This window comes from Hydra viridissima, unplaced genomic scaffold (genome assembly GCF_058129835.1).
Source record: "Hydra viridissima isolate aposymbiotic clone 2 unplaced genomic scaffold, HvirCarnegie_v1 scaffold_13, whole genome shotgun sequence".
Taxonomy (NCBI): domain Eukaryota; kingdom Metazoa; phylum Cnidaria; class Hydrozoa; order Anthoathecata; family Hydridae; genus Hydra; species Hydra viridissima.
This window is the reverse complement of record NW_028324312.1, coordinates 5,343,681-5,629,271: the sequence shown is the minus strand read 5'-3', so window position 1 is coordinate 5,629,271 and position 285,591 is coordinate 5,343,681. Positions and strand designations below refer to the sequence as shown.

Sequence of the window (285,591 nt, the reverse complement as noted above, 5' to 3'; positions counted from 1 at the left end):
TTGTTTAAAACACTGAAAGAAACCTGGGATAAAGCTGATGAATGGCCAAAAGCACTTCACATCAAGCTTTAGCCATTTCATGGAGGCCAGTTTGCTGGCAATGAATGCTGAAAACTTTTGAAACATGTTGATCTTTTTCAAAGACTTACTGAAGAAGGCTCAGCATTCCAAGTTTTTCCATTGATTGATACACTCAAAAAATTTGATGCAGTTGTGTCCTATTGTTTTGGAAATCAGTTGCAGAGTAACTATGCTGAAAAAATCACACCTTTAAAAAATTCCTTCCTTTCTTTACCAAAGGCAAGTGTGACCCCTAAAGTCCACGTCGTTTTTTTTGATGCCAAGGAATTCATTGATCACAGGAAGGAATCTCTTGGCAAGTACAGTGAGCAGGCCACAGAGGCATTGCATCACAACCTCAGGACACATTGGGAAAGATACAAGAGGCCAATAGACCATCCAGAATAATTGCAAAACCTACAAAATTGTCTTGTTATTAACAGCAAGAACTTGTGAAAGCATTGGCTTCTCTTGAAAACCTGTTGAAATTTTTCAAGAAAATCATCATTTTGAATTTAAAATTCTGATTAAAATTAAAGGAATGCACTGTTTATTTTTTGAATTTAATAAGGTAAGTATGGGTATTAAGGCCCACCTAACAGACTTTTGATCATTTAGGCTTTTAAAATTAAGTTTAAAAAAATATTTTCGATTGCTGCTTAAGATTAATCATTCCTTGATGTAAAAATCTTATCTGCGTATTGAGGAAATAATTATAACAAAAGTTATTCATGTTTTTGTAGCATACCTTAATTGGGCGTTATTACCCCCTTATGGGGGTAATAAGGCCCATGTAAAAAATACAAAAAATAAATAAAGAAAAACCAGAAAAAAGTTTGGAAACATTCTTTTAATGCATAGTTTATCTCAAATTTATAAAATAATAAGTAATCTTGCATATTTATATACTTTAAAAGAATCAATTTTTTATACAACAGTGAATAACAACAGAAAATTAAAAAATTCAATAAAGAAATGTTACAAAGAAAAACATTATTCTTCGCAGAATGGACATACTAATTCTTCCTCATCTTCAGAATCATACCCCATGCACCCCTCGTGGTACCATACTTTACATTTACAACATTGTCGCATACTTTCTACAGACTTTTGCTGGCATAACAAACAAAACCAATCATTCACATCCACACTTACAGACTAACTTTTCTTTGCACTTGGTTTTCCTTTGCCTTTATTCTTTTTATTAACAGCTTTAGAAGTGGAAGATTGAGAATAATCTTTTTTCAGGTCTTTAGAAACATTTGCTTTTCCTTTGCCCTTATTCTTATTATTAACAGCTTTAGAAGTAGAAGATTGAAAATCTTCTTTCGTTAGGGCTTTAGCAACATAGTTAAAACTTTTTTTGCGACCGACCATAGCCATATTTTTCTTTTTAGCAGGACTCGGCATTAAATCATTGAAACTTGCATTAAGATTAATTTCAGGTTGATCGACTGAAACTGTTGAGGGACTGGGTTGGGTGACTGAAGCTGGTGATTTTTAGTGGGCCTTATTACCCGCTTTGAACCTGTTACGTTTATCGATAATGTATCCTTTTGTTTCAACACTTGCATAAATATTACATGATGAGTAATGATAACGAATAAGTACTTAATGCAAATAAATGCAATTGAAAAAAATAGAAGCTTTATAAAATATTTTAAAATGTAAAAACACGTATCTTAAAAATTAGACTTAAGCAATTTTTGACGAAACTAACAAAGTAATCTTGCTTTGTCGAACGCGCGGTAAAGAAATGCTGATTTTTTTTTGCTGCCAGTGATAAAACCAGATAACTCTAATATTTTAATGTCGAAAAAAAGTTTCACAATTTATTTTTTCCCTAACTTTGGATTAGTGGGCCTTATTACCCGCCGGGCCTTAATACCCATACTTACCTTATGTGGAAAGTGCTGTGAAGAAATTTTTGATTACATAAGAAAAAAATAACCTTGTATTTATTGAGAATAAAATGTTCAGAAAAGCAAAAATTTTTTTATTACGATTCTCAAAGCAGTCAACATACAATTTCTGACTTATTTTTATGTTTTTTTATTACAAAGATAAAAAATGTTACATTTCCAGCATTTTTCAACTTTTTTGACGAAACTTCAAAGTGAATTTTTTTTCTCGGACGGTCATAAAAGATTTCAATTTTTAGATTTTTCATATCAGGAAGGTGTGTATATTGTTCCCACCAAAGGGTTTTTCCGGTGCTTTTCGGAGTAATTATTCTCATTTTTGGACAAGTGTGATAAATCATCATCAAAAGGAAAGAATCTTTGTGATTTGCATGACAATTGTCATAAGATAAGAAAATAACAATATGGAATGGTCCCTAACTCGACATATCAAGTAAAACATCCTTATTATTAACAAACTTTACCAAGAGGACGAGCAATTATACATGAAATGACTGTTTTTGACTGGTTATGGCTGTGATGACAGCCCGCTTATAGAGTGAACAAGTTCAAAGATGATTAAAAACTCATTCAACGCCGCCAGAAAGGTTAAAATTGAACTAAAACATGCTTCTAAAACTCCATGTGAATTATACAAAAAAGTTTATCGATTCCATTCAACTCGATTTAAACTATTTTTTTAGAGTCTTTTTTATTCTTTTGTTAATCACTTTTTACACTTAGTACTCATTCTTTTCTTTCCAAGAAAAAGCTGATACTTCTGATAGATGATACTTCCATTTTGTCTCTCAAGAGAAAAAATAATTTTGAAGTGTTGATACTTCCATTTTGTCTCTCAAGAGAAAAAATAATTTTGAAGTGTTTGTCTACTGAAAAAAAAGCCATTTAATTTTTAGACTTTTTTTTAAAAACTGGAAAACTGAATAAAACTATAGAAAAAAATTTATCAGGAGTAAAAAAAAAAAAAAAAATTCTGATAAGTTGAAATAGGAAAGAGTTTACATCAAGCAAACTTTTCGGCATGTTTTTGGTTTGATTTGTCAGTTGGTGCAACAGCAACTAAATGCTGTCTGCACTCAGGCATTATAACTCGATTGTACAAATCGGATTGTCAATTTCATTCTTCACAATGTGATTTGCACAAGGAGACAAAAAAAAACTCTGAAAATGTCTTAGATTGCCAGAAGTCATAACGAAAATCAGCAAAACGTTTTGGCATTTTGTTTTGAGAAAGATTTAAGATATTGATTTACAGACAAAAACAGTTTGTCACAGACAATGTGTTCAGATCTCTGCCTCAAAGATACAACTATGAAGTCTTTTTTAAAGGTCCAAAACTTCCCACCACTGAAAAGAGTTAACTTTGTGTGTGTCTGTGATATAGGCATATTCCCAAAGCTTAAACCACAACATTTCATATCATTGGGTAGATCACTTCATAACCCTCCAGCTCAGCAGGTAGCAGCTACAAAGAAATTGGTATGGACGTATTGTCTATCAAAGTTTTTTAAGATCTGCAACATACTTGCTGAAAAAGGACCCAGCTTGCTAACTTTGTTATTTCTCTATCCCCTAATACCAAAGACTAAATAAATACAAGCACACTTAGGGTAAAGGCTTAAAAGACAATGTGTGACTGACATTTGCTACAGATGGAACACTGTTGAAAGCCTCAGTTGGTGGAGCAGTCAGGAGAAACTTAGAATTGTATGTGAGAAGAGAAGAATCTGTCCAAACTGTACGAAAAAAGTTACCTTTCTTATATTACAGTTGCCCGTGGTGTAAGAGAGCCCTCCCATCGTCAACTCCAGTACAATTCAGAACTCTTGGAAGATTTAGGGAGCTTGTCACTGCTTACAAAAACTCTGGTGCTCAATTTTTAAAAGCTTCCAACTTTATGAACTGTGTCAACAACTCTAGCTTGGATTGAGACATCAACGTATTCTTCCTACAAATAAAATACATCTCCAGAGTCACACTTGATACTTAAGGTTGTCAGGTAAATATTTGACAAGCTTAATCGAGTTCGGGAAAAAAAATCAGATAATCCAAGACGTTGCTAGATAAGCAACTTTTATTGAATAAACAGTTGCTTCTTGAACTGCAAACGTTTAAATTACTCTATGACCACTGCTCACGAGATTAAGGCTGCTTATCTTGGGGTTGAATCTTGAATTATTATTTTTCAGGCGAAATATTTGTTTCTAAATTTACTTTATAAATATTGATTGCAAACAGAAAGTTATTTATTCATGAACCAAGTCAGCATGACAAAAGGAACTTCCGAAGTCCTTTTTATCAAAGTTGAAAAGCATTTTACAACATGCAATATTAGTAGAAAAATAGCAAAGCTAAAATCAATTTTTTCTCAGAAGACTTTATCTCAAATATTATAACAAACAACATAATACTTTTGATATCTACAATGCATGAACAAAGACCTAGAACAGGTTTGGCGAAATTTATTCATACCAACTTAAAATACTTAAAGCACAGTTCATAAAGTAGTAACAACAGTTTATTAAGTAGCAACAATTAAATAATTTTTTTCGCAAATTTCTGTCAACCATGACTTTAAGTTTTTTATTCCAAAAAATAGTAGTAACCATATGAATTGCAGTACCCAGTAACCATATGAATTGTAATACCCAGTAACCATATAAATTGCATATGGTTACTTCTTGTTAGTTAAAACAAATAATATGATTTTTGGTATTTATTAATGTAGTTAACTTTCTGTTTTCGCAAATAATAAATACTTTTTTTTTTCTCTAAAAACATAAAATTAACTAAATGCGCAGTGAAAATTATTACACTAAGGAAAAACGTTGGCCAAAACCTCTGTAAACAAGGTAGAACCTATTAAGATATTCAAATGTTTACCTACCATGGTTGACAATGGATGAACATTAGAATCAAAGTATGAAATAATTGGAAGATAGAGAATTATAATTGCTAGACAAGATCAAAACATATTTCATTTAGCCAAACTGAACTCAAAATTACTTCTAACAAGATCAAACAAGATTTGAGTCACTGTTAGTACTGAGAAAATAAGAAGACATTTGATACAATTAAACCTGAAAGCTAAAACTCTAAGAAAAGATTTAAAAAAAAAAAAAGAAAAAGAAAAAATGTTGAAAAGAGATCACCACTTACACAGGAACGTATAAATTATACATTGAAAAATAACGCAATACCTTGTGGTCTGATGAAAGCAAAATTGTCTTACATAAATACCCATTTTAAAGATTTTTTACTCGGCGTTATGGTATTTTGTATGGCATTTTGAAATATATGTTTGTAGAAGTGTTGATTTAAATTTGACCTCCATTCTGTAAAGTATAATGGGGTTTGTAACTAGCAGAACCGAAAAGGACAATGACCCGAAGCAAAACTGTGAATTACAAATAAAGGATACTAGGATGTTCCCTTTACTGCAAGTTCACTTTTTAAAAGCATCCTTTGCGAAATTAATATTACTTAAGAAAAATTTAATGACTAAAATTTATTCGAACAATGAAAATTTATTCGAATGTTATACTGTGTAACCTAACAGAGTCCTATTTAGTAAGAAAGTCCTAATCTAACAAATTATAATTTTTGTATATTGTAAAATAAATATTTGGGAGAAATAGTTTTGTTATTTTATCTAAATATCTAGTTATTATCTAAAGATAATGAAAATACAAATATTTATTTTACAGTATACAAAACCTATCAATTGTTACATTCGGACTTTCTTACAGCTTAGGACTTTGTTAGGTCACACCACGGTATCTAGCAGACGAAATTGTTTTACTAGATAGGGAATATTAATCAGCTTTTTACTTTGATAATAGTTGAGGATTATAAATCTTAATTCATCTAAAAATATTTTTTTTCTCTTGTTTTTGTATAAACAAGATAATACTTATATATATATATATATATATATATATATATATATATATATATATATATATATATATATATATATATATATATATATTTCTGTGAATTTTAAAACTATTATTACTTTGAAATCAGCTGTTGGTTCATAAATATGTTTTAAATTTTCAAAATGTAGGTTTTATTGTAAGCAAACAAATTTCAAGTTTAATCTTTTGCGTTTACAATACCTACATATAATAAATCAGTTTCGAATACATCAGTGGTTGGGCAGTTAGCTATGTAAAGTATTAGCAGTGTTTATTCTAAAGTTCTTCAAAAAGTTAGTTAACAGATTGCAGTTTGTATTTTCATTATAATTTAAGTTCACGAGTTATAATTAGTGCATAAAACTAAACATTTTTTTCTAACAGCTTTAATCAGCCATTTTTCTGTATATGATACACGCCACTTAATTTCCCCTCAAAAAGGTGACACGCTATATGATACACGCCACTTAATTTCCCCTCAAAAAGGTGACATGCTATATGATACACACCACTTAATTTCCCCTTAAAAAGATGACAAGCTAAAAAAAAAAACCAGTAAAAAACTGAAAATGCAAGAAAAAACAAACTGAAAAGTATCATTATAAAACTTTATATTCAATTTTTTAGATAAATATTTGAAAAAAAAAAAAAAATTCATCAGCAGTTTAAAATTTTCTGGCCATTGGAAAAGTAAAAGTGAAACTATGTATAAGCGATTGTTTATATTTAATGCAATCCACATGACGTAGCCAGAATCATTTTGACATTTTTGCAACAATATTGTCAAACGTTTGAAGGAAAATCCGAACCATTTCTTTTTTTGCAGCATACTCCTCAGGAGTAAAAGGTGGATCTTCTTTAAAAATAAAAGACTGAATTTAAAAATTGAATACAATCGAAAAACCTTTGAATATTATTAATAAAACGCTTAATCTTCCGAAGTTTTGGTCAAAATTTAACGTTTTCTCTAACTCCAAGATACCAATATGTGTCAACCTACCTGAAATAATAACATCTTCGTAAAATGAACAAAAAAGGTGATTGCATTTTTCGTTCGATTTCCGAGATACAGCGTTCTTTAAGAGAAATTCATCTAATGAGTCTTGGTCATCTTCATCGCTCGATCCAATTGAATCATCTGAAATGATATTTTATTGAATTATTAGAAACTTCTAAAACGAAAAATTCTTTCGGTAAAAGATACAAATCTTTAAACTAAAAAATAAAACACGGACAAACAAATCGACCGTACTTTTACTCTGAGGCTGAACGTTTTCTTTTACTAGTGGTAGTGTTGAGTCGTTTTTTGCTACTAGTGATGGTGTTGAGTCGTATTTTGTTATTTCAAGATACGTTTCCCCTTCCTGATTTTGCTCCAACGCACTTTTTAATCGTTCCTTATGGTTAGTAACACTTTCAGATGATTGTGATATATCTTGAACTTTTTGATGAAGAATTTCATATTCGGTGTCTGTTACCGGTGTTGTTTCACTATGTGTATCATGGATAATCTTCGTGCAACCTTGCTGCTCTATGTTTTTTGACTTCTTAGGGGATGGTACGAGGTCAGTGTTTCCACTTACTATAGCTATAAATATAATATAGTTTTGCATCGATTTTAATTTAATAAAAGTATAAATTCCAATTTGAAAACAACTTCCGGAGATTATCGTCGACTAAATAATAAACATGGTTTTCCTCAAAAAATTGCATAAAAAAGGAACGTAGTCATACCAGGGGAATATACGGGTCGTTTTGCTGGCAGAAGTTTGTTTTTTTGACGTTTTTTTAAATTAGACGGCAGCTTTTCTAAATACAAAATTGCTACTTTGTAACATTCCGATTTGTGTTTGAATAGTTTTTATTTTTTATATTATTGTATATCATTTTTATTAAAATTGAATGACTTTTATTTGTATAACTGAACGGTTTTATAGGACAGGCTTGCTTGTCATATTTTAAAATGTTTTTCCCTCTTAATAAATGAAAACTTTCCCTTAACTTAAATACTCTCTTTGAGTTTTCACTTTGAGTCTTGCACAACTTTTCAAGAATTTTCCAGGTTTTCTCTGAGATTTTATTAGCAATTAACTTTTGTCAATGAATTTTTTAAAACAGCAATTAACATTTTTTAAAACAGCAATTAACATTTTTTAAAACAGCAATTAACATTTTTTAAAACAGCAATTAACATTTTTCTAAAAAAAACAATACAAAAAGAACAAAAAAACTATTTGAACAGAGAAAAGAATTTTTTCTTTCAAATTATGAAATAATTGAAATTTTCTTTCAAATTATGAAAATAGCTGTTGTTCAGTTAGATGCTTTTGTCTGGCATTGCTGACAATATTGTGTTATATTGACATTAGCGTGTTTTTGATACCGATGCACAGTGGGCCAATAGGTGGACAAAATGGGAAAAATTTTAGTTATCTAATCTTGAAAACTTATTAAGTTTTAGTATCTATATATATTAGGAGAAATTTATTGATAACTTATTTATATTAAATCCCTTAGTTACCAGTACTCTAAGCATTTGAATATTGAAATTAAAAAAAAAAAAAAAAAAAAAAAAATTTTTAAATAAGTAATTAACGGTGATATCAACGTTGTGTTATATTTCAATTACATCTACGTTTTTGAAAAAAAAAATTAGTACATGTTATTCTAGAGTATTTAGAGATAAGAAAAAACCAATGTGTGAAATAAATTTGTCAAAGCATGTTATCTCAGTTATACTTTGAAAATCACAGATTAAAAAAAAAAAATTCCTTAAGAAATTTTTTTTTTGCCGCACTATAACTAATAATTACCACAATTTGCCATGTGCTGTCTTATATTTATTTGATCTATATAATGCTTCAATCGAGTTTTAATTGATTGCTCGTCCCCTTAAATCCCCGTTCAGATTTTATATACGTTTTAACTTAGTTGCTATGGTACTAAATTTTGCATAGCAACAACTCATTTTTACATTAACGTTGTCTTAAAAGTATTTTACTTCCGCTAAGTACACAATATTGGGGGTATGTATTAAAATGAGATTCACAATTCTTATGAGATTATTATTTTTTGGTTAGTATGGATACCTTACTTTGCATAGCATAGCAGCAACATATTTTTGGTAGTTGTTAGTAATTTAATTACTAACACTAACAGTAATTTAATTACTTTTAATTTTAATTACTAACACTTGTAGTAACTTAATTAATAACAAGTATTAGTAGTCCGGGCGGCATATATATTATAACATTAAACTTTTAAATACAAAATACTTGTTACAATAATAATTTAGATATGGTTTTATTAAACTTAGACATTCATAATTTTCTCCAAAAAAACAAGCTTAGTATTTCAAAACAAAATATTAATGAAGATATATCAAAATTTATTCAGCCAAAATTTGCTGATTTTAAAGAAGTTGATTTTAGACATGCTGTTCAACGATTTGTTTACTTGTATAAAAAAAAAGTGGAAATCTGCAAACTATACTGTCAAAAATTTTGAAAAGAAGTTTGTGAACTGGCTTAATGAATATTTAATTGTCAGAAAAAAAGACAATGAACTAACTGCAAGTAGTCGTGGTCGAAAACCAGTTGCATTTGATAATAGTTCTAATAAAACTAAAAAACGGCGTGTATCTTGTTTAATTGAATCTCATTCATCCAATGAATTATTTTTTGCTGCTAATAGAAAATTTAGAGATGAATCTATTGTTATTGCTGCCAAGAACATTTTAAGTATTTCAAATACAGATAAAGCAACTAAATATTCAGCAGACGAAGCACTGGCTTTAATATATGATGCAAGTCTGACAAAAGCTTCCTATCAATTGATTAGAAGTGGAGCCTTGGAGAAAGAATATAACATCTACCCTGCTTACAATGATGTCAGAGATGCAAAATTGAAATGTTATCCTGCAAAAATAACAGTGGAGGACTATTCAGCTTCAGTTCCTTTAAAAGATTTAATAATTCATACTTTGATAAGAATCTGTGCAGTTCGGGAACCTGTGCTAAGGCACTTGATATTGAGCGACGAAGCAACAAAAACAATGACACTAACGTGTAAGGCTAGTTTTGATGGTGCTACTGGCTAAAGCATTTATAAATAGGTTTTATCAGAACCCGACATTAACAGAGATTTAAAGCATGAAGAATTATTATTTATTACTTGTCTAGTACCATTGGATTTGACTGGATTTAACAACATCAACGAATGGGTGCCTATTTGGAGAAATCAAAAGTCGTCCCCCACAGCCTATTGTAGACCCATAAGATTTGCATACAAAATGGAATCCAAGGATTCTGTGATTGAAGAAGATCAGTACATTAAAAGTGAGATAGAAAGTTTGGGTATGATTTTATTAGAGGTTTGCAGATCTTCTATTGAAGTGAATTGTATTATTGAAGTTACAATGATTGATAGGAAGGTTCAAACGATATTATTGTTTTATAATTTTTGAATATTATTGTAATAATATTATTGTTTTATAAATTTAAAATTTACAATGTTTTCTTGCACTATTTTTTGCTTTTATTATTCGTAAAACATTATTTACCTAAATACTCAATTGTTTTTCAATATAGGTGAGTCAAAAATCCGATAAAATATTCAAATTATCAATTTACCACTTTGTAACTAAGGAGAGTATCCAGTAACTAAGCAATATAAGTATCCATAGCAACTAAATTTAAAAAATTATCACTTTTGTAAGAAGTGTGATCTCATATTGGTACTCATGCCAAAATTTAGTGAATATAGCACTTATAAAATATCTGCAGATAACAAAATAGGTTGTTGCTAAGCAAAATAAAGGTATCCATAGCAACGAAATAAAAAAATATTACCTTCATAAAAAGTACAGACATCATATTAGTACTCATACTAATTTTAGTGAATATAGCTCTAATATTAAATTAGTTACGAATTTTGTCCAGTAAAAGTGAATTTGGCCCACTGTGCGATGGTGTTAGGATGTAGGTTTGTGAAACTGTAACCTTTGATAATGTGACAGGAATCAAATCTACTTTAATGTTTTTTGTTAGAGTCTATTTGTTCATACTCTGTCTGACTGTGAGTTAAAGTAAAAATTATTTTCATAACAGGAGAGTGTTCTTTGTTTAGTTACATCTAGTTGATGCAAAAAGTTTAAAACACCGAGGCAAAACTCGATCACTTTTTGTTATTGATATGATCTTCAAACTAACGTGGTTATTTAACATGGTTATTTGAAAGTCTTAACTTATTTTAAATATTTGAACCATGATTTTCTTTTTTTTTGGAGACTTTTTAAATCAGCACCCTTCTTGAAACTTTTCACTGGTTGTAAAAAAATTGAATACGTGTTTGTCCCAGATTCATTGCTAAAATTATCTCTCGTTAAAGGGGTCTCATGCAATACATTATATGCCCCCTTAAGAATACTTCTTAAACCCCATGGCTTGGACTTAAAACAGATCTTGAAAGCTCCATGTAAACCACAACTCCTAATTAAATGATTTAATTTATACTTAGAAATGGAAAGTTCTTTAACAACGGTTCCAATTTAAAAAGTTGTAGCAGAGTGTAATACAAAAGAATAATTTTTATATTACTTTAAGAAAATTGCAATAATTTGCAATATTGCAAAAAAAAATTGCAAAAGATGCAATAATTTAATGTTAAAAAACTTTTTTCTTTTTAATTATGGGCAAACTTCAAACACTTTAATTAAAAACAAAAGACAGATGTTAACCATTAAAAGTACTGCAATAAAATTATTTGCAATAAAATCATTGGAGCAGAAAAAAAAAAGATGGTTAATAAAAAGACTTAAAACATCGTAGACTTTGAAGTCGAGGTGTTTTTTAAATCAAAAAATTATTCCATAAGTTGAGTGTACTTAACAGTCCTTCTACAATTTCAAAATACAATCATCCTTAATATTATTTACTCTTTCTTCTCATAGTTATCTATCAAATGATAATAAATATGAAAAAAACTGTAAATGTTTTCACACCTTTAGGTTTTACAAAATTTTGAGAAGCAACAGGAACTAAATCTTTGCCTAAAAACAAACTTAACAAAAACACAAAATAAATGCACTTTTCACAAACTTGTCAAACAATTAAAATATTCACTTTAGAGTTCTAGAGATTTCAATCATCAAAGTAAAAAGTAAAACAATTGAACACTGAAAAAATAAATATCTAAAGCACCTGAAGCCACCATCTGGATAACTGGCATCGCTTGAATCTGATAAACAAGCTTTTCTTGATATCTACTCTTCATGGACTGCCACGAGTGGGATGTGATCTAAAAGTAAATTAAATGTATTTTGCTTAACTTTTTAAATATTTCCTTCTTTTATTCTTATTGTTGACTCTTTTTATTGTTGACTTGTTCATTACTTCATTTACATACCTGTTCTTTCTCTACTTGATGCCAAAATGCATTTCCAGCAGTACTTCCCTGACCTTTATTCACAGGTTGATGTTTTTTTATATAAGCTATTATTGCCTCATCTTCATCTTCAGTGTAAGGAATACGTCTAATAAAGCCATACAAATTAATACCAAGATAAAATTTGGGTTCTCAGTAAACAAAACTAATCAAATAAAAACCTATAACAGAGTATGAAACATCTTACCCTTTCATGATTCTTTTTTAAGCTGTAAGTTGCTCAATTGAGTGATGTCATATTTTAAGAAACAATTTCAACACATTTTTCTAAGAGAAAAATTTTAACTGAAATATTCTTAAGAATGATTAACAGAAAACACAAATTATTAAAGAGATTACCATGGATACCATAATGCACTTGTTATTTGCTTTTTTTCCTTCTAAAATATGATTTTGATGATTTTCAAATTTGAAATCAAAAGTTTGAGATAAAAAAAAAGTAGAGATTCATATATTAAAAAAACCATTTAATTGAATTAAAAGAAGATTAACAATATAAAAAACAAAATTTCTTATAAACAGTTTTTTTTTTTCATTGTTATCTAAAGTTCTTTTTAAAAAAAAACTATAAATTTAACAAAGGGTGGCAAAAAAGTCATAACTTTTTTCTTCCAAATATCAAGATTTTTCGATAAGCTTATAAATTAAAAAGTAATAAACTGTTAATGAAAATCAATTAAACCCTGAAGGTATACAACACTAGGAAACATTGTAATTACTTACAGGAGAGTAAGAAAAGAGTTTTTCACATTTTTTCTCACTTATAAACCCATTTCCAAAGTTTATATCTCTTTAAATATTTTGAAGAGGACAAAATGCCAGGGACCACTTGCAGAATCTCAAAAAGTTAAAAATTTAAGAATCATTAAAAGCAGTTCAAAAAAGTTGGACTTAATTCTTTATAGTGTTGTTTAGCTCCAGGTTTTAAAAAAATCTTAGCAAAAATATTTTTTGCAGAATTTTACTATTAGGCCTATATAATCTTCTGTATCACAAAAAAATGCAAAAAATCTTGTTTAAGATGCCTCACTTAACAGTGGGGCATCTTAACCAAGACAAAAAAAACTTAAAAAAACAACCTTTGATGCTTTAAAATAATACTAAATATTATACTATTAGTAATTATTACATCAAATAATCAAAAGTGTTTCATTAAAAGATGTTTACAAGAAAATACTACAAGTTTGAAAGTTTAATTTATTTCATTGAAACAATTTTTACAAACAAAATGTTCTTTTTTTTTTTTGTCATTTATTTAATAGTTTTAATAACATCTTCTATCTCAACCTTTGTAAACATGTGAAACTTATCTTTTAGTGTAATAGTTGCCATCTAAACAAAAAAAAAATTAAAAAAATAAAAAAACTTGGATGATAAGTTACCATCTAAACAAAAAAATAATTGCCATCTAAACAAAATATACTCGGATGATAATATGTTCAACTAAAATAATATATTTTTAATTGAAAATTATGATAAATAAAAGTGTATATTTTTATAATACTAATAATATAAGTTTAAAAAAAAAAAAGATTCTAAATATAATAATACTAAATAATAACAACTGCAGCAGTAAAAACCAAATAGAAAAGGAATAGTAAGTCAAACTTTTGTAGACAGTACCTCTATATTAGTTGAGTTGAGTTTCTCTTCCATTACTTGCTTTAAAATGGTAAGAGCCTGTGTACATGCTTCTTGTAGTGTCATGGACTAAACAAAATGGTTGCTTGTGAACAGATTTGAATAGGGAAGAAATAAAATTAATCAAGCCAGATCTTATCTTTTTATAAATTTATTCAACTTTTTTATTCTAAGACTAATTTTTGGAACCCATGTTTAACTTTTATCAAAATTTCACTAAATTTTTATATATTTTTTCATAAGATGAATTTCACATTTGATAACACACTTTAGTTTTTTTTTTAATTTAAAGTTAACTTACTTTGTGATATACTTCTTGAAGAGTTTGCTGAGCACCTTCTGATGCAGAACCTAAGTTTGTTAAGAACAAAAATTGGAAAAAATTAATCACGCAGGAAGTTAAACATTATAAAAGAAAAATAAAAAATAGTTAATTCACATTAGATTCACATGAAAAAGTCATTTATGAAATGAAAAAGTTATCAAACTAATAAACAACAATCACAACTTTAATCTCACCAATAGCTTTTGCATCATACTGTAAAAATGTTCCTGATGGATCCAAATGGAAACTGGGAGGGAATAAAAGAATGAAATTCTTATTAACATCAAGATTTGTTAGTATTACTATTGAATAATAACATACCAAACTATTTGAAGTATAATAGTATGTGGTATGTAGCAAATGTTACTATATAAAAAAGTATAAACATTTTAAAATAAAATAAAATTACAGTCTTGCTCCTTTTTCATCTACTCCCCCAATCAATAAAGCAACTCCAAAAGGACGGCTCTAAAAGATGAGACAAAAAATGGCTAAGATAACTTGCAGTAAAATCTTGATATAATCCTGAAGGGAAACAAAAGCATGGTTCATATAAAGAAAGTTCATTTCAAAAAAATTTTTACATAATGTTACAGAAAAACAAGGGGAATCAAAGAATGTTATATCAAAATTCTACTGTGCACATCTCAAAAATATTCACAGCTAATATCAAATGTGCACCAAACAAACCCTTTTTAAGGGGTATTATTTAGGTTTTGAGAAACCACACAGATTTTAAACGAAATAATTGTCCTCTTTTGCCTTGATGGACTTAAATGTTTTACTTGGTGATACCTCCTTTGTGCTGATGATGTCCAGTGCTAATTTCTCTGCTTCAATTGGGTTCATTTGAAACAAACTTTAAGACTTGTACTGATGACACAAGAATGCTGTCAAAATCTTCGGTTCTTTTGCTTTTGCTTTGTTTTTCATTAAGCTTAAACTTTCCAATTAAGCAAATGAGACAATCACATGGACTTAACAACAAAATTTTTGGAGAAATTGTAGAGAAGTAGCAGTTCAAAAGTTGAAGCGCATTTGTCAATTTTCCATTATAAATTTAAATTGAAAAACTTCAAAAACACTTATTTGTGTTCTTTCAAAGCCCCTTAAAAAAAGGGATTTTTAGTGAATACAGTTTATGCTGTGATTATTATATATATTTATTTTGATGAAAAGTTAACATATCTACCATTGCTCCTTTATCATAGTCTTTGTTTCCAAATGCAAGAGCTAAATTTGATAAAGATTGTGTTAAACTTTCAACGGATATTTGTTCATTATATGTAAACCAGTGGTTCTAAATTAAAGAATGAAATAAAGAATAATATAGAATACTAAACTTGATGATCAGAAAAAATTCATACAATTTTCAGTAACTCAAATTTTTTTTACTTGTCCTTCTATTCTTGCTTTATCAACCATAGTTCTTGAATCAGCTATTAAACCACTCATTGCACAACCTTAATATGAATATGAATTGAGATGAGTGTCAACATTTTATGAATACTCTGTTATTTGTTAGTAAAATTTCTAAATATTTTTCTCATTGTCAGTTTACAATACTCTGTTGTCAGTTAGTAAAATTTCTAAATATTAGAAAGCTGTAATTCTCTAAAAAGTCATTTAATAAAATGACAGTGTCATTGTCAATGTTTGATTTTCTTTGCTGTGAATATTTAGCTTGTGATTTCAAAATAAATAATGAGAAATTTTGCAACAAATATATGAAATCTTTTTGTTGATCACCTATTGTTTTTGCAATATTTTGATTTTTACATTTTTGTTGATGTACATCATATACAAATTTCTTTCAGAGAGAATGAAATATTTAAACATTATTAGATATTGTGAAAATCACAACATAAATCTTTAAAAACATCATTAAAAAGAAAGTTTTATAAAAAGTTATTAAACTGTTTTTAGTAGAAAGATTAAACACTTTAATAAAAGTTTGGAGCAAACCTATATGAGTATCAACTTCGTATATTTTCTCAATGCTTTTTGGAATAATTAGTGGTGAAGTGATTCTTCTTTCTACAGCTAAAACTACTCCTTCTGCAGTTTGAATACCAATTGCTGTAGATCCAAGCTAAATAAAAAACATATTTCAATAAAAAATTACTGCAATAGAAGTCTAACAATAAGATGCTTTTTCTTAGCTAACATACTAGCAATCAATAACTACTGTTAGTTATATTTCTATTATAATTGTAAACATCTAAAGAGTTGAGTTTACATACAAATTACAAATATTTTTAATGTGAAACTTCAAGCTTTTTTTTTTACACTGATGGTTTTAAAATTGATCCTGATTTCAGAAAGGATAGAGAATAATCAATGAACTGTCAAAATGGTAGCAAAAAAAAAAAATTCACAAAATTTAGTGAGGCTTTGTTCACAGTTGTTGTGGTTTTATTCACAATAAATGAGTATCTGCATTGCTTCTGAAAATGAGATTACTGTTGTGAAAATGTATGAAAATGGTTTTGAAAGCCAGAAAAACTTAAATTTATAAAAATATATATTTCTAGATATTTTTTCTAAATAAAGTATACTATTTTGAAGATAGCAAATTTATGAACATTTTATCCACGATTAAACAACTGTTGAGTTTTGAAATTTTTTCCTTGAAATGGATAAACTACAAAAAAAAACTCTTTAGCCTTTATCTGAAAAATTCTTTACACTATCTGAAAAACTCTTTAGATTGCATCTGAAAAATTTATTTTGAGCAAATTCAACTTTTTGACAATATTTAAACATTTTTGTGGTAGAGAGACTTAAATTTTACTTCACTTTTATTCTTTTATATATTCTATTAAACAATTAAATTAATGTGATTATTTTAAGCCCATGTTTGTTGTAATGGTATTGACTATGGCATTGTGAGACAATCTTCAAAGTGTCCTCACCACTTAAATAACAGTTCTTAATGATGGTTAGACTTGGAAATTTATCTAAGAAAAAAGGGTCTTGGAGTAAACAACAAAGACAAACAGAGTTATTTGATGTTTTTCTTTCATAAGTCATCACAACTAGAACAACTTACAGGTATGAAAATTCATCTTCTGGAAAGATCAAATCCAACAGTGTTGGACTGAGTTCTGCTTGCACACCCTCTAAGGTTGCACAGAGAATATAGTTCAAAGAAGCACACCATTATATGATCATATACTTTCAAAGCCAAGAGAATTTGAAAACATTCTAAATGATTAGTTTCTGAAAATATTTGAAAGTCATGTGTTTATTTCTTCAAAAATATCTTTATATATTTGCTCAGTTGTTTTCATTAATACCTTTCTAAAAAATTTCATAATATCAGCATTATTTTTACTTCAGATTTGTCAGGCTAAGTGTTTTGAGTACTTGAATGGCCCAAACTAACCTTATCTGATGACTTTCATAATTCATTATATTTTTGAAGAAAAAAAAGTCTAAAATGCGCAGATATATTAATTTGACCTCAATCCACAAAATTTTATAACCACAATTAAAAATTTTATTTACAAAACGTTACTTTCTTTGTCAGTTAACTGACATATATAACAAGAAAAGAAAAAGGCTGCCTCAGAGCACTTTATAGTCCTCAGAAATTAAGTTTTAACTATATGTTGTAGGCTGTTTTTTTAAAAGACCACAAAGACAAGTTAAAAGCCTACTCAAAGCTTAAATTTTTTCTTTATTTATATCAAGGACCACAATTAGAAAAAAGCCCAAAAAAATGAACTGGTTGGAGACAGAGAGTTGGAGCTTTAACACTATACCAGAAAAGTAGAAAGAATAAAAATTCATACTCTGATAAAGAAAAAGTTTAAGGTGGTTTCATACTAGATTAAGATGAGAGAAAAGAGAAGATTGAGATGTCCTCAAAAGAGCTATTGCTTTCTACAATGTTTTAGACAGAAAAAAAAAAGAACAACTCAGGATGAACAATTTATCCAGGAACAGATATCTATTATAAAGATAACTCTACAGCTTAAGTATAGTGTTAATGTATCCTGTATCTTGCATACTGCAAGGTCAGGGAGAAGAAAAAAAAAATTATTTCGGGTAAAGGAATTCAAGTCAGACTTCAGTGCTATAGCTGGACTTCAGTGATAGAATTCTAGGAGTTTCTTGATCATATAATAGTCGGATTTTTGTACTTAGGCACATTTAAAAAAAGGTAATATCCAGCATACTTCTAGCCTTAATTTTTAGTTAAAAATTACATTTGTGTATGTTAAAGACCTTATTGAAGGCCTGCACTCAAATGTGACCAGGAGGCTTGGATGTTCACAAATCTAACTTTTAACTAAAAATTTGATGTGATACTAAACGCAAGAAAAATTTGTAAACAAGCAGTAGAAGTAGATGTCATCTTATTCTATGACTAGGAACAGTCACCATAGGTCATGAGAGACAGACCATTGATGACAAAGAACTCTTTTTTTTTCCACCTAGAAGAGTAAACAAACAAAACAATACCAATGTAACAGAGTATTAAGCAAAGAAGCAATTACAGTCTTTGAGGACTTTTAATTATCCTTGTGGTTTTATGGTAGACAAGAGTGGTCTAAAAGAACAATATTTACAATATAGAGTTCTTTGCTTCCAAATTTCTGATTGAAAACAAACAGGTATTTCTAAATTTTATTCATGATTTGTCATACTTCACTGTATATATCTTAGGATTTTGGTTTTAATAAAACCAAGTATAAGGAAAATAAATCAGTATTAACGCACAGACTCCAAAGACACTTTTACATGTGAAACTAAAAAGGTATTAAAAAACAGCACTTTAATATAAAATTCGCTTACTTTGATTGCTTCAATTGCATACTCAACTTGAAATAATCTGCCTTCTGGTGAAAAAAGGTTGACACCACTAAATGATAACTAAAAATTATAGAAACACCAAAATATAGTTAGAAGAATATTAACAAAAAAAATTGTTTACCGATCATATTCTGTTCTTGTGAGAAACATTTTGTTTATTTATATTTTTAAGTAAGCTAAAAAAAAAAAAAAAAAAGACAAGATAAATTGCCTTTTTTTTATTATTTAAATGATTTAAGAATATTTCCTTATACATGTTTGTCCGACTTTTTAAGATTGATGTAAGCCCCCTATATAATTAAATAATTGAAGCATTAGTTTTTTATGTATACAAAATTCTTTTAAAAAAACATTATTATTAACATTTTGTTATATATCTACTATATAATATATCTACTATATAATATATAAATTAATACACTATTACAAATATATCAAAAATATATAAACAAAAAGTTATGAGATTGTTACAGGCAAATTCGATTTATTTGCCATTATTAGTTTTCGTAAGGTCCGTAAGAGTAAGCAAAATTTTTTAGTGCTTGCCAAACGGCGGAGGGGGATAGGGGTAAGGGGGAATATATGCCTTTTTCATAAGCTCCCGAATGAAAATTTACGAAAGGGAACAGGATGTGAAAAAGAAAAATAAATAAATAAATAGTTACAATAACTTTTAATTTAATTAAATGAGTATATATAATAAGATTGCTAACTCTATTTAAAAACGATTTTTTTTTTTATCTTTAAAAGTAGAACAATCTTTTCTAAATCAATTTTCAATTATTTTTTTATGTTAACAACCAAACTTTCTACCAGTAAATCAATAAACGCAATAATCTGGTTTTTTCATTGAAAAAAAAGTTTTGAAAAGGTTAATCAGAAAAATTATTAAAACTCTACGGGAATGTTTATAAAATCTTTAAAATATTGATTTTTAGAATGTGGAGGATAGGAATAGGATGATAAAGTAAGCTAGGATGATAAAGGAGAAAATACTCTAAAATATCATCCACTACTTCATAGTAAAAATGTTACATTGAAACTCATTAAAATAGCAAACAGCCACAGATGCTAAACAAAATAAGTAGAAAATTTGATGGTGCTACGGGTTAAAATCTAAAATAGTTCTTTGAGAGTCAATAAAGTAATTCTGATTTGCTCTTATGACTTTTTCGAGGAAATTTAGCAATGTTTTATTTGATTTCAATGTGCTCTTCAACTTCAACTTTGTTAATAAATGGACCACAAACTTCCTTATAAGCTTGCGGTTAGGATATTTCTCTTACAAGGCTGATGTAGAACTTGTTTGATGCTTTTTATATCAATTGAATCATTTTACTGCTAATTTCTACTCACTATGAATTTTTAAAATTTTTCGCTTTATAATTGCTGTAAAATCTCGAGGATTGAAAACTGCTCCTTCTACTTTGGAGAGACTATGTATTTAAACTAGTAAAAAATACAAGAGTGTCTAAGCTGCTCCACCAATAGAATATATAATAAAAAAAGAGGTCTGTGTAGAGCACGCACCAATAAACTAACCATTAACAATAATTAGGTAACAATTGCCACATTTAACAATCCCACTTACAATAATTAATAATAAATGTCATTTTTCCTCCTTTATAATAATTAAGTTATTCTGTCACTTTTAATAATTGCTTTTAATAATTGCTTTTATGATATTCAGCTTTTTGACCCAATGAATCGTACATCAGTTTGGATATTTTATATATTTCATACTAGCTACATTACACACCATTTAGCTACTTTAGCTTCGATAATGCATGTGATTGTTTTATCAATTCCAAAAATATGATCAAAAAATAATTTCCAGCATTATTTTTTTGAAGAAAATAATAATGATGGAAATTGCTTTGATGATTGTATTATACTTTAAAGTATATCTGCTAAACTTGAAAGTGTTACACAAAAAATGCAGAGTTAAATGTTAAATGCAGAGTTTGCGAATAATTTCATCTGAATAATAATTGTTTTTTATTGTATTTCTCATCAGCTTTTAAACACCATTAACACAGGGGTCAGAAAAAGTTAAAAATGATCAGCGTTGACGTCATTAATGTTTGTTGGTAAAAATACTTGCAGTTCAGAACACACACACAGAACACTGACACATAAGAATAGGACACATTAAAATAAATCATAAAATCAGCTAAAAAGTTTCATGAACTTTTTTTTAATTTAATTGAGTCTAGATCAGCAAAAACCATATTACAAAATCTGTTCTCGATAATTTAAAAAAAACCTTTCAATTTCTTAACGTCACGTATCACCTATCATGTAATCACATATTTATTGATAATATCAATTATATGTGAGACATATACAGAGCTTCTTATATTCCCCAGAAAACCGTCAATTACTGTACCTCGCCATGAATCTTGTTCAATGACTTCCATTGTGATGTCAAAGTGCTTGTAGAGCTCTAATAGAGTTCAAATTAATGCAAGGTCCGTCAAAGATGCATGAATGAAGCTTGGCACCACTGATTCTTGGGAAATTTTGTAGTAGATGATTAAAAGTTTGGATTTCTTCACTCAGTGCTATTACAAAATTCTTTATCAGACCAAGTTTTATATGGAGAGAAGGTAGTAAAAAATTTTCTGGAGGGACTAGAGATACCACGTAGTTGCCAATTTTTAATATCTCTCAAGATAGCCAATATTTCTGCTTATTGTGAAGTCTTTCGACCCAACTATCCTATAGGTGAAAGAAAAAAATAATATTTTGCCTCCCAAGTAGAAGGAACACAACCTGCAATAAAAGAGTTGTTCATAAATAAGGTAAGTATGGGTATTAAGGCCCGGCGGGTAATAAGGCCCACTAATCCAAAGTTAGGGAAAAAATAAATTGTGAAACTTTTTTTCGACATTAAAATATTAGAGTTATCTGGTTTTATCACTGGCAGCAAAAAAAAATCAGCATTTCTTTACCGCGCGTTCGACAAAGCAAGATTACTTTGTTAGTTTCGTCAAAAATTGCTTAAGTCTAATTTTTAAGATACGTGTTTTTACATTTTAAAATATTTTATAAAGCTTCTATTTTTTTCAATTGCATTTATTTGCATTAAGTACTTATTCGTTATCATTATTCATCATGTAATATTTATGCAAGTGTTGAAACAAAAGGATACATTATCGATAAACGTAACAGGTTCAAAGCGGGTAATAAGGCCCACTAAAAATCACCAGCTTCAGTCACCCAACCCAGTCCCTCAACAGTTTCAGTCGATCAACCTGAAATTAATCTTAATGCAAGTTTCAATGATTTAATGCCGAGTCCTGCTAAAAAGAAAAATATGGCTATGGTCGGTCGCAAAAAAAGTTTTAACTATGTTGCTAAAGCCCTAACGAAAGAAGATTTTCAATCTTCTACTTCTAAAGCTGTTAATAATAAGAATAAGGGCAAAGGAAAAGCAAATGTTTCTAAAGACCTGAAAAAAGATTATTCTCAATCTTCCACTTCTAAAGCTGTTAATAAAAAGAATAAAGGCAAAGGAAAACCAAGTGCAAAGAAAAGTTAGTCTGTAAGTGTGGATGTGAATGATTGGTTTTGTTTGTTATGCCAGCAAAAGTCTGTAGAAAGTATGCGACAATGTTGTAAATGTAAAGTATGGTACCACGAGGGGTGCATGGGGTATGATTCTGAAGATGAGGAAGAATTAGTATGTCCATTCTGCGAAGAATAATGTTTTTCTTTGTAACATTTCTTTATTGAATTTTTTAATTTTCTGTTGTTATTCACTGTTGTATAAAAAATTGATTCTTTTAAAGTATATAAATATGCAAGATTACTTATTATTTTATAAATGTGAGATAAACTATGCATTAAAAGAATGTTTCCAAACTTTTTTCTGGTTTTTCTTTATTTATTTTTTGTATTTTTTACATGGGCCTTATTACCCCCATAAGGGGTTAATAAGGCCCAATTAAGGTATGCTACAAAAACATGAATAACTTTTGTTATAATTATTTCCTCAATATGCAGATAAGATTTTTACATCAAGGAATGATTAATCTTAAGCAGCAATCGAAAATATTAGGTGGGCCTTAATACCCATACTTACCTTACATTAAATGTAGTAAGTTAAAATGTGAAATTGTCTAAATGCTAGCACATTAGCTTACATTTTTTCTAAAAATTTTTGATTTTTGTTATAGACAATTTTGACCAAATTTATTAAGGGAAGGGGGAAATAATGCGTTATATCTTTCTTTTATTGATATTTGGAAAAAAAACTCCTTAGAATATTTAACAATTTGAATATAGTGTGCAACATACCAAAAAACTGAGGCTAAAGGAATACTTTTTATTTTCAGAAAATTTACTCAGGGTTTGCAAAAATGTTTTCAAGGAAAAGTTTTGTAATAATAATAAAAACCTCACGACATGTATTTTACCATAAGGTCACAACGTATTAGCAAACTGTAATTGGAGCACTTAATTGCATTAGACAATAATTTAGCATTCTTCTAGATTTATGAACTGAATGACCAATAAGTACAGATGAAATACCAATAAGTACATTTTATTGCGAATATTTTAGAGTATTGCTATTAGGCTTCTGCTGAAAGAATCAATTAAGAGCCTCCGTTCGCTTGGTTGATAAGGAACACCAAGTGCATTAATTAACCCTTTTACATCATTTAAATATACCAAGGAGCTAGAAAAAAATATACTAAGGAAACACTAGGAAAATCCATAATTTTTATACACAATCAAAATTTTGATAGGCTTCGAAAGGATTTCAATAAATAATTCTAAATTTCTCAAAAAAACTATTTTTTTTAATCAAATTTCACTTTGAAGATTGGTCATAAAAAACAGCTGTCTGTTACATGGTCGTTGCCTTCTCTTCACACCATGGGTACACCAAATGACAGACAGTTTTTTTTGCCCTCACTCTAGCACCTTAAGGCTACAATATAGGCTTTGCAACACATGTGGAGCAAATCTTTTGTTTTGATTGCTCAGTCTAATCTCAAAATACGTATGATAAAGGGAATTTACTAACGGACCAGGGGTGGGCTGGAGCTGGCTCGGTCCGGCTCGCGCGAGCCAGTTGTTAAAATTTTTGAAACTCGGCGAGCCGCTTGTTAAATTAACCCTAAAACCAAAAATAAGCCATTTTAATAGTATTTTTATGCAAAATAAACATTTAATATATATTTTAATAATTTCAATAAATATTTTGTTTAGTTATTTTGTGCAATAAATGTTTTGTTTTGTTATATATAATTTATACTGTACAAAAATTAATGAAGACAATGTACGCATTTACCGTTCTTTTTTTAAAATAATAGCGAGCCGGTTGTTCAAAATTTGGCAGTCCACCTCTGTAACGGAGTTACAGTGGATTATCACAAGTTACCTTCCCACACACAGAGCAAAATCTAATAGGACTGTTTTTATACTTTCTATTCATTTTTATGAAATGTAAATTATTTAGCAGATGTATTTGCTTGTAAAAAAGTGACAACGACGAATAAAGCTTTAGAAATATACTTTAAATACTATTTATAAATGTAGCAATACACAACCAGTCCTGGAGACGAGCAAGCGCTGTCACTTGTGCTCACTATCAAATAGATATTGAGGTTTCCGAAGGCAAATTTCATTAAGAACCACCTAAGAAACCCCAAGGAACTTTTTTTGATTTGGATCAGTGTAAACAGTCCTGTAACTTTTATTATGGAGAACTCGGATTACCGTGAGAATGTGAAAGCTAACGGGGGGAAAAGTACATCAACAAATAAACAAATATATCGCAAAATTAAGTCTATTGCATGTAGCACTGAGGACTATAAGAGTTTGAAATATTTTGATGTGGTTAGAAAATTTGCTAAAATATTAAACTTTATATTTTTGTGAATAGGTAGAATGAAAGCTGAAAAAAAGAATGAACACTTGTCAGAAACTGAAAAAGCTTTTTTTTTGAATGTAAAGAATGGTAAGAGCTGTTATTATTTACAACTTTGCCATTGTATTATTTTTTTGTTTAAAGTTTCTCTTCAGTCACTTTGTAAATTATAAAGTTTACAACAATTTTAATTTTATTTTATATATGTCTAATCTAAGCCTCAGCCTTGGTGGTTCTTGACAGTAGTATATCAAGAGTTCTTGGCAGTAATATATCATATACAAAAATTCTGAAGTCACTTGGTGTAAATTCTACATGCATTCACACCAGGATACTTAATATTTTTTTAGCAGAACCTGTAAAAATGAATGAAAAGAAGCAATCTTATTACATGTCAAAGAAAGGTCATTTCAATTTAGAAAAGTTGAAATTGAAAAATTCTTTCAAAAACAGATATGAAAACATTAGTCATAGATGGATAAAAACCCTATAAATAATTTTAAAGATTCTTCTTCGATTATCATAATTTTTAGTACCTTAATTTTTGTTAAATTAGATTAAAAGAGGCATAGTATAGCATGAGGCTATGATGCAAAATTTCATTTATTGGATTGACACTCTGAATCATGAATACAATAAATAAATTTTATAAATTTTCAGCTCAATGTTCAGATGATGGCAGAACAGCCAACTGTCTTAAATGAAAGCTTTTTAAGTTAAGTTCCCATTACTTTACCAAACCAAAAAGTTCTAATAAATTGAGTTTGTGCAAACAGCTAATATTAATGAGTTTATCATTAGGTCTTTTTAAAATAAACTGGCCAAAATTTTCTAAGCTTAGTCCTTTGTTACACTTACCATAAATATTTTGGTTTTTATTTACTATGACTGAGTATATTTATAAAGATCCAGTACCAGTGAAATTATATATTATTTAGTACATAAAAATACTTATGTGATAAATAAATAAAAATGTGAGATAATTAATATAAAATCTCTTATTTTGTATGTTGAAATATTTTTGGTTTTAACATGTTTTTATTTAACCTTTTTCTGTCTGATGATGCCAAATATCCCTCTTGGAAATTGGTAATTTTAAATTGGTAAAATTAAAAAAAGGTCTGTCCTTAATTGATGTTAAATGTTAAAATCTTTAAAAGATGTCAGTTATTAATTTCAGCAAATAGTTGATTAAACATTTTCCTCAAGAACAAAATTAGTTAGAATAGAAGATTGAGAAGTTTTGTTCAAGGTTTAGATACTCAGAAGCTCCAAATATGTTTTTCCCATCCTATTGTTTACATTTCTTTGCAAAATATCTTGTGCAGTATACAGTTGTAACTATAATTAAATATATCATAATTCTGTTATCTAATCCTCTATGATTATTTCCAAATTCAGCGTTAATTAATGATTAATGTTTAAGTTACTACATTATGTGTTATCATGTGTAAGACATCATGTTTTTTCAAAGCTGATTAAAGATTTATTATTTTGATTAAAGCTCAGTTCCTAAAATTCAGTTAGTAAAAAATGCACTATAAACAGCAAACATTAAGTAGGATTTTTCAGATCAAAATAATTTTAAAAATTATTTTCAGTATATCTATCTTTCTTAACAAACTTGTCTACTTTTTGTTGATATGATTTTAGTTATTTGTTGAATCATTTTAGTTATTTAACTTTAATTTGCAATTAAGACATTAACTATTACTTGATGTTTGTGTTTGTTTGTTTTTTTTTAATACAATTTTGTTAACTAACTAATTTTAGGTAATTTATCTGCAGTAAAAGAGCTCATCAGTCAAGTAAATGTTGATGTTACTGAAGAGGTTATTTTTGTTTTTGTGCTTCATTTCAAATGAAGCAAGTCTTTAACATTCTTTGTTCACAAATAGTTCCTAAGTTTCAATAAATAATTCTTGCTTTTTACAGTTCATTGATCTGCTTCATTTTTTCCAGATGAAGCTAGTAAAAACATTTATATAACTTATTCTTATCTAAACACTAAATGTATATACTATATTCTAAATATTTCTGTTGCTTTAGGCTGTACTTAAGATTGTTTGTCCACTTTTATATAAATCATATATTTCAAAGAAAACAATTTTTTATAAAGTTGAGATATTACCTAATACCTCATATTTATAAAAACTGTTTATAGGAATTAAATGTTTACAAAAGTCTTATAGAAATTTAGTATTTTTCTAGTTGTTTTGTTTTTACCTTTTTTAATCTTAGTTTAAAAAAAAAAAAATTGTTTTTATTTTAAACAGGACGGAATGACAGCTCTTATGTATGCAAGTTATAAAGGTAATGATGCAATGATAGAATACTTACTGTTACATGGTGCAAATGTGAATAGTGATTCACATAAAGATTTGGTAAGTGTTAAAATACAGCTTTTTACAATATTTAATAATTTCAGTTTTGTTTGAAAAAGTAAATTATTATGGATTTTCTTTAGTACACGCCTCTTATGTTTGCAACACTTTCAGGTAATGTCTATATTTTTAAGTTGTATTTTAAGTACAAGCATAAACATTTGTTGCTGGGATAAGTATATTTTTTAAAACTGGTGCCTATCTTCTGAAGAAATGTGTAAATAATCTGTTCAACAGGTTCTACTGATTCTGTGCGCCTTCTTCTTGAGGCTGGGGCAAAGTCAGATGCTGTCAATAAAATCAATCGCACTGCCTCTCAACTTGGGGCATTTACAGGTTTATATATGTTTTTAAAAATAGCTTAGATCAATCTTTTTTTAAAGTTTGTTTAATACATAACTTTTTGCATGTTCTTTAAAAATCATTTGCAGTGCTTTTTTTGCACTTATAATCTATAATACTGAAAGAGTTTTTAACTAACTATGACTACTTGTTATTTTAATAGAGTTTTTGTTAACAATGTTGTATAATGTTGCTTAAATTTTCAGGTCGTCATGACTGTGTTAGTATTATAAATAATTTTGTTCCACTTGAGGATATAGAGTATTATACTCACAAACATGGTAGGTTTTCTAAATCTGTTTTTAATATTGAAGGATTAAAAGAATTAAAAATTTTGTTTGAGATATTATAAAATTAAAAATTTTGGTAAATAAATTTCAATAATTTTAATACTTTCTATTTTTTTTTAACAAAATATTAAGTTTTTATTTGAAATAATTTTTTTAGGTTTAGAAGAGCTTACTATCAAAGAGCATCTTGTAAAACCACTTCATAAATATGTAATAACTCCAAATCTTAACCCAGTCAAGGTAATTCTATTGCTATGCTTTAGATTTTAAAGTTCATTTTTGATTTTTCAAGAGAAAAGTTTTTTTGATTATTTGATTTAAGATGAAAGTAAAATTTAAAAATGAAATCTTTTTTTCAAAATAAAAAATTCTTTAAAAAAGTGAATTTAAGGTATCTCAAATAAACATTCTTTTAGTTGGTGTTGTATATAAAAGAGAATGCAGTTCTTTTGGAAGAATATTCATCAGTTGATAAAGTTCTAACAGCATTTTGTCAAAAATCCTTCAAAGATGTCAATGAAGTGCTTGCAATAAAAACACACATTCTAAACTTTATTTTAAAAAAGTGTAACCTCTGGGCTCAAGGAAAAGAAGGGAAAAATGGATTAAATGGTTTGCTGAAATAGTATGCTTAACTATTTATGTTAAATTTAAATAAGAATTATAAAATATTTAAGTTATACAGGGGTTGGACAAAGTAATTTTGGAACACTTGCTTAAAAAAAGCAACACTTTCAAATGTCAAATATAAAATCTTAAAAGTTAAGAATTTTTAGTGGCTTATTAGTTAATTATTCATGTACTTTATCATTTTGTTCTAGAACCTCTGTTTACTTTCAGGTATCATAAGTAAGAAATAATAAAAACTTAGCATAGCTATGGACTTATTAAATTTCAAATAAGGACAAATTGTTAAGCTCATATAGCAGGTGCTAGTGTTACAGAAATGGCAGAATTGTTTAGTGTTTCAAGAAGCAGTGTCTCAAGAGTAATACATGTATTTGAACAGGAATGGAAAATATCTTCTTCTAAGCAAATTTCTGGAAGAAAGACAAGGGTTTTAGAAAGACACTTAGGCACTAACATATATTGTAAAATCAAATTATCAAACTACAGGTCCTAAAATTGCAGCATTACTCAATGACCATTTTGAAATTCCAGTCTCTATCAACACTGTGTGCTGTGAGTTACATAAAGCTGGTTTTTACAGAAGAGTTGCAATAAGAAAACCTTTGCTTGTAAAGACTGGTTGTGTATATGTGTGGAAATAACCAAAAGACACATATAACTCAGATTATCTTCTTTGACTGTTAATCATAAAGGAGAATCTGCCATGGTTTGGACAGTTATATCATAGTAGAATAAAAAAACTCAAGATTATTTAAATATGTTATTAGATCATCCTATCTTGGTACTAGGGAAATGCAATTTTTTAAGCTCCAAATCATACTGGTAAAGTGATCACTACTTGGCAACAGAAGCATTCTGGGGAAGTTGAAGATCTTATCTGGCCACCCAGTCTCTTTACCTTAATATAACTGAGCATTTATGGTGCATTTTCATCTGGTCCTATTATCTTGTCCAACCTCTGTAATTTGAAATATGTAGGGTTTTTATGTTTTAAATTATGTTAGAATAAATAAATATATATATATATATATATATATATATATATATATATATATATATATATATATATATATATATATATATATATATATATATATATATATATATATATATATATATATATATATAAATTATGGCAATCATCAGCTATTAATCACACATTAAAAATGTAAAAAAATTGTTTAAAAATGAATCAAATTTACGATAGAATGACGTGATGAACAAAAGACGTAGTTGTTTAGTCTTCAGTATCAAAAGAGGATAGGAGGAACTTATTAGAATGTTAGCACTTTGATATTTTTTCGTTTTTTTTGTTGAGCAGGTTGTGTCCTTTTTGTGTGATTAAATTTCAAATTTCTCATGAAGGCAAAGGTTACAGGTCTTAGTTTCTGGGTTGTAAGGTTTGCAGCACTTTACAATTCTCCACTTTACTTTAGGTGTAATGGCTTTTTCTTTGAAGTTCCAAATTTCCTTTGAAAGCTCAGTATCATTCTTATACCTGATTGTGTTAAAAGATTTTAAATGGTTTGCATATCTTAACTTGAATGGTGCCTAGCTAATGCCAAAATAAAATATATATATGTTGTTGTTCTAAAATATAACTTTTCATCATCATTAAATTCTTCTATTTGAGATTCAGAATTATAGGTTCAGGACATTAAACTAACTTTTCATCCATTCAAACATTTTCAATCAATTTTTACTTTTATTTCTTTTTAATACTTTCAACATTTTATATTTAGTATAAATCTCAGTAATATCTTTTTTTTTTTTTTTCTTAAAACAGAAGTTAATAACTTTTAAAAAACCCTAAATTTTTGGGTATTTTCCCCAGGTTTCTTTTTTAAGTTTCTTTTTTCAAATCCATACAAGTATTTTATGACTTAAAATTTTCTTCCTGCTGTAGATTTTCTGAATAATTTGATTTTGCTAAACAAGTTTTTGTCAAACAGAAACAGCAAAGTTTTTGCATCTGTTTTTTTTTTGGACAAAAATCCAACATTTGGTTCTAATTTTCACTTTTTTTTTAAGCAATTTTCTATTCTATTTCTATTTCAATAAATTAAAAGTTCTAATATAAATACGCAGGAGCATACAGTACATATAATTTGAAAAATTGTAATATACAGTGTAGTATTTTTCTAAAGTTTAGTGAAAAGCAAAAGTAGTGATGGGTTCCTTTTCGGGACAGAAACCGTCCTGCGTGATTCTTTGAAGTCTTTTCCTTATGCTTCTTCAAATGTTTTTCAGCAGCTGATCAAGAAGTTATCTTCCGTGCCTATGGTCAGTGAAATGTTATTTTTTTGATTTAATATTGTTATTGCTTTTGAAATTTTCTATTTATAGTTATATATTTTGTTGTTTTTGTTTCAGGGAGGAAGTCCAAGTGCAGTTGTTTCAATTACTCAGTCCATCAACGGACTTCAGAGGTAGTTTTGTTCTTTGATTATTTTGATTCATTTTAAAGCTTTTCTCCCAACCTCTCACATTAGAGTTCTTTTAGAGTTCAATGTTGTTTGTGGAGCAAAACGTAATGCATTATTTTGTGGAGAAAAATGACCAAAAGTTCTTTTAAGCATTTTTCATAACCTTTTTTTTCTCAACATCTTTTGTAGCAAAAACATTAGGATAAAAAACAAATAGAATTTTAGAGTTGAGAAAATTTTCTTACTTTTATAAAGATGTCAAAAAGATGAAATGAAGTATTTGTGCTCTTAGTGCTGATTTTGCTGAGTGCTGTTCTTGTTGTGGAGATCGTCGCTGTTTCAATAAATGCAGCGTGTGTAAAATGGTAACATGAATTATTTTCTCTTTTTTTTATTCAATAATTTATAGATAGCTTTAAAATTTTAAAATACATATAGCTTACAAACTTATAAACTTACTATTTATAATTTGACCTTTTTTTTATAACGCATAATTTAATCTTGTAAAAGATTAAATGAACTTCCACATAGTTTACATAATCCACAATTTGCAATGGTCTTTACAAATACTGTTTCATATAAAACTGATATTTCTTTTTTCAAATAGTTGTGTTTATTTAGAGATCTTTTTTTTACTATTTTCAGGCAAGGTATTGCAATCAAACTTGTCAAAAGTTACATTGGGGAACTCATAAGAAACTTTGTGAGAGTTTTAAAGAGGAATACCTTCTTATTCAACAGCAAAAGAATCTTGATAAAGAGCGAGAAGAAAATCAGGCGTTGCAGAAAAATGAAGAATCTGAGAGTAATCAAAGAGTACCAACACTTGAGGAAACGCCATCTTGAAGTTGCACTTTCAAGTTACTCCACTTTAAAAGATTAATTTGTCCATAAATGTTTTTTTTTTATTTTATTTTGGAAAGTTTTTAATTTGAATATTTATTGTTTAATTTATTGATTTTTTTTGATTTTATTTTTACATAAATTTTTATCTTAAACTAATTAAATGTTTTGTTGTTTTTTTTTTAATAAAAGCTGTTAAATTTTTTTTCTCATTTTTCTCTGTAATAATTTTTGTTCTTTTTTAGTTAAATTTTACTTAACATAGTTTTAGTCTTCATATTGCAATGATCATATCTGTAAATCTCTTCTGTACTCAAAGACACAAACAAGACAGGAAATCATTTAACTATTTTTACTTCTCACTCAGAGTTTTGTTTAAAAAGTGTTCTTTCTGTTAACTTTTTTTGAAATCTAAATAAATCTGATTTGTGTCAATTGAAGAACATTCTCATATTCAACTTGTTCATCTTTAAGAAAGTTATTTTGCTCACAGAAATGGTTTTAAATTTAAATTGAGTTGGATGTATTTAAGAAACTATGTTATGCATGATTATTATATCATTAAAGCTATTTACAAAAACTGTTACTATTACATTAAAGCTATTTACTAAAACTGATTGATTTATAATTTTTTTTTTAACTTGGTTTAAAAATTTTAGATTTTTACTTTTTACTGTCTAGATCTGAAAAAAAACTACTTCATTTGTTATAGACATTGAACTAATTTTTGTCTAGTGACAGTGAAAAAGAATTTTCATGGTCGGATATTTTTACTCTTTTTATTTTTAAAATGGTATAATTATGTTTCAGAAAATATTATGTGTGATATTAAAGCAGTCCCCCTGGGTGCTGGCCAGGATGTTGGCAGAAGTTGTATTATAGTAACCCTAGGTGGGAAAAACATAATGTTAGATTGTGGCATGCATATGGGATACAATGATGAGCGAAAGTTTCCTGATTTTACCTACATTGCAAAAACTGGACCTTACACACCTCATATTGATTGTCTAATAATAAGTCACTTTCATTTGGGTAAAAATAAATTTTGTCTCTTGGATTTTAGTTTGAAAATATTTGTTGTTTTTAAAAAGGTTTTAACAAATATTTTTATTGAATAGATCATTGTGGTGCTTTACCTTATTTTACTGAGATGTGTGGGTATGATGGACCTATTTATATGACTCATCCTACAAAAGCTATCTGCCCTATACTCTTAGAGGATTTTCGTAAGATACAGGTCGAACGAAAAGGGGATAGTGATTTTTTCACATCCCAGAATATTAAAGATTGCATGAAAAAAGTCATTCCTGTTAACTTACACCAATGTGTTCAGGTTCGCTGTTGCTGTTTTTTGTATATTTCCCAGGTAAAGTTTTTAAAATACTTTGTCTCTAAAATTTAATTTTTTGTTAGAATATATTTAGGTAGATGATGAGTTAGAAATCAAAGCATACTATGCAGGTCATGTACTAGGAGCTGCTATGTTTCACTGTCGTGTTGGTGAACAATCTTTTGTATACACTGGTAAGATATTTTTTTAGAAGTTAGAAGCTATTGTTGTCCTCGTCTTAATCCTTCAGCATCTAAGCCACCAAAGCTTAACAAAGAGATTTAATTTTCAGGTGATTACAATATGACTCCCGATCGTCATCTTGGAGCTGCATGGATAGATAAATGCAGACCAGATCTTTTGATTACTGAGTCCACTTATGCTACAACTATCCGTGATTCCAAACGATGCAGAGAAATGGACTTTTTGAAAAAGGTTCACGAGACTATTCTTAAAGGAGGGAAGGTGAGTGAGCTCTAACGTGTCTAGTGTCTTGATCTTTATTGTTCGCTATCGTATTCCAGAGGATCATTTTGAATAGTTTTTTTGAGAGGTTTTTATCTAATTTTAACAGTTTTTTTTTTTTAATTTTCTAATTTATTCTATTCCTATAGTTCTTTTGTCGTGTAGCTAGAACTTTGTGATGTGTGAAAATGAATAATAAACATCGATAAGTATAATTAATAAACATAGATGATAATAATTTATAGTCATAATATCATTTAGTCATTTTTACGTAGGTTCTCATTCCTGTCTTCGCTTTGGGACGTGCTCAAGAATTATGCATTCTTCTCGAGACATTTTGGGATCGAATGAATATTAAAGCTCCAATTTATTTTTCCATGGGACTTACTGAAAAAGCTAATCATTATTACAAGCTCTTCATAACGTGGACCAACCAAAAAATTAAAAATACATTTGTTCAAAGAAACTTGTTTGATTTTAAACATATAAAAGCGTTTGACAGAAGTTACATAGATAACCCTGGACCGATGGTAGTGTTTGCTACTCCTGGAATGTTACACGCCGGTCTTTCTCTCCAGATTTTTAAAAAATGGGCTCCAGAGGAGAACAATATGCTTATAATGCCAGGATATTGCGTTATTGGTACGGTGGGGCATAAAGTTTTATCTGGCCAAAAGAAAATCGAACTTGACAAGAAAACTACAGTAGATGTAAAGTTATCGGTCCAATATTTATCATTCAGCGCTCATGCGGATGCTTCAGGAATAATGCAATTAATACGACAATGTGAGCCGAAAAATGTAATGTTAGTACATGGCGAGGGATCGAAGATGGAATTTCTGAAATCGCAAATAAACGAGGAGTTCGGGTTAGATTGTTACATGCCAGCTAATGGACAATCTGTCACCATAGCAATGCAACCGAATGTTGTTATTGATGTATCGAAAGGTAAAATGGATTTCTTAAAATTAGAAATTAAAATTAGTTTACGATTTGAAGTGTCCTTATAATAATCTCGATATTCATCCTTTCCAAAAAATGATTTCTTGCTCAAAATTGTTTTTACTTTAGGAATGTTGAAACGCAAGCAAACAAATACTCACGATTCTCAATCCAAGCGTCACCGCGTTATCAAAGTTAACAATGAAATTCCCATCGATGGTCTGCTTGTTATGAAAAACATGGAGGCGAAACTTATCGAATCTTACATGGCTGCTAACGAGCTCAACTTAGTCGATCATCAACTAAGATTTACATCATCTGTAAAAATTGAGTCGAGTGAGACTTTAGAAGAGTTTTTTTCTAATCTGAAACTTGACCTCGAAGAGTGTTTTACAAAGAATTCTGTTCAAAAGTTATCAGCTCATTCGTTGGCGGTGGATTCTGTTTTGCTAAAATATCATAGTTCTGCAGCCATTGAATCGAGCAATAAGAACAAATCAAGCGTGAAGCATTTGTTAATATCCTGGAAATTCGAAGACGATGTTCTAGGTAGTCGTGTGTTAGACTTCCTAATGCCTTCAACTGAAACGACAGAGTTCGATTAATACTCAACTTTGAGCAATATCAATCACCGCAGCGGTGTAAAAAAATTGCACCATGAGTTGCAGAATATCTCTTAAAATTCTGTTAAGACCTTTGAACAAAAGCAATTGTTCATTTTATACTGTCGTTACAATTGATGTATTTAGCTGTACATAATAAACTCGAAGTTTTTGTATTTTAACGGTCTAGGTGATCTCAAAAGTACAAAATATTGAGTTAAAAAGTTTGGTTCTCTAGTTCGGCACTTCGGAAGTAAACACTAAGTCACATTAGTCTTTTACATTAGAGCAAATAAGTATTTTTTCACGGTTTTTTTTCTGATTTATGATCTTTAAAGTTGAAAATCTGTAATTATCAAGAAGAGGACAAAGTTGAAAAACCACAAAAAGTTAAGGATCATTAAAATAAAGAATTTCGTAAAATTTTAAGTGTTGTATACCTCTGTGGTACTGAGTTATAATACTCTCAGTTTACCCAGGCATCTGAAAAATACACTATATCGTCTATTAACAAGTAAAACTCATTAAGTGACACTGCAGCTTAATGAGTTTTACTTGTCATGAGTTTTGCACTTAATGAGTTTTACTTGTCAACCGACGATATATTCATACTTTAGATTGACATAGCGAGATAAAAGTGGAAAAAACTAAAACATCGTTTTTAAATCAAAATTTCTATAAATCTTCATTAAGATATTAAAATAAATATAAATAGCATTTCTAAAAATCAAACATAAATTACTATAGGTTGTAAAAAGTAAAAAAAAACACCAACGTATAAAACATGTTGCACAACACGACAACTGATTGACACGGAGTTTCCGTTTAAATGGAACTCAAAATCATAAAAGTTCTACTTTTTTTTCTATCAATCGTGGTGCTAGTATTCCAAAACCACAACTTTTGTTTTTAAGTACTCGTTCAAAGCTTCTTTTCCTGTAGAAAAAAAAAATTAAGAGTTAATCTTAAGAGTTTTGTTAGTATAAAAACATCGAACATTTTATGAGAAACAGCATGTAACACATACCTAAGTCTTTTCCAAAACCAGATTGTTTGAAGCCACCAAAAGGAGAGGCGACATCGGTCTTGTTATAAGTGTTGATAAAACACGTTCCAGCGTCGAGTCCGTCTTGAACTCTCATGGCCTACAAAAATTATATTACTCATTTTGATAGAACCCCTATAACCGAGTAGAAAAACATTTTATTAACAAATATTAAATGAAAAAAAAGCCAACATGATTTTAACATTATAAACGTCACCAAAACGCATACTTTACTAATATCTTTTGTGAATACACCAGATGCAAGCCCATACTCAGTTTTGTTAGCACTCTTCAATACACCTTCAATATCGCTGTAAATATGAACGCATCAAAAAATGCATCATTCAAAACCAAACTTTTTTTAGTAATAAAAAAACTGGGAAAGGTTCACTTGTTTTATTTACACTGTATAAATTGTTCGCATTTTTTTTTTTTCTTATTAAATCTAGGAACAATCACTTACTTGTTGGCAAATCTAGAAATAATCATGATTGGCCCAAAGGATTCTTCCTTGGCAATAAACATATCATCTTTAACGTCAGTAAAAATTGCCGGCTCCAAAAAAAGACCTAATGAAAGGTAAATGGCAGATTATTCTCCAAATAAACCTACGTTCCATATAATATCAGTGATCTGTCTACCAAAATTAAAGGAAAACAAAAATTTACTGGTATCAAATAAATATTTCATATTGTCAACGATAATATCAACTTTAAACTGTTTTTGATGCCGTGATAAAAATGAAGCAAGAAACAAATTTAAAGTTTTAATCTAACGTAAAAATCAATAAAAATCGTTGCAAGGTGATGACAAAATGATCTTCAATTATCTTGATTGTTCCTAAAATTTGAACTAAGAGCTGCTTTTTTATTGGATTTGGAAATTGTTTCGGTTTTGAAGCACAACTCTCTGTAATCTTCACGTTGAGGTTGTGGCTCTAGTGCTTCCACATAGAAAGATTTCAATTCTTCTCGTAGGCCCAAAAAAATGTTCTTCTGTAATGCCCAAAAAAATTCTCATTTGCAGGCACAAAATTAACTTTGTTAATATTTGGCCACATTTTCTGTAAAAACTTGAAGAGATCTCAAGACCACTTTTAATGGGCCCAAAACAAAAAATAATATACTTGACAGCTTGTTCTCAATAAATTATATGATGGCGATAGGCAATCCAAACAAACTTTCTTTTCAAAGCAGTTTTATATGCATATGAAAGAATGGTCCGTTGGTTGAAAAAGAAACGCTTTTTTTGTCCCTACTATCAATGTCTTACTGCCATATTGAAGATCTTTAGATGGTACGTTTGATGGTACTGTACGTTTTCTTTTCGGCTGCTTGTTATGGATTTTAATTTCTTTTTCGTTTCTCTTTAGACTTTTAGTGTTTTTTTGCGTGACAAGCTGAAAGTAGATATCTTAATCATCCTCATTTTTCATGGTGTTTAAACTTTTTGTGAAAATAAACGATTCTTCCAGATCAGCCTTAAACATATCTTCTTTACATCTGTACCATTCCATAAACGATAGCTTTTAAACTCGTAATAATTATTAACATAATTATTATTATTATAATAATTATTAGACATTTTTGGAAGTTTTTTTATTCCAGAATCTACTCGACTGAAATATTAGCTTTCACCCAGATAGCTAAGGTAGCGTCAACTGTCATATTAGCACTTTGTGTAATAGTCAGCCTCTCTATTAAATTATGAAGCATAAACTTGTTATAACTTTATTGGTCGGAAACCCAAATCCGAGCATTATACAAAATTTAGGCATTCATTTCAGGTTTTCTTAACAATCACACTTTGGGCGAAGTCCTTGTCTTTAAATCATCATTAGTATATTAATATAGTAATAATAATTCAAATAAAGAGAAAGATCTCGCAAAGAAAACTCAAGAAAATATAAAAAAATTTACTTTAATATTTTTCTAAATATAAAATTGAACACTTTAGTTTCCACAACTTCAAGTAAATTTTTATTGTTGCTGGAAAATTTACATTGAGACTATTACTCTTTTTCAAAAGAGTGATAATTTCAATGTATATTTTCACCGTTTTTTTCAGAAAACAGAGAAAATTTACATTGAAATTATTGCTCTTTTGAAAAAGGTCGGTACACTAAATATTCTCCATTTTGGTTTCGAAAGCCTATGAAACAAAGACAACCTTGTGAGGCAGGATTATAAGAAAAATAAAGAGTGTCATTTAGGAACAACCTTCAGAAGTTTAGTTGATTTCTTTTGGGTTGTGTAAAATCAAGAAAATTCACATAACAATTACAACAAGAAGCAACTACAACAAGAAGCAACTACAACAAGAAGCAACTACAACAAGAAGCAACTACAACAAGAAGCAACTACAACAAGAAACAACTGCAACAGGAAACAACTGCAACAAGAAACAGCTACAACAGAAAAAATTACAACAGGAACAATAAAAAGAAAAAAGAAATTGCAATAAAAAAACTTACAACTACAACAAGGAAATTTACATAAATGGAAACTTAACATCAACAACATCAACAGAACACTAAGATTAACCAATAAAACTTGAGGCTGAAGTTTTTTAAGCACCTACTAAGCTTGAAATTCTAATTCAACTTACATTTTACACATCAGTCGCTGTTAAAACTAGCGACCATCCTGATAATTCTAGAAATGAAAGAAATAATGATGATTTATTATTTTATAAACAAACCTTTGTTCCCAACACGTTTTCCTCCATACACAAGTTTAGCACCCTCTTGTTTTCCCTTCTCAATGTACTCCAAAAGACTTTCAAAATGAGCACTAACATTAGAAAACATATGAAACTTTTGCACTCAAACTGTGTTTCCTTTTGTTAGAAAAGTAACAAGGCTATTATATATTGTGTATATCAGAAAAAATTTAAAAAAAAAAAAATGAAATGCTTCATTTTTTTTTTTTTAAATTTTTTAAAAAAAAAAAAATGAAGCATTTCATTTTTTTTTTTTTTAAAAAATTTTAAATCATCTTTTTAAAAATGTTTATTTAAAAAATGTCTAACCGATGATTTTGAGGCCCATGAGCAGTGGAAAGATCCAGAGGATCACCTATAGTGATTTTCTGAGCTTCTTTGATCTAAATTGTATATAGGAAAAAACTTTGAAAATAGCATTTTATGTGATAGCACCAAAAAGATATTCAACTTACAACTCTTTCAACAAACTCATCATGAATGCAGTCTTCTACAAAAATTCTTCCTAAAAAATACACAGCATCTCAAAAAAACTCATGAACAGTTAAAAAAACATAAGTGACTTTAATAAAACTATACAAATCTATAATGTAAATGAAACTATATAAATGTAAATAAACAAATGTGAACTATAAAAATGTAAATAACAAAAATGTAGTTACATGATTTTTCATGTCACATTTAAATCACATTTTACTAACGCACAAGACATGTTACAAACATAAAAAGTATTTGTTCTCTCGGGAGTTCATTTCATTTTAAGTTTTTAAAACTGTTTTAGATGCTAAAACTTTTATCTCGTTTTGGTCTTTAGATTCTCTTACACGGGGTGTGGCATATATATACAGGGCGTGGCATATATATTTACCCATTATTAATTTATTACAAAATAAACTTCTAACATGTAAATCTGTAAGAATATGTGAACACATTGATATTTCAACTAAAAACATTTTACAACTCAGAATTCAGAATGTCTTCCTTTTGTTGCATCTTCCTTTTGTTGTATCAGAAATGTCAAGCTGTTTTGCCATCTTCCTTTTGTTTCTTTTTAGATTTGTCTCCACTTTCTTCCTAACAACCTGGGTGACTTTTGATAACTGGAGATGTTCTTGGAACTGGATTTCATAAAGTTAGTTGTAACTTCTGATACCTTTTTCTACTGATTGAAAATTGTTTTCCTGATATTTACCTGCTTCATGAGATCCTAGTTACTTAAACTAGATATTTTCAAAACAACAATTTGAATTCAATTTATATAAGCTGACATAATTAATTTGATTTGAAATATTAAAACAAATTTATTGAAAGTGCATAATTAAATAAAATTTATAAGGTGACAAAAATTTAAATCTAAATGTAATTATTTGTTAATTATTCATATACAAGTAATGAATACTGGGTAACTACATATCCCTCATCCTGTAAATTAGTGCAATTATAAGACATAATTAAACTTATTGTATTTATAGAACAATTTACATCCCAGTTTAAAGAGCTAAAAAGTTTTATGTCATTTAAAATGAAAAGTCCAAGCATGATTCATTTACCTGCTGCAATACAGTTTTCTCCTTTGTTAAAGAGACAAGCAAGTAAACCCTAAAAACATACAAATAATGTAAAACTATGCAAAATCCTGACCTGAAAACGAAAAAATATGATTTATGTATTAAATGTTTAATGCACAAATTCACTTTTTTCTCCCTCATTTTGTTATAACAGCAAAAGTAAAAACTGGAAATGAAAGATTTTTCAACCTCAACTTGACAAAATTTTGTAACAAAGGTTGGTAGTGATTCTAAGATTTAGTGGAAAAATATTTTTCCCCAAAGTAAAAATCAAAGTCAGTTAAGAGCTTTATTCATATAATAACATTAAACACTAAATTCACTAATAAACTCATACAGCCAAATTATCATAGAGAAATTCACAAATCCACAAAAAAAAAATTTTGCAGTTGTATCAAAATTAACAGTAGCCCATTGAATTACTGTATACAAAGCTCTTCTAAGCTTTTCAGTATCACAAGGTTAGTTTTACATGAGAAATGTAAAAGTCATACATACTAACTTTTTGATAACAAAAATTTTTTATTGAAACATTTAATTTTGGAATGAAGTAAACATTTTATTATTCATTTATAAAATTATTTTAATATTAATAATATCAGTAATATTAATAAAAATATTAATAGTAATAATAATATTAATAGTAATAATACTAAAAATAAAATATTGATGATAATAACATAAACACCTTTAACAATTTCATTAACTATAGTAAATTTAGAACAAATGTTAACAATTTTAGGTCTGTCAAAAAGTATTCAGCTACCAAAATTTCATCCAACTTTATTTGAATGCAGTTCAGGCAAAAAGTGTTCTATACTCACTTCAGATCCTTTATTTGAATCGATTAACTAGAATTATATTTACAGAACTTTCCTTAAAAAATAATATGATAGTATTAATAACTCAAAAATGAGATAAACCATGTAGTTATGCATAACACAGTCAATGTAAGGTAAGAGAATGCAAAGTTTTGTGTCATCTGTCATTTGTATCATCAGCTGTCACAAATGACAGCTGATGACACAAATGACAGCAGATGACACAAATGACACCAGATGACACAATGATTCATGAAACACCATTGTCAGCCATCTTCATGCAACAGACAAATTGAAAAAGCTAAACAGAGATTCTTTTCAGACTGTCAGAAAGGACCCATTGTAAATCATACCAGAAGGAAGAATAATACAAAAACTGACCTTCATTCATATTGTTTTCATTCGCTTTTGTATTTGGTGGGCCAGACTTGGAATAGTTTATTATGAGGTGATGAGAGGCAGGCAAACAATTACTGCTAAGATTTGAGCTCAGCTCTAAAGTATCTACATATTTCTGCTAAAATCTTGCCCAAAACTGTTTCATGACAATGCCAGTGCAGAACTGAGCAAATAAAACCTACAAGAAGATGATCAACCTGGAATGGGAAGCTCTGCCTCACACTTCTTGTTTACCAGACATCTGCCCTAAATATTGTCATTTATTCAGTCATAAGAAACTTCATCAAAGCTGAAGGAGTTTCATGATGTGCATGAACTAATAAAACAGGAGATTAACAAATTTTTTCACTTCCCAGAAAAGACTAGAAGGATAGATGGCAGGAGGTCATTTGATTAAAAAGGTGATTATTTTGATCAACAATGCCTTTCACACTCAGAAATGTGATGCTCTTTATGATTTTCTTCTTAATCTTTTATGACAGACCTAATAATATATGACAAAAAGTATAGGCAAAATATTAAGTCATGCAGCAACAACAATGAAGACAAATAACCTGTTTAACAGCTTTATCCATATCACAATCACCAAAAATTATTAAGGGAGACTTTCCACCAAGTTCTAATGAAACTTTTTTAATATTACTTTCAGCAGCACTGAAAAAAGGTAGAAAGTATTTCTTAAAATTGCAAATAATTTCAATATTTCTATGCTTTATTATCTTGAATACAGAAAAACATTATGAGCTTTTTGTAACATAAACATACAGGAATATTTAAAGCCTTTAAGGTATTTATTATCAGTTAAATATTTTTTTAAATTTTACAGTTTTTAGACCATTTACTTAGATTAATGGAGGAGATTTGCAAAATAAATTTTTGAGTGTTTGATTTATGTAGCTACTACTGAGTAACATTACAAGATGCATTGACATGGGCACATGGGTTTGTTGAAAATGCAGTCAGTCATAATCAGGGGATAAAACAGCGAAGGTAGAAAGTTTCTGCTTAGTTGAATAAACAAATCTACTTGATTTTTTTAGTCAATCAAAAAAAATTCAAAAAAATGAAGAAATAAGTTAGTGATATTTAACCATTGGAGGTGGAGAAAGGAAAAAATAATTTTCATTTAAAAACAAAAAAAAATTGAAAACAAACTTTTTTTATTTAATGGTGTTAAAGTAAAAATAAAAAGTTAGAATTTAAATTTTCAATCAATCAGAAAGTGAAAATTTCGAGGACTCTAAAAACAAATCTTATATACAAAATTTATTAAAAATAAACAAAAGGTACTATCAAGAAAGTAATAAAAATTCATATACCTTTTCATAACACCGGCCCCAACAGGTGTGGAGCCTGTAAAACCAACTTTTCTAATATCAGGATGATCAGCAATAGCTTGACCAACACCGCTACCTAATCAAGAACTAAACTTCAGTATTATATAATGCATGCAACCAACAACATTTTATTGTCTGTGATTTTACATGTTGTAGATTTTAAAGTCTATAAAATCAACAACTTTTATCAAGAAAACAAGTTTAATCTTCAATTTCTTTTAAAGAAAATCCTCTTTATCTTTTTTTTTTTAACTTACTACTCAACTTAAAATTTAAATAAAAAAATTAATTTGCAAAGAAGGCCGAGAAATATTTGACTGATCCTGACTGTATTATTGAGAATATTTAACTGAGCCTAATGATAAAAACAATATGTACCACAGGCATGTAGGTTGGAGACATGTTTTTTAAAAATAAGTCATTATAAAAATCTTTCTAAGAATATTTATAGCTAGTAGGATAATTACCTGAACCCGGAACAATGTTAACAACACCTTTTGGAAAACCAGCTTTTAGTGTAAGCTCTGCAAATTTTAATGCTGTCATTGAAGTAACCTTTTAAAGAAGTGTAAATGTGTTTTGAACCTGTTTTAAAGATTTCACAAAAATTTTTCATGCACTTCATTTATTTTCTGCAAAAATAAAAAACAAAAAAAAAATGGTTTTCTACTTGGGCTGGCTTTAAAACAACAGTATTTCCAGCAGCTAATAATGGTGCCATTTTCCAAGCCAACATCATAAGTGGATAGTTCCATGGAACAATCAATCCACAAACACTAAAAAGAATAATTCATTTAACAACCAATCATGAAATACTGAACCAAGCTGAAATTACATAAATGATAAATTGTACATGACCAATGTACTTTATCTTAACCCTTTCGTACCGGAATTTATTTAGGCGATTTAAAAAGCGCAATAGTATGCGACGTAAACACTTAAATAGATGGGTTTCCTTACAAAATAAGTAAAACAAAGTATATATCATTGGAAAGCAGGCAAAATTTAGAATCCAAAAAATTAATTAAGAAAGTAAAAAACTTTATATATATATTGTTATTTATGTATATATAAATAACAAAAATATAAATATAAAATATCCGAGGCGCACATATGTGCGCCTTCAGCACGAAAGGGTTAATCATAAACATTTAAGTTGTTATTTACATTACAATAATACACAAAGTTCACATTAAAATGTCTAATTAATACAACTTTGAAACGATTATTTAGTTAAGATTAAGATCTAGTTAATTTTAGTTAAGATGTCTTGGTATTTTTCATAAATATTCTTTTAGAGTTTCTTACCCCAGAGGCTCCTTCTTTGTGAAACACAAATTTTTACTTGGCCGTGCATGATTAATAGGTATTGTGTCACCCTAAACTCAAAAAATTACCAAAGAAATTTTTATTTAACATTTGTTTGAAATATTATATATATATGCATATATACACATGTATACATATATATATGTATGTTTAACATCATATATAATAAAATATCATATATAATATCATATATAATAAAATATAATATCATATATAATATCGTATATAATAATATCATATATGATAAAATATCATATATAATATATGATATTTTTGGGTTTAATTGATAAATGCTTCTCTAAAGACCATAAATTTCACAAACTTTTTATCCAGAACAATGTATAAGTTTCCTCCCAAGTAAGAAAAGCAAGAAAAGGGGCATTATTATATTGGGCTCACTGAAAAAACCTTTAAAGACAGATGGTGTAAGCATAGGAATTCTTTTCATTATGAAAGTCCACTGAACTTTCTATATTTCAAAGGCAAACTCCACTAAACTTTCTAAATTTGTATGGGAGTGTAAAAGTAAAGGTTTAGAACCCATCCTTACACTGAACATCCTCGATCAGGCAAAACCATTTAAACCTGGTGGCAAATAATGTAATTTGTGCTTGACCAAAAAGTACCACATTATCACATAGAAACTAAGTTTGCTTAATAAACAAAGCAAGCTAACATCAAAGTGCCGCCATGAAAATAAATTTTTAATAAAAAACTTTAATGCCATCATAGCAGACACTCCATAGCACTTTTTTTGTACTTTTTTGTCGTTACGCCTTTTTACGGTTTTTAACATCTGATGATTGCTATTGCATGAAACTTTAAGTAGTGTAATATAAACCAAACTAATTATTTAGCTTCTACAATAATAATAATATATTTGCTCTACTTATTCTACGCTGTATTGAGCACTCTTACTGGAAATAAATAACATAACTTCTACAATCTATATATATACATATATATAGTTTTTGTCCATTGGGTATAAGTAATTGGCCTTCAAAATTTCAGGCTGATTGAAACAACATTTACAGGTGAACTCATCAACATTTCTTGTCTAGCATTCACACTTGTAATTTCTATCCAACTTTGACACATAAATTAATTTACTTGTGTGCTGAATTTTAACATGCGTGTTATTTTTTTATTTTAAAGTCTTACTGACTTAATATTGAACTGACGTTGAACTGAAATTGAACTCTTCATGTAACAAACTATAAACTAAACTATAAAATATCTTCTTCCAGTTTAAGATCTGCCCCAGAGCAATTGCTAATTGGAAAGTAAATTTCTCAGTTATCTACAATAAGATTACCACATATTCGGTGAACTTCAACTGTTCCAATTTCATTATTTAAGTGAAGAACAAACATTGAATGTCTTATGATGCAGTTATTTTTATTTGGATGCAAGCCAGGATATTAACAAGCGAGTTAACTTGTGTCAGAAAACTGTTAAAGCTGCATTAGAACTACCTGGCTCTGAAGACACAGAACACAAAAACAAGAAAGCGACAGGATTAAAGATGACTTGTTTAAAGGTGACCTTAATGAATTATTTGATATTGCAACAAAGGATGTGATGACAGAAATACAGAATGAAGATAATCAGGAATTCCTTTGCATGTCAAGAGATGTTTTTTCCTGCAGCATGAGTGGAGTAGACACAAAGACAGCAGGCAAAAGAAAGCAGAAAAAAATAGGTGAACTTTTTTTGTTGGCATTTTGGAGTCAGAAGAAGGTGAGGAGTATCAGCGTTAGAACTGAAGAAGCTCTGGGAACTGAAATGGTCTGCATTGCATGACATTATTATGCTATGGAAATTGTCGTTTCAAATGCTTTATATCTCTGTTTGGTCCATTTGAAGTTCCATCAACTGTACCATTTAAGCAATTCCAGAAACAATGGTCATTAATGAAACAAGATGCTTATTGTACAACAACTGATGAACTGTTTCAGGATTCAATATTGAAGAACATGCAACAGAAAATCCTTGTCTATTTACCAACTGCTCTTGTAACCAGGGCTGTGGAGTGGGTAAGCTCTTGTTATTCAATAAACTCTTATGCAGTCACTAATAACATTATGAATTTGTCAAAATCATTTTTGAAATAGTCAGTTGGACAGAAAGAACTTTTTCTTCTTTAAGTTCATATTCTTTAAGAATCTTTTCTACCTGGAGAAATTTGCTGGTGTGATTAGCTTTGATGTCTTTTACTGCCAATGTCTTGGTAACTACTTCATTTTTTTCAAAAACAAATCGGATATTGATTGCAAAATAGTTCACTTTGTTAAAAAATACCAAGGGTCCCTTGAGAGATTCTTTAAGTTCTTCTTTTTGTTTAACAGCTTCTTCAATCACTAATTTTCAAATACTCTCTCTCTCTCTCTCCAGAGAAACAAAGTTAATTGAATACTTACAGTCTTTCTAATGCAAAGTTAATTAAATATTTACAGTCTTTCTGTTTTGTGAAGCAGCTCTTTTGTGCTTGGTGGTGGCAGGCCTAGCTTTATACTAAAAATATGCAGCACAGTGCCATACAATTTAAGTTGGGGGTTGGGGCATCATGAAGTTATCTAGTTTAAGGGATGTTAGAGGAGAGCACAGGGGAGATGATTTATGATTCTCTGTGATAAGCAGCAAAATACCCTATTGCTTATCACTGTTTTAAAGGCCTTAAAATAACTTGTCAAACTCATTGCTCTCCAGTTGTTGCAAACTACAATACCCATTGTGTCTGGATATCCTACAGCTTTCAGAGCATCCTGGGACTTGTAGTTTTGTAACAACTGGAGGGCTAGAGTTTGATACTTGTGCTTTAGACTGACAGAATATAAAATATTTTAATGAATAACATCTATAAAATCCTTATGGAAATTATGAAACTTTGAAAGATTTTTTTTAAACCGGAGTAGGTACAATTTTTTCAACTCCAACTCCAGCCAAAATGAGCTCCGACTCCAACTCCACGACTCCCACTCCACGACTCCCACTCCACGACTCCAACTCCACGACTCCAACTCCACGACTCCAACTCCACGACTCCAACTCCACGACTCCAACTCCACGACTCCAACTCCACGACTCCAACTCCACAGCCCTGCTTGTAACACTGCAGCTAAAAAATGATGATCAGGAAATTTTTACATTTTTCTTTTTATGCTTTCTTAATGGACACAAAAGCAGCAAGAAACTTTGAGCTCCCAGTCCAACACATGAAGCAAGATGGATGGAAAAAGCCATTTATGTACAGAGAATCTTTCTGATTAAGATTCAGTTCAAACTGATTTCTCATGAATTCAAGTATAACACAGATTTGGTTGTCAGTCTTCTTATGTCAAATACTGCACTAAACCACTACTTAGAATCTGAGCTCCTCTCAATAAAATCAAAATTTTGTCAAATCTGAATACCTATCCAAGCAAGACTGTTGTCCGCAGGAAACACAAAATATTTTCGAGGGACCTCTAGCCCCTTTCTGAACATCTGGTTGGTATGCCCTTTTTAGATGAGTGTCAGCATCAATCAAAGAAAAGATGGTACACAATCTAAACTGACCAGCATTTGGTAAACACCTCTAGCATGTAAAGTTGATAACTGAATCTAAACAGTTGAAATATTACTTTGATTTCCTCATGGAGGAGAGAGAAGTCTCATATTCCCTAAAAAACTACCACAGCAGTGGACATCTGATCTTTAAGAAGCTTTAAGAACTGACAGCACACGATAGTTGTAAATGATGTAGGTGAAGGAACAGAAACAGCTTATTTTTTTGAAGGGTTGTAAATAGCAACCAGACAATCCTATGTCCGTTTTTGCTTTTTGATATAAAATTAACATATTACAAACATATTAAATAGTAATTGACCTATTACAATCAACTTTTTAATTAGCATTTGCCCATCATATGATATCCCAATTCCAATACTAATTTCATTTTAAATGTCTTTTTAATTGATGTTGTTGTGGAATGCTTTTTGGCATGCCGATGTGAAATTAATAATATCAAAATGTTTTGACATTTTGAATGCATGCTTGAATAAATAATTAATATTAAAAAAATACCAAAACACTTTTCTTTTCATTCAGAAGTGGCATATTAAATTAATTGATGCTAATCAGAATAGCCTCTAGCTGCAAATCATTTTGGCAATTAAAAAATGTTTTTTAATTTGAAAATTAATAAGTGTCATTTGAATTGGCATATAAAACAAATAAAATCAACATAAATTTATCATATTACAAATAGTCATAATTGATTGTTCAAAGAGTAAAGATAAAGTGCAAAGATGATGAAGGAAACTTTTGAATCAAAAACTTTATGGCCAGCTTTGACAAGAAAAATGATTTTCAAAATTTAAGGAAAATAGAAAAATGCAGTCAATACATACTTTAAAATTTTATTTTTGGTATTTGCTGTCAATGTTAATAAAAAATAATCTGAAATTTAAATTTTTGTCTTTTTATATTAATGCCAGCAACCTTTTGATTTGATTGTCGCAATTGGATTCAAATTTCATAATTAGACCTTTTTGCAGATTAATCTTTAAATGACATATATTTGACATAGAGATTCTGGCATATAACTTTAATTTTATATGGACAATGGTATATGTCAATATCATTTTATTTTGTGCTAATTTTAACATATATCAATGTCAAATATGATATATCATATTGTCTGGTTGCTAGTTGCAAATTGTCGCAAGAATTTCCTAACTCCATCAAAGACGTCAGTTATGTCATATCTCAAATATAATAGTTTTATATATATATATATATATATATATATATATATATATATATATATATATATATATATATATATATATATATATATATATATATATATATATATATATATATATATATATGTATGTATGTATGTATGTATGTATATAACTTTTAAAATAAGCTTTTTTTTACCTGGATTTTATCAGCCCAACCAGCAAAATACCTGAATGTATCAATTGACATCCCAACATGTGTTTTTAAAGCTAATGTGTATACAGCTCCTGAATCAAGAGATTCAATAATCGCCAATTCCTCCCGATGTTCCTCCATTATGTCTGCTAATCTAAAAAATTTAAAGCAACAGAGCATTTGATAGCAATAGAATACGCTTTCTTACTTACAATATTTTTTTTCTTTATTAGTAGCAACAGAATAATAAGTTTAATGCAACTGTTAAACAAATGATACTTTAACAAATTCTAGAAAACTCTGAAAAATATACTTGTTCATTAAAGTCCCCCTGTCACGAGCATTTATTGAACTCCAAGGTCCATTTTCAAAAGCTTCCTAAGCAAAAAATGAGTAATCATTAATGTCATAATATCAACAACAACAGCAAAAGTTATGTATTAAAACTAATTTCAAATACATGGAATTTAAAAAAAAAAAAAGTTAAAGAGCTAATAACTAAAACCTTAGCAGCAGCAACAGCTTTGTCAACATCTTCTTTACCACCAAGAGACACTTCAGCAAGGACCTATGACATCATAATAAAAAAAACTTTATATATATCTTTTTCGTTTTATGTACAATAACACTTACTTTAAATACTTTTAATTGCTCTCTCTCAATAAGTAAACTTAAATACTCACAGATTCATCTGTAGGGTTTATACTTTCAAAGGTTTTTCCAGTCTCTGCTTCTACAAACTCTCCATTAATAAAAAGCTGATTAGGCATTTTTACTGACTTTCCATTTACTACTAACTCAGTCTGAAAATTAAAAAATTCATATTTAGCAAAAACTACTAAAAGAAGAAAGCCAAAACAAACAAAACTACTTACATAATCACACTGAAACTTTTCCTTTGTTAGCCCCCTTGAATTCATAACTGCCCAGGTAAAAAGGTTGTTGAACCTAAGTAAGAGAATAAATATTAATAAGAGAATGTTGAAACTTTTTTTCAAAATCTACAGATCTGCTATTAACTGTAAATAAAAAGTTCTATTTGTAATGCAAATACAAAACTCTTGAAAAAAAGAAGCAACTTAACCAGCCACTTAAAATGTTAAATTATTTACACTGGTTGCATGTAAACTTCTTCATTGGTCAAAACAATATTGCATCTTTGTTTTATTTCTTCCACAAGTCTAACAACAAATGAAATTGCCATTTTTTATTTAAAATATAAAGTAAAATTGTTTTTAAAATAAAAAGTAAAATTGTTTAAAATGTTAAAAGTTTTGAAATGAAGATACAATTAAAGCAAAAGCCAACCTCGTTACATCCATAGATGCAGCACCAGATTTAAAAAAATCTGTAGAATCCTCAATAATTGGATTATTTAAAATACCACTCCAAATTTTCTAACAAAAAAAAAAATTAATTAACTGGTTATTTGCTATTTCCTAAAGCATTTTTTAAAACTTTTTCTTCTTTTGTTACCATTACCTTTAGCTTGAAAAAAATTGCTTAAATTATGAATTACTTTATTTGCTACAATAGTAAATTTTAAAAATATTCATTCTATTTTTATTTTTGTTTTCTATTTTCCTTTCCACAAAGTTTTACCTTTGTGAGTTTAACATATAAATCAAAATCAACTTTTTAATCTCAATCCAAAAGTTTTTTATTTGCAATTAAATAAAATAAAAGTTAATCAATAGAATGACTTTTTTCATGAAAAGTCTCCAAACAGTTAAAAACAAAACATTTTTTTTCTTTTAACAGTAAAGAAATTCGTTTTTGTATTAAACTCATTACAAGTACAAGAAACAAAAGAATGTAATATTTTTTTAAAAAAATTCAAAATATTTTATTTTCTTTTTTTAAAAAGATCTTTTTAAAAATAGTTACCTCAACCTTATCATGAAATTGCAAAAAAAATTGATGGATTGAAATCACCACTTATATTTGTATTATCAAGAAAACAAAAGAGTACTGTCAGTTATGTTGTGAGAGCACTGTTAAGGCTCTAAAGACAGAGAAAAATAAACTATTTGGGAGTCATGAAATAGATTGTAAAGATGCAATTGTTGACTTTTTTTTTTAAGTTGAAAAAATTAAATTCAAGAAAATATGTATTTATAAAAAAATGTTTTAACTTCCGTATATTTTTAAAACTAGATTGGTGATATTCAGTATCTAAAAGCAAAGAAATACAAGTAAACCTCTAAAACAAGGAAATATTTAACCTTTTTCTAAAGCTTTTACCTTTAAAATTTCTTTCACTTTTAAATCTTCATTTGTAAAAATAATTTGTGCATCTTTTTCTTCTGTTTTCCCAAATCTGCAAGCTGGAATCATTTTTCCATCACTAAGTTGAATTGTTTTTACATTGATCTGTATAAATAAATTCATATAAAATAGTGTAATTTTTTGTGTCTACTGATGTTGTGTATATTTGGTAAATAGAACATTAAAAAATGGTTAAGTAAAAAGTTTAATAAGTGGTGTTGCTGTGAACACTGTGAACCATAGAATATTTTAAGTTAATGTATATTAATATTATGTAATAAGTTATATAATCCAATAACTTAATATATAAATTTTAAGTGATGTCTTTTGATTAAACCCATTACTTAACTTTTAAAATACCAACGTTAAAATACATTCTCTTAACCTCATCTATTACATGTTAAACTTGATAATTAAAAACAATGAGTAAGTAAATACTTAAAAAGATTACAACCAAATTGGTTTAAAAACTCATCTAAGTGATAACTATGATATTGTAAAAAAAATAACTTTAATGAAGCTTAAGCTTAAATATATTGTAAAAACAGAAAAGTAGAAAAAAGCTAAATAAAGTAATTTTTTAATTTAGCTTTAAATAATGAGTGAAAATAAAGATCTCTAGAACAAGTATCTTTACAGGTTAAAAAGGATCTCCTAACAGTATTAGAACATTCTATTAACAAGATTGAACTATCCAAGAATAAGATTGAACTTTCAAGAACTAAGATTGCATCAGAACCTAATGTTTGAGCAAATTAAATGAATTCAAGGAATCCATCACATTTCTATCATGTAGAGAAATTAGTTTATAAATATTAGTCACTAAAACATTTTCATTGGATGTTATTAAATTATAAGTAATTAATAAAAATATTAAAATCTTTTTATAGATAGATTTTCTTGACAGTGAAGAGGGGAAGGTTTGAAAAGGATCTTGAGTAATTTTGACAGACATCTTTTATACAAATTGATGCAAAATTTTGTTTGATCAATCATCGTGCTTTAGACATTTATTTGACAAATTTCTATGAACAGGGAAAACATTGTTTGTAAAAGTTGTAATTTACTTTTTTTTTATGCAAATAAAAATCTGCTATTTTCATGAACTTTAACATTCTCAAACTTTTGACTCAGAAACACTTCAACTCTTGCAATAGTTGAAGATACTTCTGAGTAAAACTATCTAACTTAAGAATACTTTTTTTTTTTTTTTTTTTGCAAAGTTGAAGAAAAATAATATCCCCATGGTGTAAAGGTTTTATAATGCAGAAAATAAAGGGGGCTATAAATAACATTTTGTTCTAGCATTTTTAAAAAGATTTGATAAAGTATAACAAAAAGATTGTTTGTAGTAATACCTACAATAAACTCTTTAAAAAATTCTACAACCTCTCAAGTTCACAGTGAATAAAATCAATAACCTTCATGATTCAGTTCAAAATTTACAACTTTTTACAGTTGAAAATTTACTTAAAGATTTGAAGAAAAAAAATTAACCTTGGAATGTAAATTACCCTTAATCCATCTGAACCAGTAATAATCATTCCTTTTTCATGGATTAATGCTGGCTGAGCAAGTCCATCAATAAAACATGGAATTCCTTTAGGCAAAGTCCTTCGTAGGTACATTGAAGAACCAAAGAAAGACACTTCCTAAATCAGATTAAGAAATTTATATATATATACTATAAGGCCTGTTTTTAAAAAAGTCTTAACCAAACAAACTATTTTTATTCAAACTAAGTTTATTCGCATATATAGATATATTTTTTACACAGGAAATTGTCTTTCATTTAATTTTTCTCTCTTTTTTAAAATATATTTAAAAGACTAAACATTTATTTGCTTTTGCTGAAGGTTTATAAGTTGCTTGCAATTTTATTTACCTTTCCATCAATTGTTGACCATGCACCTGGAAGCTAGAAGTAAACAAAGATAAATTTAAATAGAATTTTAAAATGCAAAAACTATATTTCAAATAAGTTAATTTTAAATTTCAAAAAAGAAAAAAATTCAGAAATAAACCTTGTCATTCCCACGAATAAAATTATGCAACTTATTTGCAGGTTGATTCCAATCAATCTAAAAAATTAAGTAGCATGTGTAATTGAGATAAACCTAAATGAGAATATCACATGAAGCTTCTCTTACAATTTTAAAAGTTTTAATAAAAAATATTTGGTAGTAGAACTTAGTCAAATTCTCATTAACAAATATATCAAAATTTTATTAAAATATTTAAAACAAAAAAAAATCATTTTAAAATAAAACAGCAAATAAGCAATAAGTTTTGTAGATCTTATAAATAACCTGAGCTAAAATTTTTTTGTTCCATATTTTATCATAGCTTGCTCCTTCCTCAGGTTGAATGATTTTAGGAGCAATTCCATTTGCTATTAGTTCTACAGCTTCTACCTAAATATAAGGAGAATATTGAAAAGTTCATAATTTCAAAATTTAAATTTTTCATTTTTTATACAAAACTAAAAGTAAAAACTTTTATTTTTTTTAAAAGAAAAAGTTAAAGTGAGAAATTTAATGAAATAAAAACTTTAAAAAACTATTTTGTTAAAGAAAGTTTTAAAATATGTTTTTAAAGTGCCAGTTAAAACAATTCAACTTACCATTCCTTTGATACCTTCTGGATATAAAAATCGATTGTATAATGTATCTACAGTTTCATTTGGTGCAATATCAGTTTCTTTTTGAAGCAGAATTGGGCCAGTATCTAAACCATCATCAGCATAGAATATTGTAAAACCTCCTTTTTTATCTCCTGACATTAATGTCCTAAAAAAAAGCTCCAAAAATCTATTGAAAGAAAAACAAATTGGTTTGATACAAAGTTTTATAAATATTACTAATACTAAATGCATAATAGATAGAAATTTATACTTAGATTTCAAGAAAAATTTTGTTTTGAAAATACTATAGGAATAGCTATAGGAAGAAAAAAAACTGTACCAGTTCACAGCTGATGCACCTCTATGGCAAGGCAGTAGTGATGGATGATAGATAATAGACCCATGCTTTGGAAAATCAGTTACTTCTGTTGGTATAAATTGTGAGCAAAATGGCATCACATTGAGTTCAGCATTCAAACTCTGATACTCTTTAACAATTTCAGGTATAGCAATCTTTTTAAGCTGCCATCTTGGATACTTAAATACTTGAATGCCATCATGTTCAGCAATTTGAGCTAGTGGATCCTTCTTTCCCTGATAGAAAGTATATTTACTTAACTTATGACTAGATTTAGGACTAGACCAGCCAAACTTTAACCATTTCAAATTCAAAATAAAACATTTGAACTAATTTGAATCTTACCCCTGTGTTTAGACAACTTAGATTTTAATATTTATCTCTATTTTATATTTATATACATCAAGTATATTAGTAATGCTTACATTTATATCAGGAACAGTAAAAACTCCAACAACTTTATGTCCTTTTTGACAAAGTAACTTATAAACATCAGCACCAAAATTTGACTGGCCGATAATAGCAATTCTTAAAGCTGCCATATCAACTGACCTTGTTGAAAAATATTGTTTTGCAATAAAACGATGACAGGATAACATATTTGCTTAACTGTTAAAAACTTATGTAAATCTGAAAATGAAAGGATTTTAATTTTTTTACTGCTAAAATGTATACTTTTTATAATAATACACTTACTTGTGTGCAGGGAAATATAATATGAATAAAATTAGTTTATATGCAAATCAACACTGAAACCCACCTCTGGTCCTCCTCCGCCTACTGCTTTATATTTTAAAACTCAATTTTATGTAATTAATCTATTAAGATCAGTAAACAAACATAGCTAGTAAAACATATTATATTTCTGTATGTATAAAATTATTTTTAAATATTAGCTATCAAAAAAAAATATTTATGTAGCTCAATATTTTAAATCACTTTCACTTTCAAACGATTTTTGTTTACCATTTTAGTTGAAAGAATGAGAAAAACTTAATCTACTGACCTCATCAAAAGCTTAGTTTAATAAACATTTTTGAAGTGATTATTAAAAAAAAAAGTTTTCAAAAATCTTTTTGAGATATCTGTAAACTATTTAAACTAAAATATATATTTTTTACCTTAAATCGCTAAGATGATAATGCAGAAACTTGCTGGTCTGTAAAACTTATGATATTTTACATCCAAGTGCACAACGCTTTATATGATAAATAGACTCATCAGCTGATGCACAAATAACTTTCACCAAAATAACTTAAAATCTATTTAAAACTCTCTTTTTGATTATATTATATTATAATTATTATCAGTTCTAATCTCTTAGAAACCGCGAAATCAAACGCAAAAAAATGCGAAATAGGCCATGTAACAGAAGCAAGACATTTCAATGAATGCCACAAAAAATTGTCGTGGTATTTTTATGATCATGTGATCATTTTGAGTTAAGATGTGACTTTTGTTCCGTATGTGCAATACGAGCCTTTTTTGCTTTTTATTACGGATATACTTAGCACGCGGCGCCAAAATGTCGTAAGCGAAACTTATGTGTAAATAGTTGTTATTTCAAATTTAGAATCTACGGCCTCGAACAATTTTGAATCTACGGCCTCGAAAATCATTCCCTGCATTTAAAAAACACCTCCACCTATCTTGGGCAACTTTATAACAGTTATTAAAAACTTTTGCGTATTTATCTTAATGAGTAAAAAAATAACTATTTTTTAACTCGTTAACCCATCCTTTCCCCCGCTCTGTGGTAACCCCAATTATATAGCTAATGATATTTTGATGCTTAGTTCTTGTCTTGGTCTTGATAAAATAGTTTTTTTTAACATTAAGTAACCAAAGGTCATCAAAGTTAAAACATCATTTTAAAAAATATAAATTATTATTGTGATTATCCGAGTAAATTCAGACGAACGAATCGAAAATATTCTTATTGTTAGTTGTTGCGATTCCACTCAAAGTTCTGTCGCTTAACTTGATTGGTGTTGTGATTCTTGTTAGGTCACGTGATAACAATCCGACTTTGTATATAATTTAGTTGCTCTCATGCTCTATCGTTTCTTTACCTTCTTCAAGTAGCTAATATATATATATATATATATTCGAGTATATGCAAATACAATACTAGTCACATGATTAAAATGTCTACTAGTCACATGATTAAAACGTCTAGAACAAATTAAAAAAGTATGATAATTAGCAAGGTTAAGGACAACAAAAAGATTTTGGGGTTCTAAGAATCCCCAAAGCTAAAAGACCGTGTATAAAAATTCCCTTTATAAAAAATTTCCTCAAGCCTTTCAAGTTATTCTGCTAACCTATCCCCACTAACCTATCCCCCCTAACCTATTTCTAACCATAATCAAGCCTAATTTAAACCATAGCTTTAACACTAATGGGGATTTTTTTCCCAGAGTTTTATTTCCTGATCCAATTGTGAAGGTTTGCTTTATATTTAGATATGTATACTTTCTAAAGTCTTTAAAAATTTTGGAGTGTAAACGCTTGTACAGTTAAGACTTCCCCGTTAATGTTACTAACAAGCTTTTAAATTTGCATTTTACGAAAGAGAGCATTGGGGATAAAATGACACACAAAGCCAAGGACTGTAAACAATCAGCATTATGACAAAGTTTATTTTTAACAATTTTTATTAGTCGAGTTTGATTAAAACGCTTATTGGGGTTTATATAAAGATATCTTTGCTTAACCTAAAAGACTGGTGAAGAAGTTGGTATTTTATTCGTAGGGACAACCGAAAACCCCAAAAACACGGAAGTAGTGTTTTCCGTGTTTTTTGTCAGTTACTGGTTTTTCTGTTTTTTGAAACTTTGTTGGTTTTTTTAGTAGTTTTGCAGTATAAATTTTAAATTTTATACTGTAAAACTGCTAAATTCAGTGTAAATTTTCAAATTTTAAACGGAAATTAGTTCAGCTGACGTAAAACCTAGAAAACACAGCTTCCTTTTTTTTGTGATTTTTTACTGTCCATTTTTATTTGCTATTATTCGTTAAAGCTCAAAAATCAAACATCGATGGTTTATTAAAGAATAATGAACTTTGTCTCGCCATCTTTTATCTCAAGATCTTGTTTTAAAGAAAGTGTTTTGTAACAAAATATGCACACTGATAAAAACGTGAACATGATTTTAGATAAAAGAGAAATAATCAAAGATTGTAAATAAACATTATATAGGTATTAAGTAACCTAATGACGCATTAATAGCTTCATAATTTCCTATGCACTTTAACAACCCTCAAAGTTCGTGCAAAATTTGCCGCTTGTAATATGCAGACATTTTTGTTTTATCATTCATTACAAATCTGGTCAAGTAAGACAAGAGAAGTTGCAGATTGCTACTCGAACATCCTCCAACAACAACTCATGTGGTTTTATTCGACATCTGACGATTACAAATGCAACCTCATAACAATCCTTCTCAAAACTGAAAAATATGAGAAAAAACTGTTTCCAGTGAAAATTTATAGAGCCGATTGAAATTTTTGGCTCAGGAAAACTAGTAGAGAATTTCTTAGTATTTTATTTTTTGTAAGATATGTGTAAATTTTCTAAAAAACTTAGGAAATAATTTACTTAGTACTAAAAAAAATTTTTTTCCACCTTTTTTTTTCTGACATTTTTTTTCCCTACCAATTCAGTCCCATTTCAGTTTATACATATTGTAAAAAAAACATGGATAGATATCTCTTGGAGTTTGTTTCTTAGAGTTAATGAACAAAATAAAACTTTTTTAAAAGATTCTTCATCCAGATAACAGCAAATATGTAAGCCAAGCATTGAATATATTCCAGTTACTTAATAATTAAAAAATTAATCATGCAGTCTGTGGCTGCAAAGTTCCATTATCTTGGAACATTCTCTTCAATACCCTATAAATAGATTTTATCCAAAGTTCTAAGAATCTGTGTTGATAAAATCTGTTCTTCAAGTCATTCCATCTTAAGTTTTTCGTTATATATATATATATATATATATATATATATATATATATATATATATGTTTATCTAAATAGATATTACTAGTTTTACCTTACTCGTTGCCAAAATTATTGCTTTTAAAAGTGTATTTTATGTATGTTACTATGCATAAAATACACTTTTAAAAGCAATAATTTTGGCAACAAGTAAAATTTTATTTTAGCTTGTGATTTATTTATTTGTGATATTAATTCTGTACTTTCTTTGTCACGTTAATGTAATTAGGGTCGTTTCCACACCTACCGTGAGTCGCAGGTTTTAAATACTAACATAATTATTGCAAAAAGTTGTAATTATTTTTTTATTTTTATATTTTGTGTATTAACGACATCGTCATCTATTACAATAGATAGAAACCGCAATACGTAGTTACTTAAATGAACTCGATGGGTTTATTACGTCCGCCAATTAAAATATTTTTTTTTAAAATACCATCTTTTAGAAGCGTTTCAAATAAAACAAGGAAATTTAAAAAGATAACATAAAATTTTATTTCTAAATTGACTTAATCAGGTAAATAAAACACGAATCATTATTAATATTATTAAAACAACTCATCATTATAGTATCAATGTTGTATTTTTGAATGTACGATAAGTATGAACTAAAAAAAATGTTACTCCATACATCTCGTTTGTCCAATGAATAATCAACTTGTTTCTTTTTTACTATAAAAATAAATATTATTTTACTTAGATTCTTTTACAATGGTAAGACAAAAATGTAAGACAAAAGTTTGTAGCTCAAAACGAAGACTTCAATATACAGATAGTCAATTACGTGATGCTATTAAGGTGGTAGGCCTATCAAAAAAATTTTTCAAGTATTAAAGTTATATTTACAATAAAACTAAGCAGTTGTTAACAATAATTATGAAACTAAACATAAAATCAAAAAAATATATATAAAAAGTGCCTCGTTTGCCTCGAAATTTTATTAAAAAGTGTGAAAAAAACGAAAACTTAAAAACACAATTTCTCAAAAAAGACAATAAATCGAAACTTCAAATTTGGTATGGTAGTTCTACATATGTATAAAATTCATTAGTCATAGGATTTTTAAATTTGCCTTCCTAGTTTAGATTATATTGACTTTTATACTTGAATATATATTTTTATAAAAAAACTCTGGCAGATAAAACCACATTGTAGCGCCCCAAAAAAAGAAATTTTAAAATTATGACAAATGAATTCTACATGTATGAAGAACATATCCTGAAAATTTCAGCTTAATTGCTTAATTTAAACTGGAGATATCATGTTTTAAAATTAAAAAAAAAACTAAAAATCTCAGTATGAGAAAAATCGAGTCAAAAATTTAAAATTAAAATTTACGTCTAAAAACACTCCTTAAAAGCTACCAGTGCTATATGAATCAGTTTTTTCAATATCTAAGTATCCTTTATGAAAAGATCTAAGTTTTTTTCTTTGCTTTTTGCATATTGAAGTTGATCATATCATAAAAATATTTTTGATTGGTTTTTGAATAGGATAAGTTTTGTTAATTGCTTCCTAAGCTTTTTTCCAGTTATTTTGGCAGTTTGTCTTTTACCCAGGTGATAAAGATATATTTTTGCATAGTTTTCTGAAATAAGTTTAATCAGTGCAAATAAATGGTTATCAGTTATAGCTGAGTCAAACATATGAGAAGTTTGTTCATTAAATATTTTTGAGTAATCAACTGATCTCAAAACAGCACTAGAAATGGCATTTTGAATTCCTATTTCATTTGGAAGGTTGCCATTTATTGAGGCAAGCAACCTTTGGAAACATCTTTCAGTTTCTTCGCATATGATAGCAACACTTTTAGTTGGTTTAATTAAACCTCCTCTGTCTTTGAATTTTAAAAAACTGGTTTGTTCAAAATGATAAGTACTAATGCATTCCAACATTTAATGCAGACAGTTTATTGTAAATTTACATATCATAAATTTTTTGATAAGATACATAATGTTGATAATGTTTGATAACATACAAAATATATGTTATCAAAACATTCCCTTAATGATTGTTTTGAATAAGAAGTTAAAAACAATTGACTCAATTATTGAAAGCTGAAATATTACAAACAATAATGTATAAGTAAAATAACATATATTAAAAAATAATATTTTGTACTTAATATTTTTATTAAATACTATATCCATTAATTACATATATGTATTAAATAATTCTAGAAGGAACCCCTGAGTTGTGTGTACTCACAGCACTCAGCTAATAGTTCATGCAGCATGTACATATCTGGTATCTTGCTACAAAAATTGAAAATATAAAATTTGTCAAAATTGTAAGTAGACACCACTGCCGCTTACCATACAGTCATGTTATCAACCTTCTAGCACACTGCATTGGGTAACTAAGAACTAAAAGGTACATAGATTATGCATAAATATTATTTAATCGTAAATTGCACTTAAAAAGTATATCGAATATTTTGTACCTTAGTATCAAAATAATTACTTTAATTGTCTGATTTTTTTAGAAATCATTTTATTTCTTTAAAGTTAAAATACTAATGAAATAAACAAACTAACTAGTAAAATAAGTTATTTTAAACCCTTTTAGCTTGATCAAACCTAAACAAGTTTTATATCAGCAGATAGATGATAAATTTTTACATAAATACAATATATTACCTATTTTTTCAATTTTTGATCAAAAAATCTCTTTTTTTCATAGACCTTCCACCTTAATGCTGTTAAAAATCTCTATTTTTCATAGGCCTACCACCTTAATGCTGTTAAAAAAGGTTGTGTACAAAGCGAGCAAGACGTTTGGAATTCCTTATCAGACGCTTCGTGATAAAATATTTGGAAGAACTGCTTTGAAGATACAGCAGTGCGGGTATGAATCGGTTCTAGGTGAACAAATTGAAAACAAGTTAGTCGAGTGGTTACTAACATGCACCAGAATGGGATTTGCCATGTCTGTAGTACAGCTATTAGATACTGTGCAAAACTATTTGAATTCCAACAATATAAAAACACAATTTACTAACAATCTTCCTGCAAAAGGCTGGTTTTATGCATTTCTTCGCCGTCACAAACAGCTATCTCAAAAGTGAGGCGAATACTTAAACCGAGCTAGAGGAGGAGTAACTGAAAAAGCCATAAGAGATTGGTTTGCTGAAATTCTGAAGCTTTTAGGAGAAAATGCTCAATATTTAAATGATTCAATGCGCGTTTTCAATATGGATGAGAGTGGTTTTCAGTTGTCACCAAAAACTAATTTATTAATTGGTGAACGAGGAAAAAATACATATGAAGAAAGTGCTCGAAGTAATAAAAAAAGCATCACCACTTTATTTGCAGTAAATGCCAGGGAAACTTTTGCTCCATCATTAACAATTTTTAAATATGCTCGTCTTCCAAATAAAATTATAAATGCTGCTCCGTCAGAATGGGGTATTGGAAAAAGTGAAAATGGTTGGATGACCGCAGAATGTTTTTTTCAGTATATTACAAACGTTTTTCATCCATTGTTGATAAAAGAAGAAATTCTTTACCAGTTATTATTTTTTTAGATGGTCATGCGTCACATTTTTCTATCGAACTTAGTGAGTTTTGCTCTAAAAATGGAATAATTCTTGTTGCTTTGTTCCCAAATGCAACACATGTTTTGCAGCCGTTCGATGTGGCAGTTTTTGGGCCAATGAAAGCAAATCGTTTTGCCGATAATGGCGCATTGACCATGAAGGACAAGAATTAAACAATGAAAATGTACCAGAAGCATTAAGTTCTTTTATAATCGATCCTTCTATGGCAAGTAATATTAGAAGTTGTTTTAAAAATACCGGAATTTTTCCATTTGATGCTAAGAATGTTGACTACAAAAAAATTATTCAAAAATTATCTGCGTCAACTTTTGCTCCGGCTCCTTTTTTAGAAGAGAACTATTACCGTCGGTTGTTAAATCTGAAACGTGACAGCAAATACAGAAGACAAAAGTACAAGAAAAGTCACAAATAAAGGATGAAAAATTAAGAAAGAAACAATTAGCTGCAAAAAAAAAAGAGTCAAAATTAGAGGAAGAAAGATTAAAAAAGAAACAATTGGCTATGGAGAAAAAGTTATTAAATGAAAAAACTAAAAAAGAAAGAGAAAACAAGAAAACTTTGAAAAAAAAAAAAAAATTGCAAAAAAAAAAAAGAGAGCCTTGAAACTGAGTCAGAAAACGAGTTCCATTAAAATGTTGATAATAATTATAAAATAAGAATCCGATAGCTATGATGAAACTCTATCCTTTCCAGTTTAAGAACTTAAAGGGTGTGTACTAAAGTAACGGAAATGCTTTAAAATCTTTAGTTTTAGTTCATAATAATATTTTTATTACTATATATTTAATGTTTATTTAATAGTCTTTTTTTATTTATACACCCAAAAACGTTTAATAAAATGTTACTAATGCATTAAATTTTCATTTGGAACCGCGAGCGCATTTTAAACCAGACACTAAAGCAGATTTTAAAATATACGATAAGTGTCGACAGTATATACGATAAGTGTGAAACACTTACGATAAGTATGGAAAACTGCGCTTTAAAAGTTTGATCAAAATAAGTACATTATTGATTTAAATTTCAGAGTAAGAATAATTTTAAACTAACCGTTATAGTATTACATTGACGGCTGCAAAAATTCATTTTTAAAGCATTTCTACTTTTTGAATAATCTAATATATTATAATAACTTTTGTTAAACTCACGGTAGGTGTGGAAAAGACCCTATGTTTTGTAAACGTTCTTGTAAACATGAATAATAAGTGGACTTTTATTGATTGATTTTGTGTACGCCATTTTAGAAAAGCAGGCCTTCACAACATGGTACTATATCTTTAGACTTGAGTCCAATCGTATATGCTTACGTTTAAACGGTATCAAATTATTTTTGTTGTGATGTACAACTGTACAGCGATTGGTGTAAACAAAAACTTGAATTTGTACCGTTTTTTACACAGCGAAGAAAATAAATTCAAGGTTAATGTTCTGGAGAGTACAGCATTTATCTAACAAAAATCTATCAACTATACCTCGAAATTGTGTACCATGTTGTAATAGTGGTTATGTGTCATCAACTAAAAAGGTGTCCACTAATCTATTTCCTAGTTATAATTCCAAAAAAAAAAAAAAAAAAAAAAAAAAGGTTAAAAGTTATTCCTAAGAAAAATCTGATTGTAAATAAGTACACTGCTGTGTATTGATTTCATTGGTCTGTAGATCGCAAATCTTTTACATCTTATCGTGGAAAAGAACGTCTTACAGAAGCACCAATTTCTTATACTGAGACAGCCAGTTAGTATGTTAGGAAAGACCTAACATACTAGCAAGTTGTCTCAGTGTAAGAAATACAAAATCTGATGAACTAGTTTTAAATTCCATAATCTTTTTCAATTTGATGACATCAAGGGAAGAGTAATGATCAAAATGTACGCACCATAAATATAATAATAATGATGTTCACAAAGAAATTTTATGCAAAGTTTTTTATTGCAAAGTTTTTGGTTGTTGTTATAGTGATTTAACATTAACTTCAATTCAACTTAGATCATCCTGCAATATTCCCATTCTTCTATCAGCTAAGACATTATCAGTTTGTAAGTATTGGTTGGGTGATGAGATCATTACTTGAAAAATAAATCTGCTGTTAAAAAAATCTTTTCCTCAAACATTCAAGGTGTGTGTTGAAAATGTACATAATGCATGCTGGTTGATAAAGTTTATATCAAATCTACATTAACTTTGTTACCAGAGCTGTTTGGCTACAATGGTAAAATCTTTATTTGGTGGACCAGAGTTTCTAGTAAAAATGATTCCAATTAGTTCCTTAGATTTTAAATTTCTTCTTGAAAAATACAAACCAATTATTGAAACAATTAACAAATATCCCAATCGAAATTGTTATAAATTATTACTAATGGAAATAGGGTAAATCAAAAGTTTTTAAAATAATAAAGTTGAGGAGAAACCTAGATGTGGAGATGATAAGAACATACTTGTTTAATTATATTTATGTCATGAAGTGTATGGATAACATACACTTGGCAGACAGGCTGAATGACAGGAATTTTGTTCTTGTTTGCAAATTTTTTATGATGAAATGATTGCTGCACTTCTATTAGGAACTTGTAAAGCCTAGAAATCCCAGCATGAGAGACTGCTAACTTATCAAAGGAAATAAAGTCAGCTTGTCTGCCAAAAATTATCCATTGATTAAAAAAGATGGTCTCATTTAGTTTTGGAAATATCATAATGTGAAAGGTTTTGGAGCAGGTATTCTATACAAGCATGAGTGCTATGCAATAATAAGATCACACAGATAAAGTTCTGCTATTCTTATCTCAATCATAGAAAAAGTTACAATCCATCATGCAAAACTTTCTTTACATTTTGAAATGAGTAGTTTTAATAGTTATTGCAATGGTCATTCCTGTAATAATTATTTTGAAAGTTTTAATGTGCAGGAATGCAAAATTTTTTATAATTTGCCAAAATTTGAAAATAAAGTTCAAGCAGATTTATTACTTTAAGTTTTATATATTGCTGTGTATATTCAAAGAAAAAATTACATAAGCAAATGTAATTCTAAAAAATTTAGCAATTATAAAATCTCAGTATGTATGTATGTATGTATGTATGTATGTATGTATGTATGTATGTATGTATGTATGTATGTATGTATGTATGTATGTATGTATGTAGACTCTTCTTTTTCAAAATTTCTTTGTATTTTTTTAATTTTAAGTTTTTTCTTAGATTAAGAAAATGTCTAAACTACTTCCAATGGTAAGAGAACTTCTCAAAAAGTATACTAAGGTTAGTAGTTTTGATAGGCTTGCAGCACCTGTAGAGCTAATTGAGATGAGCTTAGATGGTAGATTAAAATTTCAGTGGACAATTGATGAAACACAATTAAATCATTATGGCACACTACATGGTGGTTACATATCTTTCTTGGCTGATTACACAACTTCGTCAACACTGGCTGTTGTAAATAATAAAAATGCTGGTGTTAGCGTTGATTTGAGTGTAACGTTCCTAAATACAGCTAAAGTAGGTGAAACAGTTTACATTGAAACTGAGTGTAAAAAGCTGGGCAAAAGACTTGCATTTTTGGAATTTGATTTAAAAAATAGTGAAGGGAAGTTGCTTGCTACTGCAAAACACACAAAGTTTGTTGGTGATGGTGTTGTTAACTTGAAGTTATGAAATAACAATGTTCTATCAGATGAAAGATAAATATTAATTCAACCAAAGTAAATAAATGTTTAAAGTTCCTTTATCTAGCCCTTCAGTTAGATAAAGGAACTTGAAACATTAATTTACTTTGGTTAAGTTCCCTTCAGAAGAATTCAATAAAATCTAAAAAGCATCGAAAGTGTATGTAAGAGGTGAGTTATGTTGCATGTAACAAGTGGTAACAAGTTATTATGTTAATGTTTATGCACTGGTTTTACTAACTGTAATATTATTTTTAATATTTATTTGACTTTTTTTGTTTGTTAGACTTTCAGAAATTTATTTGATTTTTTTTTTTCCTGCTGTTTCTTTATCAGACACCGGAAGAAATTTAGAAAAATAGCATAGACATTATATTAAAAAGTAAAGAAAAGTTCATTCTTTTTCTAATCGCTTCTTTCTAATTATGTTCAATTAAGCATATTCTAAAGTCATTAAATACAACAGGTGGGCATTTCCGGTAAAAGTTCTGATATTCGATATTCAGATAGTATCGGGCTAAAATAAGAAAATATCGCACTGTCAGACCAATGATATATTAAAAATAACTAGATGTCTAATTTCCGCGTATTTTTTGAAGCAAAAATCGGCCATTATGGGGGGCAAATTTAACAAATCAAAAGCTTCGTATTTGTTTTGTTTTGATAAATAGCGTAAAGATTTTGCCCTCCATAATGGCCGATTTTTGCTTCACTTTTTCTTATACCGATTTACGGCAGTTAGACATCTAGTTATTCCTAATATATCATTGTGTCAGACTAATATGTGTCGAGCTATGACTATCGGACCGGCAATATTAAAATTTCGCTATTCAATAGCTATCGGACAAAGTTAAATTTTTAAGGCTAAACATAACTATCGGACCTCGACTAATTGTTCATTCAAAATTTGTGTTTTCATATTTCCAATTTTTAAATATGTATTAAGTTAACTTTTATGAGCAAGTGCAGATTTTAAATTTTGACGTTTTGTATGGAAGCTGAGCCAAAAACGACGTTTTGTCGCAAATTTGTTCCACAAATTTATATAATCACTTGGACTATTGGAATTAGATAGAAATATATTTACACTCAAGCAGTTTTAAAATGGTTTAATTTGTCGACCTCTGATTAATGCATGATTTCTTCATTCTTCTCGGCATTTAAAGTGTTTCCACCATCACTTCCACTGTGGCTAAACACCAGAGGATAAGCTCTACTACGTTGCCTTGGTGGGAAAACATCACTATAACTTGAATTGTCATTATCTGAGAGACTCGTATCGTTTTCCGACGACTTATTCGAAAGAGTACCAACATTCTCATTTCGTCGTAAATGTTTTCTCATGGTACTTCTATTCTTTTGGTACTTCCATTTGTAGGGTTATTTTAAATACTATATAAGTAATATAAAATATTCACATTATTCAATGAGTGTTTAAAAAAATATAGACAAATCCACGTTCTTTTGTCGAGCCACTTGTACTAACAGAGCCAAATTCTTTTTACTATATTCACTATAGATTATGTAATTAATGCAAGGAAGAGAACTAGCGTGTTTTCAAGGTGTGGGAGGGGGAATCTTGTTTCGATGATATCTGTTTAATGAGATAATTGAGAATATATTTATAAAGTTTTTAAATATTCTTTTAGTTCACAAGTTATTGACACAATATACATCTTTTAGGGTGATACTTCTCCATTTAATGCTGATAGATTATGGTTCTGTGTATGTATTCGGTATAAGTAGGATTCTGAGATGTAAATTGTATTCTCCCCTCAATAGCTATAATTGAGATGCTTTGATTTTTTTTATATCAATAAAAGAGCAACAAAAAGTTTTTATTGATAATAAAGTATATGAGAGGGTACAAACGCTTCAACCCTGTTTCCGTTTTGAAGTTTTTTAAAGAAAGATCAAGTTGAATCTATGTTAAATATTTATTAGACTATTAAAATTTAAGAGGCTAATTTATGAATAAAAATAATTTATGCACGAGAAAACAATTGAGAACAGCATTTCAAATTTTTCACTCAACAGAAGGGAACCTACAATGAGCAATATACATAAGTAACTTTATAATAAGACCATCGAATGCGCTTCTTTTTATATTTCTAGATTACAAAATAACGGAATTTTAGGGCCAGTAGATTTCCTCCTTTAGGAAAACAATAAATACAGTTGCACCTTGTTTGACTATAACGACCAGCTAAACAACCTGAACTTTGTTCATTAAGTTCTTCATCAACTGTCTAATTAAAGAGAAAGTAATATAATTCACTCTCTTTATTAAAAATGTACAAAAAATAGTTTTGAGAAAGAAATATACACAATTGAAAGAAATAGAGCGTTATATAAAATGTTAAAAAGAAAAAAGTCTTATTACAAATGTTTTGAAAAAATATCTAAATAAAAATAAAAATGTATAAAAAATAATTGTAGCAAAATTTAAGTTAAATTGAAAGTTAAAATAAATCTAACATATTTGTTAACAAAAAAAAACCAGATTGATGAACTTTTTAAGTGACTCAAGTTGCTTCTAGACCTTCCTAATTTGCAATTTAAAATCTTCATTTACAATGAAAGAGATTTAATATAGTACCTGATCTACGCACAAACTCTTATTTCTTTAACATTTGGCAGATTTGGGAAGAAAAAAATAATTTTTATCTACTTTAACCTAAAATCTCTCGAGATTTGTTTCGAGGTCTGCCTCTTAATTCATTTTTGGTAGAGTGTTTAAATGGTGCCGTTTTAATTCAATTATCACTAGAAAATAAACTTTATCACGAACTCGTGAGCTCCGTTGCTTTCGTTAAGCAATGTAGCCATCTAAAAAAAAACGCTTTAAATAGTATAAAAGCTACGATATTTTTCATATATCTGTTGCCAAAAGTCAAGGGAAAGAACGTTATAAGGTTTTTCATATATCTATTGCCAAAAGTCAAGCTTTATAAGTTAATTTTGATGAAGAAATTTGTATTTTTTGAGTGAGAAGTAATATATTTCACATAAAAATATTAAGTCAAAACGGAGAAATGTCAGAAAAGGAAATTTCCATTGACTTTGAGGCAATACTATATAATCCTCTAAACCTAATATATTTTACTTTAAACTCAGAACAAAATTTACAAAGTTAGAGTTGCATGGATTTTATAATAAAAATTTAATAAAAATCAATGACAACTAAAGCTGATAACTGGAAAGTACTTGCTATTTAGAATTTACAGTAGAATAGTTAAATTGAACCTTTCAGCAGACATTCTATTTTCTGCTCTGTACACCAAAGATGTTTTAAGGCCAGCATGTGTTAAAGCAAACAAGAAGTCTTCTTCCTCCCACTGAAAAATAAAAGATTACCAAATAAATTTTCCCTTTTGCACGCTTATTTTAACTTTTTTGCATTTTAATTTTGAGAAACTAAATTTTTCATGAAGGAATAATTGCTTACATTTCCCAATACTTCGACACCATAACCTAGAATAGGAGTCGTAGTTTTAGCAGCAGGATCCTAAATTGGATGTGGAAATAAGTGTCACTTTACATCAATAAATTCCTGTTTAGAATAATTTAAAAAAAAAATCTTTGTACAAATTGAATAATATTTTTAAATTGGATTCGTGATCCATTAAAAGAGCTCACCGAAGAAGCTTTATACTTATATAGAACGTGATCTTTCAACACAAACCAACAGCGCTTATCTTTCTGTCCCTTGCGTACAAGTTTTAAAAAACCGCTGTTCTGAATGCCTTCTTCGTGTGCTCCTATCTAAATATATTTTGGTGAAGAAAATAGTTTTGTATTCTTCTATAAACGCGTTTTAAATTCATCTAATGTCTTAAAAGACTATTTTGCAGCAAAGAATATTTTTTTAAATAACAATAAAAGCTAATCATAGCATATTGTAATATATAATCGCATTTGTTGTAACTTGTAATCACATTTATTTGTAATTGTATACAAGATTTCTCTTTAGAAATTTTTTTTTTACTGGATTAATCTTTACAAAACAATATACCTCAGTCAATGTTGAAGGAAGCGTTTTTCGACGATCAATTTTAGGCTTCCTCACTTTCATTTTTTTAAACTTGGCACGCAGCTCTTCATTTTTATTTTCACGGTGCATTTCGTTGAATCCTTTTAAAAATTGAAAAACCGACAAAAATCATTTATTGATTTCAGTAAACTTTAGGTTATATAAATAAATACTCTTTAAAAATCCTTTTAAAAATCCTTTTAAAAATTGAAAAAAAAAACATTGAAAACCTTTTAAAAAATATTTAAAAAATTCTTGTTGTAATTCTTATCATTACTATATATGTATTGAAAACCTTTTCAATACCAACAATAAAAAGTAAAATTTTAACTTATCAAATTTTAAATTACAAACTTTCTAGAAGCTTTGAGTAGCATGCCTCACACACACGCAACGCTTCATTTTCCATAAACTTTAAAGGAGCTTCGTAGGAAGAGCAGTCGCTGCAGACAACCTGATGCAGAAGAACATTAATACTTACTGAGATTTTAAAAATATTTCAAAGAAAAGATGTTTGCTTACATTTCCACAAGCCCGGCAGTGATGTCTCCTCTTATACAGATTAAAAACTTGTGTACAAGATTGACACATTGTTACTCTGCTGTCAGGTATCCATGGTGGAGCAACATCACCCAGATCCATAACCATAATCTGAATAGTTTAACACAATTAGAATGACTTTCAATAGTCAAAGAATGACTTTCAGCAGTGAAATGTAGAAACAATTAAAAATTGACAGCATTCACATTATTACTTACTGGAGGATCTTTCTTCAAAGTAAATGTCCCCATTTTCCTGTTTGCTATTTCAATAGCATTTTGCAGGGTCTATTTGTGAAATATAGAAGTTGTTTAAGAGAATGACAATGATAATTTCAAACTGCAAAAGGAATTTAGAAATTAACTACATTAGCAATTTAACATTATATAGCTGCTATTCTTTATTAAATTACTCACGCTAACCCAATCATCGCGTTCTTTTGTGGAGCTGAAAAGGCATAAACATTCTTTTAATATAACTATAGAAATAGAAGATTAATAGTTCAAAAATTTGAACTATCCAGGTTGGTTCATAATAATAAAAAAATTACAATTACAAAAAACCTATGTAAAAGAAAATCTTGATTCTTCATTTACACAACAGTCAAACTTACTTTGCTTTAAGATAAAATGACCGCTTTTTGCTAATAATGCTAAATTCACTTGTCATATCTTGAGATTCAGGATATTGAACCTACAATGCCATCACATCATATCAACAATTATCATTATATCATCAAATATTATGATGAAGATGATCATGATCATCACAATAAATATTGTATCATACTTACAATCATTTCAGTTAAAGGAAGCTCAAGAATCAACTTAACCAGAGTTTGGCTGACAGAAGAACAGTAGAACAAAGAGTCTGTAAACTATAAAATGATTTAAGAATGTAAGAAAATATCCTTGATAAGATTCAATGAAGTTAAGATTCATAAATATTTAGCAAAATCGTGATTAAAGTAATTAAGCTAAACTCACTAAAATAAATGTTCGCTGTTGCAATTCTTTTCTACTCATCTTTTGTAAAGAACCTTCTTTTACTAAAAACTTAATAAGTAAAAGTTATTTTGAAAATATTTCAAATTTTTTTAACTACTTTTTGTGTATTTTATTACAATTATTTCACAATATGATTAACTTAATAAGTAACCAATCAAAAAACCTTACTCTTCCTGGTTTAACAATGTCTTTAAGATTAACAATCATAGATTGAATGCGTAAAACCTCCTGGAACTTCTCCTAAAATAAAATAAACTCAGTCAAGATTCTGAACTATTTAAGATCAAAAAAACGACTCCGTAGACAGTGGCAAAATTATAAGTGGAACTTAATTTTTTGATTGAAAATAAAGTCAAAAACAAACAAGAGCTTTTAAAAGTTATCAAATAAGACAGACTTAAAAATACAAATGACTTACCCCCTCCTTCATACTTTCATTGATGTGGTTTGCTACTTCAGAGACTATTTCTACACCATCTAAAAAATAAATAAGACTTTAAGTTATGGAAACTTTCACATTTAAACAAAATACTTCTTTTCTTTTAAAAAAAAAAGTTAAGCTCACTAAAAGTTTAATGAACCATTTTGATACTTTGTAAGAAACTTTTAGTTGAAGAAATATAGATATAACCTCCTCAGAAGGGTGAAAAATCTAACTTTTAATATAAATGGAAATTCAAAACAACTGTTGTTACATAACACAGTGGGACTAAAGAGCCATTTGCAAATGCTAATCACATAAAAGGTGATTTTCTGTTAAAATATTCATGGAATATTGACAACTTTTTTTTAGCTTCTTCAGAGAATATATTAAATGGTAAAGAATTCAACAACTCCATAATCATTTACCAAAATCTTGAGCAGTGTATGGGTCCATGGCTAAAAGTCTTTGTAAAGCAATACAGTATTTCAACAAAACAACTTAATGTTTGACGAATCAAAATTGATTTCATGCCATAGATGAAATTTTTTAGAAATGTAGATTATGTATTTCAAAGTATGGATACAGTAATATCTTGAGTAAAAAATCTGAAGACAGTTCAAAACATGTTCAACTCCACTAGTTACATGGTTGTTATAATATATGAGATTCAAGAGGACACTGGCTCCTTTACATTTTTGTAAACTGCAAACATATAGAGCACAACAAAGATCAGAAATTTTTTTTATATTAGGGAATATTTTCTTTGACTTATTTCATATAACACCTTTGAAAAATAAGGTTCAAAACAATACAGTTCAAGAGGAGCTGGTTAAAAATATTGAGATACCAATTTGATGTTTTCAGTATTGTTTTTGCTTATAAAATAAAAGACAAAATGATTTATTAATAATATAGTATTGAAAGCTGATTTCAGAAAGAAAAGAAATTAATTTTGTGTGTAGCATCTTGTAATAGTACACTATTTTTCTTTAAATATTACAATAAAGATTTCTGTTCATTTTAAATCTGAAGGATTAAAGAAAATATTAAATTTGAAGCATATAAATGTTAAGTACTAAAACAATGCATTCAAAAGGTTTTATGTTTTCATCCGTTTAGCTATTTTTATGATTTTGTTCTTTGTTTTTTGTTATCTATTTTTGTAATTTTTGTTTTGTTTTATTTTTGTAATTTTATTTATTTTTATTTTGTTTTTTGTTATTTATTTTTGTAAATTTTTTTTTTATTTATTTTTATAAAAACAAATTATAAAAAAAAATTTATAACTAATTTTTACAAAAATAAGTTAAAAAATTTTTTTTTGCAGTTTCAATTCTCTAATTTTCGAATTTAGCAACAACTTAGAACCATTAAGAAAAATAAAAACTGTTATTCCTGAAAAAAAAACCATACCTGTTATATCCTTGAAATCCACACTATCTTTAGGGAGATTTTTAAGGTACTCTGAACAGAAAAATCACCAAAATTTTTTAAAAAAGTTAAACTTATTAAGAAAATTAAAATCAAAAGAGTACTCATGATATTCAATAATAAAAAAAAAACCTTTCAGGAGAAGTCTATAACTTGGAATTCTTTGAATTGGCCTCAAAAAGTAACTTGAAATGTTCATGTTTTTTTCCTAAAATTATTTTTTATATTTTAATGAGATATTTTTAACGATACTTTACTATACAAAGATCTTATAAATCAGTTATATGATAATAAAAAAAAAAAAAAACTTGTCTGAAAACTAAAAACTAAGAAAAAAAAAAAAGTTTTGGAAAAAAGTTACACCTCAAATTCTGTCACATAACGGGCAAACTTTAGATTTGTAGACAAACAATCATGCAATGTCAACATAGCATTGTCATAACCTTTTATATACGTAACATACATCTAAACAATAATGACTGAAAGTGATATCTTGATTTTCATGAATTTGCTATATTGAATATATATATATATAACAGTCACCAAAAAATATTTCTGGCCATTTACAAAAAAAAAATTATTCTTTTTTCATTTATTTACTAAGTTCAGAATATTTACTTTTAAATACATGTAACAGTTAGCAAAATACATAACAATTAGCAAATGTAATGTGTAACTCTTTTAATCACTTAGCATCAATTTGATGCAAAAAAATAAATCAAATGATGTAAAGTTGATTACTGAAGATATTTTTAAACAATTCTTTTATTTTCTCACCTTCAGAAAATAGCTGTATGATCGAATAATATCTCCAATGCGATTGTGTTGATCCCTAAAAATAAAATCTCTAAGTTTTGAAACTGAAAAAATGTCACAAGTTGTATGACAAAAATAAACTGAAAATTCCTTCCAGCCAAATTTATCATTCATATTTATGTTGTTAAAATAAAACTATTGTTACATTAAAACACTTATAAAAACAAACAAACATGCACTTTAAAAAGTTCCCACCATTTTTCCATTCTTTCTTCAAGATCTTGTAAAAACTTCTTGTCAAGCTCATAAATCTGTTCAACATTCATAAATATTGCAAGATATGATCCTTCAGGTAAAAATTTATTATTTTTTGCAATAGCATCTTTTATTTTCTCTCTAAAATCCTGAAAAATAAATGTTACATTATATTTATATTTGTATATTTGTTACAAATGAAAAAAAATTCATCTGCAATAAAATTAAAAAGGAGAGATTTTTTACCTCACATATAAGCTTTAACGCATTTACAAAACTTCTTTCAGTGGTTAAAATTTCTTGGGCAATAAAAAAAAGTTTTCTTTTGGGTGGTTTCTATACAAAATCAACCAAATTTTAAGAAAGTAATATTTTTTTTTATAAAATATAAAACACACCAAAGATTTCAATAAACATTTTAGCAAAAAACAAAAATATTTTTTGCAAGAAACACTTTAAGCACACAACTAATGGATTATCAACATAAAAATATAAATAAAACTTAAGAAATAGTAAAGAAAAACAACAAAAAACATTTTTAAAAATCTATATTACCGGGTGCTGCAGTGATTCACGAACTTTTTAGAACATTTTTAAAAAATGAATTTTTAAAGCACTAAAAAATTTTATTCATGGTATGTTAATAGGAGAAAAGTTGAAGATAAATACTTTTCCCTCCTTAACATTCAATGAGGTTTTCTTTTTTTTTAATCACTGCCTCAAACCTAGGACGAAAGGACTGGCAGGTGCTTATTATATAGTCCCTTGACATTGAGTTCTAAGCACGGGTAATTGATGACTTTAGTGACTTGACACTTGAGTGGGCCTTTTTGTAACCTTTACTCTCAACTATGCTCCACACACTGTAGTCAAGGGGATATAGGTCAGCGCTGGATGGTGGCCAAAAGTGTTTGGGCCAGAATTCTGGACCCATGACAAGGTGAATTGCCCTTTTGAAAGATGTAATTGTTTTTGGTTCTTCTTCAGCCATGGCACCACATAGCCCTTTAGTAAGTTAATATACACATCAGAGGTAACTTTTTCTTTTTCTTTGATGTAGATTGGTGGGCATTTCTCTCCATTAGAAGCGATGATTCCTAGCATCATGATGGACTGAGGGTGCTTGGTGTGACACACAGGTGGTGCTTTGTCACCCTTCTGTACAATGAATCTGTCATTACACCTATTTATAACACAGTCAACACTAAAAAGTTTTTCATCTGGGGAAACTTTAACTGTTGACGAAGCATGACTTTTTAGCTAACTCAGAGGCTTCTTTGATTGTTCCAATCGTAAAGTTTTTAGTCTTTCTGTTAAAAGTTGACATAAAGGTCGGGCCACACTGACTTTTCCAAGTGTTTTTAGAGTTCTTCTGACTGTACTCTCATCAACATTGAACAATTTTACTGTCTTTCTGATGGATACAGTAGGATTCTTTTCAACGTGCTTTTTAAGCTTTTCTTTGAACTTTTTATCAACTTTTTATTTACTGGCATTTTGGCTCACTCAGCACTGCCACGCTTTTTCACTTTGTAAAATGTAGTTTTAGATACTCCAGAAACACAAAGCACTTCACGTTCAGGCAGACCTGTGTGAATCAAATTTAAAACTTCGATGCTTTTGGCTCCCATCGTAAAACTAAAATATTTTTTATTCACAACTTTATTAAAACCTAAGACAGTCATTGAACATTAATCAATAAAAACAAATTACGGTAGTATTTTATTAACATCACAAAGCCTAGCCAAAAATTAGTTCACGAATCGCTGCTGCACCCTGTATAAAAATTTAAGAGATTCCTATATGATAAATATTTCACCTCATATTTTACTTCATTATCACTTTGAGAGTCTGATGAATCTGAATCTTCTAAAAATAATAAAAAAGTTATAAATACTTTTTAATACTAATCATAATCTTAGTTTCAGTCAAATTAATATTTTTAGTACCATAGTTACAATTCTGGTTACAAATCTAGTTTTAGAACCTTTTTAAAATGCTATAGTTGTTTTAAATAGAATTTCTGGGCTAATCAAAAGAGTACCCAAGAAAATGCTGAGATATGAAAAATTTATATACTTGTGAAAGGTAAAGTTTAACAACAAATTATATTTAATATGCATCACTGATTTAAGTTTGTCTAGGAACTTCAATAATTTTCATTCTTTTATAAATATAAATTATTCATTAGTTTTGATTGACTTTAGTCTAAAAACATTTTTAGAAAATATTAATTATTGGACAACTTCAATTATAGAAAAGATAGTAAGCATAATCAACATTATTTTTTATCACATGCTGCTAGTAACTAGGCAATACTGTCCTTAACAGACAGCAACTCTTTTATTTTTGAATAATTTATCTTTCTATAACCTTCATTACAATTTATGACATTTTTTAGCAGGAAAACTTTTCAGTTTTGTTTGATTAAAGCAGTTCCCATCATGCTGTACACACCAAAAAACCTCCTTTAGATAAATTTTTGCTTATGACTTGTTGTAATACTAGACTGTATGACTGACTGTTTAAACTATAACTAAAAAGTCTTTACTTGGAATAAGTTATTAGTTCATGTTTAAACCAACTTATTTATTTCAAAGCCATCAAAAAAAATTTTAATAAGTTTAAGAACTTATCTAACTCAAAATCAGATAGGTTTTATCAAATTATATTAAATAGTAACAGTTGAAATTATTAAATTATCTTTTTAAAATAAATTTAACTAAATGGAATCACCAAATTTTAGGTGATCAAAAAAAAGAAAACACCTGGAAATAACTTCATTTAACTTGGTGTTTACCTTCAAGGTGCAAGTTTATAGTAAATTTTTAAGATAACATTAAGTTTTAATTTTAATATACAGATTTACCATGCTTTAATTTGTATGAACATATAACACCTTATTTTATTTAGGCCTTTGTTAAGTAAAATTTATTTACATACAAAAATTTATTAAAAAGAACATGCCAATTTAGAACTTTGTGGGTGCTGCTCACCAAACAGTGTGAATGAAAATCTAATGTAATACCATTTTTTAAAATAAGCTTGTCTGAATGTTAAGTTTGTGGCTCAGTTATACTTTTGCATGTGGTTTAATATCAAGTTCAAATATTGTACTATTTCTCTCTTATGTATTATCAATGAATTATTGTATGTTCATAAAACTTGCTCAAGATGAAGTATCAACTAACTCAATGAAGTATCAATTGACAGACTCCTTAATGTAATCAGGAATTTTAATCAGTGGTTCAATTTGATTACAGTTCCTGATCACATTACCCATATGTTCATACTTTTCTAACCACTTCATTACTTCACTCATATTCTTTGTATTGCCAGTGGAAGATTCTTGATTCACATCCTGCATCTCAAGTTCATAAATTATCAATATTTTCTATTGCAACATTTTATTAAACATAATTTTTTATAAATGCAAGATCAGCTTTTTTTCTTTTCTTAGTATTAACCTGTCTCAGTTTCTATCTAGTTAATTTGATTCATTTGGTAGTTTGACTTTGATCTTATAAATTTAACACGAGCCAGATTAAATCAATCTGTGGTGACTTAACATCATGGGAACAAGCACACAATATTGTTCTCAGCAGAGCAACAGTTAATCTCCTTACAGGTGCACCATCACCAGTACATAGAAATATATTGCACCTACATGTTGCTATACCCAATAACTTGTATGGATTATCTTTCTACAGTTTGATTTTGTGTTTGTATTCCTGGGAGTTGAACTTTTATCTAAAAGGGTTTTGTAAAATAAGACTACCAGGCTTTTTTAAAACGGAATTGGATTTATAAAATTGTTAAAAGCCAAATCTGCTAACACCACAGAAATAGTCGAATAAAAAAATGTTTATCTAAAAATTGACCTTTTTATAATTTTTGACTTTAGTTCATTTTACTTTAAAACAGAAGCAAAACAGTTAATGACCTTGGTAAAAAATAGACAAGAAACCAATCTAAATTTACACAAGTAGTGCAGAATTTCAAATAACTAAGAATACTTGTTTTTTCATTAAAATGTAAACTAAACATTGCTTAAAAAATCCTATAAAATCACTCCTCAAATGACTTTTTTTTATACCTTTTCGCTATGACATGTTCTAGTGTGTGTTTGAAAATGTCAGCCATCTTTAATTTTGCAATGACCATGTGTTGTATTGCAACCCAACTTTTTTAGTTGTTATAAGGGTTTGGTTTTCTTTTTGAGATTGTTATAGGTCTATATTTTTGAGTTAAACTTGGGAGTAAATTAAAATCTGTGTTGATTTTCAGAGAAATTTTCTTTTAGAGAACAAAAGCACAACTACAAAACCCTATATACTGGAGAGATAGACTCTGTTAAAAGACAGCCATATACATTCTGACAAAAATGAAGAATTTTTTGTGATCTGCGCAATCAATGTTTTCTCTAGTTAGAAATGATCAGCAATGGAACTAATAATTGCTGATTATTTTTTTTAAACTATCGCTCTGGTTTTTCATGCTTTACATAAACATGCATTATAAACTGGTGGTAAATCTCATAAAATTTTCCATATTTGTAAACAATCATTTTTATTTAAAAACTATTTAAAAAGTAGAAAGCTGAAGACCTACCCAGCTTCAAAGATTTATCACTTGGCTGTGGAGAATCAATTTCAGGGCTTGGACTACTTAAGAGCAACTTTTGATTTTCATTCTTAATGAAAATAATATTGATAGTTACATTCATACTTAAAAATAAAGAGACATAACTATATTGAAGACAATTTTTCCAAATTGAAAATAACTAAATTTACTGACTTTTATATCTGTGGATAATCTTGGTGGTGGTGGGCGAGCAGGTTCTGCCTTTTTTGGTAAAAGTTTAGCTGGTGAAGATTCTTGAAAACTATGGTCCAGATGTAAAGTGCGAGGTGGTGGTGGTCGTGGCGGAGCATTCATAGAGACACTAGGTATATCATTATCTGCATGAATTTGTAAAAACATCAATAAATAAAAATATTTATACTTTTTGCATACTAAATTATTTTAAATTTATATGCCAACCAACCTTTTGTTTTTAGGATTATTTCTTCATATTCATTGCTCCTTTCTATAGCAACTGAGGCATGCTGATTGATTTGGTTCATATTCTCAGACTCATGTTCATCTTTGCTTAAATATAATTTAGGTGAATTATAATGTTGATCAACATTGAGACGAGGTGAGTCATAAATATTTTCACTTCTTGCAATTTCAGGTTGACTTTCCTTTGGTGAGTCATATAGATACTCAGTTAATTGGATGACATTAAAGTTTTCAGGAGAAATTCTTGTTTTATCGAGATTTTTATGAAAACCTTGCTTTATATTTTCACGCAAACCTAAGTAAGGAATAGGAGCAGCTGGCCTCATTTGCTTGTTTACAAAAGAAGACAATTTATCCTCACTAGAATTTTCGTCATTATTGTTTGATGAACAAAACTGTGATGGAAATTCTGATGCAACTTGATTATCAGTTTTTTTAATTTCATTGATACCAACATTTTCATATCTATTTAGTTTTTGCTTTAAAGCTTTGCTTTGGGGAAAAGCCAACTCACTGAGTTTACAGTTTTCATAAACTGGTTTGTGACTAACAGTTGAGGCTTCATGGTAAATGCATTCTAAACTCTTACTTCTTCTGTCAATATTGTCAAAATTAATAAGCATAAGATCATACTGGCTAAAACACTTTGAACTAGTTTTAAAAGATTTCAAAACATACTTTTCATTTAACTTTAAACTTTTATGAATGTCAAGAAGTTCATTTTCTGACACTTTTACATTACTTTTAAGACCTAATTTTTTTTTAAAAATACTTTTTTTTGCATTATTACCTTTATCAACATTATTATTGCTAGAGTCAGTTTCATCACACAGTTGGGAATACTCTTGTAAAGTGGTTGTCTGTAGATCATGAATTGAACTTTTTATTTGATCTGGAAACAATTTTCTGGGTGCAGGAATGGGTTTAAAGACAGACATTGGCCGTGGGATTGGTTTTGGCTTTGGTTTTTCTTCAGTTTCATCTTTTTCTAGAATGTTTGTGAAACTTCTTTTTAAAAGGTCAGATCTTTTTGTTGGTTGAGGATGGTATGAATTTTGAGGTTTGAGAGAGTTTACGCTTGAAATTTCATCATTTACTTGAGATAAATCAAAAGAAATAGATTTCTGGGGTAAAGGTGGACGTTCTGGTCTTGTTGTCTTACTATTTTCATTAAATTTCTCTTCAGATACTTGTGATAAATTTGGACTTGATGATTTAACTATTGTAACAGACCTTAAAAAGAGAAGAAGAAAAATAAGAAAAAATCACTCAAAAAAATTCTTTAAAAGAAAAGGAATTAAATTGACTCAAAAGTGAGAAAATAAATTCAGTAATAATTTAACAAATATAGAACCATAAATAACTACTCTAGTTTTATGACTTTTATGACAAATTGATTTATATTATAAGGTTCCTTATGAAAATAAAAAAATCAGTTAAAACAGTAGACTTTTTGTATAATTTTTATAAAATATTTCTTATTTGAAATTGATAATGACATAATAATGAGCTTCTACTTTAAAACTATGTATGATTTTACAAATATGCTAGAAACCATACTTTGCACCATTTTTGGCAACGCTAATTTCCTGATTGCAGTTTTCACATTTTAACTTTATTGACTTTCTTCGAGGAGGAGGAACTGGATCTGAAGAATAAAATATATAGAAAACATGAGAGAACTGAAAAAATGAAAAATTTTAGATTACTTTTTGTTCTTAAAAATATTTAAAACCAACATACTATTAAAGTGTTGTGAAAGATTTTTTATAACATTTATATAAAAGATTTATAAGCTGCAAGATTATAAAATCTTTTTCTTTAAGATCCTAAATGATATCTTTATTGGTATGTTTTGCTTAAACTGTGTTTCATGAAAAGGATTCAAAAACATTATTTAACTTTTAATACACTTATTTTAATTACATGTTTTTTAAAAAAATAGACAACTGATTACTCATAAAAATTAAAATTAAAAAAACCTTGAACTGGCTACAGAATCAAAGTAATAGTTTGTGTAGAAAAACTTGTTTTACATTTAAAGAACTCAGCATTTTCATTGCAACCTATGTTTGACATAATATTAGGCATTATAAATGATTGTTAATACACCATCTCACAGCTGAGCAACTAAACCTTTTAAAATTTTTAAAGATGAAAATTTACATAATGTTTGGATCAAAGCACTTAAGATGTTTTTACTTTTCTGGTATGCATTTAAAGTGAGTAAAAAAATTCTTAATAGGACTTGTGGTAAGGAGGATAATTAATTTTTCAAGCGTCTTGTAACTTTTTCAGATCAAACCATTTATCTTTTACATGTTAATTCTATTAAGATTTGACATTTTACTAGTAAAGAAAACTATAGCAAATAAATAAATAATTGATACTGATAAGCTTATGCTATTAATTTCCCATCCTACTAAAGCATGAATAGTTTCTTATTCTCTGATGATAATTTTATAGAACTTGATTTCTCTGTATATTGTAAATCTAAACATAATCATAATATATATTTAAGTGTATAAAGTGTTTGCTTATTTTAACAATATATTTTAACAGACAAAAACTTATCGAAAAATCTAGAAATTAGAAATTTACCAATTTTTACAAAATACATAGTAAAAGTATGCAATAGAAATTTTAATCTTAAATTAACAACACTTATTAGAACAACTAAAATTGTATAATGACAAGAAAAAATTTAAATTTTAAAAGTTGTTTTTTAAAATTTAATCATAAATTAACTTACAATAAACATTTTTCAGCAATAAATTCTATAACAACTTTTGATAAATAGCAATGTGAAACAGCTCTAACTTTTGAGTATGAGCCAAGAGGTTTTATTGAACTTTTAGAAGTGGTATGGTTGAGTTTTTAATCTTTACAGTTTAAAAATGTTATTATTACTGCATCTATTGGTTGCTGCGTATATTGTTGCAAATTATCTACATGCAATTTTTATTGTGAGCTTGATGTTTTAAATCATAGATAAACATTAACACTTACCAGATGTTATCTCGATATCCATTTTATAACTCAATCTTTAAAACCAAGTAGATAGCACAAATCCATAGATTCAGTATTTTCATATATGACTGTCTTAAATTATGAAAAGCAAAAAAAAAAAAAAGAGATTTGCACTTATTAATTAGCGACGGCAATACTTACCATAATAAAGCGTAAAAGTGGATATCTTCACGGATGACAAGTCCAAAACAGGCAAATTAAAAATTTCAAAAACTAGATAATTTTAAATTCTTTTAAAAGATTGAGAGCTTAAAAATTAAAAAACTTTATTGTCAGCTTATAGAACTTTAAAAAAATTAAAACCAGAGAAAGTAAAATGACGCGGTGCAAAATAAAAAATAGATTTTCATCATAACAATGGTTATTTTTACTGGTATGCAAATGGAATTAATTGTATTTAAGCAAGTGAATAAACATCTTAGACGTGTTGAGTATTAGGGGTACCCAAGAACTCAACACTAATTAAATGTCTAAATATTATTAGATACTGGTTAAATTCTGCCTCATAAGTGAAAATCTTCATTTTTTAATCAGGAAACATTTTACGGAAATTAGATATTTTAATTTAGATAACACTAACCCAGAGCCATCAATAGAGATTATGCACCCTCAGTAAAAGCTTCCAAATACCGAACTGAAATATTATTTAAAAAAAAAAAAAAAATTATTAATACTTATAAAGTGATATTTATCTATAAACTTAAATCGAACCATTTAGGCCAACTAAAGAGAGAAAAAAAAAAGGTATGAAAGCAGAAACAAAGACTTTTACATTCTAAAGTGTAAAACTCAATCACGTCATAAAATTTCTTTTAGCTTTTAAGCTTAAGATATTCACTAATAGCATATATACGTACAAAAAACTACTAAGGTAATATGAAATTTGAAGGGCAATAGGGAATATGAAGTGCAATATGAAATGCTTAATATATATAATTGTTTATCATAACTATACTATAATACCTATGTTATTCTTTAACAAATTTAATGGGATAACAACGATACTTACAAATCGAAATTTAAAAACAGAAGTTCTGACATTTAAGATCTTAGTTTTAAAATAGTGTCAATCTAATTAGGGCTTATTTTTTTACTTCATTTTTTTAAGACTCTCATAAATTAACACTGAGAAGAAGAGACATTTACTTACAAATTAACACCGAAAAGAAGATATTTACAAATTTCAAAACTCTCATCAATATTTGTTATTAATTTAGTTTTCATATTTTATAATTAAATTCACTTAAACGTCTCTTTACAGATTAGAAACTGATATTTCATTGGAATTGCTCTTAGATTAGAAACTGATATTTCATTGGAAGTATTTTTAGAAGGTAACTGCAAGGTTTTACATTTCTATAAAAAAAATGACTTGAGAAGCTTGATCTTCGAGTCATTACTATTCATGATTTAAATAAATCCCCATTTGCAGATGATGCAAAATTATATTTATCCAATAAAAATTATTCCTTTTTTTTTTTTCAAAATTTTTAAGGATTTTTTTCAAAACTATTAAGAAACTAAAGTGAAAATGGACAGATAAAAAAAAAATTTTATCTGTTCTATTTGTTCATTTTAGTTGTTTGTTTTATGCTGCTTTTAATTAAACTTTACATTCATTTTTGAAACTTCCAAATATGAACTTCCCTATTGTAAAAATGTTTCATTAAAAAAATGTTTGCTTAAATAAAAGGAGGGAGAAGATTACCCTGAATAAATGTTTTAAAATCGGTTACGACACGATTACGACACGATTAATGTCTAATAAAAAGGTCAATACCTAACATGTACCTGGTTACAAATTACTTACATGCTGGGAAATTTATGTTAAGTTGTTTATGTTAAATATATATACATGTTTGACTGAAATTTGCAATATTAAACACAGAGATGCGTAATTATGTAGTCTCTTAATTCAATCAGAAAATTACAATCGGATATAATTTGATATATCAAATCAGCCTTAAAATATTATACTCGCATGTTCTGAAAAGGTTAAGCGTTTAAATGCAAAACGTAGCTTGTTGTAAATATAAATGGCAAGAATGTAAGATAATCATTAACATGCATTCATAAAAGTTCAAAATGATTATAAAGTGGATTCAAAGGGATGAATCTTTCCAGTCTTTTTAATTACACCTCTCATAGATGGTTCGGAGGATGAACGCTTCTGTAATTCGTTAACTTTCGAAAAGTGATCATTTTTAAAGTAAGAGCCATTAATATCAATGCAAACGTTTTGAAACAAATGTTTCGAAGTTGCATAAGTTTCAAGTAAAGACATAAAACATTTTAATAAGTCAGCTTTAGAATTTTGGTTAACGACAAGGTCTCGAAGCTCTCTTATGATTTTACATACACTATCAACTGATAGAATTCTCGAATACTCATATATTTCTACTTCTACTGGTTTTGGAATAGTAAACACTTCTTTATTTTCTTTCAACCAGCTGTAATCAGGGCGTCCAGATTTTTCGTCTCTTTCACGTTTTTCTTCTTGAAGTCTTTTTTCTAGGCTTTTTATCTGCTCTTCCAACTCATTGACTAAAGCCTCGAATATGGAGTCACTCATAAATGCTGATTGTATTATTATACGTATATCTTCTTAATTGCAAATCTTAAGAATCAATCAGCACAACCAGTAAAAGAAAAGTATTATTTTGAAATATTTAATTTGATTTAATGAAATAATTTGCTTCACCAAAAACTTTTCAAACGTTTTTTTCCATCACGCTCAGCTAAACAATGTGTTCAAGGATTTTTGATGGAAAAATTCTTTCACTTTTTTCGTAGCCGTTTTTTGTTGTTACTTAAAAAAAAAAAAAAAAAAAAAAAATAAAAGCCACAAAAAAAATTTTTTTCGACGATCGAGTTTCTCTCCTTTTTAGAATGAACGATAGAGACACTGTTTAAAAACCAATGCGGTTTTAAAGTTTTAAATTATTCACGAAAATCTATCAAAATGAGAATGTTTTCACTTATAGAGATTAATTTTTTAAATACATTTTCAAAAAATTTCAATTCGATATAAGGAATTTTAGTATAATTAACACATTATAACGATATATCTTTTAGCACACTGAAAAATATCCCAGTTACGTTAAAAGATCAGAACATTGTAACTAAAATAATAAAAAAGTTTTCGTGCAGCTGAAAGTAGCCCGCGTCGAGAAATTTCTCGAGAGATCGTCAAACTGTAGATATTCCTGTCGACGAAAACACGGAGGGTAAAGTAAAGCGTACGTAGAAGGGGACCTCCACTCTCCAGTTGCTGGATTTGTCAATGTCTCGCAGTTATCAAACAAGACCAAACGCCTACATTCAATTGTATTAAATATGCTTCTTAAAACGAATTTGAATCAAAGTTTCATAGAGCAAATGCATGCATTTTGACATATATATTTCTTTTCATGCATAGAGAAGTTGTTAGATAAATTTCTTCATAATTTGGTTTTCAACACGTCAAAAACCTTATGAATATTGAAGAAGAAGATTGTAAAAACTTCCAGTAAAATAATTAGGTTCAAAGTTTAGTACAAAAGTAAATGGTGTATTTAAGTTAAAAGCATAAATTTCTACCACAGTGCCCAAAATTATCTGCAAGTTTTCATATTATATAGTAAAGTTCTTGAGAAGATCTATTAAGAAAAAGATCCACTTCATGTTTCAGTTCTTGAAATAAGCAATTACCATTTCCTTCAATTTTAACAACTTTCGGTTTAATTGGGTGATTTTTTCTTTTCCGTTTATCATGATTCCTAACCAAGAAAAGGGAAAAACCAAGAAACCAGATATAATATTCAAACAAATGGTTGAAAACTCTGAACAAGAAAGAAAAAAACATATCTGTGGTATCATCAGTCTAAAGAATCTACAAATAAAAGTTAATCAAAAGTATTGATATATTACTAAGTAGTTCAACTTCCCTACAGTATTCCTTAAGCAAGAATAAGTTGACTTATAAAGGTGTATTACAAAAACATTAAATTATGTAAAGAACACTGCAAAGAGTAAAGGCATCAATTTTAGGCACCAGTCCCAAAAGTTACCCGACAGATGTCATATCTATAAAAAGGTAGGCAGAAATGCCTACCTTTTTATAGATATGACATCTGTCGGGTAACTTTTCAAAAATGGTGACGAAATTAAAAACTGAAAATAATTTTTATTTGAAATCCTCTTCTCAAAGTCTACATCAATTTTATAATCAAAAGAAAAGTTACTTGATTTATAACACCTGTTCCATAAAATTTGAGACTAATTTGAATTAGCGATATTTATTTAGTAAGCTTGATAAAATAATTAGTATTTGGTATCAAATGAAAACTCTATCTTTCCTCTTTCAATTAGAATATAAATTCTCTTATTATTTTTTGTTTAGATAACAATTTAAAATGCCAAATCAACAAGCCCTAAAAAGTTGTGTGTATAATTTTTAAAAAAAAAAATATGAAGATGGAAAACACGTTGTTTGGAACCATTTCAAGATGGAGGGCTACTCAAAAGCTACAATTTATAGATATATAAACAGTTACGATAAAAATAAACCATTGGGTCACAAAGCTGGAAGTGGAAGAAGGCCTACTCTGAATACACAAAACAACCGCATCAAATTAAGGAAAATGTTTAACAATCGAAGAGGTGTGTCACTTTCAAAGGCTTTTAGAAGACTTGGTTGTAGCAAAAGCACCATCGGACGAATCTTAAAATGCTTTAAAAAGCCTATTCTTTGTTATAAAAGAAAAAAAGACCAAGCAGACTCCTAAACAGAGGCTTTGGGGTCACCAAAAATGTGGTCGACGTTATTCAAAATATCGCAACCATGAAAATATTATTGACGATGAGTCATACTTTACTTTGTCGAATAGCACACTGGCTGGTAATAATACAGACTATTCAAATAATCAAAAATTGACACCAGACATTGTTAAGTATTATGATGTTGCAAAATTATTATAATGTTGCAAAATTTGAAAAAATCTCCCCTCGAGGGGTCACATCTATTTACATTGTTCCTTCTGGCCAAGCGGTAAACCAAGAGATCTATTTAAAAGAGTGTTTACAAAAGCGCTTGCAACCTTTTATTAATAAATATTATCGAGACACCAAGTATATTTTTTTGCCCGATTTAGCAACATCTCACTATGCACTATTCAGTAACAAAATGGTTAAAAACCCAGAAGATACCATTTGTTCAAAAAAAAGGACAATCCAGCAAACTTACCAGAAGCTTGTGCTACAGAGGATTTTTGGGCAATGCTTAAGCGGGATGTGTACAAGAATGGATGGTCTAAAAATAATATATCAAACCTTGAGCGTCGGTTTCGTTGTGCCAGTAGACTTGACCTAAATGCTGTACAAAAGCTGGTACAAGGTACCAATACCAGATTTGATCAAATTCGAAGATATGGAGTCTTGTGATGAATTTATTTTTATTTTCCTATTCTGCATATTTAATTCTAAGAACATACCAAAAAAAATTTTTTTATCGTGTTTATTTAAGTTTTTATTCAAGTTTAAAGACAGTCTCAAATTTTATGGAACAGGTGTTAGATTTAATTGTAAATCAAATTATAAAGATGTTATCGCTCCTTTTGCTTCAACAATGCCCAGAATCTCCAGGATATTAACATCACAAATATTTTTGGTTGTATCTAAAGCAACTTCCGACTATGTTGACGCTTGTGCTACATTTAAAAATTCTATGTTGGAATTTTTGTGTTTTTAGTCTTTTGTTTACTTTCTCCTCATAAATATTCAACTTTAGTTTATGACATAAGCTAAAGTTGAATATTTATGTTATATATTTATATATAAAGTTGAATATTTACTAGACATAAGTTATGTCTAGTAGTTTTAGAAGTGAAAAAAGTTGTTTTGGTTTGTGACATATAGTCTGCAGAATAATTTTAATGAATACCTATCGCCAACCCCAATTGTTGCCATTGATCCCCAAGCCATCACATTGGCATCTCCATGAATATGGAAACCAAGTTTTTTCTTTTTTTTTTTCTTTCACTAAAACCTTTCCGAAACATTCAAAACATATTGTATTTACTTTCATGAGTAAACAAGATTTTTTTAACTCAAATTGATTGTGTTGCAAATTCAAGTCATTTTTTTTAAATTTCCTGTATCATAAGTTTTCTTTTGGCTACTCTTGTGAATTTTTTCATTTCTTCTTCGAATGGCTTCAACGCATATAGTCTTTCCATTGGATGTTGCCATGTATTCCGTTAAATCAATAGAAGATATTATTTGAAGAACAGCACTTTTTTAACAATAATGGCGGAATTTTGGTCACCAAAAGCCTTGTTTCAACCTCTAAGTGCTTTGTTAAGCACATTTCCATTTGCTTTAAATCTTTAATGATTGTCTGGATTATGATGATGATGCTTTTGCTGACTGTTTTTGGAATTTACTTTTTGTATTTTTTCACATTTTTTCATTGGGAACAACGCCAACGTTTTAGCTATTAATTGTTACATAATTTTTTGGTGTTTTGATCTCGAAGCTAAAATTGCATAAAACAACCTTGTCTCAAACATGACCTGATATTGACTTTTTGTTTGCGAATTCTGTTGCAAAACCTCCAAATTTTAACATATAAACTTTTTTGTTATTACTTTTGCTTTTTGGAAATTTGGAAAGAATTTTTTTTTTTCAATATTTTAGATTATAGCAGAAAAAATACACATATTTTATACAAATATATAAAAAATATAGAAGAAAATTCCGAGATGCGAGTAATTACATAGCTCAGCTAATACTTCATGCAACCTTTCTGCAACAACTGTATGAAAGTAACAGAAAACAACTTTAATTAGTAAAAACACTTGACAATGCTTATTATACGTTTGAACTATTACTTAATTATTATCTTAATACACTGTATTGGGTAATTAAAAACTGTACCCAGCAAGCACACAACGTTGAAACAACGTTGAAACAACGTTGACACAACGTTGAAATAAAGTTGATTAACGTTGTTTCAACGTTGTTTTAACATTGTTTCAAAGTTGTGTGCTTGCTGGGTAAGTATCTACACAGAGTTCTTCAAAAGTTTTGTCTCCCTAAGGTTGAGCATAAAAAAGAAGGTTGGAACGAGAAGTAACAAAAATGTTACATATCTGTACAAATCTGTGTAAAATTTTAGTTATTTTTTAAATAATAAAAATGCGGTATTCGTAAATGATGTTTTATATTTGCATTTTTAAAGCCATTAACCAAAATTTAACTGTATGATTTAAAATGTTCTTCACCATACGTCGAAAATTTTGTTTCCATTGTCATTATAACGTTAGCTTAAATAAATCATAATTTAAAAGAAATTTAATTTTTTAAATATTTTCAGATTTGTTAGGTAATTTGGTTCGAGGAGCATTCATCTGGTTTGACTGATCAAGACTTATTTTCAGTAAAAAGAAAATAAGTTCGAATTTCGAAGTGTTTAACCGCAAAACACAAATGGTTGTCAAATGACTGAAAGATGAGAAGTATCACACAGTTTTATATACCAAGCATCCAGAAAAGTTGAGAATCCATCGGATTCGGGAGATATATTCCCATCAAGGTACCGGATTTTGAAACATTTATACGAGTCGAAAAAACCAATTCAACAAAAAAAACAAACACCGCAAAACACATTTTCACCGCCTGCGAGCTTTTAATCGATGGATGTTTTCGTTTTAAAGAGTAATAGTAAGCATTTTGGTTATATTTAGCGACAAACAAGTTTAGAGGGTTTTTAAGAAATGGCATAACTAGCATTAATTCTCTCTGGTCTATCTTATAACTAAATTCATTGTGAAGTGTCACCATTTCCTTTGTGCTAATATAACATTATTTGCGGGAAGCGCTGCTTTTTTGTTTTAATTCGAAAATATTTCTTCTTCCGATTATTTCTCTTTCCAAATATTTTTTCTACTTGTTCCGGTCGATGACTCATGGCCTGACGAGCAGCTCTTCACTAATTATGAAGAAACTAATAAAAGGGTCAATTCTTGGATTGCCTCTATAGACAAGAATTTTTTTCAACGCGGAATCCGTGTGCTGTTTGTAAGATGAAGAAAAGTCGTAGCTAACGAATGGACAATACTATGAATAAATATATTCTACCAATTTCCCTAAATAAAACTTCAAAGTTACAAAAATGAACCTCAAAAATTATTTATTGCTCCTTATACTTATTCTATAATGAGATTAAATAGCGCTTTAAAGGCTGTTATTCAATAATATTAAACAAAATGTGCTACATATTCAGCTATCCAGTAAGCAACACTGTTCAAATGATCCTTAATCTCCTACACCTATTCAACGCATGCGTATTAAAATTGATATAAGGTGCTGAATCAAATTAAAGATATTAACATAGAAATTAGCAAAGTAAGCTAGTAGACTGCGAGTACTCTCACATAAGCTTATCTCGTGCGTTTAAGTCTTTATAGTTAAAGATGATTTTTACAAGAATTGAGAACCTTTTTTCTTGCAATCAAAGCAAAATAAAAAGCTCTTTGAAATATTTATAATAACAGAACATAAATTTGATTTCTGTTCTATTTTTAAAACGCCAAAAAATACGAACCCAAGATTACTGATCCAAAAAAATAGATATTTCTAATGAATGCCTTCTGAATAACATCTCATCCTTCCCGCGTTCGCATTGTACACAAGTGATCTTTTTCGTATACTTCAAACAATAGTTCATCTATACTTTAACACAAATAATTTTCTTTTATAGAAGTTATAAAACAAGACTTCTTTCAGTTACTGCTTACTTTAAAGTTGGTGGCGTTTTAAAGGTCGAAAACAGATGGAATATTTTCAGTTAAATGGCATTTGCATTGCTATCAGCTAGACCAAATTCCCACCCTTTTCAAGACCGTCATATATCTCTCAAGGAAGTTGTCAAAATTGGCAGAGCAGTTGCAAAAACAAAACCCTCTCCTAACAATGCTGTATTTGATTGTAAAGTTTTATCCAGAAACCATGCCATTATGTGGTATGAAAATGGAAAGGTCTGTTTCATTTGAATTATGATGCTTACCATATATAATTAGCAACATAATTTGTACGTTTACTTTTCATTTGAATTATGATGCTTACATATATAATTAGCAACATAATTTGTACATTTACTATATATATATATATATATATATATATATATATATATATATATATATATATATATATATATATATATATATATATATATATATATATATATATATATACACACACACACACACACACACAAACACATCCACACACTGTTGTTTAGTTTATGCTGCAAGACACAAAGAGTAGCAATGGGACTTATGTTAACACAGTTCGTTTAAGTCGTGGGTCTGAGGAAAGTGAGCCATATGAAATAAAATCAAATGATATTCTGCAATTTGGTGTTGAAGTTGTAGAAAACTCTAAAAATGGTAACCTTCTATAACCCTTTTGTAATTTGTGTGTGTATGTGCATAGTCTTTGTGCATATCTATGTCTGTGTGTATGAATAGGAAACTGTTTGTTATATCCAAAAAAAGATTTAAAGTGGAGTTTAAATAATTTTTTCTAATATCAGCTATTGTAAATATAGTATATTTTTGTAGTTGTTAAAATTAGTTCATTTTTCAAAAATTCTATCCTACAGATGGTTGATAAAAACATCAAGATCCATTTAAATTACTTAGTCAGCTCATATATAAAGTTTCATAAACCTCATTAATCTTGTTTTATGAAGATTTTGAAAATTATTATCAGTTTTTTTTTTTATCTCCAAAACTGCTAAAACTGATGCATTTAAAATTTTAAATTTCAAATAAATTACTTTTAGCAGTTTTTAAAAATTATCATTAAAAAAATGCCATCAATGCCTCCCTGTTTATCTGTTTTGACTTTTACTTACTTTGGGTTTAACCATGATTGCAAAAAAAAAAAAAAAAAAAAAAGCGAAAGCAAGTTAAACCTTACATAGTTACATATCACCTATATATAGTTTTTGAACTCTTTTACAATGTTCTTAGATTATTTTTCAATGCCTTAGAGTTAAAAAGTCTGAGTTCTTAGGGATGCATCATAAGTTTATAAAAACAACCTTTCAACTCATTTGGTTACTATTCAATAATTCTAGATTAATAATAAACTGTATTTATTTTTTACATCTAGTAACACATGGCTGTGTAATAGGTTTGGTCACACTTTTCCATGAAGACGGTACAGAAGCACTTGGGTATGTATTGAAGGCTACTCTAAGTAATTAATCTATGATCGTAGACAATTTAGTACAGTAAGTTAAAAATATTTGTAAGTTTGCATAAATTATGAATTATTTATGAAAAAATGAACTAGGTCCATGGAAATTACAGCACTTTTTAGAAGATTTCCTTTTCAGTTTCAAATGGATATAATCAAAAGGTAGAAAATCTCAAAGAAAATTGATCACATTGTGAATCAGAAAGATTTCCAGGTTTTTGTTGCATCACTCTTGCTAAGACCAATTACACTTCTTGAGTAATGGCACAATGCAAAATCAAGACAGAAGACAGGCAGATTGTTATGTTTTTGGAGCACAGGCATAAGTTGCTTTTTAAAACATTCATTCACATAGGTTTTAGAGTTCATGTATCCACTCGTGCACTAATCAAATGTAGTAGGTTTAGGTTGAAAATTTGATTACTTCAAAAATTTTAGTTTCATGATATTAAGGAATGGTAAACTGACTGATCTATGAAGAGAACAAATTGTTTGGCGTACATCCTAACAAAAAAATCAACTTTTTAGGGTATTTGGGCAAATTTTCCCCCTCCAAAAATTTTTAAAAATATTTTTGGGGAATATTTTAAAATTATTATATATTTCTTCAAAAAATATTTTAGTTTTTACTTGTTAAAATATAAAAAAAGTCCTAAATTGCAAATCTAAATGATTTTTAAATAGATTTATAGAGTATTAAAATAACAAATGTGTATAATATAATACGATTATAATATCTAAGACATAATAAAATATAACTAGAATATATTAAAATAAGAAAGTCCATGAAAAATTGAGAATCAAACTCAAACAAAATTAGGCTTAAGGATAAACTTATAGATAAAGCAACATGATTTATAAATGATATTATTAAGTATTAAAATAACAAATATTATACAGAATATAATACAAAAAGTATCATTTACAAGACATACAATTTTATATAAAAGATAAGTAATCGTATTATAATAGGGAAATCCAATAAACTTATGGATTTTACAAATTTTTCACAGACTATTTCACAGACTTTCCAATGATTGATTTATATGAAATCATCTAAACTCTATTGCTTGAGTATTCAATCACTGCTCTTCTCAGTAGTTCTCCATGGTTTGATCTGGATTCAGATGTTATGAATCTACTCAGAGTTTTCAGCATGTTGTGATGAACAGATTCGGAACATTGCTCAGCAAATATGCCTAATGGCATTTTAATATTGTTTAAGAAATTAATGAGGTGGTGTTCAATAATATGACCTTTCCAACCCATTGAGAGATTGTGGTTAAAGTTAATTTTAACATAAAGTTCAGTTTCCTAAATCAAAAGTAAAAAAAATAAATAGCTAGTCTATGCCTATGACTTAATATTTATAAATAAGAATTGTTTCCATGTTTATTTCTACATCATATTCAATAATTACTTTCCTAAAATTTCTTTTTTCAAACTTTTCTTAAAAATTATTTTCAAATTTTAATTTACCTTTAACTTCTTAACATACCTTGCAATGGCATCTGCATAACCCTCATGAAGTTTCATACCAAAGCACTTATCGACAACTAAAATGTCATGGTTAATGTTGAAATTTAACCATATAATTTAAAGTTTTGTTTTAAATTGAAAAAATAGTTCATACACAAATATGTGTGTGTGTGTGTGTGTGTGTGTGTGTGTGTGTGTGTGTGTGTGTGTGTGTGTGTGTGAGATGTGTGTATAAATTACCTATAGAAAATGATTTTAACAGTTCAACAACTGGATTATAAGAAGGATAATGGTCAAAAATATGTTGTTCCAAATCAGGCAGAAGCTTCCGAATTTTGTTAGCATATCTACCATCCAACCCACCTCCATTATATCCATGTCAAATTATCCCATGGTTACTTAGCCATACAGCAATTTCAGGTTCTTTACATAAAACATTAGAAATCTCTGTAACAATCTTCATCAGCAAATGAAGTTCTGGTGGAGGAACTACATCAAGTACATATGTATCTCCAGCTACATCAAGCAGACATAGATGAATAACATTTTTGTAGATTTGCATAGAACATTTCTTAGACTCATTTTCAGCAAAGCTTGTATACAGCAACTTTAACTCATTGAAAGTTCTCAGTTCTCCCAGATTTGACTTTTCACCATTGCAATATAAACAAGAGTATTTTCCTCTGTGTCCTGATAAGCCTAAAATTATATTTAGCAGTTTAAGATCTGCTGCTAAGTAGAACTTAAGTCTGTTGAGCATTATTTTCTCGATAATTATCTGAAGGTTCGCATGATTTTCAGTAACATTTTTGACAAATGCCAATACCAGAACTTTCTTAACACCAGTATTTTTGTTTTCTTGACAGTCAATATCTGTTTCTATATTAAAAACATAACAAATTTTAAGGATCCTTGACCACCATCTATTCCAACACGAATAATAACTTTATCTACTTCTAGTCCCCTAACAGTGCAAATATGTTCAAATATGTTGGAATCTTTCACATACACAAAATCTTTAATTACAGTATGTAGGATTTTTTTATTAACAACTTTTTTCTTAGCTGTAAACTCCACTTTTTCTACTGCGTAATAATCATCAAGACTAGATGACCATACCTTTATTTTCTTTGAAGTGTTAGCTTCCACTCCCAATCTACCCAAATCTTTTCTACAATCCATTGCAATTGAATTTATTGTAGAATCTGATAGATCGTGCTTTCTTTTTATAGTATAGAAAGTTTGACTTGATATTGTTTTCATTGTCCTCTTCTTTCCTATCTGTAAACTTAACGGAGTCCCACCTGTCGACAATTTTATAGTTTCCCCCAATTAAATGTTTTGAACTTGTTGGATTTCTTTTAGAGATTTGGAGAGGACTTGTTCTACTGTTTTTAAACCTAAAATTTAACATTTAAAACTTGTCATAAGATTTAATAAGAACTTTTATACAGACTATAATTTATTTACTCTAATACCTTTTGAGATCAACCACATTCTTATGTTCTCCACAGTATCTTTCTTACTATAGGAATGTCGAATTCCAACTCCAATTCTTTGATAACAGTTAAAGCAAATTTTTTTAATAACTTCATTTGATATCTCAGGTTCATTTAAATAAACACTTAAAACATCCGAAGAAATAATTTTTTATACTTTATAAGTTATTATGAATGGTAACTCAATCAATTTTCAAATTGAATAAGTAAATTACAACTTATATTTTATGGAAGTTGATTTTCAAACGTTTGTTACTATGTTTGCATTAAAAGTTATACATTACCTTAAGGTTTTATCTCTTTGGATTTATCTCTGGACATAACACATAGTGGACAATCACAGGTTGACTCTGCATCACCTATAAATATATATATATATATATATATATATATATATATATATATATATATATATATATATATATATATATATATATATATATATATATATATATATATATATATATATATATATATATATATATATATATACATATATATATATATTTCAGAGAAATATGGAATACATATTTACCTTTAAATCTTGGAAGTAATCTAATTCTCTCAGACGTGAGCAACCAATTTTCTAAAGTTACAATAGATAATGACTCTCCTTTTTTGGCAGAGTATAAGTAAACCTTGCAGCTTGAACATAAACCTGTTGGGCTAGAAAGTAGATCTGGATTGTAGTTACTATTTGCATACATTTGAACTAGATTTAGGAACTGAGTTCCAGGTTCCAACATAGAACATTTAAAATTTTTTTTGCCACAACAAGCACAAATAATCTTGCGAGATGATAAATGATCTCTATGTTTATAAGGCATGTCACTTATATTAATTATGCTAGTGATATGTAAGTGAATATGTGTATATCTATCTATATATATATATATATATATATATATATATATATATATATATATATATATATATATATATATATATATATATATAATACTAATAAAAAATATTTTGAAGTTAGAAATAAAAATATTATAAATTATCAAACTTCTTATAATATCTAAACTTAATCAAAAACATTTTCATAAGGACCAAAATATTTTTTCTACAAATTCTATTAATTTTCTTACAGTTTAAAAAAGTTGAAAAAAAAATTATAAAAAAATTGTATGTCACAATTTTCCTTTAGGAGGGGGGAAATTTGCCCCAATTCCCTAAAAGTTGGTTTTCTAGTCAGGATGTACACCAAATAATTCGTTCTCTTCATAGATCAGTCAGTTTACCATTCTTTAATATCAGGAAATTAAAATTTTTGAAGTAATCAAATTTTCAACCTAAACCTACTACATTTGACTAGTGCGTGAAAAATGGCTGTGTTTTGAAAACAACTTGAACAGATGGCTTACTAAACCGTAACTTTCTTGCCGAATTCTTCAATATTAATTGCTTTTAGTAAAATGTCAGGCTTCGTTCTTTTCTGGATTGTATAAAATTCCTGCCCTGAGAGCATCGAACAATCAATTTTGTAGTAAATTTCATCATGTTTTTTTTGATTTCCTTAAAGCTTTTCTCATAGCAATTTTTGACCCCATTTTTGGTCTTTGTTTAATTGCTGTTGGGATCTTCTGTGGAATTTCTGTTTCCGACTTAGGAACACCAGTTTCTGAACTTTATTTCAAAAAGTAATGCACTAATGTCCAGTCTTCACTTTATAGACTTCATTTTGTTGAGAGAGAGAGAGAGAGAGCCAAATCTCAGTCCTCTTTCTTGGTTTCTCAACTTTCCAATCTGCAACCTCTACTTCATGATTTGATGATACTACTGTCAGTTTTCCTTTGAACCTTTTTGCTAGTAAATTAATTGGAGCATTTTGATTTTTAATGAATTTTCTCACTTCTACTTGCAAATTTTTCTTTGTTTGCAATCAGGTTTTTTAAAACTACTTTTTAAAACTTATATTATTTGAAAGGAAGATAAAATTTGCTTTAAAACAAAAGAGTTGATTAAGTGTTTTTCAAAGTATTTTAAAAAGCCCACGGTTTATTATTATTCCAGACAATCTTTATGGATTTAGGTTTTTTTATGAGGTCTGATTCACATGTAAAATTTTCAGCTTATGGAAGTTCAGGGCAAATATCAATTAAAGAATGCAATTTAGTAGATGGCATCAATTACCAGACTAGAATATTTGGGCTTGCTTACAGGTAAAAAATTCTTGGATTTATCATTGGTCATTTCTGATGACAAACATTTCTGTTTATTTCTATATCCTATGTATATGACACACTGACGCCACAAATCTGCCGTAACAAATTTAACAAGCAATGTTTGTCTGAAATCTTAACTTTGTTTTATGCTCCTCTATTATACCTTTAAGAAATCCTCTAGAGGTAGCAGTATAGACTTCTGGTATGCATTAATCTATTACCAAATATAATGCAGAACCTGATTTCTAAATGAAAAAATAAAAATATAGTTTAAATTTTTCACAAATATAATTTTTAAATACAGTGAAAGTAATCCTAATATTGTATGTCATGGAAATTATTTTAATGATACTGAACTAGTAATAAAAGCTTTAATTGAGTGTCGTGACTTAAAACCTGGTGGTCTTTCTGGTCATCAAATTAAAGCATGTTGTTATCTTTAGATTATCTAATTTTTTTTTCTTTTCCAGCTCCACAGAAGAAACACCAAAAGGACTTCTCTCCATGCTTTTGGTAAAACTTTCCAGTAAAATGTAAAACCAGTAAAGTGAAAATAGCAAATTTTTTCTTTAATGATTTCACATTTGTTACAAATTTTTAATTTAGGGTGATTCCATGTGAAAACATCCAGGGCATACAACCCTAAGTCTCAGATTTTGCTGATTTTTAAACCACTTAAAGATTTTAGTAAATTATGAACATCCTGAAAATTTTATCATCTAATTTCAATCGGTTCCTAAGATATAGCTGTTTTAAGTTTGCCTCCAAACAACACACACCTGCCATTTTTAAAAATGGTTTGGTCCTAGTTTCTCTTATATGTGTGTTGGAAAGCAGAAAATTTGTACCTGTACATATTTTGGGCCAAGAATCCAATGAAACAACTTAAAATATTTAAAAACAAACATAACACCTAAAATTGAAATGTTTACCACAATTTTACTGGGGCGAGTCTAACCACAAAAATGTTGATGAAGCTCGATTTTTTTTTTTAAGAATTTGTCTTGAATAGTTAAGTTATAATCATTACAAACAATTGGAGAGTAGTCTTTTCTAAAACAGAAATAAAAACATGGTCAAATCTACTTAAATTTAGTGCTTAAAAACAGGTATTTTGATAAATTAAACAAGAAAAAAGGGTGTAATTTGACAGTTTGTAACTGACACTGTTTTGGCAATATCAAACTGTTCTTTTAGTTGTTATTGACTAACTGTTTCTGTTTTCTTTGTAATTTTATAGAATCTGATCCTAAAAATTATTGTTTCAAAGGGGGATGCAGATGTATATCGTAATGCAGATGTATATCGTAAATTTAGTTGTTTTTTTCAGAGGTGGTATTAAATAGTTTAGTTGGAGTTATTACAAAGAATCAGATTGCGGCCTTAAAACAGAAATAAAAACATCTTCAAATATACTTAAATTTATTACTTATCAAACTAAGACAAATAAACTTAAAAAAAAGTCTCCAAAACAAATAGAGCACTTGGAAAGAAGTTCAAGAAACAAATATAATATACAAAATTAAAAAATTAAAAAATCAAAAAAATTAAAATTTATTAGTTATAGTGTTATAATCATTCACATCAATGTTATATGTTCACCCTGATTTGGTTGTTAGGACTTTGATTACTGCAATTAAACTTGACAATGGTACTCAACAGATATTATCTCTCTGTGGCTGAATGAAGTTTTGAAAAGGACCCTGAGGGTGCATAAACTTAATTTGAATATCATTTGTAGTAATATCTATCTCTGTAAACAAGCTTATCCACCAAAAAGAATCGTACTTGCATGCAACAAAATCATTTAGATTTAGTACAATTGCAACATCAGACATTACCGCTTTTGACAGTATAAATCTGTCAACACATTGATGTTTGCTTATTCTTTTAAAACTAATTTCAAATTTTGAAATGGGTATGTAATGATGATACCTTCTGATAACTCCTGTTTCAAATCACTCCTTTAGTTGCTGTTGCCTTGAATTAACTGTTTCTTTGGTAATTTTGTAAAATATGATTGTGTTTATATTGGTGATGCAAAACTCAAGCATATCATCAACTGTCAATATTTGGTTTTCTAATGATCTTTTCAAACTTGTTTTTGCCGTTATTCTTTTAACGGTACCACCTATGCTATCACAAGTGGATTTTCCATGGCTGGTTGTAAAAAACACCCATTCAGCTGTATTCTTGAAATCTTCCTTATGGTGGCATAGATTTATAAAGTTTTTATAGTTTTTATAATGATCAGAACATCCATCAGAAAATGATAAATTTTATTGATACCAACTAAATCTTCTTTAATGTACTCTAAAATTTTATTTTGAAATTCATACTCAAAGCATGTATCATGATCATTGTCGTCACTTAAAAAACAGAATGACTTCTGCTGAATATTTGTTCTAGAATTTCCTTTAAATATATAACAACAGGATGAGGTGTTCATTGTTGTTTATTCCAATGATAACTTTGTATTTCATCCTGTATAACAAAATTGATAGTTCTCTGCAAAATCTCCCTGTATAATACATTCATTGTAACCTAAATTATTTTTTAGCTCTTTCAACTAGCGAGTTTGGCATTTAGCAATATATGAATGTGAAGTTAGTTGATTAATGTGAAAAACAACAATTACACCTTTTTTTTCTCATTTAATTTATCAAAATACCTGTTTTTAAGCACTAAATTTAAGTAGATTTGACCATGTTTTTATTTCTGTTTTAGAAAAGACTACTCTCCAATTGTTTGTAATGATTATAACTTAACTATTCAAGACAAATTCTTAAAAAAAAAAATCGAGCTTCATCAACATTTTTGTGGTTAGACTCGCCCCAGTAAAATTGTGGTAAACATTTCAATTTTAGGTGTTATGTTTGTTTTTAAATATTTTAAGTTGTTTCATTGGATTCTTGGCCCAAAATATGTACAGGTACAAATTTTCTGCTTTCCAACACACATATAAGAGAAACTAGGACCAAACCATTTTTAAAAATGGCAGGTGTGTGTTGTTTGGAGGCAAACTTAAAACAGCTATATCTTAGGAACCGATTGAAATTAGATGATAAAATTTTCAGGATGTTCATAATTTACTAAAATCTTTAAGTGGTTTAAAAATCAGCAAAATCTGAGACTTAGGGTTGTATGCCCTGGATGTTTTCACATGGAATCGCCCTTTAGTTATTGCTACAAACTCTTTTTTATATTATAAACTTTGTGATTACTTTTGTTAAAGTAATTGCATTTAACCAATAAACTCATCAGTTTTAAATTTTGTATCATGTAATTAATGGTAATTTGAATAGATTTTTTAAAAAGTAATTTTTAAGTGAACATCAACTTTCTGCAATCAAAATTTTACAAAAAGTTAATACTTTGGTGAAATAAAAAAATAAGTTACAAGTGTTCTAATTATGTTTTGTTTTTGTTTTTAATAAAAATAATAATAAAAAAAAAACTACTTGATCTATTGATAATCTTGCTAAAAAAGAATTACTTTATTTGTTAATAATTTTGTAAATATAGAATGAAAAAAGTATTCAGCCACAAGATTTATGGCAACTTTGTCAGTTTCTTCAGGTAACTTTAATTAGTAATTTATTGAATAGTATGATTTTAATGTAAAGACCTTATAATATGATGTAATATTATTATTATTAATTTTATGTTATGTACAACACTCAATTCACTCATCTGACTAATCAACTTTTATAAGCTCAAATATTCCAAGTTTGAGTTATTTTTAATCTTTAAAATGCAGCATGATTTATATTTATGCTAATGAATGTAAACCCACAATTTTATTTAAGATTGTTTTATGAAACTAAATGTTTGGTAACTCTGAAATGATTGTATGAACTGAATACTTTTAACTAATATTTTTTTTTATTAAAAGGATGCATTGTACCGTGAGCAGCAACTAGAATCCAAACTCTCTACTCTGCAACGCCTTATTGTAGAATCCCATTCTACTTCCCATGATGCTTTTCAGGTGATAACCTAAATCCTAAGAATTTACGATAAAAAGAATGATACCTTTTATATATATATTTATACAAATAAATCAAATCTATAAGTGTTTCTATAATTTTTTTTGTTTTTGTGTAATTATGATTGGTAATGCATATGTATTTAACAAATATTTACATTTTTTGAAGGGCTTTATAAAAGAAGATAAACTTTTATCTCGTCTTGAAACTCTTGAAAACCAACTAGAATTAGCATCAAAAGTGAGTAAATGCATTTTACTAGTTTGTTTGCTTTTAACTAAATTTGAATCAATGTTAAGTTTTCTGCTTTAAGTTTTACAATAGTTTTATTTTGTTGCTTTAAAAACATTTTCTTCTGCAGAATATAGCTGAAGATGAGGCCATGCAAAAGCTAGTAGCCTACCAAGAGGAAAGATTGCAATACGAATCGACAGCAAAGGTTTAATTTTACTCCTAAGATTATAGTGCCATTTATTTTTTTGGTTTTTTGTTTTCATTCTTTTAAATCTTTTTTTCTTTTAAGGAAAGTTTGCAAGCAATAATTGTTCAAAAAGCAGAAGTTTTAAGAAAACTTGCAGACACAGAAGTGAATTTGAATTTCTTTTTTCTTATTGTTTCCTTCATTTTGTTTCCTGTTGCAAAGTTAAGAAAAAAAGAGTTGTAAAAATTTAACACTAAATCAATTTTTTACGAAATATTTTAAACTTTTCTAATAGAATCAATTATATTAAATTAATTGTTTTTTAGCAAATGTTAAGCAATTCTGAGGAAGAATGTGCACATCTTAAATTGGTTTATAATAAATTGCAAGATGAGTTGAATCAACTTATAGAAGCACACCAGCAGGTCAGTTTTCAAAGCTCAATTAATTTTAAAGCATTTAGTTTTTAAAGCAATTGAGCAATAATAGGATTGGCAGTAATGAGAGAGTGTTGAACAAAAGTGTGAATAAAACTGGAAATTTAAAAAAGAAGAGGAGTATCTAAGAAAGTGCCCTGAATATCCATTTAATATTGCAGCTTTGTTTTTTTAAGGGGTTTTCGTTTTCCTTCATGCTGTGCACTCTGCTGGTCATTAGATAGGTTTAAAAAATACAATTATTGTTATTGAAATGGACATTTCAGTTATTAGATGGGTTTGGAACATTACAATCCCAATTTCAGCATTCCTCAGTTAGCTCATTAATGGCAGTTTGTGTTGATTAGTAAACTTGACTAACTGAATTTTCAATTATTAGGTAACCTCACCTGATCAAAAGATTTCTTTTGTTCAATACATCTCTGTATAATTTTTTATTTTAATTTTAGTTAAGTGATCAACTAAGTAACATTTTCATTTTATTGGTATTTAAATTAATTTATGTTATTTTTTCAAAAATGAGAGGTGACCTTTTCATTTTTTTAAGTACCATAGAAGTTTACATAGTTGTTTGTTATAATAAATTCAGGGTACATCCAGACAGAGGGGTCAGTAAAAATTCTAATAATTTCTCTCAACCATCACTTTGTGAAGCTTCAAATATGTCATCTCAAGTAATAAAAACTATTTAAAAATAAACTATTTTTGCACAATACTAGTTTTACCTGCTATAAGTTATTTTATAGCAGGTAAAACTAGTATTGTGCAAAAATAGCACCAATTAATAACAGAACAGGCCTTTCTATCCTCTTCCCAGCAAGGTAATTGTCAAATTCTTGACAGGAGCCTTTAAACTGTTACTACCTGGCATCTCGTTTTCGGATGTTTTAACAAGGAAGCGACTAATTTTTTCAACAACTACTTGTAGTACCATCTGAATTGTTTCAACTGAGGGAAAAGTGATTTAACGTGTACAAACATTACCTAAAAAAGAAAAATATGGAAGGATGGTAGAGCATTCCCTGTTTTCTTTCTGCATTTTTAAGCACTGTTTACCTTTCTATACATATACCAAGCCTGTTAAAATATAATTTACAAATTGTGGTGTCTCGTCATTATTCAGGATATAATGACAAGACACCACAAGAAAAGAATCCTCTGCATAATTTTAATATGGATCAAAAGTCTAAATATTTTCATTACATTTATAATTAAGATAGCTCTTTCAAAGTAACTATATAACTGAAAATATTTTAATCAATCAAAAATTAAAAGCTGAAATGAACTTTTAAAGTTGCTCCTAAGAAACTTAAGTGAATACTCTTTCAGTGTTGGGAAGAAAAATGCTTGAAAACTGAATTCAGTAACTACAAATCCTGTTGACAAACATTGCATGAAAAAATAAAAAAAATGTGTGAATCTGAGAAAATTATGTTGACTTGGAGAAAGTTTTTTTCAGTTTTTCTACTTGGAAGTTACTGTTTTTTTTTGTTTCACCTTTGCTACTAACTGAGATGAGGTAAAGGTATATATTATAGCCTGTGTTCTCATTACATTTTCTTCTGAAATTATTAGTTTGTCTGAAATTTCAAAAATAAATAGAGGTATTATTAGCTATCAGACCTTTTATTTCACTGAGTCAACAGATTTCAAAATTAGTAAGTAATTTCATTCTCAAATGATGGAGCTTGTCATAAATTTGTTTTAATTAAGAAAAATTGAGTACAGTATTGAAAGATATGTCTTCACATATCTATTGAATAATACTCTAAAAAGTCTTCTGATATCAAATAAATAAGCTCAATGTCTTTAGAATTTCCTCAAAGAAGAAACTTGCTAGGATGAACATTTATGCAGCATAAATCACAACAAGACTTTGTTTACTACTTAAATTAAGTTTCTTATATTATAAAAATTTGCAATTCAGTAAATTGAAAAATAATTTTTATAAATGAGTAAAATACCAGCAATACCAATATTATTTAATCAGTTAACAAAAAAATACTTACAGCAGAATTAAAAATACTTTTTCTATGTACTATTGACACGAATCATAGGAGCATGAAATTTAAATGTATACTTACAAATAAAATGTGGATTCATCTCCAATGCTATTTAAACTAATTTTAAAAATACATAAATTTGGAATATAATTTTTTAGCTTCTTTTTCTTCTTAGCTACTAGATTACTTTCTTGTTAAATATTTAGTTAACTTTTAAGTAACTATATTTTTTTTGTCATGTTTACAATATTTTTATCATTATTTGTATTAATAAACACTTTATATATGAAGTTGTTAAATAAATTTAAAAAACTTCAAATAGACACATAATATAAAAGTATAAAAACAAGAGCTGAAAAAAGTATATATAAATACTTTTTTAAAATCTTTAAAATATATAATGGTTGAATTAAAAATATCAATATAATATATCAAAAATATCAACCTCTATTTACAAAAAATGAGTTTAAAAAAAAGCAACATTTGTAGTAAATGAGGATAAATCATCATCATCATCATCATCATCATCATCATCATCATCATCATCATCATCATCATCATCATCATCATCATCATCATCATCATCATCATCATTATCATCATCAACAACAACAACAACAACAACAACAACAACAACAATAACAACAGCAACAAAAAATGAAGAATGGTTTCAAAACAGCATTTTTTGATTAAATAAAATAAACTTTAACTTTTTCCATATAAACATAACAACAAAAATTTGACTTTTTCCTGGGAAATTTCAAATAAGTCAAAATCAGCAAAATGCATCCGACTTTACAACAGGAATTTCAAGTGTTAAGAAATGCAATATTTCATAATATTTGTTCATATTCTCATTCATATGATTAGGTGGCAGCAGTCTGTATATTGTTTCACTGTAAAATGTACTTGTGCAATATTCACTATACTGTAACTCCCAAGGCACATTAACTTTTTGGGTACCCCAGTTCAGTACTTTCATAAATGTAAGACCGTTTTTTAAATTTTAAATCTACTAATTTTAGATGGTTCAAAACTATCAAAAAATGTACTCCTGCACTCTCTTGATTTCAAATAAGTCAAAATATTGTCAAAATATTCTCTGAGTTTTTAGCAAAGTGCTTTTTTCTTGATTATAACATATTATGTATTTCAAAAACCTTTTAAAACTTTTTTCTTTGAAATTTATTTTTAAGCCTTCAATGTTTTTTGTTTATAGCAAAACTATGAAATGATCAATTTAAAATCAAAGGTGGAATCAGTTTCTGGAATGCATGAAGAAAAAAGACAACAAGTAAACTAATTTAAATAAATGTAAAGTTTTAAAAGGTTTTCATACCTTTTACATTATTTTTTATTTTGTAACAGTATGAAAAAGAAAATGAAAGCCTCAGAGAACAACTAGATGCTGCAGAGAGACGAGGCAGTGCACTGGCTGTAGATGTAAGTACTTTTTACAACTGATCTTCATTCAATGTATTAAAGTGCATACACATTAACTGTAGTTTTTTTATGCTGTTCTCCTTAATTATAGATTGAATCTCTGCAAGCTGAGTGTGATTTTACTAAGCAGCAACTCAATTCTATTAAAGGTTTTTGTTTTTTTAGCAACTTTCTTTTTCTAATTTGTGAATAATTACTCCATAAAAGTAAATTTAAATTCATATACAAAAACAGTATTTTCATGTTTATGAGATCTTTTCTGAAGCTATTTTAAAAATTTTTTTGTTTAAAAATATTTATTAATATCAATATTTGATAGAAAAACTTAATCAATCAATGGCTCTAAAGGAAAGAGAAAATTCAAGAGGCGAGGGTAACTCAAATTAAGAATTGCTTAGCATTTGTAAATAAACCTTATTAGTTTGCTTCTTGTAACTTTTTGTAAAAAATATTTTTTTAATAACAAACAAGGTTATGTATAAATTGAATTTAATTTTTAGACTCAGAAAAAAGTATCCCATTTGCTTCAGGTAAATATTTGTTGAAATTTTGTATACAATTTCAATCTTCATTGAGTCAATATTTTGTTAACTATTTCAAATTATATAGATCATGCTACATTGGAAAAAGAAGTCCAAAACAAAAGTGCATATATACAGGTTCTCAAAGGTATGAATTATTAAACATAGCTGCAAATGAAACCAAAATCAAGGAAAATCTTTTTTAATGAATAACAGCCATACTCTTGCTTCTTTGTATAATCATTTGCTTTTGCACCAAACAAGATTTAATATTTTAAATTGTCTCATGCTTTGAAGGCTGGAAATTTTTTTAGGAATTTGTTATCCTTATCTTTGCTAAACTATGCTATTGTTTTTTTTTAAATTTAGGAAAGCTCTCTGAAGCGTATACTGAGTTAGAAACTGCAAAACAATTGCGCCAAGGTTAGTTTTACTTTTCATTTTTAAAATGCAGCAAAAAAAAAAGAAGAAGAAAGGTTCAATTATTGTTAACAATCACTGAGATCATTAAGGTTTTCATCCTTTTATTACAAATCTATGTTGCTTTTTTTAACTTTTTATATTTTGTTTTTACCATTTTTCCAGCAGTTGAAATAGGAAAAGTTTAAGAATTAAAATAAAAAGAAAAAAATTCTTTTAAAACAAAGAAGTTTGCTTTTAGGAAACTCATCCAAAAATCTAAATCACATCTAAAAACACTTCTAAAAGGTTTTATATTTGTCATTTTTCGAAAATAGGTACTGCAACTGCTCTGACTTTTGAAGTTGCTTTGAAATCATTATGTGAGTTGTGTAGTATCTAAACCATTCTATCTTACTTGACAAGCAAGTGTAAGAGGAACTTCGTTTACATTTTGTTTATTGTCATTAGAGCTATTTTAGCTTTTTCTTATACAAAACATTTTTTGATTAGCTAGTTTCATGTAAATATCAAGTTTGATGTTTGGTAGGAGTTAGTTTACCAAACTTTACCATCATTGGAGTCCATTAAAATAAGAGATTTAGATATTATTTTTAGTTCAAGATTCCAGTGTTTATTTTTTTTATAAAGATTGAATCTTTGACTATTTAAATTGGTCATTAAAAAATTCCCATATAAAAATAATTTAAATTTCTTTTTAAGTTTTTTTCTCACACATGCAACAAATTTTTTTAACAATTTAGTTAGCCTGCTTGTGTTTTAATGAATTAATTATTTTGCTTGTGGTTTTTGAAAATCTTTCTTAACATTGCTGACATTTTAATAACTATTATGTTAGTAATGTTATAATTAGAAAAAATTTAGCTAAAAAAAATACAAAACTTAGAGCCATAAGCTGGGATTCAAATTTTATAACTTATGTCCACTTTTTTATAACCACTTTTTTTATAACCACTATTTTAAGCTTGCCATTAAAAAGTCAATAAAAAAACTATAAAAAGCTGTAAGTAAAACTAGATTTACTTCAAGAAAGTTACAAGATAACATTTTCAGTGAATTCAGTTCAACTTTCAACTTCACAAAAATTTGTTATAAAATTATGTTTTTGTTTTTCTCAAATTTTTCAAACTTTCATTTGTTAATTTGTGATTACTCTCTTTATAATTTAGTAAATGTTTTTATACTAAACATAAGGTGTATGAAACAAAATGAAACATAAGGTGTATGAAACAAAATGAAACATAAGGTGTATGAAACAAAAAACTAATTAAAAAACAATTTCAAAGGATTTAAATAAAGAAAAAGGTTGCATAGTAAAAGGTGAAATGTTTTAAATAACTGAACACGTGTGTAGAGAACACACGTGTTCAGTTATTTAAAACATTTGATCTTCTGAAGTTGTTACCTTACATTTGTTATTAGTTTCAATTTTTCTTTAATTTAGTGCATAATATTTCATTAACATAAAAAAAAGATGATAACCAGACTTTTTATTTTTTTCAGATCAATCTTCTAATTCTTTATTGTTGCAACAATTGAAAGGTTTGTCAAAATAAAATTCTTTTATTTGCTATTTTTTGAGTTGAAAGAAATAATTTAGTATTTTGGAGTGAAAGCTACATTTCTGGAGAAATCAATTTTGCTAAATTTTAGTGTCCAGTTCCTCAGGGTTCCTGAGATACAGCCATTCAGTTCAGACTCTATTATTTTTTCAAAGTTTTTGGTTTAATTACTGTCAGTTCATTTTCAGTTTACTGTTAACCTAAACTTTTGTTTACATATGCAGTATTAACCTGAATATTTGGTACCCTGGAAAGTTTTTAGTGTGAGGAATTAGAACATAAATGTTATCGTGGATAAAGAGATTTTTTTGCAATTTTAAGGGTAGAAATGTCTTTAAATTCTTAACAGCATTTAAAATCACCTCATACATATACACCATATCAACACCATGAATGACCTAAAAGTATTTAGAATGCAAACTATAATATTAATCAATTATTAAAATATGGTTTTTTTTATTATAACTTCAATCTTAAGTTCACAAATGTGTTGTGCATACACACATACATAGGGAAAGAAAAACCCGTTACCGGAAACTGTAAAATATATGGAAATTGAAAACCGAAAATGTTATTTTCAAAACCGGTTTTTGGATATACAGTACAATCTCTCTTATTCGAACTTTATGGGGAAAAATAAAAGTTCAAAGAGAGATTTTCAAATTATAGAAAGTTGACTTTTCTTTTGCACATTTCACGGTGACTTTACTTTTAATCGAATTATGGAGATTTTCAAACTAAAGAGATTTGAACTAGAGAGATTATACTGTATATCATTTGTACAAAATTTACTTGGTTATTTGGCAATTCTAAACCACTTTTCTTGATGTGAAGTTGCTCAAGAAAATAAATGAAAACATTTAATTTGCTTCCACTTGAACTTTAACAGTAAGTTACTGCAATTTGTGAATTAAAAAAGTGAAACAAATTTTCACAAAAACGAAAATGTCGTTTTCTGAAGTCCACAAGGATAACACACCAGTTTGGAAGCACTTTTTGCACTCAAAAGAGCTTATATTGGCCCAAACTCTGCGACCAAGAAATTAAGTGCAAAGGAGGAACCATAAGCTCCATGAGGAACCACCTGAGGACAAAGCACAACATCACATTTGCTGCAGTTGTTACCCCTGAGAGGAAACTCAAAGTCATCAAACCTATTGATTCGTTTTTTAAGACAGGGTCCTTGTTGATGTTGTTTTGGCTGAGCTTATTTCATGTAATGGGCTGCCCTTTCGTGTTTTCTCAACTAGTCAACGTTTGAGAACAGCTCTAGAGACACAAGGATACAAATTGCCCAAGGATTCTAAATTGATTAAGGCTCTGTTGATGAAACATTATGAAGATATCAAGAAAACATATCAACAGCAATTTGCAGAAAAGAAGCTTGTTAGTCACAAATTTAGCTTAACCCTTGATGAATATACTTCATCCAGAAAGAGAAGATATATGAACATAAATGTTCATATGGATGGTGACTATTGGAACCTTGGAATGATCAGGGTACATGGGTCTATGCCAGCAGAGAAATGTTGTGTAATTGTTGACAAGAAACTGAAAGAATTTGGGCTACGTTTTGCCTGTGATATTGTTGCAGTAACCACAGACGGAGCTGCTGTAATGAAAAAATTTGGTAGCTCAATTTTACCAGATCATCAGCTCTGCCTCGCACATGGAATCCACTTGGCTGTCTGTGATGTTCTATATAGACAATCTAGGAAAAAAGATAATGGCACACCTGAGCAAGTCACTATTCTAGAGGAGGACCAAGAAGATGATGGCAACAATGAGGAAGGAGGATTAGAAGTTTCAGCAGAAGCAGGTGCATCAGCTCTTCCAATGATCAGGGAGGCCACAGAACTCATCAACAAGGTCAGAAAATGTGTCAGATTGTTTCAAAAGGCTCCAGTTAAAAATGACATGATTCTGCAAAAGCATGTTCAGTCTGAGTTTAGAAAGGAGCTGCAGCTAATCTTAGACTCTAAGACACGTTGGAACAGCTCACTAGATATGATTTCAAGACTTGTTACCCTTAAGAAATGTATTCAAATGTCACTGATTGAGTTATTAAGTGATATTATGATTTCTGAGTCTGAATTCGCTACCTTACAAAATCTAATAAATACTTTAGAACCAATCAAGGTTGGTGCTGAAGCACTTTGGAGAAGAAACTTGAACTTGCTCTCATCTGAAGTTCATTTTCAAACAGCTAAAAAGTCAGAAAAACACTTTTAGTCAAGAGCTAGTTGACTCATTTACTAAAAGAGTCACTGAGAGGAGGAATGCTATATTAGTAAACTTAGTTAAATACCTGAATAATCCTAATGTCATTAATAGAGCAATTCATGATATTTTCAAAAATTCCATGCCAAAGAGAAATGCAATTGCTACTACTGCATCAAGTTTGTTTAATTGTTTGTTTGAGCAAAAGATAAGTGAGTCTATAGATGAGGAAAACTTGTCAGAGAATGAAACTAGTCAGGAACAAGTACAGAAATTTACTTCCTTGTCAGAAGATCTCGAGTTCTCCATTAGAGAGACAGTCAAAGGGGTTTCACCAAAGAAACAAAAAATAGTACCAACTTCCAAACTAATGCTCAAAGAAATGGCAGTATTTGAGCAAACAAAAAAATGAACAAGCAACTTAGATTTGTTGTACACGGCTTTGAAGTCAATCCAAGTAAAAAGTGTGGAGGCTGAAAGGTCATTTTCTGCAAGTGGTCTATTTGTCACTAAACTAAGGTTAAATGATGAAACACTTAATGCTTTATGTTTTTTACGTGCTTATTGTCTTAAGAAATGTAAAATTAACCATTAAAAAGACTTATTTGTTTGCTGCTCAATTGTATTCAATTTATGTATATGACACTGTTGTTATATATATTTATGTTTTTGCTGCTGTTGTTCTCCTGAAATATATATAATAAAAAGGTGCACTAGAAAACCGGAAAACCGGTTTTTAAAACATTGAAAACCGCAGTTTATTTGAAAAACCGGTTTTAGAAAAAACTTAAATATTTCCTTTCCCTACACATACAGAATAAGACTAAGGGTTTGGGTATTGGTATATCAGTATGAACCGATATTTTGAACTGATAACTTATCATTTGAAACGATAACTGACTGGAAATGATAATATCAGCTTTTTTTATCAGTTTATCAGAGTACATAAAAATAACAAGAGATACCAATACATAATGAAATTTAAAATAGCGATATTTTTTACAATATTCCAATTTTTTTTTTTTTTAAATGCCAAATTTTATATATAATTCTGTTTTTTTTTTTTTTAATGCCAAAATTCACGTATAATTTCGGTTTCACCTGCGATTTTATGCATGGAGACCCTCAAATTTTGCTTGAAATTGTGTCCAAGGCCATCAATCGTTTCAAGGAGCTCGACCATCATAGCCGAGCTCCTTGAAAGGATTTTTAAAACATTTTTAAATGTAAGCCTTGGACACAGTTTGCTTAGGCACATTAAGCAAGTGAACAATATCACATTGGCGCATTCCTTTACAAAACAACTCCAAAATTGCACTACGTTTATTCTAAAAATATTATATGCTTTAAAGATATCAAACTAAGAACATATATATACTAAACATAAAAACATGGAGAATCCAAAAACCAATAAAATTGATTGGATATCGTTAAAAACTTTATTGTAATATTATAATATAAATTTTGTCTCCGTTTTTTCTGGTCACCCTGTATATGGTGGAAAAAAAAGATTGAAAATGCAGGAATACAAAAATGTAATAAATCCTCATTTCATTTACTTAAAAGAAGATCAAGAAACTTTTCTTGAATACATTGTTCCTCTACCTGAGCTTCACATTATGATGGGAGTTGTGGATAAACTTTGTAATTTGCTTTTATATGTTTGGCCAGCTTTTCAAAGCTGGTTGAAAACACATTACATATTAATTAGAGGGTACCATGGTGTAGGTTTAGATGGAAACAATGCTAATAGATTCATCTCCCTGTTAGATATTTTGAAGAGGGATGTTACCTTAACTGCAACAATCAATATTTAACCAATAATTAATTGTTTGCATAAGTTTTTATTAGTGAAATCAGCTGTGTTTGGTTTGGAAATGGGTACAGATATTTCTGTTAAAATTGAAGATTTCAAAAGTTCATCTTCTAGACTTAAACTATATACAAAGAGATGTATTTGGCTATGACTTGACAGTTTCATGGAAAATACATATTTTAGTGTGTCACATTCTCCCTTATGTAGAACACAATAATATTAGCTTAGGAACTAATAAGGGTCTGCGTATCGTTTCGATGACACTTTTTTCTGATATTATATCAGTATGATAATGATATGGAAATGAAATGATATGATATGCAGACCCTTAGTAACTATGCAGAACAATGTGGTGAATCTGTTCATCACAAATTTCAAAAAACTTGGATGAACTATAAAAGAAACATAAGACACCAATGTTATGGAGAAAAGCTAAAATCTGTTGTAGTAAATTTTAATTTTAACAAACATTAAAATTAATAACATTTGTGATACAAATGTATTTATATCATTGTTTTTTTGTAAATGAATCAAATAAATATAAATGGGATATTTTGACTACCAAAATGGCTGACTTTATTAAAACTTTGGAAGAAAAAAAGCCAAAAATTATGCGTTTTAATTTTGAAAATACACATATTTAGCAATTAGTTCAGGTTTTTCTGACAACATATATTGTGTTTACTAATGCATATGATTGATTAATTGTAAAAAAATCAGGAGTGGGGAGAGTTTCAACTTGGCAGTCAATTTGGAGAACAGTGTAGTAATGATATGCGTTTTTGTAAGTTGAAAAATCATACGATATAATCGGTTTATAACAATATTTTATTGTTGTGTTATTGTTTGCATTTCCAAAGACCCTTATGATATTGTTATAGTTATCGGTATTTTTTCAAAACCCAATTATCATATCATTATATTATCATTTCAAAATAATAATGATACGCAGACCCTTAAATAAGATCTTGATCGTCTGAGTTGTACAATTTTATGTTTAAAAAAATTGTGTTTGAATTTGGAATGTTTGGATTACAATTCTTTTTTTTTTTTTTTTTTTTGTTGAGAAATTCAATGTTTTAAAAACCTTTTTTTAACCTAAAGCAACTATATTTGTCATGATAATAAATGTCATCTTACCAATAATCTCTTGTTGTCATCACAATAAAGGTCATTATATCAATGATCTCTTGTTCAAGAAATGACCTTTAGATCAACGTGATTTAGTGTTGAATTCACAAAATTTGTGATTGCAATGCTTTTTCAATGTGGCTGTATTTTGACATTTTGGTTGATGACTTTTTCACATTGAAAATGCTCTGTATGATTTAGTCATTTGCTATGATGACTCGTTTTCTGCAGGTCGGACACTGACCTGGTGAAACATTATATTATGTTTTTTCAAACACTTTGCCTCTGCTAGACTTATCGTTCTTAAACCACCTAAAAAATAAGGTTACTAGTTAACAACTCACAAACCAATAAATAAATGTGGGAAGAAATCAAAAAGTTTTTTGTTTCTCAACAAACAAAATGTAAGTAGATTTACTCTCTCTAAATAAATCTTCAGCACAGCAACTTTTTTTTTTGTTTTGTCAAACGTTTGTTTTTAAAAGTTTTTTAAAGTTTTTTTTAAAATCTACAGCACAGATCTACATAAAGATGTATGTATATGTGATGCTGTGCTGTAGATAAATCTGTGAAAATGATTTTTTCCAATCACATTAAACATTGCAGCCAAGTGAATTTTATTTATTGATGTCTTTTAAAAAACCAGGTTTTTTTCTACTTGTCAGATAATTAATTGCAAAAGTCATATCTGGTGCATCACTATTTATCATGTGACTGAAAAAAATCTTCTATCAGTTACTTTATGTTTGTAAAAAACATTTTTAAATGTAAGGCTTACAAAAAAAATTGTTAAAAAACAAACTAGGTAGGTTTAAAATTGGAAAAACTGAGTGTGCACAGTTTACAAATGGCTTCCAAAATTTTTTTTTAATTTTTTTTTTCTCCTGTAGATGAGTTATTACACACTCAAAGTTGCATTGCTAAACTAGCAAGTATTTATAACATTGAAGGTATGTTGCTCTATTAATTGTCAGTCTTTTATGCAAAATGTAGTATTACATGATTTATTGCAGTTTTAAAAAAATCTCCACAAATAAAACTGAGTTATGTTAAATTTTAGAGAAATTGGTGTAATTAAATACAAGTTATTTGTAATTGAATGAGATTTTTAAAACTTATTATTTATCAAAATGAGGATGTTAAATCATTCATTTGCATTTAATTATTTAGAAAAATCAATAGAACTTGTCAGTAATTTATGGAATGATACTGAGGATCAATTACAGGAAAAAACAGGTGTGTGTTAGCTCATTTACTTATTTTATCCGTAATATAATTAAATAAAACCTAAAAATAAAAACTTGAAAAACAAACTCATTAATCCACGTTTTTACTGCATTCTACCTCAAAGCTCTGTCTCTGGATTGCTGCACATGCATATTTGAAATTACTGTCTTTTATTAAAGTATATTTTTGTTATACTATTATAAATATTCATATTATCTTTAATATAAATATAGCATTTATAGTATTATGGTTCAATTTACAATTATTCTCATAGAACATTTAATAATGTATAATTTATAGTAAAATATACATAAGAAAAATATTATTTGATAAGGTAATATTTTTACATTTAGAACAAGAAGTTAAAATGGATACTGCTGTTTTATCCATCAATCAAATGGTTGCTCAGCTAAATAGTAAGCTATCTTACTACTTTGTTTTTTTAAGTTTTGTTTATAATTTATACTTGTTAATAATAATTTTTAACATTTAATAGATAATTTGGAAGTCATAACCAGAGAATCACAGTTAAGAATTGGAGGTGACAACTTTCTTTTTATGTTTCTATTGACTCCCTGTTTTTAACAGTAAAAGAATACCTTTTTCAAAAACTCTTTTCTCAAAAACTATTTTATACAAGAGTTATCAATTTATACAAGAAATTTAATTTATACAAAGAGTATGGTTTTGTGCAAGAGGCATTAATTTATACAAGAGGTATTAATTTATGCAAGAGGTATTAATTTATATGAGAGGATCAAGATTGAGCTTCTTTTTTTCTGATTTATAATGGAAATTCTATTTTCTGAATAGAAAAACAAATTCAAGAGAGTAGTTCAATCATTATTAAAGGTGAGTTGTTAGTAAGAAATTTGTTTAGTTTGTTAGTGGAAGTTTAAATTATGTTTTGTATATAATGGAGATATGTAATATACTCATGCTTATATATAATGGAGATATGTAATATACTCATGCTTATATAGTAAAATTTTTTAAAGATGAGCTAACTACTGCTCATTGTGAAATGGAAGAAGTTCAAAACGAAATTATAGTTTTGGGAGAGAAGTTATTGGAAGAGCAAGTCAAAAATAAATATAACGAAGAGCTTGTTGCATCACTTGAAAGTGAGTTTTTATCGTAATTTGTTGTACAAACACATTTTGTACACATCATATAACATTTATTATATGATTATATTATTTAAAGTTTATAATATGATTTTAACATTTTATAATATATTTATAAATTATAGCTGATTTTAAACTTTTACTAAGGTGATAGAAACAAATTGTTCCATTTTTCCCAAGTTTAAAAATGTGTTTTGTTCAGTTATTTTAAAATTAATTTATGTAAGTATATATTCTGACAATTAAATTTTTCCTTAATAGCTTCTTTCATAAACTATGCCTAATTTGAATACCCCAACAAGGGGAATGATTGTTGAAAGGTCCTTAAAACATAATTAGGAAACTGGAATCATTCTTCTTATTTGCATCAATTAAGTCAAAGCACATAAATGAATTCTGAGATTTTTCAAAAATCAAATTATCAAACATTTTTACTTGCAGCATGTTTTAGATTATGCAATAGTTAAAAGAAAGCAGGACCCTTTTAAGCTATAAGTTCTTCTCTTTTATAAATTGTTTTGCTGCTAAAAACTTTAATAGAATCTTTGTGTTATTTTTTGTCATAAAAAGGAAAACTCCTTTTTTTTAGTTTTCGATATAAAAAGTTCATTTAAATAAATACAATTGTTTTAAAAAAAATCTATACAAAGTAGTTTAACAATTTCAATGTATTTATTTTTTTGAATTTTATTTTATTAAGTTAAAACAAGCAACTTGCAAGAAGAAAATGAAACTTTGCAAATGAAGATAACTCGACTTGAAAATGAATGCAAATCGTAAGTTAATGTTTTGTTAAAGGCATTGTTGTTATTGATATACATGCTTTAAATCTATAAACTTACATTTCATTTAGATTAAAACAAGAGAATGCTTTTATTACAGCCACCCTAAAAGATTCCAATTTACAGGTTTTTACTTTTAATATTTTATATTTTGTTAATAAACCACCTTAAATACCTCGAATTAAATATTTTCAAAGATTCAATTTTTCAAGTTTAAAAAGTTACATATGAAATTAAAGCTCTTCATTATATAAATAATTCAGCTTTTAGTTTGTTTGATGCGTTAAAAGGAGTCTATATTAATATACCTTCTTAGTGCAGTAACTATGATTATATAAATATCAATTATGTTTCTTAGTGTCTAGCAAGAAGCCATAGAAAAAGTCTTCCAACCAAAAACTATGAAAATGTAAGTTTTTATCTCTAAAAAAAAACTTTTATATGAATCATAAAAAACTACTTTTTCTCTTACGGTAAACAAAAATTGCTTTTTTTGACATCTGGTTGTTGCTTAAGTACACAAAGATGCAGGCAAAAACATTGCCAGGGGCATAATTATGAGCATCCTGCTTTACCGTGCAGGCGTTTGTAACGTTTTTGCCTGCTTCAGTGCAAGAACTTAACCATTTCATATTTTCAAATCAAAATAAATCGGAAATTGTGTTTTATCAATAGGTGTCGTAATTTTATAATTTCATGAACACAAGTAATAAAGTCAGATGACTTAATTATTTGTTTATAAAGTTATATATGTTATATTTTTAATAAATCTCCGTTCTCAAAATAACCAAAAAACTCAAATACTAAAGAAATTTGGCGTGAAATTTGCGTTTTTTTCCCCTAATATATTTGTATTACTTGTCATCCAGCCAATTTCAAGTCTTATTTGGCCTCTTTCTTAGTTGAAAGAAAAAGTTTGATGACGCTTGCATGCGAAATTATATATGCCGATGCAGCAAGTTATAAGTAAAACGAGGCGAATGTTCTATTTAATTACAGCTTAAAAGAGGTACGCAGCGTTTGAGGGTTTCATACGTATGCCCCTGTAGAGAACTGCTATATTAATTTCTCTTGATTTAAATCTTGCAGATTTTCTTTAATAGGCTGTTATGACGAAACGCCACTGCAAGGTTGCGCGACTTGAAGATACGCTGTTTTAGCTTTTTGGTTATGTGTTTTAACTTTTTGGTTTTTTTACTTGTTGTGTGGTTGTCTGTAGTGTCTTTATTTATTTCGAAATTTTTACAAGGTGGAAACTTTTTCTTGTAAAAAGATTTTTTTTTTTTTAATGATAAAACGAGGTTTTGTATGGATTTTGATTTTTCTAATTATTCTCACTTATCTCATACTGTAAATTTCAGTTTACAATTATGTAATTATGTATAATAAATTCATATTTTTTTATAATTTTTTTGTATGAAGAGTATTTGATATTTTTTTGCTTTAACACTTTGTTACTTTTTATGAATTAATCAAAAATTATAAAATTTATCAAAACTATCTCTTCTTTCATTATTTATTAAATATATTACATATTAAATTTGTTATCATTCTATAACATTAAATAGTAATTACCTAAATATATATTATTTACGTTCTTAAATGTTAAAAAATTTTTACTGCTTCAGCACATGAATGCGTTTTATTTAAAAATATCTGCATTTAAAAAATTGCGTCGTTTGCTATTTTTTAAGTTGCCGACACAAATGATTTTTTTGTTTGTTCAGGCTACCGACGCAAATGATTTTCATGATGCAGCTCCTGCAGAAAAACAGCCAGAAAGAACTGAACTTTCCGAAGAATCTATATTACTCGGGAAAATGGTGCGAAAATTTTTTTTGTTTTTGTTTTTAATATGCTTTAAGTTGCTCATCGCTACAATACACCTTTTCTACCTTCAACCCCCTTACCCCTACCCCAACCCCCACCACCACCACCACCACATACACACACACACACACACACACACACACACACACACACTCAGCCTCCTCCATCTTCCATATCTTCTACAAATAAATTCGCGCACAAGTAAAGATAAAATTCTCAGTGTAATTTTTTTAAATCTATTTTGCCATGTTATTTTAGGGCAACTTGGTTGTGGCTTTTTTTGTACTATTGGTAATGTTCGGGGCCCTTATAATGTTGGGAATTATTAAAGTTACACCTGGTACATTACCTCTTGTAGACGAGAGAAATTGGATTGAAGCTTGGGAACATATAATTGATTATTTATTTTAGATTGTATATATTTTTAAACTTTTCAAACCGTGTTTCAAACATTACCTTAGTTTTTCTAACATTATGAAAAATAAAAGTCTAATACATAAAATAAGAAAGTCTCTTCATGATAACAAATCAATCGAATTTCATTGATACTCAGCAAAATATTTTTGTCTCGATTACTTCTGTTGTCTCGAAAGGTCAACATTTTTATTTTTAAAAAGCAGTTTCAATAAATAGTTTTCCCAAATCGTGAATTTGTTCTTTAATGTTTGTAAAGTGAATTGTTTAATATTTTTGAAGTTTAAGTATTTATATAGAGCGCGTTTCTCGTATAAGCTAAGTGCTATAACCTTTGGTTGTATGTAGCTAATCATGTATTTGACTAGATTTAGTCTGCATCGCAAAACAGATCTAAAATTTTATTCCAAGAAAGTTTTTTTCATTATCTATAAAATAAAATTCTTTTTCTTTAAGAAACAAATTTTACACGAAAAAAATTGTTAAAAAAAGTGTGATATGACCTGCATGTCCTATTTCGTTTTTTTAGCAATTTACTACTTGTAAAAAATTTTAAATGTTTATGATATGTTAACTTTCATCTTCATAATAGAAGCTCAGGTATCAGCAGTTGATGAAAATGTAAGTTTCTTATTTGATTAAACATCCGCCTGCGTGTTCCGCTTTCAAAAGTTTTAAGCAGTTATAATAATAAAAATAACGGTTGACTAATATCTAATAATCCCTCTAAAGTAATAAATTTAAATACAGAGATGTTATTTGAAGATATGATTGATCGAAGTGTTACAATTTTGTTGTGTTTTTCCTTTAAAATATTAAATTTAAAACTACATTTATTAGAATAGACATAATGACAGAATGTAAATTCATAAGAATAAGATATAATTTTAAATATTTTTATTTATGTGAAAATTGGCAGTAGTCAATTAAATGATTTAATTTTAATTTACATACATTGACAAAATACATTGTACTGATATTTCATTCAGAAAATGAGATTTAATTTTATTTATCAGATACTGCAGTTGATTATATTTAGCAGATACTGCAGTTGATTTTATGCTTCGAAAAATAGCCGACCATAAGAAAAAGATTAGGTTAGATTTGCATGAAAGGATAAAATGGATGCAATTAATTTGTCACTTTGTCTTAAAAAAGGTAACAAATGTTCCTTCAAAAAATACTATTGGTTTCTCAGGAAAGTTAGCGAATAATTACAAAAAGACGCTCAAGAAACACAAATTTTACTTAAAGATGAGCTAAAATTGCTTTAGCAGAAAAGAAGTATCAACACCTACAATAGCTAAGCTAGAGGAGTTTAAATGAATCAAATAAGAACTGACTTTGTTCAAAAGTACAGGACTGGAGAACGTACAATAATTGCTTTACGCTCTTTTTTGCGTCAAACCAACCTGATGTAAAACGTGTTTTCTCAATTTTTACTAATGTGACCCATCTGACCAAAAGCAGTCACGTATAAAATTTTAAGTTTTGAGTGTGATACATATTTAAAAAGGTAAAATATTCTGCTTTAAAATGATGCAAAAATTATTGCTCTAGCTTGACCCTAGCCAAAGTTATGAGCAAAAATGTAACATCTATATTAAAATTTTAAAACGGAAAAAAACGCGTTTAAAGGTTTGATGTCAAATAAAATAGATAAAATAGATGTCACAAAAATCACCAAATTAACCATCAAAAAATTATTTTTTATTAAAAGTTAAGTTTGAATAGCAAAGAAAAGTTAATTATGTAAACAATTATGCAAAAAAATAAATAATGATAAAAATTGAATTTTTGAGATGTTTTGATGGTTTTCTCAATATAACATAACGCGACATCCGACTGGTTTTGGTCAGATGCGTCACATATATGTAGAAAAATTCATTTTCGTTTATCTGATAAATCTTTAAACTCTTTGATTTTTCTTATTTTTCATTATAATAAATATAACCCAAAAGTTCATAACTTTGGTAAAAAGATTTTAAATTGTGTTTATAATCAATAAATTAGATGTAAGATATAAGATCATAAAGAGCGTCTAAATATTATCTTGTCGTTTAGTTTGCAATATTTAAAACTGAGAACTAACGGTTACAAAAACCGCGGTTTTTGTGAAACCCTAGTTACAAAGAAATACGATGTTTTTGAAAAAGGACGTAGTTTATGTCTAAATGTGAAAAGGAATCGGCTGGCAAATTGCAAAAATATTTCTTCAAAAAGTAGACCATTTGTTTTGTGCATTGAAAAGATTGCAGAGGGAAAAAAGGTTTAATAGCTCGAGTAACTTTTAGTGACAGTTTTCTTGACAAGCATCATTTTACCTGGTGGTGTTCCCTATTTAGTATAATGAAAAATAGGGATCATGAAACTTGACTGTTGACGAGAGTATAAAATGAACCATTTAATTTGTCCTCACAAATGATCCTTTGGTGCTCTTGGATGAAATTTTTTCTTAAAAAATTTTGTCATAAGCACCAGTCTCAAAACATAATTTCTAGACACTCTCCATGCAATTGGAATAAAAAAAATCTTAAAACTTTATTACATGACACTCATGCGCCATGACAAGAAACCAATACTTTAATTTCAAAAGTTTTAAGAATAACGGCATAAGAAAGCGTGTACTGTCAAAAATTAAAGTTAAAATTTTATTTTATAGCTTAATCTGTTATTATCTTAACTGTTTTTGAAAAAATAAAAAGTTTTTTTGCACGCTTGAATTTTTTTGCACGAAAAAATTTAACTCGTATCGCAAAGAAGAAACCCGCACCTCAGACTTCATTGTAAAGAATTCTTTTCGAGTAAGTAAAATTCGAAATTTTGTTTACCTGATTTTAAAATGGTAACGTTTTAAAAGGAAACTTTCAAAAACGATCATGAGTTGGAGCGAAGACGAATGGAAAAATGGCCTTCCTTATAATGCATTGGAACGAATAACAGTTATGGAAGAGTCACTAGAAAGCTTTCGAAAAGAAATTAACCAGTATAAGTGCAAAACAGAAAATTTAGAGCGCCATCTCGATGATACAAAAAAGAAGCTGGAAGATGTAAATAAAGAAAAAAGTAATCTGGAAAGAAATCTTTCAGACCTGTATATTAAACTAGAAAACGAGCAGGAGAAATCCAAACGCTTGTGTATTAATCTTAATAAAAAGGAAAACATTATTCAAGATTTAAATGAACGTACAAATACTTTAAAACAAGACAACGATAAAAAATGCAAACTTATTGAAAAGCTAGAATTTCAGTTAGAAACGTTAAACTCTAAGTATATTGACAATGATCTAAAAGCGAAAGAAAATACAAATCGCTGGAATCAAGCATCGGTTACCAGTTCTCAAAAAATTGAAGGTAAAATTTAAATTGAAGATAATTTTTTTTTTAAATTTGTATTTTTAAAAAGTATAATCTAGTCATTTTTAACTTCGTTTTAAACCAATTTTTAGTTGCTTTTTTCTTCTTTCTTTTTTTTTTTTTTTTACTATTTCTATACACGGAGTTTCTTTTGTAATTTAACTAGAACATTTTCAGAAGAATTTTTCAGAAAATCTTATTGTTAAGTAAAAGCTATGTTTATATTAGAGTTGGACACCCGCATTCGATGTCTTGTGAAAGAAAACAAAGATCTTCAACTTTCTAGAGAAGAGGTTCTTAAACAATCTTTTGAGAAGCAGCAATTCTCAAAAGATGAAATCGAGAACCTTAAAATCCAAGTTCAAAGATTGGAAAATAAATGCGCATCGTTTGAGAGAAATAACGGCGCAGCAAACTTCTCTAAGACCAAATCTGAAGAATGCAGCGCTGCCAAGGATCAGGTCATTTTTCAAAATGTTTCCTCTTTTTTTTGTTTTTTTGTTTTTTATTTTTTTATCTATTTATTTTTTTTATTTTTAAAAATATTAGCAGCTTAATTTAAAAGGTATGAAATTTATAATTTTTCAATAAATTTTTGTCTCTTTTTTTTTAAAAAAAAACTGTATGTATAACAGGTCACTCAGCAGTTTGTTAAGGAAAATTTCGAGAATAATCTCTTTTCGCAAAACAAACTCCTTCAAGACGAAATTCAAACTTTGAGAAAAATTCTCCGGGAAAAAAACTTGCCTTGGTGTTTAGACGGTAACAAGTATCAAACTTGTTCGTGTTCTGAAAACTTGAAGGCTCATAAAATCAGCGATCTTAACAACCGTGTAGATTCTGGCTTTTGCCAATCGCAGGAAGTACTTTTCTCAAAAGTAGAAACTCAAAACTCTGCTCTGGAGTTGGCTCATGTTATGCAACAAATTGATCACGATGGTGACAGTGAAACCTACGTTCAATTAGGTGATGCAGCATTTTCCTCTAAAGAGGGTATTTCGTTATCAAATGAGAATTCTTGTCGCTCTAATGGAAAGTCTATTGACGTTTGGAAGAAAGAGAACGAAAGATTGAAGCAAGAAAATGAGCAAATGAAAGACATCTACGTTAACCACATGCGCGTTTGTAATTCTACAGGCAAAAAGCAATCACTTGTAAACATTGCGCTCGATCAAGAAAATGAACCGAAGTGTGAGCTCGCAGAGAAGGAGCAAAGGGTACAAGACCTAGAAAATAAACTGGTTCAGGAACAAAGTCGATGTTTGAAACTTCAAGAAGAATTAAGAGGTTATCAGAATGATTTTTTTGCTACGAGTCTTGAGAGCATCGAGAACGCAGTTAAAAGTTTATTGGATCAAAATCATCGTTTTAAAGATAACGAGACATTGACTGCCGTTATCAATCAGTTTAACACAGATATTACAGAGAATTTTCTTCACGTGCAAGACTTTATTCAAAGCGCCCATATTATGACACGTGAGAAGATATTTGCCTATTTTGAAAGGTGCAGCAATCAAAAAATAACCCGAACTCCAACAAAAGATGTAAAGCTTGAAAATGGCAAGCGCGGAGAAAGCAAACTCAAGCAAAAAAGAAATTTAATTTATCTGGAAAATCTAAAAAGTAGGTTCAAATTTTTCAATTTTCTTATAGAAATCGAACGCTGCATGGTTTGAAGGGAGAAAATTTTATATTTCAGATTCCCTCAGTAACATTCAACAAAGCATACACGGACATGAATGTCAAGTAAACGAAATTGAAGAGGAGAGAGATCGTTTACACGACGAACTCGTCAAACTGGTTGATGTTTTGCAAAATAAAGACGAGGAAATTGTGTAAGTTTTTAAAAAAATTTATACTTGCAATTTTTTTGGGAGGGTAATGATGGACTTTCTTTTTTTTACCTATAGGAAGATTAAATGTATGTACGAGACCGAGAAGCTCAAAGTCACCGATAATGAGTCGTGTTTTAGACAAGAGATGGACGCTTTAAAAACTGAACAACTTGAAATTTACGAAGAATTTCGAGGAATGTGCGATAATTTAAAAAAGAAAGATGTTGAACTTCTTAACAAAACCAAAGAACTGAAACTGAAAACTAAGGAGTGGAGAGAGAAAGAGGATTCTTTAAACGAAAGCCTGTCCTCGTTGCAAGACGAATGTACTCGGATCGCTCATGATAAAATGCGAGCAGAAAACGAGCTCGAGGAAAAAAACAAAGAAGTCGACAGTTTAATAAAAAGACTTCACTATTCTATCGACCAAGTGAAGCTTCTGTTTGACTGCTTATCAAGAGTTGAGAAAACGCTCCAAGACGCTAAAAAGAAAGGTTTATATTCATGAATGATGGTTGCTTGTTATCTCATCAATTAAGACTAAGTTCCTCGTTAGATTTTGCGCAATTATTTCTTTTGATCGATTATACTTTCCTCGTTGCTTTTCAAAATGAGCTTCACTAAACTAAATAAATACTTTATAGAAAAATTACAGAATTGTTTATATTACGTTTACCATGAAAACGTACCGATTTGGACCGTTCTATAATCAAAGGTGTTTTTAATTAGAAATTATTGCGTGAGCCATCCGCCCTGTAAATCTATGTAAGAAAAATATTTCTTTTACCTTCTTTAGGAGAATGTTTGGTTTACCTTCTTAGGTGTTTGGTTTAGGACAATCGAGATTCAAATCAACAAAAAACAAACAGGGTCTCTCTTGATGTTAGGAAATTTACTCAATATAAGTAAAAAATGTTATTATAATAAAGTGCGTGGATAAACTTTATGATTTTTTTTTCTACTTAATTTCTTATTTACGTTATTTGTGACGCAATTATGAAAATACACCTTAAGTAACTTCTAAAAATGATTACAATGAATAATTTCTAAAAATCGCCATTGTGCAAAAATGAAATAATGCAAAAGTCAATATTTTACATCATTTCATTCAGATGTTATGTTACAAGAGTAGTAAACCATTTTACAAGTGTAAGAATAAACAGATGAAAGTAAGAAATAAGAAATTTGCATGCTCTAACTATCTTGTCTCATAGGTATAATTTTGAGCAATTAAAAAAAACAGAAACAAAGCAAGAAATACAATTACATTATAAATTCGAATGTGGCTCATAGATAAACGCGCTTCCTTTGCGTTAGTGCCTTACTTTCTTTAATCTACATTTTTGAACTTCTGTGAACCGCTTGCGGTATTCACTCTTGTTTATTGTGGGCCTAAAAGCATAAACCCTATACGACTGCAACTTGGTCTTTAGTTTTTGCCGAAATCAAAAGTATTGTTTTCGTTCAAAAGCTCGTGCCATTTGACTTTTTATGAATATTTATCGATAAATTTCAAACAAAAAAAAAAAAAAAAAAAAAAAAACAAATTGAAACATTTAATCATAATCCCTCTCAACGTCGAAGACTTTCTTTCTTCCGACTTTTCGATTCCACCATGATAAAAGTCGGCATCCTTCGAGTCATAAAACTCTTAATGTGTTTCGTGCAAATCTTTGATATCTTCAAAATGTCTGCCCTTCAAAAAGTGAGGCAAGGACCGAAAAAAAAAATTCACTTGGTGCAAGGTCCGGAAAGAACGGGAGCTGGCCAAAACAATCCTGTGCAAGGATTGAGATTCGAGACAGCGCACTTTCAAATACAAAAAACGTAACGCAGTTAAAAAAACTATACTAAAAAAGTCAAACGGTACAAACTTTTTCAGTAACCCAATAATATCGAAAATGTATGATATTTCAACCAGTATGATATTTATATAAAAATTTTTTAAGGGTTTAACGTAGGTAAGAACTAAGTCTAGCGTTACAAGATCGTTATAGTAAAAATTAACGTTATGTCCTTTTTTAAAAAAATCTGAATTTTACAATTAAATTTTATTCCCAAAAGGATTATTTAAGTCTTTTTTTAGACTTTTATGAAAACTAAGATTTTTAACTAAAAAATATTTTTTTAAAAATAAATCTTTTGATTTAAAAAAATTACTTCGTTTAAAACTATTTTTTCTTTATAAGTTAAAATAATTACTTTTAATTTTCATCTTATTTATTAGTTAAAATTGTTCGCTCTTTAAAATAATTACTTTTAATTTTCAACTTATATAAGGAAAAGAGAATGTGGTTACGAATGCGCTTTCATAAAGGCTTTTTTTTTTTTTTTTTTTTTTTAAATCTTTTTTTATCATTATTATCAAAATTTACACTTGCAAAATAAATTGTACATCTAATTTATTAGAAAAAAGTTAAAAATAGTGAAATATTTAATTACAAAATATAAAACAACGATACTTTGCGCTAATATATAAAAAGAATTTTTTTTCCCTAAAAATAAAAGAAAATTACTATTAAATAAAAATAAAATTAACAAATAATAAATTAAAAAGAAATTAGAAAAAAATTTCTACATTTGAAATTCTGCCGATCATACTTTTATCTTAATGTAGAAAACATAAGAACGATTTGTATAAAAACATTGAAAATAAATCTCGTTTTCCACTCTTTAACGTCGTTTACACTCACTTTACTTTTTTATCATCTTTTGTTACAAAAGAGAAAAAATGTTGATGAAAGTTTTGCGATGGCATCATTGTGACCATAGTGCAGTTCAGGAATTCAATTTTAGGCAATTGCAAAAATTAATGCGCACTATTGCAATGTGTAAAGAAACACTTTTAAAAGGATTCTTATGTGTAGACATTTATACTTGAAAGGAGCCAACAAACATTCAGTTGTTACCATCTTCTCATTAAAGTCGGGATATCTTGCGAAATCCATTCGTTTTTTGTGACGCACAGCTGCTGGAAATTAGGCAAAGATGATAAAATAAAAGCACCTTTGTAGGAAGCATTGTTACGATGCACATTAGCAGTTACCTAAAATGAAATTTATTTAAAATCTTAACTCAAATAAAAAATTTTAAAAACATTTTTTGTATGGAAAAAAACTCTAAAATAAAAGAACACAACCTTAACTTGCACACCAGGTGGCACTACTGATTGCAATTCTTTTTCCAATCTCTCTGCTAAACCTAAAAAGTCAATTTATATTGAGACAGATCTTGATGACAAAACAACAGACCTCTTCTCTTTAAACAACTTGCTTCAGTTGCAAGCAGGTTTTAGGGACAATTAGCTTAATGTGGGACAAGGTTTCAGGGACAAATAGCTTTAGATTTAATTCTTTTTACAAACATAATCTTAATGTTTCTCAAAAAAATTATTAGATTTTAATACACAAATATAAGTTTAACACATAAAAAATTATAGATTTCATTATATAAACAATATTTATCATAGCAAAGAAAGATTTATTAACGATTTAAAAAAAAACCCATTTGTCAGAGTTACAAAAAAATATTTCACTTAAATAATAATTAATCGGTCAAAACTAATTCACACTGAACTTGGTCACAATTAGAGAGCCCATATACTCAGAGAGCGAACATATGGAAAACGGCGACCATGTTTTTGCCAAACTAGCGTACGATCACACGTATGTCCGCTCTCTGAGTATATAGGCTCTCTAGTCACAGTTATGAAGTTATAAGTCAGATTAACGAAAAAAAAAAAAAGCTCACTGATATTTTAGAATTACGAATCAGCGAAAAATGTTAAAATTACGAAAGAAAAAAATATGTTGGTTAGGGTAAGGGTTAACAACGTTAAAAAGGGTTAGGGTAAACTGACCTATATCTGGCCGCGTCCTAATTCTAGCCGACTTTCAGAAGCTCAAAATGCTTTAATGTAATAGTTTATTGGTCTGTTATGAAATAATATATGATATTTTAAGTTTTGAATGTGCAGTTAAGAAAATATATAGATATGCTGATGCTTTGAAAACATGCTGGAAATATTTGATTAATTTCTTGCGTCCGTAAACTCGATGTTTGATATTTTCAAAGTTTTGATAATTACATTCAAACATTATTGCGTTTGTAAATCGCTTGAATTGAAAGTAATATTAAAATGTAATGTTATTAAAACTGTATATGTAATTTTGCTAGTTTTGAATAATGTGTATAAATTCTATTTATATGTGAATTTCTATATATAAAATTGTAATATATTTTCTACCGAATGTCCTATATCTGGCCAAAGATTATTCCTAATTCTGGCCATAAATAAGTTTATGTTTACGATTCTTTTAAACTATAAAACATCTACAGCTTTCAAAATGACACACTTTTTTATAGATAAGTGTGTATGTTTGTTTGTGTAATTTTGAAAACTATGTTATTTAATGTGTATTAATGATCATGAATATAGTTATGCAATTATCATGTGTTATATGTACATGTGTCAGTTTGTATAGACATAAATGTATATATACTGTATTGTATTATGTATATAGCCTATGTAATGTTTAAAAATAATCCAAACTTAACTTTGTATTCTTTATAAACATAGTATTATTTATAACTATAAATTTTATTTTAAGTAGATTAATAACATAATTTTATAACATTACATTACAAATACCATTTTATAAATAAAGTTCTATATATAGGCCTTGATACATGACCATGGTCTTGATTAAATGCTTTTTTGCATAATAATATTTTAATTTTGTTGTATAGTAATGAATGTTATGGATATGCATCTACATATATTATGGCTATGTGCACTTATATGCAAGAACATTTGTTAAATATTAATAACTGTCATATAGTTTAATATTTATGTTTTTTATAGAACTCTGAAATTTCTTATTAGAATGGAAAAAGTTAAGAAAGTTAAAATAAGAAAAAATTTACAAGATTCTAAAAAAAATGAAGAACTGTATAGAAGTAAACGTGGAAATATGATATCAGCTATTGAAGCTGTAAAAATATGATATCAGCTATTGAAGCTGTAAAAAATGGATTTTCACAGCGTGCAGCATGTAAGGCTTTTGGTGTTCCAAGATGTTCTCTGCAGGTTAGACTTTCTGGAAAAACAGAATTGGGAGCCAAGCCTGGTAATCCCACCCTTCTAGATGATGAAGAAGAAAATAAAATAGTTGATTTTGCATGCAATTGTGCAGCATTAGGAATAGAATTTGGTTGATCTCAGTTTCTAAAATATGCTGAAAACTTTGCTGCAAAGCATAATAAATCATTCAAAAATGGAACACCTTCTGAAAAATGGTGGCATGGGATGTGCAAAAAATACAAACAGATAACTTTAGGTCAACCAGAAGTTACAGCTGCTGCTAGACATCAGTGTATGAATGCTTGTAAAGTTTCAACATACTTTTCTATTCTTAAAAATGTATTAATGGAAAATAATTTAATTAGTAAACCACAGAATATATGGAATATGGATGAGACTGGAATCCAGTTTGATTATCGCCCTGGGAAAATAATTGCTAAAAAAGGAGTAAAGTACCTACATAGTCGTACATCAGGTAATCGGGAAACAATCACTGTTATAGCTTGTGTCAATGCAATTGGTAACTCTCTTCCATCACATTTTATAGTAAAAGGAAAAACAAATAGGTTACTCAAGAGCTTTCAAATTGAAAATGCACCAGAAGGAAGCACATGGAGTGTTTCTGATAGTGGATGGACTAAGCAGGGAATTGCATTTCTATGGTTTACCAAATCATTTCTTCCAAAAATTGGTTCTGACAGACCTCAGTTACTTATTTTAGACGGCCATGACTCACACAACTTTGTAGAGTTATTAGATGTAGCTGTGGCAAACAAAATACATATTTTTGAAATGCCAGCTCACACTTCTTACTGGCTTCAGCCTTGTGATCAATCAGTATTAGGCCCACTCAAAAAAGCTTACAGAAAAGCATGTGAAAATTTGATTAGTAATTTTCCTGGGACACTAGTTTTAAGGGTAAGTTTTTGTGGATTGATAAGCAGGCTTGGAACTAATCTGTTACCCCAAATAATATTACATCTGGTTTTCGAGCTTGTGGAATTTATCCATATAATCCAAATATAATTCCACCTGAAGCTTACATGCCTAATTCTTTATACGTAGAACCCAGTTATCAAAATAATGAGAATCTGTTGAGAATTTTAGGCGATCTACCTCAAGTATCTAATGAACATTGTGAAACAGCAGAATACAATATTGATCAATTGAATCAGTCGATTGAAGCAGATGTTGACTTTTCTATTTCAACATCTTTAGCAACAAAGCATTCTTTAATATTAAATTTTGACCATACATACGCTGTTCCTAATCCATCCCCAATAAAAAATATAGTTACAGATAATATTAAAACTCAGAATGTTGCCATGAACGAAATAGAAATAACAGCTTCAAGTGTTTATCAAAAACTTCCATTTAAAAATCAATCCTTTCCAGTAGATCCAGATTCTGATGTTTTAACATATCCCACTCAAATCATTAAAAAAATGAAAACTGCATTGAAACCAAAGTATTTTTTGCTCACATCTCAAGAAGCACTGGATAACAAGCATGAAGTTCAAAAAAAAAATAATCAAAGAAAAAAAAAGAGAAGAAAATGTTATGTTAAAGAGAAAAAAGCAGGAGAAAAAAAACATAAAACTTCCAAACTGTAGGAAAAAAAATAAAAAATTAACAATGTATTATTCTTTTGTTTTTATTTTGCTGTTTTTATTTTAACTAGAATATTGGTGTTCCAGTTTCTTGCTTATGTAATGTTTCTTCTTTCAATTGAATTTTTTTCTGTTTAAAAACATGTAATTCAGAAAAGAAATTATGCCTAAATCTAGCCGATGGCCAGAATTAGGTAAGAAGCAGCCAGAATTAAGTCTCAGCGGCCAGAATTAAGTCTTTTAGCTAGCATCTGAAAAACTGATGCATAAACACATATCAAGTTTGATTTTGTTAAAAATTTTTCTGAATTATACCCATCCCTAAATATTCCTATTTATTTGTAAACTTATTTATTCATGTAACACTAAAGGAATTTTTACTTTTAAACAATAAGAACGATGTGGCCAGATATAGGTCAGTTTACCCTAACAACGTTAAAAAGGTTTAACAACGTTAAAAAGGGTTAACAACGGCAAAAAAAAGGTCAGCAAAAACTTTTTTTTTTGTGTAAATTTCAGAATTGGAACGCTTCTATAAAAAAAAAAAATCCTTATATTTCAAAACATATCTATAAGAAAAAGTATTTTTTAGGGCTTCAATAAAATCGAGTAAGTAAAATAATCAGTTGTATTTCTATTAAAAGCATGCTTTGTATTTAAAGTCATGAAGTCAAATTTTATAACAACATACAACAACAGGAAGTTAAAAAATACCTTTAATAAGAGAAGTTCCTCCAGATAGATAGATATTTTTCCAAATACCTCTTCTCTGATCAAGTTCACATGCTTTCACTGCCTTTTCAACACATGCCTGTAAGGAAGGAAAGTCTTTCCCCCACATTGATGGTTGAAACAACCCTTCAACACATTCAAATCGTGAATCACCTACCTCCAGCGCTCTAGAATTATGACTCTAGTGCTATATATATGCTATATAAACAATAAAAGTTTCATAGCTCAGTTAATAAACTTTTATATAATTTAACCTAACTACTTACTTAAAATTATAGGGAAGGTTGAAACGAGAAATGTCCACTAACTGCTTTGATAATTGATCTTTTGGCTTTGATAAAACTTCAGCAACCTAAAAAAGAGGAAAAATTTAAAATAAATTCCATTGGAATTAGTTAAACTGAAACTTAAAGCATCAATATGCTCTTTAATATACTGACCTGCTCTTTAACATACTGAACCACATTATTCTCAATATCAGAGAAGAATCTGAAAATGAAATCAAAATAATTTATTCTTTTGAGCCTAATATTTTTATATTAAAAAATTGAAGGATTAAAATTACCTGTAGCCTTCTCCAGATAAAAGTTTTCCTAAACTACCAGTTATTAGTTGTCCAAGTGATGGCAAACTTGTGACACCTTTATGAATGATGGCTCCTTAAAAAATGATAAATAACTTTTCAAACCATTTTTTTCATATTTATCCATCTACAAGCACAGCATATTAAGCAAGATTTTTTCCCAAAAAACATCATAAAACCAAATATTGACATGTATAAATAAACTGAAGTTTAGTTAATGATTTAGTTTAAAAAATTTGAAAGTGATTTTCAAACTATAACAAGATTTTCATGAAAAAAATAAAAAATTATTTTCTATTGAAGATTAAAAAACCAAACTCCACAAAAAATAAATCAATATAAAAAAATAAACAAATCTACACAATAAATGAGACCCTTCAACAAGTGGTTGATGAGGACTAACCTTCAACAATTGGTAGTACATCTAGATGATCCCCTATATCAACTGCAAAAAAAAAAAGTTTTATCATAACAATAACTTTTGAGAAAATAAAAAAAAGTTTGTTTCACTAAAATAGAAAAATTTAAATACTAAAAAAAAAAGTTTCTACCAATTATGCCAGTTGTAGCTGAATATGAATATAATGATAGAAGGGCTTGTTCTTGCATGCACACTGCCCCAACATCAAGTTGCGAAAATAAAAAATCCGATATATGCTCTTTATCTGCATCAGTTATGTATTTTGGGCAGCTTATTACAATCTAAAAACAAAACTAAAAACATTTAAAGTTTTTCAAAAATGGAAACAGAAAAAATGGAAACAGAAAAAATGGAACAGAAAAAATGGAAACAGAAAAAATGGAACAGAAAAAAGCACTCAGAAATAAAACCTTCTTGAAAATCATGTAAAAAAAGAATCCATACCGTTTTATTTCTTGGATTAATTTGTAGTTGTTGAAAAGCTTTATCAAGAAACAAAGGGATGAATCGCACTTTAATTGCATACTAGTAATAAAGGACATAAATATTATTTGTAAAAGTTACAGATGTTAATTTATATCAGCTCATGTTAATTTGTTATTGGTTAATTTATTTTTGTTTTTGTTTTTATGAGATTAGATAATGTGATGCTAAAAAAAAGAGAAAGAAAAAAAAATAACAAACACCTGGTCAACAGTTAAATCTGGTTTTAAAGGATAAATCATTTTGGAATTCATTCGATTATTAGGAAGGAATGCTTCAAAACCAATTGAACAGTTTTCTGGTCCCAGAACACTACCAGAAAATTGATCATACTTTCCCCTTTAACAAATGTTGACTAAAATTTTATTCAAATAGCAGCAAAAAAGTTTAACAGTAAATACTAAATCTTAATATCAAAAATTGTTTTTTTAAATTTTCCTTATTTTTGGTTTTGTAGAGTATTGAAAAAGAATACTTTTGAACATTTGACAATTATCAAATTTTAATAACACCAAAGAAAATAACATTAAAATTACAAACTTTCTTTACTTAAAATTTTTTAAAGCTACAGCTGTAGGAATACAAATTTCAGGTGAATCTAAAAAAAAAAGAAGTTAAAGAAAACCATGACAACTCTAAAAGATAGAAAAAAAAAAACTTACTATAAAACACTATGTTTGCATTGGTTAAACTTACATGCCTTGTCTAAATTCTTTATTTACTAAATTTTTAAAAAAATACCTAAATGAGTGTTATATATGGTATATTTACTTACATACCAGTATATATATGATAGTATCTAAAGAACTAGTTAAACAAGGATGAAAAAACTTTGAAGAAAAATGCATTATATTAACTTCACCTGCTTGACCTCCCTTAATAACTGATGAGCCAAGATCCAGGATAACAATGTTCTAAAATAAATCTAGAGTAAAGCCTCTAGAGACACCTATCAAATGTTTATCTGTTACACAACTGAAATATCAAATTATAGTTAAACTATTTGAGACTTCAAACCTTTTCTTTTTCTTCTTCATCCATACATTGTGACTGTATTACTTTAAACCAATCATTTGCTTCTGCTTGAGTACTACATCGCATTGACAGAGACTTTCCATTTACCTGAAAATAGGAAAATTGAAATAAATTGGCATACAATCTTAATATCTGCATCACAGAGAATTGTCAGAATTCCGAATTAAACAGTTCCAAACAAGTAAGTCAGAATTACAAATTGCTGAAAACATTAGAATTAAAAAAATAAGATTTCAATGACATTTTGAAAATGAGATGAATCAGTCTTCTAGTTGACTTTGTGAACAATTTAAAGTAAATTTTAGAAAAAGTATAAAAGCAACTTTGCAACTTTCAACATAATATAGTTAGAAAGATAAGTATCAGAAGAAAAAGTTTTTTTTGTGAAAAAAAAACTTTGGTAAGCCATTTCAGAAAAAAAAAAATTTTTAATGAATACTTTTATGAATATTCTGAAAGCAAAATTAATCTAGATTTCAAATAACAAAAAAAACTTTTTACATTAAATTAACTTTATTTGCTCAATACTTAACAAAACATTTCATACTTAACAAATTTTCAACATTAAATAAGTATCCAATAAAAGTTTTTGAGAAACAAGTTAAAAAAAAAATTTTTATGACTTTTTAGCATCAAGTTTAGCCACCATTAGCTTTAATGACTTCTGCAAATTTATTTTGCATTGATTCAACGCTTGTTTGTTATAGTAAGATTAACTTAAATTAAAGCCTTGTGGGTACAATCTTCCGTTCTTTTTTTTTTGAGATATTGTGAATCAGGTTTTGGATCCAGAATAATCCACAGGTGTTCAAGGGGATTGAGATCTAGGCTTTGAGCTGGTCATTCAAGTAACTCAATTCTTTGACATATGCTTGGGGTCACTGCCTTGTTGAAAGATAAAATGTTTTCCTATTAACAGTTTTTAAGTTGAGGCCAGAAGATTTTTATTGAGAATGTTGACAAAAACATAATTTCATCAATTAACTCAAACTTTAATTTAAAAATTTACATGTTTTTTTTTTTATAAGCATAACGCTTATAAGCATTTGGAAAAAAAATAAGCATATGTAAGCATATTCGTGAGCCTCCATAAACTATTTTAAAAATTTGAATTTCATTTACTTAAAAATTTTAAATATATATATTTCTAAATTTATTATTTGTAAAAGAACAAAAGCTTGATAAATTTGTTCTTTTGCTGGACAATTTGAAGGGACAGATGCAGGAGAATTTTAAAGATGCTGTGGTTGCTGCTAAAGGACTTCTATGGTACGGTCTACCAAGTGTCACTGACCTTTGGCAACTAGTTGATGCAGGATATGCTGCCACTCTGAAAAGACTTATTGTGATTGAACATCAAAAATGGCTCGATAGAGATAATCATTTTGATAGATGGTTCAGTAATACACTGCAAAAGAGAGACGAATTTTGATTACACTATGGGGAGGGGAAGCATGGAAAGCTTTAAACACTTCAACGTATGACAAGCAAAGGAAGAAATGTTGGACAATGACTGGGTGTTTAATGACTTCTGATGGCTCAGAAGATTTGCTTGTTAAACCAGAGGGCCTTGATAGTTACAAAGTGCTGCCACCATCCATTACAGATCCTGGCAGTGATCAACCCATAGGAAATCAGGGTGATATTCAACCGGAGGAGGTAGATGATGCTCTAAATGAAAGTGCCAACAAAATTCTTCCAGATGACACCTTTATTGGTCCGGACGAGAAGGAACGCGAAGTTCATATCTTTGATTTCATTGATAGCATTTGTATATAGTATATATGTTTTATTTTTTGTTATTATACTATAATATTAATTCAGCTACATTAAAACCAAAGCAAATACAGAGCATAAGTCAACTTTTTATTTTTCTTATACCCATTAACCTTTAGTAACGCGCACACTTTAAGAAAGTATTGAAATAAGCATATTTTATTAGAAATATGCTTAAGCTTAAGCATACTTTTGAGCCCCTTTTAACTTTTTGCTTAAGCATACCCGAGCCTGTTTCAAAAATTTCATATGCTTATAAAAAAAACAAACATGTATTTCAGAATGTTTAATGTTGAAAATTTGTTAAGTATGAAATGTTTTGTTAAGTATTGAGCAAAGAAAGTTAATTAACGTTAATTTTTTTTTTTTTTTGTTATTTGAAATCTAGATTAATTTTGCTTTCAGAATATTCATAAAAATTTTTTTTTCTGTTATAACTTCAGAAAATTTATTTTTCACAAAAAAACTTTTCAATTATTAATTTAAAAAATCAATTATCTCATTAACTGTATTTGCAACTGATGTCACAAGCAGAGGAACATGAAGATGAAGCCTAAATGAGATGAAAGTTAAAGATGAATTTGAAATTCTATATCATGACTACAAGAATCAAATTGACAACAAAACCAAAACAAGAAGATTGAGCTATTCTTCACCAGCTATTCCAGTACATTACAGCCCAGCAGTTTCCTTTGCTGTGAAAATGTGACTTATCAATGAAGTTTTGCACATAGTAGTAGAATGCATGATGGCATTTTTTTGGCATTCTTACTTAAAAATCCTAGAACTACAAAAAAACTTTTTTTTTAAATATTTTTTTTGTAATTTTGAAATTTTTAACTGACTCATAACTGTGCACAATATTTCAATTTTCAAAAAGATTTAGATACTAAAGACAAAGACAGATTCCAACTTGTCAACATGGTAGTGATAATCAACTAATATAGTAATACAATTGTTAACAATACAAACAATGTGTAAAGGTAAATTTATCTTCAACGTAAAATAGTTGAAGGCAAAATTTCTTTAAGCTGCAAATAAAAAACTACTAAACTACTAAAAAATTCAGTACAAGAAAAAAAATTACATGAGAGTTTATACTGATGATTTTTCCAGCTTCCATTTTAATCTGTAAAAAAACGATTTTAAAAAAAAATTAAAATAATTAACATTTTTAAAAAATGTTTCTATGTATAGAATAAGTCTTAAACCACTTAGTCTTTTCTTTTCAATGAGATAACAAAAAACACACTGCTCCAGTGGTAAAATCTTATTTGAGAACAAGGATGTTTTGACCACAATGTCTTAACCTTTCCAAAGTCCTTATATAAATTTGTTAGTCTAAGACTTATATGCAGTACTGTAAAAAAAAAAAAAAAATTGACCTGAAAGTAATTTCACCTGTATTTGATCATTTGCACTTACAATTTAAAATCTTTGAAATATGAAATATGGGATAAAAAACTTACTTCAGCATCTTTGAGTTCCATACTCCCAAGATGCACATTTGTGTTATGATTCTACAAAAGATGCATCTATTATCATCCTGAGCCATTTACTACAATTATACTTACAGCTAAGAGTTTCTTTTAAACTGTTTTTTTGTATATTCTATTAAAATCTTACTTCATAATAATAGAGAACTCCTGATGAAAACTTGAAAAACCTTTTCTTCCATCCTTTAAAACGTTTTGCCTGCAAAAAAATATAAGCTACTATTTTTCTTTTTAAAATAACTCTTTATATCAGGTTTAAAGCATACACATGAAATGTCAAAACTAAATTTTACTTTGTTTTGATTCACTGGTAGTTTCTCTAGATATCCTTGCATGCTCAACATCTTCTTCTTCTGAAATAACAGGTCCAGATATATTTGTTTTGTAATTTAAATATACATTACTAATTAAGGTAGCCCTTAGTATTCATTCAAATCAGAGACATATAATGAATTTGGCATTCCTCAAGGTGTTCCAATAGAATTATATGTAAAAATTCTTTACTATTGCTTAGTAATAAGGAGTCACCCTAAAGCTTTAAAAGTTTGTTAAATACATATTTAGTTCACTAACAGACCAACATTTTTGATTAACAACTTTACTACATTAATTTCCAGAACAACATAAAGCATGAATTAAAAAAAAAAAAAAACTGTGTGCTTATGTTTAACCATTTTCTTTCTAAAAATATTTAAGACATTTTCTTTGAGTTGACAATGCAAAATTGTTCCAGACCTTAATCACATCAAATGACTTTTTGTTTGGTCTCTTTTAGGGATGTTTGGGAACAACCTTTCACTTTGATGTTTGTCTTTAATAGAATTCAAAACAACATTTTGCAATCTGGGATACCTTCAAGAAATGACTGATAGCTCAACAAACTCTCTGTAATCATCTCCCATCTGCTCAGCTTCTAGCTATGTATGAGAAATTAACAGACGGAACAAGGAGCTATAAATGACACCCAGCTCTTCACTTCAGTAAACTTTTAAAGTGAGATACGATGAGAATTCTGACATCAGACTTTTCTTCCCTTTTGTTCTAACTCTCTGCATTATATTTGATGTTTAATGTGCTTACACTAGGGCAGGACACAATGACAAAGACAAATGTTACATTTTTTAATGACATGTTTGTTCTGTTCAATCCTAATGTACTTTTAGAAGATACTGCGTTCTAGCTCATTTGGCTATAAATCTTTTAAGATCAATCCTCTCTTTCCTTAATAATTTGGGCACAAATTTTTGTTTCTATTAATCATCGACTGCCAGAAGATGATTTTCACTTTTACAGGCTACCTTATGGCCATAAAATGATTTTTTTTTTTATTGGAATGAACAATCACTAGTTGCATAATAATAGGTCAGGATCTCTCTTCAGTAGTGAAAAACTAGATAAGACAAAAAGATGTTTGTTATTAACAATCTATATTGTAAATCATCATAATGTTAGTTGCTACCTTTAAGATGAGCGATTCTTTCTTCATTTTAGTTTCCAAAGTGTACTTACTGCAAATATCTTCTAACAATGTTATCTAGAAAAAAACTTCATTTATCTTTTACAATGTTTTATATGCACACATTTTATTTTTAGTCAGTAAAAAAATACTTTAGATACTTGAAAAATTTTTTTTTTTTTTTTTGTTTACAAAAAAACACAAGAACTTTATTTCATTTTAGCTCTAAACATTTTCTTTAAAATAGATCTAACAATTGGCAAATCCAAATTAATGTTTTAATCTATGAAATTGTGATGTGCCAATTTGAAGCAAAAAAAGTATTTGGTCTTTGGACTTTATGATTTTGTGTTTAACATTAAAAAATCAAAATGTTTTTGGAAACATTAATTTACTCAATGTTTTGTTTTTCATATTCAATATTTCTTTCCGATTCAAACTGCCTGCAATTAATTAATCATTTTTGGTAACTAAAGTTGGGTTTTTTATTCTACTCTTTTGAAGACTTGAGATCATTTAGATTGCTAACTATTTTGTTCCAAATTTTTTTTATCTAAATGATGTTAAGGTGTTCAATTGGATTAAAATCTGTAGATTGAGCTGACCATTCAAAAACTTCAACAATGTTTTCACAACAATTGTTTTACACTTTGTGCAGTGTGCTTAAAGTAATTATCATGCTGAAAAACAAAGTTGGTTTAAATGTTCTACTGAGATTTTGTTTGAGAATTGCACAACTTTTGGGATAATTTAATCACTTAATAATACTTATTTTACTGACCAATGGTTTTTTTAGCACAGTTCTGCCATGGTAATCATTTGTAACAATTTGTAACAATCTGTGTTGATAATTAAACATCAAACTTTGACATTCACTGCATTTTTTAGTGCAGAAATCTTTGGATTTACATTGACTTCTCAAACTACCCATTTTTTACCAGTCAATGACTTTTGAAAGGCAGCATGATCTTGCTGTTTTATCAAAACATTTGATGATTGAATTAATTGTTGACCATGGTATGGAAACAGTTCTAGCAATTTCAAATTCCCTTAAATTACTTTGATGTAACTTTATATTCATGTTTTGTTCTTTAAGTGCAGTTTCTTTTGTTTGGTTGCCATTTTTGAAGATATTTACCTAAAAATAACAATTTTGAGTGCAAATATAATTTACACAATTAAACTTAATTGTCATCATCAAATTGGTATAAAACCAGTAGCGAACATCATGAATTTACAATTAGGAGACCTTTTTTACATCTAATTGGCGAATCATAGTAAAACAAATTAAAACAGCAAATAGGAATAATATTTTCCAACAGTTTATTAATTTGTGGTGCTTTATTTTAAAAATAAGAAAAAAATTCTACAAGTGTCTGAAAACATTTTTACTGACCGTATACCAGCATATTATAACATACAGCCATATTACAAACACACAAACATGAATAAGTTATTTCAAAATTCAAAAGCTGATTTTTTTTTTTCAATAACTGAATACAAATGTTCAGAAAACTTACAGGATTCCATTCTGTCATCATCTTGTGTGCTTCTATACCAATTATATCCTCAGAACTCTTGAAGAGAAGTTATATTAATTACAAGTGATTACAAAATGATAAGTCATTACAAATTAAGTGAACAAAAAATTATTTACACTCTTTTTTCAATATTAAATTAAAAAAAACAAAAAAACAACTAACCTTTTGAGTTAATTTTTTCTTAATTAGTGTAATAAAATCTTCCTTTGAATCATTTGCATTAAAAGGAATGTTGCTATGTTTCAAGACACCCTACAAATGGCAAATAATAAAATGACTTGCAAATGGGTCTTACAACAAGATAATGATACAAACCAGATCTATTAAGGATTATTTTAAATCACAAAAAAATTGGAGTTCTTGAGTGGCCCTCACAGAGCCCAGATCTCAATTCTATTGAGCATCTTTGAGAGTACATCGACCAACAATTATTTGGTAAAAAACCAACCAACAAAGTTCATTTATTTGCTTTGAATAAAGAATTTGGTTGTTATAACTTTTCCTCAGGATGTTCTTATTATTTTACGGGTAGAAACTCATAAGAAAAAAGTTTGACTTTTAATAAAATCAAACTTACTGCTCTAAAAACATAACAATTGAAAATTGTATAAAATATCCTCTAATTTATCCTCTAGCAGGACAATCATTCAAAATATCCTCCTTTAGCACCAATTATTGCTTTCAGGTGAGCCCTGAACCTTGAGCAAATGTAAAGCTTCTTGGCCACTGCTTCTTGATAGCAACTCCCAAAGATTTTAAACTTGGATGAGAGATGGCATAAACCTTGAAATCAATCCCCCCATCCCCTTCCTCCATGGCTTAGTTTAAGGGATTCAGGTCAGGGGTACTTGGAAGCCAATTTTCCTTTGACCAGAACCCAGGCACATTAGTTGACAGCCATTTTTGAACTTTTAAAACATAATTTTTCAATACATAAACTAATAAACTATAGCTACTGTAGGATGTTTTGTTGAACATGCTTTTCAGGACATCTTTAGCCTTTTTAGGGCTTATAAAACAATTATTGTTAAGAACAGAATCATAGCTGAACAGCTCTTGTCAGAAAATAAGTTCTTTTTGCATTTTTCTATTTTTGAGAATGTTGTGTAACCTTTTTGATCTTTGCAGTCTTGAAGTTTTTATTGATTTTATGAGGTGACACCTTTTTCTTGTGCTTAACTTTACTTTAAGGTCATTCTTAATGATTTTCCTGATGGCACCCTCACTACAGCAAATCGAACCTACAGCTTCCCTGACCAAAAAAAAACCAATCCCATAAGAACAATTTTTCCTAATTGTTCTTATGGGATTGCATTTTATTCTTGATTTTTTTAATCAAACCAGGAGTTCTAGCACTTCATGAGCATCCTTGCTTTTGAGGCTTACATTTTTTATCTGACTCATTTTCAGTCTGTAATCAGATGCCAAACTGCAATTTAAAACATTTGCAATATCTGCTGACTTCATTCCAGTAGAAATCAGTTATTTGATAGTTTTTTTATAGATCATTTTTGACATATTTAGAAAAATTTTACAAAAACTTTTAAAAACAAAAAATAGAGAGCAAAATAGAGTTTTCAAATCCAGTACTCTTTAATATTTGTAAGCTTACTTCTAAGATTCATCACAAGCATTTTAAACAAAATTTCTTATGAGTTTCTAAACTTTTGTATAAGAGCCTTTTCAAAAAAAAGAAAAATTTTTGTTAACTATTGATAGTCTATAATTTTTGTTGTTTGTACTATGAATTGAATTAATATAAAGAACATTTAGTCAAATTTTAACTGCTTTTAAAAAGTTTGTGAAAAATTATGTGAAAAGTTAAAACTGAAAAAAATTTGGTGTTTCTAAACTTTTGCATACTAATGTATGCAACTAATGTCCAACCAGTACATACAAACAATTTTTTTTTCTAAAACCATGTTGTCATAGTGCTGTCCCATTTCTATAAACCATATGAATATTTTTGCTCTAGTCAAATGATAAAAATATTGAATGGACAGTCTCTTTAAGTAATTGCAAGTATTGTCAAGGTTTCGCCTTTTTTAAAAAATCTGTTTTTAAAACTTTTAACAAAAGAAATAAACTACTAAACTCCTTCAAAACTCTGTCCAAGCTTAGTATTTATAATGACATTATAAATACTAAGCTTGGATCTCTGTCCAAGTTAAGTATTTATAATGACATTATTTTACATTACTTTTAATCCAAATTGTAAAATATAATATAAATGTCATGAATAATATAAAATATAACTACAAACAAAAAAAAAGGTTTAAAACAAAAAAAAAATATAATAAAAACAGTAATCTTTAGTTAAGTATTTGATTTGTATTTAAATTTAATGTAAAAAGAAATGGAAATAAGCAAAAGAAGTTTTACAATCAGAAAACTCTAAATCAAAGCTAAACTGCAAATGAAAAGACAAATAAAAACTATTTTTAAATCAATTCAAACCATAAGCTGCTCTGCTGACATTTCTTCAAGTTCATAACAAAGCAAACTTTCTCTTGTTATATTAGTAACACTAGGTAAAGATTGTTTCTTTTCTGAGATTGTATCACCAAATGCCTCATTTAAATTTATTTTTAAATCATCATCTTGCTCACTCACAGAGCTTGTTGTCAACAACATACTGAGAAAATCTTGATTGCTAAGCTGTTCTTTAAGGGATTCCCTTTGCTATTAAAAAAATCAGAGTTACAACAACAGAGTTACAACTAATGGAGTTACAACAATATCATGATAATTATGACATGATTATCATTATAATTATCATGATATTTAAAATATAATAAAAGGGTACCTCTATACAAGTTAATAACCTGGCCCATATGAGTTCTTTTTTATTCACTAACTCACCAATTCTAAAAATATATAAAATGGCACTCATAAACACACAATGTAAAAATATTGCATTCAGAATAAACACACAATCCTAAGTTGGGCATAAACATGTCATTAATTATTTTTCCAAACAGAATGTTCTGCATACTCTTATTAGAAGTGTGCATAACTTAAAAGGAAACATATGATCAAAATCAGCCATAATAAAAAAATCAAATTATATCATGGGAAAAAAATCTATACTCATCAGCACTTAAAGAATCAGCTTTCAACAGTGTATCAATATGTTGGAATTCATTTTCAAATACACGTTTTGATTTCTCAAGATCATCAGCATTCATGTTTGCTAAACGTGCTTTAAACTCTTCTTGTGTACAAGTAAGAATGTATGTATCCCGAGAAGTGAAAACATTGCAACTCTTCTTAACTGTAAATTGATTTAATTATAATTTTTTTTTTTCCGCCATTAATTTAAAAAATTTTACCATCATCTCATTATTAAGATTTTTTGCATTAATCTTTTTTTTTAAATCTCGAAAATCACTCTTATGTGAAATGCTGTGCAAGTTTTTATATGCCTGAAAAAATGTCATACTTAATTTAATGTAGATATTATAATATATGAACATTAAACATGCTATATATACATATATGCATACAAACTTTAAACTATACATTAAAAAATGATAAAAAAAAGTTAACAAATTTACTGTATTTATCTTTGCTCTTGATATTATTCAGGTCACTTGATAGATCAATCATTAGTCCTTGAATTTCCTTAGGGGAAAAAAAAAACTTTAATGAACTAAAAACATGAGGTTGTATTATATTATACTATATACTATTTACATGGATTTTGATTTTTTTTTAGAAATTATAACAAATTGATTAGTAAATTTAAATGGGAAAAAATAAAGTAACAAAATCAGCCAAAAAAAAAAAAAAAGGAATATTCTATTTAGTTAATGTTAGTAAGAATCTCCATAACATCATCTTCTCCGCAACATCAACAGATAAAGGCAAAAGAATACTTAAAAATAGCTCAGCATAAAACCTATCAATATCAATTATCCAAAAAATATAAACCTTTTTGTACTATTAAAAAAAGAACTTTTCAAAATAATGATTTTATATTAAGTTTTTTTGGTAATACTTAACAAAATCTATAGATACAATTAACAGCACTTCACTCAATTATTTGCATTTTAATAAAAAGAGGTCTAAATTTTTTATTATAGGAGTAAAACCATTAACAATTTAATAATTCTTTCTATGTAATTATTAGGTACTTGTAGGCTGCCATAAATTAAATGATCTGCCTAAATACATCAATAGATATCATGTATCCGATGGTAGAACAACCCATTCCATTCTTTGTTTGTAATACCTTAATATAAGAACTCTTCATCATGTAGATTACAGGCAATGATTGTTGATGCAGAATGAATTTCAAAGCAGATTTTTATAAATTATTTAAATGAATAAAATTTTTCTTTCAACTGAATATTATACTAGATCAAATTATAGAAAGAGAATTAAGCTGTATTTGAATGATTTTTTCCAAGAGAAAATGTAGTATAATGTATTGTAAATTGTTTTACACAAATTAAATGGACAGGGAAATCTTAAGTACAATCATGGTAATAATGCTGTAACATTATGTTTGAATTAATTTCTTAAACAAATTATTATCTTTATTACTTAAACAGTTCTATTTCTAAGGTGAGGTTTATCAGGGATCAAACTCCAATAAAAAAAAATATTATACCCCATTATTCATGCTATGGCTGGTGACAAAACTTACAGCTAAGGTCAGGGTAAATAAAGAATTGTCCAACCAAATATTGATTTTTTTTACTGCACTCCTTTTTCCTTCACTGCAATTGATAAAGGGAAAAAAGATGTCAGGAAAAAAGTGTTTAAGTTGAGATTTTTCCTCTGTAAGACTAAGAAGGAAATTTTTTTTAAATAAACAGCACATAGAGAAGATGTTAAAGTTGGAACTTAAGAGTATTCATAATTTTTAGGCATAGTCATAATTTTAAATCTTAAATATTCCACATACAATTAAACGTGATGACTACTGTTCTATTTTTAATCAACATTCCAAAAAATCTTCAAGTGTGGTAAGTTCTTTATGATACGTTGAAGTTGTTTATCAATTACTTACTTGATCTCCTTGATAGCAATTTTAACATAAAATTAGTTTTTATTATTAAATTAAGAAAATGACAAAATAACTATTTTACAATGAATTAAGTGTTACAATTAAATGTTAAAACCAACATAACTGCTGTTTGTATTAAAATGAAAAATATAGTTCTGAAAAACTTAACAAAATAAATTCCATTGAAAACTTTTTTGTGGGGAGTTATGGTGAGGGTTGTCATTAATGTTTGAATTTAATAGGGGGGAAAATGCTTTTTTTAATTTGAATACAAAGAGCACCCTAGTATATACATACATACATACATAAATACACACACACATACATACATACATACATACATACATACATACATACATACATACATACATACATACATACATACATACATACATACATACATACATACATACATACATACATACATACATACATACATACATATATACATACATACACATATAAGAATACTGAGTATAAGAGTACTGCCAACTGGGTATACTTGGTACAGCAGGACTAACTTGGGATGAAAACATTTATTTTAAGCAAGTTTGACAACCCTGCCAGTGAATTATATGGGTTTATTGGTATTTATTATTTGGTTTAATAATTTAACTGCTAAATGGCAGGGCTGTGAAATTTGCTAAAACTAAATTAAAATTTTCATCCCAAGTTACCCTTGCTATCCCAAGTATACCAAGTTGCTGGTATATTATATTACATTTAATTCATCTTCATAAGGAATTGGTGAATTTGGTAAATCCATTTCTAAAGGTTTTTTTCAGAAACCATATACCAGTCACCAACATTAGCCAACTAAGTCTAAAAAAATAATCAAAGTTAGACTACTGCTTGTAACTATATATTGATTACTAGCATTTTTTTTACATTTGCATGTCAGCTGCTCTTACTTATTACTAATAATATTGCAGATTTTTAAATCTAAGTTAAATTTTTTTGCAACTTTTTTTTTTTTTTTTTTTTTTTTACAATAGTAATGATTTAAATAAAGCAATTATGCCACTATATTGAAATATTTTATAATTCAACTTTTAATTTAAGGTTTTCCTTAAATCTGAGTGACAGTTAAATTCTTTTGCTTAAATTATATTTAACTATTGTTCTACAATAAGCACAGAGCAATATAAAGGCTGAAATACACGATCAACTTTAACTATCCATTTAAACAAGTCGCTTTTTTCATGTTTTTAAACCATGGACAGTGAATCACCTTTAACAACCCACTTTCAGGTGATTAGTAAATGGTTAGGGAAGGTGGGATAAAAGGGTGGGTGGTACTTTTCCTCCAGATCTGATACACGTGAGAGGTGGGGTGGGGTGGGGTGGGGGGATAAATTCACCAGACGTCGAACCAGATATTATGTAGCTCTGTTTATCCTTCGTCATCTGACGGGTCTGTTTCAATTGTTCCGTTTCCTTACTTCATAATTGTTCCGTTTCCTTACGTCATAATTGTTCCGTTTCCTTACTTCATAATTAACTTCTAAAGATCTTTCAAATTCCTTGGACATGTGGTTTTCATCAGATTGCTTAGAAATGCTACTAGCTTTTTTCCCACTAAGGTAAAAACTCTTTCTGAAACAAGATTATCCTCGCTTCCGTCCAGAGCATCCATTGGGCCTAGCTTCATCAGTCTCCAGCGAGTTCCAACTTTCTAGCAGCATTTGCAGTATGTTATCTGTGGATGGCTGTGAATTTTTCTTAGGATTAAACTCCATTATTGGGTTTTGCTTTTAAAGGACAGTGGAATTCTGTATCCTTAATCAGAATATCTCCTGTAACACCAACACTTATTCAAAAGAAAATGTAGCCTTTCTTCATTAAGCCACTTTTAATTTATGGCATATTCTGAGTACTATAGTCACCTAAAGCATAATTCTCGTAACTTTTACGTGTAAAAATACAAAGCCTATTTGGTGGGTTAGCTATTAATTAACCTTAACCTAAACCCTTTTGACTTTGAATGAAAATTCTGGTTTTTAAGATGGCGTTGACTAACGCCATACTCAATTATCTAATGGTTGAAGAAATTAATTCTCTTATCCTCTGGCACCTTTTCAGGTTTTTGGGCACATGGAGTATTAATTTAAAAAATATGCATTGCGTTTTAAACATTCTCCTGGTTCAGCGTGATTTACGGTTCCATGGATGCTTACAAACTATTCAAATTAAACTAAAAATAAATCTTCTCTGATATCTTGGATAGTAATTTTTTGGCCTCCTACTAGTTATTGATAACTTAATTTGCTCGGAGGGGCAAATGCAGCATCTTCTTCTGCCTCGACTTGGTTTATGCATCTTTTTTCAAGTTTAAAGATTTTTGTTAAGATCATGTTCTAAGACGTTTTTAAGAAAAAAACCATTCAAAATATTTGGTTCTGAATAAAATTCTATCACAGCTCTTGCACTGTAACCTCCACGCGGCAATGTTTTAACATGTTTTCTTCTATTGTCACTAAAGTTCACTCTGTGAACTTTCAGTAACCGACAACTCATGCTCGTTTTTGTAACTTTTACAAAGTTTGCTTAAAGCACTTTTTTCTTCTAATGTATATTCAACTCGGTCTGTTCATGAAAACTTCCGATCTGACGCCATGTTACTATATATAAGTACCAAGTTGGTACTTATATATAGTAACATATTTTATATATAGTAAATTCTTTGTCAAAGTGGACATTAATATTTATGTGACGTCTATTTCTTATCGATGTCCATTCATCGAAAGTTAGAGAAAATCTGTTTCCATTAGCAATTCTGCTCGATAATTCTTTAATTACTTCGTCTCGTATATTTTTACTGTAATTCAATACCATTTTGTGCATTGTTTTGTGATCCTTTGGTATGTTAGAAAATCCTCTGGCTGTTAAGCCTTCTCTGATATTATATGATGTGGAAATAATGTTGAATGATAAAACATCACACGCAGTCATCCTAGCTAAAATCGCTGGCAACGAATCATCCATTTTATCACTTTTAAAAAAGTTGTTTATAGTTACTGAAGGTTTTGATGTCTGTAAAAATTCTGAAGAATCTAAAACAGTGGGGCTACCTACATCTCTTTTGAACAAATTGACTTTATGAATTGTTTTTAAATGGGTATGAAGACCGCTCGTAGAACCTCCATGTTTTTTATTATTTTCTTACGCAATTTACATTTAGCACACTGTCTTGCTTTTTCTCTTACAAAATGAAACCATGATGAATTTTTTTTAATTTGCTTTGGAATGCTCCTTAAAATCTTGAATATTCATATCGGTATAAAATACAAATTTTATACCGATATGAATATTCGCAAATGAAATAAAACACAAATGTATAATTTATAATGTATAATTTAACTTACCGTTTGGAATTTTATATAATATTTTAATTTAACTAAAAATAACCAATATCATATATGATATTGGTATATAATATATACCAATATACTATATATACTATATATATACCCACATTTAATTTTGTACAATGAATTTTGTTTCCATTTATAAGATCAATTAAAATTTTAAACTTTTTGAGCTTTCGAATGGTGAAATTATTTCGAATACCGAAATAGCGGTATTCGACTTTTTTAATACCGGTATTTCGGCAACTATAAATTGTTCCAAATACCGGGATCCCGGTATCCGGGATCCCGGTATTCCCAACCCTAGTACCAACTAATATAATAATATAATAATCTTTAGCATTTTTTATAAACACTTTTAATATCTACTCTCAATAAGTTTTCAAATGTTTATATTTTTAAACTTTTAAGCTCTGATTGCACTGAGTGTTTTTTCTTATCAGTGAGTTTTAACATTTTAACAGCGAGTTTTAAGGTTTTCGAATTTTTAAGGCCTGATTATACTGAAAGTATAATCAGGCTTTAAAAATTCATCAGTGAGATTTTGTTAATCACAGTTTTCGCTGTTGACGAATGAAAATTAATAAATATGGCTAGGGGGAGGGGCCCTCTTTTTATTCATTTTCAACTAATAAGACCGCTCCTTTTGGTGTGGGGAGGGAATTTTTCAAAAATTAATAAACTTCCCTCCTCCCGTGTATTAAGCACCTGTGTTCCTAAAAGGTTAAATTCAGCATGTGTTTCTGGAGTAGAAATACCATTTGGATTAGCCTAGACTATGATAAGAGGAAACACTTTATGTTTAATGACTACTTTTGCGTCAGTTTGTAAGAATGACTTGTATATTTAGAGTTGATGTCACAAACTAACGTCTCACCACGATTTAAATGCCAGCACAAATAACGTACCTTGATTTTATTTTTTCTGATGATTCTAAACATTTTCTAATGGAAGTAGGTAGGTATTTTGTGACACAACATACGACTTGCATTGAGGGTCAACTCAATGATACTGGGTAATTTTACTAATTTTCTTGGTTTTGATTTGATATACAAAATCTTTGCAATTGGGATTTGCAGTCAAATAAAAAGACATCAAGACGGTTTAAATTTTATCAAGACTATAAATAATTAATAATTAATAGCTTCATCAGCTCATACATTTTTATGACACTTTATGCATTTGCATGATCTTATTATTAACTATTTACAAATATGTATATATGTATTATCTTTATTTTAAATGTTGCATCCGTCAAAAAAATAACCAAATATTGTGCAACGTCTTTGGTAGGATGTCACCCTCCACCTATACCGCATAAATTCTTATTACCGCATAAATTCTAATTAGAATTGGTGCGGCGTACCGGCAACAGCTTCCTTTTGTGGAGTCTACATGCAGGCAATATCTTTAAGTCTTAGTTGAGAAATTTGTCTCAAGTAGAAAGCATTAAACAAAGATTGTCCAAGACTTTAATTCTCTACTCAAAGCCACCGCTATCAAATAGCTGATTACTATCTGAAGGCTCTCTTCTTCTTCGAAATGAGAAACGCTCAATCAGCGTTGCTATGAATCTTATAAAAACTAAAATTGTTATTACTCAAGTTTTTTTACTTTTATAAATAAAAATATTACAGTATGTTGAACCATCTAAAAAAGAAACTCAAGACTATTTAAGTTTGGTGAAACTAAAGCAATTGTTACCTAGAAATAATTGATTTCTATTTTCTATATGTAGCGTAGGCCAACTTGGACTGACTAATTGACTGACTTTTTAGTAATATTTAAAAATTCATGTCAATCTCACTTTAAAATGTTCCACCGTCCTTGTAATAACGAGTGTTTTTGTGTAATAAAACTTGAAGCCAAAAATTTTAAGATTTTATGTCAACCAATATAGTGGCAGCATGGCGTACTTAAATTCACAACCGGACTTGTTGTTATAAGGCCGAAAAACAGTTCGGCCTGTTTTTTGTTCAGTTTTTTTAGTTGTTTAAAGCGGCTTTTTTAATGAAATATAACAACGGTTAATGGAATGTAAACAAATATTAAAAAAAAGTCTTTTCGAATATCTTAAGAAAATGAAAATGTTGATGTCCACTTGGAATACAGCTTTCATCGAGACGATTACAAATTGTTTTTGTAATGTAGGAATCCCTATTGCAAATCAAGAAACAGCCATGGATAACGAAGGTGATCTTTTTAAAACTTTTCAAGGTGAAGAATAATGCTTTTCAGGGTGATGAATGATGCTTCGCAAAAGGTTGAATCAAACATATACCAGAGAATTCCAATTTAGCTTCATTAACTGATTTTGACGCTGAAGTATCCGCAATTGAATCAACACTTACAGAATCTGATATCCGCAATCGAACAACCACTTACAAAATCTGATATTTTGACAAAACGTTTTTACAGCATAATCAGCGACGAAGACGAAGAATCAAAGCTGGTGATGCTTTGAAAAAAAAACCATTAGAATTTTCTGGAAAAACTCAACGACTGATTGTATTAGAGCTGCTGTAAAACTTTTCTTTGTCTGCTCCAAGTGGAGAAGAAACTCATTAGTGGAGAAGAAATTCAGGTGGAATGTTTAAAGATTGAATAAAGCAAACGTTTTACAAAAACCTATTTTATATGGTTTTTGCAACCCTTTTCCATTTTATTATTGCGAACATTCATTATTTCAAACAAAAATAGTCCTATGCGAGTTCCAAAGAATGAACTTTTAATTATATATATATATATATATATATATATATATATATATATATATATATATATATATATATATATATATATATATATATATATATATAATTTAATTGTCATTAGTTATCATTCCTTGTTATATATACAATTTAATTGTCATTAGTTATCATTCCTTGTTATAGATTTCGAGTATATAACAAGAAATAACAACTTTTTTCATGCTTAAAATATAGAATTTGAATTAAATATTTGCGACTTTTTAACTACCCAGTTATTATTTTGAAGTCAGCGGAATAAATTAGTAACCAAAATCTGTTTTCGGTTTTTCCGTTTATAGCGAACAAAATGAACAAAGAATATACACTTCTACATCAGTCATTTAAAATAAATTAGATTTAAAATAATGTAATATATTATTTCAGATTTGTTCTATATGACTGATACAGAAGTATGAATAAAAATAGAATGACTGTAGTAGAATGACTGATATAGAAATGTATAGCAGTATATAATAGTATATAGTAGCAGAATGAATATAGAAATGTATTGCAGTAGAAAGACTGATGTAGTAAAGAAGTAGAACAACTGATATAGAAGTATGTTTAGCCATACGACCTTGTAAAACTCACATATTATAGACCGCGATCCGTGATATAAAAATGTTATCAGAAAACAGTTTTCTTGACCTCCCTCTCAGAACTACTTTATTTTTTCCAAATTTGCGTTTTAAAGTATACTGATTCTGAATTTGAAAAGTTCCCAAGTTTTCCTCTTGCAGTTTTCGAGAAATTTACGATTTAATTTTATATTATCGAGTGAATCGATTTTTATCGTGTAATATAAAATAGTGATCTAAAAACTGTTCTTAGCAGCTGTAACTGCATAAATACTAAATTGTATATAAATATATGAAATATTTTTAATATATAACCAATTATACATTCATTTACATGGGTATATAAGAGTGAATTGATTTTTATCGTGTAAGTCTAAAAGTTAATTTGAGATATCGTTTTAACAACTGATAATACATTTAATTGTTCATTTCACTTTTTTAAATTTATTTTTATTATCTTACAAACATAAAAGTTTACAATGGTTGATTATCTATATCAGAATCAGAATCACTTGAAATTATTCCATTGTAAGTATCGTCGCTATCTTTGGCGAATTTCGAATTTTTATTGTCGCATTCAATGGATTGACATAAATCAGAACACATCAGCTCTGCACTCCGACATGAGCATCGTTTTGTATTACAACCAGTCGCGCATCTACAATTAATAAAATTTAATACGCTATCGGGAGCAATTTCATTTGACAGCCATTTTATCTTCAATTCGTCGCCATCCATTGTCCAACCATGTTCCAAAACACTTGGCATATTCAATAGAGGTATAGTGGCATGTTTCCAGATATAAGCTTGATAATATTACATCTCAGTATGTGTTGTACTAATGCATCTGAAGTTGGAGGCAATTGCTCTTCTCTATAATTGCCACTCTTGAAGAGTTCATATCTCAACTCGTTAACTGAAGAAACCATGTCATTACCATAAAGGTGACACACAAATTTCTCTATTTTAGTAAATAAATCTGATGCCATCAAGTGATTTTCACCGAGCTCTGCTAACACGCCTTCATACTCAGTTTTTTTTTGTAAGACCTTAAGTACTGAAGCTTTTCCTTTACCATAAAATGAACTTGTAGTACCGCATCCTAAAAGGAAAACATATTATGCAATTTTACAGTGTTTTAAATGTTTGTATTAAGGAAGTGAAACTTACAAAAAAAGAATGGGAAATCATGTCATAAAAGATAGATTAAGTTAACCAATTAACCTGTAAAAGAATGAAAGCCAACTACAGCATTTGCAAAAGATCTACCCCAATGATCAGCTACTTTTCTTACATTAATTATACGTTTGTTGTTTTGATTTCCAGTTGCAAATAATACATTAACAGTAAAATGTTTAATAGCATGTAAAGCAATAACAAATACATCAGTGTCAGTACTCCAAATTACAATATTTTGGTGAGATGAAGCTGCATGATAACAGTGAGCCATTAATTGAGTATCTGCTTCTTCATGGTCATTTAAGAGAGATTATTTCAGATACTACCACATTATTTGCTGATAACATAAATTGATAACATTTATCTTCATTGGTTAAATAAACACTCTTATTTGAGAAATAAAATGTATTCAATGAACTCCAATGAGTAAACAAAAAATTTACTCATTCTTCTTTATTTTTGCCATTTGAAAGGAACTTCTTCCATTGACAAGGTATAGGCTGTAGTTTATTTAATATACAAATAATCGAAGTTCCATGAGTAATTCTTTTTACTTGTTCTAAACTTTTAATACTATGATTAAAATACCTATCTGAAACAAAGTCAACACGTTGACACCCATAACAGCTGGACAGATTAATAATTTCTTTTAATATATATTCAGCTAACTCACCAAGCGTTTTGACTCTAACTTGTAGTGTTTGTAACAGTGCCATTGCATCAACTAGTAAAGCTCCACTTTCAACAATTGGCAACACCAGTGAATCTTTAACAGGCTCTTCAAGAATTTTTAACAAATTACTTTTTGTTTTTTTTACTAAAGTTCCATCTACGGTGGCAAAAGGTTTTAAAAATTAAAATTTTTAAAACCTTTTGCCACCGTAGATAAAATAAAAATTTTTACAAGTTTACAGGAACCGGACATTTGCTTGATAGCAGTAGCTAATGCTAAAGACTTATATGTTATTGTTTTACCTTTTGAAAAGATAAACAATAAATCTTGGGCAATAGATAAAACTTTCAACTTCAGCTTGAACTCTATATTGACATAACTCGTGTAATTAACTTCATCTGTATAACCAAGAATTATTGACAGAAAATTAAAAAGAGTAGGTGAAATTCTACTTTCAATATTTTCAAGACTAAAATCTGAAGCTGGTGGTGGCCAACCACTTTTAATCCCAGTTCCACATCTAAGGGATTCTCTTATTTTCATACAAACTTGATGAAAGGCAGAATAACTAACATCAAATAAGTTATTCTCTTGTTCACTTTCAGTTTCATTATTTTCTGAAAGATCTGACTCTTGTGAACTTTGAGAATCAAGCTTATCAATTTCTTCATTTAAAACAACTGCACTATCCCCAAAAAAAACAAATTCATTTTGACTGCGATGAAATGGCTGATAAAATACCAAATCAGGATAACAATTTATTAATCTTTTTTTTAAGCGACAGCTTTTATAATTGCTAGCATCCAAATTTTCTACTCTTTTAACAATTTTTATAAAATATTCAGTAAGATAACAAAGGCGATAAACTTTTTTTAACTTGATGATTTTAGTGTCAATAACTTGTCTACAAAATGATTCAAAGGACAACTTATACATTAAGTTGCTGGTAGATGTCTCTGATGGTGGTATTAAAGATTTATAAAGTTTTGTATATTCATTGTAACATGTTTTATGGTATCTCACCTCAACAGCAACGCAATCCTTGTCTTTAATGTGTAACAAAATACTTTCATCATTTTTATTTTCAGCTGCTTGACGCAATAAGCCACCATCAAAAGTTTGACATAAACTAAGTTTCTGTATTTTTCTTTTTTTGTCGTGAAAATCTGTATAGTAAAGATTTTTTTTTTTGCAAATAATACAAAATGACTGCAAAACTGAAGAATTTGTTGAAATACTAACTGATGACAAACGGGAAGATTTTCTTTTTTTTTCTATTTTAAAACTTTCAGATATATTATTCAGTTTTCTTTTTTTGGCTCTTTCAATTTTAGACACATCTGTAAAATACTTGTAACATTTTAGATGATATACCAAATGAGAGTTTTTATCAAAATTTTCAGGGCAACTTACAACTTTATGCGCTATACCCGTAGCTTCTAAATTTTCGTCACTTATCATAAGCCATTAATTTCGTGATAAAATAAATTTTTCATAAGTTAAATTAGTAAAATTTCTTAATTGTTCAACTTCACAATTCGAAAAATGAATAACACATGAGAGTTTGCAAGACTCGGCCGCAGCCATGTTTTTATTTTGTTTCGATTGTTAAGAAGACGAGTAATTTGCCACACGCATTTATTTTAAATGAGATAGAGAAAAATTATTCAAAAATATGTTCTGTTTTTTATTTATAATTTTCAACGAAACTAAACGATAGTCGTGTAAATCGATTTTTATAGGGGGTTCTAACACTTTTTTCTCAAAAACTGCAGAAGAAAAACTTGGGAACTTTTTCGATAATGTTATTACATATTACAAAGTACTATTTTTGAAAAAATTACTTGGTTCTGAGAGGGAGGTTACAGGCCGATGCGATTAGCATGCACGGATCGCGGTCTAAATGGCCGAAAAAAATACAAACAGCGATAAATTCTTCGAGATTACGAACTTTTTTTCGTACGTGAAAAATTTCGTTTTTACGAAAGATTTTTTTTCTCGAAAAAAAACTTCGAATTGTTTATAGCATTGGCCCCGGGTGGGAGAAAAAGTACCAAATGTGCGGGATGGAGTTAAGAGTGCCAATATATTCACTGTAGTAATTGGCATTAATGTAAAAAAATTCAATATGATATTCCTAAAAATTCCAGAGATGCTAAATTTACAAACAATTCTATTCGAACATGCATTTGACCGCACTTATGGCACCTTTTTACCCAGCCGGTCAAATTTATAGAAGTATAAATTTCGCAGAATCACTTTGACTTGCAACGTCTAACTAACAACTTTGACTTGCGACGTCATCTTTAATTTATTAGCTGCATATATAAAATATACATTTAATAAGTAAGAGAGATAAATATATTCAGACAAATACCTAGATACTACTTTAAAACTAGTCTAAGTTAACTAAGTATTTTGAGTTTTTGCGTATATTTTTATAAGTTAAATTCATTAAAGTTTTGGTTGGTGATGTTATACTTAAAAGCTACACAAATCTCTTTGTATAAACTATATTGAGATGCAGTATATAAATTTTCAATATTGATAAAAGTGGATAAGCAAATCTTACTTCATGTAAACATCCAAATGTTGGTTAATATACAATGCTGTCATGCTAGTACTCAGATTCATGACTATTACTAGGTGCAGTTACGCAGTTAAGTTCTATACATGTATGTATATTTTTGTAGTTTGAAAACATTTGCAAAGTTGTTACAAAATGGCAAAAGGTTTAAGATCAAAGCAAAGGAAAAGAAATAAAAATGCCATGAAAGAGAGATTAAAGCCAAAGCATGATGCCCACCTTGCTGCAATTGTTCAAACATTAAAGGAAAACAAAGATGAATTAATGGAAACTGTTGAAAATACAAAAATTAATAGTGAAGTTCAAAATAATGATTCAACAAATGTTGAAATGAGTATTGAAACAGAAAACAAAAAGGAAGAAGATGATTTTAAAAAAATTAAAGTTCCACGTGTTGACATTAAGAAAGTTGTCCAATTTATGTCTCAGAGAAAACAAAGAAAGTTCCAAGCAAAAGTCAAAGCTGATAAAAGACGCTTAAAAAGTAAAAAACCAAAGCAAAAAGCATTTAAATGGTGACAGTGTAATAAAGTAATTTGAGGGTGAAAACAAACAGTGTTTACTTTAGTTAAACTATTTTATTTTTCAATAAAACAAATTTATACTTTGTTTATTGTAAAGTATTTTGAAATTTATGAAAGCCAATCATAAAACATTGTTGTTTATTTTTGAATAAAGTTAATATTAATATTTAAATAATATTAAATACTTATTCATTAATCAGAATCAAAAAGACTTATGATATACATTGAGTTTAAAGCATAATGACTGTCCAATGGCAAAGGGCTTCTTAAAAAATGTTCTGATTTATGATTAAAAAATCATAATTTTTGTTTTGTCAACAGGTCTGCTAAAGAGAAATGTATAAACACTATGTGTGTGTGTATATTGTAGAAATTATGTTTATATTTCTAGTAAGATTACTCAATACAGCATACTATAGGTAGAGCAAATTTATCGTTATTAGTAAAAACTAAAAAAATAATTAGTTAGGTTTGTTTAACATAACATAAAGTTTCACACAATTATGATTTTCAGATGTTAACATCTGAACTTCTATTATCATCTGAAGATTTATATATATATATATATATATATATATATATATATATATATATATATATATATATATATATATATATATATATATATATATATATACTGACGATTAGGTATCTCATATTAAGTCTAAGTCTGAATTGGATATATTTTTATTGCTGAAATCTCTAATTTAATATTTTAGTGTAATGTTGTGGAATCATAGTGTTGTTTTCTGAATTATTACCAAAGTTTAACACAGTTCTTTTACATAACTATTATCGTGTTTATTTAACAATCTATGTTCTATCCTAATATACACAATAATACTTAAGGAGCAAGAAAAAATGGCACAATACAAAGGAGCATCAGTTGATGGATTTCGTGCAAAAACTTTGTTAAAAAAGAGAGAAAAACAAAAGGAAGAAATTGAACATCTCAAAAATAAAATTACTGAGGTAGTACAAAACAAAATATATTTCTTTAAACCTAAACAAAATATTTTCTATAAATTTTGTCATTAATCTTAATGTTTGGAATGCTTAAATAACCTTCCTAAGGTATCAAAAACTTACTAACAGCAACAAATGCATAAATTCAGGACATGGACCAGAGAAGCAATATTGCTATCAATCAAAAGTTTTCTGCACATTATGATGCTGTTGAACAAGAGTTGAGAGATAATACAATAGGTAAAGTATTTTTAAATTTCCAATTTTAATTGTTATCACTTAGTATGTTTTTTTCCTCTAATGAAAATGTATAAGGCGTGGTAATTTTAATAAAATATATTCTAATTTAATTGAGTTTTACTTTGACTTTTTCAAAGTAAGTTTAAAAATAATAAATAACTGGTGCTGCAATAGAGGAAAATGTATTTCATATAACCATTAGCATTAGGTTTTTCCATTAAAAACGAATAATAGTGAAGTAGAAATTTCTATAAGTCTTTCAAGATAAATTGAATTTTCTAACGTTTGTTAAACTAAACCTCTTTATGCATTTAAATCAGTACAAATTAGGTTTGAAAGAAAGTAATAAAAGCTATGTGAAGTATTGCAAATTTTTATACCGGAATTATAACTTTGTATGTCTAAATATATAAATTATATTAAATTTGATGTATTTCAAATGATTGTTATAAAATTTGTACTTTATCTATTATTTGTTATAAAAAGAAAAAAAAATGTCTATGCTCAGTTTCAATGCCGAAATACTGCTGAATTTAGGTCCCAATAACAATTTAGGATGTATGGAAGTATTTACTTTTTGGTGACATAACCAATTGTTAAATTGTATGCAAAAGGTTAAGTTTGTTAAATCTGTAGGAACAAAGTTATTGAAATTTGCTATTGTGTTAATTTAACAAAAAAATTTTCTTTTCTAAAAAATTGTAAATGATACTAACTAGACATGTCTTAAAAATCAAAGGTATTTAGTTCCTGAGGACATATTTTCCATGCTGACAAATGCAGTAAAGCAAGAAGCCATCAACTTCATTCTTCAAAAAATGATTGAAGAAATTGTTGGGCTTAAAATAGTTGATTAAATTTTTCTTACAGTCAGTGAATTTGATATTGAATAGCTTTTTAGTGTCTCCTCCACCTGTGAAGATTATTTGGCACTCTAAGCAGGTTTACTTTTCCAAAAGTTAAAAAAATGAACAAAACCTTTTTTCCTGAGGGAACCAGTTAAAAAGGTCTTTTTTTTTTTTGCATTTAAAAAACCATCCTGATTTATATGCATATATAGCACATGTTTATCCATGTATAGTATATATATACATACATTTGTAATTTATCTTTATTTCTTAACTACACAACAAGGAGTATATCAAGAAAATTTGTTCTGTTATTATTCTATTATAAACAATATTCTATTGTGATCTTTAAGGTGTAAAATTCATTGATTAATTTAATTTGTATATAATTTTTGCACCATCTTGTTACACTGACTGTTTTATGTATGCATGTATGTATTGTATTGCATTGAGTTGCATTGCATTGCATTGTATTGTATTGTATTGTATTGTGTTAGATTTGTATTGTGTAAGTATTTCATAAAAATAGGATAGTATTAAAAAGAAAAATCTAATTTTTCTTGCTCAGTTTTCAATTTTTACAAAAAACAATAAAATTAATTTTTTTTACTGGGATAGAAATCTGAATTAAGTTTTTATTTTTATGTAGGTCTTGTGACACTGGATCAGATGAAAGCAAAGCGAGAAAGTGTTGTACAAGAGCATGAAAAGAGAATAGCAACTGAAAAGCGAGCTAAAGAAATGTATTTTTTTTTTTTTTTTTTTGTATTTATAAAACTTTGTTTCTTCATCCACTTAAAAACCTCACATGATGTTTTATACAAAATAATGGATCTTTATTGAAAAAAAGGCAGGCTTTTAATTTTAATTTTGTTGATAGGTTGTAACGTTAAAACAAATCTGTAAATAGTTCAATCAAAATGTTAAATCAAAATGAATCATTTTATTATCAAAAGATCTTTTTTTTTGCTATCCAAAAATGATTTTAAATTTATTTTTGTGAAATCAGGTTAGAATTTCTTGCACACTTTTAACATCCTATAAAACCTACATTTTGTTAAAAAGTTCACTCAGGTGAAAAATAATAGGGGAACTAACTCTGTAATGTTCATTTTATCAGGTTTAGTTTACAGTTCTAGAAGTTGCCTTTTTAATCTGTTATAAATTTTTTTTTTGTTAATTTGAATTAAAATTTTTTTAAACAATTTTTTTCTTAGTGAAAAAGAAAGAAAAAGAAAGAAAAAAGAGCAAGAAAAAACTGAGAAGCGCTCAAAGTTGTCATTTGGATTAGAGGAAGAAGAAGAAGTTGCTGAGATTGAAACCAATGAGAGTATGGTGTTAACATACAAATTTTATTAAAATTGTTTCATGAAAGGATGAAGTTGTTTGACAATTTTTATAACAAAAGTTGACAAACAATTTTATACCTTAGAAGAAGAAAAATGCTTTTACTTAGAATGTTACTGTCAACTTACAGAATGTTTCTTTTATGCTTAGAAGTGGGTTTACTTAAATTTAAGTTCTTGTTTAATTTTATGATCAAATAAAAGTTAAGAGTTCTTAAAGTTGAAACTAAGAAGAAACTGTAGAAGAAGCTAAAACTTTTATAATAAATAAGGAAGCCTTACAAAAATCCATTTTAAATCTCTGTCAATTAAGGTTTAAATAAATTAATCTTGGTTCACAGAAGAACTTTACCAACTTTTGAAGTTCTGATTTCTTTAGTTAATTTGGAACGAAAAAGGTTGGGAAAAAACCCTGATGTTGATACATCATTTTTGCCTGATAAAGATAGAGAGGTATTTTTTCTGTATGTTTATTAAGTTTGTATTTTAATTTAGTATTCTGAAAATAATTTTTTACTCATTGTGCTTTTTCAGCAAGTCTGCACTCGCGTTTTTTAAAATCCAAACTTCATGCATTGAGCTTTTAGAGTTTGTTATTGTTTTAAAAAAATCATGAGAAAAATTTACCAAAGTTCAAACTGGTCCTTATTTATCTCAATTTTAAAAGTAAATAAATATATATTTAGATTGTATTACTGAGGAATAAATTTACAGGAATTCAGAATCAGCAAAAATTAAGAGGATTATTTTCAGCCTCTGACTCCAACAGATTTCCTCAAAGTTAAAAAAAAACAACTTATAATCTGCTTTTAAAGTCAGTGCACAGTGATCTTCATTATGTTGTCATGCTCTCTAGTATTTTGTAGTTTTATCTATTTGTTGTCTATAGTTGTGTGATTGAAACTTTGTAAAGAGACTAATGACTAAACAGTCAACCTTTGGGTGTGGTGGGGTTAAAGTGAGTTATTGTAAGTTATGAGCAAAGTTTTATGGTTGATTTTCAAGTAGTGTTTACTGTAAGCTATGGTTTAATAAGTATCTCTTCAAATTAATATATCTCTAAATTATGAAACAAAAACCATAGTGAGGAATAAAATAAAATTTCAACATATGCTATTGAATCTTACAACAGAATATGCTGGTAAAAATGAAAGGGAGGGTAAGGGACATTTTCTGTAACATGCTCAGAGGGTGTGCAATTCTAATAACGATCTCCATAACTAATGTGTTCTTTCTCTTATGGAAATTTGATTTACTGATGAAGATTTACCAAATGAGGCGATCTTTGACAGGAACTAATCAATATACTAGTGTATGTTAATCTTAACAAAAGAACATTATGGGATTTTCCTCCATTTTTTTCCTCTATTGCTCCTCATTTGTCATCCTATTTCCCTTGTTACTTAATTTTTAATATTGATGAAACAAATGATTTATTTTGTTCTTCATTTTATAATGCATTGAATTATAGATAATTACAAATATAATTTCTTGTAGGAAGAAGAAAATAAAGAAAGAGAGCGCTTAAGACAAGAATGGGTTGAAAAACAGGAACAAATTAAAGGTGTTTTCTTGCTTCTGGTTGTTTGGTTTTTTTTAAAATTTTCTTTTAATTATCTTAAAAAAATTTTAATCAAGTTTGTCACAAAACATTTTTTGATAAGCTTTTTTTTATATTGTTTTAAATTTTTGCTTTTGTAATTTTTTAGCTGAGAGCGTTGAAGTGACTTACAGCTATTGGGATGGTTCTGGTCACAGGAAAAAATGCGTGGTGAGTTTAGTGCTTTATAATATTTCCAGAAATAATATGAATTTATATTTATATTATATTTGATTATTTAAGATGAAAAAAGGTGATAGTATTCAAAAGTTCTTGCAACAATGTTTGAGAGATCTACGTCAAGAATTCACAGAGCTAAGGTTTAATAATAACTAACATTAATAATTTTTCCATATATTTTTTTTCCTTTTTTTTTTTCCCGTATATTTTTTTTCCTTGTATACTTTTTTTCCTTGTATACTTTTTTTCCTTGTATACTTTTTTTCCTTGTATACTTTTTTTCATTGTATACTTTTTTTCCATATATTTTTTAATTATTATTCTTGATGAACATATGTTGCCGAGTATATTTAAGCAAATCTTGCTTATTTGTAACATTTGGCTTTTCTTCAAACTTTAGTTTTCAATTACTTTATGTCTTTTTTATGATTGTTTTTGTTTAGACCTGTGGATGTGGTCAGTTTGATGTATGTAAAAGAAGATCTCATCATACCTCATGTATGAAGTACTTTTTTTGCTTTTTATGATGGCGATGATTTGTATAACAGAAAGTTTTCACCTTTAAGATGAAACAACTTTTAGATGATTATTTTTGTCCTACTTTTCCTGTTTGAATATTGTATTATAACTTTTCCATAACTGCTGTTCTATCTAGCATTATACTTTCTATGATTTCATCGTTAACAAAGCACGAGGGAAAAGCGGCCCTTTATTTTCGTTTGATGCTTACGAAGATATACGAATTACACAAGATGCTTCCATTAGCAAGGATGAGGTATTTTAAGAATACAAAACTATGTTAGTCGGAAAAATTAAAAAATTTCTGATCATTTTTGCGAATAATTAATTTAAAAAATAATTTCGTAAAATTTTTTAATACTTTTAGTCGCATGCTGGGAAAGTTTGCTTACGCAGCTGGTATGAAAAAAACAAACACATATTTCCTGCAAGTCGATGGGAACCTTATGATGCCGAAAAAAAATGGGACAAATACACTGTATGTATCTTTCTATCTGCATAAGTTTATAGGTTTAGGTTTTTGAGTAAATTTTTAGAAGAGTTTAGATCTAAATTAATAGGCTGCGTTATAAGGGTTAATGATAATGAAAGCAATTACAAGCTGTTTACATGTGGAAAAATTTTACATGTGGAAAAATTTTACATGTGGAAGAATTTTGTAAAAATTTAATATTTAGGTTAATGACAAGTAGCACTCAAGAATGATGACGTCAACATTTTATGGGAATTAATTATCAAAGTCGTTTGTTAATATTCTCAATTTTATTTATTTTTTATGTAGCTATATAATTTATATAGTTAAATTTATGAAAACTAATTTTAAATAGTTTTTATCTTTAGTTCTAAAGGTTGCTGAAACATTTGTCTTTTGTAAATCTCGTATCTTATTTTTCCTTGCTTTAGCTATCATGTCGTAGAATGTGTGTTCATGTGTGTGCCTTATCTACACGCACATTGAATATACCAATTATTGTATTTTTTGCATACTGCATAGCACATTAAAAGTACAATATATAAATCTTTCAATCAAACTTTTGGTTGTTGTCTATCAAAGATTCAAGTATGGCATTTCCAACAACATAATGGTTAAAATGTATAAGCCTGCTCAAATGTTTGTTTCTTTGAAAAAAGATGCCGAAGAGAGTAACCATGATAATGAACAAAAATTTACAAGGCAGATACGAATACATGAGGTGGGCGAGGCAATTATGAAACCGGATCGTATAAAAAGTTCCTTAAAATTGTCCGCAAGTAAGGTGAGCTGATTTTTAAAAATTATTTTTTAATATAAAGGAAAAGAGAAAAAGAAAAAAAACTCTTTTTTAAATAGTCTTAAAAAATACGTTTACAAAATTTCTATTCTATCAAATTTTTTATGAAATTTTTCTTTCTTGTATTTAATGTTTTTACTTTGTTCGATACACCACTGTTGTATTTGCTAATTTTGCAGGATTCGGTTGAAGCGGTTAAGCAAAGCATCACTCGTCGTATTGATTATATTTTACAAACTTTAAGAAATAATCACATTGAAGACGTCACTACTCATCATACATTAACTTACTCTAAAGAAGATAATTTATATATGATGCAAGCAGATATTGGTATTGAGTGCTGCAGTATTGAAACTTACGAGAAAACTCGAAACTTTCTTGTGGAGAAACTTGGAGATCGTATAAAATTTCCTAAAAATCCATTTTTTTACCATTCAACAGGAAAGTTGGCTGAACTTCGGTAAGTTTTTATGTTTTTGAAAAAAACAAACTATATAAAATTGAATTTATTTCACAAAGATTTCTTCTTTAGGCGTCAAGCAAGTTTAAATGCTGTCCACAATTGCCGCAGTAAAGCGTTATCGATAGCCCAGCTTCTCAATCAGAGTCTTGGCTCGCCTATTCTCATCCAAGAAGAAGAGGTAAGCGAAACAAAAGGAGTTTTTTTAGAAGAAGATGCTGCTTCAATACAGAGTCAGCTTGAATTAAGTACGATAAAGGTAATTGTGAAAGTTTACGGTGTGTTTGAATGTACTGAAAGGCTGAAGAAAAAGGCTTTGTAATCAAACCAAATTTATCGTGGTACAAACCTTTTAAGTAAAAAGGAAATTACTTGCAAGTATTTTGAACGAATTCAGTTGATGAAAAACAAAAAGTTTATTTTGAATTTCTTAAATGACAAAATTTGATGATGTAAGAATTTTCAAAACGATTTCAAAAACGTTTTTATGGTGTTTACCTTTCTTACGTATGCAGAAGTTGTAGCTAATCATGTTTCTAAATTTACAAAAGGAGACCAATTGGTAATGTTCCTGAGAATTTCATCCCCGGGAAAATTTTAATTGAAAAATAGTGTCCGGAAAAAACTTTAAGTTTCCCGAAAAATTTTTTGAAATTTCTCAGGTTTTTTCAACAAATCAAAAGTGCTGCTTGAATATTATTGTTAACTTTCGAGTTTTGATCAAATCTTTATCGCAACGACTTTAAAATGCCCTCAAAACATAGAAAATTATTTATGAATGTAAATTTTCATTTCAATGGAGGTTTTTTTAATCTTGAAATAGAAAGAATGAAAGATTATTTCAATCAAATGATTGTCTTGAACTACTGGGAAAAAAAAAGTTGTTTAATGTACTGGGTGCGGCAGTGATTCGCGAACTTTTTAGTACATTTTTCAAAATGAATTTTTAAAGTACTAAAAAACTTTATTCATGGAATATTAGTAAAAGAAAAGTTGAAGATAAATGCTCTTCATACTTAAACATTCACTAGGGTATCCTTTTTTTTGATAACTACCTCAAGCCTAGGATGGAAGGAATAGCCGGTGCTGACTATATAGTTTTGAGTTCCAAGCACGGGTAATGGATGTTTTTTGTGACTTGACACTTAAGTGAGCATTTCTGCAAGCTTTATTCTCAACTACGCTCCACACACTGCAGTCAAGGGGATTCAGGTCAAGGCTTTATGGTGACCAAAAGTCTTCGGGCTAGAGAATAGTCATATTGTCCTGAAGATAATGTTGAGTTTTTCTGGATCCATGGTAGGGTGTATTGTCCTGTTGAAAGATATAATTGTCTTCTGGGAATGTATTCTTTAGCCATGGCACCACAGAACGTTTTAACAAGCTGATATACACATCAGAAGTAATTTTTTCTTTCTCTTTAATGTAGATTGGTGGACATTTCTCTCTATTAGAAGTGATGATTTTTAGCATCATGATAGACTGAGGGTGCTTGGTGTGACACACAGGTGGTACCCTGTTACCTTCCTGCACATTTATACATTCTTTTTATTGATCAAACTATTAATATTAAAAGGTTTTTCATCTGAGAGATTTTTGACTATTGACGAAGCATGGCTTTTCAGCTGATTCAGAAGCTTCTTTAATCGATCCAGTTTCTGTCAAAAATTCTGTAGGTCGGGCCACATTGACTTTTCTAAATGTTTTTAGAGTTCTTCTGATTGTCGTCTTATCAACATTAAACAGTTTTTCTGTCTTTCTGACGGATAAAAAGTTACTTGTATGATGAATAATTAAGCGATTTCATGACGGCTGTTCTAAACTAGGGTTGGGAATCCCGAAATCTCTGGATTCATCGATTAACAATCCCGAAATCCCGGGATTTTTTTTAAAATCGTTTTTAGTTGAGCATTTTTAAAAGTTTTTCAGTTGAAATTTGACTATTTTCATACTGAAAATTCCTGAATTATTTTTTTTCGTTCAATTGCAATCAATTTCGAGCTTTATAAATTCGAAATTCTTATAATTATGTTTTTGAATAGTTGGATTAGATTTATTAAAATAATTAAAATTGAATTGCAATTGCGTTTTAAAAGTTTGTTGGTGTTAGTCGCATTTATTCAAGTTTCTTACAATTTTTATTTCGAAAAGACGTTATCTGTTTGTGACTATTTTATAGTACTAGTTTAAATTAAATTAAAGCTGCTGGTTTTATTTGAACAGTAAATTTCCTAACAGTAAATTGAACAGAGCAACAGTAAACTGAGTTACTCCAAAGACTAGATGCTTCAAATCCAGCTACATCATTAACAGCTTATAAGTCTGAATCTGAAGTTGAACTCTCTGCTTCAAATGAGGCACTACTTGAAATTGTCTCTGATTCTTCAGACTCTCCATCTCAATCTATTTAGGTATTAGGATCCTCTAATATTCTTTTGCTCTTGAAAAGAGCAAAAGAATATTAGAGGATCCTAATAAACCTGTAAAAAAAGCACATTTGCCTTGCATACCAATTCGATGTGAGACTTTTTCGGTGAAAACTCAAAAAGAAATGCTGTTGTTTGAAAATGGAGGAACATGTAGTGATTTTTTAATAACTATTAAGCCTACCAGTGCAGAATCTGACTGAAGGTGCTTTTTCTGCGGCCGGACTTTTTGCAAAAAAAATAAGAAGTCGTCTTGGGCGATGAAATTTTGGATGTGCTCTGCTCTTTCAAAACGTATTTTAAAAATAATCAAAAATAATTATGTATATTTTATCTATAAAAACAACGAACTCTTTATAAATTAATAATTAAGTATGTAAAATATACCAAAGAGTTTCCTTGTAATTTAATAGTTTTTTCTAAATATACTTTTAATGTGTTATTAATTCTCTTAAATCTTTTCTAAAATAATGTTAAAATCTTTCAAGAACAGGTATTTAAAAATCCCGGGATCCCGGAAAAGGGTAAATGTAATCCCGAAATCCCGGGATTTTAAATATAGCACGTGATTACAAACCCTATTCTAAAAATAAGAGCTATTGTCTGAGAAATCTAGGTAAAGTCTGGAAGTGATGTCTTCAAATTGTACTCATTTTTAGATATTTTGTAAAAGACAATGAAATTAGGCCACTAGTAATTTTTTTTCTAAAATTTTTATTAGTTTCGGGGATATTGGGTCCAAAATTTGGCCCGTTTTGAGAAAATTTTGCGTATTGAGTGCAATTGCTACTCTGAGGAGTAGTTTTAGCAACATGAATATGACAGAAACATTTCTTTTTAATTTTTTTACTAATCTGGGTAGATTTCTACAGTAAAAGTAAAAATTCAACATGATTACATTTTCAATTGTCTAGAAATCGTGCTCCAAAACCACAACATTTGAAATTTTACCCTAACTTTGAGCTCTAATATCTCTTAAGGCCAATACTTGTACGTAGTTTTTTTAGGTGTTTTTGAAAGACACTAAGATATACATTGATTTTTTGGAACAAAAACCATGTGCATGCAGAGACCTGGGAAGAAGTAACCTGCCAAAAATCACTTTTTGCGTTCAACACGCTTTGATAGATTACCCATAACAACCGTGGCCTTAGGTCTACCATGAACAATATAAGTTATTTATTTTTCTTAAATATGCATCTTCAAATATCTGAAAAACAATCTATGTGCTCGGGTGATAAAAAACCTACAGAAGTCCTAGAAGTAGCCTTATTTTGCTAATTTTTTAACTAAAAAAATACCCTAGTAACGGTATAGATATACTTAGCAACGGCTACTTTACAGCCTTATTAATTAGTAATGCTATTAAAAATTTTAACATAATACTTTTTTATAAAGAAACTGTACAAGAGAACTTGAAAAAAATTTTTTTTTTCAATTTTATCAATGAAAGAAAGAACCATTAAACTTCAAGATCGTTTTTTCCGTTTAAAACTGATGGGAAATACAGTTTTCTGAATAACCTCCTCTTTGATTAGTTGGTGTTGGTGCATCAATCTTACAAACAACGTCAAGAGACAAACATTGGAGAATATTTTCTTTGGTTGGCCACTTGAAGCAGTTCTTTCCAGGTGTAACAGACAATTCCATACAAGAAACATATATACCATCATCATTGACCTAATGGTTGAGGTAAAGTAACGTCTAATCATTGCTGCTTCCTAAATATTCCTTGAAATTAGTTAATATGGTTAATAAACCAATAAAGCAAAAAATAAAGCAAAAAAAAGCACCAAAAATTAGATCCATCAAAGGGATGTATCTAATTTTTGGGGCTTTTTTTGCTTTCCTGCTGATGATTTGAAATTCATTTGAAATTTTGGGACCCAATATCTCCGAAATTAAAAAAAATTTTAGAAAAAAAAAATTACCAGTGGCCTACTTTCATTGTCTTTTACAAAATATCTAAAAATGAGTACAATTTGAAGACATCACTTCCAAAATTTGCTTATTTTGTCTACATTTCTCAGACAATGGCTCTTAAGAACGGAAGAACACGCAAGATATGTCGTTCTACTGACAGAAATATTATTCACCATGTCAAAAAGAATCCTTTTGACAACAATGATTATACCATTTAAAAACTAAAACCTTCAGTATTCCGAAAGTTCGCAGACGGTTACAACTTCCAGGACTTCTGAGCTTCTGAGCAGCGAAAAAGCTTTTCATTTTTCAAATATACTGAACTTTTAATGTTTGAAAAAGTGTATAGTGGAACGATGAATCAAAGTACAATTTGAAAGGTTCTGATAAAAACTTGAATGTACATAGACCTAACTGAAAACATTTGAATCCTAAATTCACAAGAGTAGCGGTCAAGCTGGTGGAAAAGGTGCAATATTTTGCGCTGGGTTTTCTGATTTTAGCGGAGTTTGACCTGTTCATCGAATAAATCGCGTTATGAATCGATTTACTTATCACACATCTCATATTCTTGAGGAAAAATGTTTTCTAATGCTGATCATCATCAGCATTAGAATCAGACGACCCGAAACACGTCTGACCTATTTAGACAATAGTTTGAAACAAATCAAATTGAAACAATCAAAAGACAGGCATAATAGCCTGATTCGTTTTTTCTAAGCTTATGACTGTTAATATTATTCTGTATTCACTTCTTTTTTTATAAATCTTTTCTTTTCAGACCGTGGCTGCCTCACTTAGTTCTTGTCGTAAATGCCCTGATTCGTTTTGCAAAATTCTGTTATTAAAAAAAGTTAGTTTTGATCATCATTTTTATTTTATTAAAGTTATAAATTTGCATCAAGACCGAATGAGAAAAGTTGCTTAAAAAAAACGATGGTATCCTACTTTAGATCCAGAGATCGTGCCCCTCTGTGCCATAATTAAGTACTCCAAGAAACTGCCTGAGCACGAAATATAAAAATTAAGTTTCATTCAGGCAAAAAACTTAGCTTTGAAGAAAAATATATTTTATCTTTTAAATGTTAGTTTTTATCTGCCACATTCTTTTGTCTTCCTTGAGTAATTTGAACACTTAGTCTTAACACAGTGTCAAACGCCCCATAAAAAATTAAAATAATTTCTGGGAAATAACATTTTTCTTAGTCATAATGCAATACATCTGATAAATCATACATCTTATTGATATTTAAATCTTCTATAAAATATAATCATAAAATGTAATAGCATTAAAAGAAATAAACCTTAAAACTCTACAAGTTATCTGAAATATTATATGGAGTAACTTTAGTTAAGTCTTGCTATTGTCTTGATACGAAACCTCAGATGCTTTTGAATGAAGCGGTTGTTTTACATCTTCCTCTTCAAAAAATGGATCTTTTTTCTCCTCTATTGGCTGCAACGTGCACTGTCTGCTACTGTTTAAGCCACAAGTATTTTCAAAAGTAACTGGACTTGTGCTGGATCGCGATAGAGCTGCACTAATCTTGCGAGCCACATATGCGCCAGCTAAATTTTTCAAAAAAAATTTAAAAGGTATTTATTCTTATAAAAATTGAAAATTTTAACATAACTTCATTCAAATTTTCTGTTTTTATAAAAACAAAGTAATTATACATTTTAATGAAAATATTTTAAAACTGTAAACCAAAACGTCGTTTATTTTATAAAAAAGCATTTTAAACCTAAATATGATATTCAGCTGCTTAACAAACCAAATTATAATCTGATAATACTTATTTGTCTCAAACTTTGTAAAAAATACAGGTAGTTGTTAAACAGTTGATAGGATTTATTGCTTGGAAAGCAACAAACTATATCTCCACATTTTTTCCTTTTAAACACTTGTTTTGTTCAAATCAAATTAAAAAAGCTACTTGGTATTTATTTGTTTTTATGGAAATTGCTTACATTCACAAACAGTAACCTCTGTTTTCTAAGTTGAGAAGCATTCCAAGGTGGCAGACCAGGACACCAAAAAAGGTTTAATTCATAAATGTAATTAAAACTTAAATAAATTAAAAAAAGTAGTAAGAAATTTGTCTCTAAAAGCACCATATGCTGGTTTTAGTACTGATATGTATATTTAACACCAAGTATTTATTATTTATTATATATATATATATATATATATATATATATATATATATATATATATATATATATATATATATATATATATATATATATACTTATATATATATATACTTATATATATATACTTATATATATATATATATATATATATATATATATATATATATATATATATATATATATATATATATATACATATATATATTTCTTTTTTTAAATTCCATCTTAAATAATAGAATGTTAAAAAATCATCAGAACCATAATTTAAAATTTTGGCTTGCCTTTTTACTATTTACATAGTGACTTTATTTACTTAAAAAAAGAAATAATTAGAATTTAACTTGAACTTATTGCTTCAATAAATTAATTTATAACTTAAATAGAAGAAAAAGTTAAAAGATAATCAAAACTAAATTGCAAGAAGTGTGGAGGCAGAAAATTGTATGTTAATAAAAGAGAAAGTTTTTTATGGACAATCTCAAATCAAAAACCCTTGTGTTTTAAAATGTTCATTAAGGGTTCTATACCAAGAGTGACACAAAGTCTATTAAAACTTGGATGTTAAGTGTTGCCAAATATTTAATAAATACAGTTGCTAAGAAACTTCAATAATAAAAAAAGAAACAAAAAAAAAAAAGCAAACAAATTCAATACAATCTACACCACACATGGAGCTTATTAAAGTACTTTAGCATAGTTAAAACTTGAATACCACAAGTTGTAAAACTAAGGTTGTAATTATCAAGCCATATCAGAAAAGGTGCACAAACATGAAGTTTATACTCAGCCATACACCTTCAAACGATAAAAGGGAGCTAGCACTGTAAAAGCTTCAGAAAATTTCAAGAATGGAAAAATTTCTATCATCTTGATTTAGAGGCAACAGGAAGACAGGAAGGGCAATTTCAAATAACCTTTAATTGATTTTCATAGACAAAAATGACATCAGAGACCTGGTTCTGTCGAGCAATTCTTGTGCTCCTCAAAATAAGAAACAAATACTGATTATGATGATCCAGAAGCACAACAATCTAAACTCAATTGAGCAAAGTTTCAACAAGCCTGACTACTCTTTAAGAAAATGATACAGTTTATTCTGTAAAAAATTTTCAAAATTACGTAAAATTAAAATCTTAAATAGGAGTTTATCAAAGAAAAATCAAGCAAGGTGAAACATACCGTCTATGATAAGTCATACCATTTTTTGTGTAACGATTTTCAATTTGCTTTGCAGATAACAATTTTAATTTGTAAACTTTATTGGAGAAAGAGTCTAGTATTATTAAAGGCTTCAAGCTAAACAACCATTGTAAATTTTTAATGCTATGCATTTACTAGGGAGGGTCGCACATATTAGAAAAACAAGTTTATTGACGGATTAAGATAAGATTTAAAGAGGGAGTGCGAAATTATAAGTATTTTTTAAATAGAACTTTGTATTATTTCTCTTACATTAAAGCTCAACATCTTTTTAAATTTCTTTAAGATTATTTTCGTATTTTTGAGAACCCTTCATAAAAAATTTTATTCAACAAAAAAAGAGTCCTGGGGTCAATTCTATAAATAAATTTTTAGCGCAAATTTATGCTGAACTCACAGACTTTTTACAGTTTTTTGTAAATAGAAAAAAATATAGTTTTTGCAGCGTTACTTCCAAAGTTCTAAATTTTTATAAGATCAACCTCTAGGCTTGATGCTAGGAAACAATTTTTTTGTTGCATGCAACCCAATATAGTTCAGGGGGCATTTTTTCTGTCTTAAAGGTGTTATCAATGCTATAAAACTTTTTTCGACAGATTCTGCATTAGGGCGGGTCAAATTTTTATTTTTAAGAAGCAGCATTTTGTGGGGGGTTCGTATATATGTGTATAGGATGTATACCAATTTTTAGGTCTGTGCTAGCCTCCCTAGGAGTCGCACCCAAAATCTGATTTTTAAGCATTTTAAAGAAAAAGGGGGTATAAGAAACTTTTATATATAACTATTTTACATTTGTTTTATTTTATTTATATAATTGGAATGCTTTAGATATACTACAAAAATGTTCTACTAAAATACTGTTTAGGTATTTTATTAGAATAGGGGATTCAAGATGTTTAAAAAGGATATAAGCTTTAAAATGCTTTCTGTTCATATATATTACCTTTTCTAAGCAAAAAAACAAAACTTTTAGAAATGTAAAAAAAATAGAATGAAAAGTTTTTATAGGCTACAAAAAAATGTATATTTTTATAAATGTCTTATTTCCATTGCGCTTTCCAATCAAATTTAGGCAACTTTCCCCTGGACTCCATCAGGTTTATTACACATTTGTGACGTTTTTCGTAGCCATATCTATTTTCTGATGCCTTTGTGACTACTCCAGCTATTCTTTCCATATTCTGACTATGACAAGGATACTTTGGGATACTTAATGGACTGTCATTGGCTTTCAAAATATCTTCATTTGAATAGTCATTCAGTAAAGGTGGTGAATGAACTTCCTCGATGTCCCAATTTATTAATTCACAGAATCTATGGCTCCAAGATTTAATGTTGTAGGAAGTCTGAAATGTCTATTGGATTCGCTAGTAAACCTGGATTTAAGTATCCTTTGAATGACTGTAGTTCTAACTTGTTTTCTTTCATCACTTATCATCGCCAATAAAATGTTCTGGGTTAGCGAAATATGAGTTTTGCTTCAAAACTTGCTCCATTACCTCCTTATATTTTACATCAATAATTGCATAGCATTGCATAATTATTGTAGCCAAGTCAATAAGTGCTTTTGTTGGCTTTTCTGTAGAAATGTATAAGCGTAGAATACGATTTGCTCTTGTGAGCCACCGAGCATGATGAATGTTTCCGGGAGAATTTTTAGAGATTTCTTTTGAAACATCTCCTGATTGAGTAGATAAACAGATACTGTAAAGATATTTTTGATCTGAACTTAATTCACTAAAGATATTATCTAGAATTAAATGAAAAGAACCATTGATTTTTTTTGAAAGGAACTACTTCTAAATTAGTTGAGTCTTCTGTTACTTTTTTACCAATTTCTCCTTTAAATGATCCAGGGCCAGAAGTTTTTCCATCAATCAACTCAAATACATGTTTAAAGGGAAGTTCATTCAAATGTAGTTGACAAACGAGCCACTGCATTGGTCTATCGAGTTCTGTTTCAATTCATTTTATCACTCCTCTAAACTTTCCAGTATTTACTACAGTTGCATCACATAAGAGAGCATTTAAAGAACCGCTGCTGCCGGTTTCAAATATTAAATGGAGAATTTCATTAGCAATGCAGCAAGAAGTTCCATTATCAGGTGTTAGATGATCTATATAGCTGCTGCTTGGTTCTCTAACAATTGTAATATGTTCTTCTTTAATTATCCCTGCAGTTGTTATTGTATTGTCTTTTCTTCCATCAAAACCAATACATTGTAATTTCAAATTTTCGCATTTTCTCTCATTTACATTTTTTTGTCCGACACGAAGTCTTTCTTTTTCTACTTTTTTCCTATCAAGCATATTTGATTCATTTAGTATACCCATGTCTTTTAGAGCAGCATTGACAATAGCAGCAGTTGCTCTGTAACTGACACGATAACGATCTGCTATGATTGCTAGTTCAATGTAATGAAACCTATTTTGATTACATCTTTTTAAGACATTAGGTTCGTATAGCTTGTCATATTCATTATTAGATTCATCTAATATGATATTATCCTCAGATTCATAAAAATTGTCATCGGTAATTTGTCTATCAGTGTCTTTCTCAACATTTGTATGTGTATTTAACTGTTTTTTTCTTTTTTCAGTTTTCTTTAAAGTAGATGTGTAGGTACGATCAAGTAGTCCAAGTTGATTTGTGCGTTTCTTTTACCCAACAAACGCATCCCATTCTTTTATTGGGACTTTAAAAGTACATCTGCATTTCTCTCTTTCTACTCCTAAATCATAACAGTTGCATGAACATATGTCAAACATGTTGTCAAAAGCTTTCAATTTGTCATAAAAATTAGCGTTTTTAGCATAAAAATTGGATGCTTTTTCCATTCATCTACTTACTTTTGAGAATACTCCCTCTGTTTCGATTGTTGGAAAACTGAATTTATGTTAAATATTTTCAATTTCAGCGGTAACTAATCTGTAACATTCATGAGCAGAAATTGATCCTTTGCCTTTAGTATCTTCATTTCTACGAACATAATAGCAATATTCCACATCTCTTTTTGTAGGAATCATTGCAGTCGGAAATTTAGAACCTTGTCCAAATGTTAAGTTGTCAGTTTTACTGCGAGTATGAAATTTTGCCATAATACAATGTATTGCTTATTATTAGTTATATTTTATTTTCAATTACTAAAAACAAAAAGTAGGCAAATATATATACAAACAATAAATATACTATGTATAGAGACTAAAATGCAACAAATAGAATAAACCAAAAAATTACATAGTAGCATAGCAAAAGTTCTTATGCTGACATGATATCATATTTTGAAAGGTGATGAAGTTAAAAATTTTGAAATTGAAATTTTTTTTTTTGCTTAAAGTTTTTATGTAAATAAAATGTATACCCAAAAAAAAAAAAAAAAAAAAAAATTGGGGGGCAAAAATTAGGGTGTGTGATGCAACGCTTAGAGGGTGTGTAAAATAAAATAATATTAGTCTACATAGTTTTTTATACCAATTAAAAAACTCCACATAATGCTGCTTGTCAAAATTTTAAAAAAAGTATGGTTTTAACCCGCCCTATTCTGCATATCGATGGTTAAACTCCAACACCACGTATCTAAAAAATCACAACTTTTCAAGAGAGCCATAAAACATGATATTTTTCAAAAAAACCACAGAAATAGAAAAAAAAAAAAAACGTCAAATTATTAAATTCTTTTGTTTGTTTATTTAAAATGTTGATTTGATTAAAATAAGTTTTTACTTTGAAATACGGGCAATTTTCTAAGATACGTGGAATTGACCTAAAGTTTTGTCTGAGATAAGTGTTGTTTAATAGGGTAAGTCAATAATAAAACTGCGTTATCTAAAGTGAAAAAGGACACAATTTATTAACTAAAAGGCATATAAAACTGTAAAAAGGCAGTCTTTTAAAAAATAGTAACGCTAAACAGTTACATAACCTCGTATATCTTCTTTGGTGTTCTAATGGTTAACTTTTAAGTGTCCTCCAACACCTGCAGTTGTCTTCACAAAAAGATTTCTTGTAAGGAAGGGAGTCATAAAAGTGATGGTAATCCTCTGGGATGACATACTTCAAGTCTTGTAAATGTTTCCATTTGGTGTATGGAAGCGGAATCCTTTCCTTAAATAGTTGTATAGGTGACTCATCTTTTTTAAATTTGATTGGTCTTCTAGGCAAATCCACAAAACTTCCATCAAAAAATAATTTGTATTGAACCGTTCCTGTGGGTAAGTACTGGAAACAGCGAACATCAACGACACATGGTTTACCCTTCTTTCTTCCTGGACGAACTGAATCGTAATAGTTTATATTAGAGAAATCCTTGAAAAAGTCATATTTCAAGTATGCACCCTCATAAAGGAAGGGAGTTTGCCGGGCCTCATTGGTATATTTTACATACTCAAATGGTAGGTACACGTCCTTTCCCTTGATTTGTTTTTCAATTCTCACATGTACTGAATCTCCCTCCATTTGCGAATGCTTTTTTCAGGTATTTCTGAGTTACATTGATATTATTTTGGACGGCAAAGTGAAGAAGGGCATTTGATACAAATTGGTTACGATTTTGATTTGTGCAACCATCTGTGTATACTACAATGGGGCGGCAAGGAGATAGACAATGTTCCTTCAAATAATCAAACAAACAGGAGGCAAATGTGTTGGCTGATAAATCCCCCTCTACTTCTGAAAACCATTAACATTTGCAATATTTATTAGCTAAGTTATAAACAGTGTAATTATGTGAACATAACTTCGTCTTATAATGCATGGCACTTCCTTTGTCATGGGGGTTAACTTAACAGATTCCATGTCTGCCGTCAAGCAATATATTTCACCATCAACTGCCTTCTGTTTGTCCCGTTCTTTTTCAGCTCGAGCCCTATTTTTCTCAGTAATGATGCTGATCGTAGTCTTCCTTTGAAACATTGCCTACTTTGAATGCGTAACAAGTATCACACTGATCATTTTTGATCTTTTTTGATCTTTTTTGGGAACGAAGAGGGATAAATTCTATTCTTCAAAAACTTGCATAAATTTAGTAAGGAATCCATACGGTTTATTGTGAGAAATGCAAAAGTCTTTGTATGATCTGTACAAATCAATTTTTGTATCCCATAAAGGTTCTAAATACATTTTCGACGTGGATGCTCTGCAATAATGAGATGGGACTTTTAGTAAACTTTCAAACCATTCAGAAATGATCTTTTTCTTTTCTGGTGTTTTTTTCTCTCTACATCCACATTGTTCAATGACATCTTTTGGTAGAAAAGCACCATCTTCTTGTTCTGAATGCTGTGCAGCAATTTTTCTATAGTAAACAACAAATCGTCAGGTTAGAATTATTTTGTTCTACCTCCCATTTTATACGTTGAAAGAAAGTTTTTGACTTTTTTAAGAAATAATAACTTATTCTTTAAATAATTTATATTTAAAGAAACTATTTAGAAAAAGAATTTCAAAAAAAAATTTATTTTAAAAGTAATCATTACTTAGTAAAATTAACAATTCATTTTCTCCCAACGTTTAAAATTGGAGATAGAACAAAATAATTCTAACCTGATGAAATCTGAGTTAAGTGAATGCTTCAAAGCTATTCATTATACTTCTAAGCTAGTAATCAATTAGCTTAACTCATTACAGTTAACAAATTAAACAATAATTACCTGAAATAAACCAGCTGATTAATATTGTCACATGTTTTCATGATATGTGATGTTAGAATTCAGTTCTGCCAACTAACAAGATTCAGGACACAAATTTGCCTAATTTAAACACTTTTCCCGGTATTATTTAACATAAGTGTTGTTAGAATCAGGTGTAGAATTGGCCATAGTTTCTTATTCACTACTTAACTCAAAACAGCCAAATTTTGAGATACGTGGTGTTGGAGTTTAGCCATTGATATCTATATACGGAAAGTCGGCCTTTCGTTTTCACGACGGTTTTTCCATCAGAAAAAGAATTTACTTCCTAGTTGAATTCCAATCGAGCACCTGTCGACTGTTTGGCATGATTAAAAAAACGAACATACAAATAAGACTCAGTAACTATTTAATCTAAAAATTTAGTTTTTTTGAAACACATCGATGAGATGACAACAATAATCTCTTCAAACAAAAACCTATTTTTACAAATTTTCTCCTTCTTTTATACCAGACAATATCCCTAAAAAAACCTCATAAAAACCAACACATATTTACAATTAACACATAAATACAATTATTTTTATATCAACTATCAAAACTACTGATTCCGTAATGTTTCAAGCAATTTTCATAACGGAATTTCAAAAAAAATAATTTTTAGGCTTAATACATCACAACTTTACATAACAATATTTAGACAATATCATGATAAAAATAAAATCTATTTTTAAACTTGTAACATTCTCAAATTTGAATTGGGTTATTTTCTCTATATCTTGGGATTCACTAACCTTAAAAATGGTCAGATACCAATTTTCAGCCAATACTTCCCCTTTAATTTGAATTATTCAGGAAAAGGTACGACTAAAATGGCATTTTCAGCCTAAAGTTCAAAATAGCATATCTTTCTAATGATTCAAAATACCAAAACCTTCTTTTTTATAATAAGCTGGTTTAACATCTCTTCTTTAATCTGAAAAAAAATCAAGCTTATGAGAGTTGGGCAACTCCAAGATTTAGTGAAAGTGTAATCCATAGTAAAAAGATAGAAAGTTTTTCTTCGCCTTTTTAAAATCAAAAAATGACTGTCAAAAAACTTTATTTGTCTTACTTTCTCTACATATTTGGATTCAGCACCCTCAAAAATGGTTAAGTACTAATTTTCTAGTGTTGTTATCGACTTGGACTAAGTCGAGTAGTCGAAAGTCGAAACTAGTCGACTTTAAATTGAATAGTCGATTAAATCGACTATGGGTCTCCTACTAATCGACTAAAAGTCGATTTAGTCGGGTAATCATCCCAACATCCTGTCAATAAATTTTTCCTTTCGTTTTAAACAATAGAATTTTAGTTCACTTAAAGTCTCTCGGATTCGTCGAAAATTTTTGGTCTTGTCTAACCAGGGCTGGGGAGTCGGTAAACTGGTAAACCATAAATTGGCTTTGCTAAATTCTTTAAAACTATGACAAACTATTTTTTTCTACATTCATTCTGTGTATAAGTTATTTATTGTTAACTGTTTATATTTCTGTTGTTAAACATAAAAATAGAAAATTCTATAATATTCATATACCAGAAGTCTACAGCAATATAGTAGATGGAGTAGTTCCCTGGGCATCAAACCATTGTTCTTTTGATAGCTACAAAACTAGTTGATATTTTGTATTATTTATTATATCTCAAGTTATCACGTACTAAAGAAGTCAAGTAAATGATGTCAATTTCTTTTCATCATCCGCGTTATTTCTTAAAATGTTAAGAATGTCTATCTATATAAAATTAAACTTAACTTGGTTCGCTGTTATCTTTAATAAATAAAAGGAAGTTGATGTGACTGGTGAGACGCAGGGTTGTGGAGTTGGAGTCGTGGAGTCGGAGTCGGAGCTCATTTTGCCTTTAGTCGGAGCCAGAGTCGGAGTCGGAAAAATTGTACCGACTCCGACTCCAATTTAAAAAAAATCTTTCAAAGTTTCATAATTTTCATATGGATTTTATAGATGTTACTAATTAAAATATTTTATGTTCTGTCAGTCTAAAGCACAAGTGTCAGACTCTAGCCCTCCAGTTGTAACAAAACTACAAGTCCCAGGATACTCTGATATCCAAACAAGTTGTAGGATATCCAAACATAATGGGAATTGTAGTTTGCAACAACTGGAAAGCAATGAGTTTGACAAGTTAGTTTAAGGGCTTTAAAACAGTGATAAACAATAGGGTATTTTGCTGCTTATCACAGAGAATCATAAATTACCTCCCCTGTGCTCTCCTCTAACATCCCTTAAACTAGATAACTTCATGATGCCCCAACCCCCGACTTAAACTGTCTGACACTGTGCTGCATACTCTTAGAAGAAAGCTAGGCTCGCCACCACCAAGCACAAAAGAGCTGCTTCACAAAACAGAAAGACTGTAAGTATTCAATTAACTTTGTTTCTCAGGAGAGAGAGTGAGAGAGAGAGAGAGAGAGAGTGAGAGTATTTAAAAATTAGTGATTGAAGAAGCTGTTAAACAAAAAGAAGAACTTAAAGAATCTCTCAAGGGACCCTTGGTATTTTTTAACAAAGTGAACTATTTTGCAATCAATATCCGATTTGTTTTTGAAAAAAATGAAGTAGTTACATTGATATTGGCAGTAAAAGACATTAAAGCTAATCACACCAGCAAACTTCTCCAAGTCTTGATGGAAAAGGTTCTTTAAGAATATGAACTTAAAGAAGAACAAATTCTTTCTGTCCAACTCACAACTTTTCAAACATGATTTTGACAAATAATTTTATTAGTGACTGCCTAAGAGTTTATTGCATAACAAGAGTTCAGATAAGTTGTTTGTTCAGAAATTGTTTTCTAATAAATATTGTTTAAAGCACTAAGTGGTTGGATTATTTATATCATGGTGATGAAATAGCCAATCTTAACATTTTACTACAGTGAATTTGTTGTTTCAAATTGGTTACTTATGAAAGAGTCGGAGTCGGGAGTCAGAGTCGGTCCATGATAAAATCAAAGAGTCGGAGTCGGAACAGCGGCTTACCGACTCCCCAGCCCTGGTTAGACAAGACCAAAAATTTTCGACGAATCCGAGAGACTTTAAGTGAACTAAAATTCTATTGTTTAAAACGAAAGGAAAAATTTATTGACAGGATGTTGGGATGATTACCCGACTAAATCGACTTTTAGTCGATTAGTAGGAGACCCATAGTCGATTTAATCGACTATTCAATTTAAAGTCGACTAGTTTCGACTTTCGACTACTCGACTTAGTCCAAGTCGATAACAACACTAGAAAATTAGTACTTAACCATTTTTGAGGGTGCTGAATCCAAATATGTAGAGAAAGTAAGACAAATAAAGTTTTTTGACAGTCATTTTTTGATTTTAAAAAGGCGAAGAAAAACTTTCTATCTTTTTACTATGGATTACACTTTCACTAAATCTTGGAGTTGCCCAACTCTCATAAGCTTGATTTTTTTTCAGATTAAAGAAGAGATGTTAAACCAGCTTATTATAAAAAAGAAGGTTTTGGTATTTTGAATCATTAGAAAGATATGCTATTTTGAACTTTAGGCTGAAAATGCCATTTTAGTCGTACCTTTTCCTGAATAATTCAAATTAAAGGGGAAGTATTGGCTGAAAATTGGTATCTGACCATTTTTAAGGTTAGTGAATCCCAAGATATAGAGAAAATAACCCAATTCAAATTTGAGAATGTTACAAGTTTAAAAATAGATTTTATTTTTATCATGATATTGTCTAAATATTGTTATGTAAAGTTGTGATGTATTAAGCCTAAAAATTATTTTTTTTGAAATTCCGTTATGAAAATTGCTTGAAACATTACGGAATCAGTAGTTTTGATAGTTGATATAAAAATAATTGTATTTATGTGTTAATTGTAAATATGTGTTGGTTTTTATGAGGTTTTTTTAGGGATATTGTCTGGTATAAAAGAAGGAGAAAATTTGTAAAAATAGGTTTTTGTTTGAAGAGATTATTGTTGTCATCTCATCGATGTGTTTCAAAAAAACTAAATTTTTAGATTAAATAGTTACTGAGTCTTATTTGTATGTTCGTTTTTTTAATCATGCCAAACAGTCGACAGGTGCTCGATTGGAATTCAACTAGGAAGTAAATTCTTTTTCTGATGGAAAAACCGTCGTGAAAACGAAAGGCCGACTTTCCGTATATAGATATCAATGGCTAAACTCCAACACCACGTATCTCAAAATTTGGCTGTTTTGAGTTAAGTAGTGAATAAGAAACTATGGCCAATTCTACACCTGATTCTAACAACACTTATGTTAAATAATACCGGGAAAAGTGTTTAAATTAGGCAAATTTGTGTCCTGAATCTTGTTAGTTGGCAGAACTGAATTCTAACATCACATATCATGAAAACATGTGACAATATTAATCAGCTGGTTTATTTCAGGTAATTATTGTTTAATTTGTTAACTGTAATGAGTTAAGCTAATTGATTACTAGCTTAGAAGTATAATGAATAGCTTTGAAGCATTCACTTAACTCAGATTTCATCAGGTTAGAATTATTTTGTTCTATCTCCAATTTTAAACGTTGGGAGAAAATGAATTGTTAATTTTACTAAGTAATGATTACTTTTAAAATAAATTTTTTTTTGAAATTCTTTTTCTAAATAGTTTCTTTAAATATAAATTATTTAAAGAATAAGTTATTATTTCTTAAAAAAGTCAAAAACTTTCTTTCAACGTATAAAATGGGAGGTAGAACAAAATAATTCTAACCTGACGATTTGTTGTTTACTATAGAAAAATTGCTGCACAGCATTCAGAACAAGAAGATGGTGCTTTTCTACCAAAAGATGTCATTGAACAATGTGGATGTAGAGAGAAAAAAACACCAGAAAAGAAAAAGATCATTTCTGAATGGTTTGAAAGTTTACTAAAAGTCCCATCTCATTATTGCAGAGCATCCACGTCGAAAATGTATTTAGAACCTTTATGGGATACAAAAATTGATTTGTACAGATCATACAAAGACTTTTGCATTTCTCACAATAAACCGTATGGATTCCTTACTAAATTTATGCAAGTTTTTGAAGAATAGAATTTATCCCTCTTCGTTCCCAAAAAAGATCAAAAAAGATCAAAAATGATCAGTGTGATACTTGTTACGCATTCAAAGTAGGCAATGTTTCAAAGGAAGACTACGATCAGCATCATTACTGAGAAAAATAGGGCTCGAGCTGAAAAAGAACGGGACAAACAGAAGGCAGTTGATGGTGAAATATATTGCTTGACGGCAGACATGGAATCTGTTAAGTTAACCCCCATGACAAAGGAAGTGCCATGCATTATAAGACGAAGTTATGTTCACATAATTACACTGTTTATAACTTAGCTAATAAATATTGCAAATGTTAATGGTTTTCAGAAGTAGAGGGGGATTTATCAGCCAACACATTTGCCTCCTGTTTGTTTGATTATTTGAAGGAACATTGTCTATCTCCTTGCCGCCCCATTGTAGTATACACAGATGGTTGCACAAATCAAAATCGTAACCAATTTGTATCAAATGCCCTTCTTCACTTTGCCGTCCAAAATAATATCAATGTAACTCAGAAATACCTGAAAAAAGCATTCGCAAATGGAGGGAGATTCAGTACATGTGAGAATTGAAAAACAAATCAAGGGAAAGGACGTGTACCTACCATTTGAGTATGTAAAATATACCAATGAGGCCCGGCAAACTCCCTTCCTTTATGAGGGTGCATACTTGAAATATGACTTTTTCAAGGATTTCTCTAATATAAACTATTACGATTCAGTTCGTCCAGGAAGAAAGAAGGGTAAACCATGTGTCGTTGATGTTCGCTGTTTCCAGTACTTACCCACAGGAACGGTTCAATACAAATTATTTTTTGATGGAAGTTTTGTGGATTTGCCTAGAAGACCAATCAAATTTAAAAAAGATGAGTCACCTATACAACTATTTAAGGAAAGGATTCCGCTTCCATACACCAAATGGAAACATTTACAAGACTTGAAGTATGTCATCCCAGAGGATTACCATCACTTTTATGACTCCCTTCCTTACAAGAAATCTTTTTGTGAAGACAACTGCAGGTGTTGGAGGACACTTAAAAGTTAACCATTAGAACACCAAAGAAGATATACGAGGTTATGTAACTGTTTAGCGTTACTATTTTTTAAAAGACTGCCTTTTTACAGTTTTATATGCCTTTTAGTTAATAAATTGTGTCCTTTTTCACTTTAGATAACGCAGTTTTATTATTGACTTACCCTATTAAACAACACTTATCTCAGACAAAACTTTAGGTCAATTCCACGTATCTTAGAAAATTGCCCGTATTTCAAAGTAAAAACTTATTTTAATCAAATCAACATTTTAAATAAACAAACAAAAGAATTTAATAATTTGACGTTTTTTTTTTTTTTCTATTTCTGTGGTTTTTTTGAAAAATATCATGTTTTATGGCTCTCTTGAAAAGTTGTGATTTTTTAGATACGTGGTGTTGGAGTTTAACCATCGATATGCAGAATAGGGCGGGTTAAAACCATACTTTTTTTAAAATTTTGACAAGCAGCATTATGTGGAGTTTTTTAATTGGTATAAAAAACTATGTAGACTAATATTATTTTATTTTACACACCCTCTAAGCGTTGCATCACACACCCTAATTTTTGCCCCCCAATTTTTTTTTTTTTTTTTTTTTTTGGGTATACATTTTATTTACATAAAAACTTTAAGCAAAAAAAAAAATTTCAATTTCAAAATTTTTAACTTCATCACCTTTCAAAATATGATATCATGTCAGCATAAGAACTTTTGCTATGCTACTATGTAATTTTTTGGTTTATTCTATTTGTTGCATTTTAGTCTCTATACATAGTATATTTATTGTTTGTATATATATTTGCCTACTTTTTGTTTTTAGTAATTGAAAATAAAATATAACTAATAATAAGCAATACATTGTATTATGGCAAAATTTCATACTCGCAGTAAAACTGACAACTTAACATTTGGACAAGGTTCTAAATTTCCGACTGCAATGATTCCTACAAAAAGAGATGTGGAATATTGCTATTATGTTCGTAGAAATGAAGATACTAAAGGCAAAGGATCAATTTCTGCTCATGAATGTTACAGATTAGTTACCGCTGAAATTGAAAATATTTAACATAAATTCAGTTTTCCAACAATCGAAACAGAGGGAGTATTCTCAAAAGTAAGTAGATGAATGGAAAAAGCATCCAATTTTTATGCTAAAAACGCTAATTTTTATGACAAATTGAAAGCTTTTGACAACATGTTTGACATATGTTCATGCAACTGTTATGATTTAGGAGTAGAAAGAGAGAAATGCAGATGTACTTTTAAAGTCCCAATAAAAGAATGGGATGCGTTTGTTGGGTAAAAGAAACGCACAAATCAACTTGGACTACTTGATCGTACCTACACATCTACTTTAAAGAAAACTGAAAAAAGAAAAAAACAGTTAAATACACATACAAATGTTGAGAAAGACACTGATAGACAAATTACCGATGACAATTTTTATGAATCTGAGGATAATATCATATTAGATGAATCTAATAATGAATATGACAAGCTATACGAACCTAATGTCTTAAAAAGATGTAATCAAAATAGGTTTCATTACATTGAACTAGCAATCATAGCAGATCGTTATCGTGTCAGTTACAGAGCAACTGCTGCTATTGTCAATGCTGCTCTAAAAGACATGGGTATACTAAATGAATCAAATATGCTTGATAGGAAAAAAGTAGAAAAAGAAAGACTTCGTGTCGGACAAAAAAATGTAAATGAGAGAAAATGCGAAAATTTGAAATTACAATGTATTGGTTTTGATGGAAGAAAAGACAATACAATAACAACTGCAGGGATAATTAAAGAAGAACATATTACAATTGTTAGAGAACCAAGCAGCAGCTATATAGATCATCTAACACCTGATAATGGAACTTCTTGCTGCATTGCTAATGAAATTCTCCATTTAATATTTGAAACCGGCAGCAGCGGTTCTTTAAATGCTCTCTTATGTGATGCAACTGTAGTAAATACTGGAAAGTTTAGAGGAGTGATAAAATGAATTGAAACAGAACTCGATAGACCAATGCAGTGGCTCGTTTGTCAACTACATTTGAATGAACTTCCCTTTAAACATGTATTTGAGTTGATTGATGGAAAAACTTCTGGCCCTGGATCATTTAAAGGAGAAATTGGTAAAAAAGTAACAGAAGACTCAACTAATTTAGAAGTAGTTCCTTTCAAAAAAAATCAATGGTTCTTTTCATTTAATTCTAGATAATATCTTTAGTGAATTAAGTTCAGATCAAAAATATCTTTACAGTATCTGTTTATCTACTCAATCAGGAGATGTTTCAAAAGAAATCTCTAAAAATTCTCCCGGAAACATTCATCATGCTCGGTGGCTCACAAGAGCAAATCGTATTCTACGCTTATACATTTCTACAGAAAAGCCAACAAAAGCACTTATTGACTTGGCTACAATAATTATGCAATGCTATGCAATTATTGATGTAAAATATAAGGAGGTAATGGAGCAAGTTTTGAAGCAAAACTCATATTTCGCTAACCCAGAACATTTTATTGGCGATGATAAGTGATGAAAGAAAACAAGTTAGAACTACAGTCATTCAAAGGATACTTAAATCCAGGTTTACTAGCGAATCCAATAGACATTTCAGACTTCCTACAACATTAAATCTTGGAGCCATAGATTCTGTGAATTAATAAATTGGGACATCGAGGAAGTTCATTCACCACCTTTACTGAATGACTATTCAAATGAAGATATTTTGAAAGCCAATGACAGTCCATTAAGTATCCCAAAGTATCCTTGTCATAGTCAGAATATGGAAAGAATAGCTGGAGTAGTCACAAAGGCATCAGAAAATAGATATGGCTACGAAAAACGTCACAAATGTGTAATAAACCTGATGGAGTCCAGGGGAAAGTTGCCTAAATTTGATTGGAAAGCGCAATGGAAATAAGACATTTATAAAAATATACATTTTTTTGTAGCCTATAAAAACTTTTCATTCTATTTTTTTTACATTTCTAAAAGTTTTGTTTTTTTGCTTAGAAAAGGTAATATATATGAACAGAAAGCATTTTAAAGCTTATATCCTTTTTAAACATCTTGAATCCCCTATTCTAATAAAATACCTAAACAGTATTTTAGTAGAACATTTTTGTAGTATATCTAAAGCATTCCAATTATATAAATAAAATAAAACAAATGTAAAATAGTTATATATAAAAGTTTCTTATACCCCCTTTTTCTTTAAAATGCTTAAAAATCAGATTTTGGGTGCGACTCCTAGGGAGGCTAGCACAGACCTAAAAATTGGTATACATCCTATACACATATATACGAACCCCCCACAAAATGCTGCTTCTTAAAAATAAAAATTTGACCCGCCCTAATGCAGAATCTGTCGAAAAAAGTTTTATAGCATTGATAACACCTTTAAGACAGAAAAAATGCCCCCTGAACTATATTGGGTTGCATGCAACAAAAAAATTGTTTCCTAGCATCAAGCCTAGAGGTCCCCCACAAAATGCTGCTTCTTACAAAAAAAAAATTTGACCCGCCCTACTGGGCAGCCATTTTAATAGATTTTTTGTTAACGAGTGAAAATTTAGAGTTTTTCGGAACTCGCATGGCTCTGCGACCTCTTTGATGTAAAGCGATGAGTTGTACGTCCATCTCTTATACGTCCATGACTTTATCAAGCTTTAATATTGTTATGATTCTGACCAATTAGTAAAGAAATATCATTATAAGGACCTGTCTATATGGACAAAGGCTAGCCCGTTTGCCGAGCTAGCCCGGAAAATGACTCGGTTTTAAAATTGCGTTTACATGAATTTTTTGTCAAAAAAATGAAAAATGATATCGAGGTCAGCCTGGCTTTTTCAAGCAGGACGGGCCTCTTTATCGGTAAAATAATGACTTTAAAGTTGGCGGCTAGCGACAAAAAAACACATTGCATTTTAACAATGTTTAACTGGTATTATAATACAAATAATGCTTCTTAAAAGCCTAATTGTATTACATAAGCTTCACAAATTTAAATTTGATAATTTTTTAAATATTATTCTTTTACGAAAACGATAACAATCACTTAAAAAGATGAAACAAGCAAGAGAGAGGCGCCTTAAAAATAAAAAATAGTAGTTGCTGGTTTAAAACTGACAGAATTGATTTATGGTGGCATAATATAATAACTGGTGTAGCTCCCATTGATGTATGGAAAACAAATTTTAGGCTTTCACGGTTTCTTTTCATGAATTTGGTTTCAGAGTTAAGCCCTTATTTATCTCCTGACCCTTTTTCGCCTAACTCTAGAGCTCTATCAGCAGATAAAAAAGTAGCTATTACTTTATATTACCTAAAAGATGCTGGATCTTTGGTAAATTATAAAAGCAAAACAACTAAAATCTTAAGTACACGGAAGTTGCCAGTTTTATTATTAAATTTATTATTTTACGCGGAAGCTTTCAAGTTTAAAAAACGTAAGAATTTGTACGCATGCGTAAAAATTTATATAAGAAATTAATCAGCCCGCTTTCCATATAAACAGGCCCAAAATAGTTTATCTTGTAAAGATAAATTAATTACAAAGAGTGAGCCATGCGTAAGTATATCATTTATAGCGGTTTCTTTAATTCAACCAAAATATCTGAACATCGAACCTAATTTGCTGTATCACATAAACTTAATTCTTAGCTTACTGTATGTACCACCACTTCATTAATGTTTCCTTTTTCTCATTATAGTAACCAGTTGATGCTTTTTAAGAAAAAATGTTAAATAATGTGTTATGGTACTCATTTAAGGATGCAAAAAAGTTCAATAAATCTGCCACCCCAAAAAAGGTTTAGCGGCCCCATCCGCCCCCATCTATCTACGCCGCCGTTTTTTATTAGGCTTTTTGTTAACTTTTGCTTTGTTTTGAAAAATGATAAAAAATGCCCATTTGTGTTCTTTTTCTTGAATTTGTTATAGGAATTTCCATTTTAGTTTGTGTTTATTCGATTTAAATTCATCTAATAGAGTAGATGAATTAAAATTGAACAAAGAAAATGCTCTTGATAAAACAACAGCATGTGCTATTATAACAGTACTACATACCACTTAGCTTTTTTGTTTACTCTCTTAAAGTTCCATTTGTTTCATAGCATCTAGAAAATTAATTGTCAAGTAACATTAAAGTATATGATTATAATATTCAAATAATTTACAATCATACACTTTGATTCATATACTTTAATATATTATAATCATAGACTTTAATGTTGCTTGACAATCTTTTAGTCGAAATAATTGAATAAAAAATTTTATTTAAATATTTCGACCAAATCGACTTTTAGTCGATTTTAAAAATGTATTAGTTGATTTTGGTCGACTTTGAATAGTACATTAATCAATTTAGCCGATAGTCGCATAATTTCAAAATCGTAACAACACTTTTTAACTGTTTTTTTCCACTAACATTTAAATTATTGAAAAAAAGGAGATGCAAAAAAAAGTATAGCATTTTTTAGACTAAATTTCAAAACATAATTTTTGAACCATGAAATTGGAGCTCAAGTTTCAAAGCCATTTAGGTCAGCGCCTTATCTGAATATAATAAACTGGATAAAAGCTTTTAAAAACAAAATAAAGAAAAGTGAAATATAAAGCGACAAGTTTTAAAAAAATCTGAATCTGTCGGAAGAAAACTAAACAGTATTGCTTTTTTTAAAGTTTGAAGCTTCGAGTGTAAATTGAATATTTGAATCAAGATTATTTACACTTTCCTAATTTATTTACTAGCCAAACTCTTGTTCGCTTCCTTCATTGAACTTTGATGCAAAACAATGTATGAAACAATTTAAAAAGTTTAAAAAGTATTTGGATGACAGATTTTTTTTTCCATCATTTAAATATTAGCAAAGTCATTTTCAATTGCAGGGGTGCCCTGCAATTGAAAATGACTTTGAAAATTGCAGTTCGAGCGATTGTAAACAAATCAACAATGCCGTCATTTTTAATTATAAATATATGTTAAAAAAAAAATTTTGTAAAAAAAAAAATAAAAACATTTGAAAAAAAATATGTAAAAATACTGTTATGTCAGAGAAAGAAATATGACAAAAAACTTGTGGAAAGCAGGTTTAAAAAAATAGCTAAGACTGTCCAACTTGTAAAAGATGAATTGAGTTAAGCTTATATTTACAAGGCTCTTAAAGACCTGAATGAAACTTATTAATGAATTAACCTGAATGGAACTTATTAATGAAATTTCTAAAGAATTTTTACAAGGTTTTAAATTCCTGAATCATTTTACAAGGTTTTAAATAACAAGAGTAGTTTTAAGTAACAAAATTATTTTAGGTAATCTTCTTTATGTCATACACTGACAGGTTCCTAATGCCACTAAAATGACATGAATTAAAAGATAAAGGGAAAATACAATAGCTTTTTACAAGATTAAATGGATTTTTTTTGTATTTTCATAAAAATGACTAAAAGGTCTTTAATGACCAAAATTCTCTAACAAATCTTACATATTTACAACTTATTGTTAAATCAACATATTTACAACTTATTATTAATTCAACATATTTACATGTTATTTACATGTTATTTACATGTTAAAAATTTTAACTTAAGGATTAGGATTATATTTAAGAAGAGTTCATAACCGTAACAACAGAAATTTGAAGCACTATAACCATAACATACAGCAGAACACCAAACATACAACAAACACCGTAACATATAACAAACACCAAACATACAACAAACACCGTAACATACAACAGAACAACAAACATACAACAGAAATTTAAAGCACTATAAATGTAAACAAGATTTAAAAAAAAATCTTTAGCAACAAAAATATTCTCGCCTATTGCTTTCAAAAGAATTTTTATTTGAAAATAGAAATATTTAAATACAGTTGAAAAACCAAAAAATTAATATATCTTAAATTCTAATGTTTGGATTTATAAGGATTATATCAAATGTAAGTGCAGTTTTTGATCAGTTTTCCATGTGGACTACTACGCATGATGCGACAACTTATATTTCCCCGTAGCATTTTAGGCAACAACTCTATTGATTTTCTGTAAATGCTGTAATGTTGAATTATGTAGTCCACACACAGCTTTTGTAAAGACAGAGCTGAGAATCTAAAAAACGTAACAGAATTGGTATGCAATGAAGGCTCGTTACTCAGGATCGAGTTCGAACATCCGCCAAAAATAATCACTTCTCCAGATTGATCTGTGTTGCAAGCTGTATGCCACATTCGAGGGGCATTTAAGGCTCCAAGAGAGGAAGATGCATTTTCTATTTCGTTCCAAGTTTCATTTTCACAATTAAAAATCCAAACATCTTTTAATGCATTTCCATTATTATCAAATCCTCCGTACACAAACAAGTATTTATCACTGAGAGGAACCATAACATGCCATGACCGTCCACATGGTTTTATTGAAAAAACACTTATTTCATTCCACTCATAGGTTCTTAAATCTAGAGAAAATAAATCATTGCGTCGCTCATCCTTAAAACGTCCTCCAAAAAGATAACCTTTGTGACCTATTTGTGAAGCAGAGGCTGCAGCTCGAGGAGACGGTCGACTGCCTATGCAATTAGGTTCTTTCCACTCCAACACTTCTCCACATTCTAAAATATGAAGATGGTTATTCCAACCAAAGCCTCGAGAAAAACCTTGAGGGAATTCTTCAAAATAAAATTCTCCTTTCATTTGGGAAATGTTATTTGGAGGTGATCCAAAACCTCCAAAATAAATAATTTGACTGTCAATTTTCCAACAGCACAACTTATCTTTTGCTGAGGGTCCATCCCCAAGGACCTGGTCAGTGAGTTCATACCAAGTTAAGGTATCTAGATCTAGACGATAAAGTTTGCTTGTTTGGCCAGACTGCTTGTAAAAACCTCCAAACAAATACATACTATGACCTAACAAACTTGCACATGACCCAGTAGATTTTCCAGGATGTTTACCTAAAAAGATGAAATTTTTATTTGCAAGTTGTAATATTTATTAAATATGCCACAATTTGTAAACTTTTTAACAGCTCAGTTTTATAAGTTGTTTTGTTCGGCTTCAATTTTAGCAAATTCAGGTTGTATCTTATTTGTAATTATTGTAAATAATGTGGGTATGTTTGTAAAATGAAAGTATTAGAAATGGAAAAAATGTTAGCATTTTGTTTTCTGCTTGATAGACCTGTTTTACTACTGCATAACTCCATATGAAATCACCCAGGCATGCAACCTGAAGTCTCATATTTAGCTAACTTTTGCACCACCAAAGAATTTCAATAAATAATTTCAGCGCCAAACTCCAAGTGATTTTAAAGGTATGAATATTTTAATTTTGCCCTGATCTTTCTTTTTGTAAGAAAATTTCTGTTATTTTTAAATAATTACTTAGACTCTGATTGCTGTTTAGTGTGCAACAAAAACTAAATACACTAATAAGTTTTGGGAAAATTCTATAAGATCTTCTTAAATTTTTCAATTCTTCTTAAATAGTTTAGATAACTTCATAAAAAGAAATCAGAAAATGAAATGAGAATAGTCTTTTTGTATTTATCAATATACTATAATGTAAAATTATGTAAAAAAACTTGTATATATTAGAAAACTTTTAATACGGAGAAAATAATGTTATAAGTTTAGACAAAAAATAACAGTTATACATATACAAGAAATTTAAATTTGCATAAGTAGTTGTGTGATATCTTTCTTTGACATAAAAATCATACATATTTTGTTGCTTCTTTTTAGATACAATCAAAAAAAAAGAAAAAGTTTTATGTAATCAATTGAAAAGGAATAAAGTTAAATTAGTTTAATGAAATGGAGTCTTATGCATTTCAAAAATCTTTAGACTTGAAACTTTTGCATGGTAAAATTTCAGTTTTTTTTTTTAGGTCAAACATTAGTCTTAAAATTCTTGAGACATTCAAACGTAAAGATTGTGAACCAAAATGGAAATTTTGTTGCTCCTGTTTTCCATTTTTGTCAAAATGCAAAAAAAGCTACTGACACTAAATGAAGGCTTAGGTTGTCTTCAAAAAAAAAAAAGTACACTTCTTTATCAGCAAATAGCATCTCACCATTAAAATTTAATGGAATTGCACAGCATCAACAATTAGAAACAGCGAAAAGTAAATTAGAAAGAGTCTTCACAAAAATGCAAGGAGTAGTAATTGTATACAAAGCTAATATTAATGACCTTGGTGACAGCCCTCAACTTCTTCCAGTAGCCCAACTGATGAAAGAAAAGCAAACAACTTTTGTTAAAAGAAAAACTTAAGTTGAAACATCCAAAAAGTTAAATTCACATACAAACCTTTAAACCAGAATCTTGGTCTTGAAAATATACTGTGTATACTTCATAGTTTCGAATACCTCATATGACTTTCACAGAAGCTTAAGAGAAAAATGAATTCTTGCGACACCATATAATGAAATTGCCAGAAAAGTTAACTGATTTTGTTGTAGCTTTAGTTTAAGTAGATCGTTGCAAAAAAAAATTTTTTTTTGAACTACATGATGACCCCCCCCCCCTCCTTATCTTTTTTTTTTTTTTTTTTTTTTTGCAAAATATGAATTTTAGATCAATTGATGTTTTAATTGCTTGACCCAAAGAACTGGGTGGTCATACTGTTCACAATCAATGAGCAGGATTTCCAATGCCTGGTTTTTATTTAACTTCAAATAAATTGACTTTCATATCATTTACAATATAATTTTACAGTTGTACAAACTATATTATTATTATTATTATGTAATTGTACCTTTAAGCTACCATGTACTTAATGTTCACTTTTTTATCAAACCATACTATATTACAAATATTTTTTCATGATCAATCATTTAGGTTGGGCAGGGGTCAAAGCATCATCAAATGATCTAAAACTTTGTACAAATTCATATTTTGTCTACTTATCATCAAAACTCAATATTACTTACAAAATTAGCATGTGATATGAATGATAATGAGTGTATGGTGCATAGATTTTTTGACATTTTCAGATAAGGATTTAAGTGTTATTGATAAAGAGGTTCAATTTAATGATAAAGTACTGATAGGTTCTAGATAATTACCCAGATCAGACCTAGTTCTTTATATCCACCAGGGTGGATATAAAAAACTTATTGTTTCTTGTATTGATAAACTTAATTCACATTCATATGTAGCTAAATGTCAAGCTTGCTGTTAAAAAAAATTTTAGAATAACTTGGGTTATATTATATTGTATTGTATTGAGCATCTTTGCGTAGAACTATCAGTTTGTAGTACAGATGAAATACAAAGTAACCATTTGAACAAAGAGAATCCACATTTGGTAGCCATATTTCAAGGATATTCAGTATAAATGATTTTTTTTTTTAAGTAATGAAAATAGCCATGATACATACCTTGTGTTATGAATTACAAAAAAAAGTTGTGGATCTAAAATGAAACTTTCAAGATACCAAAACAATATACTATTTCTCTAATCAATGTACTCACTAATATAAAAAATATAAAAACTTTTTATTTTTTTTATAGAAATAAGTGATGACTTTGTAATCAGGTCACTGTTTATGAATAGCAACAGTGAATAGCAACAGTGAATATGCTGTGATGAAAATGATGCTGTGAGAATAAAAACAAATTTTTCCATTTAAGCTCAGTCCAGTGAATTTATGATAAATTTTTAGATTCAAACATTTCTGTTTATTTTATAATGATTTTATTAGTTTCATAGGATTTCTTACTGCAAATCTATAAGAGTACTAATTTTTAGATTTTATTGCAAACTAAACAGCAAACAAGAGCTAAAAAATCATTAAAAAATGGCAGAACTTTTATTGCAAAAAGTTAATTGTAGGCAAAATTAAATTATTCATATTTTTGAAACTTTGAGGCTGAAATTTTGGGGATACTTTATTAGAATCTTTCAGCAAAAATCAGCATAATCTGAGGTATTGCATTTTTTCAAAAAATTGAACTTTTGTCACATGGAACTACCCTACAGCAATAGAGTAAGTTTGTGATTGGTTAGAAATCATCAAATTACTTTGTTAGATGTGCTGAACATTTTGAAGACAATCACAACTTAAAGTCAATCATCAAAAAATGAATTCACCAGCTTCAATTGATTGTTTTTTTCATTGATTCATAAAAAAGGAACAAAAAAAACTCTGATTCCAAAAGTCATTTGTGAAATTATGCAAGAGTTCTGTTTCAGAGAGATATTAACAAAAAGATGAAAGGTTTTCAAAATGCTTACAATTGACTATGGGTTATGGGTAGGTTTATATCTGTAAAAATAGTTTTAAAAAAAAAACATTTTTATTAAAGAACCTTAAAAACTTTTGAATGAATTATGTCATGATCTTAAAAAAAAAACCTTGATTGATTGGTACAAAGTTTAGTGATTATCTTTTTAAATTATATAAAATATCTTTTGAAAATTTACTTTTAAAGGTAATTTTTGAACAAGATAAATTACTTAAAACTCTAACCATTAATAAGTTAGAACTCTGTAAGCCATAGCTCTGCAAAAGCAGTAGCTAAGCTTACTCTCACTAGACCATTTCTTAGAAACTGCTCATACCTGTTTGTGAAGTTTAATTATTACAAAAAGGTAATAAAATGTGACACAAGGTTGTATTTTTTTAGTTGACTGCATTACTAACAAAAATAATAAACCTTGTTGAAAATATATTTTAAAAAACACAAATACCTTTTGTTATAAGGTTAGACCAGTGTGATGTCTCAATATTATATGACCAAATATTTTTGCAGAGCTGTAGTTCAAGTTCCTCTTCATCCCAATCTCCATAACCTCCAAATACAATCATTTGGCCATTATAAAAAACTACAGAATGACCACTACGCTTTTCAGGAATGTTGCCATAAACTGTGGGAGTGAAAAAACTCATTCTACAACAAGAATTTGCTTCACTCAACCATTTGTTTGCTTCACCCAACCATTTGTTTGTTTCAAACAACCTTTTTTTTTTTTTGTTTGTTTGTTTCAAACAACCTTTTTTTTTTTTTTTTTTAAAACATACGTCTAAAACAAATTTAAATCTGTCATATATAGATTAGGAGATAAAAGCATCAGCAAAATGAAAACTGCTATCACCATAATTGTAATTCTCCCTAATCATCATATCACTAAAAAAATCATTATATTACTAAATATTGTGATAAAAAAACTAGTTATAAAGTTTTAATAAAAATCAATTTCAATTCTGAAATTAAATAACTTAATTAAGATCTGGACAAACGAAATTATTTTTACATTCAAGATTAACAGAAACATAAAATATTTCTTATTAAAATATGTTGTGAGTTTGCTTAGTAACAAATAAAACCTTTTGTGAAAGATTTGCATTTTGAAAGAATTAACAAGAATTAAGAATTTGTTTTTGTATTAAACAAAAATAAAAGTATGCAAAAAGCATAAAAAAAAAAACTTTTTACAAATATTTTTCAGTATAAAATTATCAACCAAAAAAATCTATCCTTTGATAACAGCAATAGGTCTTAGTTTAATTGCTTTTTTACTGATGCCAGCTGCATGACCTAAAATTTGATAAACAAATACAAAAAAATTATAAAAACATAGTTGATACTTTTCAATTAAAAGAAAGTTTTTTTAATTCTGGCAAATGATATATTAGGTATGATATAAATATTAGACAGGATATAGATTTTAACTAACTTAAATTCAAAAAATCATAAAAAATAGTATTACCCGTAAAGTTGCTACCGTAACAACCTCAAGAAATTAATTGAAAAAATAAAAATTACTTATAAATTTCTTTTAAAATTAAGTATTAGGATGATTCTTAGAACTTTAGAACTTACAAGTGTCTACAACATCAGTAACATTTTTGTAGGATTCAGGTGCCTGGAAACAAAGAAAGCTAATTATACAACCTAGCAAAACAAAGGGAACACAAACAAAACAAAACTTCAATTTATTCTGATTTTCTCTTTATCTCCCTTCCATCCCTTTTAACTAAATTTTTTTAACTAACTAAATTATATACATCACACATGTAATATTGTGTGCACTTCTATCAGTATGCAGGATTTTGTGTTTTTCTTAAGACAAAAGGATGAATGTATGATTTTTTGTAGCACAAAACAAACAAAACATTTAACTGATTTCAAATTTTATTGAAAAAAGAAAAAGATTAAAAAATAATTTGGCCTGTGCCTTTCTTTTCTTTAACATGCATTTTATTTGGCATAAATTTTTTTTTGTCTTTTTAAAAAGCATACTTTTTTCAATATCCTTTAATACAAGCATGAAAGCTTTCAAGCAGACTTGACAAGAAAATGCAAAGATCCATTCATTTCATTCAAATGCTACATAAAAGCCATTAATCTTAAAAAACAAATGAAAAGCTTATTTGAAATTTGCTGAAAAGTACAAAAGGTGGAGAATTGATCAGTAACACAGTGTATTGTGGTCAGAGGAATCAAAAGTAATCAAAAGGGCTCAGATGGTAAAATGACAGTTGAAAGATCATTAGAACTGAGATTAAACCCAAAGTTATATTGGATACTGTTAAGCATGGGGGGTGGAATAGTATGGTTTGGGAATATGTAAGTGGTATTGCCTGGTAATGCTTTTAGTTTGCTTTGTGGTTTTAAATTCTTGTTTTTCCTGACAAAAGGTTTAAATTAAAAATATTTGTTAGATAAATACCATTTATTTTATTCTTACCTTTTAATAATTAAAATAACTAAAATCAACTTTTTCATCTTGATTGTAAAGGCCAAGTAAAATAAGATGCTAAAAATTTTTTTTGTAACTTAAGAAAGTGTTCCCTTAGTTTTGTGAGACACTAAAAACATTTGGTTTCATTGAAAATAATCAGCTTATTTTGTTTCTTATCAAGAATAAAACTACCCCCTTTTTTTAGTTAACTATGAAATTAAATACAAAATAAATATAACAGCTAACAGTAAAAAAAATAAAACAACAAAAAACAACCTCTTCCATAACCAGCTTTGGAGAAGCCACTCGAATTGCAATCCCTTGACTTTTTAGGTTATCAAGGACCTGGTTATAATCAAGATTTCTTCTATAAAATTAAAATTCATTAAAGTTGAAAGCATTTCAATAATTTTTTTAAATTATGGGACAACCAACTACACAGGTACTTGAAAAAAAGACTAAGATTAGTAATGAATGTAGTCTTAAATTCTTTTTTGTGCATAAGTACATGATGTGTGTATGATGTGTGGTGTGAGTCATTAAAATAATTATATCTTGATTATACCTTGATTTGGATCGAGATAGAGCCCTACCCTAAAAAGAATCACAAAGTAAATTTTAAGTATTTAATTAAGTGTAAAGAAATACAGTATATATATCCTAGAAAAATTTACAGCCTTCATTGGTGTCTATTAACCTTAATTTAATTCTGCAAAACAGGATGCTTAATGTTTTACCAACAATCAACTTGCATACTATCTAGATAAGTTTTTTAGTATGAAGTCACATTTCTGCAACTTTAAATCTATATTTTTGCTTTAAAAACCAGTAATAGATATAAGTGAAAACAATGCTTAAATTCAGAACATGATTCATTCTAGAACAAACAGCATAAATATGAAAGAGAAAGTGAAAACTAAAACCACAAGTACTGTTTTTGACTCAACTTATCAAGAGAGAAGAAACAAGCAAATAATTTTGAGTCAAACTAATTTTAATTCTAAAATCCATTCTTCTATTTTTAAATCCAAAAACTCTCTAAGAATGGGATGAAAATAGACATACAGCTCCATGACAAGTTGTTCCAAAGGTTTCTTTCATTCCAAATTCTGTACCAGTTAAGACATAGCTATAAGTTAACACATAGCTATAAATTAAAAGTTCATTTTAATCCTTGTAATATAATGCAGCAGAATGCAATGAAAAACCTCTCAAATCTTTTACCTGCAAGTTCCCATACTACCACCAATAAGGACAGGTTGTCCTGTTAACTTAAAAAAAAAGATCAAAACTGTTATTAAATAATAAAAAAAAAAAGACAAATTTAAAGCTTATCTGGTGCTAATCTCTTTTTGATTAAAAGTTAGTAAATGCAGTTAAGCATATAATTTTTTAAAAAAAAACTACACACTTAACTGCAATAAGCACAATATTAATAAAGTAAACATACTTGATAATCCACAGGAATCAGGGGATGGTGTGGGGGAAATGCTCTAGTAGCACCCTTACGATGAACTAACAATGTCTTTAAGCACCCATCAACCAACTCCAATAATAGTTAAGTATACAATTTTTTAAAAAATAACTTTAAAAATTAATTAGTATATGCAAAAATATTCATGAACAACATATATATATGTAAAAAAGGTAAGTAAAAATGTTATGACTTATGGTCATTATGAATCTAAATGTGTAACAAAGAATTAACATAATTTAACTCTGGAATTCTTAATTTCACAAAAATTGAATCAGGTAGGAAGTTGACTAAACTTTTTTGTCTCAATTTATACAAGACTTTTTTAACTAGTAAAAAAAATTGAAAAAAAATGGATTTTCATAAACTCTATCACTGAAGTCAATGATGATAACTTATTGAACATTTGTACAAGTTAATAAATTTCATTTTAAATTCATCACAATAAATTTTACTGCGATGTTATTCTTATAGTAATTTAGAAAAAAGCTAATGATGATTGAACTTAATAGTTGCAAATATCGGTCTTTTACTCTAGCATTTTTGTTAAATTTTTTCTTTTTTTTTTCCTGCCTGATGAGAAACTTTTCAAGTGGGAAAAACCTGAGAAAACTCTGCAAATTTTGACTGAATTATTTTTTTTTAAAAAAACAACTTTTATAGTGACCTTACAAAAGAAATAAGTGTTAATAAAAACAACTTCTACAGCAACCCAATGTTGATTTTAAATTTGAGAAAAGAAAAGATACATGCTCTTCTACTTTTGCAATATTATGAGAAACATCATAAATGACATGCATGTCTAGATCATCTGGGGTTGAGTTAAAAACTTTACCAAACGCCTTTTAAAATGAAACATCTTTTATATATAAACAAAAAGAATAACCTCTAGCCATAACTTTAAATAAAAATAACAAAGATAAAAAACAAAACAGATACCTGACGTGTTAAAAAAGTCATGCTGGATCGATTCACCCATGCATAATTAGCAGCAGCTGCCATTGCGCTAAGATAATCTTGACCTTCTGTTGAACTTATTCTGGCACAAGCTAACTGTAAACAAAAAGGTAGCACTTATAAGTATTTTTAGGAAACTTTAAAAAATAGTCAAAAAAGATAACAAGTTTAAGATATCATATTCAAAAGATTATACCTGTCTGTCATTAACAAGGATTTGATCACGAGCCATTGCACGCTCCATTGAAACTAATGCATCTTATATAGCAAAGTGAAAATGTAAAACAGTATTCAACTAATTACTTAAAAAATTATCTAAAGTTTATGAAACAGTATAAAGCAGATGATACTCATAAAACTTTTGAAATTAGAATTTGAAAAATTTTCTGTATAGGCAGACAAAATTTTTAGTCACAGAAAACTTATATTACTAACTATTAGTTTGAAATAGAATTTAATATAGACTTTCTTCTGAAAATTTTATTTTTTAACACACTGCTGATAAACTAAAAAAAGAATATGCAGTCTATGCACTTAATGATTTATAAGTAAAAAGTATTTATTAAAAAAACATTTGAACTTCTGTGATAAAAATTAACTGCTAACAATTAATTTTGAATTATCAATAAAATATCTCACAATTATTTTTTCTAAAAATTAATTTTGAATTATCAATAAATTATCTCACTTTAACAGTAATTTAAGGAATAAACAACTTTATATACTTTTCATAAAAAAACATGGGGTCATCCATATATTACATCGCACACCAATGGGGAGAGGGGTTTGTTTTTTTTGTGTTAATTTAATACAGGGGGAGCAGAGGGTTACCAAATCTGGTGAAGCACCAAGAGAGTGGACAGAATATACAAAAAACGAAAACTGCATGAGTTGTGGTGAATTTAAGAATAATTCCAAAAAATTTCACTTGTAAAACTGCAAGAACGAGTAACAGCTTTTAAAGAAATGTCTGGAATGATAAATTGATTACTTAGTTAATAGAACTACTTAATTTATTTTGATAATTCCCTTTCAAATAATATAAAGGTGGTTTTAAAAAAGTTAATTGTAAACAAAAAAATAGTAGAAGTGAGAAAATTCATTTTGGATAAATGGCTTAAAGACCTTAATGAGTTAAATTAATTAAATCCAACTTGTATCATCATGGATATGAAGCCTATTGCAAACTTGACTGTATGACACTCTCAAGCCATCAATTTTATACAATCCAGAAAGAATAAAGCATAATATTTTGCTAAAAGCAATTAAAACAGAAAAATTAAGCAAGTAAGTTATGGTTTGGCAAGCCATCTGTTTGTGTGGCTTCAAAACTCAGCTATTTTTTACAAACAGAAACATGAACTCTGAAATTTAAGTAAAGGAATGATTTAAAATCCAAAAGCACGATAATCTCCCCATTTTCTGGCCTGATCTCGCATCTTTTCATTACTTAAGAAGCTTAATCAATTGGTATCAACAGAATGCCATCAATTTTAACAAAAAAAAGCATGAATCCAGCAAATGTGTCACAACTTTGTCCAATTGAAAAATTTGAAACATGAGCAAACATGAAACATGAGCTGCATAAGAAGGGCAAAATAGTAGGAGACATCAATCAATTTTGCTTTAAAAGAAATGAAAAATTACTTAAACTGATTAAGTGGTTCTTGAAATATTTAAAAAACTCTATGGGTCATTTTTATTTTGGACAATCTTTACTTTGAAAAACTGAAGCATGTTTAAAAAAATCCTAAAAAAGAGTTTTTAATTGCAAACAAAAGGTTTTGTAAATCTTTAAAATGTTTTACTACTACTAACTACTGGTCTTCAGTTTTAAAAAGATGAACTAAGCTTGAATGCTGAAGAGACCAAATCAAAATTTCAAAAAAAGTTGAATGTACTAAATCAAATGCTAAATATAATGTAGAGCCTATTGAAAATGATTTAGTAGCCAAAGAATCCCAAGTGACTAGATCAAGGACTGAAGATTTATGTTTAAAATCTGAAAGAAAAAAAAAAAAGCACAAACTCATTTATACTAGAAATTAACTTGATAAATAGAGATTTATTTGGTTTAATGGAGAAGAAAATGTTGACAGTTAATATCTACCCAAGAATTAATTAAAAAGAGCTTACAGAAAAAAGGAGAAACTTTTGAACTTAACTAATAGAAGATTCAATTGAAATGAAAAATAGGCGGTATTTTGATGTTTTAGTGAAAATATTCCTCATAAAATCCTTATAACAAAATTACAAGACTTTAAGACGTAAATTTGTTTGATTTAATAGAAAGATAACAGAAAAATAGAAAACTCTACAATATTCATAAACTGGAAATCTACAGCAATATAGTAGATGGAGTTGTTCCCTGGACATGAATTTTCAACTAGAATAGTAAGAAAGTAGTCATACAGTTAAAATTAAAGTCTAATATTTGAAAATGATTAAGTAAATGGGATTAAGAAACTTCTATAGCCGAGTCAGTCACCTGTACCTTATTTACAACATTTAAAAAGATAATAGATACAATACTCATTAGAAAGATAGTTTAAAGTAACTCTGAAGTTAGGTGTCAATTGCAATTGTAGTATCTATTGGTGTTCTATCAATACTAATGCATATTGCAAAGTAATATGCTGGTTTTCAATTTCAATTTCAAATCTAACTACAATAGATTACTTAGAAACTAAAAAACACTCAGTAAGAAAATTAAAATGAAGTGCATGGAAAAAATAATATTAAATAGTCATATGAAGTAATAAAAAAGAGGATATAAAATGATTTTACTTTTGATCAAAGTGCTTTCTATTAAATAATTTTACCAGTGAAACTTTATCCACTGAGCTCATCTGAGTCATGCGGAACTTTCAGGGGTATGGCTATGAGCTCTAACAACTGAGCCATTGTTACATTTACGAATCTTTTTCTTGATTAAAAGCCTCAATAGGATAATTTTTTTAACGTTTTAAATATGATTTAAAAACAACTGAAAACAAAAAATCAAATAGTTTTGATTATTCAAAGAGCTATAAAATCTCAAGTGAAAAAAAAAAAGATTTTATGATGAAAAGCTGGAAAGTCTGAAGTAGAAGTGGATCAACCTGATTTGTGAAAAACTATTTGTAATATTGCTCTTGAAGGCAAAAAACATGAAAACTGTCCCAGTTAGGATGACTTGATCACAAAATGATGCGCACTCATGCCACATTGATGGAAAAGTTTGTATAGAAACCATATGACATCTTTTGAAGAGATTGCATCACTCATAGATTATAACAAGTTCTTTTTCCTTAGTCGGGATGACTAGGGCAGGGTATTAAAAAGAGTTTATATAAAAATTTTTTTTATAACATGAAAAAAGATATCTTTTTATCTTTAAATACATTTTTTTAGGTGCCTATTGGTCTAACTGCTGCAAACAAGCAGACACCTTTGCTTATGCATATGGAGCATCAAGTAACTTTAGCATATTGTGACTGGATCATTATCAGTTGACACAAGTTGATCCCATCAGTATATGCTACTAATAAAGTACACAAAGATGGTTTAGGGAAATCAATGGTCCTTGGATACTCTGGTCATACTTATATTGCCATGGAGAACACTCATTGTGAAATGTCTTAAACTCATGCCCTGGATTTTAATACATTGTTTGATTAAAACACAACTAGAGATTTGCTAAAAATGGTTCATTTGTTAAACAAGCTATCCTGTTTGTAGATGATGGTCCTGGCAAGAATCCTTGTTATCAAAATACTCTATTATTTGTGCTAATTAAATATATACCATGGTTTTGAATGTTAATGTATATTATATTTAAATATCTGATTTTAAAACATAATTGAGGTAGCAATTTTTCATATCTTGATTATCCTACCCTACAATCTTTTTTGCCCATCTGTGCAATCTCTTCTTCAGAATTGCTATTGCAAGAATTGGTGCATTTATTTTGCATCTAATATGTTATTGAAGAATTTGGTTGTTTGTCAACAACAAATGTCATCTTGTGCTTTAAATTCTGAGCAGTATCCAATCATGCTAAGGCCAGTTGTCTGAGCAATAATGGCAATCAGTTTGATTGAGAAAATGAGGAGCACAATAGGATCAGCAAAAATGTGACGAACTGTTAGGGGTCAAAAATGATTACATATTGCATGATGTAATATATGGACAAACCATTTTCAAATATCTCTTCAAATTTTAAAAACATAACATGCATACCAGTAGCAACTTGATGCCCAAGCCCTCTGCTGCCACAATGAATCATCACACATACCTATTTTAAAATGTTTTTCAATATTTAGTTTCTGCATATATGAAATATCCAAACTTATATATTGTAAAACTATTTAATTGCAGATTTAAGATATCTCAATAAGATGAATAAAACTACTCACTTGTCCACAATCATCAAGTCCCATCCTACTTGCAGCATGAGCATCATAGATCTCATCAACAACTTGTATCTCAGCATAATGATTACCAGCGCCTAGAGTACCAAGCTGTAATAAAAAATGTTCTACACAGATCTTAATGCAAACTGAACGCTTATTTGATTTAACTTCAAAAATATAAAAACTGAAAGAAAATTGAAAGATAATAAACAGTCAATAAGATAAGAAATATATTTCCACTTCTAATGGAAAGTGGCTAAAATTAATTACTATTTTTAATTCTTCAAATAATGCTTGCTGTCTTTCTGGAATTCTTAAAAAAGTCAAAGTTTTAAAAACTTCATTGTGTAAATTAGGTATTGATAATTTCAAGATTTTAGGATATTTTACATAAAAATTTTCTTTAAGAATTTCTTACACTTAAATGTTATCACTGTCCCATGCATACTTAGTTATCCCTCCAATATAAATACTTCCACAAACTTTAGAACATCCCAATCCTTAATAGAACATCTGATGAGGCTTCAATGAGGACAATTCTACATAGTAATCATTGATACAATCAATTAGCAGAGTGATCTAAAACATGAATATATGGTTCTACAGATTGCAGGAAAGTATTAAAGTTGTCAACAATTTTACATACTGTAGGTTTGTTATGAGGGACTTGTAATCAAATAACAGTTTGTGGAAGCAGCTTTTTATGATTTACAAATGAACTTAAATTTGCCATACTAATATTCAATTAATTTTACCAAAAATGTCTTTATTTTTGAGGGCTCTACATTTTCTGTCATCTTTATTTAAAGAGAATATTTCATTCAACAGCTGGAGTGCAGTTGTGGAGTGAATTATTTTTTGCACTCCACACTCTAGCTATAATATTTATTAAATAATTATTTATAAATATTTATACTAATATTTTTTTTTAAAACAAAATCTTTGGATTTTGGAAACAAAGAAAAAATTTAAACCATGAGTTTTGAACTTGAAAAGTTTATTTTTTCAACTACAAATTCAAAGTTTGGAACAACATAATAACTGAGCTCATTTAAAACAAAGCCGTTTAACAAATAACAATATATAACATACATAACAAATAAATTACAAATACAGAGTGATCTTAATCTTGTTTCATTTTTAGATTTGTTTATTTCTTTAAATTTTTAAACAGTTTTCAAAAAATTTGCAAAGATCCTAAATTATGCTATTAATATTCTAAATTACCAACATCACACATTTTCTATCTACTTTTTATTAGAAACAACTAAATTTATTGGTATTAAAAGACATACTTGTGGAAGTCCTCTCTTTTTGGCTTTTGTACTAACTTTACTTGGATCTGCCTGCAGCATACGCCCATACTCTTCACAATGCTCTTTATCCTCTGCCCATATGTAACCTTTTATTAAAAAAAAATTTCAATAAAAGAAAAAATATGTATGTATGTATGTATGTATGTATGTATGTATGTATGTATGTATGTATGTATGTATGTATGTATGTATGTATGTATGTATGTATGTATGTATGTATGTATATGTATATAGTATCTAGGGATGGCACTTGTTCAAAGTTTCAAAGAATTTCATATTTAAAATTTATATTTAACATATATTCTTAACTTAAATTTCATTTAAAAACAGCTGAATAAAATGAATGATCAACATAAAATTTTTGATAATCCTTGTTTTACCTTCCCTTAAAGACCAATCCATGCCCATTTCCAAAGCTTCCTCTAAATCACTGAAATTAAAAAAAAGAAGTTCAATTTTAATTGTTTTTTTTATCAATGTTTAGATTGATCTCAACAAAATCACATACAAAATGTAGAAATAAAATGATTTCTAAATTACTTAGCACCCATTGGAATTATTCCTTTAGATCCAACACCAACAGGTATGTGATCAAAAAGTGACTAAAAATTAAAACTTTGCAATGGAATTTTTTTTAAGCAAATATCTCTTCTTTGAAAATACAGTTGAATAAAACACTGAAAAAAAAGCATGGTAAATAATGAACTTCATTTATTTTTTACTAATTACCAGTTTTTAAATTAGGAACAGGGGTTATTTTTAGCCAAATTTGAATAATTAGATTTTATAAAATATATTATTTGATTGTTGCTAATTATTGTGACTAAAAAATTAGGACTAGAGTTGACTCACTAAAAAAGTAGGACTTGGGTTAGCTCACTTTTTGGAGTTTTACATGCACATAAAAAGTTTAACCTGGACAATTTGTTCTTTGACAGGGTCAACATCTTTAATATTGAGATTTGTCCGTATTAAGCGCACCCCACAGTTAATATCAAAGCCAACACCTCCAGGTGAAACAATTGATAAGGGATCATTAATATCAAATGCGGCCATGTTGCCTGGATTGGTAAAAAATTTATATAAAAAAATGAAAACAAAAAGCAACAGCATTAACAAAAATCAAAAATGCTTAAAATCTATTGGAAAATTTAAACATAAGCATAGAAATAACATATTTTGAAAAGAATTAACAATATTTACATAATATGAATATAATATTGTTAATAACATTACCAATTGCAAAGCCATACCCAGAGTGAATATCAGGTAAGCCAATAGATTTCTAAAATTCAGAAAAGAGTAATAAAATATTAAAATTGCAAAAGCTATTAAACTTTGTGACATTCATTTTTAGGAAACAACATTATGAATCTAAAGCTCAGTATTGGTCTTAGGGATCTTTTACAAGGCTGTAAAAAATTTGAAAAAAAAAAAAGATCTTGCTTTCTAATATGAATATTATGCTGTAAGAACTGATAGATAAAACCTGAACACCTTGTAACCCACAAAAATTTCAAAACTAGTTAAATACAGAAACATGAAAAAATTATATTCCTCATTTACCTAAAAAATCTTATTTGCCACAAATAATTGTAAATGACTTAAATTGATAAAGAAAATATAAAAAAATAAAAATAAATAATAATAAAAATAAAGCCTCTCAAAACAAATCTTTTGAAAACTATTATGATCTTGAAAATGTTGTGCTCTCCTATCAAATCTTGCCAATGTGGTTTAAGAGTTATTGCTTGTTAACCATTGTTATGTTATATTGCATAAAGAAGAAGAGTTAATGACATATAAATTTTTAAGAAAATTTCAATTTTAGAATATAATATTTTTAAAATAATGATGCTTAACAGTCATTTTAAAATTATGTTAAAATTTCTTTTTCTACATTTTGGCCATTTAAAAAACATATTTATATGAAAATTTAAAGGACTCCATTGGTAAAAATTGTGAGCAACTTACATGAACAATTCCTGGGAGTGCAGCTACATTTGCAATCTGCTTCATTCCAGGAAGAAATCCACCAACACCTGAAAATACAATCATCATGCATAAATCAACAGAGAATTTAAATTGTTTTTGTATATGAATTATTTTGTCAAATATTTGTTTGATATAAATAAAATTGTTATATACCTCCAGAATTAGTAAACTGTCTTAATTCATCAAACATCAGTTTTTCAAGATGTTGATTGATGTAAAATATAGCATCAACCTAATCATTAAATTTTTCATATAAGTTACAATAGCTAATGTATGAAGTATATATATACAGAACAAAACCTTATGGTAAGTAAGAAATAAAAAAACAACTTACGTTCATATTTGGTACAAAACCTTTTTTTACTTTATAAGAGTTTGGAGTTATTTTTTCTACATATTCTAATTCTTCATTATATGTTCTACCCATTTCGAATTGTTTCTCTGCTTTTTGTTTTATAAATATAAACAACTATATCTAAGTTTATCAAAGCAAAGATTAAAGCATGCCTAGGTATAAGGTGAATAAGTGTAAAGCATGTGTAAGTTTAATGGCTATTAAAATTAAGTGTATATAAACAGCTATATAAAAGCCTGTGTGCGTGTCCTTACCGTTTTCACCTGTAAGAATTAAAGCTTCAGTTAGAAAATAAAATAGAACAGATATGTTACCGCATTATCAATAGCCTTAAGAGAAAAAAATTTCTGTTTTAGCTTTAGGTTCGAAAATTTAAAACAGTTTTTCTTTAAAACAATTTTTATCAGAAAAAAAAAATTTTTTCTGGGAAATTGCTGTTCTCTGAGTGCAAGAAATCACTCAATAATGAACGAGAATATGATAAATAATTAAAGGCTCAGTAATGTCAGAAATTATTTGTAAGTGAATTAGTCACTCTAAGAAGTTTTTATTAAAGTATTAGGAAAATTATAAGACTTTATTTTAATTGTTTAACTACCTAAAATTAGTTATATTATTAGCTATCGTAAACTATATGTAATCTTCGGGAGGAAAAATCAATGTTATATTATATATAATATATCATTGGTAAGAGGTGTCTGAATGTATTGATGCCAGCGGTGGCTTCAGCATTTCCGTAATGGATGAATGTTCTAAGAAAACTTTGTAAAATTTTTAATTATTAAAGTAGTACAATTTTTTTAAGTTTTGATTTTTATTTTTTAAAACTCAGATGTACATTTTTTTTTTTTTTTTGTAAAAGTAAAAGCTACTAAAAATTAAGTTTTTAAAATAAAAAAATAAAGTTTTTGATGATGAGTCAGCATAAATTGTCAAAACCTATATCTTAATTAAAATCAAGAATACTTAGAATAAAATTTGAAATTAACTCGCCATATTTGTCATATAGTAGAATTAAAGTTGCTTTAGACCCTCTAGCCAAGTATTTTTCAAATGTCAGGTAATACGAAACTGCAGGAATAATTGTACACAAACTTATTGTGTGTATCAGTTTATTGTCTATATAACTTTATTGTCTGTATCAGTTTAACATTTAAACTATTAATGCTCTCTTGACGCACTGGTAAGGTAGGCAGCAGCCTATCGCCCCCATAATTTGTCTGAAATTTTTTATTTATAGAATATATTAATAAAAAGATATAATTCTAAATTTTCTGAAAAAAAATTTTAAATTTCAAAAAAATCATAGTTCGGGCCACCTCGGGAATGATGATAAGAATTTTTTTTTTTTTTATCTTTTTTAGAAAAGTAATGGTTAGCCTGTTCAGGGGCCTCGTAACGAATTATTTATTTCCCGATAAGAAAAAAATGCATGCACGCTCAGTGTTATAATTTGTTTGTGAACCAACATGGCGGATACACATAATTTAGCATAAATTAAAACTTCACTCGGAACACAGAATTAAGAGCACAAACTTGCCGATTATTTTTAAAAATAAAGCTCAACAAAAATGAGATCCACTATTTACAAGAAAGATTGAACTGTCAATTGAATCTTATGTTCTTTTGAATATTGATTATGATGATATTGTTAAAACATTTTTAAGAAAAAAAAGCACGAACCCAAGTAGCAACGTATACATGACCTAACAACGGTCCGGTTCTGGCTGCCGAACAGGGCCGGGCCTGGCGCAGTACCGCCATGCACATTGGCCTAATTATGGTCTAGGGCTGGCTAGCCATTGTAGGCTCTAGCGTTTCAACGGGCCACCACTGAAAAATACTAAAAGGTCCTATGCAAACTCATTGATTCACCAGAGCCGAATCGGTGACGGGCCAAAAACAGTAAATCGCTATTATTATAACGTTCCTCTTCATCAGTTTTATATATTGCATGTACATATCACTCAAATATGAAAACAAAGTTTTAGATTTCTAATTTATTTTAATCAAATTATTAAAGCCTGCCATTTAAATGTTCCTTATTAATGGAATAGAGAAAATACCATTAAGCTAAATCACTCTTTTCGATTTGGAAGTTTGAAACAAAATAAATATAAATTGCTTCATCAAAATAAAACCAAATTCAACAAACAAATTCTATTTATAAATCTTATAAAGAAGAATTCGTTAACAAAAACAAACTATTTTTGACTTAATTATTATATTATATATAAAGTAAATTATCATTAATATATATGATATAAAATATGACATTATAATATTACATAAGAAATATCAAAAAGATGTGATTTGTATACGTTTAAATTTCTTCAGAAATGTTTTGTGAGGGGTTACCTATTTTACAATTTTTTTATTATCATTGATAAATTATTTGTGCCATCATCAAAATCCCTTTAAGAATTATTTAGAACTAAAATGTAAAACCAATCCGTGTATATGATTTATGCCAGGTTGCAATTAGAGCAACCAACGATTGATATTTAACAATGTTTAAAGCTATTTATCTCAGCAGACTTTCTTATGGCTCTTTGTTTTCTGCCACCGTTATGATCAGTAGCTCCTGCCAAATAGTGAACAACAGCTTTTTGGATGTCTCTTTTGGATGTATCTTTGGTTGGACCATTTTTTCTTAATGCTCCTGTGAATATACATCATCCTTTGTAGTTGAATACAACACATTACTTTTTACTAAACATAATATTAAGAATAAAATATACATGTATGTTATCAAAAAATGTATGATACATATAAGTTTATATCTTTAAATGTTAATAAGTATCCCTTCTAGTTTAAGATATAAATGCATGTAAGAAGACCTTAAATTTTTCCATACTTTATTATATAATAAACATCTAAATAAAGAAATATTTAAATCATCTACTATACTTTTTTATTAATATTATATACTGTTATACTTACTATTATTTGAAATTTAAGATTTCTGCGCAAGCATTTAAAAAATTACAATGTTGGCAGCTCCCAATAGTTGTAAGTTGGTTAGCAATTATCATTTTAGATCTATATAATAACAAGCCTTCTTTGGTCTAAATTTAAAACTTTGACTTTTTTTCACTGCTATTTAACAAAATAAATTTAAACAAACTAAAAATAAAAGTTATACTTAGTCTTACTGAGAACTTATACCTTATTTTATCATATTTATTCTAAAAAACGAAAAAAAGGGAAGGTAACATGCAACAAATTATAGATGAATTTCAATGTTTACATTTCCGTCGCATGCGCACTAGGTGGCAGGAATTCAAAAACCAATTTGCAAACAGTGAACGTTTATTGAACAAATATTTATGTAAATAATCTGGATTGTAACTTAATAAGATTAAAGTTTTTTAAAAACTCCTAAAATATAATGCCTGATAGTTGTTGTGCTGTAGGGTGTATGAATAAAAGGATAAAAGGCGATAAAAGCTTGAGTTTTTACCGAATTCCTTTTGGAAATACAGAAGAATCAAATAACAGAAGAGTTTTGTGGTTGCAAGCTTTAAAATGTGAAAACTGGTCAACAAGTATGATTGACAACGCAAGATTATGTAGTAAACATTTTATTTCAGGTAATTGATTAATTTTTTTGATAACTAGAAATTTTTGTAATGTTATTATTATCTTTGTTTCAATGTTTGTATTTAATTTAACATAACTTCTTTTATTTTGATAAAACAAGAGAAGTTTGCATTTTTATTTTCTCTATTTAGGAAAAAAATTGGACAATCCTAATAGTCCTGATTATGTTCCATCTGTTTTTTTATACAGACAGCAATCTTTTTCAAAAAAACATCAAAGTATTGAAAGATTTGAAAGAAGCTGTAAAAGAACAAAAAAAAATACTGAAGATAATTTATCTCAAACAAGAGCTGAAAATGAACAGATGTCAGTTAACATGGATGCAGTAACATCTGTTGACCCTTTCAAATTAAATCAAGGTAAATAAGTTGTAATTTAATTTTAAGAAGTTACTTGCGTTCTTTGATAAAATAAATGGTTACATGTTTATTTTTTTAGAATCTCAGACTGATGATGTTAATTTTGTTGCTGAGCTACAGTCCAAAGTCAAAACTTTGAGTAAAAACAATGTTGAATTAAAGATTACCTTAAACAAAGCCATAACATCAGCATATGTTTCTCAGTATATTTCGTTTGAAAAACTAAAAGATGATAATTCACTTTTATCTTTTTATACTGGTTTGCCAAATGCAAATTTATTTTTGTGGTATTTATCATTATTTAATGATTTTGTAAAACCAATGACAAATATACCAATGGAAGACCATTTATTGTTAATATTAATGAAAATCAAACTTGGATTTTTAAATAAAGACTTGAGCTTTAGATTTGGATTTTCTGAGTCAACAGTTACTAGAATATATAGAACTTGGCTTCCAATTATTGCTGAAAATGTAAAGTTTTTAATTGTTTGGCCAGAAAAGCATGTTTTGAGAAGAAATTTGCCAACAAGTTTTCACAAAAAGTTTTATAATTGTGTTGCAATAATTGATTGTATGGAAATATTTATTGAAAGACCTTTTAGTCTTCATGCTCGAGCCCAAACTTGGTCAAATTATAAAAACAACAACACTATTAAATATCTCATTGGTATAACTCCATCAGGTGCTGTAAGTTTTTTATCACCTGGATGGGGTGGCAGAGTGTCAGATAAAGAAATTACAATTAAATCCGGATTTTTAGAAAAAATAACTCCACATTTTCTCTTGCGTGTTTTCTTTCTATCCTGCCAGTGTCCTTCGCGTCCGAAAAAATGTAAACGCGCTACGTCACTTTGAAATTCATCTATTGTAAGTATATGCTTTGTTAACCAAAAAATATATATTTATGTTTGAAATTTATGTAAAAATCTTTGCGAAAAAAAATGTTATGTTAAACAAAAAAGACTTATTTTTTATTTGAAACTTATACATTTATCAATATTTGAACTCAAGATGTAAAATTTCATTATAATCAGTTTTATAATTTTCACATAAGCGTTCGTTGATTCTGTCGCCATCTTGAGAGTCAAAAACTTGCTTCAAAAAAATTGCCGTAAACGCTTTTCAGTTATGTTTTAGGGCCTGTTTATATGGAAAGCGGGCTGGCTCGGCAAGCGAGCCAGCCCGTTTGCCGAGATCTCGACGTCATCAATATTTTAACTTAATTTTATTTTGCGTTTATATGAATAAACGAGCTGGCTCGGATAGCGATCCGGGCCCGTTTGCCGAGCGGGCTAGATCGGCAAACGGACCACATGGCAGTTGCTATCTGGCAAGCCAGCTCTGGTGAATCTTTCACGGTACAACAATGGCTCATATCAGCTCCGGCATGCCATTTATAAAACTTTAATGCCCCGTAAATGGATCGCCAGAACTGGCATAGCCGGCACTGGCCCATACGAGCGTTGTTACTTGGGAAATATGTCATACGAGAAATGATCAATTGTTTTAATCAGTGTTTACTATTTTTAACTCACTTAATTTGATAATTAAAAAAGAAAAAAAAAATAGGGCCCTTAAGACAGCCATGTAAACTACACATTTTTTATTTTCAAAATTTAAAAAGTCATTTGTCAATCCTCATAAATGAATTAATAAACATGTTTTAAAAAGTTTGAAGTCAACAGCTTTAGTATAACTGAAAATATTTACGTTTTTGTACAAAAATCATGTTAAAATATAAAGTCTTAAAAACCACATTTAAAAAAAAAACAAAAACAAAAACAAGAACAATTTATATAAAGAAAGTTTTTTATAAAAAATTTCTAAATTTTACCACAAGCATAAGAGTTCATATCATTAGTCTCCTCAATGTCTATAGAAAAATAAGTTGTTTATCCGTTGCTATAACGTTGCTAAGGAAGAATATGTTTATTAGCCACAATTTTCGCAATTTTTTTGACTTTTAAAGTACGTAATACTAAAAAAAAAAAAATTTGAGTTGGTACTTTAACGTTTGAAGTAATCAAATAATAAAAAAAATGTTTCCTTTTTTTAATGTGGGTGTACCACCAAATTTGAACAAGAAAAGCGGACATTTTTAAGAGCTTTTTAAAGGTTTTCTTCTTTGTTTATATTAGAAAATATTGAAAAGTGGCCCATGAGCTTCAAATTTTTAAATTTTAAATCATGCTTGATCAATAATTTTTCCTAGCTTGATTAGTTGAAAAATCTTTTCTAAAGTTTCAAAACTATTTTTTCCGCAAAAAAAATCTTATTGTTAAAGACAGTGTGAATTGAGGCGTGAAACTATAACCGAAATTGTTTTATCACACATTTTATTTTGAATTTGTCTTATTGATCAGCTTGACACTGGAAGAAGTAGGTAGGCATAATCTAGATTAGAGAAAATATTACTTCTAGTCATTTTAAGAGAGACTTATACTGTTGGAGTATATTATTTTACTCCAACATATTCGGAATACATCAATAATGAAAAGCAACTTCTAAAACCCAATTTTAGCTTAACATTGCATTTTTTTATATCCAAGTTTTTATTTAGAAGAGATTTTTCTAAACTCCCAAGATTATAAAAATCCAATTTGGATTACACCTTCAACTGGTTTTGGTTGACCCGAAGATTTAAACAACTACATGAAATGTTAAAATTGAACAACTACAATGAATTAACTTAATTCAATAATTGAAAAAAAAAAAAGAAAAAAAACATCTTACTGCTCTTTTTTTGGTTGAGAGAATTGGCTGAAGTGACGTTGGTTTTTTTTTTTTGATTTTTTCACGCACATATCCGATAAGATATGTGCATGAATAAGAATAAGATATAAGCATTTATAACAGTTAAACTCTTTAATAACAGCCACTATGCCAGTCTACGTTAATATTCACAGGTAACTCCGTGGATAAGTGGAAAGCTTGATTCCGGATAATCAATATCTACTCAAGATCGTGTCAGCTAAAAACACATTTCTTCCGAATAATGGAGTTTGCGCCTGTCCTAGTTAATATTAAACTGTAACATATACATATAAAACCACATATATTTTGTTATTTGTGTTTTTATTTTACGTGTTTCTTTTTTATTGTACGTGTGACACTTTGTTTTTTGTTGTACGTGTGATACTTTAATTTTGCGTTAGCTTTTCATATTATAAGTGGTAATATTATAAGTGGTAATAATTCATATTATAAGTGGTAATAAACTGAACACATCAGACGTATATTAAATTATAACAGAAATCGCTAATAAAAAGATTTATAACTAGATAAATCCTCTGAATAACTTTGCATTATATTAAGTCTAAATATATATCATATATTTGACAAAAACTTTGAAAAATTAATCTATTTTAAAGCTTTTAAAATTTCGTCATAGTTATTTATTTATGAAAAAGCTTTAGGAACGGCGCCATCTAATAAGTCTAACTACAGCATTGAAAAATATTTTCCTAAGACTCTAATTAATTCATTCAAGGTTTGATACTCACATAAAGTTCCAAGATAATATTTTTGGTCACCTGATTCAAGGAAATATTTCCATTATGCCTTCGCATATTAGTAACTGAAAGTATAAATATTAGTAACTGAAAGTATTAATATTACTTACTATTCATTAAACATTATAAACTGCTATTTTATGTGCTTTCAAAAGCCCTCAGCACTTCAATAGTTAGTTACTTCACAATGAAGTTACATGGAAAATGAGCTTCATAAATTCAATGCTTTTTACTTCGTAGTCTCTTTTTGATGTTGCTATTTTTATAAACCAATCAAAGGAGAGTCTTGAAATTGTAAGTACTTTTGAGATAGTTAAAAGTCTGAGAAAAAAAGACGTTATATTAGTTTTAGAATCAACATAAATGTGCTGAACATATATATTTCATTTATCACGGTATTTAACTAATTTTAGATAAACTATTTTTGCCTTTCAACTGCGTTTTTAAAACACACCAATTTTGCAGATTTCTTTTTACAACAACAAAAATTTCAAAAATTCCACTTTGTAAATTGTTCACATTGGCCAATTAAATTGCTTATTCGGTAAAATTCTATCCAATAAATTCGCTCTTTTAGGCGATTTCCTCGGTTTTATTATCGTTTGTTTATTAGATAAGTATTTGCGAGTATACTGAAATAAATTTTTGTACTGTTCCGGAGAAGTGATCTTTTTTTTTTACTAAAAGCTAACTCTACGCACCAATCTTATTGTCATATTTTAAATTAGAAATCTTTTACAAGAAGTCATAAAAGGTGTGGTGTAATAAAGAGTACATTTTGAATGTGACACTAGATCAAAGCTATCACAATCTGACCATTTTTAGTGAAGGCGTTGGTATTATTGCAATAGATAGCATTTGATATATGCTGCCGGTATATTTTATGTTTAAAGTAAACTTTTTAAATTTTACACTATTATAAATAGAGTTTGTCAATGTGTTTGGTTATGTGATACTAGATCATAATGTTGTTAGGCTAAACTAGATAGTTACCCATTATTTATTTGCGTTATTTGAACATTAGTGATTTATACTTTAAATGATATCACAATAAGTTAAGATTTTCTACTTTTTTGATTACTTATGTAACCCATTAAAGTTATAGGTTTTCTTATATTTTCTTACATTTAAAAAGCCAAACTTGTTGCTAATACTTTTTCTAAAGTTTACCCTAAAAAAATCGAAATTATCTCTATCAATTGATGCAAGTTTGGTAAACTTGCAATGATTAAATCGTTAACTTTTCTTTTACTCTAGGAAAAAAAATGGCTGCAATTAGAAAAAAACTTGTGATTGTTGGTGATGGTGCCTGTGGTAAAACTTGTTTATTAATTGTTTTTTCTAAAGACCAATTTCCTGAAGTCTATGTTCCAACTGTATTTGAAAATTATGTTGCTGATATTGAAGTTGATGGCAAACAAGTTGAGTTAGCTTTATGGGATACAGCAGGGCAAGAAGATTATGACCGGTTACGTCCACTTTCTTATCCAGATACAGATGTAATATTGATGTGCTTTTCAATAGATTCACCGGACAGTTTAGAGAATATCCCAGAAAAATGGACTCCTGAAGTTAAGCATTTCTGTCCTAATGTTCCCATTATACTAGTTGGAAATAAGAAGGATCTCCGTAATGACGAGACAACCAAATGGGAATTACAGAAAATGAAACAAGAACCTGTAAAAGTTGAACAGGGTAAAGAAATGGCTGACAAAATTAATGCTTTCTCCTATATAGAATGCTCTGCAAAATCAAAAGACGGTGTACGAGAAGTTTTTGAAACAGCAACCAGAGCCGCTTTGCAGGTAAAGAAGAAAAAGAAGCCAAAGTGTTGTTTGTTGTAATAATCTTCTACTTGGCTAGAAATTTTGATTTTGTTTACACAAAAAACAGTCAGCAATCAATGACAGCATCAATGAATATTAATATTGGCTATCATCCTATTGTAAAACAGAGTTTTTACTACAAATTTTTGATCGCTATATCTGTTATCCCATCAATTCTTGATAGCTGTGTCCCATTAACAGGGTTTTGCTGTTATTCTAAATAGAAATATTCATAAATTTAGTAATAGCCTTGATTTTAAATGGTTTCAAAATCAGGTTTTGTCTGTTTGAATTTTTGTTTTTGAATATTTTTATCTCCTTGATAACTTATTTTGAATTTAAAGTTGTTCTTTCTAGAAATGCTATTTGGCCTTATTTAGTTATTTTTCTGTATATAAATAAAATTTTGTTTTTGAGATGAGATTTTCACCCTCATAATATGGCTTCTTTTTTTAACTTGATTATACTTTCAATCTACTTTTATATATAAATGTTGTCTTGTTTCAGTTATATCCATAAAATATGGTGTAAAAACGTTTTTCCAAAATAGACAGCAGTGAGGAAAGCATTTGTTGCTGTTCTCTTTCTCATATTTGTAAATTTTATTAAGATGTTTTGAATTTACAAAAGTTCAAATAAAATTCTCTGCAGCATTGTCTGTATTTGTTTTATTATAAATCTTAGTTATTTTAGAGTTTTTTTTCTAAACACTTTTGAGAGAGGTATTATAACAGACATAAGTATCATTCACTTATTTTTTATCTGCATAATTTTCGAATGTACCTAATATATAAAGAGTAATTAAGCTTTGAATTAAACTTCCGCAATAGATGAGTTGTTAAATGTAAAGCTCAATTGTTCGGCTCCACGAATAACCTGTCCGTTAAAATGAAAATACTTCTGTTTTTAAAATCTTTCAAAGACAAAATCACATTTACCATCAGTTCATTCGAACACTATCTCCATTATTCTATTCAACACTAGCGCGTCGGTAAAATCTTTTTCAACGCTGCTTTTATATTAAAAACTAAACTAAAAAAAGAATTAAAGAGTTCACAAAATCCTCAGTCTGGTTTAAACTTAAGTGGTTTTTAAAGAATGTTATGCTTTAATTGGCTTTGCCAATTTCTCTAACGATCTATTTAATTTTTAGGAAAAGCACGTTCCTCAAAACCAAAATTCAGTACCGTTTTTATCCCCAACTGGTTATTCAGAAAAGAAATTCAGTTTACACTCTGACCGATTATATAAAATAGGTTGTTTTGATATAATTAACAGCAATCCAGTCTTGTTCGAGTATAGTGAAACTGCTAAATTAAAATCTATTAAATTTCTTGCTTTGAAATTGCAAATACCACTGAGATCTAAAAATCTATTACATGTCGTAGCGAGCTAAGATGAGCCAGCTCACTGGGGCATAAGGGGCCAGTATTTTATTTTGATCCACTATTTCTACCTGTCACTTAATAGCAAAATATGAAATGGGAATAAAGATGAATTAGGAAATAAAGAGGTAACCTCTATCTTATTTGTACATGTAATGGGGTTTTATTTGAGTTAAATAATTGCAGTGTTTTTTAGTAACTATATTTTTTCATTTTTCTGTGATTGCGTTACTATTTCTTTTTATTAGTGATTTAAATGGCTAGTAGACACTCAACCGTTGTGTAAATTTTACCCTTAACCATTGCTAGTTAACTGTTAAACAAATAATTTTGTTATTCAAATCTGTTATTTAGAAACTGCAGCTAACATACAAAAAAAAAACTGCTGTAGCTTACGTACAAATCTTTTAGGGTGCAATAATCATAAACTAAATTCATTATAGTTATTATAAATAATTGTCTACAACATCTTTTTAACTTCATTTTAATATCATATTTATATTTTACAGCAATATAGTTTACATCTTATTATTATTCATTTTAAATTTTTATACAGTTGTTATTTAGTTATTATTTTACCCCGAGGGTAAAATATGAAATAAATAACAACTGTTTTATCTTTTAAATATTTTATTATAAAGAAATGAAATATTTATAAGGTACAATACTTTTGAATTTTCTAAACACAGTTTTTAGTACCAATGCTCCCTTTCATGAGGAGCATTGGTACTAAAAAAATAAGACATTTTAAAACTAACAAAATATTTTATAAACATATCAAGAAAACACATACAAGTAATTATTTTACATTGTAAGTTGAATAATTAATTTTGAATTTTTAAAAAACTCTGCTAAACTTATTTTGTGCACAAAGTTTTTGCTTCAAAAGTCTTTTAAATTTTTCCTCTTCAAGTCTTTTAAATTTTTCCTCTTCAAGTCTTTTTTTTTTCAGGAGTGAGATTCTAGACTTTTCTCTTTTTCTTCCATTGTTAGTTTGCTTACGACCTTTACGAGCTTTTGGGATACGGACAGATCATTTCTGAAGTTAATGAACTTTTTGATGTTCCTGGTAGTGTATTGCCATGTATATCAGATTGTAATCATTCGCCTTTATCTGTTTTAACAGCTATAGCAACAAGGTGACTCGTCTACTCATCTTATAAATAAATGATAGAGCAAAAAGAATTAAGTTAAAAACAACAACTGAGAAAAGACATACACACGGAGACTTATTCAACCTGTCAGATAAATAAACGAGTGGAAAGAAGAAGAAGTTAAGAAAACCAACTTGGAATAGACGTAAACACGAAGACTTGTAAACGATAAAGCGAAAATAAGGAAAGTTAAAAACAACGACCGGAAGAAGACTACACGATGATTCATCAACTTATCACGTAAGTAAATGATAAAACGGAAAGAAGAAAAGTTAAAAACAACTGGAAAGACTCATCCATCTGCCATATAGATAAATGATAAATAGGCATCGCAACAGAAAACCAAAAAATATAAAAGCTGAAAAAAAGTTTCACAAAAAAAGGAGGGGGGAAGATGGAGTTTTAAAGTAAAAGAGAGTTTTTAAGAAGAATTTTAAAGAGAGAGAACTTTTGTGATTGAAAAATACTGGGATAAACAAGAAGTTATATAAGTTAACAAAAGAGAAAAAGAAGAAGAAATTATTGATAATCAGAAGAAGTAAAGAATTAAATACAAATCAGAAGAAATATTGATTAAAGAAGAATCCAGAAGTTTCAAATAAAGAAGAGATATTCGTATAGAAAAAGAAAAACCAAAAAGAGGAGTAATTGATAAAAACAGAATCAAATACTACAAGTAGAGTAAGAGAGTAATATTTGTATTTTATAAGCGTAATGAATAAAAGAGTGCTAACCATTACACACTGAGAGAACATTTATTGAGTTATACTGCATGATAGAATGTACTGAGGACGGTAAACACAACCTTAACCCTTTATTAATTAAACCTTCCCCATTCCTAACCAAATTATCAACAAACCTCACCCTTTCCTGATCAAGTACTCACCACACCATCAACCTCGATCCCAACCCTTCCACATAAATCTAGAGCCCAAATATCCCTAATCCCTTACCTCATCATTCAGACAAACATTAACCATAACATAACAACAATTTATTAAAAAGCACCGCCCTCACAATATGATGCGTAGGGGCGGTGTTTTTTAATAAATTATTGTTATGTTATGGAAGCAGGGAAGTTGTAAATGCTTAGAGTTTTACCAAGATTACTTAGCATCCAATCGTTAAAAACAATTTTCAATTTTCCTTTAAATGGATCATGTAATCCTACATCAAGAGGTTGTAGTCAATGTGTGCAGTGCGGTGGGTATGTTACAAATACAATTCCGTTCTCTTTGCAAAACATAATTGTTTCAAGAGTAGCATGGGATTCATGATTGTCTAGTAAAATTAACATAGGATCATCTTTTGTAGAGTTGATGTGATTCTGAATGTGTTTCAAAACATTAATGAAGCAAGCTCCATTTATTAAACCAGAAACCAGTTTGCTAATCCTAAGCTACCCTCTGGTGCAACATTTAAAAATTCTTTTTTAAAGCGGACTCAGGGAAAATATAAAAACTGGTGGGATTCTATTGCCAGTTGCTCCAACTATGGCACAAAATATGATCATTTCTCCTCGTTCTGCAGATACAGCTTGTCCTACCTACTCTTTTCCTTTAGGAGCAACTAAACAAGGAGTTTGAGTTACAGTAAATACTCCCGCTTCGTCTACATTTTTCATAGTTAACAAAAAATTCAGATACATTGACCTAATTGAAGCTAGTTGCTCATGAAAGACTTGTATTTTCAGGCTTGCATAAACTAAGTAATGGATGCCTTCTCATTAATCCTTTCATCCAGTCTACTTCAGCAAGTTGATTATTTGACCAATATTTGTCAATTTTAATCCAAAATTCAAACTATAGCCGTAGGACAATTTTTGAACCTGTTTATAAATAAAACTATAAATAAAGACAATACTGGATCTTACTATTTTTAACTAAATATGCAACTAGGAGTTCTTCTTGTTGAAGTTTGAGCTCTGTTTGAGTTCATCTTCTTTCTTGAGTTCTTCTTGCTGAATTGTAAAAGTTGCTAATTTTTATATTTAGAACTAAATGCATAGTCCTTATTTATCTCTTCTAAATTCGAGGAATCTTTGTATTTCTTAAGCCTGTTACATAAAGTCATAACAGGTATGTTATTGATTTTAGCACTATCTCTGACAGATTTCTTATCTTTTATTTATATATTAATTGCAACGCATACTTTTTCCTCTGATAGCATGCATTTTTTTTTTTTTTTTAATTAACTAGTTATTTACTTTTTCCAACACAGTTTCATCCAGTATCAATCGAGATGTAAATGATAATGATACTAATGATCTTTGTCGTCTCAATAAATACTTTCAAATATTTAACTCAAGTATATTCTTTTAATATTTAAAAACACAGACGAAAATATGCAATCAAACGTCACGCAAAACTATTCTCTTACCACCTTTGGAACTCATGGCCAGAGTGTTTACCTATATTATATATTTATACTAATTTCATATTAAAAATCTTTTTCTCATTGAAAATATACCTTTCCTTCTTTTTTTTTTTTTACCTTTTTATTTAAAATCTCTTTCTTCTCTTTCCCAAATCTCTCTTTTTAAAAATCTTATCAATACTCCTAAATAACCTCTGAGAAATTCTCTCCTAAACCCTCCTATGGAATCCTCCTATAAAATCTTGCTAGATTTTCTCAGTCGTTCTTTTTATACATGTCCGCAGATGTTTCTCAAATCAAGTGTTGTTCTAGCATAGAGAATGGATTTTTATTTGAATTTGCTTAATGTTTTTGTTTTGACCTCTTAGTCATGGTTTTCTAATACAGGTTTTACTAGTTACCTTTTGATTAGTATTTGTCTCTAGTCTAGACATTTTTTCAAAAACCATGAGATACATCGTTCGTTCGTTTGGGCCATAAATTAGCCATGTTGTTTTGAAGATATTATTGGGTTTTTCTGGATGCATGACAAGGAGCATAGTCCTATTGAAAGATGTAATTGCCTTTTGAGAATGTAATTGCTTTCTGGGAATATTTTATTAAGCTTATATACATATCAGAGATACCCTTCCGCACAATGAATCTGTCATTTCGTCTATTTATCGCACAGTCAACACTAAAAAGTTTTTCATCGGAGAAACTTTTGACTGTTAAAGAAGCATGACTTTTCAACTGGTTCAGAAGCTTCTTTGATCGCTCCAACCTCAAACTTCTTTGCCTTTCTGTCAAAAGTTGGCAAGTAGGTTGGATAACACTGACTTTTTCTAAGTGTTTTTAGAGTTCTTCTAACTGTCGTCTTATCAACATTGAACAGTTATGCTATCTTTCTGACAGACATTGAAGGATTTTTTTAAACATGCTTTTCAGTAAACCTTTTATCAACTTTTTTGTTTACTGGAAAGGGCGTTAGGGCGTTTTCAGCATTGACACGTTTTTTCACTCAGCAAAATTAGTTTTAGACATTTCAGAAACACGAATCACTTACAGGCAAAGCCGCGAGAACCATGTTTAAAACTTCTGTTATTTAGGCTTCTATTGTAAAGTTTTTAACTGTTTATTCACAATTTTATTCAAATCTAAGACGTTCATTGAACTTTAACCAACAACAAATTTCGAAAATTTTTTATTTTCGTTACAAAGCCTTACTAAAAATTAGACGCGAATCGCTACCGTAATCTGTGTATGTTTGAGTAAAGTAAAACTTGATTATGCTCACCATTTTTTCCGTTTTCCATCCTCCTTTATCCATCAACTATCCATCAAATATACATCCTTCCTTCCATATTACAAATATCCATCAACTATCCATCAAATATACATCCTTCCTTCCATATTACAAATGAAATGATTTTTTTTTTATTGATTTAATATTTTTTGCGTCAATTTTTTCATTTAGGATTTTTTGAGGTACTAATTGGTAAGGGAACAGCTATTCTTCATTCATAAAAATTATATAATCTTTTGAGCTACACTCCTGGTGACTAAATTCTGAATTCTTTTGTTATGAAACAACAGCTCAATATACTTTAATAAGCATTTCAGCTTAAAACGGAAGTCCAAGCTTCTTCAACTTCTTTATCATCAATTTTAACTTCAATTCAAAATGTGCTCAAACTTCCAGAACCAAAAAAAAAGAAAAAAAAAAAAAGATTCCTTTTGGAAATACCACAAAAAACATCTTTTTACCCTACTTATAGCAGACAAATATTTTCAACTTTATTATTTCTAAAAGTAAGGGAGTAATGGGTTTTATAAATTTTTACGGATTTTAATGAACACCCGTAGAGATGTAAAATATAAAATCTGTTTAAATCAGAAGTTGAAAATATTTGGATTTTGTCAGTCTGATATGGAATCATCAATGAAGTATTATCATTATTGAGATTGCTTCATTTTACAGATTTTTGTTTTAATGTGCACTAGCTTGGCCTCTCGTTTTAAGGAGAATTTAGATTATGCTTGTTAGCGCTCTCTGCTTTAGGATGGTCATCAAATAGAAAACAATTTTTTTTAAGAATTTAAAAATGACTTCAACAGATTTTACCATGCTATAAAACGCTTGGCATGTTCACTTTCTACTCAATTTCTCAATGCGTGTATTATATGAAAGTTTTCAATCAATGTATTAACATAAAATGAAGGTATCGTTTCTTAACATAATTACAAGTAAACATTAGAAGAGATAAACGGCGTAAATTAAAAGAACAAACTGACATACGAAAAATTATATCTTCATGATAAACAAAATTACACCATCAAATTAAAGCCTGATCCAATACATGTTTCCTCGTACTCTGTTGTAGTCAGGAAGTTGTTCTACTGGACCTAAAATTTAAAGTAGTTTCAAGGAAATTAGATTTGATTAAAAAAACTGCAGAACTGAACACGAAATAAAACAGATGACTTACCCACACCCGCTACGACTGGACATTTATCATAAATATATTTTGAACATACATCTTTCACCATTTTTGCGTCGATCATCTAAAACAATTTTTAGAAATTTAGAAATATTTTAGGAGTTGGAAATGAAATAGAAAAAAAAAAAAAAAAAAATCCTCACATTTATTCTGTAATTGAGTTCAGGAAGAGGAATTCGACGACCATAAGTCAGCATTTGCCTGCAATGAAATACATCATTTTACTTTCATTTTAACTTTAGTTTCAATTCTAGAAAAATAGGTTGTAGATTTACCTTCCAATATCCTCACACACAGGAGTAGAACCTGAAAAATTTGAAATTAAAAATTAAAAAACCTATATAAACGCACTTTTTACTGAAAAAGAATAAAAAACGTTTAGTTAAATTTACCGTCAAATTGAAGCAAGAAATTCGTTTTTAGAACATTCTTCGCACGATTTACTTCACCATCTGTTACACTTGTACACAGGCGCATCCTTGCAATATTTGTGTATAATATATATGCATGTTTGTATGTATATATGTATGGGTGTGTATATATATATATATATACACACACACAGTCATAAAAACTTGCAATTTAATAGATATATATTTGTGATATTAAAAAAAAAGAAAAATAAAATTACCATTCTCTTTGCACAGCATAGACTAAGTCATCAATCTTCATTTTATCGCAAACCATGTATGCACCCCATAGACCAGTGTCTGTGTAACAGGTATTAAAAGACATATAGTTGTTTGCAAGGTTATATTTAGCAACATCAGCTGCAAGCTGGCCAGCCACATTTCTTGATCCACCAAGTGAGCGGTCCCAGCTTCCAAAGATCATATTAGCTACCATTAATGTGAAATAGTCTGGATTTGCCCAGCCACAACCTTCCACAGCCATGGCAATATGAGCAAGTGGCATGTCATCATCACGAACACGAACCTTTTAAGTAGAGAAAAGAGAACTTAAAAGATTTCCTACTTCAAGGGTTTGTACAGCCTGTCAAATTATACACTTTGAGTTTTGCTAGTAAATATTTTTTTGCTTAGTTTTGTTAGAAATGGTTTTTCGCTAAGTTTTCCAGAAAAGCATCCTTTTTTCCAGCCTTGGAGTTGTATAATCTTTTAAATTTCCAGCCTTGGACTTGTGTTATCTTTATAATTTTTTAAAAATTTTCAGCTTACAATAGTTTATTAGAAAAATTTTATTCTAGAAAAAAAAAATTTATATAGAAAATTTCTCTGAGTTTAAATTTCTATGTTTCATTTGAGCTTTTATTGAATAATTTATCTTAATATTAAAACAAAATTTAAAAAGATTCTTGAATACCTCTGAGCCAGTATAACGAACTGGTTTTAAATTTGATTTTTCATCTATATCAGACTTAAGTCCACTAAAATTTAATTCAGCAAGTTTAACCAGTTCGTCATGGTTAACACCACCTGCAGCAGCTAAAACCATTCTTGGTGCTCGATAGTGTGTACTGATGTAATTCTGGAGATCTGCTTTTGAAATTGATCTAAAAAAAATTTCTTACTTTATATGAACTGTTATGCTAAGTTATAAGAGTTCTTTTTCATTAGAGCTACCTTACTTAACATTCTTTGATGGTCCAAGAATAGTCATTCCTAAGGGAGTTCCCTGATAGGCAATTGCATGAAGATGATCAAAAACAACTTCTTCCAGTTGTGTATCGACCTCCTGAAAGTTTATATAGCACAAATAAATTTTTTAGGCTCAACAGTAAGAATTCTCAATAAACAATGTGTTGCATAACAAGTAAATTAGAACTAAACCTGCATCTCCCTTAATATGACTCCTCTTTCCCTTTCAATGGCTGCTTCATCCAGTACAGGGTTTTGGATAATATCAGACAAAATATTTACAGCTAAAAATAAAAATTTCCATTTGTTAAAACTAAATGCAGCAACTTTTTCTTCTCTTTATCATATCTAAAATGTATTTATTAATTTCTTTCCATTTAACGTACTATCAATAGCACATTGTATATGGAGCTAAAGACTGTCCAGAATGATAATGACTCATAGGATTTTTGAAATATTCATAACTTTTTTATTGTTTTAAAGAAAATTTATCTGCCTTTCAAATAATACAAAGGTAGTTTTAAAAAACTTGATTGTAAACAAAGAAATTGTATTCCCAAGTAGAAGTGAGAAAAAATCATTTCAGAAAAGTGGCTTTAAAGTCATGATGTTCCAATTAATTTGCAGGCAAAAAAGTATAAAGTTTAGTAGAAAATTATGAAATGAAGGTCGTGAATCGAAAAGAAAGTCAAGAAACTGAGAAAGATGTCTATCAAGTTTAGAACTTGATCAAAAGGTGATCAAAGTGATTAATGCAAATCCAGAGTACTCTGTTTGGAATATAAAAAACAACAACAACAAAAACTGGTGCTCCCAACCCATCAATCTAAGAAGTCAAAAACAGATATGGCTACAAGACATACAAAGTGCAGTAATTCTACAGAAGATCCCAACAGAAATTCAGCAAAGACCAAAAATGTGGTAGAAAACTGCTACGAGAAAAGCTTTGAAGAAATCAAAAGTGCATTATAATGGATGAAACCCAACTGCAAACTCAACTGTTTAATGCTCTCAGGCCAACAGCTTTATACAATCAAGAAAAGAACAAAGCAAGGAAGTTATGGTTTAGTAAGCCATCTGTTTGTGTAGTTTCAAAACTCAGCCATTTTTCATGAACAAAAACATGAACCCCAAAATTTATGTGATAGAATGTTTAAAAAAGCAATTTATATTTATGATCCAAAGGCATGATGATCTGCAACAGATATTTGCAACAGCATGTAACAGATTAAAATTTGTTAAATTTTTCTAATTTTTTTTTTTTTTTTTTTTTTTTTTAAATAAAACCAAAACTAGATTCCCATGAAGTTTATTTCAAAACTATATATGCACAACAATAATGTAAAACGTGGAAAAAAAGTAGAAGAACTTTAATGTTTATATTTATTCTATAAACTTACAAGAATATACTATAATATTATAAAATCAAAAATCAATACTTAACTAGTGAATGTTAATTAGGGAGACAATTTCCTTTGTTTTAAAAAATTTACAAATGTACCTTATTTTGGCTTTTATGAGTACTACAAATACAACACTTTCGTGATGGTTATTTTGTATAAACACTTGTTACAAGTTATTGTTCTTGTGTTGATTTATACACAATTTTGAGCTCAAATATTCAGATATGGCAAGTGTGACACTTCTCTAATAATCAGCTATAACAAAACTAATTTTGGAAAATTCTATGCACAGGAAAAATGGTAGTTGCACAGCCTAGATCAGTTGTCCAATAACCATCCCTGCTATCTTTTTCCTTTTCTCCCCACCATCAAAATAAGTCTAATAAATTTTTTCAGTAGTTGGTATAATTGTCCACTACCTTGTTTTGCTGCTTCTTGTGAAATTTTTCATATTTCGATAATACAAGATTCATAAACAAAAATTGTAAACAAATCATCCTCATTAATTTTTACTATCCATAACCTCTGTAAAATTTGAATCCGAATCACCTCCCCCCACCCCCCAAAAAAATTAAGAATCACAATCTGCAATTACTTTGTCAAGATTGATCCAAGTTATTTTTGCCTGAATCCATTTTTATGAGTTAATTATCATTATCTAAACTGTAAAAAAGGTTGACAATTTATTCTATATGTATGCATGTATGATTTTCTAAAATAAAGTGTTGCTTGTAATAATATAAACATAATGTAATAATATGTGATCACAGTCTTCCACTTTCATTATAAGTTTTTCATTAACAGAGGTTACAGTCTCCTAAAAACAAAGAGTGGTTCTTGTTTCCCATATACAATGTTACTTAGAAGTTTTCTATCAAACTATACCTTTAGACAAATCTTTTGTAAAACATTTAGCATAATAAACGGTTTGTTCACGAGATGTGTAAGCATTAAGATGAGCTCCCATGTTTTCAACCTAAAATAAACTTCTCTATATAGAATAAAAGTATATATACTGAAATAAAGGTACCTAATAGTACTAAACAAATTTATTTAGATTATTTTAAGTTCTTTGTTTTCTTGGCAGATCAAACCAATTACATTATGTAACAAAATTTTTGTTTTTATTGAGACAGAACAAGAAAAATTTATATTTTTATTCCATTAAAATAAACTTCAAGGATATAAACTTTAAGTGACATTCTGCATCCCATTTTAGCATAATTCTTTATGAGAATCTGAACCAACTTCACATAGTTTTCTGCTTTGTGATTACGCATGAAGCCATAAACAACTGCAATAAAAATGTTTCAAGCCACTTTGGAGCCTCAAAGCAACATGGCTTTCAGGCTCTGGGATGAACTGCCTATAAATAGGGACCAAGAAGGTCATCAGAGACTTCAATATGCTTTTATTCCTCATGGACCTTCAAGACAGTTTCACAAAATTTCCTTATTTCCTTTACCTCTGGGACAGTGGTAAAGGAAATAAGGAAATTTTATAAAACTTTTCTGATCTGTGACTTTTTTATCTAAAAAAACTCCACTCCTTGAGCCTGGATATCAAAAATTCACCATTTAACTTGTAAGACCTAGAATTTCTTTCTGGTTAGGGAAGTATGGCCTCCTCTCCTCAACTGCACCTATAAAACTGTATTTTGTATCTCCATTATCTTCCTTGCTGTCAGACTTGCTTCTTTCTTCTGAAAATGGCTGATCCCTCTAAGAGGTAGTGAACACAGGCAGTTCAGGGCTGTGCAATACTATGGCAATAGATGAAAAAATACTTGGAAAAACAATTTGAGGTGCATTAGTGCCTGAGTTTTGTGGGATCAACAATCCAAATGTTGAAGTTGCTTTAGTTGCCCATTGGTTGTTCCAAATTCCCCAGATAGCAAACTTCAGTGTTCCCTTGTCTCCCCTGTACTAACTAGTAACATAGCACATTTAACTAATTATATAAGTTTGAGGGCTGGAAGTTTCACATATCACTTATCACAGGGTATAATATTAACATGTAACATATTTTCCTATAGTACACCAATATAATTAGAAAATTTGTTATTTGCAGTTTCTTAAAATGAACTACATATATCTAAATTATTGAAATTCTACAAAGTTAATCATCTAAACAAGAAGCAATTATTTAAGTGCGGTGTCCAGGATTTATCTTGATTCCTGACCAGCTTGCCCAAGTATGCCTTGTAGACCTCACACATTTTAGGACTTGCTTTCAGGGAATACTTTTTTGATCTTAAAAAATGTATTGTTATTCTTTTATTCATTAATAACACAAGCTGAATGTTATTTTCAGTCACATGTGCTTTTATAATTACATGACTACTTTTTGAGAACAAATCTAGAAAGTTCTGGAAGTTTCTTAAAAGTTCTAAAGGTTTCTTGAAAGTTCTGGAAATCATCTGAATAATTCTAGCAGCTCAGAAATAATCTAGAAGAATACTCAGTATTCAATATGAATCAAGAACTTTCTTGAAAACATACAAATTTCAAAATATAGTTGTCCTAGTCACACAAGCAAAGTTTTTGAAGAACAGTTTTCAACCCAACACACTTTCAACCCAAGGACAAAACAAAAATAAAAACTTGTTATGCAGTGTTATCTAATAATTGTCACAAAAATAAAATACTCTAATAAATATTTTATCTTTTCTATAGAATAACATAAACTTTTGTTAGCATTACTTATAAAAGATTGCACTTATTAGCTATTGAAAAGAATTGAAAGTGCTCCATCTGTTCAGATTGTATACTGCTCAAAATACTAAACCAAAGCAAAATCAATTTTATCAAAAAAGAAGTTACTGTTTTTTAATGAATTAAATTATTTTCAGAAGAAATTTTTAAAATACCATTTCATCAGTCACTAAGTCAATTCATAACTCCATTTAAAGAACCTTTAAAATTAAATATGCATTAAAAATATCCATAGCTTTTTGAGCATTTAAAAACTATAGATTAAACAACATTTTCAAAACTATAAACAGCAACTTATTTGTGTTTTAACAGTTTTCAAGAAAAAAAAACTTTAAAAAAAAAAAGAGTTCCTTTCCATTCGTGTCAGTATTTAATTCAAATAAAACAAACTTTATAAAGAAAAAAAAAAAAAAAAATTAGAAACCTCCAGTTCCAGTTGCAACTGAGATCTATTTTTTGTTCCCTGAAACAAAATAAAACTTTGCAACATTTTTGAGCTTTAGAAAAAAAGGAAGATTTTTTAAAACTAAAATGGAAGTAAGCTGATTAAATTTAACATATTCACTCATAAAAATCATCAAAAATATAACACTTCGATCAAACTTTGTATATTATGACACACATGAAGATAAAATGAACTTTTATAAGTAAATTCTGTTATTTTGATATAAATAGGTAAAAAATGAGAATACTTTAAAAGCCATGTGCTCAAGAAAATGAGCCACACCATTGTTTTCTTCATTTTCAAATCGACTTCCAGCATCAATCCACAACCCAACCTACAACACAAAATTTAAGTAAAAACAAACAAACAAACAAAAAAAAGAAAATCATAGATTCATTTTCTTTGTTATCAGGACTTTCTATTTCTTTAATGAAGACTTTCTTGTTTAATGAAACCTAACTTAATTTTTTAATTTACTTTAACTGACAACTTCCTTAAAATCAAGTAATGAATTTAGAAAAAGTATTTTTTTTTTCTTTTAAATAAAAGTTTTCCAGAAAGCTTGGTTAAATTAACTCCTTACTGTGCATGTATCTATTCCAGAATCTTCAGTAGCCACTCTTAGACCATTTGACAAACATGATGTCACTGTTTCAGGAACATTGTAAAGAGACTAAATATAATAGAACTAAACTAATGAAGTAAAAAGTGCCTCCCAGTCATAAGCTAACACTTTTATGCTTCGCTTGCATGATATTATATTGTTTATATGATATAAATATATTGCCTTTATGATGTAAAGATATGAAAATTACCAAATGTATAAATATTTCTCTTACTTGCTCATAAGGTGAAAGAGTACTTTGAAACTTTTGCTGAGTATAAACTGTAACCTTAAATAAAGTATTAACAAAATACAAACAAAAACTATATTAGTGTATTTAGGAAAACATAGCAAAAAGAAACAAAAATAATAAATTAAAAAAAATTAGAAAACAATATTTTTTGTAAAGTAAAAAATAAAACTAATATCATTTTTAAATAATTTTTTCTTAAAAAATAAAGCTCTTTAACTCATGCAACAACTTCTGCTTTCAATCAATTTAGGTTGACACCAATTTTTGAAAACTGAAAATCATTAAAAATTAGTAAAATATTCTTTGGTATGAATGTCAACAATTAATTATAATTTAAAAACAGTTTTTATTTTTCCTTTAGCATGTTCTAATTATTTATTAATTTTTAAAATATATTTACTGCAGTATAAAAAATATTATCTTAGAATTTGGCATGTATGCATTCAAACTTAACATTTTGAGCGTAAAGATCTAAAACACTACAGTGCTTTAAAACACCTAAATCTTTAAGAATTTAGACCAAGATTTCCATCTTTTTTATTCTTTGTACTCTAAGTCTATGAAAATTTTGATAAAGAGGAACTCTCAAAGTCTCTTAGAACTTGTACAGCATTGATGAAGACTTAAATGATGAAATGGTGGAAAATTAAATACCAAGATCGCTCTGCCAGTTATTCTTAGTAGCCATAGATTTTAAGACTCAAATATTAAAAGTTGAGTGTGGAAAAAACTACTTAAAGCACAAACAACAATCTTAAATAAAACATTATTTCAACAAAAATAATTTCAACAGTTTCTCAATATGTCTGCAAAAAGCCATCAAAATATGATCAGGGCAGAGTCTCAAAATATGCATTGTTTCAGAAACCAGAGACTAATTAATTGTCTGCTAGTGATCAATCTGTTGCTTGTTTATGATATGAACTACGAGTATATGCAGGCATTAACATTTTCTTGACTTCTTAATGTATCTAAAAAAGATTGGCATACATGCAGTAAGTACAATCAGATCACTTACAAGGTTTTCCTTTTGTGACTTTTAAAGACAAAAGCAAGAGAAAAGTTTACTTTATTAAAAATTTTACAATAACTCCAACCTCTTGTAAATTGTTATTGTAAATCACTTAACAACTCTATTGTTTAACTAATTATGCTAAGCAGATTGGCACTATTGATGCAAAAAGAATCTAAAAAAGAGAGTACCGATATACAAAGCAGCATGAGTATATGCCAAAGTATATGATAGTGTATAGATTTACTTTAGGCATTTCAGAACTCTGGGTCTGCCTGCAAACCACCAAATAAAACTGATTTAACTTATGATACCCAATTTCCTGATATTTGAAACTAACATGGTAGAAGACTTTCTTTAAAAGTAAAGCTTTTACACCTTGTGTTTGAAGGGTGAAAAGAGGAGTGAGGGGAGGGAGGTGAAAACGATAGTCATACCAAATACTGAACCAATGTATCAGATTTAGAAAATGCCAAATTACTTGCAAAATTTTATGTACCTAGGTCTAATTTTTTAACTCTTTAATTTCATATAATTACTTAATGTGAAATATGCTACAAGATACTTTTAGAGTGAACCACTGGTTGAGATATTTTAATTATTAAAAAATTATAGATTTCCATTTTAAAGTCTAATAGCCATGTTAAAAATCTATTAAATAACTTTATATAAATTTATATAACTTTATGGTGCTAAGTAAATAATCTTTAAAATAATCATGTAAAAATCAGAAAAAATTCTGATATAGAAGCAACTGAAAAGATTATTACAGCTACATTAACTATATTAGAACTTCTTAGTCACTCTAAATATTATTGTTCATGTTGGTATAAATTTTTAGAAATCTAAGTTTGTTACATTATTTATTAAAATGCTTTAACACAGCATTTTACTTTTAATATAAACAGGAAATAAATTTTAAGGTTTTTCAAAAACCGTTCATTATTTTATTTTAAAGAAAAGTACACCTTTTTCCACCAATGTGGGCCAGTAGGTAGACAAAATAACTTCTATATAAAGTAAGCAAATATTTGTTAGTTATGTTGTCTTAAGGCATTTGAAAATTGGAATATAAAAAAAACTTAAAATTATATATAAATAATTTTAGTAAGTTGAATCTTGTGATCAAGAAACCAAGGTCATTTAAGCATATTCAGAGATAAGACAAAGCATGTGTTACCTGACTTTGTTATAGTATGTCATAGTATATTATAGCATGTATAGTAAGATTACATACTTAAAAAAAAATTATAGGAAAATAATTGTTTGCTGGACTATAAGTGATGAATGACACGTTGACATGTGCTATCTAATATGTATTTGAGCTACAGGAAGTCCCATTCTGATTTTACATGTTTTAATTTCAAGAATAAGTAGTCTGGAAAGTATATGAAGTTCTGGCCTTAATAATTGATGTCTGTTTGACAAAATCTTTCTATTAATTGATTAAATGTAAAAAATAACGTTTACCACACTTACAATCATATCAGGAATGTAAGTGTGGTAAAAGTTAAAACATCACCTGACAAATGTAACAGTTAAGGACTATTCAGTTTCAGTTCCTTTGATAGATTTAATAGTTCATACCTTGCAAAGAATCTGTGCAGTTCAAAAACCTGTGCTAAGACTCAATCATGAAAGATAAAGCATTTATTAACAAGTTTTATCCAGACATACTATAAACAGAGATTTAAAATCTAAAAGATCATTATTCAACTCCTGTATACCCCATTGAATTTGATTGGATTTCACAACAGCAATGGAAAGGTGCCTATTTGGAGAAACCAGAAGTAGCCACCAACAGACTACTGTAGACTATTAAGATTTGCACAGTATGAACAGTCTTGATACCATTGTTAAAGAAAAGATATAATAATACTCAAAAAGAATTCAAATATGATCTCTCCAGTTTCCATGCAAATTGTGTATTAAAAAAAAACAACAGGAAAATGGCAAGCAAGATATAAAGAAGACAAAGAAAAGATATTGATGAATAGGGAGATTCAGACTGACTTTATAAACAAAACGGGACTTGTTGCTTTCCCAAAAAGTGGTGGTTCTGGAACAAACAAGTAATGGTAATACTTCAAGGCATGCTTTTACAGAATATAAACAAACAGCTGAAATTCTTGCTATTGATCAAAATCTTAAAATCAAATTTTATATTACCTTGGTAATAATATCTTCAGGATCTAAAATAGTCTGCCTCAAATCCAATGATTACTGTTGTGACAGTTGGACTGTATGTACCAATCTATCCATCTTACTACATTTTAATCTGTGCACAAAGTACTGATATACATAATTGCATGAGCTATGTATATTAGTAATTTGAAACCATCAAACTTGACATTTATTCTAGGAATAATCTGTATGAAATAATTCAATGACATAGATTACTCATAGGACTTATGTCTAAAGAAGTGCTTGAAGCAAGAAAAAAAGACTAAAAATTATTGCAAAAATTTTAGCAGGAAAACATCTAGATAAACAACAAATACTGTTTTGCTCAAGAGACTCCTTGTTTGGAAAATATCTGGTTGCCCCCCCCCCCCCCTCCATCAGGTTTTAAGTTCTTGAAGTGTTAAATGCTAACATAAGAAAAGCTGTTTGAAGCTGTTTGCATCATAATATCAGGCTTTGGAAACCATCAAACTTGACACTTACTCTAGCAATAAGTATTATTGCTTTATACTTTTAAGCTCAAACCTGATTTTTTTAAAAACTGCTGCTAATTGATTTTTTTAAAAAAACACTAATTACATTTGATAAATGATTGTTGGAATGATTGTCAAACAACTGTTTGGATTTTATTAGTGTTGTCATCGACTTCAACTAAATTGACTAAAAGTCGGCTAGTTGAAAGTCAAAATTAGTCGACTTTGAAAAATTGAATAGTCTATTTAATCGGTTAATCATCCTGAGATCCTTTTTTCTTTTTCACTTGATTTAATTTTATCAATCTTTAATATTGTTATGATGCTGACCAATTAGTAAAGAGATATCTTTATAAGTAGTTTATCTTGTAAAGATAAACTATTTATGAAGATTGAGCTATGTGTAAGAAATCATTCATAGCAGCTTTTTTAACTCAACCAAAATATATGAACATTAAACCTAATTTGCTGCATCACATAAACTTAACTCTTAGCTTACTGTATGTACCACCACTTCATTAATGTTTCCTTTTTCTCATTATAGTAACCAGTTGATGCTTTTTAAAACAAAATGTTAAGTAATGTGTTATGCTACTCAGTTAAAGATGCAAAAAAGTTTTAAAAATCTGCCACAGCAAAAAAAGTTTAACTGCCCCATCTGCCCCCACCTATCTACACCACTGTTTTTTATTAAAGTTTATTGTTAATTTTTTGCTTTAATTGTTGTGAAAAATGATATAAAACGCCCATTTGTTTTTTTTCTTGACTTTGTGATAGGAATTTCCATTTTAGTTTGTGTTTATTCGATTTTAATTCATCTAATAGATTAGATGAATTAAAATTGAACAAAGAAAATGCTCTTGATAAAACAACAGCATGTGCAATCATAACAGTACTACATACCACCTAGTTTTTTTGTTTACTCTCTTAAAGTTCTATTTGTTTCATAGCATCTAATAAATAAATTGTCAAGCAACATTAAAGAAAAATGATTATAATAAAATTTTTATTCAAGTATTTTGACTAAATCGACTTAGTCAATTTTAAAAATGTATTAGTTGATTTTGTTCGACTTTGAAAAATACATTAATTTAGTCGACAGTCAAATAATTTCAAAGTTGTAACAACACTAGATTTTATTGAAACTAATGCATGCACTTTTTCCTGGTAAAATCTAGCAATAAAACTTTTTTTGTAAAATTTAACCAAAGTCCAGTTAACCAAAGGTAGCTTTGTAAAATTTAACCAAAGTCCAGTTAACCAAAGGTATCCAAAGAACTTTAACAAACTACCAGAACATTGCTATAAAATTATTCTTTACAGTTGTTACAACTGAATCATTTTAAGGAATGTACATTTTGACATAAATTTATCTTCAATTAATTAGTTTTAGGGGAAATCATATCAAAAAAAAATTTTTTATAGGATTTGTTGAAATCCTATCATGAATATATAATACAAACAAGATTTGTGCACTTCCAGAGTATTTATTGGCATGTAAGAGGTGACCAATCTATCAAAGGAAATTCATTACAAATATTAAAAATTCTACAACAAAGTCACTGAAAGTTCATGAACTTTGTAAAAAGGATTATAAAATGATAAATGTATGTATGATGTATTATATGTAACTTTATATCATAAGAAAATCTATTATATGTAACTTTATATCATAAGAAAAACAGAGTATAAAGTTTAAACAAAAATACCTTTAAAAAATAAATTTTCAATATATTAACAAAAGTAAACACACAATAAATAACAAAAATAACTTTTTTTTTTACATTTCACATTTACATCAAGGTGGTTATTTATATCCACCAAAATAACACTGCAACTAACTATGGTACAAAAACTTAGGTAAAGTTGTTTTAAGCAATCAGACAATAACTTTGTATTTGCTTCTCAAATACTAGTTTTTTTTACGTAAAAGCGTTATATATATAATTACAGTTTGCAATAGTTTGCCAGGATATATAAATATAAAAACAAAATGTAAGGTCTCCAAGGTAGCTACTGTGTAAAAGTAAATTCTTTGACTTTTCCTTAACATTAAAACTTTGAAATTTACAAAGATTAAAGTGAATATAAAAATGTTTAAAAATAAAGTCATTGTAACAACTGATATATTAGTACCTAAATACTTTGTAAAAATACTTTTGAGATTTTACCAAAACAAATGTTAAAAATCATCTTTTTAAATACATAATTTAACTTTTTATTTTTTATATCATGGCTCTTCAATTCCCAACAATAATTAAGCTTGATCGCATTTTTTTAACACAATAGAGCAAGATATACAACCATTTTATGCATTACTGTTTTGTTAGTGAAGAAAGTAAGTTTACTTGCAGAAACAATCAATTGACTGGACAATATCTTGTTTCTACAAGAAAACTATAGTGTCTACATACATCAAAATTATTTAATTAGGTCTACTATTAAGAGATATGTGGTTAAATTTTATGCATAATTAAACTTTTAGTATTAGAGAATACAGCTTCTTTGAAATGTTTCATTTGGAATTGTTACAAGTTACAGGTATAATATATATGCTGCATATGAAAGTATGAAAGATTATAAGAAATATTATATAAGAAACTATCAAAGCTGTGGATTATGAAAACCTGAACTGAATATTAGTAGTTAAGTTCAACTTAGTGGTTAAGCTCAACAACAATTAAATTCAACTTTATCATTTTTTTGCTTCACATTATATTCACCATAAGGGATTTCCTGTAATAGATCATTACACCACCATAATAATTACAATCATACATCAAGATATTCTTACAGGCTCAATAGTCTAAAGTGACGATGCAGACAACATATGATAATTTGGCGTTATTGCAGCTTTGCACCCCCTCTTTTTTTTATTGCAGAAGTTCGATGTTTAAAATGAAAGAAAATGGTAACCATTTTAATTTTTGACCAATGCAAATTACTGTAATTCTCAGTTGAAAGTTGAAAAAATTCTCATTAAAACACTAATATTTGCTATTTTTTTGATAGGTTTTTTAAACATTAAGCAATACTCTTTGTAAAATTGACATTTTTACACATAAAAGAAAAACTGCAATTAAATTTCAAAACACTAATTTTAACAATCACAACTTATTTAATTTAGTTTAATGGATTCAAATCATTTATTGATTTGTACAAATAAAAGACAAAATTTCTGTTCCAAATAATTTAGAAATAAATCCATAATAAAAGAATGCAGCAATGCTGTAAATTCCTTTTGTTGCTCTTTCTTTATAATTTCCCACGCTAAACAAACATTTATCCCACGCTAAACAAACATTTTTCCCACGCTAAACAAACATTTCATACTACTTTTTCCTTTACAATATAGTGCTTCAAATACCAACAATGGATGAATTTGACTTTCTCTTAAACAGATTGGAGCATGATTCATTAAAAATTTGGACTCTACAATACTTTGGTGCAGAGAGTATGATTTACTGGCAGTATCTGTGAGTTCTAATAAATGTGGCATATCTTATATGCAGCAAAATTATGTGCAAGCAGTGGAAAAAGTGGCTTGAAGATGCTCCATTAAACATTACCGAAGAACTTCAAGTATCAGAAATAGGGGCTTTTTTGAAAGTTCAGACTTGGAATTGAGGCAGGTTATACTAATAAATTACATTTGGTGCAGAAGCACTGGTTCAAGCCAAGAATGTCTTTAGAAGATATCAAACACAAACTAAGAATAGGCAATGTTCATTTGGTTATTAACTAGAATCAGTTTTGCTGAGACATTTGTCATATTTTATAAAGAATCCAGAACAAATTGGTGGACCAGGATGTGTTATGGAAATCTTTATTTTCTAGGAGATAATACAAAATTGGTCAATTAGTTCCACAACAATCAATATTTTGAGGGTATGACAGAGACAAAGAAAGGATTTTTAGTTCCTGTTGCAAGTCATGATGACACTAGATTGCTTCCTATAATACAACAAAAGATTTGTCCTGGTTCAATTGTGTGGAGAGACATGTGGGGTGCTTACAATAACTTACCAGCTTTAGTATATCAACATGACACTATCAACCATAGACTTCATTTTGTTGATTCTCACACAGGAGTTACTACGAACCATAGGGATGCCATTTCTGGTGTCAAGCAAAATCAAAATTAAAAGCAATGATGGGGCCTACTAACAGTAAGATGATTCTGGATTACTTATAGGTATATGTATAACGGTTTAATGAAAATTGCTTCTTTTACTTTGGACCCAAATTATAGCAAGTTATCCTGTGTAAATTCAAATGCAAAAATGCAAAGTGAATTTATTCAAAAAATGTTTAACATATACAGGTAAATAAATTAAAAAGTCTATTTTGTTGTGTTTTTGTAGCATACTTTTTTTTTTTTTTTGTCTTTAGCTATGATTGAGCAAGCTTAAGAGAAATTAAAGAAAATAAGTACTTATACAATAAAAACGATCCATTTACTTTTTATTATAATATTAGTGTTTTAATGAGAATTTTTTTAACATTCAATTGCAAGTACTTTGTTTTGATAAAAAACTAAAATGAATTTTTTTTTCCTTCATTTTCTTTCATTTTACACAACGAGCTTTCATAATCTGCAATAAAAAAAAAGGAGTGTGTAAAAGTGCAGTAGCACCTAACAGTTTAATAGCTCCTGCATATTTACATGACACAGTAAACCAGCCTCCATTTTGCTAACACTTAAACAACTACCCTGAAACTCTAATCCTAACACTAACAGCACTCTAGAGTACTCCGCTTTTTTCATTTTAGAAAAAAAAAATAGCTTTAACTTATTTTATTTAAACTCTATTTAAAAAATGAATGCTTTTGTTATTGTTAAACCTAACTAAACTTGAAAGCTATATAGCATATTTAGCCAAAAAATTGTAGTAAGAGCTTGAGTAATTAAGTATAATGAGGATTTTAAATGTAGCCAAATATGCAAGAAATGTTTTAACAAAAAATAGTATTGCAGAAGTATGTCATATATTTAGCAGCAAATTTTACCACATTATTTACAGTTTTGTGTTGCATTTTACATAAATTTGTTTCATTTTGCATTAAGAAAAGAAAAATGAAAAAAAGAAATAATATTTAAAATAAGTAGAAGAGAACTCACTTTATTAACTTGCGGCCGAATGAACTTACTTAGTTGTGGCAAACGAGCCGCTAGCCTTGACGCCATCTTTAGCTCATCAACCAAGAAAAAATGCAGGAAAGGACATTTCAGCAAAATGTCCGACAACCGGTTTTCAAAAGAAAAAGGCTTTGATTTATTATCAAAACTAGGGTCCAGGATTTCTACCTCTTAATAGGTAGCGCAGAATAAAGGTTTAGTATGGCCTATTTACATTTACAGCATCACAAAGAACGTCAAAAATACAATTCTCATGTTACTCCAGCATAATTACAAATAAAATTTAAGTAATTAACATTACTTTATTGCCTAAACATTGCTTTTTTACATTAAACAGTACTGTTGTACATTAAACGGTTCTATCATACACAAATTATTCAGAGCCGTACTTGCTAATTAATGTGTTATGGGCTGAAATTTGTAAAACACCAAAGTATTTCAAAAAACTTTGACTGTTTTATTAATTAAACTATATTGATGATTAGTAAGTAAAAAAAAAACTGGCTCAGTTGCGTATATGCAACTGGCTAATATATTTTTTTAAAAAAACTACGCTACTGTATATCACATCATGTTAAAATTAGATGAAATTAGACGAATATGCTATAAATAATGCGAGGATGATATTGGAGAAGCTGCACAAACCCTTCATAAACAACTATTGGTTTAAATTGTACACAGAAACATATATTGAAATTTTTTTGAACAATGAACTATTTTTGAATTTGGCTTCAGCAGGGAAATATTTTCAAGAAAAATTTTTTGGCCAACCACTTCTTATGCATCAAAGGAGGTTTAGGTTTTACAGTATCCTAAACTTTCTTTGATTTAATCTTCACAGATCAATCAGATCACTGGCCACCTTTGAAGTACTCACATGGGCGCCGGCAGGATTTTTTTCAAGGGGGGGCAAAATAAAATTCAAAAGTGATATTTCAAAAACTACAAAAATGCATCAATTAATCAAGTCATTTTATTAAACCAGTGGCAACAGAAAATTAAAGAAAATGTAAAAATAAAAACACAAGAGTTAAATCATTGTTATTCAGTAAATAGATATTGTAGTCGTCTGCGTTCACTGCCAAACTTATTTACAATTTGTTCCATAAACTCAGAATTTCTGGAGCGTATTTTTTCACGATGCACGCTCAGTATGCAAAGCCCAGACAAACGCTCATAATGCTAATAATGCTAAACTATACCAAATAATGCTAAATTATATAATAATATGATTAGTTAAAAAAAATTGATTTATTAAATACAAATTAGACATATTCCAAAAAACAAAACAAAAATTAAAATGCAGCAGGTTAATTCAAGTTAATCAAATGAAATATATATAATTATAATAATCAACATTTAGCTAGCAAAAAACATAAGGTTATATATTATTAAAATGAATATAACACAATAAATAGGAAAAAAATAAATAGAAATACAATACAAACAAGAAACATTTTGCCAACAAACAAAAAAACAACAGCATAAAAAAGTAAATGAAACTGACACATTAAAAAATCATTTGAAAAATTTGATCAGTGCATCCAATTCTTTCTTGGTTAGTTTGAAGTTAATTTGTTTGCGTAAGAACTTTTTTATTGTAATTCGATTTCTTTATTATTATTATTATTTCCTTTATTTTCCTTTTTTTTCTTCCTCTCTTCTTTTTGTTTTCTATATTTCTCCTTTATCTATTGTTTTTTTCTATTTATTCCTTTTTTATTTTTCTATGATCTATTTCTATCATATTTTTTTAAAAATTTTATTCAAACATCTTTTTTTAAAAATATAAAATATGCCTTTATATAAAAAGCTTCCGCCATCGTGGAAGTCATTGCATTCGATGGTAATATTTCATTTAAACTGTTGTTATTTCCATTACGGTGAGTAAACTATAAATGAGTTAAATTGATAAGATATCGAAATAAATAGTTAAAAGAAATTTTGTGAGTATCAAAGTTTGTTTTTTTACTTTTCCAGGGGGGGGGGGCAACTGCCCCACCTTGCCCTTGCCTGCCGGCGCCCATGAGTACTCATTAGGTATATAATACAATATCTTCTGTGATAACAAACCACCAGAATGAATTATTTTCAATTATGTGATTTTTTTGAACACTCCTAAAAACTAACCAAAGATTTCAAAATCCATATCATAATTGTAATCTTACTTGTTAAATTGAAATAGTAACCAAATATAATTTATTAAAGCTATTTATTGAAGCAAGTAATCCAAACCACATGATTTTTGGCATTGTCATAAACAACACTTTTCCAGTTTTAATGTTAATATAATAAAACTGATTGAAACAAAATGACTTGTCGTTTACTACCAAAATCAAAAGAATTCTTATAAAGATCTTTCAATGAAGTATAAATATTAAACAATTTGGATTATTTTGTTGGTTGGAAGATCACATCAAACGATAAAGAACTTTAAAAGGTAAAAATGGAGTCTAGTACTAATGGCATCCAGCATTCTCCTTAAAATAACCTTCCGATCAAATAAAAAGGAAAATTAAACGGAATACTTTTGCACAGCTTTGATTGATTCTGACCTATAACAATATTTCATGCTAAATCTACTTGTTAAAAAGTCAAAAAGATAATGCCACCTTAGAAGAAGCTGTGAAGGTGCTAAATGAAATTCCTCTTCTAAGCTCTAATTTCAAACTGATAAAAATTACAGAAATACAGGATATACTAAAGCTATGCTAAAATCCATACATTTATTTATCATTCCAGATTTCAAAATTCAGTCTCTCCATCATCTTCAAGAAGCTCATGGGTGCTCTCATCTGAGACATTAATTGTTCCTTGCTGTTTAGTTATCCAGCCTGCTGTTTTAGAATGTCTGGCTTTCAACTTATTAAAGATCTTATCTCTGACACCATAAGCATGCAATTGTTGGCATTTCAAGAATGGGTTTAACCTATAGCATAAGACATGATATCATAGTCTCCTCTTTGGAATCTATTCTCGAGCTTAATCATGAAAGGACCCACTTTAGCGACACTTCATTTGACCCTCAGAGAAGTACACTTCAGAGATGGTTGATGTCAACCCAAGTAGCAGCGCTCGTAAGAGCCAGTGCCGGCTACGCCAGTTCTGGCGATCCATTTACGGGGCATTAAAGTTCTATGAATGGCATGCCGGAGCCGATATAAGCCATTGTTGTACCGTGAAAGATTTACCAGAGCTGGTTTGCCACATAGCAACTGCCATGTGGTCCGTTTGCGGCATGCCAGTCCTGGTTAGCTAAAAACGGACCGATATATTTACACAGATGGCACGCCAGAGCTGGCTAGCCACAACTGGACCACTGCTCTAAAACATAACTGAAAAGCGTTTACGGCAATTTTTTTGAAGCAAGTTTTTGACTCTCAAGATGGCGACAGAATCAACGAACGCTTATGTGAAAATTATAAAACTGATTATAATGAAATTTTACATCTTGCAAAGGTGGGCACCCGATAATTTTTTCTTAATCCGATAATCGATATTCCGATAGTTTATTTTCTTAATCCGATAATCGATAGTCCGATAATTTTCCAGATTCACCGGTCCGATAGTCGATAGTCCGATAGTCCGATAGTTCAAAAAAAAGACCAGTCCGATAATTTTAAGCCCGATAATTTAAGTCCGATAATCTTACTTAAAAAAATTAATTGATGAAATTATCTCTTCTCTTGAAAGATCTTGTGTATTAATGTTAAAAAATTCCAGAATAAAAAAATTTCCTCTGAGGTTTTTTTTTAACATGTTGACCTCCAAAATGCATGTTCCGATCATAATTATCTCAAAATATCAAAAACATAAATAACTAAATGCATGTTATAGTTTATCTTGTCACCCAAAGCAGTATGCCATGGTGGTATATTTGGAAAATTGCTGTCCAGCATATAAAAAAAATAACCACAAAAATTTTTGCATTAGAAAATTTCGACAAAAAAGAGAATGCTAATTTTTCCAACATATTTTAGAAAGTTGTAAAAAGAAAACGTACAAAAAATTTATTTTAAGAAAGCAAGGGAAGGTTACCTTTGATAAAAACAAGTTTTTCAAAGTTGTCGGCTGTCAGGTTCGACCGCTTAGGCCTCAAGATATCTGAACCACTACTGAACAGCCTCTCCACAGCTGGAGAGGAGGGGAGGGGGTGTTGTACTTGAGGAACATATCCAACCAGGCAACTCTGTGGAGCAGGGGGAACTGGTCATAAGAGACACGTAGTTTACTGTTCACTCTGATTCTGTTCCACTCATCGTAAGCTTTTTAAATGTCCCCCTCAAGGACACCCTTTCTTGCCAACAGATCGTCGTCGTCCCTCATGTACTTGAAGGGGTCCTCCTCATCTTCTTTCTGCATCTGGCCAGTCTCTCCACCAGTCTCTTCTCCAGGGCTGGCCCTGATCACCATCTGTCTGACGATTTGCCTCTTGATGTCACCTTTCAAGGCTGGGTTAAGATACCCAACCACACTTAGCTTGAAATGGGGGTGGAGGGCAGTGGCCACTAGAAGGTCCTTATCCTCAAACATCTTCTCAAACCTCCCCTTCAAGGCCACACGTGGATTTTGAGGGTTCTCCAGCAGGTATGTTATCAACGCCTGCCCCTCAACAATGCTGTTATCCCTCAAGCCTGCTACTTGGTCCTTCATCAGCTTAATAGTAGGCAGGAGAATGCCCATATAGGCATTCACTTCAGACTGCAGGGTGTCCAGGCATGTTGCAACCGGTTTCATTATCTTGCAGTACTGAGCGAGCAGGTCCTTATCAGTACTGTACAAATAAGGCAAGCTTTGCTTAAGCATTACAGCATTCAGCTTTTCCATCATATCTCGGTCCTCCAGCACCTCAAGCAGAGCAGCACAGGAATCGTAGTATGAGTTCCAGCGTGTCACCCCTGGTGTCTGAAGCTTTTTACCGATGGCCTCCTTGATCTGATTGGCCGCCACTGTCCTCCTGTTCTGACAATTCCACAATGCCTGTGCCTTCCCATCTGTCTTAGTGAAGGGAGCCCTCCCACCATAGTTCCAGCCTGGCACCTTAGAAATTATATTAACATTTAAAATTACGTTTAAAAATTGATAAGTTAGAGTTAGTAACAAATAATTAAATAATACTTAACTTAACTTAAAATATTCTATTAAAACTTAAGTGTAAAAAATCATCTTGCTAATGTCTGATGTTGCCATCAAGTTGACTGTGTGGGCTGCACAGCGGCGGTGCTTGGGCAGCTCTTTGCAGACCTCATCATCCATCCACTCCTCCAGGAGGTCCTCCACCAAGATGGTCATGACAACAGCCTCATCAGAGTCAAGGTCAGGGTCACAATCCTCCTGAATTCATTAGTGAATTAGAAAATAAATAAATAATAAGGTAATAATAACTAATATGTATGGTAATAACAACATTTAAAATAGTTTAAACTAATCTATTTCTTTCAAAAAGAAAAGAATGGATGAAATCCACATTCAAATAAATTTCTTATTGGATGAGCTCTTCTTAAATCAGGGGTCTATATATTGGGAAATACCCCGGGTGCAGGGGGAATATGGTCCCAGAACCATACACAAATATATATTTTTTTAAATATAAAAGGGGAAAAAAGTTCACAAAGGGGAAGGGGGGGTATGGTTTTTTATCAAATATATAGATTCCTGTCTTAAAATAATTCCAATACTAATCAAATTTTAATTGATTAAATCTTTTCATTTTAGCAACATTTCTTACTCAATCTAAGCTGTTCAATAAGCAAAAGTGAAACTTTAAAATTAAATCATTGAATTTTTTTTTTTTACAATAATGATTAGCCTACCTCTTCAAACTCCTCTTCACCCTCCTCTGCATCTCCACCCAGCAGGATCTTGCAGGCGGCAACATAGTTAGCACCATTGTCAGTTGTTGTGCTGATGACCTTAGTGGAGATGCCGAACTCCTGGTGCAGGTCGAGCATGACCCTGGCGAGGTAGGCACCAGTTTGCTGGACTTTTATCTCCTTTATGCCCAGGATAGCATTTTTTCTGTCGAGGTTGACAGGGTCGATATAATGCACTGTCATTCCAATAAAGGCCCTGTTGTGGGCGCTCCAGCTGTCTGCTGTGGTCGCCACATAGCTGACTTTTGCCAGGAGATTGGTCAGGATGCATTTGGCCTCCTCTCCTCTCACGGCTATGTCCCTGCTGAGCTTCCTCCTGGAAGAGACAATGAAGTTTGGATTCAGCAGTTTCAAAAAATCCCTCAAGGCAGGAGAGTCTGTCAGGTGAGCGGGCACAATGTCTTTTATGAAGAAGTTATAGTAGAGATTAAGGGCCTTTTTCTGGTCAAGTTTCTCTTTCAAAGCGTACTCGATGCTGTTTTGTTTCTTCGCAGGAGGAAGGACCCCGCCTTCTGAAGTGTCACTGAAAAAAAAGAAAAAATTTACAACAAACCTATTTAAAGAGACTTTCTTACTATCAGTGTTCCAGATCTGAAACTTTTTGATATAGATCCATATCCGAAGTTAAGGATCCAGCTCTTAATCTAACCTTTTTACAAACATGTACAGAAAAAAATTGTTCCCTTTTCATATTAAATGGGAAATTCTGTAACATAAAACATGTGAAGTTGCTGATAAAAATTTTTTATCATATAACATTTAACATATTTTACAACAGAATCTGTTGTAAAATATGTTCTGTATACAGGTATCTGTTGTATAATAACTTCAGTACACAGGCATCTGTTGTAAAATATCTTCAGTATACAGGTATCTGTTGTAAAATATCTTCAGTATACAGGTATTTGTTGAATAATAACTTCAGTACACAGGTATCTGTTGAACAGATACCTGTGTACTGAAGTTATTATTTAACACAACAGATAACTGTAACGGCGTTAGGGTAGGGCCTGGTTGGGCGATGACCTTTCGCCCCTTTATATTCGGCGCCCTGGGTCATTGCCCAACCAGGCCCTACCCTAACGCCGCCACTGCCATTAATGAGGAACATTTAAATGGCAGGCTTTAATAATTTGATTAAAATAAATTAGAAATCTAAAACTTTGCTTTCATATTTGAGTGATATGTACATGCAATATATAAAACTGATGAAGAGGAACGTTATAATAATAGCGATTTACTGTTTTTGGCCCGTCACCGATTCGGCTCTGGTGAATCAATGGGCTTGCATAGAACCTTTTAGTATTTGTCAGTGGTGGCCCATTGAAACACCAGAGCCTGCAATGGCTAGCCAGCCCTGGGCCATAATTAGGCCAATGTGTTTGGCGGCACTGCTCCAGGTCTGGCAGGCCAGGCCCGACCCTGTTCGGCAGCCAGAACCGGACCGTTGTCAGGCCATGTATACTTTGCTACTTGGGAAAAACCAGCTCTGGTGAGTCTTTCACGGTACAATAATGGCTCGTATCGGCTCCGGCATGCCATTCATAGAACTTTATTGGCCCGTAAATGGATCGCCAGAACTGGCGTAGCCGGCAATGGCTCATACGAGCGCTGCTACTTGGGTCCATGTCATAAATTTGAGTGGTCCTCTGTAGTGGTGCTGTGTGGAACACATTTTTTCTGGCTCTTAGAGCCCTTTTTCTTATCCTGTGACCTAAAAAGGTTGTATACATTCGTTTACATTGAATTTCAATTATTTATATCAATAAAAGTTCATATAAATTTGACATGAACTTGTATAACTTCGTTAAATCGCATCGTAACGTGCATTACTTAACTAAGTTACCAGTACCAACTAAAGGTCTGCGTATCTTTTCATTTCCATATCGTTATCAAAACGATATGATATCGGGAAAAAAATGTGTCATCGGAATGATTACAACCTAATACGTCATAAAAATTTTAACCGGTATTGTAGTTAGTTTAAATCTCGGTATACACCGGAACTCTCATCATTCCGATGATTTTTTTTTCCGACATTATATCGGAATGATAACGATATGGAAATGAAACGATAAGCAGACCCTTAGTACCAACTGCTTCCAGTTTATCATTTGCCTCCTCAACTTTGTCCTCCTTGGCAGCTTCTGCCTTATTTTGCATCTTTTGATTCTGACACATTTTGATGTACTCATCTTTGTGGTTGGACCGCAGGTGATGATTCAAAATCATCTTTAGGTCCTTCTTGTAGATATTGCACACACCATAGGCCTTATATCCTCTGTACTCCTTCAGTAAGTACTGCTAAACCAGCGAGCGATGGCTCTTTATCATTTATAAATACTATGCACTAAGTCATGTGGTTTTCAAATTTGTTAAAGATAATGTAAACAAATTTATACTATTTTCATTGTAAAGATTTGATTTTCAACTTTTTGCCGACGGCTTTCAAAATTGAACGAAAAATATACGAATTTGAAAACCTTAACTCGATTGCTTGATCTCAACTACATACGTTAGGTGTTTGTAGGTACTCTTTTCCAAACTCCCATCTGGATCCCGTTTGCATACAAAAGGCAACAGCGAAAAACTTTCAATTTAACAGTTAAACTTTTTTAAAAGTACCAACTGACTTTATCTAAGTAAAATAAGATTGGCGCACCAAAAACTTTTGCCACCTAAACGCATTTAAAAAGCTCTATTTTAATGAAACGAAAAAACCAAACGCTGCACCAAAACCAAAGGTGGTAATAAGTGGATGCAAGATTTTAGTTGGACTTGTTTGATATTCGTCTTTTTTACAATCGAAAAACAGCTTAGTAAGGGTGAGGCGAACATACGCAGTGTAAATACACTTTAAAAAGCCTCCTCCATTGTAGTTATTTTTAACTTTAAAACGAGTGCTTTCACATCGCTTATTTACTTACAAATACTTGAGTGTTTAGTGTGTTTGGAGTGTTAATACTGGCTTTCTTGTTTTTTGTCTCAAATATTAACAATTAATATGAATATTCAACCTGCTAATGGAAATGTTTTGGATCCGTTTCAAGCAGTGAAAGACAATTCAAGCCAGCAAAGTGAAAATTTGGATACTTCCTGCGAACAATATAATGTTGAAAAAAGTAACATAGCCCAAGCACCAAAAATAAAAGTAAGCTCAGCTTCAGATATAATATGGTCAGATTTGAATAAATTACGACATATATTAACGGTAAATAAATTTTCACCTCAAGTAATAAGACTTATAGAATCACATGTTTTTCAACTAACAGAGTATGGAAATGAAAAAAAAGTTAACCACAAATTAGAAAAACGAATAGAGACGAAATCACTTACTTCTTATGATTTTAAACTAATAGGAACACGTAAGAATCGACGCAACAGATTATACATGTTATTAATGTCATTTTACACAAACAGACATGAGGTTGACAATATTGTAAAAAGTATTTTCAGTCCATTATCTCAACATTCTTTAAAAATAAAACAAATTCAAGGCTTAAATAATAACAGTTATTCTGAAGATTTTAATTTAGAAAATACGCGAATTCAGAATTCAATAGAAGAAGATATAAAGAAAATAGAGAACGCACTGGCTTATAAAAGTAAATCAGTGAAAAGAAGCAGGAGAAGATTTCGACTAAAACAAATGCATGAAGATATTCCTGTAGATAATATGGCTACTACAACAAACGAAATTTCAATCTGCAAAGAAGTTAGACCCCAAGCATTTATAAGGCCATTTTTACACTCAAACTCTAGTAAAAACTACAAAAAACTTTCATCCGTACAACATGTAGAATCTTATACTGCACCTATTATCAAGCAGATTGAAGAGTGGGTATTTAAGCATGCTAAAACTGTTAAGAATTCTGACTCCTTTGATAAAATAAATAGCCCACATTTTAACCTACAGAACCAGTCAAAAAAATGGACTCAGCAAAAAAGCTTTCCTTGCATAGTCAATGATGCTAATATAACCTCAGATTTAAAAAAACCAATATTTTTAAGTACTTCAAATGTTGAGTCTGAAGTTGCTGTTATCTCTCCAGAATTCTGCCCTCAAGAAACAAGGTCTATATAATTATATTTTTGATTTAAAATAACAAATATTTTTATATGATCTGATAGTGTCAGTAAATAAAGTATTGTTAAATTGTCAATGACACTGCATTTTTTTTATATATACATATATGAATTTAATTATATACATAGTAGGAATATATATAATATAATTAATATACATGCAAAGGATATGTAAATATGTATGTATATATGTATGTATGTATGTATGTATGTATGTATGTATGTATGTATGTATGTATGTATGTATGTATGTATGTATGTATGTATTAGCTAAAACATAGGTTGTTAATAAATGGCATTGAAGTAACATCTGATCACTTATTAAATATCATTAATACTAAGATAATATCTTAATAATGAGACAAACTTAATTTCATCAAGAATTGCATTAGTTGAATGTTTTCAGCAAATGTTTGAAAGAAATTCATTTACTCTCAAGTCCTGCACAGTTGTAAGAAAGTGTATTAAAGGTGACATTTGTGTCATATTTTAAATGTCACTTTTAATTATAAGATAATAAAAATACAACAGCTCAATGAATCTTCCTATAGTCAAGTTGAACTTTGCACATAAATCTTTCTGGGGCAATATATATATTCAGCTGTTAGAATATAATTTGAAGTTTTAAAATGTTTAATTTTTTTTGTTACTTTTAGTCTCTGCTTAGTCATTCTATTATCAATTCCTGCATCATTTCTAGTTTAGTAGCTTGCAATTTTTTAGTATATGTCTTCACATTTGCTGCATGTTTTACTTAATTTCTATTCTTACTTTGTTTTTCAAATAGTTATTGTTTTTATTATTACTAATTCCTATATCATTTGTAGTTTAATAATGTGCAGTTTTTTGTTATATATATCTTCAAAACTAACATGAGCTTTACCTATTTTCTATTTTTACTAGTTTTGGTTAAGTAGTTGATTTTTAAACAAAACATATATTAAAGAAATATTAGCTTATTTTACCCTGAAGTTTACATATCAATGATCAATGATCACAAGTGAAATGTGATTTTAGATGAGTTAAGTACATTTCTCAAAGCCATAATTCATACAGAAGTGAGTCAAATGAAATTTCACTTACTATTTTCATAATTTCTTTAAATTACTTTGAAGCTTTTGTTTGAAGTACCAAAACAAAAAAAGTAAAATTTACCTAAATATTAAATTATTTTTTTTAATATATGTGCAAAGAAACTCAAAAAATGATTATGCTTTAAAATCACTTTAAAAATTTGGCATTTTAACATTCTAAGCTTCAATGTGCCTGAATTATTTAAGTTAAAATCGGCAACACTGATTGCACACAAGGAGCAGAAAACTAATGTCAAACATAAATTCTGTTTTTAAAGTTACAGATTCTAGAAATAAAGATAAATATTAATCTTTATTGCTATTAAGGACTGGTCTTGTAATAATGAAAGTTCATGAATTATGTGCTGAAAATGCAGAAGTTTTTGATTTAGGTAAACCAAAAAAAGTTTTTATTTTTAAATATTTTAAGGTAATTTAAAGGTATTAATCACTAGAAAATCCAAGTGGTGAAAGTCCTGTTAACTCCTTGATATGCACACTCAAATTAACTTAAGCTGACTAAAAAATAGCGCAAAAAAAAAAAAGACTCATAAAAGTCACAATTATATGATATTAGAGAATTATATCATGTAATTGTGTATTGACAGGGTTTTATCTAATTTTTTTTAAAAAAAAGATCTTGTTAAGGATTATTATGCTAATAACCTTATTTGACAGAATCCTAGTTTTGAAGATTTAAGAGAACAATGTCTACTACTAGAATTAGGATGTAATGGCATCCCATCATAGAACTGTAGACAAGAATACAGTAAGTAAATGATGATATTTAAATAATATTTTTAAATGAGTTGCACTTCTCCATGAACTCAATTGTTAGCAAAACTTCAATTATTAAATACTACATCTAATAAACATAAAAACTATGTTAAACAGTATACTGATACATTTCCTCAAGTGGAGTTGCATAACTGTCAATGTGACATCTGATCTTAACTTATCAATTTTTTACCATTTGCACCAAATAGCCTTCTGTAAGAAAAATACCTCACCCATCCTTATCTTTGTGTCTTTAGTTACAAGACAACATCTTTTTTCAAGCCAAAGAAGATTAACACTCCTATTGTAATATTGTGTTTTTGATTAAATTTAATGGTGCATCTAAAAAAGATAACAAGATTCCCTAAACATGAAAGATAAAAAGCTCTAAAAACAAATGGCAATAAAGCCATTGCATTCAAACTTCAAGCCTATAACAATTACTGTCATACATGTGACTTCATTTTTCCATCATGTTTATGTGTTGGCAACAATTTAAATAAATTTGTCTAGGTGCCCAAGCTGTATGAAATGAATAGAATTGATTATTTGTTTTTCATAGATTTGTAACTTATAGAGTCTGGAAGTTCTGAATTGGAGGCTGTTCAATTCAAACTAGCATTGAACAAGTTTTTAAAATTGTTTCACAGAATTGTTTCACAGAATTGTTCACAGAATCACCATTTTGTTCTGATCTCTTTGAACAGTTTTTTGTTTCTCTTCATTTGCTTTTGCTGTGACATTTGCTGTGACATTTGCTGTGACATTTGGTGATATTGGTAGACTTAAAAAAGTTTTCTTGAAAAAGACTGTTATTAATACAATAGTAAATTTTTTTAAATGTTTGATTTGAACAACAATTAAAATTGCTGCCAACTTTTTAGATAAAGAAAATGAATTCTTACTTGGATTAATCTTTGTTTCTACCTGTACAAAATTAACTTTAATATTTGTTAGAATAAGCTCTATCATTAATAATTTTTTACATTATGTTATATTATTTTAACATCAATATAAAGATTAATTTTAAAATGTTTTGCCAGCAGTCTATGTGTATTCTTATTTAATTCAAAAAATGGGTATTCTAGCTGATGAAGTAAAAACTTTGTGAAATCTTTCTAAATAGTGTACCGATCTGACTCAATCTGAATCACCACTGCTTGCTTCATTTACCATAAACTTGGTGAATGAAGTCAATCTGCAGTCAAAGCAAACAACCTGAAAAAAAGACTCTGAAGCTGAAGATGTGAAAAATGTTATGGTTTTCTGTAACAAGGAAAATTTAATTGAGAGTTTTTTGCTCTCAATCTTTTACTTCTTAGAAACTCTCTTATGAAACTCTCTTCTGTGTATGAAACTCTCTTCTGTATATAAAACTTTCTTATGTGCATAAAAGTGCTGGTTAACTTTATGCGTATTTCATACTGTGTTATGTTTTGTCATGTATATTAATTGTTTGTTAAAGAAGATACAATATAATATTGCAAAATTTTCCATTATTGATTAGAACACCCTAAATATGTTTTAATTCATTTATTTGCTAAGTATTTATGTTTGTGAATTGTGTATAGGATATGTATTTTCTTTAGATCAGATTTCATTTCAAAAGAAGTATCAAAAACAGTACAAATTAAGGTATTCTTCAATTTTATATAAAACTTATTTTGGATTTCTGTTTTATTTTCTATTGCATTGTCTTGAGAATATCTTCTCACAAATTAACTGTGGCACAAAAAAGTTATTTTAATTCTTGTATCTTCAGGAATTTACCAGCGATGTAAATCACATTTCAACTGTTGTAAAGTTATTGATAAGGTGAGTTCATTTCATATTTTTGTTTTTGAGTTTTTCTAAATCATATTTATATTTGCTAGTATACTTATTAGTATATATGATATAATCTAGAAAGACTACATAGATATGTTAACATACCTGTTCAGTTTGTAATATAACTACTTTGTTGAAATTATTTTCATTTGATGAAATCTCAATACGTTTTAAAATGTTATTTTTAGGAAAAAAAAATAGAATTGAAATAATTAAATCATCTCTAGCTTCTTTTAGACAGAGGTGCTGGATCCATTCTGGACTTACCTACCCCACCCCCCACCCCCACCCCTCTCTTCCACCTTGTTGTTTCCTGCTTAATTATGTCCTTTTCAGAAATACTATTTTTCAAGAAAAACAAATATATGTGTGTGTGTGTGTGTGTGTGTGTGTGTGTGTGTGTGTGTGTGTGTGTGTGTGTGTGTGTGTGTGTATTTGTTTTTCTTGTTTCCACAATTTCTACACCGCAATTTCCGCACCAAATTTCACTGTAAAGTTTTAGCCTGAAGCCTTGGAGATAATAGCAAATTAAATGTAGAATTATTTGTTTCCATTTTAATTTAGAAAGAGGCCTCATCTCGAAGTAGAATTAATTTCAGCATTTAAAGAGATTCTTCATGAACAGAGACAAGATTTTATGAATGAACTGTTTAATTGAATTTTAAATTATATTCTTTATTAACTCCATGTTTGATATTTTAGTTATTTAACTAAAAGATTTTTGTATTCAAAGTAAATCGTTGTTATTATTGTCGTGTTTTCTGCAATTAAAATCTCCTCTTCTTCCTCTCGTTAGTATTATCCTGGAATGTCATATATAGACGTTAATTTGTTCGACGTGTTCGTCGTGTTCGTACTTATTCAATTACTTTTTAAAATTGTTGTATTTTCAAATTTTCATTTGTTACTGAAAATTTTATTAGCGAATTCAAAAAGAAAATATGTAAACAATTAGAGTTACGAACTGTTTCATCTCTCTAACGAAACTACTTGCTTTTTTTTCATCTCTCTAACGAAACTGTTTGTTTTTTTTTTTCATCTCTCTAACGAAATTGCTTGTTTTTAAAATTCAATTTTAAATGGGTTTGCTTTCAATGTTGTTAAGGAATAAGAAAATAGGGGAACAAACTTAATTTCTAAAATAATTTCTTTTTTCTTTTTTTTTTTTTTTTTTTCATTTTCAATAAAAAGTTTCTACTTAATAAAAAGTTTTAAAGAATACGGGTGATAAATATTTCTTAGCGAAAATTCCTTTTGAAGTTAACCTGGCTTTTTTTAGCACACTTAGACCAGTGAAAGTTTATCAATAGCCAATACCACATTGGTACCAAACCAAATTGTTATTTGCCAAAAAAATAACTACTAAATAGAAAACTAAAGTGAGTTTAGGTATGAAAAGTTTATTTAAAGAAAAATATTGGGTGGAAGGTCTCTAAGCAATCCCCTTCTAACGGCCTTGAGTGAAAAACTGGTAAAGATCAGTTGTATATAAGGCTTCTAAACTGTTCTTCATTAATCCTTTCTGTTACTTAATTTAAAACTCATGATTTCTCATGATTGGCATAATAATGCAATTTATAATACGAGGTAAAGAGTTAGATGTAGAAAATCTCAAATAATCACTAAGCGTTGAGAAAAAGTTCCTATTAAAATAGTAATGCAGCGTACGAAGAGATCTAGAAAACTAGTGTTTTTAAAATTCTTGCACAAGTTAAAAATCTTCTTTTTGGAGTAATTCCTTGAAATAGATTAACTACTAAGGGCACTGATGCATTGATTAAAAGAGAGGTGATCAAGAATACCCAATTAAGTCCCACAGAATTGAAAAAAAAGCACCTGTAGTTGCATGAAAAAGTGTCTGTTAGAACAGTTCAAGTTAGGCTTCAAAAAGACCTAGGTTATCATGTTGCCTATCAGCGCAAAAATAATTGCTTAGGGCCCTATCAAAGTGCGCAAGTAATGGTTTGGGGTTGCTTTAGTGGCAAACAGAGCAGAGAAAGACTACACTTTCTTTCTAAAAATTAAACAATAAATTTCTGAACGCTATTTAAGGTGTTTAGAACAAAAACTTCTTGAAACTTTTGAAATCCATCAGTAAACTTTCTTTATGCAAGATGGCACATGCTGCCATCCATCAAAACAATGAATCGCATGCTTCTTGAGCAAATGAGTTAATGTGTTGGAGTGGCTAAGCAACAGCCCAGATCTCAACCCTATAGAAAACTTTTGGATTGAAGTGAAATAAAAAATTCGTTGAGCGTGCTGCACCTCCACGGTCGTTCAGAAACGACAAGTTATTATACGCAAGCGCAGTAGTAACTTAAAAAAAATTCAACTTTTAATGGCTACGGTCCGTAGCAACAAACTTTCTTATTTAGTTGACTGATCATTTATATATGTTTCCATATAAATCAACATTTTAAACTCTTTCTAAAACTGAAATCATAATAAGCATATCTCAGTCGCATAAGAAAATGATTCAAATAAGATAAAGATATATCAAAAAGTTTAAAGTTGCGCTTTTCTAAGTAAATTAACTTTCTTGAATATGGTGATTTGTTTACACTTTTAAAAACACATCTAATTTTCTGAGCGTAGAAATTAAATGATTTTTTTTTTAATTTAGATGAGTTTTTATAGTATTTAACACTTTTATCAGATCTTAGCACTCAATTTTTTCTTCTTGTAAATAAACATACAAACACACAGATATACATACATACATTTTTTCTTTTAGATTTTGATATTTTTTACCTTTTGAATTGAGTTTGATTGCTATTCGTTTGCTTAGGCAAACCAATAGCAAGAATTGTTTAGTTTTTCAGGTGTTTTTTTTTTTTAATTTTAATTACTTCTCTTCTCAATCCTTACTCTTACAGGTTTATTTACTTTTGCTTTGTATTCATATTTGGTCTCTTTATTGTTTGCTATTACAATAAACATTTGTGCTATTTTAGGATCAAGGACATATATTGATGCAATTTTTTCAGCTGTTTGGCAAATTTTTACTGATCAACTTTAAAGATTAAATTTTTTTAAATTAGCTTGAAGTTTCCTTGAGTTAAAATTTTGGTCAAATTAGATTAAAAATGTGCTCTAAACAGAGTGGTTAGTTTTTTCTCTAACACTTTCAACATCTTTCACTGAATTATGTGATTTGCCTTTTTTTTTTTTTTTTTTTAATGTTTAACATGATACCAGAACTTTCATTACATTTTTAAAATACAAGAATGTATATATATTTAGTGGACCAGTGAAAAGTTGCCAAACAGCTGATGAAATATTGCATCAAAGTTGTTCATGAATATTAAGCAAAAGGAAGGACGGATTGCAAAAAAACCTGGAAGAGTAAGGAGTTTCCTGCTATTGGTTTGTTTAAGCCTCTGCTTAAGCAAACAAATTACCAATTCATCAAAATATATACTAACATTAATGTCAATTGAGAAGATAAATAATATCAAGCTGTGACAAAAGACTTTTTTTTCATGTATTGGTTTTGACAAGGCTATGTGGGTGTGTTTCCCTCGTCATAGTAACGCCTTAGTAATCTTGGTTCCTAGTTTGGTAATGTAGAGACAGTTATTGAGAATATAACTACATCTAATTAGATTACAGTCATTTTATTGACAATAAATTCTTATTAAAAACCTTGATTAAAATTAGATATGTTGTTGTTAAATAAATGATGATGAAAATGATGATGATGATGATGATGATGATGATGATGATGATGATGATGATGATGATGATGATGATGATGATGATGAGAATATTGATGATGATAACGATAGGGCTGATTGTGCTATTATTAATGATTTATCAAGGCAGATGCACTTATGATTAATATCTAAATCATATTCTTCGATTGAATTAAACTTTTTTTTACATATACATGCAACAGTCAACATAATTAAAAGAGAATTTGTTTTAGTACTGGATATCAAATCTTCAGGTAAAATAAGCTGTTTATATTTTGGACATAATGTTTCATTGAGTTGGTTAAGCTTTATATTTTCCACAAGACAGAAAAAACAAAATAAGTGTTCACATTTTTTTAGAGTTGCTGGTTGTTTTGATATTTTACCACAAAAATTACACTGGTAAAGCTATAAATGAGGATTGATTTCTTTTTTTAGTTCTTCAATATCTATTTCCAAGTCATGTGCTGTCACAATGCTTTTTTTAATGGTAGCAATCATGGAAGATGACCACACTTTTTTACCAATGCCAGGACGACCAATAAGCTTTTTATTTTTGTTTTAGTGATTTAGTAACATTTAAACTTTTACTGAGTTTTTCTACCTGCTGACAACAAGAGCATTCATCACAATGAGTTTTCCAGTTCATATTTAAAAGAAGTGTTGTTGATTTCATTCTTTTGATCACATTCTTTATGGTATCATAACGTTTTGAAAAATTTTAGATGAGTGTACATTCTCTAAATCAGACATGACATGGAATACATATTTCAATTTTATTTTTTTTGGTTTATTCCAATAGGATACTCTTTTTTCCAAACCAAATATCCACAGACCCTGTAAATAAGATTCAAATTTTTGTAACGGATTTTCATCTAAAAATAATAAAACTTTTTGGATAATTCTTGTAAATAGCCATCAAACTTAACCACATGCATTATGTAGTGTTTATATTCATGAAGTAAATTAAGCTAATAAATCAATAAAAAACTGCATATAAAGTAAAAGATTTTATTTAAAATTATTAGAAACATTTAGTCAAATTTTTTACATAAGGACAATTTTTATTTCAGAAACGATATAAATAAAATGTTATCAGTTTAGGACAATGGTTAGATGTAAATTTTGAACAAGAAAAAAAATTGAGTGCTAAGATTTTTTATAAGTAATAAAAAGTTAAAAGATTCATATAAGTAAAAGTAGAAAAACTTTTAAGTTTTACCGCTCAAAAAAAATGCAAAATGACTTCCAAATTTGTAAACAAATCAAAGAAAAAGTTTTTTTAGGTAATCTCTCTTCAATCATCAAATAATATTCCCCTTTCATTTTACTTACTTCTTAATAAAATTAAGTTACTGAGACACTACTAAAAGCCTAAAAGCTGGTTATCAACGTAGACGATTTTAAAAAACACGATAAGTAATGAAAAATTGGTCGTTAAGTAAAAATTCATTCTGTAACGAAGGTCCGAAGCCATTTTGAAAGTTCTAATATTTTCATAATCCAACTGCGCTTGCGCACAATAACCTGTAACTAATTAACAGAGTTTGAACGACCGTGCCTCGATTCCAGAACTAATGACGGAAATATAAAGAGTTTGTATTCAGAACATGTTCTGCAATACTTTTAAAAACTCTGTGAAAGCCCAAACGTATTGAAATGGTACTTAAGAACAAACGACAGCTGACTAAATATTAAATACCCTGCTCTTCTAATCTTGATTTTTTGAAAAAAAAAAAAAAAAGAAAGAAAATTAAGTCAGATGTCTGCAAATTATCTGAGCTGTATATAAAGTAGTTAAAGTATGTCAAAAAAAAAAAAAAAAAAATTTTTTTCTTGTAAGATTTTACACTTTTAAGAAACCAATTTTGTTCAGTTTTTTCCCTTTTTGTATTTTCTTTATATTTTTGCTTTAAAGATTTAAAGTCATTAATAGGCATAAAAATCAATTTCGCCTTTGCCTGCAGATTCCTCTGAATTCCTGCAAAAGTATATTGACTTTATTATGTAAACAAAATATATTTAAATTTTAACCACAACGCAAGCTACTTTTGTTAACCTAGTGGGTTAAAAAGAATTTGATTTAAAAATTAAGTGAAATCTATGAGTATACTCATAGAATATAATGTTAAGTGCGTGCGCACACGAAAAGTGACGCAACAGCAAACGTGTTAAGGAATATAATTTTTAACTAAAGATTTGTGAACTATAAACCCTAACTAATGATAATTGTTGTATTCACCTTGGTGAATACAGCTTTAACATATTGAATTTATAGGTATCTTGTGGGTAAGTATTGCTTAATTGAATCAGTGTTTTTTAAAAGGGCTGATTTGATATTTTTTTAAAAATTCACTTTTTGTGTGTTTTGTGTCCTTCTATGATAGCTTCATCAGTTTACGTTAAAAATGTGTTTAAATTTTATCTTCTTACAGAAATAAAACCACCTGAAAGTTTTTGATTTTTTTTTAAAAGGCAAATTTGTTTCAAATATGCCCTTTTTAAAAAAATCACTCTCCAGCTGATTCGTATTTTTAGCCTCAATACGCGGAAAATATAAACAGTTTCGATTTCGAAATATTCGATTTTTTTTAAAAGGGCCAATTTTTCGAAATTTCATTAATTATTTATTAACAAACGAAATGTTATAACAATTATCAAAGTGTACTAAGATATTACTCTTGCATATATTTTTTAAAAATATATTACACAAATTTTGTATATTTAATATTAAGAGATGTAAAGAGTTTTTTTTAGTTTTCTCAAAAACGGGTTTTGAGCAAATCAGCCCTTTTAAAAAACACTGATTCAATTATGTTGTTTATCACATCAGCAATCTTTTCTAATGTTTTTTTTTACAGCTTTAAGTTTTTTCAACTCTCAAAACGTCTACTTAAAAAAAGATCAGTAATAACATACTCATTTTTTTAACAATCTTATTTTTTTAACAATCTTATTATTTAACATCCTCATTTTTTTAACGATCTTATTAGTCAAAATATCTTTTAATATACGCATTTCATTGATTTGGAATCAACAGTCAAAATTTTTTTTTTTGTCTAAAATTGGTCTTGCTCACGATAATTTAAAAAACTTTTTTTAAAAAAACTTTCCATTTGTTTTATTTATAAATTATTTTTACGAACAATTGAAATGTAAATAAATCTTTTTGTTAGACAAATGTTTAAACATAGAAGTTAAAAAAACTGTCTCTAAAAATCCTACTGCATATGTGTTTATTTACTTTAAGATGTTTCTCGATTTTTAAATTCTAGTTATTTAGGCAAAAGGGATTTAGGCAAAAGTTCACAGTTAGAAAATTTATTGATCTTTTACATGGAGTTAAATCAAAGATTTAAAAAAACCCGTAATTAAATTTAATTTCTGAAAATTTTTGTAATTGCAACAAGATTTTGAAAGGATTTTCTATCATATAATTGCAACCTTGATTTCTGTTCCTGGAAAGTTTCAATTGATTCGCAAGAAGTCATGGTGTCCCGTGGAAACAATGACATTATTGCATATATAGCTGGAACCAGCGGCGGCATATCTCTGATAATGATAGTTATTGTTTTTTTTCTAATGTATCGAAGATATAAAAGGTTTTTTCTCATTTTATTCCGTTTATAAAAAATAAATACTTATATAAAATTGATAAATAACGATGCAATATGGGATGTTTCTCAACGTAGCTCCATCGTAAAATTATTTTATATAATCTGGAGATAAGACTATTTTATATAATCTGGAGATAAGACTATTTACATGTTAAAAGCAAGTTTAATGTTTTTTAAAAAAAGTTTAAGAGTAGTTCAAAGATTTTTTGCTTTTAGACAAAAAAATGAAGCTGATACGAAAGAAAATTCAACTGCAGAAAATGAAAAAAAAGAAACTGATGAACACTTAAGTAGGTTTTATATTGCTTTAGTATGGAATTTTTTTTTCGCATCTTAAATAAACCTTCTTTCTTGTTCCCAGGCTGATTGAGGTGGTTAAATCTATTATTATTTTACAGAAATATTTATTCTTTTTATTTGAAGTATTAAAATTTGTTTGTTTATAGGCTCTGAAGATTTTTCAAAGGTTGGTCAAACTACATTATATAGCAAAGGTTTAGCCCACTTAGATTTTTCAATGTTTATTTAAGTATTTTTTGCCACTGAATTTGAAAATCACATTGGTTTTAACGAAATATTGATAGTTTTTTATTTATGCTTAATTTCATATTTTCTTGATAAAAGCGCAGATTTCTCTATCTCGTCAGTAAGTTATATCAATCTATTCTCATACTATAAAGATAGCTGTGTTGTTTTTTCGTACAGCATAGTGCATACAGCACTTTTTCATATATTGAAAGGTATTTAGGAAATGCGATACAAGTAAAAACAAAAAGAAATAATACAGTTCTTTACTATAAATATATCTCTATAAATACATATCTTCATTTGAATTTAGAATAACTAATTTTGTCGAAAAGTACTTTGACGTTATCATAGTCTTCTTTCTTCTCTATCAAGAGTGTGCAAGACGCAAAAATGGTTTTTTTTCATTGTGAAGCAACACTGCGTTGAGACTACGTTTTGAGCTATGAACAGTCACCATTGTGCAGGACATGCTCGAGTCTAAGAGAAGTAAAAAAAAACAGTCATATGTTTACAATAATATAGATCATTACACAACTCATAGTAAATTTCAAATTCTTTATGTCGTTTTCGGTATACGCATGTCCTACAGTCTTCGCCCAGCAGATTCCATTCCATCAGCCTTGATGAGAGAATATCAGCTCTTGATTTAGTAAGAACTAAACCTCTAATTAAATCATCTAGCTCACTCTGATTTGGAAATTGATGCTGAAAAGTCGTTATTGGTAAAAAAATTTTCTCCATGTCTTCGCTACCGTTACTTACTGACTCTTGAGATAAAACATTCATTGCAACTTCCTTTGTAAAAGAACAAAAAAAACAACATATAGCAACTTCAACGTCATAAATAACAGTAGCGCTCAAAACCTCATTAAAAAATAAATGCACAGTAAATACTTCAAGTTTAATTAGATTAAATGTAAGACTTTTGGAGAGTTTTTGATGAGAAGTTTTTTGTGGTGGTTGCGTTATTGGTAGGTAGTCGTCATGTAAAACAGGTGTCAATGATGGTCTGGATATTGATTTGCTTGTTTTCCTTTAGCTTTTCTGTACTTCGTTAAATCAATCATACAATTGTTACAGTCATCGTGATGGTTCTTCTGCTCTCTCCATACTCTGGAAACGACAAAAAACATTTTTTCGTAACCATCCTGCTAGAGTGTTTCGGCAGGTTGCACATATCACACGAGGGGCCCATGATTTGTCCTGATCACCCCTGGGTATTCAAAAATATTTTTCTTACTCTATCCACGATATGGTACTTTTTCACGATCTTACGTAACACCTGCTTTTTGCCAATTTAATATCCACATACATAGCAAAACATGTTAGGAGGATTTCGACATCCTCTGTTATGAGAAGAACAAAACTTAGTCGGCACATATACGTAATAATTCGTATTAGATTCGTATTTAGAGCATAAGATGTTTTAAAAAAAAATTATTTTAGCCTTGAGCTAAAATTTTAAATGCATATTTGATAACAAACATCCAAAACGTTTTTTTATAAGTTTTATGAAAGATCTTATGATCTCAAATACTTTGCTAATCTAAACCGCGGGCTGCGAGAGAAGCACACTAAATGAAATGTTCTCATGAAATGTTTTGTGAGGCACCGACGATGTATGGACGCTCAGTTGCCGGTTAGTGCTAAAAACGATTTAAGTTTGAAACGTCGATGATACAGAAAAAAATTTTAAATTTTTGGAATTAGCAGATAAAATTAATTAATAAACAATAAAAAATTTACAGTGGGCGAAAACCTTGTAAAAATTTGTAACATTGCGTTATATTACCTATAAACAACTAGTAATTTTTAATTTGTATGTTTTTAAATTGAATTATAAGAAATAACTTTAGCTTACTGTAAAATTGGTTCCAAAATTTGAAAACAAATTGTTGTTATTTGAATAACATGATGCAAGTTATACTCTAGGATAAAATAACCAAGATACAACAATCTTTCATTTACACTGGTATGTCAGCGATTTTCTTTTTAATCAATTTTTTCTATTTCAGTTAATTAAATCAATTGTTTTCTTAAATCGTGAAACCATCGTTAACCGGTGACCACAAATTTGGGTACCGCCATTTTTAACTTCAGACATCGCAGTAATTATGTTTTACTCAACAGTAAATTTTTTTTTTAAACTAGAGCCAATCAAAGTGCGATCTTTATCTATCAGGAAAACCTTCCCAAATAATAAATGTATAAATACATTTGCCGACACAACAATATCTAAAGTCTCCGCTGTGCAAGAAAAACCATTCTCTAAGCAACAAAGGAGATCTAGCTTTTATAACTACAGATGCTATGACAACGAAAGATTTGATGGAGATCGTTTTGTTGTTATTGAGCATGGAAGATCCCCTTTCAAAAGAAACTTATCTTTATAGAGAAGTTAAAATATATTTAAGTTCATGTGAGTTGTTTTATTAGATGTTTCTATAAATCGGCTACTAATAACTGGATGTGAAAAATCTGCATCACGAAGTAGCATGATGCGGACAGTACGCAGCCAGAAACATTTTAACAAAATAAAAAAAAAAGAAAATTTCCCTCTCTTTACTTTCTTTAATACTTAAAAACTTTGTAATACATTAATTTGTAATACATGATTCTAATGTTCTGTTATATGTTTTTAAATTTTAGTTGTCTTTTCTGGAGAACAATTAACATGTATTCTTTGAAGCTTTAAGTTTAAACGTTTTTTGAGTGAATATTGATCGAGGGAAAAAGATAATCGGTTGGGTTGTGTGAAAGTGGTCGATGTAAAGCTGTCACGGTTTTTAATGCATAATATTTTTCTCGTACAGTTATATATTTTACAATCTCGTTCAGTTCTATATTTTACAAAAGAAATAACTATCGGGTTACAATTTTATAGTTTAAAAAAATGTATACTTCCCTCTGACTAACAGCGAAAAGACTGTGAAAGATAAGTCTATCTTTCTATCTTTCTTTATCTTATCTTTATTTTTGTATTCTTACTATATTTTATATCCCTTTTTCTCTTCTTTATCAACAGCTCTCAGGTTCCCCAGATTAGTCAATTTAGGGAGCCTGAGGTATGTCGTTAAAAAAAACTTACCATCAGCAAACATTTTCAGAACTCTATTAAGGTTTAATCAAAAAAAGATCTTAAAAATAAATTTTATGCAAAATTTAATCTGTTCCGTTTCCCCCTGCCTCCTGAAATGAAAAAAAGAATCAGCCCACATAATTTTCATTACAAAGTCCAATATTTCTTAAATAAATTTTATATTTATTTGATAAATTTATATCGCAGACTAACGACTATAAAGTTATATATCATACACTCTTCAGAACTTCATTTATCGTTAACTATTTCATTATTCTTGTCTACATTTATATCTAATTTTAGATTTTGTAAACATTATCAACATTTAAATATAATTCATTAATTTCATCTGATTCCATATAAATATTTACTATCACCACTTTAAACTGCTGGCAAACTTTTAACTTTATCTGATAAGCTTAAAGGTTTCCTGATTTTTAATCTTCCAATTAATGAGGTTAAACTAATTGCAAGGGGTCTGAAGCTCATAGCTAAAAACATCAAACAAATTTCTCTGCTTGTTTTACTCGCATAGTGTTAACGATCAAATTTGAAAGTTCTATGCTTCAGTTGCTACTTCTCTCATTAAAACAGTGGAACTGATGAACTAATTAAGGTTTCATCAGCATGTACTAATACTTGATGAATTAAAAGCTGGGATTTTATACTCTTCTTTGCAATATTTATCAATTTTTTCTAGATCGGCTGTATCTTAACAGTTGATTACAATTAGAATGTTATGTAAACTGGTAATATATTCCTCATGAATTTCTATAGTTAAGAAGGATCTAAAAAAGCTTTTCTTCAGCATAAATTTACTTTATTACTGGTTCCTGATCCATCAGCACTTGCTTCATCAACTCTCCAACCAAAATTTTTATTATATATGATCTTTTAAAACCTTTTTTACTTTTATCAAGATGCGGAGTAAAAGTTAAAAAATAATAAGTTGTGTTGTAAGGTGACTTTCAAGAGTGATGTTTTTTTGCAAACCTAAAAAGTAAGAATTTGTCAGAGTTACTTAGCAACTACAAGTTTGAAACCAGAATTTAAGAAACTTAACAGTAAAGTTTAGAAACTTATTGCTTTTTGAATTTTTAATAATATTCCAAATTATTATGCATGAAGATCTTTTGCACATGTGAATGATTGTACAAAAGTGTTTTACAAAACAATTAATGCTTTAAGAACAATTGCTTCTGTTATACCCAGCAAGCACACAACGTTGAAACAACGTTGAAGCAACGTTGATCGACTTTGATCAACGTTATTTCAACGTTATTTCAACGTTGTGTGCTTGCTGGGTAGTATAAGAATTTTTAATGAATAATGAAAAAATTTTTTAATGATTGTAAAAATTCAATTTTGTTTTACTGTGATTTGAAGTTAATGGATATTCTTTGAAAAAGTTGTTTTATTTTGTGGTGGTTTTTTTAATTTATATTTTATTTGGTATTTCATATTTATAAGCAAGTACTGAAATTTAATTCAAATTCATTAAACTAGAATTGTAGATTATTAGAATTGCAACTCTATCAAAAGTTTTGTCAAGAAACAAAAGTTTTGGATTTTTGTATTCGTTGCCATTCATTGATGATTAGGAAATTCATAACCATTGTAATTTTGTTACTTTTCAAAAAACACAAATTTGATAGAAATAAGCTATTAACATTCAAATTAAAGATGGCAAAACATATTCATTTAAATATGAAAAAAAGTTTATTTAAATATTATCTTTTTGCAGTGTTAACTCAGCTTCGACTCACATATTTGAATGAGCTCTTGTATTTAAAGTTTATACAACATGCGTTCGGTAACTATGAAAATGGTCCTAAAGAAAAAAAATACTTTTAACTTATCTATGCAATTGAGAGAACCCCTTGATCATGCAGAAGGCTGCCTACAAATCCAAATCAAAAAAGGACTTGATATATACGAAGGTGCAATTTGGAATGCACGGGGTGTGTCACGAACCGGATGTTGCGCCACAATCACTTCCTTACTTAGAATCAATGCAAATTGAAGCTTAAAGCAGTGATATTAAGGATGTGTCTCAATCTGATACTGATTTTGAAACAAGTGCCGAGCCTAAGCTATTTTTACAGTCAGAAATAAACGACCTATCGAGAGATTTAAGCCTGCCAAATGATGCAGCTGAACTCCAAGGATCTAGGACATCTGGAAGAAATATACTTGCTCCTTGTAGCTCAGAAAAGACTTACATTTTTCGTTTATTGTAGAAACATTCCTGGTTTAGTGAAGATGTTTAACATAGAATATTATGAAAACCACTTTAGATTGATCATAGACTTTTCAAAACGAAGTTTGAAAGCAGTCTTTTTGCAAAATGGCAGCAAGTGCGCTTCACTTTCTGTTATTCATTTAAAGTAGTGCTACGATAACTTGAAAAATGTGTTAATCAAAAAATCTACAAATACAACTACTGTGGATTTCTGAAAGTAATAAGTATGCTACTTGGTCAATAAAAATCTACTACTTGGCTAAACAAAATCCCCCTCCTTTTTCTGTGAGTAAGATAGTCGGGATAGAGAGTAATATTGGATGAAAAAAGTTTGGCCCCCTAGAACTGAATTAGCTCCTGCAACAAAAAACGTGGTGCGGGAAATTTAGTTCCCCTCTATACATAAAATTGGGCATGATTAAATGATTTACGAAGCCGCAAAATAGAGAAGGAAAAAGTTTTAAATACCTACAACAAATATATCCAGCTTTTATCGCTAAAACTGAAAGAAGGGATTTTCAAAGGCCCTTATATTCAACCAATGAAGAGCACCAAATTCGGTGAAAAATGAAGCGAAATTATTTTTGGAAGAGAGGAGATCTTCTAAGGAAATAATAAGAGATTTCTTCTAAGAGATCTTTTATGAGATTTCCTAGAAAATTCTTAATGTCTAAACGATAAATATATTATGAAGAAAATAATTGAAAATTTCGGAAAAAAAGTATGTTCGTCGAGCAACAAACTTGAAAATCTAAATATTTTCGTGATCATCAAAAGAACCTAAAATCATTCATCAAATCAAAAAAAGGGCGAAGATAAATGCTTAAAGCTTGCAAGCCTGTATTATTGATTAACACCATTTAATGTAATTTTTTAACAAATAAATGCTGCTTTTATATAAACGTCATTTGGTTTCTACTTTGAACAAGACTTATGCTCTTCATCAGTTTTCCCAATCTGAATATTTAAATTTTTAAAAGAGCATCCTGGTCGCATGAGTAAAGTATGAAGAAATTATTAAGAGTTTTTATATTGACTTGCAAATAGAAAATTACAATAAAACTATCAAGGATCAAAGTCTTGTCACTCGGCTTTATCGCAACTGGGTTTTTTTATTATTATTGATATTATATTTAGTATACTTTAAATTATTGTTACTTGAAGTTTAGTTTGAAATTATCTTTTTAGATTACTATACAGCACAGCAACAAAAATATACTTTGTATCCACCTTATGAAATAATAAACTTCATTTAAAAGTGCTAAACACTTTTAATAAATTAATAAATTAACTTACGGAAAGAAAACATATTTCAAACATTTAAAAAAATACATTTTTTAAAAAATAAATGGCGAATATTTTAGATTTCTTTCAAAAAATTTTTCATTTGTGTTTTAGACCATCTGCATGATGATGTTGGACCAACCAAACTTTTATTTTACTTTATTTTAAAGGAAAGACTTTCTTTAAAAAGTAAACAATTCTTGCGTGGGTGTTATATTTCAAAATGGCGACGGCAATTGTAAGAGGAAAGTTAATGAAAAATCTGGTGATTTGCTTTCCATATTTTGTTTTTAAAGATCAAATAAATTTGAGTTTCTGACTTAAATTTTCATCAGAAAAAAAAAAAAAAGATTAGGAAGTTCGAAAAATTATTAAACATTTTTTTAGCATGGTATACTATCCTTATCTTAGTAGTTTATGGCTAATCCTATTTCTTTTAAAATAAAGAAAGTAATATCTCCTAAACTTTAAATCCATATTAAACTAGGAGTATACAACCTATATTTAAACATTTAAGCTTAGCCTTACTAAGGTCCATCACTGAAAGCCTGCAGAAGATGCTATTTTCTGTTTGTTCCTAAAACGTAAGCTAATTTAGTTTTTAATCAACGAGATTATGTATAACTTTTTTAACAAGGTGCTTGGTCTTTCATATAACTGAAGTTGATTTGTACTTTTAATGCTTGTGTTTACATAACTATTAGTCCAGTTCTATAACAACAAAAAATGAAAAATAAGTGAATAATTAAATAATAATAAATACACAGATTGAAAATTTGGAAGATTATTTCAAGTTGTTAAAACTTTTCATTAAGTTAAATTTTATTAGTTATTTTTTGTGTTTGTCAGTTACAGTACTATACTGGGTTGATTCTGAGCATTCACAGCAGACTTTAACTATTACTCTTTTCTGGACTGTATCTGGGAATAAAAGTAGCTTTCAAGCTATTGTTCTTTAAAGTTAGCATCATCCAAATTTTATAATTTTGTTAAAGTTTTGTAACTTTTTAATTATTTCTTCCCAAACAAGTTTTCTACAGTTACTGGTTACTTAGTTAACAGAACTTGCTACTTTAGTAATTCACTGCATTAATAATTGAACTGATATTTGACAATTATTATGCTTGGAAGTATATTTCACTAAATTGGATAAAAAATTGATTGGTTTAGGTTTAAATACATTTATTTTGTGTTTCAGTTTAGAACTTCATGGCATGGTGTTGTAAGACCATTCTCTGCCACTTCCTCTTGTACTGCAACAAAGTCAGTAAGTTTATTTAGTTCAATAGTTTTTTCATTTTAACTGCAATTTATTTAGTTAAATCCTCTGCAAAAGAAAATATTATCCTAAGAACTATTAGTAGCAAAGTCTCTAAGACTTTTAACAATTTTTATAACTCAAGGTTATGTTGGTTTGTGATTATTGTCTAACTTGTAACCGTATTTTAAATATAGTGGGATCAAAACTCTGTGGCAATGATTTTTACAGCTGTATTTACTTTTGATAATAGCCATCTATCTCATAAATTATTAGGTAATTTATACTTTTAAAAGTCTACAACAACAGTGGTCAAAAAGATGAGATCGGCACTTTTTTTTTTTTTTTATTCATTACTTTTTAGTTTGTAGTTTACTGCTTGCTTTATCTTTTCTTAGTTATGGTAATTTGGAAATTAAAAAACGTTTTTTTTTTTTACCTACATCAATACTAATTTGGGAAGCTTTTTGTACTAAGAACAGCCTAACAACATTTTGAGATTAAAATATTACTTGTTTAATGGTTTCCTTATACTTAAATTAATCAAGGGTACAGTTATTGGGGTGAATTGGACATAATAATAACATGTTGTATCTAAAGCATCTCCAAACCATTACATTGAATTTGCCAAATGCCAAGTGATTAAAACTGTAGTAAAGCAGTAATGTAGCAAATTTTAAACAATTTTTAATTATTTGCAATTAATTTTTTTACTTCTGTGTAAAAATTTTTCTATAAACTAAAAGCTAGTTAAAACATTTTTAAAAAAGTTAATCAATTTTAAGATCAGTGTGCGTGATGCCCTCAACATGGCAATGGATGAAGAACTGGAAAGAGATGAAAAAGTGATTTTACTTGGAGAAGAAGTTGCTCAGTATGATGGCGCTTATAAGGTATTTTTTGTTGTAACATTATAAGGTATTTTTGATGTAACATTCTTTCCTAAAATTTTTTTTTTTTTACTAAATGTGTTTGTTAACAATATTACTTAAGTATTGTAAATTTGTTTGACAACTATATACAACTTTGTTTATCAAAATAATAATATTTCTCAAACAAAATTTGTCCACTGTTTGAAATAAAATTTTTGTTTCAGATCAGCAAAGGACTATGGAAAAAGTATGGAGATAAGCGTGTAATTGATACGCCTATTACTGAGGTTTGACATATTTGACAAAAGTTCTGTTTAATTCAAATTCCACCAGTTACAGCTTATAAATTTTTGCTAAGAAGGGTGCAAGGATTATTTATATTTAAAGAAAAGAATGCAAGTACATTTTGTTTTTTAAATTTGTATAAAAATTATTTTTTATAATGAATTTATAAAATAAAATGTTCTTAGCATGATTTTTTATTTTTTCACTGTACACAAAACTTTCTTAAAATCATAGCAAGTTTTAGTAAAGGAAAGTGATATTCTAATACCAAACACTGGAGGCAGAAAATAGAATATTACTGAAATTTCTACTGTCAAATAATCAGGTACACAAGTTTTAGTAACACAAAAAAAAAATTTTTGCTGATTAAAAAGTAACAACTGTTTTAGGACCCAGCATCACTAATTATAAGTTAAAAACAGTTTTGCCTTTTAGTATTTGAAGTTAATATTAATACTAAGTAGCTTAAACAAAACAGTGTTTAGGTTTTCTCTTAAACTGTCTCATTTCTATAACACTCCCAAAATTTTTAAAATACAATTACAGTAACACATGTTCTTGATTTTTGTGTGAGTTGGTACCGTGGTGTGACCTAACAAAGTCCCATGCTTTAAGAAAGTCCTAATTTAAGAAATGACAAATTTTGTATATATAAAATAAAGACTCGGGGAAAATAACTTAGTTGTTTTAACTAGGTATCTAGTTAGCTAAAAATAACTAAATTTTTTTCCCAAAATGTTTATCTTTTATATATGAAATTTGTCATTTCTTAAGTTAGGACTTTCTTAAAGCATGGGATTTTTGTTAGGTCACACAATTGTAGTGTCTTCAGTTTTTTTTTGTTTTTTTTTTGGCATTTTTACTTTGTTGTTTTTGTTTGATTAAAAAAACTTTTTATTTTTTGACTCAACACTTTACAACTGATGTTTATTTAGTTTTTTTAAGTTATTGTATTAAAAATCCCCAAAGAAAAGGTAATAATACAAGAACAGATTGAAAAATTAAAGCATATCATTTTGGAGTCTCAAATCATAAAACCTCTAGAAGAATTGGAAAATTGGAATTTGCTGTAAGAATCTGAAGAATCTAATTTGCTGTAAAGAACTGTTAAGATAAATCTTTAAAAAATCAAAGTTTTTGCAAAGAGAACAGAGAATCACCATATTGTCTAATTCCACAGAATCATTTGAGTAATTTGAAATCTGAACCAAGTTTTAATATTTCTAGAGAAACTGTTAGACAATTTTTCACTCCAGTCCTAAGATTTGCTACAAAAATGAAAAATGAAGCCCTCAGTTTAACTGCTGTTCACAAGAAGAATCAAATTGAATTTTTAAAAGACAACATGGTAACCACAGGATGGATGATGGGTTAAACAGCTACTGGTGTTACCTCAGAAATTAACAATTGTATTTTTCAAGAAGAAATTTAGGTGGCAACTCGTTAATGAGGTGCATTTTGCCTATCTAGAAAACTAATGTTATCATTTTCATCATGTAAATTGAACTCTATAAAGAACTTAAAGGTTAAATAAAAAAGTAAAGGTATTTAATATCCAGCCAGAAGCCCTGATTTAAAATCTATTAAAAACACTTGGGTGATATTATTATAAAGTGTTTATTCAAATAGCAAACCTTGTTCATCACTAAATGAGCTTAAAGTGTCAATTTCCGAAGTGTATGAAGGACTGGATAGTAATGCTTTAAAACATTTGATAAGCACTTTAAAAAGTTTGATAAACACTTTTAAACATTTGATAAACACTTTTAAACATTTGATAAACAGCAATAAATTGCAAGTTATTTAATAAAAAGGGAAAGTAACTTTTTATTAAATTCACAAAATTTCTCTTTTTTTGAATTTCTTTTTGCAATGCGAGACTAAAATTTTGAATTTTATTTTTTCAGTAAAAGTAATTTACTAACATTATGAGAGAATTTATCTTTTTTCATTATTATTGTTTCTAACAACTTTATCCATGCAAAAGTACTTAAATAAATAAAACTTGGCTTCTTTAGGCAAAGAGGATATTGTTTTAGTTGGGAATGGAATATTATAAGATTGAAATATAAGTTTAATAAATCCACTTATTTTGCAATCAGAATTAGTTTCCATAACACTTTAAAAAAGTTAATTAAATGTAGGCAGATTTTTGTAATGTTTGGGAATGGGGTTCCAACCTCTATTTGTTTAAGGAATGAGTTTTTAAATGGAAAATAAATAAAAAAACAAAGAGACAAAAATAAGTTAAGTTGATGAAAACAAAAGGTCTAGTGACCTAAAAAGTAATGTTTGTGATTTGAGAATTTTTCATTTTTCTGGAAAGAGCATATACTGAATATCTGGTTTATTCTCTTTTGAAAGTTTTATTTCCTTGAAATAATTTTTTCTTTTATAGTAATGGGTCAAAATCTTAATACAAAATGTTTAATGGACCAAAATACTCAAAACACAGACTTATGTGCATTAAACTCTAAAAGTTTAAGTTCCATATAACTTTATGTTAAATTATGACAAATTACATCATTGATAAATTTGTTTTATTTTTCTAAAATATTTTTACAGATGGGATTTGCAGGTATAGCTACTGGAGCTGCTATGGTAAGTTAAAAGTGATTTTTTTTTAGCTTTTTAGATATTTTTTTATTATTATCTTATGAGGCTAAATGCAATTTATATTTTTGGGTTTAAATTTAGATCCATTTGGTCAGCAATATTTCTCTGTAATGTATTTTTTTTTAAAGGCTGGTTTAAGACCAATCTGTGAGTTCATGACTTTCAACTTTGCAATGCAAGCAATAGACCAGGTTAGGAATTTTTTTAATGTTCTTCCTGTGTTTATGATTTAAAAAGTATATTTCAGTATTGTAAATCACAATAAGTGAAGTTTAAGTAACAGTTAATTACTTGCCCATTATTGCCAGATACAATTTACATCAATAACTCATCATTATTACCACATTCTCAATAATGCTATTAACAAAGAAGAAAACTAAAAATAGATTCCATATACTTTGAAGGAGGTACATCAGCTATTATGCACAGTGTGGTCAGACAGTTAATCCTAATAATTTTGTGGGTTAAAACTAAACTACATTTTCACTTACAACAAAACACTGAAAAGTTTTTTAAAAACCTTGCTGATTTATGTTACGAATTAGAGTTTTGAAAACAACATTGAAATGTATGCTTTTTCATTTCAACATTTTGAAAACAATATATATTTTTATATATTTTTTAAAAGTAAAAAAAGTATTTTAAAGAGAATTGTTAATTTTGTTCAATACAATGTTCAATTCATTTCTATCACTCCATTTTGTCTGACACAGTCAATTAAACTTAGTGCGTCCTACCTAATACTTAGTTCTTTCTTTTAGTTATTGAAGTTTTTTTACTTTCCAATTATTCTTGTACACAAGTCCTTTCAATATTGATAAAAAATTTCTCAATTGGCCTGCAATCTGGTAAATTCTTTGGATTGTCTTTTTTTGGTACATTTTCAATCTTTTTACCCTTTAGACATATGAAAGCACTCACACTAAGCATTTATGAGAGAAAAAATGTCCCCTTTCCAAAAAATAGTTAACTAAATAGTTGTCAAAAGCTAAAATGTATATTTAGTAACAAAAAACATTAATTTCTGGAAAATATTTCTCATTTTCTGTCTCCAACAGAAATCTTTTTTTAAAGTATTTGTTCTAACCTAAGCTAACAGAATCTCTTAAAATATTTCTAATAAAATATTTCTCTAGATATATTAGAAATGTTAGATAAAAATTTGTAGATAACTAAAACATCAAATGAACCTTAATAGTTGAAATCTATTGCTACTTTAGAGTTTCAACTCAACATTTTAAAATTTGAGGGACATGTTTGTTATGACCATCACTCTCATAACTCATTATGTGTCTTGCTAATCATTTTAGTAATTTAAAGTATAATTAAATTATAGATTTTTATTTTCATAAATTATATTAAAGATTTTTTAAATTTTATTCTTAAAAAATAAATATTTACATTTTTCTAAATGATTATTAAATTTTTTTAAGATTATTAATTCTGCAGCAAAAACCTTCTATATGAGTGCTGGTACAGTAAGTTGCTTTTAGTTTCATTCCATTTGAAAAAGATTTTTTAAAGGTTTTTTTTCTAATTATGTTCATTCTTATGCCAAATTACTAGTAAAAATCATAGTAATTTTTATTTAAACTTATTTTTAAAAAATTGTATGTTTAGGTCCATGTCCCTGTTGTGTTCCGTGGACCAAATGGTGCTGCTGCAGGAGTTGCAGCTCAGCACTCACAATGTTATGCTGCATGGTATGGTCATGTTCCTGGATTAAAGGTAACTTTGTACATAGTATTACTTTATAGTGTATCCTTATAACATAACAAAGGGGCTGTTTATATGGGCAAAGGCTAGCCTGTTTGTTTCTTGATATTGAGGCCAGCCTGGCTGGCCTCAATATCAAGAAAAAGTGTATTTTAAAGATGGCAGCCATAGACAATAAAATCCAAAAGATGGCAGCTATTGACAATAAAGTATTGCAACAATGTACTTAACTGGGGTCATTACACAAATAATGCATCTTAAAAGCTTTATAGTATTATATAAGCTTCAAAAATTAAAATTTGATAACTTTTACAAGATTATTATCTTAAGTAAATGATCGCGATCACTTCTAAAGATGAAACAACCAAGAAAGAGGCGTTTAAAAAGAAAAAATTGTAGCTGCTGGTTTAAAAGAGGGCGAACTGATTTATTGCGGCAAAGTATTATAACTAGTGTGGCTCCCATGGATGTGTGGAAAAAAAATTTTAGGCTTCCATGTCTTCTTTTTATGAATTTGTTTTCAGAGTTAAGCCCTTATACATCTCCTGACCCTTTTTCAACTAACTCTAGAGCTTTATCAGCAGATAAAAAAGTAGTGATTATTTTATACTACTTGAAAGATACTGGATCTTTGGGCATGACTGCTAATGCTTTTGGAAATTGCTATATGTACTGCTTCTCCCATTATAATTTTAATTTGTAAATCAATATCAAAGTATCTTAGGCCAAAATATCTATTTCTTCCAAGAAATCAAACTGAAGGTTGAGATAAAGTTTTTAAGTTTGAAAGTAAGTTTGGAATGATACCAGCTTTTGGATGCATTGATGACACTCATATTCCTATTCGTCATCCAATAATTAATTCACAGGATTTTTTTTTGCTATAAGCAATATTTCTCACTTAATGTTCAAGCTATATGTGACTGCAAAGGCTGTTTTATGGATGTTGAGTGTATGTGGCCAGGTAGTGTGCATGATGCTAAAGTGTTAGTGAATTCAACAATAAATACAAAGTTAAGAAATTATATTTTTCCACAAACATTTCAAAAGCCAACATAAAAAGCAGAAAAGATACCTAATTATCTTATTGGTGATCCAGCCTATCTATTAATACCATTTTGTATGAAGGAATATGAACATTGTTCAATTAATTCAGAGTTGATTTTCAATGACATGCTTAGATCAGCACAAAATCCTATTGAGTGGGCTTTTGGTCAACTTAAAGCTAGATGGGCTATTTTAACAAGAAAGATTGACCTTAAACTAGAGGCCATTCCTACTGTCATTTATGATTGTTTTGTATTATATAACATATGTAAAAAATCAAATTCTTATGTTGATGATGACCTAGTTAAAATACAAACAGATCTCATTAAAACAAAAAAAAACAAAAAAAAAGAGCACAAAAATATACCAAACCCAATTTATTCTATAAACGAAGCTGAATATGAAAAACTCTTAAAAACTTGATGAGTTGAAATATTTATAATAATAAAATTGTAATTATTGCTATTTAATATTTATGTGTGTGTGCGTGTATAACATCACATACATATTAACATTATATGTATAAATTTTTTTTTTTAAATACTTATTATTATTATTTTTCTTTAATATTTTCTTCAGTGTTTTTTTTTGGAAGGTATCTGTTGATGAATACGAAGAGATTTAGTTGTATTTTTGTATATATGTTTGGTGGATTTTAATAAAACTGATTTCGGTTTGATGATTGTTGAGTTTTTATTAGCATAGCTTGTGCCAAAAGCTCAATAGAATGACTTATACTATTTCCCAGGTCAGTCATTGATTTACTAACAGTGTTGATACTTTTTGTAAAACATTTTGTTAATTCTTGCATTGCTTCTGTCATTTCTTTTACCACTTCCACTTCAACTACTACTAACAACTGCTTTCGAAAAATTTTGTCGAATTTCTTTCAATTTCACTTGAATTTGTTTTGTTCCTCATTTAATTACTTCTTTAGAATCCTTTTCATTTATAATATCAACGGCAACAGGCCCAAAATACAATTCTTAATCTTTTTTTTAGAGTTCTGCCATAGTCAAGCGAACTTCTCTATATAAACCAACTTTGTTGGCATCAAAGTCAAGGTTTCTATAATGCATCATAGCTTTATAGCTTACAGCACACTTTATAACGTTTTCTAACATATGATGATCCCATTGAAAATTTTTTCTTTTTGTTTTTTCAATAAAATTGGCAGCGTTGTAAATGGCAGTTGTAATCAATGATGGCACAATGTTACAAAAAATAATCTGTTTTTGATATTTCTTAATTAATTTGAGCGCACTGAGACTGAATATGCATGATACAACATTAGGGCTGACTCACTTGCTTTGTGTTTATATGAGAAATTAACAAGCCCTTTTGCCGAGATCTCGGCAAAAAACAGTGAGATCTCACTTGCCGGGCTAGCTCTCTTATTCATATAAATGAAAAACTAAAATTAAGTTAAAATAAAGATGATGTTGAGATCTTGGTAAACAGGCTAGCCCTGCAAATGAGCTCGCCCACTTTTCGCATAGACAGCCTCTAAAAGTTGAAAAATAGAAATAAATTTATTTCCTATTTAAAAGTTTCTTTGAAAAAATTTCAATTTTGGTTTTTGAACAGAGCAATCAAATTCAAAAATTTGTAGTTCTAATTTTTCATTTTTTTATTTTATTTACATTAAAATATAGAAAAATATTTTTTGAAATGGTTTTTTAATGTAGTAAAATAGATTTTTTAATTTTTATATAGGTGCTATCTCCATGGTCAGCAGAAGATGCTAAAGGTCTACTTAAGTCTGCTATTCGGGATAATGATCCAGGTTTTTTCTTTTTAAGTGATAAATTTCAAAAAAATTGATCTAAAAAGATCATCAGGTGCTGTAGTAGATTGTTTGTTTTTATAAAGTAAAGACTTTATAAAAACAAACAATCAGTCATTTAACTAAAGACTTTATAAAAACAAGCAATCAGTCATTTAACTAATTTTGAATTAGTAACTTATTTCACATAGAATCCCTTTCTTTTAATACATTTATACTATACATTTATGCATAATTTTAACATATAATGCATAATATTTAATAGATTTATAATCTAGTAATTCACTAATTCTTTATTCCCTTTTTAAGTTGTATTTCTTGAGAATGAAATAATGTATGGTCGAATGTTTGATGTTGAGGAAGAGAAGTTAAGCCCAGATTATCTCATTCCGATTGGTAAAGCAAAAGTAGAAAGAGAAGGTAGTTTTTATAAATAATTTTTTTATTTTTTCATTTAAAAGTAGATTTTGTTGTGAGTGTGATAAAATACTATTTAAGTTTCATGAAGCTCATTTTCAATGTTAATGCGAGAGTGATGAAACAAGAAGAAGTTTTGTTTTAAAGTTTTCTTGTTTTCTCATTCTCAGTTAAAAGATGAATCAAATTATTGGAAAAAGTTTTGCTTTTTGTTTAACTTATAGCCTCTATAACTATATTTATACCAAATTAAGAATTTCATCATGTTTTGATTTTCCATTTCATTATGCTTTTGAAAGAAACATTTTATGAAGTTGTTGTAATTGTTGTAGTTGTTGAATTTAGTGTTTTTTATTGTAGTATTTTTTTGGCTTTTTTTTTTATTAATACTTTTTTGTTTTGTTTTAAGGATCAGATATTACTATAGTAGCACATTCATTGGGTGTCCAAAAAGCAATGGAAGGAGCAGAAGAATTAGCTAAAGAAGGTATTCAATGTGAGGTTAGTGTTTACTTAACTCTCAATCCACAGCATGCGCCCTTAAAATCTGCACTAACTTTGGCGCTCTTTTTTAACTTTTTTTTGATAGGAATCATTGTTTTTGTGTATGATGTTGGAATCTTTGATTCGTACTTAAACAAGTATAAAATAAAAAATATGATTTTTTACAATGACTGCCAAAATTAAGATCGTTATTGATCTTCATCTTTTGGGTGTTACGCCCAAGGATATCATAGTATGACTTGGAATGGCTAAATGAGCTGTGAATGATATTTTAAGTTGATTTAAAATGTTTGGTTGCCTAGAGAGGAAACCAGAAAATGGTAAGACAAAGACTGTGAAGACTTTGAGGCTAATTAGAGCATTCAAAGGCCAAATTCAGTGCATTTCAGTTCTATCCATGAGGATCATGGCCGAAGAACTCTCTGTTTGTGAGTACACAATCAGAGATGTTGTTAATTATGATCCGAAAGCCAAGTCTAAAGCTAGACCCAAAAGACACCTCATTACTGAAGATGTCAAGGCGAAACAAGTTGAAAGAAGTAAGAAACTTTTATCCGTCTTAAGAAAGGTCAACCAATATTCGGTTCTTAAAAACTTTTTACAGTGGTATCTGTATCAAATAGCAGGACTGCTTGCTACATTAGTACCTCAAAGCCAAAAGATGTTCCAGAGTCCATTAGATGTTCCAGAGTCCATTAGTCCATTAGGTTCAAGTTCAGGACGAAACATCCTGCTTCTGTGATGATGTTTGGAGATGTGGCCTCAAATACCCTGAAGATGATCCCTGTTTTTATTAAATCAGGGTCAAAATTAATGCAGATGTGTACATAAAAATCTTGGAAGACCATGTCACCTCTAATTTTGACCCTGATACCAAAATTGTGTGCCAGCAGGATGGGGCTCCACCCCACAAAGCCAGAAAGACCCAGGAGTGGCTCAGAAAAAACATACCTGTTTTTTGGAAGAAAATTTTGTGGTCACCAAGCTCCCTAGGTTTAAACCCTCTGGACAACAGTATATGATCTTACTTTGAGTCAAAAGCCTTTGCATCTCCTCACAACAGTATTGCAGCTCTGAAAGCCTGTCATCAAGCTGTGGAATGCCATGTCCAAGGAGTGAGTAAAAAATGTAAGAAGTTTAGGCCCAGAAATGAGGCTGTAATAAAGGCCAATGGTTCACACATTAAGTAGCTTATTTGAAATTTATAAATGACATGAAATGAATTATTTTGCCAAAAGTGTTTTCTTGTTTACTTGTTGTCATGGACCTACTATTTCAAAAATTAGTGCGGGTTTTAAGGGTGCATATTATAATGTAATAAATATATTTAGACTCCATTTTTAGGTAAATTGTTTACAAATAGATGTATGGTCAAGTCACCTAAAAAATATGTTGCGATATTATTTTACAAGTCCACCATATTGTGATTTATTCATAATATTTGTGGAATGATTTAACGATGAAATAATGAATAATCAACAACCCTAAGTGTTGAAACAATTGACATTTTTTACATGGATAGTTCAAAAAAAGATACGTGGGCGTGAAAAAAATCAACTTTGTTAAAATCTAAATCCTTCTTTTATTTTTACAAAAAAAAGTTATTGCAGCGCACAGCGATCCAGAATGCACCAGAAAAGAAAAAAATGGCATTGTTGTTGAATCTGCAAATTTGTCCATATCTCTTAAATAGTTTTAAATATCTGAGGATATAATTGATTCAGTTGAAAATTTAAGTATGAGTCCAAAACTTGCAAAGATACAAAGAATATTTTAACCTCTAAGTTAGCAGCTTTATTTAATGCATTGAAAACACATCACTGTGTCACGAAATGACTATTAATTCGAACCTCTTGTCCCGAGAAAACCCTTTGGAGGTTTGAGAGTTCACATGTGTAGAATTACACTAGAGTTGGTTTTGAAATCTTTCATCATTGTCCGAGAAAGAAAAATCAGTTTAAAGTTTCTAATTTTATGCTTATTTAATAAGGTCAATAAACTAAGAGTTTTTTTTTCTTTCTCAAAAAAACTGTCTATTTTGGTTATTTGTTTTACAAATAGTACATACAAAATATTTTAGCAAAAAAATAATTAACTAAAAAATTTCGGGAAAAACCTGCAAACAGTTTAGAAACCGTTTTAAAAGAACAAGGTGTGCGTCATTTTTCAAAATGCCTAACCAAGCAAAAACTTATGAAGACAACAGGAAAACTGTCTGTTTTCTCTGTATGAACAAAGCTAACAGGCAGCTGACTGATTTTATGATTAAACGCAGTCAAGAAATTTTGGGCCAAAGAATCAACTTTGAAGACCAAAGAGTACCAATTGGAATCTGTGAAAACTGTCGAGTAAGTCTCAGAAGAAAAGGTGAAGGGAAAGATGTCCAACTTCCTTCCTTGCCAGACTATCAAAACATAAAGATCCGTCCTGCAACAAGAGAATCAGCATGTGATTGCTTGATTTGTAGTGTGGGAAAAGCAAAATTCAGAAGCCCTCAGATAAGTGGAGCAACAAACACTGCCAGTCAGCTTATAGAACAGCCAATTGTTGAGAAAAGATGTTCAGCATGCTTTTCATTGATAGGAAGGGGCATCCCTCATGTCTGTACTAAAGCAATGTTACGACAGAACTTACTCGAAGTTGCAGAAAAGGACAAAAAAGCAGCAGAAAGAGTGGCTGTTTCTGTAATTGCCAACAAACTTCCTTCCCCCCATGGCACTGTCCGTCTCAATCAAGGAGTAGGAAGACCCTTTCCAGTAACTCCAGGTAAAAACTGTACTTTTTAAACAAAAAAAACTTTTGTCAAAGGGCATAGCAATAAAATATACACTATGAATTTCGGAAATGATACAATGGTAACTTTCTGTGATTTTTTGCAGGTCCATCGCGACAAAGAGAATTATTTCCTTCATCTACACCCACCTTGACTGCACAACATCTAGTACAAGTTCAAAACCAGATTGGTCTTTCAAATAGAGGAATGAATATGCTTGCTTCAACTCTAAACAAAGTAGTTCCACAGCGTGTTGTGGAGAAAAATTTCAGAGAAAAGTTTGAATCTCTTGGAAAGCAACTTTCTGACCTCTTTGTCACCTCAGAAATTACTGATACATCCAAAAGCACTAGCCAAGAGTCTAAACATTTATTGGTGTACTGCGATGAAATGGAGTCATTAAGAAACACTGTTGCTAAAGTCAGAGGCCCTCAGTCAGACCAGCTTATTAAGGTGGGGATAGATGGTGGAGGCGGGTTCGTGAAAGTTTCTTTTGGTATTATGAGCTTAGAAACACCAGATACTTCTCCTCCATCAAAGAAACCTCTCTTTAAAAATTTCAAAGACTCAGGAGTGAAGCGTCAACTTTTGGTGGCAATTGCAGAAAATGTCTCTGAAAACTATGACAATGTCAAACAAATCCTGGATAAACTGTGTTTAGAGAGAATGTCTTTTGTGTTGTCATGCGACATGAAGCTTGCTAACATAATTTGTGGCTTGCAATCTCACTCTAGTGCACACCCTTGCACCTGGTGTGACATTGAGTCAAAGAATCTTCATCACAGTGGTGAGCTTCGAACATTTGGCTCCATTCGTTCTGATTTTGAAGGCTTCCAAGCAGCCGGTACCCAAACAAAAAAGGCAAGGGGCTTTCAAAATGTTGTTCACCAGCCAATAATAAGACTTTCTGATGATACTCTTGTCCTAGATTTTATTCCTCCTATGGAACTTCACCTTCTTATTGGTGTTGTGAACCACCTCTTTAAGAACCTCTGTCAGGTTTGGCAAAATGCAGATGATTGGCCAAAGATGATCAACATTCAACAACAACCTTTTCATGGAGGACAATTTGCTGGCAATGAGTGTAGAAAGCTTTTGAGAAATGTTGACTCACTTCAATAACTTGCAGAGAAGCATGCTTGCTTTTTGGCATTTCCATTTATTGAAACCCTCAGAAAATTTGATGCTGTTGTTCATGCCTGCTTTGGGAATACACTCCAACAGAACTACTGTGAGCTTATTGAAGAGTTTAAAGCTTCCTATCTCAACCTTCCAAACACAAGTGTTACCCCCAAAGCACATGCTGTTTTCTTCCATGTGACACAGTTTATTGATCGCCACAACCATTCTCTGGGCATCTTTTCTGAGCAAGCCACAGAGTCACTTCACAACTTCAGTCTTCATTGGCAACGTTTCAAGAGGCCAGCCATCCATCGGGATTATCCCAGGAATCTTCGAAACTGTTTGATCGAGTATAACAGTAAACATTTATTTTGATTTCTATTTGTGGAAGAGACATTTACAGTTATTAATTACATATGCTATGTAAGAGTTTAATAAAGGCTTGCTTCTTAATCAATTGAGTAGAATAATTTTGTATAAGTATCTAGAATCATTAATGTTTTTCACAGCTTGAATTTCAAAGCTGAAAGTATAAAACTGTTTGTCTTTCAAGAATAGTTTGTATGTATTTTTTTTGGTTTTGCTTTGTTTAGAGTTGCAAGCACATTATATGTTGAAGAAATTTATATGTTATAATAGAGAACAAGATTTTTTTAAAGAAATTATTTTTTTGTAAAATTTTTATTCTGAGCAATAAAATTAAAAACTTTAAACTGATTTTTCTTTCTCGGACGATGATGAAAGATTTCAAAAGCAACTCTAGTGTTATTCTACACATGTGTACTCTCAAACCTCCAAAGGGTTTTCTCGGGACAAGAGGTTCGAATTAAAAGTCATTTCGTGACACTGTGACATCAAAAGTTCAACAAATTGTTTATTTTTTTCTGGGTGCGTACTTCTGACATCACTACTTTTAAACGATTGGGAAATAGAGACAAAAACATTAAAGAAAATGAATTATAGAAATTCTCTATGATGCTGCATTTACTTAAAAACAATATAGACCAGCTCTCTTTAGGTGCCATTATTGGTTTATTAAAATGTTTGTCTAGCTCGATAAATATTCAGACGGTTCACTGAAAATATTCACTGAAGGTTCCAGTTAAAGAAGGAAACTTCGAAGTTTGACGAATTCTTGATTATTCTTTTTAGATAGTCAACTTGCGCTCCATTCGACCTCTGGACACAGATACTGTTATTAACTCTATAAAGAAAACTCATCGTTTAGTAACAGTAGAAGGTGGTTTTCCACACTTTGGAGTGGGTGCTGAGATATGCGCTCTAGTCATGGAGAGTACGTTGCAACCTTTATTTTCGTTTTTTTTTATTGAATATTTTGAGTTTTAATCAGCGAGAGATTTTTTTTTTTTCAGGTGAAGCATTCGATTACCTTGACGCCCCTGTTTACAGAGTAACCGGTGCCGATATTCCTACACCGTACGCTCTTAACCTTGAAGTCAATTCACTCCCTCAATCTCATAATGTCGTAAGGACAGTTAAAAAGGTGCTCGGCGTTGAATAATAGTTTTTAAATTTAGTTTGATGAAAGTCTTTTTTTTTACTTTTGTAGCTTAACGAAAGAAATTTTTCCACCAAATAAAGACAAAGAATTTAAAAAAAAAAAATTTCTTCCTTTTTATTTATTGTCAATTTGAAAAGAAGTGACGCACGAAATTTACTTTTATAAACATTGTTAGACGAAACTAAAATTTTAATATCCAAAAGATTTCTTTGCATTTGTATCCGAAATAAAATTTTCTAGTAGTTTGATTCGATGCGCGTATGTAGTTTGATTAACGTATAAATCTTTTAACTTTCGATAATAACGTTCAGTGTGTTCTGGCTTTATTAAGTATTGGAAGCTATCGTGTTAAAGCACATGCAAATTACCAGTGTATTACATTTCAATGGCTTCAAAAGATGTGGAACAACCTATTTTGATGAGCATAAATTCTTGTATTATCATTGATTTACGAACGCTTGTAATTGTTCTGTCTAATACAGGTAATACTTTCGGTGTAATCACAGCAGTGCATTTAATACGTTTGAAGGGTGTAATTCTACTTGCAGTTACAGGAAGTTTAGCAACAGATTCATCTGATGAGGATTCATCTGTTAAAGAGCAGTCGACGCTTGAATGGGATGAATCAGCCGTATATCATGTTCTCATCCTTCAGCATATGCCTTTGCTGGCCTATACTTATATTCTGCTGCCCGTTAGAATAATCGTTCTTTGCATTCAGGTGATCGTTTATTACTACGAACAGTTTTCATGTCAA

The 285,591-nt window shown here is 28.9% G+C and overlaps 26 protein-coding genes, 1 long non-coding RNA gene and 5 pseudogenes across 49 annotated transcripts; 15 read left to right on the top strand and 17 right to left on the bottom strand.

Annotated features, from left to right (window-relative positions):
- Positions 1-6,255: 6,255 nt before the first annotated feature.
- LOC149880169 (uncharacterized) lies at positions 6,256-12,899 on the bottom strand. Of its 3 annotated transcripts, none has more exons than XM_090070595.1 (9): positions 12,686-12,899; positions 12,534-12,613; positions 12,308-12,434; positions 12,103-12,199; positions 11,904-11,951; positions 7,637-7,711; positions 7,155-7,490; positions 6,903-7,040; positions 6,256-6,758 (listed from the first exon to the last, which is right to left on the bottom strand). In XM_090070595.1, the coding sequence occupies exons 2-9, from the start codon at positions 12,539-12,541 to the stop codon at positions 6,658-6,660; spliced, it is 930 nt and encodes a 309-aa protein (XP_089926721.1). In that variant the 5' UTR covers positions 12,542-12,613; positions 12,686-12,899; the 3' UTR covers positions 6,256-6,657. The 3 variants fall into 3 exon arrangements, with proteins under 3 accessions (XP_089926721.1, XP_089926723.1, XP_089926722.1); XM_090070596.1 differs by having other exon boundaries at positions 6,497-6,755; XM_090070597.1 differs by lacking the exon at positions 11,904-11,951.
- Positions 12,900-13,529: 630 nt separating this feature from the next.
- On the bottom strand, positions 13,530-19,329 carry LOC145194859 (proteasome subunit alpha type-5-like). The gene is made up of 10 exons (XM_090070598.1): positions 19,255-19,329; positions 19,116-19,182; positions 16,278-16,404; positions 15,708-15,775; positions 15,505-15,612; positions 14,722-14,780; positions 14,507-14,559; positions 14,289-14,338; positions 13,970-14,056; positions 13,530-13,678 (listed from the first exon to the last, which is right to left on the bottom strand). The coding sequence occupies exons 1-10, from the start codon at positions 19,281-19,283 to the stop codon at positions 13,598-13,600; spliced, it is 729 nt and encodes a 242-aa protein (XP_089926724.1). The 5' UTR covers positions 19,284-19,329; the 3' UTR covers positions 13,530-13,597.
- Positions 19,330-24,748: 5,419 nt separating this feature from the next.
- On the top strand, positions 24,749-32,270 carry LOC145194925 (ankyrin repeat and MYND domain-containing protein 2-like). 2 transcript variants are annotated; one of them, XR_016446204.1, is made up of 12 exons: positions 24,749-25,104; positions 26,788-26,846; positions 27,291-27,398; positions 27,482-27,512; positions 27,636-27,734; positions 27,947-28,021; positions 28,188-28,270; positions 28,447-28,655; positions 30,808-30,943; positions 31,034-31,089; positions 31,342-31,451; positions 31,732-32,270. XR_016446204.1 is itself a non-coding variant. In XM_090070399.1 (12 exons), exons 1-12 carry the CDS (start codon positions 25,035-25,037, stop codon positions 31,930-31,932), a joined length of 1,200 nt encoding a protein of 399 aa, XP_089926525.1. In that variant the 5' UTR covers positions 24,911-25,034; the 3' UTR covers positions 31,933-32,270. The 2 variants fall into 2 exon arrangements, 1 of the variants encoding a protein (XP_089926525.1); XM_090070399.1 differs by having other exon boundaries at positions 24,911-25,104; positions 31,379-31,451.
- A 445-nt stretch (positions 32,271-32,715) lies between these two features.
- LOC145195160 (integrator complex subunit 11-like) lies at positions 32,716-35,492 on the top strand. Of its 2 annotated transcripts, XM_080072959.2 has the most exons (6): positions 32,716-32,961; positions 33,048-33,262; positions 33,354-33,453; positions 33,552-33,724; positions 34,000-34,672; positions 34,796-35,492. In XM_080072959.2, exons 1-6 carry the CDS (start codon positions 32,748-32,750, stop codon positions 35,269-35,271), a joined length of 1,851 nt encoding a protein of 616 aa, XP_079929085.2. In that variant the 5' UTR covers positions 32,716-32,747; the 3' UTR covers positions 35,272-35,492. The 2 variants fall into 2 exon arrangements, with proteins under 2 accessions (XP_079929085.2, XP_089926524.1); XM_090070398.1 differs by lacking the exon at positions 32,716-32,961 and having other exon boundaries at positions 33,060-33,262; positions 33,343-33,453.
- Positions 35,493-35,926: 434 nt separating this feature from the next.
- LOC145195159 (cytosolic 10-formyltetrahydrofolate dehydrogenase-like) lies at positions 35,927-55,934 on the bottom strand. Of its 8 annotated transcripts, none has more exons than XM_090070263.1 (29): positions 55,782-55,934; positions 55,086-55,207; positions 54,643-54,896; positions 54,303-54,468; positions 53,989-54,093; positions 53,704-53,760; positions 53,565-53,597; positions 53,194-53,331; positions 51,656-51,784; positions 50,720-50,808; positions 50,524-50,592; positions 50,287-50,359; positions 50,095-50,214; positions 49,917-49,979; positions 49,725-49,789; positions 49,415-49,565; positions 44,468-44,538; positions 43,830-43,935; positions 43,627-43,714; positions 43,142-43,235; positions 42,377-42,476; positions 40,585-40,633; positions 39,490-39,539; positions 39,344-39,417; positions 39,014-39,105; positions 36,777-36,882; positions 36,543-36,624; positions 36,296-36,413; positions 35,927-36,204 (listed from the first exon to the last, which is right to left on the bottom strand). In XM_090070263.1, exons 2-29 carry the CDS (start codon positions 55,200-55,202, stop codon positions 36,149-36,151), a joined length of 2,715 nt encoding a protein of 904 aa, XP_089926389.1. In that variant the 5' UTR covers positions 55,203-55,207; positions 55,782-55,934; the 3' UTR covers positions 35,927-36,148. The 8 variants fall into 8 exon arrangements, 6 of the variants coding, with proteins under 6 accessions (XP_089926389.1, XP_089926391.1, XP_089926387.1 ...); XM_090070265.1 differs by having other exon boundaries at positions 55,086-55,212; positions 55,782-55,889; XM_090070261.1 differs by lacking the exon at positions 55,782-55,934 and adding an exon at positions 55,421-55,609.
- Positions 55,935-61,399: 5,465 nt separating this feature from the next.
- LOC149880168 (uncharacterized) lies at positions 61,400-62,633 on the top strand (annotated as a pseudogene).
- Positions 62,634-63,554: 921 nt separating this feature from the next.
- On the top strand, positions 63,555-66,179 carry LOC145194961 (acyl-coenzyme A thioesterase 13-like). Its single transcript, XM_090070421.1, has 3 exons — positions 63,555-63,746; positions 65,417-65,926; positions 65,966-66,179. Exons 1-2 carry the CDS (start codon positions 63,645-63,647, stop codon positions 65,867-65,869), a joined length of 555 nt encoding a protein of 184 aa, XP_089926547.1. The 5' UTR covers positions 63,555-63,644; the 3' UTR covers positions 65,870-65,926; positions 65,966-66,179.
- Positions 66,180-67,883: 1,704 nt separating this feature from the next.
- Positions 67,884-82,580, bottom strand: LOC145195151 (uncharacterized). Its single transcript, XM_090070420.1, has 26 exons — positions 82,400-82,580; positions 80,951-81,038; positions 79,374-80,623; positions 79,124-79,287; positions 78,938-79,019; positions 76,146-76,195; positions 74,573-74,662; positions 74,327-74,475; positions 74,093-74,147; positions 73,679-73,780; positions 73,448-73,523; positions 73,298-73,348; positions 71,879-71,937; positions 71,629-71,700; positions 71,440-71,508; positions 71,247-71,330; positions 71,067-71,146; positions 70,870-70,900; positions 70,672-70,740; positions 70,436-70,564; positions 70,268-70,367; positions 69,896-70,014; positions 69,520-69,645; positions 69,329-69,388; positions 69,127-69,218; positions 67,884-68,709 (listed from the first exon to the last, which is right to left on the bottom strand). Exons 1-26 carry the CDS (start codon positions 82,419-82,421, stop codon positions 68,664-68,666), a joined length of 3,315 nt encoding a protein of 1,104 aa, XP_089926546.1. The 5' UTR covers positions 82,422-82,580; the 3' UTR covers positions 67,884-68,663.
- An 8,403-nt stretch (positions 82,581-90,983) lies between these two features.
- Positions 90,984-119,389, top strand: LOC145194685 (uncharacterized). Of its 2 annotated transcripts, XM_090070326.1 has the most exons (29): positions 90,984-91,437; positions 91,704-91,851; positions 92,582-92,645; positions 98,288-98,330; positions 101,343-101,396; positions 101,713-101,808; positions 101,975-102,046; positions 102,168-102,245; positions 102,330-102,392; positions 102,554-102,652; positions 105,887-105,961; positions 106,036-106,110; positions 106,202-106,259; positions 106,430-106,483; positions 106,611-106,640; positions 106,720-106,779; positions 107,001-107,054; positions 108,555-108,593; positions 114,671-114,730; positions 114,951-115,016; positions 115,361-115,423; positions 115,504-115,548; positions 115,821-115,859; positions 116,006-116,131; positions 116,835-116,910; positions 116,988-117,042; positions 117,275-117,325; positions 118,644-118,739; positions 119,005-119,389. In XM_090070326.1, the coding sequence occupies exons 1-29, from the start codon at positions 91,252-91,254 to the stop codon at positions 119,155-119,157; spliced, it is 2,178 nt and encodes a 725-aa protein (XP_089926452.1). In that variant the 5' UTR covers positions 90,984-91,251; the 3' UTR covers positions 119,158-119,389. The 2 variants fall into 2 exon arrangements, with proteins under 2 accessions (XP_089926452.1, XP_089926453.1); XM_090070327.1 differs by lacking the exons at positions 118,644-118,739; positions 119,005-119,389 and adding an exon at positions 118,020-118,413.
- Positions 93,633-96,488, bottom strand: LOC149880167 (uncharacterized; annotated as a pseudogene). The gene is made up of 6 exons (XR_016446228.1): positions 96,182-96,488; positions 95,939-96,005; positions 95,626-95,789; positions 94,388-95,547; positions 94,148-94,224; positions 93,633-93,982 (listed from the first exon to the last, which is right to left on the bottom strand). The product of XR_016446228.1 is annotated as an uncharacterized LOC149880167 (transcript).
- A 1,914-nt stretch (positions 119,390-121,303) lies between the features above and the next one.
- LOC145195370 (uncharacterized) lies at positions 121,304-125,293 on the top strand. 2 transcript variants are annotated; one of them, XM_090070673.1, is made up of 6 exons: positions 121,304-121,429; positions 122,021-122,514; positions 122,746-122,978; positions 123,153-124,140; positions 124,217-124,352; positions 124,428-125,293. In XM_090070673.1, the coding sequence occupies exons 2-6, from the start codon at positions 122,040-122,042 to the stop codon at positions 124,858-124,860; spliced, it is 2,265 nt and encodes a 754-aa protein (XP_089926799.1). In that variant the 5' UTR covers positions 121,304-121,429; positions 122,021-122,039; the 3' UTR covers positions 124,861-125,293. The 2 variants fall into 2 exon arrangements, with proteins under 2 accessions (XP_089926799.1, XP_079929326.2); XM_080073200.2 differs by lacking the exon at positions 121,304-121,429 and having other exon boundaries at positions 121,926-122,514.
- Positions 125,294-126,912: 1,619 nt separating this feature from the next.
- On the bottom strand, positions 126,913-147,004 carry LOC145195109 (actin, muscle-type-like). 5 transcript variants are annotated; one of them, XM_090070349.1, is made up of 26 exons: positions 146,814-147,004; positions 146,304-146,404; positions 144,126-144,192; positions 143,659-143,842; positions 143,375-143,435; positions 143,026-143,250; positions 140,731-140,820; positions 140,548-140,604; positions 139,031-139,105; positions 137,865-137,924; positions 137,702-137,770; positions 137,545-137,595; positions 137,163-137,204; positions 134,282-134,386; positions 134,127-134,178; positions 133,814-133,862; positions 133,468-133,603; positions 133,226-133,306; positions 132,912-133,062; positions 132,764-132,805; positions 132,343-132,436; positions 132,218-132,266; positions 132,044-132,129; positions 131,760-131,944; positions 127,492-127,553; positions 126,913-127,398 (listed from the first exon to the last, which is right to left on the bottom strand). In XM_090070349.1, exons 2-26 carry the CDS (start codon positions 146,346-146,348, stop codon positions 127,258-127,260), a joined length of 2,259 nt encoding a protein of 752 aa, XP_089926475.1. In that variant the 5' UTR covers positions 146,349-146,404; positions 146,814-147,004; the 3' UTR covers positions 126,913-127,257. The 5 variants fall into 5 exon arrangements, with proteins under 5 accessions (XP_089926475.1, XP_089926474.1, XP_089926476.1 ...); XM_090070348.1 differs by lacking the exon at positions 146,814-147,004 and having other exon boundaries at positions 146,304-146,728; XM_090070350.1 differs by lacking the exons at positions 146,304-146,404; positions 146,814-147,004 and adding an exon at positions 145,481-145,600.
- A 6,286-nt stretch (positions 147,005-153,290) lies between these two features.
- On the bottom strand, positions 153,291-154,296 carry LOC149880166 (uncharacterized; annotated as a pseudogene). Its single transcript, XR_016446494.1, has 2 exons — positions 153,503-154,296; positions 153,291-153,380 (listed from the first exon to the last, which is right to left on the bottom strand). The product of XR_016446494.1 is annotated as an uncharacterized LOC149880166 (transcript).
- An 8-nt stretch (positions 154,297-154,304) lies between these two features.
- Positions 154,305-155,733, bottom strand: LOC149880165 (uncharacterized). The gene has a single exon (XM_090071032.1). It carries the CDS (start codon positions 155,589-155,591, stop codon positions 154,305-154,307), a length of 1,287 nt encoding a protein of 428 aa, XP_089927158.1. The 5' UTR covers positions 155,592-155,733.
- Positions 155,734-158,018: 2,285 nt separating this feature from the next.
- Positions 158,019-163,815, top strand: LOC145196516 (protein FAM50A-like). The gene is made up of 12 exons (XM_090070523.1): positions 158,019-158,213; positions 158,357-158,447; positions 159,945-160,038; positions 160,513-160,625; positions 161,021-161,094; positions 162,139-162,205; positions 162,351-162,412; positions 162,485-162,561; positions 162,865-162,919; positions 163,077-163,196; positions 163,308-163,418; positions 163,618-163,815. Exons 1-12 carry the CDS (start codon positions 158,103-158,105, stop codon positions 163,630-163,632), a joined length of 990 nt encoding a protein of 329 aa, XP_089926649.1. The 5' UTR covers positions 158,019-158,102; the 3' UTR covers positions 163,633-163,815.
- Positions 163,816-163,938: 123 nt separating this feature from the next.
- LOC145196517 (interleukin-1 receptor-associated kinase 1-binding protein 1-like) lies at positions 163,939-165,159 on the top strand. The gene is made up of 3 exons (XM_080073641.2): positions 163,939-164,196; positions 164,391-164,671; positions 164,744-165,159. Exons 1-3 carry the CDS (start codon positions 164,023-164,025, stop codon positions 164,991-164,993), a joined length of 705 nt encoding a protein of 234 aa, XP_079929767.2. The 5' UTR covers positions 163,939-164,022; the 3' UTR covers positions 164,994-165,159.
- A 5,041-nt stretch (positions 165,160-170,200) lies between these two features.
- On the bottom strand, positions 170,201-172,618 carry LOC149880164 (uncharacterized). Its single transcript, XR_016446477.1, has 2 exons — positions 172,357-172,618; positions 170,201-170,589 (listed from the first exon to the last, which is right to left on the bottom strand). It is a non-coding gene; the product is annotated as an uncharacterized LOC149880164 (long non-coding RNA).
- A 681-nt stretch (positions 172,619-173,299) lies between these two features.
- LOC145185344 (uncharacterized) lies at positions 173,300-175,534 on the bottom strand. The gene is made up of 2 exons (XM_090070821.1): positions 175,228-175,534; positions 173,300-175,109 (listed from the first exon to the last, which is right to left on the bottom strand). Exon 2 carries the CDS (start codon positions 174,709-174,711, stop codon positions 174,343-174,345), a length of 369 nt encoding a protein of 122 aa, XP_089926947.1. The 5' UTR covers positions 174,712-175,109; positions 175,228-175,534; the 3' UTR covers positions 173,300-174,342.
- Positions 175,535-176,199: 665 nt separating this feature from the next.
- LOC149880163 (uncharacterized) lies at positions 176,200-178,297 on the bottom strand. The gene is made up of 2 exons (XM_090070606.1): positions 178,027-178,297; positions 176,200-177,671 (listed from the first exon to the last, which is right to left on the bottom strand). Exons 1-2 carry the CDS (start codon positions 178,065-178,067, stop codon positions 177,374-177,376), a joined length of 339 nt encoding a protein of 112 aa, XP_089926732.1. The 5' UTR covers positions 178,068-178,297; the 3' UTR covers positions 176,200-177,373.
- A 3,869-nt stretch (positions 178,298-182,166) lies between these two features.
- LOC149880162 (uncharacterized) lies at positions 182,167-184,264 on the top strand. Its single transcript, XM_090070602.1, has 2 exons — positions 182,167-182,437; positions 182,793-184,264. The coding sequence occupies exons 1-2, from the start codon at positions 182,397-182,399 to the stop codon at positions 183,088-183,090; spliced, it is 339 nt and encodes a 112-aa protein (XP_089926728.1). The 5' UTR covers positions 182,167-182,396; the 3' UTR covers positions 183,091-184,264.
- Positions 184,265-190,523: 6,259 nt separating this feature from the next.
- Positions 190,524-196,448, bottom strand: LOC145195030 (kelch domain-containing protein 2-like). The gene is made up of 2 exons (XM_080072789.2): positions 195,823-196,448; positions 190,524-192,079 (listed from the first exon to the last, which is right to left on the bottom strand). The coding sequence occupies exons 1-2, from the start codon at positions 196,019-196,021 to the stop codon at positions 191,067-191,069; spliced, it is 1,212 nt and encodes a 403-aa protein (XP_079928915.2). The 5' UTR covers positions 196,022-196,448; the 3' UTR covers positions 190,524-191,066.
- A 51-nt stretch (positions 196,449-196,499) lies between these two features.
- On the bottom strand, positions 196,500-208,775 carry LOC145195057 (RNA-splicing ligase RTCB-like). 2 transcript variants are annotated; one of them, XR_016446177.1, is made up of 20 exons: positions 208,288-208,775; positions 208,107-208,185; positions 207,933-208,000; positions 207,195-207,243; positions 206,874-207,019; positions 206,499-206,560; positions 206,339-206,388; positions 205,938-206,044; positions 204,646-204,750; positions 204,470-204,524; positions 200,445-200,506; positions 200,231-200,344; positions 200,041-200,150; positions 199,268-199,363; positions 199,042-199,088; positions 198,883-198,946; positions 198,383-198,411; positions 198,094-198,184; positions 196,956-196,998; positions 196,500-196,670 (listed from the first exon to the last, which is right to left on the bottom strand). XR_016446177.1 is itself a non-coding variant. In XM_090070295.1 (20 exons), exons 1-20 carry the CDS (start codon positions 208,378-208,380, stop codon positions 196,606-196,608), a joined length of 1,518 nt encoding a protein of 505 aa, XP_089926421.1. In that variant the 5' UTR covers positions 208,381-208,775; the 3' UTR covers positions 196,500-196,605. The 2 variants fall into 2 exon arrangements, 1 of the variants encoding a protein (XP_089926421.1); XM_090070295.1 differs by having other exon boundaries at positions 200,041-200,133.
- A 2,917-nt stretch (positions 208,776-211,692) lies between these two features.
- Positions 211,693-213,128, top strand: LOC145193127 (uncharacterized). The gene is made up of 3 exons (XM_080070526.2): positions 211,693-211,901; positions 212,043-212,270; positions 212,350-213,128. Exons 1-3 carry the CDS (start codon positions 211,700-211,702, stop codon positions 213,126-213,128), a joined length of 1,209 nt encoding a protein of 402 aa, XP_079926652.2. The 5' UTR covers positions 211,693-211,699.
- Positions 213,129-216,418: 3,290 nt separating this feature from the next.
- Positions 216,419-218,264, top strand: LOC145194646 (ras-like GTP-binding protein RHO). Of its 2 annotated transcripts, none has more exons than XM_090070488.1 (2): positions 216,419-216,659; positions 217,043-218,264. In XM_090070488.1, the coding sequence occupies exon 2, from the start codon at positions 217,051-217,053 to the stop codon at positions 217,627-217,629; it is 579 nt and encodes a 192-aa protein (XP_089926614.1). In that variant the 5' UTR covers positions 216,419-216,659; positions 217,043-217,050; the 3' UTR covers positions 217,630-218,264. The 2 variants fall into 2 exon arrangements, with proteins under 2 accessions (XP_089926614.1, XP_089926615.1); XM_090070489.1 differs by having other exon boundaries at positions 216,527-216,677.
- Positions 218,265-224,796: 6,532 nt separating this feature from the next.
- Positions 224,797-240,939, bottom strand: LOC145194927 (mitochondrial-processing peptidase subunit beta-like). Its single transcript, XM_090070141.1, has 15 exons — positions 240,815-240,939; positions 232,006-232,059; positions 231,750-231,839; positions 231,414-231,500; positions 231,146-231,184; positions 228,893-228,983; positions 226,797-226,888; positions 226,595-226,701; positions 226,330-226,519; positions 225,638-225,942; positions 225,399-225,484; positions 225,282-225,312; positions 225,150-225,207; positions 224,995-225,070; positions 224,797-224,911 (listed from the first exon to the last, which is right to left on the bottom strand). The coding sequence occupies exons 1-15, from the start codon at positions 240,878-240,880 to the stop codon at positions 224,847-224,849; spliced, it is 1,437 nt and encodes a 478-aa protein (XP_089926267.1). The 5' UTR covers positions 240,881-240,939; the 3' UTR covers positions 224,797-224,846.
- A 3,853-nt stretch (positions 240,940-244,792) lies between these two features.
- Positions 244,793-247,224, bottom strand: LOC149880161 (uncharacterized). Its single transcript, XM_090070576.1, has 2 exons — positions 246,646-247,224; positions 244,793-246,166 (listed from the first exon to the last, which is right to left on the bottom strand). Exons 1-2 carry the CDS (start codon positions 246,886-246,888, stop codon positions 245,981-245,983), a joined length of 429 nt encoding a protein of 142 aa, XP_089926702.1. The 5' UTR covers positions 246,889-247,224; the 3' UTR covers positions 244,793-245,980.
- Positions 247,225-249,585: 2,361 nt separating this feature from the next.
- Positions 249,586-255,205, top strand: LOC149880160 (uncharacterized). Of its 2 annotated transcripts, XM_090070776.1 has the most exons (5): positions 249,716-249,856; positions 250,242-250,779; positions 254,231-254,276; positions 254,404-254,456; positions 255,033-255,205. In XM_090070776.1, exons 2-5 carry the CDS (start codon positions 250,355-250,357, stop codon positions 255,124-255,126), a joined length of 618 nt encoding a protein of 205 aa, XP_089926902.1. In that variant the 5' UTR covers positions 249,716-249,856; positions 250,242-250,354; the 3' UTR covers positions 255,127-255,205. The 2 variants fall into 2 exon arrangements, with proteins under 2 accessions (XP_089926900.1, XP_089926902.1); XM_090070774.1 differs by having other exon boundaries at positions 249,586-250,779.
- A 2,659-nt stretch (positions 255,206-257,864) lies between these two features.
- On the bottom strand, positions 257,865-258,884 carry LOC149880159 (uncharacterized; annotated as a pseudogene).
- Positions 258,885-261,439: 2,555 nt separating this feature from the next.
- LOC149880158 (uncharacterized) lies at positions 261,440-264,954 on the top strand. Its single transcript, XM_090070139.1, has 5 exons — positions 261,440-261,768; positions 262,000-262,073; positions 262,230-262,249; positions 264,244-264,283; positions 264,463-264,954. The coding sequence occupies exons 1-5, from the start codon at positions 261,656-261,658 to the stop codon at positions 264,702-264,704; spliced, it is 489 nt and encodes a 162-aa protein (XP_089926265.1). The 5' UTR covers positions 261,440-261,655; the 3' UTR covers positions 264,705-264,954.
- A 4,003-nt stretch (positions 264,955-268,957) lies between these two features.
- On the top strand, positions 268,958-285,066 carry LOC145194928 (pyruvate dehydrogenase E1 component subunit beta, mitochondrial-like). Its single transcript, XM_090070138.1, has 13 exons — positions 268,958-269,181; positions 270,115-270,183; positions 270,960-271,067; positions 271,271-271,333; positions 273,897-273,932; positions 274,076-274,138; positions 275,381-275,425; positions 275,568-275,675; positions 278,427-278,496; positions 278,806-278,916; positions 279,323-279,414; positions 284,465-284,606; positions 284,686-285,066. The coding sequence occupies exons 1-13, from the start codon at positions 269,140-269,142 to the stop codon at positions 284,832-284,834; spliced, it is 1,098 nt and encodes a 365-aa protein (XP_089926264.1). The 5' UTR covers positions 268,958-269,139; the 3' UTR covers positions 284,835-285,066.
- LOC149880157 (uncharacterized) lies at positions 277,553-278,112 on the bottom strand (annotated as a pseudogene).
- On the top strand, positions 281,458-283,424 carry LOC145181811 (uncharacterized). Its single transcript, XM_080056983.2, has 2 exons — positions 281,458-282,183; positions 282,297-283,424. The coding sequence occupies exons 1-2, from the start codon at positions 281,589-281,591 to the stop codon at positions 283,310-283,312; spliced, it is 1,611 nt and encodes a 536-aa protein (XP_079913109.2). The 5' UTR covers positions 281,458-281,588; the 3' UTR covers positions 283,313-283,424.
- Positions 285,067-285,591: the final 525 nt, after the last annotated feature.

What these genes read in the sequence shown, in the direction of transcription:
- LOC145181811 (XM_080056983.2), top strand. Translation starts at nt 281,589, where the DNA reads ATGCCTAACCAAGCAAAAACTTATGAAGACAACAGGAAAACTGTCTGT. An exon ending in ACCCTTTCCAGTAACTCCAG is followed by an intron (nt 282,184 to 282,296) that starts GTAAAAACTGTA and finishes GATTTTTTGCAG; the next exon opens with GTCCATCGCGACAAAGAGAA.
- LOC145195030 (XM_080072789.2), bottom strand. Translation starts at nt 196,021, where the DNA reads ATGAGTTTTTTCACTCCCACAGTTTATGGCAACATTCCTGAAAAGCGT. An exon ending in GTCTAACCTTATAACAAAAG is followed by an intron (nt 192,080 to 195,822) that starts GTATTTGTGTTT and finishes TCATCTTTTTAG; the next exon opens with GTAAACATCCTGGAAAATCT.
- LOC149880162 (XM_090070602.1), top strand. Translation starts at nt 182,397, where the DNA reads ATGAAAACATGTGACAATATTAATCAGCTGGTTTATTTCAG. An exon ending in AATCAGCTGGTTTATTTCAG is followed by an intron (nt 182,438 to 182,792) that starts GTAATTATTGTT and finishes TGTTTACTATAG; the next exon opens with AAAAATTGCTGCACAGCATT.
- LOC149880165 (XM_090071032.1), bottom strand. Translation starts at nt 155,591, where the DNA reads ATGATAAGTGACGAAAATTTAGAAGCTACGGGTATAGCGCATAAAGTT.
- LOC145195160 (XM_080072959.2), top strand. Translation starts at nt 32,748, where the DNA reads ATGTGTGATATTAAAGCAGTCCCCCTGGGTGCTGGCCAGGATGTTGGC. An exon ending in AATAAGTCACTTTCATTTGG is followed by an intron (nt 32,962 to 33,047) that starts GTAAAAATAAAT and finishes TTTATTGAATAG; the next exon opens with ATCATTGTGGTGCTTTACCT. An exon ending in TGTTATTGATGTATCGAAAG is followed by an intron (nt 34,673 to 34,795) that starts GTAAAATGGATT and finishes TTTTTACTTTAG; the next exon opens with GAATGTTGAAACGCAAGCAA.
- LOC145195159 (XM_090070260.1), bottom strand. Translation starts at nt 55,259, where the DNA reads ATGTTATCCTGTCATCGTTTTATTGCAAAACAATATTTTTCAACAAGG. An exon ending in TTATTCGTGGGAATGACAAG is followed by an intron (nt 53,598 to 53,703) that starts GTTTATTTCTGA and finishes GTTTACTTCTAG; the next exon opens with CTTCCAGGTGCATGGTCAAC. An exon ending in AAGTGAAAGAAATTTTAAAG is followed by an intron (nt 50,809 to 51,655) that starts GTAAAAGCTTTA and finishes TTTTTTTGTTAG; the next exon opens with AAAATTTGGAGTGGTATTTT.
- LOC145193127 (XM_080070526.2), top strand. Translation starts at nt 211,700, where the DNA reads ATGCCTGATAGTTGTTGTGCTGTAGGGTGTATGAATAAAAGGATAAAA. An exon ending in TAGTAAACATTTTATTTCAG is followed by an intron (nt 211,902 to 212,042) that starts GTAATTGATTAA and finishes TTCTCTATTTAG; the next exon opens with GAAAAAAATTGGACAATCCT. An exon ending in CCCTTTCAAATTAAATCAAG is followed by an intron (nt 212,271 to 212,349) that starts GTAAATAAGTTG and finishes TTATTTTTTTAG; the next exon opens with AATCTCAGACTGATGATGTT.
- LOC145194927 (XM_090070141.1), bottom strand. Translation starts at nt 240,880, where the DNA reads ATGGCGTCAAGGCTAGCGGCTCGTTTGCCACAACTAAGTAAGTTCATT. An exon ending in TTGAGCACATGGCTTTTAAA is followed by an intron (nt 231,185 to 231,413) that starts GTATTCTCATTT and finishes ATTTTGTTTCAG; the next exon opens with GGAACAAAAAATAGATCTCA. An exon ending in TTCGTTATACTGGCTCAGAG is followed by an intron (nt 225,943 to 226,329) that starts GTATTCAAGAAT and finishes TCTACTTAAAAG; the next exon opens with GTTCGTGTTCGTGATGATGA.
- LOC145194685 (XM_090070326.1), top strand. Translation starts at nt 91,252, where the DNA reads ATGGCATTTGCATTGCTATCAGCTAGACCAAATTCCCACCCTTTTCAA. An exon ending in ATGAAGAAAAAAGACAACAA is followed by an intron (nt 105,962 to 106,035) that starts GTAAACTAATTT and finishes ATTTTGTAACAG; the next exon opens with TATGAAAAAGAAAATGAAAG. An exon ending in ATCACAGTTAAGAATTGGAG is followed by an intron (nt 115,549 to 115,820) that starts GTGACAACTTTC and finishes TTTTCTGAATAG; the next exon opens with AAAAACAAATTCAAGAGAGT.
- LOC145194928 (XM_090070138.1), top strand. Translation starts at nt 269,140, where the DNA reads ATGGCGACGGCAATTGTAAGAGGAAAGTTAATGAAAAATCTG. An exon ending in TATTCGGGATAATGATCCAG is followed by an intron (nt 278,497 to 278,805) that starts GTTTTTTCTTTT and finishes TCCCTTTTTAAG; the next exon opens with TTGTATTTCTTGAGAATGAA. An exon ending in ATGCGCTCTAGTCATGGAGA is followed by an intron (nt 284,607 to 284,685) that starts GTACGTTGCAAC and finishes TTTTTTTTTCAG; the next exon opens with GTGAAGCATTCGATTACCTT.
- LOC145195057 (XM_090070295.1), bottom strand. Translation starts at nt 208,380, where the DNA reads ATGGGTAGAACATATAATGAAGAATTAGAATATGTAGAAAAAATAACT. An exon ending in GACTTGATGATTGTGGACAA is followed by an intron (nt 204,525 to 204,645) that starts GTGAGTAGTTTT and finishes ATTTTAAAATAG; the next exon opens with GTATGTGTGATGATTCATTG. An exon ending in TGGGCATCAAGTTGCTACTG is followed by an intron (nt 200,507 to 204,469) that starts GTATGCATGTTA and finishes TTGCTATATAAG; the next exon opens with ATGCATTAGTTTCAATGGAG.
- LOC149880161 (XM_090070576.1), bottom strand. Translation starts at nt 246,888, where the DNA reads ATGACAGTGCATTATATCGACCCTGTCAACCTCGACAGAAAAAATGCT. An exon ending in GTGAAGAGGAGTTTGAAGAG is followed by an intron (nt 246,167 to 246,645) that starts GTAGGCTAATCA and finishes TAATGAATTCAG; the next exon opens with GAGGATTGTGACCCTGACCT.
- LOC145194925 (XM_090070399.1), top strand. Translation starts at nt 25,035, where the DNA reads ATGAAAGCTGAAAAAAAGAATGAACACTTGTCAGAAACTGAAAAAGCT. An exon ending in TATGTTTGCAACACTTTCAG is followed by an intron (nt 27,513 to 27,635) that starts GTAATGTCTATA and finishes TCTGTTCAACAG; the next exon opens with GTTCTACTGATTCTGTGCGC. An exon ending in AGTTATCTTCCGTGCCTATG is followed by an intron (nt 30,944 to 31,033) that starts GTCAGTGAAATG and finishes TTTTTGTTTCAG; the next exon opens with GGAGGAAGTCCAAGTGCAGT.
- LOC149880163 (XM_090070606.1), bottom strand. Translation starts at nt 178,067, where the DNA reads ATGAAAACATGTGACAATATTAATCAGCTGGTTTATTTCAG. An exon ending in AATCAGCTGGTTTATTTCAG is followed by an intron (nt 177,672 to 178,026) that starts GTAATTATTGTT and finishes TGTTTACTATAG; the next exon opens with AAAAATTGCTGCACAGCATT.
- LOC145195109 (XM_090070345.1), bottom strand. Translation starts at nt 145,396, where the DNA reads ATGTGCTGTTTATTTAAAAAAAATTTCCTTCTTAGTCTTACAGAGGAA. An exon ending in TATTAAGGGAGGTCAAGCAG is followed by an intron (nt 133,863 to 134,126) that starts GTGAAGTTAATA and finishes TTTTTTTTTTAG; the next exon opens with ATTCACCTGAAATTTGTATT. An exon ending in TTAATCCAAGAAATAAAACG is followed by an intron (nt 133,063 to 133,225) that starts GTATGGATTCTT and finishes TTTTGTTTTTAG; the next exon opens with ATTGTAATAAGCTGCCCAAA.
- LOC149880158 (XM_090070139.1), top strand. Translation starts at nt 261,656, where the DNA reads ATGGTGTCCCGTGGAAACAATGACATTATTGCATATATAGCTGGAACC. An exon ending in AGAAACTGATGAACACTTAA is followed by an intron (nt 262,074 to 262,229) that starts GTAGGTTTTATA and finishes GTTTGTTTATAG; the next exon opens with GCTCTGAAGATTTTTCAAAG. An exon ending in ACAATCTTTCATTTACACTG is followed by an intron (nt 264,284 to 264,462) that starts GTATGTCAGCGA and finishes TTTTTAAACTAG; the next exon opens with AGCCAATCAAAGTGCGATCT.
- LOC145185344 (XM_090070821.1), bottom strand. Translation starts at nt 174,711, where the DNA reads ATGGGTATACTAAATGAATCAAATATGCTTGATAGGAAAAAAGTAGAA.
- LOC145195370 (XM_090070673.1), top strand. Translation starts at nt 122,040, where the DNA reads ATGAGTTGGAGCGAAGACGAATGGAAAAATGGCCTTCCTTATAATGCA. An exon ending in CAGTTCTCAAAAAATTGAAG is followed by an intron (nt 122,515 to 122,745) that starts GTAAAATTTAAA and finishes TGTTTATATTAG; the next exon opens with AGTTGGACACCCGCATTCGA. An exon ending in TTATCTGGAAAATCTAAAAA is followed by an intron (nt 124,141 to 124,216) that starts GTAGGTTCAAAT and finishes TTTATATTTCAG; the next exon opens with ATTCCCTCAGTAACATTCAA.
- LOC149880160 (XM_090070774.1), top strand. Translation starts at nt 249,710, where the DNA reads ATGAATATTCAACCTGCTAATGGAAATGTTTTGGATCCGTTTCAAGCA. An exon ending in TTCTGCCCTCAAGAAACAAG is followed by an intron (nt 250,780 to 254,230) that starts GTCTATATAATT and finishes TATTTTCTTTAG; the next exon opens with ATCAGATTTCATTTCAAAAG. An exon ending in CAAAAACAGTACAAATTAAG is followed by an intron (nt 254,277 to 254,403) that starts GTATTCTTCAAT and finishes TTGTATCTTCAG; the next exon opens with GAATTTACCAGCGATGTAAA.
- LOC145194961 (XM_090070421.1), top strand. Translation starts at nt 63,645, where the DNA reads ATGTTCTGGAGAGTACAGCATTTATCTAACAAAAATCTATCAACTATA. An exon ending in ATGTGTCATCAACTAAAAAG is followed by an intron (nt 63,747 to 65,416) that starts GTGTCCACTAAT and finishes GTTTTTTCTTAG; the next exon opens with ATTAAGAAAATGTCTAAACT.
- LOC149880169 (XM_090070595.1), bottom strand. An exon ending in ATCAAGTAGAGAAAGAACAG is followed by an intron (nt 12,200 to 12,307) that starts GTATGTAAATGA and finishes ATTTACTTTTAG; the next exon opens with ATCACATCCCACTCGTGGCA. An exon ending in TATCCAGATGGTGGCTTCAG is followed by an intron (nt 11,952 to 12,102) that starts GTGCTTTAGATA and finishes GTTTGTTTTTAG; the next exon opens with GCAAAGATTTAGTTCCTGTT.
- LOC145196517 (XM_080073641.2), top strand. Translation starts at nt 164,023, where the DNA reads ATGGTTAAAATGTATAAGCCTGCTCAAATGTTTGTTTCTTTGAAAAAA. An exon ending in TAAAATTGTCCGCAAGTAAG is followed by an intron (nt 164,197 to 164,390) that starts GTGAGCTGATTT and finishes CTAATTTTGCAG; the next exon opens with GATTCGGTTGAAGCGGTTAA. An exon ending in GGAAAGTTGGCTGAACTTCG is followed by an intron (nt 164,672 to 164,743) that starts GTAAGTTTTTAT and finishes TTTCTTCTTTAG; the next exon opens with GCGTCAAGCAAGTTTAAATG.
- LOC145194859 (XM_090070598.1), bottom strand. Translation starts at nt 19,283, where the DNA reads ATGTTTCTCACAAGAACAGAATATGATCG. An exon ending in CGAAGTTGATACTCATATAG is followed by an intron (nt 15,776 to 16,277) that starts GTTTGCTCCAAA and finishes ATTCATATTAAG; the next exon opens with GTTGTGCAATGAGTGGTTTA. An exon ending in TTCAAGAAGTATATCACAAA is followed by an intron (nt 14,057 to 14,288) that starts GTAAGTTAACTT and finishes CATTTTGTTTAG; the next exon opens with TCCATGACACTACAAGAAGC.
- LOC145195151 (XM_090070420.1), bottom strand. Translation starts at nt 82,421, where the DNA reads ATGGATATCGAGATAACATCTG. An exon ending in TCATTTTATCTTAAAGCAAA is followed by an intron (nt 70,901 to 71,066) that starts GTAAGTTTGACT and finishes ATGCCTTTTCAG; the next exon opens with CTCCACAAAAGAACGCGATG. An exon ending in AATAGAATGTCTGCTGAAAG is followed by an intron (nt 68,710 to 69,126) that starts GTTCAATTTAAC and finishes GTTTTTTTTTAG; the next exon opens with ATGGCTACATTGCTTAACGA.
- LOC145196516 (XM_090070523.1), top strand. Translation starts at nt 158,103, where the DNA reads ATGGCACAATACAAAGGAGCATCAGTTGATGGATTTCGTGCAAAAACT. An exon ending in GTCACAGGAAAAAATGCGTG is followed by an intron (nt 162,413 to 162,484) that starts GTGAGTTTAGTG and finishes TGATTATTTAAG; the next exon opens with ATGAAAAAAGGTGATAGTAT. An exon ending in CTTCCATTAGCAAGGATGAG is followed by an intron (nt 163,197 to 163,307) that starts GTATTTTAAGAA and finishes TAATACTTTTAG; the next exon opens with TCGCATGCTGGGAAAGTTTG.
- LOC145194646 (XM_090070488.1), top strand. Translation starts at nt 217,051, where the DNA reads ATGGCTGCAATTAGAAAAAAACTTGTGATTGTTGGTGATGGTGCCTGT.